This window comes from Bos taurus, unplaced genomic scaffold, assembly GCF_002263795.3.
Source record: "Bos taurus isolate L1 Dominette 01449 registration number 42190680 breed Hereford unplaced genomic scaffold, ARS-UCD2.0 Leftover_ScbfJmS_1899, whole genome shotgun sequence".
Lineage (NCBI taxonomy): Eukaryota > Metazoa > Chordata > Mammalia > Artiodactyla > Bovidae > Bos > Bos taurus.
In genome coordinates, this window is record NW_020190994.1 from 484,422 (window position 1) to 757,527 (window position 273,106).

The 273,106-nt window shown below is 41.3% G+C and overlaps 3 protein-coding genes across 9 annotated transcripts in view; 2 read left to right on the plus strand and 1 right to left on the minus strand.

The window, feature by feature from the left end:
- The window catches only part of LOC101902555 (ATP-binding cassette sub-family C member 4), a 313,640-nt gene extending 281,047 nt beyond the window's left edge, over nucleotides 1-32,593 (plus strand). The window contains 4 exon segments of the mRNA XM_059884434.1: nucleotides 8,479-8,651; nucleotides 9,093-9,198; nucleotides 20,116-20,250; nucleotides 30,584-32,593. Of these exon segments, the coding sequence (XP_059740417.1) occupies nucleotides 8,479-8,651; nucleotides 9,093-9,198; nucleotides 20,116-20,250 (414 nt within the window). The 3' untranslated portion in view covers nucleotides 30,584-32,593.
- Nucleotides 32,594-69,080: 36,487 nt separating this feature from the next.
- Nucleotides 69,081-82,809, plus strand: LOC132344758 (ATP-binding cassette sub-family C member 4). Its single transcript, XM_059884446.1, has 3 exons — nucleotides 69,081-69,299; nucleotides 79,336-79,446; nucleotides 79,981-82,809. Exons 1-3 carry the CDS (start codon nucleotides 69,226-69,228, stop codon nucleotides 80,153-80,155), a joined length of 360 nt encoding a protein of 119 aa, XP_059740429.1. The 5' UTR covers nucleotides 69,081-69,225; the 3' UTR covers nucleotides 80,156-82,809.
- Nucleotides 82,810-92,878: 10,069 nt separating this feature from the next.
- LOC100299180 (ATP-binding cassette sub-family C member 4) lies at nucleotides 92,879-243,533 on the minus strand. 7 transcript variants are annotated; one of them, XM_024989068.2, is made up of 29 exons: nucleotides 243,020-243,533; nucleotides 233,776-233,886; nucleotides 233,120-233,240; nucleotides 219,806-220,030; nucleotides 215,391-215,480; nucleotides 212,894-213,057; nucleotides 211,646-211,771; nucleotides 210,055-210,304; nucleotides 204,614-204,715; nucleotides 202,488-202,577; nucleotides 198,324-198,515; nucleotides 192,367-192,461; nucleotides 192,057-192,143; nucleotides 184,849-184,945; nucleotides 181,310-181,507; nucleotides 179,803-179,943; nucleotides 179,012-179,049; nucleotides 178,084-178,178; nucleotides 169,547-169,693; nucleotides 164,845-164,924; nucleotides 149,365-149,515; nucleotides 147,179-147,271; nucleotides 145,903-146,013; nucleotides 138,089-138,189; nucleotides 136,590-136,781; nucleotides 116,789-116,944; nucleotides 109,838-109,927; nucleotides 97,187-97,359; nucleotides 92,879-96,745 (listed from the first exon to the last, which is right to left on the minus strand). In XM_024989068.2, the coding sequence occupies exons 1-29, from the start codon at nucleotides 243,091-243,093 to the stop codon at nucleotides 96,619-96,621; spliced, it is 3,717 nt and encodes a 1,238-aa protein (XP_024844836.1). In that variant the 5' UTR covers nucleotides 243,094-243,533; the 3' UTR covers nucleotides 92,879-96,618. The 7 variants fall into 7 exon arrangements, 6 of the variants coding, with proteins under 6 accessions (XP_024844836.1, XP_024844835.1, XP_059740418.1 ...); XM_024989067.2 differs by having other exon boundaries at nucleotides 92,881-96,745; nucleotides 147,179-147,298; XM_059884435.1 differs by lacking the exon at nucleotides 92,879-96,745 and having other exon boundaries at nucleotides 97,322-109,302; nucleotides 147,179-147,298.
- Nucleotides 243,534-273,106: the final 29,573 nt, after the last annotated feature.

The window sequence follows — 273,106 nt, forward strand, 5'->3', positions numbered from 1 at the left end:
CAGTGTCTCTTTTGCTGTCTCATACACAGCGTTAGTGTTACCATCTTTCTAAATTCCATATATCTGCATTAGTATACTGTATTGGTGTTTTTCTTTCTGGCTTACTTCACTCTGTATAATAGGTTCCAGTTTCATCCACCTCATTAGAACTAATTCAAATGTATTCTTTTTAATGGCTAAGTAATACTCCATTGTGTATATGTACCATGGCTTTCTTATCCATTCATCTGCTGATGGACATCTAGGTTGCTTCCATGTCCTGGCTATTATCAACAGTGCTGCGATGAACATTGAGGTACACGTGTCTCTTTCCCTTCTGGTTTCCTCCGTGTGTATGCCCAGCAGTGGGATTGCTGGATCATAAGGCAGTTCTATTTCCAGTTTTTTAAGGAATCTCCACACTGTTCTCCATAGTGGCTGTACTAGTTTGCATTCCCACCAACAGTGTAAGAGGGTTCCCTTTTCTCCACACCCTCTCCAGCATTTATTGCTTGTAGACTTTGGATCGCAGCCATTCTGACTGGCGTGAAATGGTACCTCATAGTGGTTTTGATTTGCATTTCTCTGAGAATGAGTGATGTTGAGCATCTTTTCATGTGTTTGTTAGCCATCTGTATGTCTTCTTTGGAGAAATGTCTATTTAGTTCTTTGGCCCATTTTTTGATTGGGTCATTTATTTTTCTGGAGTTGAGCTGTAGGAGTTGCTTGTATATTTTTGAGATTAGTTGTTTGTCAGTTGCTCATTTTTTATAGAGTTAGAGCCAAAAATTTTACAGTTTTAATGGAAACACAAAAGAATCCAAGTAGCCAAAGCAGTCTTAAGAAATAAAAACAAAGCTGGAGAAATTAGATTCCCTGACTTCAGAATATATTATTGAGTTGGCTGAAAAGTTTGTTACATAAGATTTTATGGAAAAACTTAAATTAACTTTTTGGCCAGTTCAATACAGAGCTAGAGTAATCAGGTTGGTATGGCACTGGCACAAAAATAGAAATATAGATCAATGGAACAGGATAGAAAGCTCAGGATGAACTCACACACCTGTGGTCAACTAATCTATGACAAAGTAGGCAGGAATATACAATGGAGAAAAGGCAGTCTCTTCAGTAAGTGGTGCTGGGAAAACTGGACAGCTAGGTGTAAAAGAATACAATTAGAACACTCCCTAATACCGTATACAAAAATAAACTAAAAATGGATTAAAAACCTAAATGTAAGACCAGATACTATGAAACTCTTAGAGAAAAACACAGGGAAAAACACACTCTACATAAATAACTACTAAATATTTGATTGATCTTTTCATTTCAGAGACATTGGCATATTGCTTTAATCTTTTTTTGTTTGCTTGTTTTTGTTACACAGATCTGAGAGATTGATTGTTCACATTGGTTTGAATTGGTGTGGTTGTCATTTACTGTTACCCTTTCAGGGAAGCTCTGAAATCTGTAATATACAGATGAGCCTTGACTATGAGCAGGCAGATTTAGAGGTATGACCATTTCCAGCCAGTAATTCTGGTTTCTGAAGGATGTCACAACTGAGTTTTTATACACACGCCCTGGTTTTCAGCAGCATATGGATTTTGTTTTCTTAAATTGGGTCGATTGCTGCACCTTCTCCTCCTGAAAAGCAGTGCACCTCTGATTTCATTTAAGTTTGTGAGTCTTTTACAGTAAAATTCTACAAGAGAAGAGGTGTGTAGAGCTGTTAACCATTAAATGTAAAGAACAACAGGATGATCCACTACTCTTGAATTCACAAGACAAATTTAATGGTGAAATTGGGACACATCTTAAAAAAGTAACTGGAAGTACTGGTAAATTATTTTTTTTAATTTGTTTCCCAGATTGAGATATTTTTTTCACAAATTCTCACGTAGCATTACTCTAGAATTTTAGAACATATTGTTTTATGAACAGAGAGGCAATGTTAATCTAAATTATAAAAATGCTGGAGTGGTAGATAATAGTAAGATCTATTTCTATTTAAACTACATTTGGGACTTTCTATAAAAATAAAGAAATATGAGCTTGTTTCATGAAGTGAAGTATGTGGTTTCCATGTATTGCTTCTGGAATTAACTCTGTTAACTTTGATGATACCACTTAAAGAAATCATCCCATCATTATGTTTCTCTAGGAATTGATTGCATATGACTGTTTTAAAGAAAACTTACCAAATGTTTCATTGAAAAACATACAAATGTGATAAATAAGTAATTCCAAGAGAATCTGAATAAAGGGGTGATTTATCACTCTAAGTTATTGTTGTTCAGTTGCTAAGTCAGGTCCAACTGTGACCCCATGGAGTACAGCGTGCCAGGCTTCCCTGTTCCTCACCATCTCCTGGATTTTGCCCAAGTTCATGTCCATTGAATTGATGATGCCATCCAACCATCTCATCCTCTGTCTCCCTCTTCTCCTTCTGCCTTTAATCTTTCACAGCATCAGGGTCTTTTCCAATGAGTCAACTGTTTTCATCAGGTGGCCAAAGTATTGAAGCTTCAGCTTCAGCATCAGTCCTTCCAAAGAATATTCAGGGTTGATTTCCTCTAAGATTGATTAATTTGATCTCCTTGTTTTCCAAGGGACTCTCAATAGTGTTCTCCAGTACCACAGCTCAAAACATAGATTCTTCAGCATGCTGTTATTGTCCAGCTCTTGCATCTGTACATGACTATTGGAAAGACCATAGGTTTGATTATATGGACCTTTGTCAGCAAAGTGATATCTTTGCTTTTTTAACACACTGTCTAGTTTTGTCATAGCTTTCCTGCCCAGAAGCAATCATCTTCTAATTTCAAGGCTATAGTCACCATCTACACTGACTTAAGAGTCCAAGAAGAGGAAATCTATCACTGCTTCTAAATTTTCCCCTTCTATTTGCCACGAAATGGTGGGACTAGATGCCACGATCTTAGTTTCCTGAATGTTGATTTTAATTTGGCTTTTTCACTCTCCTCCTTCACCTTCATCAAGTGGTATCATTAAATCAATGAAGTCAGTTTTTAAGTGAACCAAAACCCCTAGTTATTAATTTGTAAATGATGCCTAACTGGATATGTGAATCCAAACTTACAGAGTTAACCTGAGAATGAGTAGGAGGGAACCACTATGTTTTCCTCTTTATGAACTTCAGTTAAAAGGAAAAGATGGCTTAAAATTTTTTTTTTAAGTCCTCTAGTTCTGTTTCCTCCTTCTTCCTTGGCAGAGATGGACATTCAGAAGGAAGATAGTCCTATGGATGCTGCCTGTCTCATCTTGGTTATTTTTCAAAATATGCTGAAAATACTTTTTTCATGTACTGAAAACTTGCTAACTTACTGTAAACTGATGAAAGTTCATCAGAAATTAGTGCTGATAGGGATGCTAAAAAGGAAAGGCAGCTCCAAAAACAACATGAGTAGTGCCCGAGGATGAAGCACTTTATCACTCAGAAGTTAAAAGATCACAGTATATAAAACTCTGGAAATGAATCATTGATATGTTGCTTCTGTTAAAAAATAAAACAAAGCATCTTACATACTGAGATTTGGAATTAAAAATATAGTATGGGGTCTTCCCCAGTTTCTCAGTGATAAAGAGTCTGCCTTCAAAGGAGAAGTGGGATCTATCCCTGAGTTGGGAATATTCCCTGGAGGAGGAAATGGTAATCCCCTCCAGTATTCTTGCCTGGGAAATCCCATGGACAGAGGAACCTGGCGGGCTACAGTCCATAAAGTCCATGACTTAGCAACTAAACAATGACAACAATGTCATGTCAAAACTGGGAAGAAATCATACAGTTAAATGTCTAACATTGATAGTGTCTCTGTTAGGAAACAAGTGTGTCTTTTCACACAGGAAACCAAGATACAGAAACCTGGGCATCAGCAGCCTGTGCATCAGGAATCACATGGTTCAGTCCTTGTGGTGGAGACAGGTCACATGTCCATTTCCCTGGGCCTTGTATTAGGTGAACTTCCTTTACTGCTGGCCCTGCTCTAGTGAAAGCTCTTCCCCATCTGTTGATTGCATTTCAGTGCCTCCTTCTGACCCACATCAGATTTTCTTTTTGAAAAGTAAGTAAGTTCCACAAAATTTGGAAACCACTTGACATCTGTGTTCCCCTCCTGTGAGGGGCGTCACAGAGTGCACACAGTGATGATGGAGACAGGGCGCCTTATAAGAATCCAGTTTATTATTTTTCAGTTTTGCTATATTATATTATTTTCCCAAGCTCAAAAACAATCTGAAGTATTCTATACTGAGATGTATAGTTTTAAATAGGTATTATTTGTTCTATTTTCCTTAAATTATAACTTTTTCAGTGTTTTCCTTTGTTTAAAGTGTAATATGATATCTTGGAGTCAGCTAATTGTTATAAGAATATATCCTTTTTACAATTACACTTAATAAGAAAGCAGTGATAGATATAAATTATTTATCCATTTGAATTTAGTTTCTAATTTACAGAAACAGGTATGTCACGCAATTAGAGTCACTTATGTCTTCATTCATTTTGTTGCTGTTTGTCGTGTCTGATTCTTTGCATCCCCATGAACTGTATCCCACCATGCTCCTCTGTCCATGGGATTTCTGAGTCAAGAATACTGGAGTGGGTTGCAATTTCCTTAGCCAGGGGATCTCACCCAGGATCAAACCTAAGTCTCCTACTAGGCAGGCAGATTCTTTACCACTGAGCCACCAGGGAAGCCCACCTTCATCCAGCCAACAAATATCTACTGAGAGCTTGTTAGGCAATGTTTCGGATTCTGGGGCTGTCATAGTCATCAGGAGACAAAATGTCTGTCCTTCTGGAGCTGAAATTCTCCTGGAGAAGCTGAAAAGCAAGCCAATGCATATGTAACAAAATCTCAGTGCTGATACATGCAAAGGAGAAAACCGAAGCAGAACTTGAGGAGGGGCTAGCCAATAGCATTATTAATAATGGGCAATATATAATGATCTGTTACAAATTCTGCATGTACTGACTCATTTAATATTCTTAACACTGTTAGGAGGTACACACCTTCATAATTATGATATTATAGTCTTACTTAGAGTTTAGGAAGATAAGATAGAGTAGGTTCAGGAACTTACCCAGTTGGCACAGCCAGGTAAGACTTATCCCCAGGCTGCCTGGCTTAAAGTCTCCAATTTATTTTTGTTTGGCTGAAAAAAAAAAAAAAATTAGTCAACAAAAGAGTCTAAAATGTGGTACTTTGGTGCAATCTCAGAAATGACAGAATAATCTCAGTTCATTTCCAAGAGAAACCATTCAGTATCACAGTAATCCAAGTCTATGCCCCAACCACTAATGCCAAAAAAGCTGAAGTTGAACAGCTCAATGAAGAGCTAGAAGATTTTCTAGAACTAAAATAAAAAAAGATATCTTCTTAATCATAGGGGACTGAAATGTGAAAGTAGGAAGTCAAGAGATACCTGGAGTAACAGGCAAGTTTGGCCTTGAAAGACAAAATGAAGCATGGCAAAGGCTAACAGAGTTTTTCTAAGAGAACGTGCTGGTCATAGCAAACACTCTCTTCCAACAAAACAGGAGAAAACTCTACACATAGACATCACCAGATGGTCAATACTGAAATCAGATTGATTATATTCCTTGCAACCAAAGATGGAAAAGCTCTATACAGTCAGCAAAAACAAGACCAGGAGCTGACTGTGGCTCAGATCGTGAACTCCCTATTGCAAAACTCAGGCTTAAATTGAAGAAAGTAGGGAAAACCACACGCTATTCCGATATGACCTAAAACAAATCCCTTACAAGTTATACAGTAGAAGTGACAAGCAGATTCAAGGGATTAGTTATGATAGACAAAAGTGCCTGAAGATCTATGGACAGAGGTTTGTAACACTCTACAGGAGGTGGTAACAAAACCATCCTCAAGAAAAAGAAATGGAACAAGTCAAAATGGTTGTCTGAGAAGGCCTTACAAGTAGCTGAAGAAAGAAGAGAAGCTAAAGGCAAAGGAGTAAAGGAGATATACCCATCTCAATGCAGAGTTCCAAAGAATAGCACAGAGGGATAAGAAAGCCTTCCTAAGTGATCAATGCAAAAACATAGAGGAAAACAATAGAAAAGGAAAGATCAGAGATCTCTTCAATAAAACTAGAAATACCAAGAGAGCATTCCTTCAAGGATGGGCACAATAAAGGGCAGAAATTGTATGGATCTAACAGAAGCAGAAGATATTAAGAAGCAGTGGCAAGAACACATGGAAGAACTATATATAAAAAAAAAAATCTTAATAACCCAAATAGCTACAATGGTGTGATCACTCACTTAGAGACAGACATCCTGGAACATGAAGTCAAGTGGACCTTAGAAAGCATCATGATGAAGAAACCTAGTGGAGGTGACAGAATTCTAGCTGGTCTATTTCAAATCCTAAAAGATGATGCTGTGAAAGTGCTGCACTCAATATGCTAGCAAATTTGGAAAACTCAGCAGTGGCCACAGGACTGGACAGGTCACTTTTCATTCCCATCCCAAAGAAAGGCAGTGCCAAAGAATATTCAAATTACCACACAATTGCACTCATTTCACATGCTAGCAAGGTAATGCTCAAAATCCTTCACTCTAGGCTTCAATAGTACGTGAATCAAGAACTTCCAAGTGTATAAACTGTATTTAGAAAAGCTAGAGGAACGGGAGATCAAATTGTGAACATCCACTGGATCATCGAAAAAGCAACAGAATTCCAGAAAAACATCTGCTTCATTGACTACACTACAGCCTTTGACTGTGTGGGTCACAGCAAACTGAGGAAAATTCTTAAAGAGATAGGAATACCAGGCCACCTTACCTGCCTCCTGTGAAACCTGTATGCAGGTCAAGGAGCAACAGTTGGAACCAGACATGGAACAACTGGTTCCAAACAACTGGTTCCAAACAATTTGGACTGCTTCCAAATTGGGAAAGGAGTACATCAAGACTGTATATTGTCACCTTGCTTATTTGACTTATATGCAGAGTACATCATGCGAAAAGCTGGGCTGGATGAAGCACAAGCTGGCATCAAGATTGCTGGGAGAAATATTAGTAACATCAGATATGCATCTGACACCATGCTAATCGTAGAAAGTGAAGAGGAACTAAAGAGCCTCTTGATAAAAGTGAAAGAGGGGTGTGAAAAAACTGGCTTAAAACTCAACATTCAAGAAACTAAGATCATGCCATCCTGTCTCATCACTTCATTGCAGTAGATGGGGAAACAGTGGAAACAATGACAGACTTTATTTCCAAAATCACTGCAGATGGTGACTGCAGCCATGAAATTAAAAGATGCTTGCTCCTGGGAAGAGGAGCTGTAACAAACCTTGACAGAATATTAAAAAGCAGAGACATCACTTTGCTGACAAAGTCCATGTAGTCAAGCCTATGGTTTTCCCAGTACCAATGTGAGAATTAGACCATAAAGAAGGCTGGGCACTGAAGAACTGATGCTTTTGAACTGTGGTTCTGGAGAAGATTGTTGAGAGTCCCTTAGATAGCAAGGAGATCAAACCAGTCAATCCTAAAGGAAATCAACCCTGAATTTTCCTTGGAAGGACTGATGATGAAGCTGAAGCTCCAGTACTTTGGCCACCTGATATGAAGAGATGACTCATTGGAAAACACCCTGATCCTAGGAAAGATGGAAGGCAGGTGGATAAGGGTACAAAAGTGGACAAGATGGTTGGATGGCATCACCAATTTAATGGACCTGAGTCTGAGCAAACTCCAAGCAATAGTGAAGAACTGAAAACACTGGTGTGCTGCTGTCCATGGGGTTGCAAAGTGTTGGGCATGAATCAGTGACTGGATGACAATAACCTGTATCCATATGCTTCGGGAAATAAGATGTTGTATTTTATTTTTCATGTGTTTTAATTCACTACAATGCATTTATGACACTGAAGAAAATGCACTTGATTGGTCCTCTATTTGTAGGATTAAACTTGAGAAAGAATCATCATCAGAATGGGCTCCAGGATTACTAATGTATAAGCAGCAGTTTGTCATTGCTTGAACTTGCATATATTAAACTTTAGAAAATAGTAAAGGGCCAATAAGCTTATATCTTCAGAGAACCAGATTTTCTGTAAAATTTTTGGAAGTGTTTCTCTAGTGCACCAACTCCTATGCAAAATATACTTTGGGAAACTTGACTCAACCATAAAGATCCTTTTAACTTTTATGTTTAAGTTACATTGGGAGAAATAGCTTCACTTTTTGAGAGACTTCCTTAACTAACCCCTAGGTGGGGTTTCTGGCGGATATCCTGTAATGGGAATGGGGGACACTGAGATCTTTCTGTTCTGACTTGACTCCACCATCTTTCTCCGTGAACACTCATTGGAAGGAGCTCTCCCCATCACCTGGCTGTACATGTAAGATACATAAGAAGTCCTGAGGATGTCATAATGTCCAAGAGGGTTGGCTACTTCAGTAGCAGTTTGCTTTGAAAAATGTCATTCTTTCTGTATCCACAGGTGCAACTTAAAGAATCCATCGAAGGTCTTCCTGCTAAAATGAATACTGAATTAGCAGAATCTGGCTTGAACTTGAGTGCTGGTCAGAAACAACTGGTATGCCTTGCCAGGGCTCTTCTCAGGAAGAATCAGATATTGATTCTTGACAAAGCCACATCATATGTGGATCCAAGGTATGGAGCTGAGCCCCAGGAAATCTTGAATCTGACTTGTAAATGTGGTAAATGGAAAACATTTAATGAATCTTCGAAATGTTTCTAAGTGCTCGCTTGGCCTCATGGATATCTGTTGATAATATTAATTTCAGAAAACAAAGGATAAAAACAAGACATGTTATATGGTGTCAATGTTGTTATGAGGCATCATAAGAGAGCTGAATTCCTAAATCCAGCTCCTGATAGCTTCAAGCAGTTTGGAGGGAAGACTAATTTTCCATCATTTTATGAAAAATAGTAAATTTCTAAGTAGACTTTTTATACTTAGTTTTTTAGGAACAAGACTATATGTTAAAGTATTGATTTTTAAAAACATTGTAAAAATATCATAGGATATTTTTAAGTCTTAAGTCTGGTTTTCCTGTCTTTACTGAACTAAATCAACTTCTTTGTTTCTAGAACTGATAAGTTCATACAAAAAAGAATTCGTGAGAGATTTGCCCAGTGCACTGTGCTGACCATTGCACACAGGTTGAGCACCATTATTGACTGTGAATGGATAATGGTAAGACCCTCACCATTTTAGCTGTTTCCATTTATGTTCAATTTTCAATGTATCCTTCCTTGTAAAATTTGATAGGAACCTCCATTAATGTTTCTCTTAGTTTCTTCTCTCATTCCAGAAAATTACTCAAGTACTTAACTATACTTTTAGAATATACTATTAAATAATATATCCAATAATCTTATATTTTCATATTAAAAGTTTATTTGAGTTGTCATTTCTTTATGATGGCCAACTTAAAACATTCCAAACCCAAATTATAGCTCCATATTTTAGTGGGGTAGAACACAGTCATTTTCACTGTGTCATAGTTGTTTCAGCATTTTTGGAGTCCCTTATTAAAAAAAATAATAATAACTCGAATTTACACTGCCAGGAAGTTAATGGCTAAAGTTGTAGACTTTCTCAGTAGTCCATGAGAAGAAACGGCCTAATGAGAAAAACAGTATTTTTTAACTGAAAGGATTTAATACAAGAAATGTATTACATAGGGATTAGAGGGCTAGAAAAGTGAAACACTGGGGTAATGATTTTAGAAAGCAGCTACCATATCCTCGGACAGATCTCCAGACCTGAGAACTAGGAAGAGAGGCCCCGAAGAATCGATGTTCAGACCTCTGAGGAGAGGTCACTGCCTGGTTGCTGGTCATATTTGTGAGGGGCCAGATGGGGCTGGTTCTTCAGGTGCTAATAGTCGGGAGCTGGAGTCAGGTCCCAGGGCTGAGGTGCCACTAGTAGCAGAATCAGGTAGCACATTAGCTGTGTTTCCCACCTTCAGTCTCCCTCTAGTGCCCGCTTCTGGCAGAACGTAACAAAGGCCACCTGGCAAAAGAGTGAACTGTTGCAGTGACTTGTAGAGACCCAGCTTCTGCATCACAGATGAGAGTTTGGAAAGAAAGGCAAATCAGGGATGAGAGACTAACTAAACAACCAGAGAGTCTCTTAACAATAGCTCTGTTCTGTACACACGGCAAGTTCCAGGCTTTGGTCTCTGCATATCTGTCTAGTATATTCCTTCCAGGTTTGGTTGGCTCTTTCTTCGTTAGTAATTTAATATTTCCTTCCTTAGCTTTATTTCTTTCCTCCATCTATTCCTTTTCTCTCTCGTTAATTTTATCTCTTTCCTTGTCTATTCCCTCTGTTGGCTTGCTCAGTTTCAATAAATGAGGAATGAGATGTGGGTTTATAACATAAGAAAAGCATTCCTCAAAGGAAAAACTTTGGCAGCAAATAATCTCAGGGAATGCAGAACACTTGAAGGTATTTTGATGGTCCATACAAAATAAGTAATAATCACTAATGAGGGGTCAATAATACCCACAGTTCCTTATGTCTAAGGATAATAGTACCATCTCTTTTGACTTCTTGGGCAGCTTCTGGAATATCACCTCCTGTCCTTACTTCACATGCATTGTCAGATGGGATCATCAGTGGAGCATTGAGAAGATACCAGGCTGTCAGCACTAAGGCAGTGCCCGTAGCCTCACTCCCCAAGCTGGATGTGCCTCCCTCTGGGGAGGCAGACAACAGGAGTGGGGCACCCCCAACCAAAAGGATACTCTAGGCTCCAAGCGGTGTGTCTGGTCACCTGGACCAGACATCATGGTAGGAAGCAGGCTCTACCTGCAGACTTTCATGAGAAATGGGGTGGCATTCAAGATTGCCCAACAGTGACTCTTCTAGAAATGTTTTGTGTCAGGCATCCTTAGTCCTTCATTTTGTGTTCTTGAATGCTAATTGGAAAAGTACACTTTTTTTAAATTTATTTTTATTTATTTATTTTAAATATAAATTTATTTATTTTAACTGGAGGTTAATTACTTTACAATATTGTATTGGTTTTGCCATACATCAACATGAATCCGCCACAGGTATACAAGTTTTTATGTGTCACTTTGTTGTTCTTACCTCTCAACATTGTATTTCAAAACTGTCCTGCAACACACCACTTTTCCATAACAAATAAATAATGCTGTGAAATGTACCTGTTTCAAGCCCTTTGTCAGGCTTTAGACATAGCAGCAGAAAGATGGCTCGATCTCCAGCTCAGTTAAGGGTCTGTTCAATTAATTTCTTTGTTCCTAAATGTACCCTGAATATTTATTTTTGGTTTTTGGTATTACAGCATTAATGACATTCATGGTAACAGATTCTTTTATTATCTAATTCTTAGATGTACTGTCAGCTTGAAATGTGTGGTTGGTTAGGGAAATAGAAGAAGGCAGAATTTGGAGGACATGTCGCCTGGTCAGTCCTAAAGTGTTGTCACTCAGCACCTGATCTGCAGATGTGAACATCTATACCCTCTCAACCAGTCAACTTTCTTGATATTATCAAAGTACATTCATTTTTTAAATGCTTTACTTACTGGTTTGTTGTTCAGTCACTCAGTCATGTCCAACTCTTTGCAACCCCGTGGACTGCAGCATGCCAGGCTTCCCTGTCTTTTGCTATCTCCCAGAGCTCACTCAAACTCATGTTCATTGAGTCAGTGATCCTCCAACCATCTCATCATTCTGCAATCCCCTTCTCCTCCTTCTCCCAATATTTCCCATCATCAGGGTCTTTTCCAGTGAGTTGGCTCTTTGCATCAGGTGGCCAAAGTATTGGGGCTTTAGTTGCAGCATCAGTCCTTCCAGTGAATATTCAAGATTGATTTCCTTTGGGATTGACTGGTTTGATCTCTTGCAGTCCAGGAAACTCTCAAGAGTCTTCTCCAGCACTACAGTTCAAAAGCATCAATTCTTAGACTGGCACCCAGACTTATTTATGGTCCAACTCTCACATCCATACATGACTTCTGGAAAAACCATAGCTTTGACTATATGGGCCTTTGTCAGCAAAGCAATGTCTCTACTTTTTAATACACTGTCTAGGTTTGTCATAACTTTTCTTCCAAGGAGCAAGTATCTTTTACTTACCAATATCTCCTGGTAAGGAGGTTATAAATTTCTATAACATCAAATTTTTCTCTCTTGGTCAATGTCTATGAACAAACCTTTAAAGTAGTTTCATGAAGCAGCGCACTGCCCGTCCCTCCCCAACTTTCTAGTTTTGTCTCACTCTGTTCTCCCTCCTTCCTTTACAGCTAAAACCACACTGATGGTCTTTCAGTTCTCCAGATTCAATCTTCACTCTCTTAGAATGCACCCTCTCTAGACTGTTGGCTTAGTCTAAGGTGCCTGCATTGAAAATGGTGAGATGGTGGGACCTGGGCTAGATAAGGAAGTGGAGCCAAGTGGACTGTGTGATGGATTGAACATGGGATCTAAGAGCAGAGAGAGAGATTGACGCTGGTTTCTGGGTACAGAGACTGAGCATCTGGGTGAATGGGGAAGATGGAGGGAGAAGGGAAAGGCAAGGGTTCTCTTTGGAGCCTGTCACCTTTGTGATGAATGACCTTGTTTCCAGGAAAGGATCTTACCCTTCACTGTGGAGCTGCTCTTCCCACTCCTGTGTTGGGAGACCTTCAGTTTAAGGTTCCCTGGTTGAGGTCATCAGTGATGTCATGGGGAGGTCCCACCAGGAGATGCAAGCTTGGCCCTGTGTTCACATCTCAGTCTGAGCTGGTTGTGGTTGCTGACTCCTCTGGTAGGAATAAGAGGATTAGACCTCAGGGCACCAAGAGACAGGCATCCCCCAGCTTCAGGGTTGGGGATTGTCCTCTGTGCTCCATTCACCCCAGCTGTAAAGCTTATATGTTATTCTAGGGCTTCTAATTCGGAGAAGGCAATGGCACCCCACTCCAGTACTCTTGCCTGGAAAATCCCATGGATGGAGGAGCCTGGTGGGCTGCAGTCCATCGGGTCGCTAAGAGTTGGACACAACTGAGCTACTTCACTTTCACTTTTCACTTTCATGAACTGGAGAAGGAAATGGCAACCCACTCCAATGTTCTTGCCTGGAGAATCCCAGGGACGGGGGACCCTGGTGGGCTGCCATCTATGGGTCGCACAGAGTCGGACACGACTGAAGCGACTTAGCAGCAGCAGCAGCAGAGCTTCTAATTACCAGTTGGCTTTCAATGTAGCAAAAACATCACAAGTAATGCTCTCTCTCAAACCTTCAATTTTTGAGGCAATCTTATTTTTATTGCTTGCTTTAGAACTATAGACATACCTTGTTTTATTGTGCTTCCCAGATACTGCATTTTTTACAAATTGAGAGCTTGTCATAAACCTGCATTGAGGAAGTCTATAGGCACCATTTTTCCATCAGCATCTGCTTATTCCATGTTTCTGTGTCACCTTTTGGTAATTTTCACAATATATCAGACATTTTCACTATCATTGCAGTTGCTTTGGTGATCTGTAACATCAATGACCTTTGATATTACTACTATGACTTACTGAAGTCTCTGATGATGGTTAATATTTTTTAGCAATGCCTCATTTTTAAGGTAAGGTCTGTACATTTTTTTTTTTCAGACATAATGCTATTGCACACATGCTTGGGTATAGTATAGTGTAAACATAATTTCTATATGCCCTGGAAAACCAGAAAATGCACGTGACTCACTTTACTAAAATATTCACTATATTCTGGTGTTCTGAAACAGAACCCACAATAGCCCCGAGGGATGCTTATACCAGTTCCTTTCTGGAAAGCAGGTGATTGTCTGTTCTGAAAGCTTTAAGGACATAAAGACAAGTCAATCTGCTGCAAAGCCTGATGCTTCATAGGGCGGGCTGCCAGCCTGGGGGAGGGGCTTGGAGAAATGACAGATGCTGACGAAGGAAGGGCATAACCAACAGTGCTGTCACCATAAAGTCCTGTCACTGCAAGTGTTAAGGTGTAATAATTACATATTGTTGCACGATGAATACTTCTGCACAAAAATAGGTGGATATTTTCTTTTATTCTGTTTTTTAAAATGATGAGCCTAACTCATAAAAATATATTGTTGTTACAAAAAAAAAAAAAGGCAATAAATGTGCAAGAGATTTTTTAAAATCTCATAAAGGGAAGATTACAAAATATACACCACCAGAATGTAACAGTTGTATAGTGCTATAATATTATTTGGATAAAATTAGAACTATTACTAGTTTAATAATTAGTCTTATGCAAAACAGAGTATTTCATCAGCAGAATTCTTATAGCAACAATATATTCTTAAAATCCCCATGTCATTAATTAATTTTCTTTTTTAATATAAATTTATTTATTTACAATATTGCAATTAGCCTCAAATTAAAATAATTAATTTTCTATATCACAATTTAATAGCTGCCTAAAATTTCATCTTAGAGATCAAGTATAATTAATCTGAAACTTTGACATAATATGGGCTTCCCTGGCAGCTCAGACTGTTAAGAATCTGCCTGCAGTGCAGGGGACCCAAGTTTGATCCCTGGGTCAGGAAGATCCCTTGCAGGTGGGAAGGGCTACCCACTCCAGTATTCTTGCCTGGAGAATTTCATGGACAGAGGAACCTAACAGGCTACAGTCCATGGGGTCCCAAAGAGTTGTACATGACTGAGCAACTAACACTTTCAATTTAGAGATTATATATTTTTCAAATTGTCACTTTTATTCAAAAATCTTGAAATAATTAGATGGATATGGTTTTGCTTAGTGTAAGTGAACAAGAGAAAAGGCTTGTTGGGAAACAGTTGTGATCCAGTTAATGGCTTTGTGTATGTGTTGGCTCTCTGAAATGATTTACCCTGTTTTGGTTCATTAAACCAAACCATTAATGTTTCAGAATTTTATTTTACAAATAAATTCTCTTAATTTTAAGTATCTTAAAGATGTCATAACAGCATCTAAGTTATGACTAAACATAAAACTCATAACAGCAACTAAGTTAATCTTCCTCATTTGCTCCGAAATAGTGGATCAAGACAGACAAATTAGAAATCCTTTTTCTCCTTAGACTCACTACTGTCTCTACATTAGAGGGTTCTTCTTACAGAGTTTAGGATTAGCTGGGTGCTTGTGACCTACTTTCTCTGCAGCCAATAGCACAGCTGTTCCCTCCAATTCCTGCCCCCTGCAGTCTTCATATCACCTGATCTCCCTAGAACGATGAACAAAGAAGCATGTGACAATCTGCACTTACATTAACAGTATTGTTGTTTGTGGTCAACATTTTCACTGTCTCTAATTCCAAAGAATTAGAGAATTCTTTGGAAATGAATGATGAAGAACCAAAACCAGGAACAGGAAACTCAGATTCCACCTCTTTTGTTTATAGTCAGTCTTATGATGTTGTTTTTTATGTTTCTTCCTCAACACAAACCTCTTCTCAGTAGAATTTTTCCCAGAGAAGTCAAAACCAGAAACTGTTTTAACATCCCCACCTGAGAAGCACAAAACAGCTCATGCCTAACTAGAGTTTTACTTAAATTCTGTTTTCACCTTCATGGAACATTTCTTTCAGAAGCCTGCTGTTGCTGCTAAGTCGCTTCAGTCATGTCCAACTCTGTGTGACCTCATAGATGGCAGCCCACCAGGCTCCCCCATCCCTGGGATTCTCCAGGCAAGAACACTGGAGTAAGGTTGCCATTTCCTTCTCCAGTTCATGAAAGTGAAAAGTGAAAGTGAAGTCGCTCAGTTGTGTCCGACTCTTAGGGACCCCATGGACTGCAGCCTACCAGGCTCCTCCCTCCGTCCATGGGATTTTCCAGGCAAGAGTACTACATGGCTGCAACTAGAATATTTCAGAAAAGGAAACTCCTTCAAAAACTCCAAAAGATTTCATTCAAGTTTTCAAAGGAAAATAACTAATGCCAATGTAGAAAGCACAGTTGGGGAGAAGAGATACTTTAAGAGGCGGGTGCTTATGTGCAAAGGCAGCAGATTTGGGAAAGTGACTGTGGAGGTGACCGTGAGCCAGCCTTCATCATCCCCCTGGTGAAAGACTAATTTTTTTTTTTTTAACTTTACAATATTGTATTGGTTTTGCCATATATCAACGTGAGTCCGCCACAGGTATACACGTGTTCCCCATCCTGAATCCTCCTCCCTCCTCCCTCCCTGTACCATCCCTCTGGGTCGTCCCAGTGCACCAGCCCCAAGCATCCAGTATCATGCATCGAACCTGGACTGGAGACTTGTTTCATATATGATATTATACATGTTTCAATGGCATTCTCCCAAATCATCCCACCCTCTCCCACAGAGTCCAAAAGACTGTTCTATACATCAGTGTCTCTTTTGCTGTCTCGTATACAGGGTTATTGTTACCATCTTTCTAAATTCCATATATATGTGTTAGTATACTGTATTGGTGTTTTTCTTTCTGGCTCACTTCACTCTGTATAATAGGCTCCAGTTTCATCCACCTCATTAGAACTGATTCAAATGTATTCTTTTTAATGGCTGAGTAATACTCCATTGTGTATATGTACCACAGCTTTCTTATCCATTCATCTGCTGATGGACATCTAGGTTGCTTCCATGTTCTGGCTATTATAAACAGTGCTGCGATGAACATTGGGGTACATGTGTCTCTTTCCCTTCTGGTTTCCTCGGTGTGTATGCCCAGCAGTGGGATTGCTGAATCATAAGGCAGTTCTATTTCCAGTTTTTTAAGGAATCTCCACACTGTTCTCCATAGTGGCTGTACTAGTTTGCATTCCCACCAACAGTGTAAGAGGGTTCCCTTTTCTCCACACCCTCTCCAGCATTTATTGCTTGTAGACTTTTGGATCACAGCCATTCTGGCATGAAATGGTACCTCATTGTGGTTTTGATTTGCATTTCTCTGATAATGAGTGATGTTGAGCATCTTTTCATGTGTTTGTTAGCCATCTGTATTCTAATTTATTATTTCAAGATCTAAGAAAGGATTTTGAGTTAATACTTGCCATGTTGCCCTGTCACTGAGAAAATCACGAGCACCCATTTTACCAATGAGGGACCCACTATGCAAGTTTGGACAGCTGTCCCTGTGTCATCACCTGGCAACCAGAAACAGGGATATGACACAGACCTTCCCCTTGCAACTCTACTTGTCGATAAGTGGGGCTCTATCCCTATTGTTGTCATCATTTCTTATCAGGCTTTAACTCCATCCTCTCCTGCCCCCCACCTCTCCGTGCACTCGCCCACCTCTCCTTGAATTCCTCTTTTTCACTGATGGCATCTTGCCAATGAATGGATCAAGTTATATTGCAGTGAGTCCATTTAATTTTTCTGTCTAGACAGCTACCAGGAATATCTACACATACACAGGTTTGATAAACACGTCTTCACTGAGCTTATGTAACTCACTTATCCAACATAATGTCCTTTTACTTAACCTACTAGAGCTTGAAAGTAATTCAGGGTTGGGTTCCTGGAGAGATCCTGGGGTTCAGGGATTATTATCACACCAATCTGAATGTGTGATTTAGTTTATAGTTTAACTTGTGTTACAGAAAGTGTGGGTACATAGTGGGAAATTATATGAGATTTTTCTTATAAGGGATGTTAAAAATCCAAAACTATACCTATTTTTCTGTACATAAAGAGAATTTAGATTTGCTTTATGTTTATTTGTTCTGAAATATCTAGAATCTTTAATCAAGCCAGCAAGTGTGAAGGCTAACTTGGTAAAATTCTGTTTCCAGCCATTTTTTCAGTCTATGTCCCATCTTAGCTCTTGCAGCCCCTAAGTTTAAGTTGCCTTTTAAGGTTAATTAGATCCAATTACTTTTGCTTTTATTTCTTTTGCTTTGGGAGACTGATCTAAGAAAATATTGCTGTGACTTATGTCAAAGAGTTCTCTGCCTATGTTTTCCTTTTGTTTTATAGTACCCAGTCTTATCTTAGGTCTTTAAACTATTTTGAGTTTATTTTTATGTATGGTATGAGGCAGTATTCTAATTTCATTCATTTCCACCTATGCAGCTTTCCCAGTACTATCTAGCAAAGAGACTGTCTTTTCTTTAATATATTTCTTACCTAATCTTTCATAGATTAATTGAACATAGATATTTGGAGACCTGTGTTTTAGAACTGCAGTTTTTCTTCTTCTACATCAGGAGGAGCAGTTATGTTCTATTATGCTATGTTTAAGTAAAATTGCACATTCAGGGCATCTAAATTGGCATGTCCAATTGGCATATAGAAAATTCATTATGAGGATGAGACATTCAATTATTCTTGGACTCTTCTGAGAAAGCTGCTCTTAACAATGATTTAGAGTATAAACAAAAGATTAATAGGAAAATGCCCTTTGTGAGACTTAAAAAAATGTTTCCAATTAAATAAAAAGGAAGAAGTTAACTATAATACCTATATGTGGAAAAAATAACTTCTCTTCTTTTTTTTTTTTTTAAATAGCTTTATTAATTTATTTTTGGCTGTGCTGAGTCTTCATTGCTGTGTGGGCTTTTCTCTAGTGGCAGCAAATGTGCAGAATTCCTGCAGAGGCTTCTGTTGTTGTGGAGCACAGGCTCTAGGCGCTCAGGCTTCAATAGTTGTAACATGTGGGCTCAGTAGTTGTGGTGCATGAACTTATTTGCTCCACAGCATGTGGGGTCTTCCCGGACCAGGGATCAAACCTGTGACTCCTGCATTGGCAGGCAGATTCTTTTACCACTGAGCCACCAGGTAGGCCCATACCACATACATGTACTCTAAATATGACCTAAATGAAGAACTAAATTCCACTTAACATCAGAACTGTTTTTGTAGTTCTGTTATTTGGGTCAATTGTTTCAGGTACTTTTTCCCCTCCACATGCATTAACCAAGGTCACTCATAGGTAGAAAGGCAGAGTTAAGAGTCCCTTCTTCTCCCTTTCAATGTCCAACTAACAGGTTTATTAATGAACAATAAAAGGGATGAAAGGCAGGTAGCTTAAGAAAGAGAAAGAAGCAAATAAAGGTAATTTGTGAAAACAGATTCAGATCCTAGGCAGTTAATGTTGGTCTGCTCCATGTGCTGTGCAGGCTATGATCACTTCAAATTGGAGCTCAATTTCTTATTTGCTTTTATAGCCTTATCCCAAAAGAAAACTTGATTTCTAGAAATTCCTTCTGTGTAGAGCAGTTGTGCAAAAGCTGCTTATACAGCAGCTCTTTTTGCCAGCCTTCCACTCTCATAGTAAACTACAGCCACAGCCAACTTCAAGAAGCATCTTAACCTCTTGGACAAGGGATTCTGCCCCTCTTGTTTTTGTTCAGTCACTCAGTCTCTCGGTTTCCGACCCTTTGTGACCCCATGGACTGCAGGACTCCAGGCTTCCCTGTCCTTCACTACTTATCAGAGTTTGCTCAAACTCATGTCCATTGAGTAGGTGATGTCATCCAACCATCTCATCCTCTGCTGTCCCCTTCTCCTCCTGCCTTCAAACTTTTCCAGCATTAGGGTCTTTTGCAGTGAGTCAGCTCTTCCCATCAGTTGGCCAAAGTAATGGAGCTTCAGTTTCAGCATTAGTCCTTCCAGTAGGGGCTTACATAATCCAGGACCCTAATGAAATTCCGGAAGCATTTACTTTTTTTCCCCCAAATATTGCTCAGATTGTCAAATCAACTTGACAGGTAATTTGTTGTCAGGACACTGCCATGTGGTTTGTATGATGTCAACCTGCTTTTTAAATAAATGCAGTCTGATTTTCTTGAATCAAGACATTTCCCAACTCTGTGTATCTGTATAAATAGCCCTTAAAGCTCAGAGTCTGAGAGCTAAAAGCACTAACTAATGACAACACCCCAAATGCCCTGGGCAGAATATAAAATGCTACAGACTGTCCAGTTCCAGTAATCATATTCTAAAATTTTCATTTTCTTCCTTTCCTATAACCATATAATAATGAAAGGTCAGGCGGGGCCTTTGTCTCCCTAATAAAACAGAGTAATCAAACCATTTAAATATCAGTCCTACCACCCAAATTCTCCCTGACCTGCCCCCTTTTGAAATATTGTCTGAATTATGTTACTTGGAGATACTCTGTGCTAATGGATTTCTTTCTGCTGTTAACAGGTTTTGGATTCAGGGACACGGAAAGAATATAATCTGCCATATAATTTGCTGCAAAATAGAAACAGCCTATTTTACAAGATGGTGCAACAACTGGGCGAGGTGGAGGCTGCTGCCCTCACCAAAAGGGCAAAATAGGTGAGCCTGCTGCGGGAAGCTGTAATTAAAATTCACCTCCAGGGTTTACTCTTCACAAGATCTCCACCAAGGGTCTGGGAACACGCAGTCTGTGCTCTTTTCAATTAGAAGCCTCCAGAGAGGAAGCTTCATGACTGAGTCTTAACAACATGTGGCAGGTGGAAGGCAGGTCTGCTGAGAATCTGCAGCAGTGCTGGGGGTGGGGTTGGGATGTGTGAATCCTTCTGTGTGCACACACCTGTGCCTGAGACAGAGGTTTTGGATTCAACTTTTCACATTTTTGGACTTTGAGTTGAGATTCTCATGGAGCACTGAACACCCTGATTTTGAAGACCCTTTACATTCATTCTGATTGGTGTTCAGCACATTTGTGATACAAGTTCTGTTGAGGAACATCCAGGAAATTTGAGAGTTTAAGGGGAAAAATCTTGGAATATTTTGATTCTAGGAAGATCTTCCAGAGAAAGGTGTAGGTCTCTTCTCTTTTGTAATCTGTAAAGAAAACTCTTACCTGAAATTATCACTTTCTCCCTAATTCTTTGTTGTTTAGAATTAGGTCCATTTGCCCCCCATGCTTCCTCTATATTCTAGAAGATGAAACTGTCATCAGGACAAATCAAGAACTCACAATACCTTCACACTCTATACTGAATGGTGCCTGAAGTTTTACAGAGCACTTTCTCAGAGATGAGATGTGTGAGGCACTAAGCACTGTGTGTGGTGTGAGGAAGGGGCTCAGTGAGTGACATTCAGGTCACGTGGTGTCTTCCTAACAGAGGTGTAGTGGTAACCAAGGTCTGGTTTAAGAGGCTTAGCCACTGTCATGCAGCCATCTGTAATTCTTTCTGGGACAAGGTGGGAGTGGGATTGGGGTTGATGGGAAGGGAGGGAAGGAAGGTCTGGTGTTCTTGCCCCTTAACATGCGTGGCTCAGGGTGGGATGTGGCTTCCCTATGGAAAGTTTATCTCTGGGTGTTAAATTATCTTTATATGTCCCCTTCTTCACACTTTTATGCCTTTCCCAGATTTTCACTTGTAAATAGAATAAGATTATTTGTTATTTGTGTAATATTTAAAATGTCTTAAAGAAAACATGTCCCAGTATCTTAAATACTTGTATATGAAAGATTTATCTAAAACGTGGCCTGAGTTCATCAAGTCTCCTCTCAGTCCTCTCTAGAAATGAGGAAATGCAGAGCAGGACCTTCCACTGCTCATCAGGTAGGAGACTTCCTGGGTCCCAGAGCTGGCTGAAGAGTTGGCAGAGTTAGAGTTCAGGCTTAGGTTCTGGAAGAAGGAAGTCTCTGTTCTGAACTTTTCATAAGTACTTACATTGTGTGCAAATGTTGAGAAGCTGAACAAGGAACTCTGTATTTTTTTTTTATGCCTGAAATTCACAGAGTACTTTTATCCACTAGAGTGTCTCCCAGTCAGACCATCCCTCCTGAGACCTAGAGAGCCAGGAATCTCCCAAACTCTTTTGCTCTTTTGACCTTAGGCATTTCACATCAAAAAGTAGTGTTCCCACCTGTATGTCAAAGTCTTCATTTTAAAACTATATTATCATGACATTGAGTAATGAGAAATAGCACACAATTTTAGATTGGTTCAGATAATAAGATAATAGGATTCAACCCTGTCTTTGTACAGGTGAAGAAACTAAGGTGCTTTAGAAGAAAGGTGGCCCTATGTATGTAACTGGTGTTAAGCTAGTGCAGCAGACACAGAATTAGAAATTTGTCCTTTCAGTAAATATTTTAAATCAAGTGTAACATACATACTGAAGCAGACATAGGTCATAGAATTAGAAATCTTGTGATTCCTGGCCTAGTAATCCTGCACCTACTTTAACAATATTAATGGTAAGTTACATTTGTGTAGTTCTTCATAATTTATTTTATATAGTTCTCACATGTATGATTTCACTTACTGTCCTGATGGTCCATTTTTATCCCATGTCATGGATGAAGAGAGTGCATTCAGAGTTCACTGAAGGTCACTGAGCTGGTTCAGGGAGCACAGAGGGGGAATTGTTGGGGAGGCTGGGTGCTGTCCTAGGTATTGTGTTCTCTGTAGAGCCTGAGAACACTGCTCCTGTCACATGTTAGCCAAGGTAGGGCCAGTCACCGAAATTCACAGGGTGACAGAACCTCACTCTTGGATTTCAGTCCTGCCACTGGCTCAGATCACCTCTACAGAATGAAATACATTTCTTAATTCTCATCCCATCTTGACATTACTTCTGCATACTCTGCATTCTCTTAGGAGGATAAATTGTCAGATTATCAGTTTTTTGAATGTGCAAGCATCAGATATCAATGCATTGTTCAGAGCTATAACATGGGGAGCATTAGCCTAAGTCATAAGGTTTTCACTAATAGAACAGAATTCATTCATCTGAAAAGAAAACCCAATATCTGGGAGAAGGTGCTTCCACATCACAGTTTGTTGAACTCATTCAACAAACAAGTGATAGCTCAGGTGAGCTGACACTGTCTGATTGATCCTTTTGGATGATCCATGAAATAGAGAAAGTCCCTTTTAGATACATAAAGCTAAAGGGGGCAGTAGTTTGCTAGGGCTGCCATACAAAGACCAAAGAGTAGGCGACTTAAACAGCAGAAACTTATATCCTCACAGCCCTGGAGGTTGGAAGTCAGAGGTCAAGGTGTTAGCAGGGTTGGTTTCCTCTGGGTCTTGCTCCTTCTCTTGTAGACACCATCTTCCCTCTGTGTCTCACATGCTCTTCCCTTTGTGTGAGCCTGTGTCCTGGTCTCTTCTTATGAAAACTCCAGTCTGTTAGATTAGGACCCACTTGTATGATTTCATTTTAACTTTATTCCCTCTTTAAAAATGCTGTCTCCAAATACAGTCAAATTAAGTGGTACTGGGGGGTTTAGGACTTCAACAGGTAAAATTGGAGGTGAGAGCATAACAGGCAGGAAGACCAGGGGGCTCCAAATGGAGGGAGTAGGTTGCAAGTGTCAGACATTTTTTATCTCTCTCTCAAGCTACAGGAGGAAACAAACTACTAGTGATATATTTTTTCCCCTTCTCTACACAAATTTATATCCACAGAAAAAGAAATGCAAAAAGGTAAATGGGTGTCTGAGGAGGCCTTACAAATAGCTGAGAAAAGAGAAGCTAAAGGCAAAGGGAAAAAGGAAAGATATACCCATTTGAATGCAGAGTTCCAAAGAATAGAAAGGAAAGATAAGAAAGCCTTCATCAGTGATCAGTGCAAAGAAATGGAGGAAAACAATAGAATGGGAAAGCTGAGATCTCTTCAAGAAAATTAGAGATACCAAGGTTGTCTTTCATGCAAAGATAGGCTCCATAAAGGACAGAAATGGTATGGACCTAACAGAGCAGAAGATATTAAGAAGTGGCAAGAATACAGAGAACTATACAAAAAAGATATTCAACACCAAGATAATCGCAATGGTGTGATCACTGACCTACAGCCAGACATCCTGGAATATGAAGTCAAGTGGGCCTTAGGAAGAATCGCTACTAACAAAGCTAGTGGAGGTGATGGAATTCCAGTTGAGCTAATTCAAATACTAAAAGATGATGCTGTGAAAGGGCTGCAATCAATATCCCAGCAAATTTGGAAAACTCAGCAGTGGCCACAGGACTGGTAAAGATCAGTTTTCATTCCAATCCCAAAGAAAGGCAATGCCAAAGAATGCTCAAACTACCACACAATTGCACTCATCTCACAGGCTAGCAAAGTAGTGCTCAAAATTCTCCAAGCTGGGCTTCAACAGTATGTGAACCGTGAACTCCCAGATGTTTATTTAAGCAGCTGGATTTAGAAAAGGCATAGGAACAAGAGATCAAATTGCCAACATCTGCTGGATCATCAAAAAAGCAAGAGAGTTCCAGGAAAACATCTACTTCTGCTTTACTGACTATGCCAAAGCCTTTGACTCTGTGGATCACAACAAACTGTGGAAAATCCTTCAAGTTATGGGAATACCAGACCACCTGATCTGCCTCCTGAGAAATCTATATGCAGGTCAGGAAGCAGCAGTAAAAACTGGACATGAAACAACAGGCTGGTTCTAATTCGGGAAAGGACTACATCAAAGGTATATATTGCCATGCTGCTTATTTAACTTATATGCAGAGTATGTCATGAGAAGCGCTGGGCTGGATGAAGCACAAGCTGGAATCAAGATTGACAGGAGAAATATCAATCACTTCAGATATGCAGATGACACCATCCTTATGGAAGACAGTGAAGAACTAAAGAGCATCTTGATGAAAGTGAAAGAGCAGAGCTAAAAAGTTGGCTTAAAGCTCAACATTCAGAAAATGAAGATCATGGCATCTGGTCCCATCAATTCATGGCAAATAGATGGGGAAACAGTGGAAACAATGATAGGCTTTATTTTTTGTGGCTCCAAAATCACTGTAGATGGTGACTGCAGCCATGAAATTAAAAGACACTTGCTCCTTGGAAGAAAAGTTATGACCAACCTAGACAGCACATTAAAAAGCAAAGACATTGCTTTGCCAACAAAGGTCCATCTAGTCAAAGCTATGGTTTTTCCAGTAATCATTTATGGATGTGAGAGATGGACAATAAAGAAAACTGAGCACTGAAGAATTGATGCTTTTGAACTGTGGTGTTGGAGAAGACTCTTGAGAGTCCCTGGGACAGCAAGGAGATCAAACCAGTCAATCCTAAAGGAAATCAGTCCTGAATATTCATTTGAAGGACTAATGCTGAAGGTGAAACTCCAATATTTTGGCCTCCTGATGTGAAGAACTGACCCATTTGAAAAGGCCCTGATGCTGGCAATTATTGAAGGCAGGAGGAGAAGGGGACAACAGAGGATAAGATGGTTTGATGGCATCAATGACTCAATGGGCATGAGTTTGAGTAAGCTCTGGGAATTGGTGGTGGATAGGGAACCCTGGTGTACTGCAGTCCATGGGGACGCAAAGAGTAGGATAGGACTGAGCGACTGAACTGAACTGATACAAATTTAAAAAGAGGTTTCTTTTAAAATTCTGTGTTGCCATAAGGATACCTGGTTCCACCTGAACTTAACTTTCTCAAACCTTGAGCTAACCAAAGCATTTTTCTTATGGAAATATTTGTCTTAAACTATGCAAATGAACTATGTATTTACCCTAGACTCTGTCTTCAAGTGGGTTCCCCCTAAGACTCAGAATTGACATGACAAACCAGTATGTTTTACTCATGCAAATATTCTCTTAAATTATGTCAATGAGACTGTATTTGCTTAGAAACCTGCCTTTCTTCAAGATTCATGTCAATCATTTCATGGCCAGGGACAACTCACCTTATGTCAATGTTATCTCAAAATGTACATTGTTTGTGAGGGGCCTGGTGCCAATCTCTAAGTTCTGAGACATTTCCTTTCTCTAATTAGCAGACTGTTAGTAGCTATATGGATCTTCCCTGTAGCTCAGATGGTAAAGAATCTGCCTGCAATGCAGGAGACCTGGGTTAGATCCCTGGGTTGGAAAGATCCTCTGGAAAAGGGAATGGCAATCCACTCCAGTATTCTTGCATGGAGAATCCCATGGTCAGAGGAGACTGGCAGGCCGCAGTTCATGTGGTTGCAAAGAGTCGGACACAACTGAGCGACTAACACTGCTACTACTAGTAGCTATATAACATCCACCTAAAGACTAGCAGGGGGCAGTCTTTCTGCCCCCTTCTGATGTCTATGTCAGAAGCTTTCTCTATCTCTTTTATTTTTTTATACTTTAATAAAACTTTATTACATAAAAGCTCTGAATGACTAAGCCTCATCACTAGCCCCAGATTGAATTCTTCTCCTCTGGATGCCAAGAATCGCAGTGTCTTTCATGATTCAGCAACAGCCTTTCAGAAGGGACACAGTTCAGCTCCAAGAATAAATACCTATCATTGATTCTGTTCTGTGATGAAGCAGATCTGATTGAGGTTTTTTGAAGTTTCTTTGTTCCTAGGGTGTAACAGAGGTGTCATTTTGTCTATTCATGACATCACCTAATACAGCACAGTCAGTTCAGTTCATTCGCTCAGTCATGTCCGACTCTTTGTGACCCCAAGAATCGCAGCACGCCAGGCCACCCTGTCCATCACCAACTCCCAGAGTTCACTCAGACTCACGTCCATCGAGTCAGTGATGCCATCCAGCCATTTCATCCTCTGTCATCCCCTTCTCCTCCTGCCTCCAATCCCTCCCAGAATCAGAGTCTTTTCCAATGAGTCAACTCTTCGCATGAGGTGGCCAAAGCACTGGAGTTTCAGCTTTAGCATCATTACTTCCAAAGAAACCCCAGGGCTGATCTCCTTCAGAAAGGACTGGTTGGATCTGCTTGCAGTCCAAGGGACTCTCAAGAGTCTTCTCCAACACCACAGTTCAAAAGCATCAATTCTTCGGCACTCAGCCTTCTTCACAGTCCAACTCTCACATCCATACATGACCACAGGAAAAACCATAGCCTTGACTAGACGAACCTTTGTTGACAAAGTAATGTCTCTGCTTTTGAATATGCTATCTAGGTTGGTCAGAACTTTCCTTCCAAGGAGTAAGCGTCTTTTAATTTCATGGCTGCAGTCACCATCTGCAATGATTTTGGAGCCCAAAAAAATAAAGTCTGACACTGTTTCCACTGTTTCCCCATCTATTTCCCATGAAGTGATGGGACTGGACGACATGATCTTCATTTTCTGAATGTTGAGCTTTAAGCCAACTTTTTCACTCTCTACTTTCACTTTCATCAAGAGGCTTTTTAGCTCCTCTTCACTTTCTTCCATAAGGGTAGTGTCATCTGCATATCTGAAGTTATTGATATTTCTCCTGGCAATCTTGATTCCAGCTTGTGTTTCTTCCAGTCCAATGTTTCTCATGTTGTACTCTGCATATAGGTTAAATAAGCAGGGTGGCAATATACAGCCTTGATGTACTCCTTTTCCTATTTGGAACCAGTCTGTTGTTCCATGTCCAGTTCTAACTGTTGCTTCCTGACCTGCATACAAATTTCTCAAGAGGCAGATCAGGTGTTCCTGTATTCCCATCTCTTTCAGAATTTTCCACAGTTTAGTGTGATCCACACAGTCAAAAAAATTTGGCATACTCAATAAAGCATAAATAGGTGTTTTTCTGGAACTCTCTTGCTTTTTCCATGATCCAGTGGATGTTGGCAATTTGATCTCTGGTTCCCCTGCCTTTTCTAAAACCAGCTTGAACATCAGGAAGTTCACAGTTCACATATTGCTGAAGCCTGGCTTGGAGAATTTTGAGCATTACTTTACTAGCATGTGAGATGAGTGCAATTGTGGGGTAGTTTGAGCATTCTTTGGCATTGCCTTTCTTTGGGATTGGAATGAAAACTGACCTTTACCAGTCCTATGGCCCCTGCGGAGTTTTCTAAATGTGCTGGCATATTAAGTGGAGCACTTTCACAGCATCATCTTTTAGGATTTTAATTAGCTCAACTGGAATTCCATCACCTCCACTAGCTTTGTTCATAGTGATGCTTCCTAAGGTCCACTTGACTTCACATTCCAGGGTGTCTGGCTCTAGGTCAGTGATCACACCATCGTGATTATCTGGGTCATGAAGATCTTTTTTGTACAGTTCTTCTGTGTATTCTTGCCACCTCTTCTTAATATCTTCTGCTTCTGTTAAGTCCATAGTGTTTCTGTCCTTTATCGAGCCCATCTTTGCATGAAATGTTCCCTTGGTATCTCTAATTTTCTTGAAGAGATCTCTAGTCTTTCCCATTCTGTTGTTTTCCTCTATTTCTTTGCATTGATCACTGAAGAAGGCTTTCTTATCTCTTCTTGCTATTCTTTGGAACTCTGCATTCAGATGCTTGTATCTTTCCTTTTCTCCTTTGCTTTTCACTTCTCTTCATTTCAGAGCTATTTGTAAGGCCTCCCGAAACAGCCATTTTGATTTTTGCATTTCTTTTCCATGGGTATGGTCTTGATCCCTGTCTCCTGTACGATGTCACAAACCTCATTCCATAGTTCATCAGGTACTCTATCTATCAGATCTAGGCCCTTAAATCTATTTCTCACTTCCACTGTATAATCATAAGAGATTTGATTTAGGTCATATCTGAATGCTCTAGTGGTTTTCCCTACTTTCTTCAATTTCAGTCTGAATTTGGCAATAAGGAGTTCCTGATCTGAGCCACAGTCAGCTCCTTGTCTTGTTTTTATTGACTGTATAGAGCTTCTCCATCTTTGGCTGCAAAGAATATACTCAATCTGATTCCGGTGTTGACCATCTGGTGATGTTCATGTATAGAGTCTTCTCTTGTGTTGTTAGAAGAGGATGTTTTTTATGACCAGTGCAGGAGTTATAAAATTCTCATATCTTAGTTCCAGGAGCCTGTACCTATTTGAATAGATGGAAGCGGCACTTAGCATCCATGTGGCCTTGTGTCCCCCAAGGTTTCTGAGCCACAGGTCTTCACCTGTGTGTAGAGCAAGATTACAGCCCTGCTGGCTTCTTCACACTTATCACAGGGATCAGATGAGAGAGCACATGCTTAAGTGCTTGAAGAATATAGATCATTTTATGGTATAAAAGTGGGGTCATTTTGTAAAAGGCTGTAGGCAGAAACCTTGCCTCGCAGTAATAAAACAAATAAACCCATAGTTCTTCTAGGTTGCTTTAGAGACTCTAAATCAGGGGTCCCCAACTGCTGAAGATCCTTTGCAGTATTCAGTTCAGGTATTTCAGACCATGAACCAAAGTCCTTTTCAGTTAAAAGTTGCTAAAAATAATATTTTATTTATAAAATAATTGTATTGAGAAGGGTTATGGAGAAAGGAACCAGATGATTTTGGAAAGAATATTAAGCAGTAGAAAATGAAATTAATTTTCCTTTGTTCCTTTAACTGTTTTTAGTTTCACCAAAAGAGTACATAAATCTATAGTCACAAAATATGTTAAGGTTAATAAAATGGAGGAGGGTGATGATAGGCAATTAACCAACCGCCCCCCTTCCCCCACCCGACTCCCACCAAAGGCTTTATTTTTAAATTCCATTACAATGGAAATAGCCTCAGATTTCAGCCAGTGGGCCCAATCATTCTTGGAGGGTTTATTTTTCTCATTAAGTGACATTTAAATATATAGCATTTCATATGCAGAGCAGGTTATGTTAGTAACAAGAGAGTAAGAAAGTGCAGTTACTATGAAGGTAGCTGTCCTAGTGTTTTTCTGTTTCCTGTGTGAAATTCATTCTCTGTCATGATAACTTTGTTTACAGCACCCAAAATGCACTGGCAGGCAGGTTTTATAAAAGAGACCTGGGATCATATGAGTCAGACAGGACTGAGCAACTAAAATGAACTGAACTGAAGCAATCCAGTTTGTGAAACAAGTCAGCCTCTGATAGACGATACATTTTCTGTTTTAAAGACTCAAATGAAACTTTCACATTCTTCTTTGAGGATAAAGAGTTACACTTGAAGTAGTTTTTTTGCCCAAACATGTTTAGAGATAAGGCTTCACAAGCCCTGACATTATTTTATTTTGTTATGAGCATCTGTAAAGAACCGAGATACAACACAGATACTAAGAACTGATGATTGTGGAACTTGACAGCACTTCATTTCCTCTGTGTTCTGAGTATACACTGAGAAGACCTGTATCTCTTCCAGTTCAGCTAGAATTTGGTAGAATTCAAGAGCTCAAAGGTCTGGCACAGATCTGTCCTATTATTGGGTATCATCTTACATTTTAGAGAAGTCTCTTGGTTGAGTCATTGTTAGCACTTTGGATTCTCTTTTCATTCTTGGGACCCACTATCCACAGATCACATCTCTATAAGGCCCTATAACTGCTTTGCCACACAAATTAAACACCAGGATATTTCATACATATATGCCAGTGTTTCAGTGCCTGTCAATCAGAGTTTATAAAATATAAACATAACAACCTGATACTAACATCCAAATTTGTTGTGCTCCTTTTATGTGTGAAAATGATAAACCCTGTTCAGATGCTAGATTTCCTATCCTCTTTGTTAACCTGTTTTTAATTTATTTCAGGGAATAAAATGATTTTGCTTATCAATTTATTGTAGTGATAAAGCATATCTGTGAATCAGAATGATCAGAAATCTAGGAGATCTACAGGTTATTTGGCATTACGTCCAGACCCACTGGGGGTTTTAATGGGGCTGCTTCCTCCATAGAATAAATATAACCCTGGTTTTCTAAAACTGTGTCTCCAATAGTAATATGATTGCTTCACATTTAGAAGGAAACCTAGAAATGTGTTGCCTTAGGAGGAGCACTTTAAAACTTTTAAACATGTTGTTTTTGTCTTTTTCTCCCTCAGGTGTACTTCAAAAGGAGATAGCAAAATATTACTCACAGTGACGATGTGGTTATGAATGTTTCCAGTGGACAGCCTCAGCCTTCACAGTTTTTGAGTCAACACTGTGATTCTACCATGAGTTCATGTCTATTCCAAAGGCTTTTTTCCAATAGGTTTTGCACTGCATAAACTATATTCTACTTGTTTTACACCAGCAACAAATATTTACACATTACAAAATGTGAGTTCTCCACCTTCACTAAATGATTTCAAGCTCTTGAAAAAGGATTTATTATGTTTACTTAAATGTTATATTACTTTCTTTCTTATCCATATCAGAGGTGCAGGCCACCAATAATAGCCGTTTCCCAGGTTTTGTGTCTTGAGAGACTCCAGAGCCAAACTCATTTTCTAAGATTTGAGACAAAGTTGTCATAGGTGTTTTTTGTTTTTTTCACTGTTTCCAGAATTACATATTACTTTCCAGTTATATCAGGGATTCTGTTTACTTGAAGACTGTGTGAAGTTGCTGTTTTGTGTCACCACTTCCTTTAACATGACTAGGATCCATTTTTCCACCAAAAGACCTCTGGTTAAAATACTATAGAGAAAACTGATAGGAAAATGTACAATATACTATAATTTAAGTGAAAGAAAGTGAAAGTGAAGTCCTCAGTTGTGTCTGACTCTTTGCGACCCTGTGGACTATAGCCCACCAGGCTCCTCTGTCCATGGGATTCTCCAGGCAAGAATACTGGAGTGGGTTGCCATGCCCTCCTCCAGGGAATCTTCCCAACCCAGGGATCGAACCCAGGTCTCGTGCATTGCAGGCAGAGGCTTTACCCTCTGAGCCACCAGGGAAGCCCTGGTATAAGCCTAGTTTAAGTAACAACAACAACAACAACAAAAAATACTGAAGGACAATATTATATGTTCTAAAAGAGAAGGAAGAGAAAATATGCTTTCTCAAAATAGGAGCCCTTCTAAGGGATTTGCTAATGAAGGACGGACATGTGCTAGACTGTCTTCTAGATAGAGGATTTTAGGTTTTTTTTTTTTTTTTTACATTACAAATGGTGGTAAAGTATATATAACATAAAATTTACCATATAACCATTTTTAGTCACATAATCCAGTGGCATTAATCACATTCACAGTGTTGTGTAGCTGCATTGTCTGGGTAACTTTTGGTAATTATGTTTTTTCCTATTCAGTGTGTTATTTCGCAGAGTCATTTTGATAAATTATTTCCTGTGAGTTTTTCTTGATTGGCATAAATTTATTCACATAAAGATAAAAATTTATTTATCTTATATGTTTCATATCTGCAGCACCTCTAACTGTGTTCTTTTGGCTTTCTAATTTTCTTTTAACCTTCTTTTTATAAATAATCTTGCATAACTTTTTCCTGTTTTCAAAGAATCAAATTTCTGCTTGATTGATGGTCTCTTTTTTCCCCAGTTCATCATATCATTCTTTCCTTCAACTTTTCCTTAACTTTGAGGTTTTTCCTCTAAATTCTTAATTTGAAAAGAGATTATTAACATCATTATTTTTCTAATATAAATAAAGCTGACTTTTCCCCTAAGATCCACTTTAGCTGCAACCTGCAAGTTTTGGTATTCAACACCATTGATAGCCATAGTATTATCTATTTTCTAATTCCTAATTTAATCCATTAACTCTATCTTTTACCCATGAGTTATTCATAAATATACTGGTCTCTAAATTTCAAATTTGAATGGATTTTTTAAATTAGATTCAGCCATGTGGGACTGCTAACATTCAGTCTTTTTTATAAGTGATAAAGTGGCAGTTTCATATGGTTCAACATATAGTTTTCTTTTGTTATTAACATATAACTTAATTTCACTTGGTCAGACAACATTAAGATTGTGAATTTTAAACCATAGGTAACCACATTCACACAAAAGGTCCTTGTTTCTACCATTTTGTGTTTTATTGAGGGGTTTTAAAATGTTATAAATACATGTATAACCAGTAATTTTCAATAAAAATCCTCCCCAAATACTGGAATGTTTTCTGATAAGTGTTGCAGGCTGGTTCTCTGGGATGCAGACTCAGATGGAGTTTAGTGGTGGGATGTGTTTCAGGGCTGCTGTTGGGGTCAACACTGTGGAATCAGGAGGGAAAAAAACAGGGTAAGGCAGAGGGAAGGATCAAGCTGAATCACTGGCCAGATGACCTGACCTGAGCCCATGGGGGTCTGGAATGAAGATGGCCCCTCAGGGTTGCCCTGACACATCCAATTACCAGGCCTTTATACCTCCACCCGGATGGATCATTGCATGTAGGCTGCCCCCACAGGGGCTGGTGGTTTAAGGTGCCCACTGGCAGCACTTACAGCTGCTGGACAATGGGTCCCTGAAGGGAGGTCAGGACAGCACATCTCCATGTCCCCCCTGGGCATGTATCACAGCTCCAGAGGTAGGTGATGAGGGTGTACTGTGGGGGAGACACTTGATGACTGATGTTTAAGTCAAAATGATGACTCAGTGATTCTCCTGAATACCCTCTGGTCTAAAAAATAGAGGAGAAGGTCCATGTAGGGGAGATATCCTCATTCTCCCGGGTCAGCCCAGTTGTCACCTCTTCTAGGAAGTCACATTAACTTTAGTCAGCATCCTAGGTAACTCGGATTTGTGTGTTACCCTGAGCACCTCTTGTGTTAAACTGAACCATACTGGGTTAGTGTCCTGTGTCACCATCTTGAGAGACCTTATTTTTAAACACGGGGCCTGTTCTTTCTGTTGTGCATGTAGCCTGCCCTGAGTATGAGTGTTCACACGTTGTCTTTTTCTCACTAAACTAAGTGAGAAAAAGACTTGAAACTGTGCCCTGTTCACTGATTATGGCTTCCAGCAGAGTGCCTGTTCACAGAGGGTGCTCAGTAAATGTTTGTGGAATGAACAAATGATGACTGAGTGCAAGCCTTCCTTCTCAACTTTATAGCTTTGAGATATTAAGAGGTAGCCTGGGATAATGAAAGCCCTGGTTTGGGAGTCAGCCACACTGATCTGCCCTTTACTACTCACTAGCAGTGTGGGTGTGGGAAAGCAGTGACCAGCCAAGGTGCCAGGACATTAGAATGGCACCATCCTTGACAAAATAGGCTCTGGACAGCCTACAGCCACGTAGTCTTAGTTACATGCTCGGGTAAGCATCTCAACCTCTGAACCTCAGCTTCTTTGTTTGGAAAATGAATAGTTCCTGCTCTTGAACCATTGCTTTGTTGGGATGATGGATGGACTAAGAGCATCCAAAGACACAGGGTGGAATCACTGACCTTGGAGATTCTTATCACCAGGAGAGGAGAACAGGATGGGTGTGGATGAAGGAGGTTTGTGGAATGTAGAGGGTGTACTTGAGGAGGTCCTCATCTGATGGCCTAAACCAAACTGTTCCTCCTCCACCTGTAGTTAAAATGGCACAAGCACACGGGGAGGAGCACAAGCTCTGGAGTCAGGGGTAAATACTGGCTCCTCTGGGCACTGACTGGGTTTGGATTCAAGTTCTGCTATGTGGTGAGTGTGGGCTGTTAAGGTTGGGAAGCCCACTGTGCTTCAGGGTCTTTGTCTGAAAGGTGAGGTGGGGGATACCTTCTTAATTATCAGAAGGCTGCTGCAAAGATTAACTATGACATCATAGTTATCATAACTATCACATGACAGTGATACTCACAGTGAGGACTGTGCACTACTACCAGTCCATGACCTGTTTGTAGCCTGGTTAGAAGTAAGTACGGGAATTTAAAGAAACCTAGAAACTCAAAACCATCTGTATTGCTGTGACATCCACCCTCAGGATGGGTGGGATCCTAAACACCCCAGGAACCAGTGTGAGGGTTGCACTATGGGGTGGAGGGGCACGTGGCTGAGCTGCACACTAGCCGACAACAGTGGATCATTGATTAGGTCTCAATTAGGCTGAAAATGTAAAATTAGATAAAACTGATATTTAATACCAGACAGGTAAGAAAAAATGCTGGATATGTTCAATGCTTTTGAACAATGCTGTATATATGATGAGCTGTCAATCAGTACTACCCTCTCTAGCACTATCCTCTTTATTAATTCTTACCATCATATTTAACTTAAAATTAGAGCACACAGGCTTTCAAAAGGCCCTACAATACATTATCAATATTTTCATTTCAATTCAGTTCAGTCACTCAGTTGTATCCAATTCTTTGTGACCCCATGATCCGCAGCATGTCAGGCCTCCCAGTCCATCACCAATTCCCAGAGTTTACTCAAATTGATGTCCATTGAGCCAGTGATGCCATCCAACCATCTCCTCCTCTGTTGTCCCCTCCTCATCCTGTCTTCAATCTTTCCCAGCATCAGGGTCTTTGCAAATGTCATCTCTTCGCATCAAGTGGCCAAAGTATTGGAGTTTCAGCTTCAACATCAGTCCTTACAATGAACACCCAGGACTGATCTCCTTTAGGATGGACTGGTTGGATCTCCTTGCAGTCCAAGGGACTCTCAAGAGTCTCCTCCAACACCACAGTTCAAAAGCATCAATTCTTTGGTGCTCACCCTTCTTTATAGTTTAACTCTCACATCCATACATGACCACTGGAAAAACCATAGCCTTGACTAAATGGACCTTTGTTGACAAAGTAATGTCTCTGCTTTTTAATATGCTGTCTAGGTTGGTCATAACTTTCCTTCAAAGGAGTAAGCATCTTTTAATTTCATGGCTGAAATCACCATCTGCAGTGACTTTGGATCCCCCCAAAATAAAGTCAGCCACTGTTTCCACTGTTTCCCCATCTATTTGCCATGAAGCGATGGGACTGGATGCCATGATCTTAGTTTTCTGAATGTTGAGCTTTAAGCCAACTTTTTCACTCTCCTCTTTCACTTTCATCAAGAGGCTTTTGAGTTCCTCTTCACTTTCTGCCATAAGGGTGGTGTCATCAGCATATCTGAGGTTATTGATATTTCTCCCGGCAATCTTGATTCCAGCTTGTGCTTCCTCCAGCCCAGCGTTTCTCTGCATATAAGTTAAATAAGCAGGGTGACAATATACAGCCTTGACATACTCCTTTTCCTATTTGGAACCAGTCTGTTGTTCCATGTCCAGTTCTAACTGTTGCTTCCTGACCTGAATACAGGTTTCTCAAAAGGCAGGTGACGTGGTCTGGTATTCCCATCTCCTTCTTAATTTTCCACAGTTTATTGTGATCCACACAGTCAAAGGCTTTGGCATAGTCAATAAAGCAGAAATAGATTTTTTTTTTTCTGGAACTCTATTGCTTTTTCGATGATCCAGAGGATGTAGGCAATTTGATCTCTGGTTCCTCTGCCTTTTCTAAAACCATCTTGAACATCTGGAAGTTCACAGTTCACATATTGCTAAAGCCTGGCTTGGAGAATTTTGAGCATTACTCTTCTAGCGTGAGTACAATTGTGCAGTAGTTTGAGCATTCTTTGGCATTGACTTTCTTTGGAATTGGAATGAAAAGTGACCTCTTCCAGTCCCGTGGCCACTGCTGAGTTTTACAAAGTTGCTGATGTAACAGCATCGTCTTTTAGGGTTTGAAATAGCGCAGCTGGAATTCCATCATCTCCACTAGCTTTTTTCATAGTGATGCTTCCTAAGGCCCACTTGACTTCACATTCCAGGATGTCTGGCTCTAGGTGAGTGTTGCTGATTACACCATCCTGATTATCTGGGTCATGAAGATGTTTTTTGTATAGTTCTTCTGTGTATTCTTGCCACCTCTTTTTAATATCTTCTGTTTCTGTTAGGTCCATACCGTTTCTGTTCTTTATTGCACCCATCTTTGCATGAAATGTTCCCTTGGTATCTCTATGATTTTCTTGAAGAGATCTCTAGTCTTTCCCATTCTATTGTTTTCCTCTATTTCTTTTCATTGATCACTGAAGAAGACTTTCTTATCTCTCCTTGCTATTCTTTGGAATTTGGCATTCAAATGGGTATATCTTTCCTTTTCTTCTTTGCTTTTCACTTCTCTTCTCTTCATAGCTATTTGTAAGGCCTCCTGAGACATCCATTTTGCTTTTTTGCATTTCTTTTTCTTTGGGTTGGTTTTGATTCCTGTCTCCTGTACAATATCACGAACCTCTTTCCATAGTTCATCAGGCACTCTGTCTATCAGATCTAGTCCCTTAAATCTATTTCTCACTTCTACTCTATAGTCATAAGGGATTTGATTTAAGTCATACCTGAATGATCTAGTGGTTCTCCCCACTTCCTTCAATTTAAGTCTGAATTTGGCAATAAGGAGTTCTTGATCTGAGCCACAGTCAGATCCTGGTCTTGTTTTTGCTGACTGTATAAAGCTTCTCCATCTTTGGCTGCAAATAATATAATCAATCTGATTTCAGTGTTGACCATCTGGTGATGTCCATGTGTAGAGTCTTCTCTTGTGTTGTTGGAAGAGAGTGTTTGCTACGACCAGTGCCTTCTCTTGGCAAAATTCTATTACACTTTGCCCTGCTTCATTCTGTACTCCAAGGCCAAACCTGCCTGTTACTTATTCCATGTGTTTCTTGACTTCCTACTTTTGCATTCCAGTCCCCTATAATGAAAAGAGCATCTTTTATGGGTGTTAGTTCTAAAAGGTCTTGTAAGTCTTCATAAAACCGTTCAACCTCAGCTTCTTCAGTGTTACTAGTCAGGGCATAGACTTAGATTACTGTTATGTTGAATGTTTACCTTGGAAATGAACAGAGATCATTCTGTTGTTTTTGAGATTGCATCCAAGTACTGCATTTCGAACTCTTTCGTTGACTATGAAGCTTACTCCATTTCTTCTAAGGGATTCCTGCCCGCAGTAGTAGATATAATGGTCATCTGAGTTAAATTCACCCATTCCAGTCCATCTTAGTTCACTGAGTCCTAGAATGTCAACGTTCACTCTTGCCATGTTCTGTTTGACCACTTCCAATTTGCCTTGATTCATGGACCTAACATTCCAGGTTCCTATGCAATATTGCTCTTTACAGCATCAGACCTTGCTTCTATCACCAGTCCATCCACAACTGGGTGTTGTTTTTGCTTTAGCTCCATACCTTCATTCTTTCTGGAGTTATTTCTCCACTAATTTCCAGTAGCATATTGGGCACCTACCCACCTGGGGAGTTCCTCTTTCAGTATCCTATCATTTTGCCTTTTCATACTGTTCATGGGGTTCTCAAGACAAGAATACTGAAGTGGTTTTCCATTCCCTTCTCCAGTGGACCACATTCTGTCAGACCTCTCCACCATGACCCATCTGTCTTGAGTGGCCCCACATAGCATGGCTTCATTTCATTGAGTTAAACAAGGCTGTAGTCTGCATGATCAGATTTTTAATAGCATTAAAAAGTTAGAAATAAGTAAATTTCTGTTTAAGTGTAAAGTTTTTGTTTCAAGTCTAAAAACAATACTGTGCATGTATTTTTAGTCAATTCTATTCTTGAATCAACAGCATGGTCCTAAGGTTGAAGAAGGTCCCTGGAAGCAGAACAGACCACTTTTAAACTTTCAGAGATTTTTAAAATACAAGGTTTTAAGTGTAAGCTATTAATTTTCCTTTAGAAGTAGAAAGAATATGGATTAACTGAGTTTTTGTTTTTTAAACCTAATGTTCTAAGGAAAGTGTTTCTTTTTAAAAAAAACTAAAACAGCAATGTGGATTGAAAACAGGGAGAAATATATATTTATTTGAATTTAGACCTAAAAAATAACATTACTAGTAGGAATTGCATGCCCCAGCCCTGTGAGACCTCCATCTGTACTCCATGCCCATCTGACTTGTCTTAGGAGTCAAACCAGGATTGTGTGATTTTTTTGTTGTTGTTTTTTAAGAAGAAACAAGGTTAAGACTTAGACACATTAGGAATGTTCTACAAGAAGTTCACATTGTATGGTTCTGACTAATTTCACTCTTTCACTCAGCAACCATGCTCACAAGTATCCATCTTAACAGGTGGAAGCCTTGGGTATTCCAAAACAGTTTGATCCAAAAGCTTATCATATTTAATTCTGGAGGACATTACATGAAAAACATTTATAAAATTAAATTTTGCAGACTATCCAGATGAAAAATGAGTCTCTGAGATGGAGTTTATCTCACATTAGAAATGTCATAAGTAAATAATGATAAACAGAGGACAGACAGCTTTTAAACCCTACATTTTACAACACTAAAAATTTTAAAAATCCATGAGTTTATACTGATTTCTGTAAGACATAGATAGTAGGAAGGGAAAGCCCTTTTTTGAAGTGGAAGGTCAATTCACAAATGTAGATATATTGACAGAAAAGTAGCAGCCATCCTTGTCATAAATAATTCAGACAAAATTCATCATTATCTGAATGTACAGTGAAATGTCAGGGGTTGGAGGAGACAGCATTTTCATGGACTCCAAGTATCTTCTCAGATTAATTCGTTAGGAAAGAATTATATTTTCAAAGTAGAAATATCTGGCAAACACCTGGCTAAGCAAGTAACCAGAGTAAACATTATTAATAGTGAACCTACTGACACCCTTGGCTTTTTTTCTTGTTTCTTTAAAAATTTAAGTATCATTGATTTACAAGTTTTTGTTAATTTCTGTTCTACAACAGTGATTCAGTTATACATATATATACATTCTTTTTCATATAAGTTAAATAAGCAGGGTGACAATATGCAGGTCATACTCCATTCCCAATTTTGACCCAGCCAGTTGTTCCATGTCCAGTTCTAACTGTTGCTTCTCCTCCCACGTACAGGTTTCTCAGGAGACAGGTAAGGTAGTCTGGGATTCCTGTCTCTTTAAGTTTTGCAGTTTGTTGTGATCTGCAGAGTCAAGGGCTTTAGTGTAATCAATGAAGCAGAAGTAGATGCTTTTCTGAGCAGAAACCATAAGGCCCTCAAAGCCTGGGAATGTACTTCCTGGTCCTTTACAGGAAAACTCTGCCCACCCTGGCCCAGAGCTCTGCTGTTTTAAGTGTGGCCTGTGGACCAATAGCATTGGCTGGCCTGGGGGCCATTAGAATATGGAATCTTGTCTCTACCCCAGACCCACTGAATCAGAATCTCCAGATCCCAGGTGAGTCCTCCTCACAGTACAGTTTGAGAAGCGCTGGTTTAAAGGCCCTGCTCACGTCATCCTGTGGTTGCACCCTCCCTCAGGTGCAGGCAGCCAGAGAGGACCAGGGGGTGTGGCCATCTGGAGCCCCTACCCATCTAGGCCGTGCTCTGAGCATCTGGACCCTAGCATCCCTCCTCCCAACCCCAGTGCCTCCTTCCCTGTGCCCATGTCCCAGCCCAGTAGGTGGTCAAGATACAGCTGTTTATGGGTGGAAAGAGGTGGCCTAAGCTTGGACTTGAAGGCTGGGGGCACTCTTGCTTGAGCCAGAGGTGGGAAGAGCAGGGGGAGGGCTGGGGGCTGGGGTGGCCCCTCCCTCTGCTGTCCTGCCTTCTAGCTTGGAGCTCAGTGTCCAAAATCCCAGTCCACCAGGTTTTAATAGTTATGTAGGTGTACTTGACAGTTTTGTTTGATTGATTTATAACTTTTAAATATTTAAACATATAGTATGGACTTCATTGCACTCTTGACCAAGGGCTCACAGATGTGAGTGGCAGGTCTGTTAAATGTTTCTCAGCATGTGTTCAGAAGACCCCCTGCATCAAAACCGACTGGGTTGTTGGTTAAAAATTCAAATTCCCAGGCCCTACTTGTGTAATCCCCTGAATCAGATCTTTGGGGCTGGAGCCGAGTAACCTGCATTCTGACCCCTCCCCTGGTGATTCTGATCCACAGCAGAGCTACAGGAGCACATGTAATGGGGGAGGGAGAGGGAGGGGAGCTGCTACAAGTGATGGAGGTCCCAGATCATTAGAAGGTGCTGACCGCCAGGTCACACCTTCCAGCTTCTCTCATGATTCTCCTCACTACCCGGCCTGACTCCACCCACAGGAGTTGGCTGCAGGGAGAAGCTGCCAGAACGGGACAAGGGTGTCCTCCTGCCAGCCATGGGGCTCTCAGTGGGTGGGTAGGTGGGTGGGGTTGCCCTGCAGAAAGAGGGCTCCAAATCAGAGGCAATAGGAGCAAAGGGGCTGTGGGCACCTGGAGGCACCACCTGAACCCAAAAGCAATGCTCAAAATTCTCCAAGCCAGTCTTCAGCAATTGTGAACCGTGAACTTCCTGATGTTCAAGCTGGTTTTAGAAAAGGCAGAGGAACCAGAGATCAAATTGCCAACATCCGCTGGATCATGGAAAAAGCAAGAGAGTTCCAGAAAAACATCTATTTCTGCTTTATTGACTATGACAAAGCCTTTGACTGTGTGGATCACAATAAACTGTGGAAAATTCTGAAAGAGATGGGAATACCAGACCACCTGACCTGCCTCTTGAGAAATCTGTATGCAGGTCAGGAAGCAACAGTTAGAACTGGACATGGAACAACAGACTGGTTCCAAGTAGGAAAAGGAGTATGTCAAGGCTGTATATTGTCACCCTGTTTATTTAACTTCTATGCAGAGTACAACATGAGAAACGCTGGACTGGAAGAAACACAAGCTGAAATCAAGATTGCCGAGAGAAATATCAATAACCTCAGATATGCAGTTGACACCACCCTTATGGCAGAAAGTGAAGAGGAACTCAAAAGCCTCTTGATGAAAGTGAAAGAGGAGAGTGCAAAAGTTGCCTTAAAGCTCAACATACAGAAAACGAAGATCATGGCATCAGGTCCCACCACTTCATGGGAAATAGATGGGGAAACAGTGGAAACAGTGTCAGACTTTATTTTTCTGGGCTCCAAAATCACTACAGATGGTGACTGCAGCCATGAAATTAAAAGACGCTTACTCCTTGGAAGGAAAGCTATGACCAACCTAGATAGCATATTGAAAAGCAGAGATATTACTTTGCCAACAAAGGTTCGTCTAGTCAAGGCTATGGTTTTTCCTGGGGTCATGTATGGATGTGAGAGTTGGACTGTGAAGAAGGCTGAGTGCCGAAGAATTGATGCTTTTGAACTGTGGTGTTGGAGAAGACTCTTGAGAGTCCCTTGGACTGCAAGGAGATCCAACCAGTCCATTCTGAAGGAGATCAGCCCTGGGATTTCTTTGGAAGGAATGATGCTAATGCTGAAACTCCAGTACTTTGGCCACCTCATGCGAAGGGTTGACTCATTGGAAAAGAGTCTGATGCTGGGAGGGATTGGGGGCAGGAGGAGAAGGGGACAACAGAGGATGAGATGGCTGGATGGCATCACTGACTCGATGGACGTTGGTCTGTGTGAACTCCGGGAGTTGGTGATGGACAGGGAGGCCTGGCGTGCTGCGATTCATGGGGTCGCAAAGAGTCGGACACGACTGAGCGACTGATCTGATCTGATCTGATCTGATCCGGGTCCTGCCAGGATAGGGGAGGAGCGGGGACAGACTGTGGGGTCCCACCTGCCTGGGCTCAGAGGCTGCATCTGTCAGTTAGGAGTTGTATGACATTGAGCAATTTCCTTAAGCTCTGTAGGCTTGTTTCCTTGTCTGTGAGATGGGGATCCTAACACCCTCTAGGCTTGTGTTACAGGTAAACATGGTCATTAAGTAAAAAAAAATCTTTGCTATACAGGGTAGAATATACAGCAGGGTGGTTGCTGTTTACTGTGAAGCTTGTCACCTTACACCTCTGCACTTCCTGATGCTTGATATCATAGGCACTTGTCACTGGCTGATAAGACCAATTTCCTCAGACCACAAGCACAGGAAGGCTCCAGTCACAGGCATGTGCCAGACCCGTGCGTGGCCAGTGACCTAGAGCTCCCTGAGCTTCCCTGTTCAGGAGCGACTCCTGAAGTTACTGCCGAGCTGCTCCTTGTGTACGGTTCCCAGGATTTCCCTCCTGGCAAACCACATCTTGGGAATCCTGCTCATAGGTTTGTTATGAGCCAAGGCTGGGCTTGTATGAAACCTCCAGGGGCAACGGTACCATACTAAAATCACCACCAGGGGGCAGCAGAATCCACGAGTCCAGGTGAGGAGCGTGGAAAGGCCAGGGAATGAGGGGCCAGGAAGGCCTCACAGCAGGCAAGGGCGGAGGAGGCTCTAGCTTTGCCTCACCCTCATTCAGCCCACTTTCCACACACATAAACTCACACTCCTGCTCCCGCAAAATCACCTGATACCTGTATATTCAGTTATCTCCTCCAGATACAGTCCTTTATATCCTCATTATGGCAAAGGACAGTGGTTTGTAAACTTGGCTGCAAATTCGAATCACCAGGAGAACTCTATAAAATCCCAGGGCTGAGGCCTCATCTCAGCTAAATCAGAATCTTGAGGAGGGGAGGCTGGAGTCAACACTTTTTAATCAATAAAACCCCACAGGTGATTCCACCCTGCAGCCAATTGAGAACCACTGTTGGAGGGAAAATATCTCATTTCTTCCTGAAGGGCAAATGCTTTCATTCACATTTCTGACAAAATGTGGTCCATTGGAGAAAGGAATGGCAAACCACTTCAGTATTCTTGCCTTGAGAACCCCATGAACAGTATGAAAAGGCAAAAAGATAGGACACAGAAAGATGAATTCTCCAGGTTGGTAGGTGCCCAACATGCTACTGGAGAAGAGTTGAGAAATAACTCCAGAAAGAATGAAGAGACAGAGCCAAAGAGAAAACAATGCCCAGTTGTGGATGTGACTGGTGATGGAAGTAAAGTCTGATGTTGTAAAGAACAATATTGCATAGAAACCTGGAATGTTAGGTCTGTGAATCAAAGTAAATGGGAAGTGATCAAACAGGAGATGGCAAGAGTGAACATCAAGACTTTGGGATATCAGTGAACTAAAATAGACCAGAATGGGTGAATTTAATTCAGAAAACCCTTACTTCTACTACTGCGGGCAAAAATCCCTTAGAAGAAATGTAGTAGCCCTCATAGTCAACAAAAGAGTCTGAAATGCAGGTACTTGGGCACAATCTCAAAAACAACAAGATGATCTCCTTCATTTCCAAGGAAAACCATTCAATATCACAGTAATCCAAGTCTGTGCCCCAACCACTAAAGCTGAAGTTAAATGGATCTATGAGAACCTAGAAGACTTTCTAGATCTAACACCAAAAAAAGATGTCCTTTCCATCATATGGGGATTGGAATGCAAAAGTAGGAAGTCAAGAGATACCTGGAGTAACAGGCAAATTTGGCCTTGGACTACAAAAAGAAGCAAGGCAAAGGATAACAGAGTTTTGCCCAGAGAGCACACTGGTTATAGCAAACACTCTCTTCAAAGCAATACAAGAGACAACTCTACACAAGGACATCACCAGATGGTCAATACTGAAATCATATTGGTTATATTCTTTTCAGCCAAAGATGAGAAGCTCCATACAGTGGGAAAAAACAAGACTGGGAGCTGACTATGGTTCAGATCATGAACCCCTTATTGCAAAATTCAGACTTAAATTCATAAAAGTAGGGAAAAGCACTATACCATTCAGGTATGACCTAAATCAAATTCCTTATGATTATACAGTAGAAGTAACCAATAGATTCACACGCTTAGATCTGATAGACAGAGTGCCTGAAGAACTATGGATGGAAGTTCGTGACATTGTCCAGAAGGCCATGATCAAAGTCACCCCTAAGAAGAAGAAATGCAAACAGACAAAATGGCTGTCTGAGGAGGCCTTACAAATAGTTGAGAAAAGAAGAGAGGCTAAAGGCAAAAGAGAAAAGGAAAGATATAGCCATCTGAATGCAGAGTTCCAAAGAAGAACAAGGATAGAAAAGAAAGCCTTCCTCAGTGATCAGTGCAAAGAAATAGAGGAAAACAATAGAATGGGGAAGACTAGAGATCTCTTCAAGAACATTAGAGATACCAAGGAAACATTTCAAGCAAAGAGATATACAATAAAGGACAGAAGAGTTATGGACTTAACAGAAGCAAAAAATATTAAGAAAGGGGGGCAAGAATACACAGAACTATGCAAAAAAGATCTTAACGACCAAGATAACTACACTGGTGTGATCACTCAGTTAGAGTCACACAATCTGGAATGTGAAGTCAAGTGGACCTTAGGAAGCATCACTATGAACAAAACTAGTGAAGGTGATGGAATTCTAGTTACTCTATTTAAAATCCTAAAGATGATGCTGTGAAAGTGCTGCACTCCTTTCCACTGCTTGGAAAGCTCAGCAGTGGCCACAGGACTGGAAAAGGTCAGTTTTCATTCCAATCCCAAAGAAAGGCAATGCCAAAGAATGCTCAAACTACCACACAATTGCACTCATCTCACACGCTAGTAAAGTAATGCTCAAAATTCTCCAAGAGAGGTTTCATCAGTATGTAAACTAAGAACTTCCAAATGTTCAAGCTGGCTTTAAAAAGGGAAGAGGAATGAGATATCAAATTGCCAACATCCATTGGATCATAGAAAAAGGAGAGTTCCAGAAAAATATCTACTTTGGGTTTATTGACTCTGCCAAAGCATTTGACTGTGAATCACAACAAACTGTGGAGAATTCTTCAAGAAATGGGAATACCAGACCACCTAACCTGCATCTTGAGAAACCTGTATGCAAGTCACGAAGCAACAGTTAAAACCAGACATGGAACCACGGATTTGTACCAAATTGGGAAAGGAGTACATCAAGGTTGTATATTGTCACCCTGCTTATTTATTTTATATGCAGAGTACATCATGCTAAATTCCAGGCTGGAAGAAGCACAAACTGGAATCAAGATTGCTGGGAGAAATATTAGTAACCTCAGATATGCAGATGTACCATGCTTACGGCAGAAAGTGAAGAGAAACTGAAGAGCCTTTTCATGAAAGTGAAAGAGGAGAGTGAAAAAATTGCCTTGAAAATCAGCACTCAAAAATGAAGATCATGTCCTGGCTATTATAACTAGTGCTGCAATGAATATTGGGGTACACCTGTCTCTTTCAATTCTGGTTTCCTTGGGAGAATGACATGGAAACATGTATAATGTCATATATGAAACGAATCACCAGTCCAGGTCCGATGCATGATACTGAATGCTTGGGGCTGGTGCACTGGGACGACCCAGAGGGATGGTACAGGGAGGGAGGAGGGAGCGGGGTTCAGGATGGGGAACACGTGTATACCTGTGGTGAATTCATGTTGATGTATGGCAAAACCATTACAATATTGTAAAGTAATTAACCTCCAATTAAAATAAATACATTTATTTTAAAAATTAAAAAAAAAAAAAATGAAGATCATGGCATCCAGTCCCATCACTTCATGGCAAATAGATGGGGAAACAATGGAAACAGTGTCAGACTTTATTTTGGGGGGCTCCAAAATCACTGCAGATTGTAACTGCAGCCATGAAATTACAAGACACTTGCTCCTTGGAAGAAAAGTTATGCCCTACCTAGACAGTATATTAAAGAGCAGAGACATTACTTTGCCAACAAAGGTCCGTCTAGTCAAAGCTACGGTTTTTCCAGTAGTCATGTGTGGATGTGAGAGTTGGACTATAAAGAAAGCTGAGCGCTGAAGAAATGATGCTTTTGAACTGTGGTGTTGGAGAAGACTCTTGAGAGTCCCTTGGACTGCAAGGAGATCCAACCAGTCCATCCTAAAGGAAATCAGCCCCGAATATTCATTGGAATGACTGATGCTGTAGCCGAAACTCCAATAATTTGGCCACCTGATGCAAAGAACCAACTCATTTCAAAAGACCCTGATGCTGGCAAAGATTGAAGGCAGGAGGAAAAGGGGTAGACAGAGGATGAGATGGTTGGATGGCATCACCTACTCTATGGACATGAGTTTGAGTAAGCTCTGGGAGTTAGTGATGGACTTGGAGGCCTGGCCTGTTGCATTCCAAGGAGTTGCAAAGAGTCACACACGCCTGAGCAACTGGACTGAAAGGAGTTGATTATGTGGGGTTTTTTATTTATTTTTTGTAGTCTTTAATTTTTTTTTTTTTTATGTCTTAGGTATATTCATTATGGTTAATATTTGGTGTTTCAAAAAGAACATAATTACATGGCCCCCTTATTAGGAGGACCATGTGTTATCACTGTTAGGAGTGATTGGGAGGACTGAGTGTTATCACTGTTTTCCTCCAGATCTAGTCCCAGGCCTGCCCTAGTAGGCGTTGCGGAAGGTTGGATTTTAACTACTCAGTGAAAAACCCTAATGGGGCATGTAAGGAGTTGGGGAAGGACTCCTTTAGGGCAGAAGACTGTGTCCACAGGAGGAAGTGGGAGGGACTCCAATCTGTCCAGAGGGACAGGCCTCCACCACCCAAGTCCTGCCTCCTCTCCTGTTTCATCTCCAGACTTTCTCTCACTCTAGCCTGAAATCGAACATGTCTTATCTGTTTTCGTTTCTCAAATCCACTAACCTCTCCTTTGCTCTGGACCTTTGGACCCATCTTTTTCTACCAAGGAACACCCACCCCCGCATTTTTTATTGACTGACTCTTACTATCCTCTCAGGTCACAGATGAGACATGGCTCTACCCAGCAGGACTCCTTCTCCCTGAGATGAGCCCTCCCCTTTCCTTATCCCCCCCTCTCCTGACTCCCCTGTGTTTTCTCCTTTCTCCTCTCCTTTAGCTTGGAAGAGTGGCAGCTGTGTCTCCTCCAGGGACCCCAGCACCTGTCTGGGAACCTGGGCACAGGAGGGCTCAGTATTTGGTGGCTGACTTTGAAAGCACCCAGGGGATAGGTGAACAACTTTCCAAATCTCAAATGTATCCACTTGCTTCTCTCTTCCCCTTGGACTTAGGAGTTAGTGGCTAATAAACTTCAGGTGTTTGCGGGGAGAGTAAGGACACCTGCATGATTTAAATAGAAGACAGTTGGAGAGAGAAGGGAGAAAAGTACTTGGAAGTTCAGGAAAAGCATGGCCGACAGCCAGTTGCTGTGATTCGCACAAAGCCTGTCCTGTGTGTGTGTGAAAGAGCCTTCCAGGATGAACGTGCCATGGAGACGTTCCCTGAGGGCTCACTCTGGGTGGTTCTCTAATATGCTGAGGCTCTGCGGTCAGGGCTGTGAATGGAAGCTCAACTTGAGGGAAAGACGTGTTGTGTCTCTTTGTAAAAATGGTTGCTACTCTGCACACCCAAACAAGCCACTTAAATAGGGACATCACACATTTTACAGTGTCCAAATCTCTCATCCACTCCCAGAGTAGAAAGGACTGGTTATCACTGAGTCCTATCTTTCAACCTCTGAGAACTCTTCACTCACTTTCCCCAGAAGAGCAGGGCTGAGGGTTAGGAGGCTTGTCGTGTCTCCATCCCCAGGCCCCTGACTGTTGAGTCAGCCCGTGACTGAGAGGTGGGGAGGAGGCGAGATGAATGAGTGTCCTCTGGTCCCACAGCCAGTGGTCCCCCCGCCCTGCCCCCAGCACCTCCACCCTTCCATTCCCTCTGCCCTTGGACTTGCCCTTGGATTTCCTCTCATATTCATGCAAGGTTTCCCAGAGTTCTATCTCAGAGCTGAAATTTTTCTTAAGCCATCTTCTTTGTTGTTTAAAAGCTTATTCCTTGACAGCTGAGTGACTTCACTCAGGAGGACAAGGGGAGAACCAGAAGTATGGAAAAGGCAGGAGGGTCTGAGGTGTTGATTAGTTTCTTATCTCACTTTTAAACTAGGGTGTGGGGCACTTAACACAAAGCAAAGGTAAACATCACAGCATTTTCACCAGAACCAGATCCCCTACAACTGTGACAGGGAGGAAAAGGTACATTTGTTGGCCCCTGACCTCCATGTCACCAGCAGCCCCTCCCAATATACTCCAGGTCTTTAGTCTGTTCTTATCTCTCCTCAAAGTGAAAGTAAAAGTATTAGTCACTCAGTCATGTCCTACTCTTTGTGACCCCATGGACTGTAGCCTGCCAGGCTTCTCTGTCCAAGGATTCTCCAGGAAAGAATACTGGAGTGGGTGGTCATTACCTTTTCCAAGGGATCTTCCCAATCCCAGGGATCAAACCCAGGTCTCCCACATTGCAGGCAGATTCTTAACCATCTGAAACACAGGGAAACCCTCAAACTCATGTTTATTACCTGACTCCATTTGTTGGGTGGAAAATTATCTCATTAGCTTATTGCATAATAATGACAAAAGAAAAGGAGTGGTATCAAGATAAGACTTAAGCTCTTATCCAGTGTTTCAAAGGGAAGAAATAAATCATTGCAGAAACTGCCTTCATGTAAAATTCGCAAGAAAGAGTGAAAGAAAGTGAAAGTGCCTCAGTCATGTCCTGCTCTTTGAGACTCCATGGATATAGTCCATTGAATTCTCTAGGCCAGAGTACTGGAGTGGATAGCCTTCCCTTCTCCAAGGGATCTTCCCAACCCAGAATTGAACCCAGGTCTCCTGCATTGCAGGTGGATTCTTTACCAACTGAGCCACCAGGGAAGCCCAAGTGCAGTATTAAACCAATGGCTTGTGATGATTCAGAAACGGAAGCAGTCATAATTGGAACAACCTCTTGGGTTCAATAAATAAAGGATTGTAATGCTGAATTAAATGCATATGCTTATAAAGGCTGATGGATCTGAAGAAAACTGTAGTGAAATCCTAGTATTAAGATTTTAGCAGGCAACTGTCAGTTTCTTAAGATGTTCATGAGATACAGTAATGAGTATGAGTATATATATCCATCAGTTCAGTTCAGTTAAGTCGCTCAGTCATGTCCGAGTTTTTGTGACCCCATGAATCTCAGCACGCCAGGCCTCCCTGTCCATCACCAACTCCCGGAGTTCACTCAGACTCACGTCCATCGAGTCAGTGATGCCATCCAGCCATCTCATCCTCTGTCGTCCCCTTATCCTCCTGCCCCCAATTCCTCCCAGCATCAGAGTCTTTTCCAATGAGTCAACTCTTCACATGAGGTGGCTAAAGTACTGGAGTTTCAGCTTTAACATCATTCCTTCCAAAGAAATTCCAGGGCTGATCTCCTTCAGAATGGACTGGTTGGAACTCCTTGCACTCAAGGGGACTCTCAAGAGTCTTCTACAACACCACAGTTCAAAAGCACCAATTCTTTGGTGCTCAGCTTTCTTCACAGTCCAACTCTCAAATCCATACATGACCACTGGAAAAACCACAGCCTTGACTAGATGGACCTTTGTTGGCAAAGTTATGTCTCTGTTTTTGAATATGCTATCTAGGTTGGTCATCACTTTTCTTCCAAGGAGTAAGTGTCTTTTAATTTCATGGCTACAGTCACCATCTGTAGTGATTTTGGAGCCCAAAAAATAAAGTCTGACACTGTTTCCACTGTTTCCCCATCTATTTCCCATGAAGTGATGGGACCAGATGCCATGATCTTCGTTTTCTGAATGTTGAGCTTTAAGCCAACTTTTTCACTCTCCTCTTTCACCTTCATCAAGAGGCTTTTGAGTTCCTCTTCACTTTCTGCCATAAGGGTAGTATCATCTGCATATCTGAGGTTATTGATGTTTCTCCTGGAAATCTTAATTCCAGCTTGTGCTTCTTCCAGCCCAGCGTTTCTCATGATGTACTCTGCATATAAGTTAAACTAGCAGGGTGACAATATACAGCCTTGATGCACTCCTTTTCCTATTTGGAACCAGTCGGTTGTTTCATATCCAGTTCTAACTGTTGCTTCCTGACCTGCATATAGGTTTCTCAAGAGGCAGATCAGGTGGTCTGGTATTCCCATCTCTTTCAGAATTTTCCACAGTATATTGTGATCCACACAGTCAAAGGCTTTGGCATAGTCCATAAAGCAGAAATAGATGTTTTTCTGGAACTCTCTTGCTTTTTCCATGATCCAGCAGATGTTGGCAATTTGATCTCTGGTTCCTCTGCCTTTTTTAAAACCAGCTTGAACATCTGGAAGTTCATGGTTCACGTATTACTGAAGCCTGGCTTGGAGAATTTTAACCATTAATTTACCAGTGTATGAGATGATTGCAGTTGTGCAGTGGTTTGAGCATTCTTTGGCATTGCCTTTCTTTGGGATTAGAATGAAAACTGACCTCTTCCAGTCCTGTGGCCACTGCTGAGTTTTCTATATTTGCTGGCATGTTGAGTGCAGCATTTTCACAGCATCATCTTTTAGGATTTGAAATAGCTCAACTGGAATTCCATCACCTCCACTAGCTTCGTTCATAGTGATGCTTCCTAAGGCCCACTTGACTTCACATTCCAGGATGTCTGGCTCTAGGTGAGTGATCACACCATCGTGATTATCTGGGTTGTGAAGAGCTTTTTTGTACAGTTCCTCTGTGTATTCTTGCCACCTCTTCTTAATATCTTCTGCTTCTGTTAGGTCCATACCATTTCTGTCCTTTATTGTACCCATCTTTGTATGAAATGTTCCCTTGGTATCTCTAATTTTCTTGAAAAGATCTCTAGTCTTTCCCATTCTAATGTTTTCCTCTATTTCCTTGCATTGATGGCTGAGGGAGGCTTTCTTATCTCTCCTTGCTATTCTTTGCAACTCGGCATTCAAATGGGTATATCTTTCCTTTTCTCCTTTGCTTTTCACTTCTCTTCATTTCACAGCTATTTGTAAGGCCTCCTGAGACAGCCATTTTTGTCTTTTTTAAAAAACTATATTTGGAGGCTAATTACTCTACAATATTGGAGTGTTTTTCTGGGTGATGGTCTTGATCCCTGTCTCCTGTACAATATCATGAACCTCTGTTCTTAGGTCAGGCATCCTGCCTATCAGGTCTAGTCCCTTAAATCTATTTCTCACTTCCACTGTATAATCATAAGGGATTTGATCTACGTCATACCTGAATGATCTAGTGGTTTTCCCCACTTTCTTCAATTTATGTCTGAATTGGGCAGTAAGGTGTTCATGATCTGAGCCACAGTCTGCTCCTGGGCCTGTTTTTGCCGAGTGTATAGAACTCAATTTGAAGGAAGGATGTAGCTGGTTCTCATCCGCTCCCCAGTTGGAAGACACATATTTCATCTCCCTCTATGGCATTCTCTCACCCTGGCTGTAGACTCCATAAGCCTGTTGTCTCCCTCTTTCTGAATTTTTCAGACTCCAAGTGGGAAATTGGGGTTTTTTACTTCACTCATAACACAGGTTTATGGCATGGGAGTCTCCTCTACAAAGCTGATAATGCTGCTGGCTTCTAGCAGGAGGTAAGGCATGAGCCATACTTGAAGGGGTTTCTATCATATCCTGTGTCCCCTCTACTTTGGGTTGGTCATCACTGGGGACAGGCCTCTCCAGCTTTCTGCCTCTCATTCCCAGACCTTTACTCGCCTCTGACTTAGGTTTTGATCTCTCTTCTGTGGAGGAAGTCTTGGTTGGCTGTTTTCTTGCCAACTGTGGTCTTTATAACCAGCTAAGGTTATACCTTAGCTATAACCTCAAGAATTCCATGTTCATTCCTTTTACACAAGCATTCACACCATAGCAAGGGATGGTCAATTTAATACTCTGGTAAAATAGTTTGCTGTAATAGTTTCTACTTATTGATTTTCTCTTCTGTGCTATGAACTTCAGTAAGCACTTTCACATCAACAATAACTCCATGAAACTGATATTACTTTTCAGTACGCAATTTACAGATGAGAAATTTCATTCAGAGAATATAATTATCAACTGGAGTTTGGAAGAGTGCCCCTTTTAGGAGGTGGCCTCTCTTATTTATCTGATAAATCTGCTGGGAACCTAAGAGTTTCCAGTTTTTGGAGGAATCAGGTAGAAAGAAAAGACATGTTTTAATTATACTTACAAAGGTCTAATTTTCTAAATTGTTTTTTGTTGTTGTTGTTTTTAAAATAAATTTATTTATTTTAATTAGAGGTTAATTACTTTACAATATTGTATTGGTTTTGCCATACATCAACATGAATCCGCCACAGGTATATACGTGTTCCCTATCCTTAACCCCCCTCCCTCATCCCTCCCCGTACCATCCCTCTGGGTTGTCTCAGTGCACCAGCCCCAAGCAACCAGTACCATGCATTGAACTTGGACTGGCAATTCATTTCATATATGATATTATACATGTTTCAATGCCTTTCTCCCAAATCATCCCACCCTCTCCCTCCCCCACAGAGTACAAAAGACTATTCTATACATCTGTGTCTCTTTTGCTGTCTCGCATATAGGGTTATCGTTACCATCTTTCTAAATTCCATTTATATGTGTTAGTATACTGTATTGGTGTTTTTCTGTCTGGCTTACTTCACTCAGTATAATAGGCTCCAGTTTCATCCACCTCATTAGAACTGATTCAAATGTATTCTTTTTAATGGCTGAGTAATACTCCATTGTGTATATGTACCACAGCTTTCTTATCCATTCATCTGCTGATGGACATCTAGGTTGCTTACATGTCCTGGCTATTATAAACTGTGCTGCGATGAACATTGGGGTACACGTGTTTCTTTACATTCTGGTTTCCTCGGTGTGTATGCCCAGAAGTGGGATTTCTGGATCATAAGGCAGTTCTATTTCCAGTTTTTTAAGGAATCTCCACACTGTTCTCCATAGTGGCTGTACTAGTTTGCATTCCCACCAACAGTGTAAGAGGGTTCCCTTTAAGTCATCATTATCTTGAAAGGAAGGATTTCCTTATATCTGGAAAATGCTAGCTAAAACCAGTAATATTTTAGACAAAAGTCATAAAAATCATAAACATATTCACAAGTTCACTCAGCAACTAGTCCTTTTTGTTAACAGTTTTATGAATCCATCAGACTTTCTGTTAGAATCACATAATTCCTTACAAAGTTTAGCAGCAAGGTCTGAAATTTATCAGAAACCTGTATTTGTCAAAAGTCCTTCCTATGAATCTTCCTGAAGATGAAGCACTTTGTAATACTATCTGAGTACAAAAATAAGAATCTGTAAATGATAGAAGATCTTTCCATAATTGTGCATGCTATACAAGTTAATAAACTGTATTTCTCTTGTTCATCTGTCTTATATCGTTTGAATCTCTAAGAACCCAGCCAGAGAGCCTAGAAGAGTAAAAGAAATTTTCCTCTCCCCTACACCGTAAAATATACATAATGTAAAATGAACCATTTCCACCATTTTTTTAAGTGTACTGCTCTATGGCGTTAGTTATATTCACATTGTTGTGAATCCATCTCTAGAACGTCTACATCTTCCCTTTAGATTTTATTAGGTTTGTCATAGCTTTCCTTCCAAAGAGCAAGTGTCTCTTAATATCATGACTGCAGTCACTGTCTGCAGTGATTTTGGAACCCAAGAAAATAAAATCACACTGCTTCTACTTTTTCCCCATCTATTTGCCATGAAATGATGGGACCAGACACCACGATCTTAGCTTTTTGATTGTTGAGCATTAAGCCAGAGTTTTCACTCTTGTCTTTCACCCTCATCAAGAGACTCTTTAGTTACTCTTTACTTTGTGCATCTACAGTGGTATCATCATCAGTTCAGTTCAGTTGCTCAGTCGTGTGTGACTCTTTGTGACCCCATGGACTGCAGCACACTAGGCTTCAACTGCATATCTGAAATTATTGATATTTCTCCTGGCAATCTTGATTCCAGTTTGTGCTTTATCTAGTCTGGCACCTTGCATGATGCTCTGCATATGAGTTAAATAAGCAGGGTGACATTATACAGCCTTGTCATACTCCTTTCCCAATTTTTGTTTGTGTGAAGAAGTATTCATTTTTCCTTTACTTTTGAAAATCATTTCACAAACTATAGAATTCTAAATTGGTGTTTTTTTTTGTTTTCTCTCAACATTTAAAACTTTTTCACTCTACTCTCTCCTTGTTTTGAATGGTTTCTGAGTAGAATTGGATACAATTCTTATCTTTATTCCTTTATAGACAAAGTGTTTTTCTTTAATTTGAAAATAATAAGCATAGTTGTAGGGTTTTTTCTTCTTTTCTGTTACACTGCTGTTTATTTCTAGCATCTCTTCTTTGTTCCTTCTTAGAATCTACATCTTTCTGATTCTATTGCCCATCTATTTTTGCATGCTGTATACTTTATCCTTTAGAGCCCTTGGTATATTAATCATGTTATTATCATTGTTGTTTAGTCACTCAGTCATGTTCAACTCATTTGTGACCCCATGGACTGTAGCCCACCAGGCTTCTCTGTCTATAGGATTTCCCAGGGAAGAATACTAGAGTGGATTGCCAATTTCTTCTCCAGGGGATCTTCCTGACCAAGGGATTGAACCCAGGTCTCCTGCATTGGCAGGCAGATTCTTTACCACTGAGTCACTGGGGAAGCCAGAGTTGCTTTTATTTTTTTATTTTTAATTTTAATTGGAGGCTAATTACTCTACAATATTGTAGTTGTTTTGACATACATTGACATGAATCAGCCATGGGTGTACATGTGTTCCCCATCCTGAACCCCCCTCCTAACTCCCTCCCCATCCCATCCCTCTGGGTCATCCCAGTGCATCAGCCCTGAGCATCCTATCTCATGCATTGAACCTGGACTGGCGATCTGTTTCACATATGATAATATACATGTTTCAGTGCTATTCTCTCAAATCATCCCACCCTCGCCTTCTCCCACTGAGTCCAAAAGACTGTTCTATACATCTGTGTCTCTTTTGCTGTCTCGCTTTTAGGGTTATCATTACCATCTTTCTAAATTCCATATATATACGTTAGTATGCTGTATTGGTGTTTTTCTTTCTGGCTTACTTCTGGTCTGATGTTTCCAACATCCCTGCTATGTCTGGTTCCGATGATGCTTTGTCTCTTCAAAAAAAATTTTTTTTTTCTTTTGCCTTTGCTGTGCCTTGTAACTTTTTCTTGAAATGTAGACATGATGTCCTGGATTAAAGGCACTGCTATAAGTGGGTTTTAGTAATGAGGAGGTGAGGTGTGAGGGCAGGCAGATCCCATGATTATGTCTCAGCTCCTCAGTGAGCCTCTTCCTCTGGACTGTAAACCTCACAAGTGTTTCTCATTTTTCTCTCCCCCACCCCTCCTCTTATATGGACAGAATAACTCAAGCCAGCTGGAACTGGGTATTCCCTTCCCCAGGTCAGTTGTCTCAGTTAATGCTCTAGAGGATTAGACTCTAGTACTAGTTTTCCCCTGGGAAAGGCCTTCTTCAGAAGACTGAGTGTTCTGATTATTTCAAATTGGCTCCTCCCCATCCCCCCACTCCCAGCAGGAAGGCTGAGGGGACTTTCCCTGGTATTTCCTGTAGGATCCCAGTGAAACTCCTGGAGGTAAGGTTCACAGTATTATGAGTCCCTTCATTACCAGGTCCCCCTGGGGTTTTTTACTCTCAGATTGTTCACACTGAGCCTCCAGCAGTTTTTCAGTTATGGCTCTGGTTTCCTCTCCAAGCGCAGGCTCCCATGGTGGTTTCACCCTGAGAAGCCTCAACTTCCTCTTTTCACCTGTGGGCCTCCCTAGTCTTGGGGGTGGCAGTTTGCCTCCTCTGACAGATGCAAAAGGAAGTCTCCCTTTCCTTTTTTTAATCTACACTCACCTAAGTTATCTTATCCAATACCAAGGACTGTTTTTCATTTTTTTACATTTTTGGTTTTTTTAGTTTTTTTTTCTTTTTGCTCCCAGGTTTATAGAAGACTGACTCCTTGGTTTTCATGTTTTGGCTGTTTCTCATCTGAGTAGCCTTCTTGACTACCCAATTAAAATCAGGGCTTGTCAGCCATCTCCACCTAGTCTCACTTCTTGTTCTTCATCAGTTCAGATTAGTCACTCAGTCGTGTCCGACTCTTTGTGACCCCATGAATCGCAGCACACCAGGCTTCCCTGTCCATCACCAACTTCCGGAGTTTACCCAAACTCATGTCCATTGAGTCGGTGATGCCATTCAACCATCTCATCCTCTGTTGTCTCCTTCTCCCCCTGCCCTCAATCTTTCCCAGCATCAGGGTTTTTTCCAATGAGTCAGCACTTCTGATACTATCTTGTTCATTCATTAACTTGTTTACTGTCTATCTCCTATGAATTCAATGTAAACACTGTGAGACGATAAACCTTACATGTTTTGTAAGCCATTGATTCTTAGTTCTTTGAAGGGTATGTGATGTGTGATAGATGTTCAAAAGCACTTATTTAAAAATAATTCCTAATTTATTTAATCATGTTGCTGTTGCTAAACTTGGAAGTTAGGGTGTTTCTAAATTCTATTATAACTTAATAATAATCATTGCTCTGAGAAACATTTGTATATAAATAAAGTTGTGCATAAACAATTTTCTCTAAGTGACTTTTTTGCCTTCATCATCTTGTAGGTAAACATCCTATTGGGTAAAAGAAGGTGAACAATTTAAGGCTTTTAATAAATATTGTCAAATTATTAACTGAAAAGGCTATTCTAATTTATAGTTTACCAATAGTAGATTACAGTGCCTATCACACTTTTAATTAGTGTGGGATGGGCTGGATAAAGCACAAGCTGGAATCAAGATTGCCGGGAGAAATAGAGTAATGTCAGATATGCAGATGATCTTATGACAGAAAGTGAAGAACTAAAGAGCCTCTTGATGAAAGTGAAAGAGAAGAGTGAAAAAGTTGGCTTAAAGCTCAATATTCAGAAAACTAAGATCATGGCATCCAGTTCCATCACTTCATGGAAAATAGATGGGGAAACTGGAAACAGTGGCTGACTTTATTTTGCTATGCTAAGTCACTTCAGTCGTGTCTGACTCTGTGCGACCCCATAGACGGCAGCCCATCAGGCTCACCCGTCCCTGGGATTCTCCAGGCAAGAACACTGGAGTGGGTTGCCATTTCCTTCTCCAATGCATGAAAGTGAAAGTGAAGTCGCTCAGTGTCCAACTCTCAGTGCCCCATGGACTGCAGCCTAGCAGGCTCCTCCATCCATGGGATTTTCCAGGCAAGAGTACTGGAGTGGGGTGTCATTGCCTTCTTTATTTTGGGGGGCTCCAAAATCACTTCAGATGGTGACTACAGCCTTGAAATTAAAAGACACTTACTCCTTGAAAGGAAAGTTATGACCAAACTAGACAGTATATTAAAAATCAGAGACATTACTTTGCCAACAAATGTCCATCTACTAAAGGCTATGGTTTTTCCAGTAGTCATGTATGGATGTGAGAGTTGGACTATAAAGAAAGCTGAGCACTGAAGAACTGATGCTTTTGAACTGTGATATTTGAAAAGACTCTTGAATTCCCTTGTACCTCAAGGAGATCCAACCAGTCCATCCTAAAGGAGATCAGTCCTGAGTGTTCATTGGAAGGATTGATGTTGAAGCTGAAGCTCCAACACTTTGGCCACCTGATGTGAAGAACTGAATCATTTGAAAATACCCTGATCCTGGGAAAGATTGAAGGTGGGAGAAGGGGACAACAGAGGATGAGATGGTTGGATGGCATCAGCAACTCAGTGGACATGAGTTTGGGTAAACTCTGGGAGTTGGCGAGGGACAGGGAGGCTTGGCATGTTGCAGTCCATGGTGTCGCAAAGAGTTGGACACGACTGAGCAACTGAACTGAACTAATTCTGTGTTTTTTTTTTTTTTAATTTAATTTTATTTTTAAACTTTACATAATTGTATTAGTTAGTTCTGTTTTTTAAAAAGTGTTGCTAATTTAATAGGTGAGAATGAATATATTTGTATGTTTATATTATCTTATTGCAGATGGTGATTGCAGCCATGAAATTAAAAGACGCTTACTCCTTGGAAGGAAAGTTATGACCAACTTAGACAGCATATTATAAAGCAGAGACATTACACTGCCAACAAAGGTCCATCTAGTCAAGACTATGGTTTTTCCAGTGGTCATGTATGGATGTGAGAGTTGGACGGTAAAGAAAGCTGAGTGCCGAAGAATTGATGCTTTTGAACTTTCATATTGGAGAAGACTCTTGAGAGTCCCTTGGACTGCAAGGAGATCCAACCAGTCCATCCTAAAGGAGATCAGTCCTGGGTCTTCATTGGAAGGACTGATGTTGAAGCTGAAACTCCAATACTTTGGCTACCTCACGTGAAGAGTTGACTCATTAGAAAAGACCCTAATGCTGGGAAGGACTGGGGGTGGGATGAGAAGGGGATGACAGAGGATGAGATGACTGGATGGCATCACTGACTTGATGGACATGGGTTTGGATAGACTCCGGGAGTTGGTGATGGACAGGGAGGCCTGGCATGCTGTGATTCATGGGGTCTCAAAGAGTTGGACACGACTGAGCTACTGAACTGATTATCTTATTATTTGTATTACTTTGCTGTAATTTTCTTTTTACTTACTCTTTTTCTAGATTGTGAGCCTAATGAAAACAGGGATTTCATCTTTTTAGGTATATTCTTTTCTGCTGCTGCTACTGCTGCTAAGTTGCAGTAAGTAAGTCAGTCGTCGTGTCCGACTCTGTGCGACCCCATAGATGGCAGTCCACCAGGCTCCCCTGTCCCTGGGATTCTCCAGGCAAGAACACTGGAGTGGGTTGCCATCTCCTCCTCCAATGCATGAAAGTGAAAAGTGAAAGTGAAGTCGTTCAGTCATATCCGACTCTTAGAGACCCCATGGACTGCAGCCTACCAGGCTCCTCCACCCATGGGATTTTCCAGGCAAGAGTACTGGAGTGGGGTGCCATTGCCTTCTCCAAGGACACCTTTATCAACTCTTAGCAGTTTCTGGACACTTATCTAAATAATGAACTAGTTTTCCAAAAGGCTGGAATCAAAATAACTGAAAATCCCATTTTTATTATGATATCTTAATGTGGTTTAGTCAGTCAGTCGTTCTCTTTTGTGACCCCATGGACTGTAGCCTGTCAGGCCTCTCGGCCCATGGGATTTCCCAGGCAAGAATACTGGAGTGAGTTGCTGTTTCCTTCTCCAGGGGATTTTCCCGACCCAGGTATCAAACCTGAGTCTACTGCTTGGCAAGCAGATTCTTTACCACTGAGCCCCCAGAGAAGTCATTGGCCCACATTGAGCAGTTTTGCTTCAGTTTTTACACCAGGGCTCTATATGATAGTGTAACGATGCAGATATGACTGAGGGCCAGTGGGAAGTAACACAGGTAACACATTACTAATAACAAAGTTCTGAAATGTGTGTGTGACTTCTTTTCATGAATTAGATCACATTCAAGATTTGAATACTAACATGATACTTATTTACTTTCTTAAGTGGGAGAGAAATTTGTGGTGTTAAATTCTGTCCATTGGTTATAGCAGTGCTGTCCACAGAAATATATAGTGAGCCACATCTATAAATTTAAATTTGCAATAACCATGTGAAAAAGTTAAAAGGGACAAGTGAAAGTAATATTAGTAAGACCTTTTTGAAACTATGTGTCAAAAATACATCAGCATGTAATAAACAGGAAAAAATCATTGAGACAAAAAAGAGTTTTATGCTATCTTTGAAATCTGTGGTGTATTGTACAGTTAAAGCACACCTCAATTTGGACCAGATGCATTTAAAGTCCTCAAAATCATTATGTGAATAGTGTTACTGTATTTGACAACCCAGGGTTTATAATATTAATAAGGATTTTCATGGGTTCAATGGAGTGAATGTAGTTTTCATAATTGGAAGCATGTTCCTCATAGGTGTCATAGTTTGGGTTCCCCCAGTAGCAGACCGTGAGGCAAACATTTGCATGAAAGTGGTTTATTTTAGAAGTGATCCTAGGAAAACACATGTATGGAGTGGATAAGTGAGACAATAAAGGGAAGGAAACCAATAAAGTGTGTGTTATCAAGAAAGTTACTGCTTTTGCAACTGGGTTCCTTCCCTCAGAGTTATCCTGGGAGACAGAATTATTCCAGCTGACAGGCAAGGGCACTGGGGCATTTATCTACCCACTCCCCATCCATCACTGGTTAAGGGCTGAATCCAAGGTTTTTTACTTGCTTTGCATATGGCCCCAGCGTGGTTCCATAGCTAGAAAGAGGCCCTAAGTGGAGAATTGCAGATAAGCAGTAAGCTCCTTGGTCCTGGAGAAGAATCAGAGGACACGAGCTAGAAAGTAACAGCTTCTGCTCCAGCAGGTCACACCATCCAAGGAGGGATCCTGTTAGCCTCAAGAGCCCTAAGGACTTGATGTCACTGAGACTCTGCTTTATACCAATCGTCCTGTTCACTTATGTATCCCTAGTTCCTGGAATAGTAGGTGTTCAATAAATAGTTGTTGACTGTATGGCTTTCACTGAGTACCTGCTTCACTCTTTCAGGCTCTCCATGTAAATAAATGGGGCACATGGTTACCAATCATGTGTCATGTCCTTAAAACTCCCTCATCAGAAAGGAAAGAGAGGTGTTCTCTTTCTAGCTCCAGCAAAAAAGAAAACAGAAATTACCCCCCGCTCAACATTCTCAAGGAAGAAATCCAGTTGGTCTGGTTAGCCATGAGGTTATCTGTGGGCCAAGGCCTTTGCATATTGACATGGCATATTATGATTGGCTAGATTTCAGTTGGGTGCCCAGCCCTGAGTTTACAGAGGTAGATACATTTATAGAAGGAGGAGTGATAGAGAGATTGTCACCATATTCAGAGCTATGGATACCCACAGGATTATGTTTAAATTGTGAATCCCATTTGTCCTGTATGTCTTGATAGAAAAATGCTTGAGGACCAACCAGCCCTGTCCCACCCGAGCCATTTTAGTTCTGTTGTTAAACCTGCTGCAGATTTAACACAGCTTTGACCATATGTCAGAGATCCTATAGACCAGTGGTCTCCAACCTTTTTGGCACTAGGGACCAGTTTCATGAAAGACAGTTTTTCCATGGACCAGGGAGGGTGGGATGGTTTTGAGATGATTCAAGCTCATTACATTTACTGTGTACTTACTTCTTTTATTATTATGTTGTGACTATATAATGAAATAATTATACAACTCACCATACTGCAGAATCAGTGGGAGCCCTGAGCTTGTTTTTCTGCAACTAGATAGTCTCATTTTGGGGTGATGGGAGAGACTGACACCTGAAGTGTGCTGTTTATGTCCAATCTACTCTGCAATCACATTTTGGTTGCTGTCACTGCAGAAAACCCTGCTTCCCAAAGAATATGGAAGCAGACTTTTCAGTGCTTTGTGGCAATCTCAGGATATTCTGTCTTTAATCTAGAACATATAGAGATTTGAAATTGTCTCAGACATACTTTTTAGATCATCATCATTTACAATCTCAAGAAGGTGATCCTCTCTTACAACAGATAAAGTTGATTCACCTGGCTTATTTGCAAATGGATCACAGATCCATTCCTTTCCAGTTCAAGACTGTTTCGTGGTTGGGAAGTAATGCTCAAACTCTTTCAAAAGCTGAAATAGGTGATCACACACCAGCCAGGATGAAGAAGGCCCTGGCTCAGTCTCTTTCAAAATCTCTGTTAATATTTGAAACATGTCAAAACCCCAGTGTTCACTTGTTACCTCCATAATTCCAGTTTGGCATTCAATGCAGCCACTTTATCTGCTGACTTAAACACAGTTGTCCTTCTCCCCCAAAGTGATAGATAGATTGAGTTCATTCAGCAGGTTGAGTATGTCACACAGGTAAGCAAGGTTTGCAATCCCTTCTGTGTCACTGAAAGGTGCTGCCAGAAATATCTGGACCATCTCTTGTACGTCAAAAACTCTGGCCAGTGATCTACCTTTGAAAGTCTTCTCACTTTTTTGTGCATAAGAAATGTGTGTGCTTTGCATCCATCTCCTCACAGAACTGTATGAACAGATGGGAGCTAAGGGCATGCACTGTGATGTAGTTGATCATTTAGTCACACCCTGCAAACATTGTTAAGTTCAGGTGACACTTTTCAGCTAGCCAGCATTTCTCTATGGATAACAGTGTATATTGACTCACATTTAAAAGCGATCTCTTTGAGTCAACTAGTGAAACAAGAAAGCCATCCAGTCATGGCAACCACTGTGTGCACAGACCAACACAAAATGACCAATTCAGTTTTCCTGATATGTAATTTCAAAGACTTAAATAGTTCTGTAGTTGTGGTATTGGTTGGCAACAAAAGTGCCCACAACACATCCTCATGTGCATCCTCCTGAAAACATAGCTCATAGAAACAAGCATTGTTGTCTTTTTGTCAACATCAGTAGACTTGTTCAGTTGGATTGCATACCACGGTGACTCATTAATCTTTCCTACAATTGTATCTCAATATCCTCTGCTGTTTCACCAATTCATCTAGCTATGCTGCTACTGTTAAGTCACTTCAGTCGTGTCTGACTCTGTGCGACCCCGTAGATGGCAGCCCACCAGGCTCTGCTGTCCCTGGGATTCTCCAGGCAAGAACACTGGAGTGGGTTGCCATTTCCTCCTCCAATGCATGAAAGTGAAAAGTGAAAGTGAAGTCACTCAGTCATGACCGACTCTTAGCGACCCCATGGACTGAAGCCCACCAGGCTCCTCCGTCCATGGGATTTTCCAGGCAAGAGTACTGGAGTGGGGTGCCATTGCCTTCTCCGTCATCTAGCTATGGTACTAGCCAAAAGAGGGAACGGTGCTACCTTTTGAACTGCAGCCTCTCCTAAAAGTTCATGAAAGTTGTCCTTAGCAACAGGCAGGATTGACTCTTCAGTAAGAGTGAAGGACTTTTTAACTTTAGCAATGATGTTCACCACTAAGAATGATGCTCTCAGTGCAGACACATTTGATGAAGTTGTGACCATCACTAACTGCTTCTGTTCTTTGTGTTCACATATTTCCTTTTGAAAAACTCCAAAGGCTTGTCTTTCAATGCAGGGTGCTTGTTTTCCATGTGAAAACAGTTGTGACGGTTTTGTGGCTTCATTGCATAACTGGTTGCAAATATATGTGTTGCACTTAACCTGTAATTGAAGTAGAACTCTTGATATTTTATCTTAATTGAAGTTTTCTTTTGTTGGCAGTCTTAGACTCTTCTGCTGTCTCATCATTGGGTCTCTCCCCCTTATCAAAGAAGCTCTGACTCTGTTTTTTACTCATTTTGGCTAAAGTTAGCTTGTGGGCTTACCTAAACTGTGACAGAGACAAGTATGCAGTACAGGAAAGAGGCACTGATGGAAGTAATGGGCAGGCCTTGTGCACAGTAAAATTAGTGTCAGATTCTGCCTTAAAGCCTATCACGAGATGCAGCCGTGCAATTGAAGTACCAACTCATGTGTTACTGTACGGCCTGCCAACAGATGCAGCTTGTCACTTGCCGCTCATTGAAAGGGTCTTGATATGAGTCTGCAAGCAATTGGCTTATTACAGACCCTCTGCTGTCAACCTCTCTGCTAATGATAATCGTACTTGCAGATGCTCCCCAGTGCTAGCGTCATCACTTCAGCTCCACCTCAGATCATAATGTATTAGATTCTCACAAGGAGTGCTCAACCTAGATCCCTCACGTGAGCAGTTCACAGTAGGGTTCATGCTTCTATGAGAATCTAATGCTGCTGCTAATCTGACAAGAGGTAGAGATCAGATGGCAATGTGAGTGATGACAAGTGGCTCTAAATACCCATTAAGCTTCTCTTCCTCGCCCATTGCTCACCTCTTGCTCTGTGGCCAGGGGTTGGGAACTCCTGCTGTAGACCATATAATAATTTATAGTTTGCACAGATACAGATTTCCCCTATGATCCCTTAGATTTATTTGGAAATGAATCATCAAGTCCAACAAGATTTAATTTCTCCTTAGATGTTGTATTGTCAATGGCTGGCTTCATTAACTCAGCAGAATATATTCAATGTTCATCCATGTTGTGGCATACATACATGTATCTATCTTTACAAATAATATCCTATTGCATGTAATACCAGATTTTATTTATCCATTCATTAGGTGGTGTACACTTGCTTCCTCCCATCCCTAACACCCCTAATTATTACCTTTTCATGAATAATGGTGTTATACCATTAGTAACGAAGTTTTCATGTGGGCATATGTTTTCATTTATCCTGGATAGATAACTGAGCAGAATTTCTGGGTTATGTGGTAACTTTGTGGTTGTACCATTTTACATTCCCACCAGCAATATATGAGAATTCCAGTTTCTGTACATCCTTTCCATCACTTGTTATTGTTCTTTTAGTTGTAGTATTGAACAATTTCAGATCAGTAAACAAGTGCAGATAGAGGTCTTATGACATCTCCCCCATGTTTGTAAGCTCTGTGTCTGGCCTAGTGGTCCTGTGCCTGAAAGGCATTCATTGAACATTGTTGCACTGAAAATAAATTCATCAGTGCCATCTCTTCAGATTCCATATATATGTGTCAGTATACAATATTTATATTCCTCTTTCTGACTTACTTCACTCTGCATAATAGGCTCTAGTTTCGTCCACCTCATTAGAACATATTCAAATCTGTTCTTTTTCATGGCTGAGTATTGGAGAAGGAAATGGCAACCCACTCCAGTGTTCTTGCCTGGAGAATCCCAGGGATGGGGGAGCCTGGTGGGCTGTCATCTCTGGGGTCGCACAGAGTTGGACACGACTGAAGCACCTTAGCAGCAGCAGCAGCACTAGTCCATTGTATATATGTGTGCCACAGCTTCTCTATCCATTTATATGTCGATGGACATCCAGGTTGCCTGCATGTTCTCACTATTGTAAACATTGCTGCAATGAACATTTGGGCACGTGTGTCTTTTTCAGTTTTTATTTCCTCTGGGTATATGCCTAGGGATGTGATTGCTGGGTCATATGGTGGTTTTATGCCTGGCTTTTTAAGGAGTCTCCATACTGTCTTCCATAGTGACTGTATCAGTTTACATTACAAGAATGTTCCCCTCTCTCCATACCCTGTCCAGCATCCATTGTTTCTAGGCTTTTTTGATGATGGGCACTCTGGTGTGAGGTGGTAACTTCTTGTAGTTTTGATTTGCATTTGTCCAGTAATGAGTGATGTTGAGCATCTTTTCGTGTGCCTGTTACCCATCTGTATGTCTTCTTTGGAGAAATGTCTCGTCAGGTCCCTTTCCCACTTTTTGATTAGGTTGTTTGCTTTTCTGGTATTGAGTTGTATGAGCTGCTTGTATATTTTAGAAATGAATTCTTTATCAGTTGTTTCCTTTGCTATTATTTTCTCCCATTCTGAGGGTTGTCTTTTCACTTTGTTTGTAGTTTCCTTTGCTGTGCAGAAGCTTTTAAGTTTAATTAGGCAGTGCTTGTTTACTTTTGTTTTTATTTCCATTATTCTAGGAGGTGGGTAGGAGATCTTGCTTTGATTTATGTCATCTAGTGCTCTGCCTATGTTCTCCTCTAAGAGTTTAATAGTTTCTGGTCTTACATTTAGGTCTTTAATCCACTTTGAGTTTGTCTTTGTGTATGGTTTGAGGTAGTGTTCTAATTTCATTCTTTTGCATGTAGCTGTCCAGTTTTTCCAGCACCACTTACTGAAGTGGCTGTCTTTGCCCCATTGTACATTCTTGCTTACTTTGTCAAAAATTAGGTACCCATAGGTGGGTGGGTTCATCTCTGGGTTCTCTATCTTGTTCCATTGTTCTATATTTCTGTTTTTGTGCCAGTACCATACTGTTTTGATTACTGTAGCTTTGCAGTTTAGTCTGAAGTCAGGAAGGTTGATTCCTCCAGCTCCATTCTTCTTTCTGAAGACTGTTTTGGATATTCAGGGTCTCTTATGTCTCCATATGAATTGTGAATTTTTTTGTTCTAGTTCTGTGAAAAGTGCCATTGGTAATTTGATCGGGATTGCATTGAATCTGTTGATTGCACTTAGTAGTATAGTCATTTCAAAACAAACAGAGTTTTATTTGTATTTGTTTTAGCTTTTACAAAATACTCTCACAAATTCTGAGGCTGACAGTAACCCTGTTGGAAGCAGGATGAGTGAAGCATCTAGAGCTCTGGTCCCTTGGCTCCAGAGCCAGTCCTCTGAACAGTGTAACATTGGATTTGAACATTTCTTCTAAATATCATAGTGGTGTATGTTCAGAAAAGAATGCTAAGAAGTTTCAAAAAATCTTAATTAAAAAAAAAATACAGCAGAAGCTGTAGGGACTGAGTGTATTTGACAGTTTGGAGACACTAATTATGGTCTTGAGACAGTTGTGGGGACCAGAGAGAACAGTCTGGGGAAGTGTGACAAGAGAAGTCAGTAGACTTCCAACTTCAGCAAGCAATTTATTCTTCTTTGAAGTAGAGGTAGTAGCTGAACATTTATAGGGATGGAGAAATGTAGAATTTCCAAGAGAACTGGAAATCAAGTGAGGAGTGATTATTTAGGTTGTTTGATTGCATTATCTGAGAAAGAGTTAACACCAGAAAGATGGGTAATTGGAAGTTGACAATGTTCAGCTTTGTCTTCCTTTTTTCAATAGAAAACTTCAAATATGCATGAGATATCAAAAAAAAATAGTATAATAAACCAACAGCATGCCCATCAATACAAAATTATCAACAGTTTGCCATTCTTATATGTTTGAGTTATAAAAAACATTTGAATACATTAAGGGTTTCTTTAAAATTAATTTCTCCTTCAGCTTTATTGAGGTCTAATTGATGATCAAAAATTGTATTTATTTAGATGTACAACTTGATGACTTGACATACATATACATTGTAAAATGCTCATCATACCAAGCCAATCAATATATCTATCACTTCACATCTTAATCATTTAATTTTTTCTCTCTTGTATGTTGAGAACTCCCAAACTCTACTCTCTCAGCAAATGAAAAGGACACAGTACTGTACTGTCAACTGTAACCAAATTGCTGCACACTAGTTCTGCAGGACATATTCATCTTGCATAACTGAAGCTAAAAGTCGTTATTAATAACACCATTTTAGCCAAGGTACATGGGAAATTATCAAAGAATATTGAGGTGATCTTATTATAAGCACCACAAACTTTGATCTTTCTTCATTTAGAATGAAAGGGAAGAGAAGCTGCTGAGCTGGTAAGATGACCACACAAATAACTTATCACTTATGAGTGGGAGCCCAAGATTTTATTTTCAGCCCTACAGCATTGATTCATTCAGATAGCATATTCCAGACACTTTTCACACACTGACCATCTAACAGTGAGACAGTCATGCTGGACTTGGACTTGAATCCAAATCAAAATTCATCATTTACTGATTCAAAGATCTTGGAGAATGCTGTCCTTGAGCCTCATCTTTCTCATCTGTAAAACAGAGATAATACCTTCTTAAACAGGGCATTGTGGGAGTTAAAAGTGAATTAAGTTTCCCACAAATGCACATAACCTGTATTCTATAACATATTGCCACTATTACTCCACTAGGCAGGCCCTGAGCTCATGATGAAAGAAATCATAAGGCAATCTTTCTGTCCCAAATTCCTCTTCAAAGAAGGCAGCAAAAAGCTCACAGAGGTCCCCCCACAATGTAACGTGTGAGATGCAAGACACCTCACATGTTGTGGCAATCTCCAATGAATTCATGTTTCGAAATCATTTGAAGTCTTCTAATCTTTTGTTACATTTGTTTAAGTCTTATAGCTCTACAAACATAATCTGTGCTAAACCCTGTTGTTGGCCATCGTCAAATGTTTGGTGCCTGGTTTGTATTGGCCAAACCAAGCCCTTGTGCCCAATGTACACTGAGGTGATATGAACTGAAATGTTGGCGTTCTGAGCAGAGAAAGGTTTATTGCAAAGGCCAAACAAGGAGTAAGGATTCTCATGCTCAGAAGGCTGGAACTCCCCAGTGGATTTCAGGGGAGGTTTTTTAAAGGCAGTCTAGGGGAGAGAGTGGAGAGTACTTGATTTAGCTCACGCACTATTCTCTGCTTGATGTTGAGGAGCACGGTAATGCAACAGGGGTTATCATCATAAATCCTTAGGTTCCAGTTTATCATGGTCATCATGCAGTTAACTTCTTCCACCTGGTGGACTTTTTAGCATCTGCAAAACAACTCGGGAATGTGCACCAAACATATTATCTGTAGCCTTCTGGGAGGAACTAAAGATTCTGTGACTGCAGTATGGCTAATCTATTGATAAAGTTTATTTATTTTTTTTTTATTATTACTTGTTCACATTTTTCCAGTCATTAATTCTTGAGCCAGCCTTTTGTGATTCAGATGAGGCCTGGGAGACTGAAGATTTTCTACAAACAAGAGACAGGCAGAGGGCATGGGGTTGGGGTAGGATCTATCCCAGGAAGGCCCCACTAGGTTCTGCTTCATTACAGCTGGAGAACTTCCCACAGGGCCCTTGTTTGGTTTTGATGAGGGCAGAGGGCCCAGAGAGGAGGCTTCTATCTCCTTCTGCTAGCTTTCTCCAGGTTTCCTCTGCAGCCCATGGGGAGCCTCTGAGCAGCAGAGATGGGCAGGGCCTGAGCCTCTCGTCTCCACCTTCTGGGTGAGTGCCTGGGCTCAGAGCAGGAACTTCCGCAGAGTTTGCAGCCAGTTGCGTTCCTGGGAGCTGGGCTGGTTGTGCCCCGCAGTCAGCCTGCTGCCTTTATCAAAGAGCTGATAACTTTGCCTCCCACCTGCGTGAGGCTTCTGGAAGCATCTACCTGGCTGTCTCTTGGTCCTGCAGTCCCACACGTGGCGCACTGTCTCTATCCTATGCCTGTGGCAACACCTGCACAGAAAGGGTGCCTCAGAGGTGGACCCTGGAGGCTGCTCAGTCTTGGGAGGCAGACCTGGTGCACAAAGGGTGGTCCACTCTCAGAAGCAGGTGTTCTCAGGCTCCGGCCCAGTGGACCTGTGAGGCAGCCAGTCTCCAGCATCCCCACCGGTGCCTCCAGGAGCAGCAGGAGCCCCACCGCCGCCTGAGCAGGGAGACCCTGGTCTGTGTCCACCTTGGCCGGCAAGATGCTGCCTGTGTCCGCGGAGGTGAAGACCAGCCCAGTGCAGAAGGCAAACTTCTGCTCGCGCCTGTTTGTCTGGTGAGTGCCCTGTCTGAGCTGTGACATTCCACTGCGGGGCAAGCCTGACACTGTCGGCTTCTGTTGGGGACCAAGGGACAAGGCGAGGGAGCATGCCTGGGTGCCTGGGGCCGGTGGGGTTGGGACGTTGGGAGGGGTAGGGTTGGGAGGGGTACCAAGGAACCTGGTGTCAGGGGAACTGAGTCTCCCTGCCTTGCTGCTCTCCATCCAGCCAGCCCTGGAGCCTGAGAGCTGATGCAGCAGGAGCAGAAGGCAAGGAGGTTGCTCAGGGGGAGTAACTGCCCAGCAGGAGAAGGGACTGGGCTCCCTACTCTCCACCTTATCCAGTGGCCTCAGAACCATTCAGGAATTCGCTGTCAGTTCTGAAATAAGCTGCAACTCCCCCCGGCCCCCCCAAGAAAGCAGCTTGTGAACAATTTTCTTTATCTATTTAGTGCCCTGCATCTTTGCCATCTTCCAATAACGTCCCCACCTTTTCCCAAGTTCCTTAGGTGAACATCTGAGTTCCAACTGCCCTGGGGCTCCCTCTTTCCCCCTGTCTATGACCATGTATTTCTTTCTGTCCCTCCTTCACTTCCTGTGTGGTCCTGTATGTCCCGGTACCTAGTTTTGGCCAATTTCATGCGTGTACAAAACACTATTGTTTTGTATGAAATGAATGGAGACGTTATTCTGGAACATGTGTTGCTTTTGCCTGGGGCACATGGCCAGGAGTAGAGTATGTATTTGACCACAGCCCCTGGCCCTATTGTGAATGTCTCCACTTCTACCTTTGAGAACCAAACCCTGGGGATGGGGTCCCTGAAACCTGTGGCGTCTTATCCAGATCTCTATCCTTCAGAGAAGCAGTGCACAGTCTTGATGCAGGTGGTCCTGCCCAGGAGTCCTTTGGTCCTGAAACCACTGACAGGTCCATGAGCTGGGAGGAAACACAGAGATGAAAAGCACTGCAGAGAGTTAAAGCTCTTAACTGAAGTCTTCATCTAACAGCTGGGACTACAGATATGCAGGCCTGAACCTTTGGATTTTAATCCCACTTGGGTGATTATTAGGTCTTAAAGATAACCCATTTATCTTTTCCACAAATTCTGATACTTCTTTTATTGGACAGCCTAGGGGATCCCCAGGGGGATGGCAGCTCCTATGCTTGTTTTGATGGTGGTGTATTCATTGCATGTAGCTACATCCCTTGGCTATTTGATCACCCTTTAGGAAAGAAGGACCTAGAAGAAGGAATATGTGTGTGGTTACCATAAATAATAGCAAAGTAGACAAATGTCTCTTTAACGTCAAGTAAGGCAAGAAACTCTCAAAGCACATTCTGTTTGTTGACTTTGAAAATGTATGTGCATAGAAATGGAAGGTGAAGACTTCCAGTTTCATTGGCACCCATTTCCAGTTTTCCTGCTGGGGAGGAAGGAGCTATTACCTCTTATTTCATGCTTGAAGACTCTGAAGCATAGAGGTTGAGTAAGTTGCTTACCATCACACAGCTTGTAAGTGGTGGAGTGGGATCTCAAACCAGGAAGTCTGGTTCTGGGGTCTGTGTTTCTTGTGTATGTAACTGTTGTGCTTGTCATGGAATTGGTTGCCTGGAATTGTGCCAGGGGCCTAGCCCAGGATGAGACCCCTTATCATGATGGGGAGGTTCTTTCTCCCTCAGAGTCCCACAACCAATAAGTAAACTGATGGTGTGACTGGTAGAGCACAAGCTTTGCTCAGTGACCAAAGAATGGAAAAGCGGAGACTTAGTTTGCAAGTCAACCTCTCAGTCCAACTAGGTATATAGGAGGGTTGAAGTAAAAAAGACGGGAATCAGGTTAAGAGAGGGAGGAATATTCATGGCTTACCCAAAAATGCAGTGTGATTTGGACCTGAAATTAAGGTAGCACTCCTTTTTAGTCCTTGTATGAGCTCTTTGGTTTGTTGTCATAGCCATTGTCAACTTTAGTGGTCCTGGTTGGTGTGTAATTTATCATGCTTATATATTACAGTGGATGCATAATGAGGCTCTGTGTCTACTAGATGTTCGAGCTTCTGCCATTTGGGTCCTACCTAGTTCTAATCAGTTCTTATTTTTTTCTTTCCTTTTGTGATTGAGCCTGAAACTCAGATAAGAGCAGTTGGTTTCCATTCGAGGGAGGGACAGGGATATATTTCTGGGTTATCAGCCTTTCCTTTTTACTGCTCCTTATTACTGAAGGACTCTGAAGGGGCAAAGGTTCATCTTCTGATCTTGCTACCTGCTAAGCATAGGCATTGTCACATACTGAGTTCAGTTCAGTTCGGTTGCTCAAAGTGTCTGACTCTATGTGATCCCATGTACTGCAGCACGCCAGGTTTCCTTGTCCATTGTGAACTCCTGGAGCTTGCTCAAACTCAATGTCCATTGAGATGGTGATGCCGTTCAAATATCTCATCCTCTGTCATCCCCTTCTCCTCCCGCCTTAAATCTTTCCCAGCATCAGGGTCTTATCCAATGACTCAGTTCTTTGCATCAGGTGGCCAAAGAATTTGTCCTTCCAATGAAAATCCAGGAAAGATTTTGTTTAGGATTGACTGGATGGATCTCCTTGCACTCCATGAGTCTTCTCCAAAACATAGTTCAAAAGCATCAACTCTTTGGTGCTCAGTTTTCTTTATAGTCCAAACCTCACATCCATTCATGACTACTGGAAAAGCCATAGCTTTGACTATACAGATCTTTGTCAGCAGAGTAATGTCTCTGCTTTTTAATATGCTGTCTAGGATGGCCATAACTTTTCTTCCAAGGATCAAGTGTCTTTTAATTCATGGCTGCAGTCACCATCTACAGTCATTTTGAAGCCTCCAAAATAAAGTCTGTCACTGTTTCCATGTTTCCCCATCTATTTGCCATGAAAAGGAGTATGTCAAGGCTGTATATTGTCACCCTACTTATTTAACTTATATGCAGAGTACATCATGAGAAACGCTGGACTGGAAGAAACACAAGCTGGAATCAAGATTGCCAGGAGAAATATCAGTAACCTCAGATATGCAGATGACACCACCCTTATAGCAGAAAGTTAAGAGGAACTAAAAAGCCTCTTGATGAAAGTGAAAGTGGAGAGTGAAAAAGTTGGCTTAAAGCTCAACATTCAGAAAACGAAGATCATGGCATCCGGTCCCATCACTTCATGGGAAATAGACGGGGAAACAGTGGAAACAGTGTCAGACTTTATTTTTCTGGGCTCCAAAATCACTGCAGATGGTGACTGCAGCCATGAAATTAAAAGACGCTTACTCCTTGGAAGGAAAGTTATGTCCAACCTAGATAGCATATTCAAAAGCAGAGACATCACTTTGCAAACAAAGGTCCATCTAGTCAAGGCTATGCATAGTTTTTCCTATGGTCATGTATGGATGTGAGAGTTGGACTGTGAAGAAGGCTGAGCACCGAAGAATTGATGTGTTTGAACTGTGGTGTTGGAGAAGACTCTTGAGAGTCCCTTGGCCTGCAAGGAGATCCAACCAGTCCATTCTGAAGGAGATCAGCCCTGGGATTTCTTTGGAAGGAATGATGCTAAAGCTGAAACTCCAGTACTTTGGCCACTTCATGTGAAGAGTTGACTCATTGGAAAATACTCTGATGCTGGGAGGGATTGGGGGCAGGAGGAGAAGGGGACGACAGAGGATGAGATGGCTGGATGGCATCACTGACTCGATGGACGTGAGTCTGAGTGAACTCCGGGAGTTGGTGATGGACAGGGAGGCCTGGCGTGCTGCGATTCATGGGGTCGCAAAGAGTCGAACATGACTGAGCAACTGAACTGAACTGAACTGAACTGTTCGGACCAGATGCATGATCTTCATCTTTTGAATGTTAAGTTTTATGCCAGCTTTTTTCACTCTCCTCTTTCACCATCATTGAGAGGCTCTTTAGCTTTTCTTTTCTTTCTGCCATCCATTCAGTCAGTCAGTTCAGTTGCTCAGTCGTGTCCAACTCTTTGCGACACCATGAACCACAGCACACCAGGCTGCCCTGTCCATCACCAACTCCCGGAGTTTATCCCAAACTCATGTCCATTGAGTTGGTAATGCCATCTAACCATTTCATCCTCTGTCATCCCCTTCTCCTCCTGCCTGTAATCTTTACCAACATCAGGGTCTTTTCAGATGAGTCAGCTTTTTGTATCAGGTGACCAAAATATTGGAGTTTCAGCTTCAACATCAGTCCTTCCAATGAACACCCAGGACTGATTTCCTTTAGGATGGACCTGTTGGATCTTCTTACAATCCAAGGGACTCTCAAGAGTCTTCTCCAACACCACAGTTCAAAAACACCAGTTCTTCTGCACTCAGCTTTCTTTATAGTCCAACTATCACATCCATACATAACTACTGGAAAAACCATAGCCTTGACTAGATCAACCTTTGTTGACAAAGTAATGTCTCTGCTTTGTAATATGCTGTCTAGGTTGGTCATAACTTTGTGGCAGCAATTACCATCTGAAGTGATTTTGGAGCCAAAAAAAGTAAAGTCAGCCACTGTTTCCACTGTTTCCCCATCTATTTGTCATGAAGTGATGGGACCGGATGCCATGATCTTCGTTTTCTGAATGTTGAGCTTTAGGCCAACTCTTTCACTCTCCTCTTTCACTTTAATCAAGACACTTTTTAGTTCTTCTTCACCTTCTGCCACAAGGGTGGTGTCATCTGCATATCTGAGGTTATCGACATTTCTCCTGGCAATCTTGATTCTAGTTTGTGCTTCATCCAGCCCAGGCTTTCTCATGATGTACTCTGCATATAAGTTAAATAAGCAGGATGACAACATACAGCCTTGACGTACTCCTTTTCCTATTTGGAACCAGTCTATTCCATGTCCAGTTCTAACTGTTGCTTCCTGAACTGCATACAGGTTTCTCAAGAGGCAGGTTAGGTGATCTGGTAGTCCCATCTCTTGAAGAATTTTCCACAATTTATTGTGATTCACACAGTCAAAGGCTTTGGCATGGTCAATAAAGCAGAAATAGATGTTTTTTTCTGGAATTCTACAAACTTGCCATACTCCTCTCTCCAATCTCTTTTTCCATGTCCAGTTTTAACTGTTGCTTCCTGACCTGCATACAGATTTCTCAGGAGGCAGGTCAAGTTGTCTGGTATTCCTGTCTCTTGAGGAATTTTCCACAGTTTGTTGTGATCCACACAGTCAAAGACTTAGCAATAGTCAATAAATCAGAAGTAGATGTTTTTTGTAATTCTCTGGCTTTTTCTGTGATCCAACAGATGTTGGTAATTTGATTCTGGTTCCTCTGCCTTTTCTAAATCCAGCTTTAACATCTGGAAGTTCATGGTTCACGTACTATTGGATAATTTTGAGTATTACTTTGCTAGTGTGTGAGATGAATGCAATTATGTGGTACTTTGAACATTCTTTGAAATTGCCTTTCTTTGGGATTAATGAAAACTGAAATTTTCCAGTCCTGTGGCCACTGCTCAGTTTTCCAAATTTGCTGGCATATTGAATGTAGCAATTTAAAAGCATCATCTTTTAGGATTTGAAATACCTCAGCTAGAATTCCATCAACTCCACTACCTTTGTTCGTAGTGATGCTTCCCAAGGGCTTATTTGCCTTCATGTTCCAGGATGTCTGGCTGTTGTCCACTGATTATACCACCGTTGTTATCTGTGTCATGAAGACCTTTTTTGTATAGTTCTTCTGTGTATTCTTGCCACCTCTTCTTAGTATCTTCTGCTTCTGTTACATTCATAACATTTCTGTCCTTTATTGTGTCCATCTTTGCATGAAATTTTCCCTTGGTTTCACTAATTTTCTTGAAGAGATCTCTAGTCTTTCCCATTCTAATATTTTCCTCATTTCTTTGCCTTGATCACTAGGAAGGCTTTCATATCTCTCCTTGCTATTCTTTGGAAGTCTGCATTCAGATGGGTATATCTTTGCTTTTCTTCTTTGCCTTTCTCTTATCTTCTTTTCTCAGCTATTTGTAAGGCCTCCTCAGACAACCATTTTGCCTTTTTGCATTTCTTTTTCTTGGGGATGGTCTTGATCACTGCCTCCTGTACAATGTCACTTATCTCTGTCCATAGACCTTCAGGAACTCTGCTATCAGATATAATCCCTTGAATCTATTGTCACTTCCACTCTATAATCATAAGGTATTTGATTTAGGTCATATCTGAATGGTCTAGTGGCTTTCCTTACTTTTTTCAATTTAAGACTGAATTTTTCACTAAGGAGTTCATGATCTGAACAGTCAGCTCCTGGTCTTGTTTTTGCTGACTGTATAGAGTGTCTCCATCTTCAGCTGCAAAGAATATACTCAATCTGATTTTGGTATTGACTATCTGATGATGTTCATGTGTAGTCTTTTCTTGTTTTGTTGGAAGAGGGTGTTTGCTATGACCAGTACATTCTCTTGGCAAAAATTTGTTTGCCTTTGCCCTGCTTCATTTTGTATTCCAAGGTCAAATTTGCCTGTTATTCCAGGTATCTCTTGACTTCCTACTTTTGCATTTCAGTCCCCATGATGAAAAGGATATCTTTTTTGGGGTGTTAGTTCTAGAAGGTCTTGTAGGTCTTCATAGAACCATTGAACTTGAGCTTCTTTGGCATTACTGGTTGGGGCATAGACTTGGATTACCATGATATTGAATAGTTTGCCTTGGAAACAAACAGAGAGCATTTTGTCATTTTTGAGATTGCACCCAAGTACTGCATTTTGGACTCTTTTGTTGACTATGATGGCTACTCCATTTCTTCTAAGGGATTCTTGCCCACAGTGGTAGATATAATGGTCATCTGAGTTAAATTCACCCTTTTCACCCCATTTTAGTTCACTGATTCCTAAAATATCGATGTTGACTCTTGGCATCGCCTGCTTGACCACTTCCAATTTACCTTGATTCACGGACGTAACATTCCATGTTCCTATGCAATATTGTTCTTACAGCATCGAACTTTATTTCCATCACCAGTCACATCCACAACTGGGTGTTGTTTTTGCTTTGGGTTAGAGGAGCTGATTTCTCCTGATTCCACCAAAATGAATCTGACTGTCACCAGGCTAGAGTCCCAATTGTTCATAGCCTTGGGTAAAGACCATCTGCCACTTGGTTGTCTCAGTTCTCTAAGAGATAAAACTAATGAGACAATTGAAGAATCATGGGCTGAAGAGCCAGAAAAGGAGAATAAATGTAAGGGGTTCTAAGAATGGCCTTAGAAGCCCAGGGAAGCTGGGGAACCTTCTTTTGTTCCTGTCACAATTTGTTCAGCCAGGCCCTTCTGTTTTGAGTATTTGGCCAAGTGACCTTTTCTCTATTAAAGAAGAATTTTTATTGGAGTATAGTTGATTTACAGTGTTGTGTTAGTTTTAGGAGTACAGCAAAGTAAATCAATAGACATATATCCACTATTTTTAAAAGGTTCTTTTCTTTAAAAAAAGATAAAAGCTATTACAGAGTATTAAGTAGAGTTCCCTCTGCTACACAGTAGGTTCTTATCAGTTATGTCTTTTATATATAGTTCCCTGGTGACTCAGACTGTAAAGAATCCGCCTGCAGTGCAGGAGACCTGGCTTAGATCCCTGGGTTGGGAAGATCCACTGAGGAGAGCATGGCAACCCACTCAGGTATTCTTGCCTGGAGAATTCCCATGGGCAGAGAAGCCTGGCAGGCTGCAGTTCATGGGGTTGCAAAGAATTGGATACGTATATAGTAGTTTATGTATGTCGATCTGAGTCTCTCAATTTGTCCCTTCCTCCCTCCCTCGCTGGTAACCATAAGTTCATTTTCTACATCTGTAACTCTGTTTCTCTTTGGTAGATAAGTTCATTTATACTGCTTTTTAAGATTTCGTGTATAAGTGATACCGTATGATATTTGTCTTTGTCTGTAGGCAGTTTTCTCTGGCAATTGGGATGTGCTCTTTTCTATCTAACCACAAGTGTTAACATAAAAACAGCAGGAAATGGTTGGGGCACAAATTCCCCCTTGATCAGCCAGCAGGTAGTCAAGAGCTTTGCAGTGGTCAAGTGTCATGTGGGCCAGAGGGTCTAGTGAAGATTTTGTCATTCTAAGGTTAGAACTGGGTTCTCTACTTACCTAGGCCAGTCTCTGACTTTTTTAATTTCTTTTTTTTATACTTAGGTTATTATAAATTCTTTCTCATGCTAGGCTCACCAGGGATCCTACAAGAGTGACAACTGCTATTACCAGTCCAGCTCCCCTCCTGACTAGATGAATGGCCCCCTTTGATTCACAGGTTGTGCGAGTGTAATTAAAATCTGAATGTAACCTTGATCTGGGTGTGAACCACATATAGCCCAGTGTCCCCTGGTAGTTTTCTTGGAGACGGTTGATGGCCCAACATGGGTGGCCCTTGCTACAAGGTCCTCAAGGAACAAACATCCCTCAGGGGCACACACACGGTCTTTGAATTTTATTGAGTCTTGTTTAGGCTCATGGTGGTGCCCTTCCATCCAGGGTACTTGCTCATGGCCAGGCCCCTCCATGTTTGATATGATCCTATCCCCAGAGCCCTTAAGCATGGTAATTATCTAGAGTCGGCCATGCCTGTAGGTGGAGGGCTCATAGTAAATGGTTGGTTGGACCCCCAGAAAACAGGGATTTGACTAACACTTATGTCTTTGCAGCGGTGTGGTGGCAGTGGGGGCAACCTTGATGTCCCTGGGCAGAAACCTGGGCATGGTGGAATTAAACTGTAGTTTGGTGATATTGTCAGCTAAAGTTCCCTGAAAGTCTGGTGAGCAATATTTATTCCCCAACTGAGGCTGATGGTGACAGATCCAACAATCAGTAAAATTCCAGCCCTTTTGGATGTTTGAATGTTACTTTTAAAAATAAATGAATTTTCCTGAGAGTGATACCGAGGAGGACCATAAGAAGAATCAATCGCATTTTAGTTGGGAAGCTATTACTTATCTTGAGGTTGTCTTCAGAAGGTTGGGTTCAGAAAGAGGCTCACATGAGTGTTCTGGCTGAGGGGAGTCTGACAGGACTGTAAGTAGTTCCGGGTCCAGAGCCTGTTAGACTCAGGGTGTTGTGTCCATAAGATAACTCCCTGTAAAAACTTCTCTGTGTTGACAACTGATCTAAGGAGACCTTGAGACCTCAAGTTTGCAACTTCTTTGAATATTACTGGTGCTAAGACACTTCAGTCATGTCCGACTGTGACCCCATGGACTGGAGCCCACCATGCTCCCCTGTCCATGGGATTTTCTAGGTTTGAACACTGAAGTGGGTCGCCATTTCCTTCTCCAGGGAATCTTCCCAACCTGGGGATCGAATCAGCATCTCTTACATCTCCTGCTTTAGCAGACGGATTCTTTACCACTAGCGCATGTAGGGGAGAAGGCAATGGCAACCCACTCCAGTACTCTTGCCTGGAAAAGCCCATGGATGGAGGGGCCTGGTGGGCTGCAGTCCATGAGGTCGCTAGGAGTCGGACATGACTGAGCGACTTCACTTTCACTTTTCACTTTCATGCATTGGAGAAGGAAATGGCAACCCACTCCAGTGTTCTTGCCTGGAGAATCCCAGGGACAGGGGAGCCTGGTGGGCTGCCTTCTATGGGGTCACACAGAGTCGGACACGACTGAAGCGACTTAGCAGCAGCAGCAGCAGCACATGTAGGTATCCTTCAATCTGATACATTTCAGAAGATTTAAGTCCTCAGGAATACAGGAACATATCTGCAGCCTTACCCACAATGGCCATTCAGCTCTATTCTGCATGCCTGACCCACTGTTACTTTATTTGATTTCTAAACATTTTTTTTTCTTGATAATTAAAGCAGATGTACAATGTATATTCAGTAGGCCACAAAAAGGCTGCTTTAATTATGTAATATATAAGCCAGCATGACTTTCCTATACCTAGAATGTATGTGTGTTTGTAAGCATATATCTAATTTTCCCCATATCTTTATATATTTAAAATGTATACTTTTTTTTAACAATGTCCATGAATGTAGGTTTCTAATTAGAGATGTGTAATTTGGATATATTTCACTCTCCTTTTAATTTTTAACAGGTGGCTAAACCCCTTGCTTAAAATTGGTCACAAACGGAAATTAGAACCAGATGACATGTACTCGGTGCTTCCAGAAGATCGCTCCCAGCACCTCGGAGAAGAGCTGCAAGGGTGAGCACAGACATCAGGGAGAAGGGGAGAAAGAGTGAGAATTTCCACGTGGGGCTAAAGGTTTGAGGGAGGCTTTGCCTTCCTCTGGGTTCTTCTGAGACTCCTCTCCTGACACTGCATGCTCAGCCACTCAGTTGACCCTGGGCTTAGCCCACTTTGGAGGCCTGCGTTCCCTGTGCATCTGTGGGCATGGAGGGAGCCCACAGCCACGGCCCTGGAGGCCGAGCTCTATCCCCGTAGGTGGGGTCCCTGGAGGAGGGAGTCTGCCCACCTGAGCTGCTTGTGACCTGTGAATCCAGCAAATCTTGGCAGGAACTTGTTTCCAGAATCTGGAACTTTTGCCTCAAGGCCTGTTTCTCTGGTGCTTCAGAGTCTGCACTGCTTATCTTTTAGGAGCCCTCTGAGCAGTTAGCCAGCATCTATGGGGCAGCCATAGGGTGCCTTGTAGTGAAGGCTTATCTTCCCCTCTGTCCCTCTCCCATTTTCCCTTTGGTGGACACGCTGTTCTTTACTGTGCTTTGTTTTGTATCACAGGTACTGGGATCAAGAAGTGAAGAGAGCCCAGAAGGATGCACAGGAGCCTTCCTTAATGAAAGCAGTCATAAAGTGTTACTGGAAATCCTATTTAATTTGGGGAATGTTTACATTTCTGGAGGTAAAAGATTTTCATACTGTGCACTGCTTTTTGGTGTATGTGTCTCTGTACTGAGGTGGAAGGGACCAGTGGGGAGAGCCAGTGGTCTAAGGTCTGAGGATAAACACTCATGGAAACATGATAGAGCTCAGAGGTTGTATTCATCTTTAGAATGGCGAGAACTGGACTCCAGGGGTTACTGTTCTTTTAACTGGTTAAAGAGTGTTGTGGAAAGATGGCCTTGAAATAAAAGACATTTTATATTATGGTAGAAAGTTCCTGGTGTTCAGTATAAAGGCTGACTGATCTTTGACCAAAAGAAGATTCCAACAGCCTCAGGCAATATGTGCCCTGTGATTTAGAGGAAGGTAATTTGGACCTGAGCCCAGAATAAAGTACCTTTTATGGTGCTTTGTTATAGTTTAACAAGGTAAAAATTATTACCTTGACCAGGTCACATCTGATAAATGCTTTTCTAAGAAGATATCATCGCCTTTCCTCTTCCAGGGGAACAGAACCCAGCATCTGGACCATAGCTGCCCAGAACTTCTAAGAGCACACCTTTCCCCAGGCTGCCCCTTCCCCGTGGGCTGGAACTGTGAGCAAAGCCCCCGTGGGGAGGAGCTCCAGCTTCACCGTGAATTCTGTGCACCCTCCACGCTGCTTTCTTTCCCTGGTTGTGGGAGCAGATTCCTGGTTGAAGGGGGATCCTGGTATCCTGGCATTGGCAGAGGGTGTAGGAGGGAATGTGCAGGGCAAACCAGAGGCAGAAAGCTGTGAGGTCAGTGACCCCTGTGACCCTGAAATGCTGGGTCAAGATCCCCCAGAGGACAATCCACCTGGGGACAAGTGCCGTCAGCCGCCCTGTTCTGGCTGAGCCTGCTGGGGGTCTGCTGCAGAGCCCCCTGGGGGGCTCGTGTTCTCCATGGTCCCTTAGTGCTGCCTTAGGGACACGGGCGGCGTGTGAGTGTGTGAGAGCAGGACGGGTGGAAGATGCAGGTGCTGTGAAAGGGATGGAGGAGGTGGAGAAGGTGTGAGCTGTCCTCAGTCCACTGTGTTGGGGGTGTGGTGGGTGGGCCAGGTGGTTTACAGGTGGGAGGCATGGCTCTTGTTTAAAGGCTGCGCTGGACTGAAGGGCACTGTGGGCAGTGGGCAGCTGGGCAGCTGGGCAGGTGAAGTCCACCCCACACAACTGGAGAGACCAGAGAATCCGTCAGCTCCCAGGTGACTGGATGGCCCTGGGGGATGGAGTTCTCACTGATTTCAGAAGAGGATTGGCCATTGTGCCAGAGGGTGGGACAGGTATGTGGGGCAGGGTGCCGCCTTTGAGAGGGCACTGACCACCTAGCTACTGCAGTGCCCTGTGAAGGACAGGAGTGGGAGAGGGAGCAGGAGCCCGTCAGGCTGCCCCAGCCCTTCTTTGTCCCGTGTGCAGCTGTCCCAGTCATGGAATTTCCGCATAGTCACAGTAAGTCTGTTTGAAATACGCAGGTGGCAAGCTGGTGTGGCCTGTTTGTGCAGGATTTCCTGACCTCAGACAGCAGAGCTCTCATGAATTCTTATCAGGAAACCCTGGGGCCTCAGTGTCTGCCTGTGGCTCATGCCAGGTGCCTGGTTGGATGAGTGGCCTCAGGGTTTAATGCTGGATCATATCCTGGAGCAGGTCTCTTTCTGCTGTCCCTGGTTCTCTAGTTTCTCTTTGGTACAAGATGCAAAAGAGTCTTAAAGTCAGGTGGGTTCAAAGCAGAGCCCATGTGGCTGGGTTTGAACTGAGCTACTGGTTTTTCTTGCTGTTCTGGGCTGTTAGCCCCTTGAGTGGGGTCACTAAGCCTTGGATGGATCCCATTCTAATATGAGTTCTGGATCTTGGCTGTGGCAGCTCATGGGAGAAACAGACATAGAGAGAGAGGCCACAGGATCTGGGGTTCTTCCTGAGATGGAATCCTCCCCACTGTGGTGCTGGGAGTGTTGATTTCAAAGTTGTCCAGCCCCATTAATACTTCCTCCTGGGGTCCAGGAAGGCCAGGCCTGGGGCTGCATAACGTGCAACTGGTAGAGCCCTGGGCCCTTTCAGGAGGTTGGTCTCTGGGTGGTCATGGCGGAGAAGTGGGGAGTTTAAATTTAGGGGCTCATCTGTGTGGCAGTACTGCTAGTACTAGTAGCAGTGCTAGTTAGTTAAATAATTGATTTTATGAAGCAACTTCCTGTGTTGTGATCAATCTATACTGCTTGTTACTCTTTATATTTTAGATGGTGGAAGATCTAAACTCAGCCCAGGATTTTCTAAAACACAAACATGTTTCCTTTTTGATCTCCGGCCCTCTTTTAATCCCTCAGGTGCACAGAATGCCCTGTGGATCATCTATGATCCCAAGAACTGCGGTCTTTCCACCCACAGCATGAGCAGGGCCTCCCAGGTACTCCTGGCAGCCCCAGTGGGAGAAAGCAGGGTGATGCCAGTCCAGAGTGAGGCTTTTAGGGTTTTAGGATTTTGAGATATGAAAACCTCTGTCCTATGAGAAGGGCTTCCCTTGTGGCTCAGCTGGTAAGGAATCTGCCTGAAATGAGGGAGACCTGGGTTTGATCCCGGGGTTGGGAACATCCCCTGGACAAGGGAAAGGCTACCCACTCCAGTTTTCTGGCCTGGAGAATTCCATGGGCTGTCCTTTGAGAACTGAGGAGTATCTCTACCCCTCAGAGAAATAAGTACCAGGCTGTGGAGCACTTGCCAGTCACCCCTAATAAGAACAGAACAGCCGGAGCGCTCCCAGCACCCCTGGCCCCTGTGTGCACATCCACGGTACTGTGGGTGGGGAGGACAGGTCTCTGCCTGCCCAGGGCCCTCAGGGTGGAGAGGAGGAGCCTGAAGCCTCTGCCTGGGCCTGAGTCACAGAGACCACCTCCCCAGGTCATCAGTGCTTCTCTCTGAAAGGTGAGGTCTCCATTGCTGCTGTGTAAGTGGGGTGACCTCAGAGAGCCAGAGTGGGTTCACCCAGTCCCTTCCCCTGAGGGGGGAGGTGTTGCTGGGAGTTGTGTCCTTTTCCCAGGACTCTTAGAAGTGGCCCAGCCTTGTCTGGTCACTTGGCCTTTGTTTGAAGCCACTTTTGCTGATGGTCTCTGGTCCAGGTGGAGGCTGTGGGAAGCATGTGTGTGTGTAAATGTTCACTTTGGAGCTCAGCTAATGGGCAGGAAGTAAACAGAATCCTCTGCATCCCACAGTGGGCTTTGTGCCTCGACTCACGGCTGGTTCCCCAAGAGCTGAGTGGTCTTTGCATTTATTTCCCAATCCTTTCTTGCATGTGTCCCTCACTTTGCTCAACCCAGGAGTCTGGGAAGTGTCTGTTGGTGGCAAAGACACTGTGGGCTGACAGCAACCACTGAGGACCACACAGCAAGGGAGAGAAGGAGGGGGCCTTGAGCCAAGCAGAAGGAGACCTGCCGAGCAGACCTGCTGTGTGCGCCCTGCTGGTTCCTAAGAGCATAACATTAGCCATTAGCCATTCAGTTCAGTTCAGTTCAGTCGCTCAGTCGTGTCCAACTCTTTGCGACCCCATGAATCGCAGCATGCCAGGCCTCCCCGTCCATCACCAACTCCCAGAATTTTAGGTGTTAGTAATATCCACAGTGATGACCTTGAGTTATAAATTAGGGTTTTATATCCACTTTTTCTTTTTCTAAGCATATGTAAATTTTTAATGTAAAATTAAAAGAATTTTTTAAAATTGAAGTATGATTGGCTTACAATGTTATATTAGTTTCTGGTATACATCATTAGTGATTTAATATTTTATATAGTACATGATAAGTGTAGTTACCAACTGTCATCATGCAAAATTATTCCAATATTATTGAATATATTTCCTATGTTATGTAATTCCATGATTTACTTATTTTTAAAAGTTTATATATTTATTTTTTGTCCCCAGTCCCCTTTTACTATTTTATAATTGGGAGTTTGTACCTCTTAAGTTCCCTCACCTATTTCACTTGTTTCCTCCACCCCCTTCAATCCATTATCTTTATGTAGTCAGGGAAGTAGGAGACTCTTTTTGAAAGATTGCATTCATAATGGTTAAAAATTGCAGCAATCTGGGTAGAAGTGAAACTTTATAGTCTAGAAAATTTGGTTTTACACATGACTTTTCTCAAGAGTTCTTGTTCCACTGTGGTCTCCTGTGAGGAACAATGAGTTTTCCAAGCCTTTGTGAATCCAGCCTCTGCCATTAAGAATAAATCTCTTACCAGGACTTCTAATAATAAAAGTGATGAGAAACCCTTGTTTTTGTGGTGGTTTCAGAGCACTCTGAGCTGTTGTAACTCATTTAGTTGTCCCAGGAGTCCTCTGAGGGAGGCAAGGCAGGTATTTTCACAGATAAAGACCTGGGGGCCAAAGAGGGCACACAGTGGGCTTGGGGTCCTGTGACTGGCAGGTGGCCGACCTGGTCTCTGAGGCACTGTGCTCTGACTGCTAGACCCCTGTTCTCTGTGTTCTGTCCTTTCCTCCCGCAGCCTCCACTGAGGCTCAGAGCCAAGAGGAGCTGCTTTTCTAGAAACAGCTCTGGCCCCTCTGTCACCTGATTTCTATAGTGTTTTGTTTTGTTTTTTTTTTTCCTTTTTAATTTCCTGTAGATTTTTAAGAACATTTCAAAAATACAAAAATAGAATAGAATGAAAGGGTAACACAACGTGTCACTCCAGAATAGGGCATTCTGGCAGAAAAATTGTTGTGAGTTGGTTGTGTTTTTCAGAAATAGACACAGGAGAAACTCTGAAGACAGAGTAGAAGTTATTCTTCTGAGGGACATTTACTCTGATAAAGGAAATCTCCATTTGTAAAGGTGTCTCCCTCTCTGTACCAGAAAAAGAAGGATGGCTCTAAATCACAGCAGAATCCTGTTGAAGGACAGTCTTCAAGAAGGATGAAATCTGTATAAACACACCCAACCCTGCTGTAGTTTAAGCTGCTTCTCCTGCTAACCTCTCATTGGCGCTCCATCCACCTTTTCTTTTTGTCTTTAGGGGGAGATGGCATTTTAAAGTGGTGGCTTGGGCTATCTCAGGGAGTTACTCAGTTCTTCTTGATATTTCACATGTATATCAGAAATATACATGTTAATAAACTTCTGTTTGATTTTCTCTTGATATTCTGTCACTCATTACAGGGATCCTCAGCTAAGAACTCAGAAGGGTAAAGGGAAATAAGCCCCTATGTCACCCTAAGTCAGCTTCAATAATTGCCATAATGAGCAGTCTTGATTCATCTGAAACTCACCCTCACTTCCCAAGATTCTTTTAAAGAAGTTCCAAGACATCAAATCATTTTTATCCATAAATATTTTAGTATGTATCTTTAAAAGATGTGGAATCTCCCCCCACTAAACATATTTACATTAAACATTATTTTTATAGACTTCCCTTGTGTCTCAGACGGTAAAACATCTGCCTACAATGTGTGAGGCCCAGGTTCAATCCCTGGGTTGGGAAGATTTCCTGGAGAAGAAAATAGCAACTCACTCTGGTATTCTTGCCTGGAAAATCCCATGGTCGGAGGAAGATGGTAGGCTACAGTCCATGGGGTCGCAAAGAGTTGGACATGACTGAGCGCCTTCACTTTCACTTTATTGTTTTATGCATAAATATTAACTTTAATATCATTAGTATCTAGCCAGTGCTCACAGTTGTCTTTTTTCCCCTCTTCTGTTGGAAGAGTATTAAATAAGGTACACTTGGCTGACACAGGTTATTCAGATTGCCTTTCTGTTCCCCTCCACCCCCAAGCCTGTAGGTTGTTTGACCTGTAGAGATTCCCACAGTCTGGATTTGGCTGATCGCATTTCCCCCTGTCTCAATTAACTTGTTCCCCTGGCACCTTAGGTTAGGTGTTTAGGTTCTAGAAGTTCGATATAGCTCATATTGGGATTTTCTTCACCCCTTTCGTTCTATGTAGGAGCTAGGCTTGTATATCCCCCTTATAAGGTATATAACATCTTTTGTGTGTGTGTGTGTGTGTGTGTGTGTGTGTATGATGTTGGAGCTATTCATGATCCTTGCTCAAGGTCCATTAATTTATTAAGGGTTGCAAAGTGGGGATGCTCTAAGCTCTTTAGTTAACACTGAACTATAGTGTTTATAGGGAGAGTAGGGAAAATAATTTTTTCCGTTTTTAAAACCTGTTTTCAAAATGGGGAATTGGTTCTCCTCTAGTGAGGAGAGGGGGCTAGTGAGTTTTCATGGTTGGTTGTTTGGTTTGTGTTTTGTGAATGTCAGTTTGAGCTCATGGATTTAAGCATTTCTGATCTGCTTCAGTCCCATTTTATTTGTTATGCTTATATCAATCTTGGGCCATCTTTGCGGCAGTGGGAGTATATTCAGGTTGGGTCCTAAGTCTTTTGCACACACTCTGGAAGTCTTGGCTATTTTTTTTTTAATGTTCTTTTTTTGCTTGTTTTGGTGTTTTTTGTTTTTTGGGTGTGACAGGATGTTTCTAGCTTCATTTTGTACAGCATTTTCTCAGCCCTGGAATCATCCATTTCTCCAAGCAGCCCTGTCTTCTTTTAGTGTGAAATGGTATTTAAAGACTATAATCTGGATGTTAGAGGGGATATTGCTCTTGCTTATTGTTTCTTGGCTTTTTTTCATTAGACCAAGTTAGAATACATTTTTAAGGTATACAATATGTTTATATGGGTGTTTCCAATCCAAATCAGATACAGGACACTAGGTTTTTTACTTCATCTTATTTTGCTTACATCTGTATCTCTTTTCTTCCCATTATCTATTCTCTTTGTCCCATGTCTAAGCCCAATTCTCAATGATATCAACATAATTATTTATTTGTTTTTACCTTGATAATGTGACTTCTGAAAACATAAAATTTATCTTTTTGCAGTTATTCTGTCTTCACATGGGTGTATCATGCAGAGAATGTGTTTTCAAAATTGTTTTGTTTAAAACCCACTTTTGATAGTTCTTTTTTGTATGGCTCTTTGAACCAACAGGATGGGTAGATATATAGGTAGTTTTTATTTAAATTTACTCTGAAATTTTAGGAATTGCCTTTTCAAAAAATTAGTTCTTTTATAATTTATAAATTCTGTATAATGCTTTCATGATTCCAAAATCAAGACAAGGTCTACTTTTAAAGAAGGCTGATATCCTTGTTAGCTCTATTCTAATTCTCCTTCTCCTTTTAGAGATAACTTTCCCGGGCTAATTTTGAACTCGATCTGTTTATTAATGTTTTTTAAATATGGTTTTTATCTGAAATTTTAGTTTTCCTACCATGCAGAATGAAAAGTTTTCAATTTCAATGCTGTAATCTCTGGACTTGGGTTTTATAAGTTTTTTCTGGAAGCATGAAAAGTGTCATGGGACTCTGGTTAAAACTCTTTTGATCATTGTAACTCCTTCATAGCAGGTCTGTCCGCCATTCCAGGCTCAGATGCAAAGACAATGCTAAAGTGGAGGTTTAGCAGATGCTTACATGGGGTTAGTTTCTGCATCCAGACTCTTCCAGGGAGAGGAATCTTCAGGCTCCACCCTAATCAGTTGAACCTAAACCAGTTTCTGGAGGCTGGACCTCGGGCATCAGAGTGCCCTTATCCCCACCAGGTGATTCTAAGGTGAGTAAGGATTGAAGACCACTGCTGTAAAAGAGGAGTGAAGGTTAGGATATCTAGAATGCTGGTGGGTATGATTTCACAGATTCACTGCTTTTTCTCCTCATCTTTTGGATTTTTCTCAACTCTACTTTAGAACTCCCTCAGTTCTTTTTTTTTTTTTTTTACTTTACAATATGTATTGATTTTGCCATACATCAACATGTATTCTGCCACAGGTGTTACATGTGTTCCCCATCCTGAAACCCTCCTCCACCTGCTTTCCCATACCATCCATCTGGGTCATCCAGTGCAGCAGCCCCAAGCTTCCTGTATCCTGCATCGAACCTGGACTGGCGATTCGTTTCTTATATGATATTATACATGTTTTAATGCCATTCTCCCAAATCATCCCCCATCCCTCTCCCACAGAGTCCAAAAGACTGTTCTATACCTCTGTGTCTCTTGTTGCTGTCTCACATACAGGGTTGTCATTACCATCTTTCTAAATTCCATATATATGGCATTAATATACTGTATTGGTGTTTTTCTTTCTGGCTTACTTCACTCTGTTATAATAGGCTCCAGTTTTATCCACCTCATTAGAACTCCCCCAGTTCTAAAGATTAACTGCCTGTTCAATTTTTCCCTACAAGCTCACTCTTTTCTGCTTATATGTTTCACTCAAGTGTTTTTCTTTGTTAGCTTGCCTTCTATTTTTGTGTGTTTATTTCCATGAATGAGATGTGAGGAAATTGGGTGAGAAATGTTTCAAGTACCTTAACTTGGAGGAGGAATTCTATCCACTGCAGAAGTTCTAGTTTCTAACTGAACCCTGCAAGAAGTTATCCTAAGAAGCAAAAGGTGGGACCCAATATCAGGTGCTTTCAGTGAAGGCTGAATACCAAGGACTCTGTCAAGAAATGGCTTACCACCAGTTTCCCTCGCAGTCCGGTGGTTTAAGACTCCATGTACCCAATGCAGATATGAGGGTTTTTGATCCCTGGACTGGGAACTAAGATTCTGCATACCACAGGGTGTGGCCAAAATAAAAAGTCTGCCTCAGAGACTCAGACTGTCAGATAATCCTGAATAATGGATGTTGCGGTATTAAATTCAGCTCTTTTAAAGATCCTTTATGATTTCAGAGCTGTGAAGAATTCTTGTGAAAGAATAAGAACTATATTCTCAATTGGTTTGTGGAAAGAATATACATGTGGTATAGATTGATGTCAGAGAGGAAAGGTTTAAGGGACAGTGTTTGACCTTGTTCCTGCTTATCAAGAAAGTTTTAATTCGGTTAGCTTCATGATTGATAATGAATATTTTCTCAGTTGTTTTATTTCTTATTAGTTGATGGTGAGAATCGGGAATGTACAGATGAGAGAATTCCTTGGTGGTGTCTGCCCACACCAGTGTACATGTGGTGGGGGCAGCTCCCGGAATGGCTGCCACCAGTGTCTGTGTCCCCAGGGTGAGCCACAGCCACTCCTTGCCTCTCTGAGAGACTCTCCAAGGCAAGCAGAGTCTTCTGAAATTCAGTCTACCCTTGGGATTCACACCACTGTTTCATTTGGAGTTAATATTTGGACTAGAGCATTGAGCATATGCAGGAGTTAATCTGGTAGCTGGACAAACTTTTGCCTGGTTTGCCTCAGACAGTTTTACCAATGTCAGAAATGGAAACACTCACAGATTACAAATGCTGCTGCCAGCTGTCCGGCTCTCCATCTCTAACCTTTCTTTGTGTGTGGAGGGGATGGATTTACTCAGTCTACCTTTCATGGCCTCAGTCACGTCTGCTCTGTGTGTTCTGGAAGCTTTGAAGAATCATATTTAATATGTGTCTTCTTACTCTGTATATGTACTTGGGGTTTTGTTTTCATTATTTTGTGCTATTCATTATTTTGCTTTCTATTTTTTCTTTTTGAGAGAAATTACTGGAAAATTGTTTTTTACTTGCTGCTATTTTTCATATGGAGCATAATATCAATTTTCTGTTTTCCATAGTTGCAACTTATGCCAGAATGGAAATTCCTTTTATGTTATACTTTTCATCACTTCTCTGAATTGCCGTGACAGCTCCTTGCTTGAGGCAAAGTTGTGTGTGTGTGCTCAGTCACTCAGTTGTGTCTGACTCTTTGTGACCCCTGGGAATGTAACCCGCCAGGTTTCTCTGTCCATAGGGTTATCCTGGCAAGAATCCTGGAGTGGGTTGCCATTTCCTCCTCCAGAGGATCTTCTCAACTCAGGTATTCAACCTGCATTTCCTGTGACTCCTGTATTGAGATGGATTCCTTACCATTGAGCCACTGGAGAAAGTCCCAAAATAATAAATGACTCTCCCCCCAAATTGCATCAGTAACAGTTCATGTTTGAAGTCCTTTGCTATCTTTTTGAAAGATAAGAAATTTTCTATCCCAATTAAATAATAATCATTATCAAGAATAAAAAGAATTCATAGATGAGTGGAAGATATGAGCCATGAAGTGGCATTATACCTTAATGAGGCTATTTCTCCAATGTAATGCAGAGCGTCACATTGCTTTCTTTGTATCATTCGTTCTAAGGAGATCAGTGATTAATGAAGACTGCAGGGGCAGGAATTGGAAGGAACAGCTTTGCTATTGGCCTGCCAGAAGAAAGATAGGTCATCAAGCACCCAGCTATCCATAAAATCATTATGTAAGCGAAAGAAGAGCCCTTCTAATGTGTGAGAAGCACAGTAGTGAGTGTGAGAGGAGAATAAAAGGGTATGCTAACTTTATAGTCTGTCTTGAATTTCCACTATTCGGAGCAAATATGAGGAAGATTAACTTAGTGCTGTTATGAAGTTCTTATTGACTGTATTCGATAATATGTCATCAGGATGCGTTAGTTTTATGACATCTTTAAGATACTTAAAATTAAGAGAATTTATTTGTTAATAAATAAAATTACTGAGACACACTTAAATGGCTTTTTGGTCTCTATGAATCCAACAACAGTGCGATATTAACATCACTTCAGAGCGTCGCCTTCACACACTCCCCACTAAAGCTGATTAACTGGATTCACTCATTGTCGTTGTTTATCGCAGAAGCAAGCTTTTCTCTTGTGTTCCACTTTACGCTAAGCATTAAATCACCAGTATCCATCTAGATATATATATCAAAGATTTTTGATAACTATAAATAAGTAGACCAATGTTGATAAGCATAAGTTATTCTAGGAAACATCCTCAAACCTTAATAAGAGTATAATAATATAGGAAGGGAGACTGTAGCTAATGAGATATGAAGTACCTGGTCTTCTTTGCTTAAAGAGGGTCTGGTCTATTGCACTTATTATGATAAAAGCATCCTTGGAGAACATGTGTCAAAAGCTTTCTTTGAACTCCAGGTAGGATTATAGTAATAATCTCTATAAATTGACTACGTGTCCAAAGAAAATTTGCTACAGTCATAAGTGCCAACTCATTGGGACCAACAAATGCCCTCTACGCATCTCATGCTAGCTTTCCTGCGTCTCATTGTCGAAATTCTCCAGGCAAGAATACTGGAGTGGGTAGCCCTTCCCACCTGCAAGGGATCTTCCTGACCCAGGGATCAAACTTAGGTCTCCTGCATTGCAGGCAGATTCTTAACAGTCTGAGCTACTAGGGATGCCCATATTATGTCAAAGTTTCAGATTATTTATACTTGATCTCTAAGATGAAATTTTAGGCAGCTATTAAATTGTGATATATAAAATAAATTATTTTAATTGGAGGCTAATTACAATATTGTAAATTAATAAATTTATATTAAAAAAGAAAATTAATGACATGGGGATTTTAAGAATATATTGTTGCTATAAAAATTCTGCTGATGAAATACTCTGTTTTGCATAAGACTAATTTTTAAACTAGTAATCGTTCTAATTTTATCCAAACAATATTATAGCACTATACAACTGTTACTTTCTTGTGGTGTATATTTTGTAATCTTCCCTTTATGAGATTTTAAAAAATTTTCTTATTTCTACCTTGCACATTTATTGCTTTTTTTTTGTAACAAAAATATATTTTTATGAGTTAGGCTCATCATTTTGAAAAACAGAATAAAAGAAAATATCCACCTATTTTTGTGCAGAAGTATTCATCAGTGCAACAATATGTAATTATTACACCTTAATACTTGCTGTAACAGGACTTTATGGTGACAGCACTGTTGGTTATGCCCTTCGTCAGCATCTGTCACTTCCCCAAGCCCCTCCCCCAGGCTGGCAGCCCGCCCTGTGAAGCATCAGGCTTTGCAGCAGATTGACTTGTCTTTATGTCCTTAAAGCTTTTAGAACAGACAATCACCTGCTTTCCAGAAAGGAACTGGTATAGGCATCCCTCGGGGCTATTGTGGGTTCCATTTTAGAACACCAGAATATAGTGAATATTGCAGTAAAGTGAGTCACGTGCATTTTCTGGTTTTCCAGGGCATATAAAAATTATGTTTACACTATACTATACCCAAGCATGTGTGCAATAGCATTATGTCTGGAAAAAAAAAAAAAAAAAAACAATGTACAGACCTTACCTTAAAAATAAGGCATTGCTAAAAAATATTAACCATCATCAGAGACTTCAGTAAGTCATAGTAGTAATATCAAAGATCATTGATGTTACAGGTCAACAAAGCAACTGCAATGATAGTGAAAATGTCTAATATATTGTGAGAATTACCAAAAGGTGACACAGAAACATGGAATAAGCAGATGCTGATGGAAAAATGGTGCCTATAGACTTCCTCAATGCAGGTATATGACAAGCTCTCAATTTGTAAAAATTGCAATATCTGGGAAGCACAATAAAACAGGGTGTGTCTATAGTTCTAAAGCAAGCAATAAAAATAAGATTGCCTCAAAAATTGAAGGTTTGAGAAAGAACATCACTTGTGATGTTTTTGCTACATTGAAAATCAACTGGTAATTAGAAGCTCTGCTGCTGCTGCTGCTAAGTTGCTTCAGTCGTGTCTGACTCTGTGCGATCCCATAGATGGCAGCCCACCAGGGTCCCCTGTCCCTGGGATTCTCCAGGCAAGAACACTGGAGTGGGTTGCCATTTCCTTCTCCAACGCATAAAAGTGAAAAGTGAAAAGTGAAAGTGAAGTAGCTCAGTTGTGTCCAACTCTTAGCGACCCGATGGACTGCAGCCCACCAGGCTCCTCCATCCATGGGATTTTCCAGGCAAGAGTACTGGAGTGGAGTGCCATTGCCTTCTCCGAATTAGAAGCTCTAGAATAACATGTAAGCTTTATAGCTGGGGTGAATGGAGCACAGAGGACAATCCCCAACCCTGAAGCTGGGGGATGCCTGTCTCTTGGTGCCCTGAGGTCTAATCCTCTTATTCCTACCAGAGGAGTCAGCAACCACAACCAGCTCAGACTGAGATGTGAACACAGGGCCAAGTTTACATCTCCTGGTGGGACCTCCCCATGACATCACTGATGACCTCAACCAAGGAACCTTAAACTGAAGGTCTCCCAACACAGGAGTGGGAAGAGCAGCTCCACAGTGAAGGGTAAGATCCTTTCCTGGAAACAAGGTCATTCATCACAAAGGTGACAGGCTCCAAACAGAACCCTTGCCTTTCCCTTCTCCCTCCATCTTCCCCATTCACCCAGATGCTCAGTCTCTGCACCCAGAAACCAGCGTCAATCTTTCTCTCTGCTCTCAGATCCCATGTTCAATCCATCACACAGTCCACTTGGCTCCACTTCCTTATCTAGCCCAGGTCCCACCATCTCACCATTTCCACTGCAGGCACCTTAGACTAAGCCAACAGTCTAGAGAGGGTACATTCTAAGACAGTGAAGATTGAATCTGGAGAACTGAAAGACCATCAGTTTGGTTTTAGCTGTAAAGGAAGGAGGGAGAACAGAGAGACAAAACTAGAAAGTTGGGGAGGGACGGGCAGTGCACTGCTTCATGAAACTACTTTAAATATTTGTTCATAGACATTGACCAAGAGAGAGAAAATTTGAGATTATAGAAATGTATAACCTCCTTACCAGGAGATATTGGTGAGTAAAAGACACTTGCTCCTTGGAAGAAAAGTTATGACAAACCTAGACAGTGTATTAAAAAGTAGAGACATTGCTTTGCTGACAAAGGCCCGTTTAGTCAAAGCTATGGTTTTTCCAGAAATCATGTATGGATGTGAGAGTTGGACCATAAAGAAGGCTGGGTGCCAGTCTAAGAATTGATGCTTTTGAACTGTGGTGCTGGAGAAGACTCTTAAGAGTTTCCTGGACTGCAGGAGATCAAACCAGTCAATCCTAAAGGAAATCAACCCTGAATATTCACTGGAAGGACTGATGCTGCAGCTGAAGCCCTAATACTTTGGCCACCTGATGCAAAGAGCCAACTCACTGGAAAAGACCCTGATGATGATAAAGATTGGGAGAAGGAGGAGAAGGGGATGACAGAAGGTGAGATGGTTGGATGGGATCACCGACTCAATGAACATGAGTTTGAGTGAGCTCTGGGAGATAGCAAAAGACAGGGAAGCCTGGCATGCTGCAGTCCATGGGGCTGCAAAGAGTTGGACATGGCTTTAGTGACTGAACAACAAACCAGTAAGTAAAACATTTAAAAAATGAATGTATTTTGATAATATTAAGAAAGCTGACTGGTTGAGAGGGTATAGATGTTCACATCTGCAGATCAGGTGCTGAGTGATAACACTTTAGGACTGACCAGGCGACATGTCTTCCAAATTCTGCCTTCTTCAGTTTCCCTAACCAACCACACATTTCAAGCTGACAGTACTTCTAAGAATTAAATAATAAAAAGAATCTGTTACCATGAATGTCATTAATGCTGTCATACCAAAAACCAAAAATAAGTATTCAGGGTACATATAGGAACAAAGAATTTAATTGAAAAGACCCTTAACTGAGCTGGAGATCAAGCCATCTTTCTGCTGTTATTTCTAAAGCCTGACAAAGGGCTTGAAACAGGTACATTTCACAGCATCATTTATTTGTTATGGAAAAATGGACAGTCTTTGAAACACAATGTTGAGAGGTAAGACCAACAAAGTGACAGGTAAAAACTTGTATACCTGTGGCAGATTCACGTTGATGTATGGCAAAACTAATACAATATTGTAAAGTAATTAACCTCCAATTAAAATAAATAAATTTATATTTTAAAAATATTAAAAGTAAATAAATAAAAATAAATGGAAAAAAAAGGTTACTTTTCCAATTAGCATTCAAGAACACAAAATGAAGGACTAAGGATGCCTGACACAAAACATTTCCAGAAATTAAGAGTCACTGTTCGGCAATCTTGAATGCTACCCCATCTCTCATGAAAGTGTGCAGGTAGAGCCTGCTTCCTACCATGATGTCTAGTCCAGGTAGCCAGACACACTGCTTGGAGCCTAGAGCATCCTTTTGGTTGGGGATGCCCCATTTCTGTCGTCTGCCTCCCCAGAAGGAAGCACGCCCAGCTTGGGGAATGAGACTACAAGCACTGTCTCAATGCTGACAGCCTGGTATCTACTCAGTGCCCCACTGATGATCCCATCTGACAATGCATGTGAAGTAAGGACAGGAGGTGATATTCCAGAAGCTGCCCAAGAAGTCAAAAGAGATGGTACTATTTTCCTTAGACATAAGGAACTGTGGGTATCATTGACCACTCATTAGTGATTATTACCTGTTTTGTATGGACCATCAAAATACCTTAAAGTATCTTGCATTCCCTGAGATTATTTGCCGCCAAATTTTTTCCTTTGAGGAATGCTTTTCTTATGTTATAAAGCTACATTCCATTTCTCATTTATTAAAACTGAGCAAGCAATAGAAGGAAAGGACAAGGAAAGAGATAAAACGAAAAAGAGAGAGAAAAGGAATAGATGGAGGAAGGAAATAAAGTTAAGGAAGGAAATATTAAATTACTAAGGAAGAAAGAGCCAACCAAACCTAGAAAGGAAGATACTAGACAGAAATCCAGAGACCAAAGCCTGGAGCCTACCATGTGTAAAGAAAAGAGCTATTGTTAAGAGACTTTCTGGTTGTTTAGTCTCTCATCCCTGATTTGCCTTTCTTTCCAAACTCTCATCTGTGATGCAGAAGCTGGGTCTCTGCAAGTCACAGCAACAGTTCCGAGACTCTTTTGCCAGGTGGCCTTTGTTAGGTTCTGCCAGTAGGGGGCACTAGAGGGAGACTGAAGGTGGGAAACACGGCTAATGTACTACCTGATTCTGCTACTAGCATCACCTCAGCATTGGGACCTGACTCCAGCTTCCAGCTATTAGCACGTGGAGAACCAGCCCCATCCTGCTCCCTTACAAATATGGCCAGCAACCGGGCAGTGACCTCTCCTCAGAGGTCCGAGCATCAATTCTTCGGGGCCTCTCTTCCTAGTTCTCAGGTCTGGAGATCTATCCGAGGATATGGTAGCTGCTTTCTAAAATCATTACCCCAGTGATTCTAGCCCTCTAATCCCTATGTAATACATTTCTTATATTAAATCCTTTCAGTTAAAAAATACTGTTTTTCTCATTAGGCCGTTTCTTCTCATGGACTCCCGAGACATTCTACAACTTTAGCCATCAACTTCCCAGCAGTCTAAGTTCGAGCTATTTTTTTTTTTTTTTTTGATAAGGGAATCCAAAAATGCTGAAACAACTATGACACAGTGAAAACGACTGTGTTCTACTCCACTAAAATATGGAGCTATAACTTGGGTTTGGAATATTTTAAGTTGGCCATCATAAATAAATGACAACTCAAACTTTTAATATGAAGATATAAGATTATTGGATATATTATTTAATAGTACATTCTCAAAGTATAGTTAAGTACTTGAGTAATTTTCAGGAATGAGAGAAGAAAGTAAGAGAAACATTAATGGAGGTTCCTATCAAATTTTACAAGGAAGGATACATTGAAAATTGAACATAAATGGAAATAGCTAAAATGGTGAGGGTCTTACCATTATCCATTCACAGTCAATAATGTTGCTCAACCTGTGTGCAATGGTCAGCACAGTGCACTGGGCAAATCTCTCATGAATTCTTTTTTGTATGAACTCATCAGTTCTAGAAACAAAGAATTTGATTTAATTCAGTAAAGACAGGAAAAGCAGACTTAAGACCTAAAAATATCCTATGATATTTTTACAATGTTTTTAAAAATCAATACTTTAACATATAGTCTTGTTCCTAAATAACTAAGTATAAAAAGTCTACTTAGAAATTTACTATTTTTCATAAAATGATGGAAAATTAGTCTTCCCTCCAAACTGCTTGAAACTATCAGGAGCTGGATTTAAGAATTCAGCTCTTTTATGATGCCTCATAACAACATTGACACCATATAACATGTCTTGGTTTTATCCTTTGTTTTCTGGAATTAATATTACCAACAGATATCCATGAGGCCAAGCGAGCAGTTAGAAACATTTTGAAGATTCACTAAATGTTTTCCATTTACCACATTTACAAGTCAGATTCAAGATTTCCTGGGGCTCAGCTCCATACCTTGGATCCACGTATGATGTGGCTTTGTCAAGAATCAATATCTGATTCTTCCTGAGAATAGTCCTGGCAAGGCACACCAGTTGTTTCTGACCAACACTCATGTTCAAGCCAGATTCTGCTAATTCAGTATTCATTTTAGCAGGAAGACTTTTGACAGATTCTTTAAGTTGTACCTGTGGATAGAAAAGAATGACATTTTTCTAAGCAAACTGTTACTGAAGTAGACAAGCCTCTTAGACACTAGAGCTTTGACATCCTCAGGACTTCATACGTATCATATATGTACAGCCAGATGATGGGGAGAGCTCCTTCCAGTGAATGTTCACTGAGAAAGATGGTGGAGTCAACTCAGGACAGGAAGATCTCAGTGTCCCCCATTCCCATCACAGGACATCCACCAGAAACCCCACCTAGGGGTTAGTTAAGGAAGTCTCTCAAAAAGTGAAGCTATTTCTCCCAATGTGATTTAAACAGAAAAGTTAAAAGGATCTTTATGGCTGAGTGAAGTTTCATAAAGTACATTTTGCATAGGAGTTGGTACACTAGAGAAAAACTTTCAAAAATTTTACAGAAAATCTGGTTCTCTGGAGACATAGTCTTATTGGCCCTTTACTATTTTCTGAAGTTTAATATATGCAAGTTTCAAACAATGGCAAACTGCCCCTTATACATTAGTAATCCTGGAGCCCACTCTAATAATGGTTCTTTTCCAAGTTTAAACCTATAAATAGTGGACCAATGAAGTGCATTTTCTTCAGTGTCGTAAATGCATTGTTGTGAATGAAAATGCATGAAAAATAAAACACAACATCTTATTTCCCTTAGCTTATAGATATAGGTTGCTGTTGTTCAGTCACTGAGTTGTGTCCAACACTTTGCAACCTCATGGACAGCAGCACACCAGGGTTCCTTGCCCTTCACTATCGCTTGGAGTTTGCTCAAACTCATGTCCATTAAGTCAGCGATGCCATCCAACCATCTTGTCCTCTTTCGTACCCTTGTCCACCTGATTCCATCTTTTCCAGCATCAGGGTGTTTTCCAATGAGTCATCTCTTCACATCAGGCGGCCAATGTCCTGGAGCTTCAGCTTCATCATCAGTCCTTCCAAGGAAAATTCAGGGTTGATTTCCTTTAGGACTGACTTTCCTTATCTGCTTGTGTTCCAAGGGACTCACAACAATCTTCTCCAGAACTGCAGTTCAAAAGCATCAGTTCTTCAGCGCTCAGCCTTATTTATGGTCCAACTTTCACACTGGTACATGACTTCTGGGAAAACCATAGGTTTGACTACATAGACTTTGTTGGCAAAGTGATGTCTCTGCTTTTTAATATTCTGTATAGGTTTGTTATATCTCCTTTTTCCAGGAGCAAGCGTCTTTTAATTTCATGGCTGCAGTCACCATCTGCAGTGATTTTGGAAATAAAGTCTGTCATTTTTTCCACTATTTCCCCATATATTGCAATGAAGTGTGAGACAGAATGCCATGATCTTAGTTTCTTGAATGTTGAGCTTTAAGCCAGCTTTTTCACACTCTTCTTTCACTTTTATCAAGAAGCTCTTTAGTTCCTCTTCACTTTCTACCATTAGGGTGGTGTCAGCTGCATATCTGACATCATTGACATTTCTCTCAGCAATCTTGATGCCAGCTTCATCCAGCCCAGCATTTCACATGATGTACTCTGCATATAAGTCAAATAAGCAAGGTGATAATATATAGCCTTGATGTACTCCTTTCCCAATTTGGAACCAGTCCAAATTGTTGCTTTGGAACCAATGTTCCCTGTCTGGTTCTAACTGTTGCTTCTTGACCTGCATACAGGTTTTGCAGGAGGCAAGTACGGTGATCTGGTATTCCTATTTCTTTAAGAATTTTCCACAGTTTGTTGTGATCCACACAGTCAAAGGCTATAGTGTAGTCAATGAAAAAGATATTTTTCTGGAATTCTCTTGCTTTTTCAATGACCCAATGAATGTTGGCAATTTGATCTCCAGTTTCTCTGGCTTTTCTAAATCCAGTTTGCACATTTGGAAGTTCTTGGTTCATATACAGTTGAAGCCTAGCATGAAGGATTTTGAGCATTACCTTGCTAGCATGGGAAATGAATGCAATTGTGTGGTAATTTGAACATTTTTTGGCACTGCCCTTCTATTGGGAATGAAATGAAGACTGGCTTTACCAGTCCTGTGGCCACTGCTGAGTCTTCCAAATTTGCTGGCATATTGAGTGCAGCATTTGAACAGCATCATCTTTTAGGATTTGAATTCAGTTCAGTTCAGTTCAGTCACTCTGACATGTCCGACTCTTTGCAACCCCATGGACTGCAGCACAGCAGGCCTCCCTGTCCATCACCAAATCCCAGAGTTTACTCAAACTCATGTTCATTGAGACAGTGAGGCCATCCAACCACCTCATCCTTTGTTGACCCCTTATCATCCTGCCTTCTATCTTTCCCATCATCAGGCTGTTTTCAAATGAGTCAGTTCTTTGCATCAGGTGGCCAAAGTACTGGAGTTTTAGCTTCAACATCAGTCCTTCCAATGAATATTCAGGACTGATTTCCTTTAGGATGTACTGGTTGGATCTCCTTGCAGTCCGAGGGACTCACAAGAGTCTTCTCCAACACCACAGTTCAAAAGCATCAATTCTTCAGCGCTCAGCTTTCTTTATAGTCCAACTCTCACATCCATATGTGACTACAGGGAAAATCATAGCCTTGACTAGATGGACCGTTGTTGGCAAAGTAATGTCTCTGATTTTTAATATGCTAAGTTGGTCATCACTTTCCTTCCAAGGAGTAAGCATCTTTTAATTTCATGTCTGCAGTCACCATCTGCAGTGATTTTGGAGCCCCAAAAAATAAAGTCTGACACTGTTTACACTGTTTCCCCATATATTTGCCATGAAGTGATGGGACTAGATGCCATGATCTTAGAATGTTGAGCTTTAAGCCAACTTTTTTGCTCTCCTCTTTCACTTTCATCAAGAAGCTCTTCAGTTCTTCTTCACTTTCTGCCATAAGGGTGGTGTCATGTGCATATCTGAGGTTGATATTTCTCCTGGAAATCTTGATTCCAGCTTGTGCTTCATCCAGTCAAGTGTTTCTCATGATATACTCTGCATATAAGTTAAATAAGCAGGTGACAATATGCAGCCTTGATGTACTACTTTTCCTATTTGGAACCAGTCTCTGGTCCGATGTCCAGTTCTGACTGTTGCTTCCTGACCTGCATACAGATTTTTCAAGAGGCAAGCCAGCTGGTCTGGTATTTCCATCTCTTTCAGAATTTTCCACAGTTTATTGTAATCCACACAGTCAAAGGCTTTGGCAGAGTCATAAAGTAGAAACAGATATTTTTCTGGAACTCTCTTGCTTTTTCCATGATCCAGCAGATGTTGGCAATTTGACCTCTGGTTCCTCTGCCTTCTCTAAAAACAGCTTGAACATCTGGAAGTTTACGGTTCACATATTGTTGAAGCCTTGCTTGGAGAATTATGAGCATTAATTTACTAGTGTGTGAGATGAGTACAATTGTGCAGAGTTTGAGCATTCTTTGGCATGGCCTTTCTTTGAGACTGAAATGAAAACTGACCTTTTCCAGTCCTGTGGCCACTGCTGAGTTTTCCAAATTTGCTGGCATATTCATTGCAGCACTTTCACAGAATCATCTTTTACAATCTGTAATAACTCAACTGGAATTCCATCACCTCCACTAGCTTTGTTCATAGTGATGCTTCCTAAGGTGCACTTGACTTCACATTCCAGGAGGTCTGGATCTAGGTGAGTGATCACACCATCATGATTATCTGGGTCATGAAGATCTTTTTTGTGCAGTTCTTCTGTGCATTCTTTCCACCTCTTCTTAATATCTTCTACTTCTGTTAGGTTCATACCATTTCTGTCATTTATTGAGCACATCTTTACATGAAATGTTCCCTTGGTATCTCTAATTTTCTTAAAGGGATCTCTAGTCTTTCCCATTCTATTGTTTTCCTCTATTTCTTTGCATTGATCACTGAGGAAGGCTTTCTTATCTCTCCTTGCTATTCTTTGGAATTCTGCATTCACATGGGTATATCTTTCCTTTTCTCCTTTGCTTTTCACTTCTCTTCTTTTCACAGCTATATGTAAGGCCTCCTTAGACAGCCATTTTGTTTTTTTGCATTCCTTTTTCTTGGGGATGGTCCTGATCCCTGTCTCCTGTACAGTGTCACGAACCTCTGTCAATAGTTTATTAGGTCCTCTATCAGATCTAGTCCCTTAAATCTATTTCTCACTTCTACTGTATAATTGTAAGGGATTTGATTTAGGTCATACCTGAATGGTCTAGTGGTTTTCCCTACTTTCTACAATTTAAGTCTGAATTTGGCAATAAGGAGTTTATGATCTGAGCCATAGTCAGCTCCCAGTCTTATTTTTCCTGACTGTTTAGAGCTTCTCCATCTTTGTCTGCAAAGTATATAATCAATCTGATTTTGGTGTTGGCCATATGGTGATGTCCATGTGCAGAGTCTTCTCTTGTGTTGCTGGAAGAGGGTGTTTGCTATGATCAGTGTGTTCTCTTGGCAAAACTCTATTAGCCTTTGCCTTGCTTCATTCTGTACTCCAAGGCCAAATTTGACTGATACTCCAGGTGTTTCTTGACTTCCTACTTTTGCATTCCAGTCCTCTCTAATGAAACGGACATGTTTTTTGGGTGTTAGTTCTAACAGTTCTTGTAGGTCTTCATAGAACCATTCAAATTCAGCTTCTTCAGCATTACTGGTCAGAGCATAGACTTGGATTATCATGATATTGAATGGTTTGCCTTGGAAACGAACGGAGATCATTCTGTCGTTTTTGAGATTACATTCTCGTATTTCATTTCAGTCTCTTTTGTTGACTATGATGACTACTCCATTTCTTTGAAGGGATTCTTGCCCACAGTAGTAGATATAATGGTCATCTGAGTTAAATTCACCCATTCCAGTCCATTTTAGTTCGCCAATTCCTAAATGTCAATGTTCATTCTTGCCGTCTCATGTTTGACCACTTCCAATTTGCCTTGATTCATGGACCTAACATTTCAGCTTCCTATGCATTTTTGGTCTTTACAGCATCAGACCTTGCTTCTATCACCAGTCACATCCACATCTGGGTATTGTTTTTGGTTTGGCTCTGTCTCTTCATTCTTTCTGGAGTTATTTCTCCACAGATCTCCAGTAGATTATTGGGCACCTACCAACCTGGGGAATTCATCTTTCAGTGTCCTATATTTTTGCCTTTTCATATTGTTCATTATCTTGGGAACATTATCTAGGGGTTATCTAGGCAAGAATACTGAAGTGCTTTGCCATTCCCTTCTCCAGTGGACCACATTTTGTAGAACTCTCCACCATGACCCATCTGTCTTGGGTGGCCCTAAAGGGCATGGCTCATAGTTTCATTGTTAGACAAGGGTGTGGTCTATGTGATTAGATTGCTTAGTTTTCTGTGATTGTGGTTTTCAGTCTGTCTGCATGGAGAAGGATAAGAGGCTTTTGGTAGCTTCCTGATGGGAGAGACTTACAGGGGGAGACTGGGTCTTGTTCTGAAGGGCGGGATCATGCTCAGTAAATCTTTAATCCACTTTTCTGTTGATGAGTGGAGATATGTTCACCCATTTTAAATAGATCAGCTGGAATCCCATCACTTCCACTAGCTTTCTTCATCATGATGCTTCCTAAGGCCCACTTGACTTCACACTCCAGGACGTCTGTCTCTAACTGACTGATCACACCATTGTGGTTATTTGTGTCATTAAGACCTTTTATAAAAATAGTTCTCCCATGTATTCTTGCCACCTCTTATTAATATCTTCTGCTTCTGTTATATCCATACCGCTTCTGTCTTTTACTGTGCCCATCCTTGCAGGAAATGTTCCCTTAGTATTGCTAATTTTCTTTACAAGATCTCTAGTCTTTCCTTTTCTATTGCTTTCCTCTATTTCTTTGCACTGATCACTTAGGAAGGCTTTCTTATCTCTCTGTGCTATTCTTTGGAACACTGCGTTGAGATGCATATATCTTTCCTTTACTCCTTTGCCTTTTGCTTCTCTTCTTTCCTTGGCTATTTGTAAGGCCTTCTCAGACAACCATTTTGCCTTATTGCATTTCTTTTTCTTGAGGATGGTTTTGTTCACCACCTCCTGTAGACTGTTATAAACCTGTGTCCATAGATCTTCAGGCACTCTATCAGAACTAATCCCTTGAATCTACTTGTCACTTCCACTGTATAATTTGTAAGGGATTTGTTTTAGGTCCCATCAGAATTGCTTGTGGTTTTCCCTACTTTCTTCCATTTAAGCCTGAGTTTTGCACTAAGGAGTTCATGATCTGAGCCACAGTCAGCTCCTGGTCTTGTTTTTGCTGACTGTATAGAGCTTCTCCATCTTTGGCTGCAAAAAATATAATCAATCTGATTTCGGTATTGACTATCTGGTGATGTCCATGTGTAGAGTCTTCTCTTGTGTTGTTGAAAGAGGGTGTTGGCTATGACCAGCATGTTCTCTTGGAAAAACCCTGTTAGCTTTTGCCCTGCTTCATTTTGTACTCCAAGGCCAAACTTGCCTGTTACTCCATGTATCTCTTGACTTCCTAGTTTTGTATTTCAGTCCCCTATGATGAAGAAGGCATCTTTTTTGGTTTTAGTTCTAGAAGGTCTTGTAGGTCTTCATCGAACTGTTCAACTTCAGCTTTTTTGGCATTAGTGGTTGGGGCATAGACTTGGATTACTGTGATACCGAATGGATTCCCCTGGAAATGAGCCAAGATCATTCTGTCATTTTTGAGACTGCACCCAAATACTGCTTTTGGACTCTTTTGTTGACTACTTTTTTTTTTTTTTTTTTTTTTGAAGCCAAACAAAATCAAATTGGAGAAGACTTGAAGCCAGGCAGCCTGGGGGTAAGTCTTGCCTGGCTATGCCAACTGGGAAAATTCCTGAACCTACCCTATCTTAGCTTCCTAAACTCTAAGTAAGACTATAATATCATAATTATAAAGGTGTGTACCTCTTAACATTATGAAGAATAGTAAATGAGTCAGTACATGCAGAATTTGTAACAGATTAATAGATATTGCCCATTATTAATAATGCTATCAGCTTGCCCCTCTTCATGTTCTGCTTCACTTTTCTCCTTTGCATGTAACAGAACTGAGATTTTTTTTACATATGCATTGGCTTGCTTTTCAACTTCTCCAGAATTTAAGCTCCAAAAGGACAGACATTTTGTCTCTTGATGACTATGACAGCCCCAGAATCTGAATCATTGCCTGAAAAGCTCTCAGTAGATATTTGTTGGCTGGATGAAGGTGGACTTCCCTGTTGGCTCAGTGGTAAAGAATCCGCCTGCCAAGCAGGAAACTTGGTTTTGATCCTGGGTGAGACTCCCTGGCTAAGGAAATTGAAACCACTCCAGTAGTCTTGACTGAGAAATCCCATGGGCAGAGGAGCATGGCAGGCTTTAGTCCATGGGGTTGCAGAAAAGTCAGACGTGACAAACAGCAACAACATGAATGAAGGCATAAGTGACTTTAAATGAATCACATATCTGTTCCTATAAATTAGAAACTAAATTCATATGAATAAATAATTTATATATAAAACTGTTTTCTTATTAAGTGTAATTGTATAAAGAATATATTCTTATAAAATTAACTGGCTCCAAGACATCATATCACATTTTAAACAAAAGCACTAAAAAAGTTATAATTTAAGGAAAAGAGAACAAATAATTACTATTCAAAACTATACATCTCTGTATAGAATACTCCAGATTATCTTAGATCTTGAGAAAATAATGAAATATAGCAAACTGAAAAATAATACACTGGACTTATAAGGCACCCTGTCTCCATCATCACTGTGTGCACTCTGTGTAGTAGGTGCTGATGCCTCGCACAGGAGGGGAACACAGAGGTCAGGTGGTTTCCACATTTTGCGGAAATTTCTTACTTTTCAAAAAGAAAATCTGGTGTGGGTCAGAAGGAGACACTGAAATGCAATCAACAAATGGGGAAGAGCTTTTACTAGAGCAGGGCCAGCAGTAAAGGTAGTTCACCTAATACAAAGCCCGGGGAAATGGACACGTGACCTGTTGCCACTGCAAGGACCGAACTACATGGTTCCTGATGCACAGGTTGCTGATGCCCAGGTTTCTGTATCTTGCTTTCCTGTGTGATGAGACACACTTGTGTCCTAACAGAGACACGATCAATGTCAGACATTTAACTTCATGATTTCTTCCCAGTTTGACAGGAAATTTTTGTTATTGTTTAGTTGCTAAGTCAACTCTAGATTGAAGCCTTCCAGGTTCCTCTGTCCATGGGATTTTCCAGGCAAGAATATTGGGGTGAGTTACCATTTCCTCCTTCAGGGAATCTTCCCAACTCAGGGATCAACCCCAATTCTTCATTGCAGGCAGACTCTTTATCACTGAGCAACTGCGGAAGCCCCCATACTATACTCTTAATTCCAAATCCTAGTATCTAAGGTGTTTTGTTTTTGCTTTATAACAGAAGCAACACATCAATGATTCATTTCCAGAGTTTTATCTACTATGACTTTTTAACCTCTGAGTGATAAAGTGCTTCATCTTCAGGCACTACTCATGTTATATTTTTGGAGCTGCCTTTGCTTTTTAGCACTCCAATAGCACCAATTTCTGATGAACTTTTATCAGTTTACAGTAAGTTGGCAAATTTTGATTACATGAAAAATGTATTTTCAGCATATTTAGAAAAATCAACGAAATGAGACAGGCAGCATCCATAGGACTGTTTTCCTTCTGAATGTCCATCTTTGCCAAAGAATAAGGACAAAACAGAACTAGAGGACTTAAAAAATTTTCTAAGCTATCTTTTCCTTTTAATTGAAGTTCATTAAGAGGAAAACATATTGGTTCCCTGCTATTCATTCTCAAGTTAACTCTGTGAGTTTGGGTTCCAGTTAGGCATCATTTACAAATTAATAACTAGGGTTTCTGGTTTGCTTAAAAACTGACTTCATTGATTTAGTGATACCTCTTGATAAGGATGAAGGAGGAGAGTGAAAAAACTGGCTTAAAGCTCAACATTAAGAAAACTAAGATCATAGCATCCAGTCCCATCATTTCATGGCAAATAGAAGGGGAAAAGATAGAAGCAGTGACAGATTTCTTCTTCTTGGACTCTAAAATCAGTGCAGATGGTGACTGTAGCCTTGAAATTAGAAGATGGTTGCTTCTTGGCAGGAAAGCTATGACAAAACTAGACAGTGTGTTAAAAAGCAAATATATCACTTTGTTGACAAAGGTCTGTATAATCAAACCTATGGTCTTTCCAGTAGTCATGTACAAACGTGAGACCTGGACAGTATGAAACGAGTCGCCAGTCCAGGTTCGATGCATGGTACTGGATGCTTGGGGCTGGTGCACTGGGACAACCCAGAGGGAGGGTAGGGGAGGGAGGAGGGAGGAGGGTTCAGGATGGGGAACGCAGGTATACCTGTGGCGGATTCATTTCAATATTTGGCAAAACTAATACAATATTGTAAAGTTTAAAAATAAAATAAAATTAAAAAAAAAAAAAGAGTGCTGAAGAATCAATGCTTTTGAACTGTGGTACTGGAGAACACTACTGAGAGTCACTTGGAAAACAAGGAGATCAAACTAGTCAATCTTAAAGGAAATCAACCCTGAATACTCTCTGGAAAGACTCATGCTGAAGCTGAAGCTCCAATATTTTGGCCACCTGATGCAAACAGTTGACTCATTGGAAAAGACCCTGATGCTGGGAAACATTGAAGGCAGAAGCAGAAGAAGGAGACAGAGGATGAGATGGCTGGATGGCATCATCTATTCAATGGACATGAACTTTGGCAAACTCCAGGAGATGGCGAGGGACAGGGAAGCCTGGCGTGCTGTAGTCCATTGGGGTCACAAAGAGTCAGAGGTGACTTAGCAACTGAACAACAATAACTTAGAGTGATAAATCACCCCCTTTATCCAGATTCTTGAGGAATTGTTTCTTTATCACATTTGTATGTTTTTCAGTGAATGATTTGGTAAGTTTTCTTTTAAAATAGTCATAAGGAATAAACTCCTAGAGAACCATAATAGTGGGATGATTTCTCCAAGTGATATCACCAAAGTTAACAGAGTTAGTTCCAGAAGCAATACATGGAAACCACACACTTGACTTTGTGAAATAAACTCACATTTCCTTTTTATAGAAAGTTCCAAATGTAGTTTAAATAGACATAGATCTTAGGATTATCTACTACTTTAGCATTTTTATAATTTAGATTGCCTCTCTGTCCATGGAACAATATGTTCTAAAATTCTAGAGTAATGCTACCTGAGAATCTGAAGAAGGGTCTCAATCTGGAAAACAAATAGAAAAATAATTTACCAGTACTTCCAGTTTTAAGATGTGTCCCGATTTCACCATTAAATTTGTCCTATGAATTCAAGAGTAGTGGATCATCCTATTGTTCTTTGCATTTAGTGGTTAAATGCTCTACACACCTCTTATCTTGTAGAATTTTACTGTAAAAGACTCACAAACTTAAATGAAATCAGAGATACACTGTTTTTCAGGCAGGAGAAGGTGAAGCAATCGACTCAATTTAAGAAAACAAAATTCACATGCTGCTGAAAAGCTGGGTGGGTGTATAAAGACTCAGTCGTGACATCCTTCAGAAACCAGAATTACTGGCTGGAAACGGTCATACCTCCAAATCTGCCTGCTCATAGTCAAGGTTCATCTGTATATTACAGATTTCAGAGCTTCCCTAGAAGGGTGACACTAAATGACAAACACACCAATTCAAACCAAAGTGAACAATCAATCTATCAGATTTGTGTAACAACAACAACAACAAAAAAGATTAAAAAAAATATGCCACACTTCTCTAAAATGAAAAGATCGATCAAACATTTAGTAGTTATTTAGGTAGAGTTTTTTCCCTGTGTTCTCCTCTAAGAATCTTATAGTATCTGGTCTTACATTTAGGTTTTCAATCCACTTTGAGTTTATTTTTGTATATGGTATCAGGGAGTGATCTAATTTTATTCTTTTAGACATAGCTGTCCAGTTTTCCCAGCACCACTTACTGAAGAAACCACCTTTTATTCATTGTATATTCTTGCCTCCTTTGTCATAGATTAGTTGGCCACGGGTTTGTGAGTTCATCTCTGGGCTCTCTAGCCTAATCCATTGATCTGTATTTCTGTTTTTGTGCTGGTGCCATACCAGCTTAATTACTCTAGCTCTGTATTGAACTGTCAAAAAAGTTCGTTGTTTTTTTTTAAATAAAATCTTATATAACAAACTTTTTTGCCAACTCAATAATATATTCTGAAGTCAGGGTACCTAATTTCTCCAGCTTTGTTTTTCTTTCTTAAGACTGCTTTGGCTACTTGGGATCTTTTGTGTTTCCATTAAAACTGTAAAAGTCTTGGCTCTAATTCTATGAAAAATGCCATTGGTAATTTGACAGGGATTGTATTGAATCTGTAGATTCTTTGGGTAGTATAGTCATTTTCACAATATTGCTTCTTCCAATCCAAGAACATGGTATATCCCTCCATCTGGTTTGCATCATCTTTGATTTCTTTTGTCAGTACCTTGTAGTTTTATAAGTACAGGTCTTTTGTCTCCTTAGGTGGTTTATTCCTAGGTATTTTATTCTTTTTGTTGCAATGGTAAATGGGATTTTTTTTCTCAACTTCTCTTTCTGATCTTTCATCGTTAATGTATAGGAATGCTCATTCTTACTTTTTAAAAGCAAAGACTATGTATGGCAAAAACCACTACAATATTGTAAAGTAATTAGCCTTCAATTAAAATAAATTAATTAAAAAAAAAAGAAGTCTAGGGTTTCTGGCATCAGTAGAACTGATTTTTAAAAGGAGTGCAAATACACAAAATAGTCTGTATTAAAATACAAACTGACAGCAACTAATAGTCAAATTTTCTTTTTATGCAAGGGTGAGGAAATTCAAAGAAGTGGAGCAAGGGAAAACATGACACAAATAACAGAAATTTCTCTAGAAATGAACCTACCCATATAAAAGCTGAGCAGATGTTCCAGGGTTCTGTTATCTGCATTCATGCTACAGCATTAAAATGACATGATTGCCAATAAATAATCATCATTAATTCTGACTATATAATTTACTTTTATAAACACTTTCCTATGAATCTTCTACATTTTATTAGTATGATCTTGTTTATATCTTTTAGTTAATAAGGAAAAACTACTATTGTCTCCACTTAGGAGATGTTTCCTAAGGCCAGAGGAATAAAATGAATATTGGAGTATAATGGAGTAATTAATTCACCAGGTCACTAGTAGAATTTGATCCCACAGTTTCAACATCCAATTGAGTACTCTGCTAAGGACAAGATAATGTGTCTATTTGTTCAGGGTTCAAGGAAAATAGCTAAAATGAAAACATGTCACATTATATTGTTGATTTTCATCATCATCAATACACACATTTTTAAGCATATCTATGTCATCAGTGTTTTCCTATTACTGAAGTCAGTGAAACTGACACGCTCCCCTTAATTATCTGCAAAGCTCTAAATGTAAACACACATATACAGATGCTAACAAGTTAATTACAGTTACTATTAATAAATTACCTCTTCTAAGGCATTCCACAGTTCGTTATCCGCATGCTCATTAAAGGGATCCAGATTTTCCCTCATTGTTCCAGTGAATAAAACAGGTTCCTAAATATGCCAAAACAGTGAGTGTTATTACCTTAACCTCTTTTTATTTTATTCTAATGTGTACAGACTGTCAAAATTGAAATACAAAAACATCTAAATTCATTAATTATTAATAATAAAGTTGCAAATGTATGTTTACAAAACAGTATCTCTAAAATTATTTTCCATTGTACAAAGTGTGCTACAAAGTATCTTCTGAACTACTGAACACTAACAGAAGAAAGTGTTGAAGAAGTTTTTTTCATCTTAAGGAAAAAACTGAAGACAAAGGAAGATTTGATTAAAAAAAAAAAATACCACCCTGGTAATAAATATCTGTTTAAATACTCACACAAACTGAGGAAATAATTACATGAGAAACTTAATGTCAAGATCTACATAAATTAACTGTCAATCCTGGTGTGACTGGGAAATACCAACAGCATGATTAGTAGAGGTTTGTGCCTCAAAACAAACCATTAAATATTTACACATTAGCACTGAAGAGTAAACTAGGCTATTTTCTCCATTGGTCAGACTGTCTTCTAGGATCTGGACTCTCTCCACATGTGTGAAATGAACATCCCCACATGTGCAAGGGGAACGTCAGCTCCTGGGGTCTGCAGCACCTCTGTCCATGGAGAGATCACCTTTGATTTTGGCATCAGCTAGTCCCACGTTCTCTAACCTGTGTGTCAGGATGGCCTGCCTCAAATCTGTTATTAACTGCAAGGCCAGGAGGACCTGAAACCCACTGTGACCTGTGTCATGATACTTTGATTTAAATAGTTCTTCCTGTTCATCTGCTTCAGGAGGAGCCACAAGTAAATTACTCTGGAAATATATGTCTCCTCTTGGCCTCAAGAGAGAATCCTGTACATAAGCTCATGTAGGCCACTTACAGTTTCTTCTGGAAGGCTCAGTAAGCCAGGCCATAAGAATATGGGCAGAAGAGAAGAGCACAATTGGCTCCTTTCAGTGAAGGGGGCAGAACAAGGGGAGGCACACGTGTGGGTGGGAACAAGAGGAGACCTGACTCTTCCACAGGTGCCCGGAACTGCTCGGAATCCCCATGTTCAAATCCTGCCTGGCCTTGGGGCTGGACTTTCCTCCTCACTTCACAAAAGCCTGAGAGGAAAGACGAAGAAGACAGACATTTCTTTTCCCTAATCATGAGGAAGAACGATACTCAGGAAGCCTTCCAAACCTTCCTTCAATATGGTCTCAGTTTTAAGTCTAATGAGAGAGAAATGATACAGAAAACTCAGGGTGTGCCACCAAAAAAAGACATACCCCTGAACAAAATCCAGAATTAAAAAGACATTATAAAGGGATATTTAGTCGCACAGAGTTGATTAAGTGGCCACTATGCTTCCAAAGCCCTGAAAATCACTAGTCATACAATATTTCAGAATGAGTACTGAACTGAACTAAAAAATCTCGAGACCAAATTTAAGGTTTCCCTTAAAACTCGAATTTAGGATCAAAGACTAAACAACCATCTAAACAATGGTAAGTGGTCCTTGTCAGGGGAATAACCATCATTCTACTTCTGATTTTTATAAAAACTTGTTACTGTTTGTAATTATCAGCCTTAAGATTCCCACATGCTGGTGATTTCTCATCCTTCAGGTGTCTCCATGAGGTTTACACAAGTGATGTAGCCAGGTGAGGGGAGGCTGGTCCTCAATATTCTTCTCCTTCGTTTCTCCATCTTCCCTCCATTTTCCAGGTCCTTTCAAGTAAGCAGGCTACTCCCTGCATATAATCTCAACTGGTGGTCTTTCTGGGGGACATATTTAAGTACTTCAGATCCTGAGCACAAAGAACACACATACTTCAGCTACCTGTTGTGTTTAAGGAAATTATTTAAGAAGAACTTTCATTTTAGATTATTCCTAAAATTTTGAACAGAAGTTGAGGAGTACCTTCTTAAGAACACAGTATTCATCTTTGAATGTTCCTCCCATGACTGATGGTCTATGTCCCCACTCCCCTGTCTCTGCTCCTACCCAGGTCCTTGTTACCATCACATCTCCCCCAGTTCTGACCTGTTCATGGGGAGTCAGCAGTGACAGGGATGAGCCTAGGAGAAAGAGAGACCACCATGGAAGCTCCCTGCTACTTCCAGGATCACAAGGACCAAGGATCCAGTGTGGGCCTGGCTCAGCTAAGAGGGGCAACTCAAAAAACAGCACTGGGCTCTCCCTCTGCAGAGTCTGCTCTCAGCTTCCTAAGTTCCCTATATTGGGGTGTTGAGACACAAGCATCACTGCTTCCTATTTATTTGAGAGAAAGACGAATGTAAGTTTTTGCACTTAGACAAGTAAATTCAAGCAACCAAACTAACATACTTTCTCCACCTCTGCAGCTAGCAAGATGCTGTAAAGACAAAGGTCTCTTGGTTGGGGAGGGATAACATTTTGAGTATCTTCTGACACATATCAGCCCATGACATACAAGTGCATAAACCCATTTCTAAACTGATATTGTCCAAATGAAGGACAGAGCAATAGGAATATTATCTTCTGGCTTTGCTCTATACTTACTTATTCTTTCTATGGTTTAGGGAGTCCTTTCAAGTGGGACGGTAGGAAAAATCGGGAAAATATCTGATGAGTACAACACAGTTGAAGAATTGATGCTTTTAAACTGTGGTGTTGCAGAAGATTCTTGAGAGTTCTTTGGACTGCAAGGAGATCAAACCAGTCAATCCTAAAGGAAATCAACCCTGAATATTCACTGGAAGGACTGATACTGAAGCTGAAGCTTCAATACTTTGGCCATCTGATGTGAAGAGCTGACTACTGGAAAAGACCCTGATGCTGGGAAAGACTGAAGGCAGGAAGAGAAAGGGATGATTGGATAGCATCACTGACTCAATGGACATGAGTTTCAGCAAGCTCTGGGAGTTGGTGATGGACAGAGAATCCTGGCGTGCTGCAGTCCATGGGGTCACAAAGAGTCAGACGACTGAGAAGTGGACAAGGTGGATACTGGAGAGTGTAGGTCTCTGTCGTATGACTAGTACTTTGGATTTTACTCTGCTGCTATGGGAGTCTTTGGAGATAAAACTGAAACTCTTCACTATACAACTGAAACACTGTGAATCAACTATACTTCAATTTTTAAAAAGTAGACACACATAAAATTTGAATCCTGGCTCTGCCCCTTACTTGCAAAGTAGGATAAGCTCCCAATGACTCAGATTTTAAATCTATCAGATAAGGATAACAACAAATTGTGAGAATTAAGCAGGAAATGGTGGGATAAGAAACTAAAATGTGTTAATGATTCCATAAACATTAGGAATTATTATTAATACTCATGTAACTTGTCAGGGACTGTAACAAGCACTAGAGGAACAGAAATGAGAGATATAGGCCCTGTTCTCAAAGAGAGAAAGAAAATATTCAAGAGTGTGGGGAGGGCTGAGAAAAAGACTGGAAGTCTTGGTGAGGGATTAGAAAGTAAGAGTGTGTATAAGGTGATGGTCAGGGAAGAAGCTGGTGGGAGGAAAGCCAGAAATCAAAATACAAAAAAATTTTAGTCTGATTTCTTGCTCTTGGAAAATGTTAGATACATTTCTATGTGGTGCTTTTCCCCAAAATTCCTATTATGTTTTTTGTTTGTTTGTTTTTATTTTCTGTTTCTTTGCTTTACTATTCATATTTATGTAATGTTTAGTTTTTTATTATTAAACAACAAATATAAAGAAAATCACCAAAGACCATGAACACATCAACAGAAATTAAACAGAAAAGTCATTTTAGAAGGTGTTACTCTACTTTCTACTTAAGTAGAAATAATACCCAAAAGGCCAATACCCTGATTCTTAAGACTAATAACAGTTCCTGATGACTGAGCATTCCTAAGAACGAGACAAGGGCACAAACATTATCTCACTAAGTTACATCTTCACCACAAATCTGTGGGGCAATGATTTCCAGACCGGGTTTAAGGACGAGGATGTTGAAGCTTGGCAGCCAAGTGACATTATCAAGACCCCACAGTCGATGAGGCAGAGCAGGAATAAACTGTGGGTCACACTGACACTGGGTCTACACTCTTAACCATTCTAGCCCCGTCTGCCTCCTGTATGGCTTCCTGGGAATCTTTATACATTGCAAGTTCTCTCCAGATTTTCTCTCTTTAATCAAGCAACACTGCACCTTGGAGACAAAGGCATATAAAGTGGAATCTACATGGATACAAAGCTTAGCACTATTTTGCAAACATGCTCTCTGGACTGTGTACCTAGAACATGCTCAAAGGAAGGATGGAAACCAACAGAATAGAACCAAAACATGCCAATGTCAAGGCATGTTTAGTCTTTGCTCAGATGTGCTACCAAATATTATTGGCAGAGCCAAGAATTATCTAATGTTATTTATTTACAGAATTATGTACACAAGCATACAACATTTTTCTTTTAAGAAGCATTAAAAATAATTCAGGGATGTTTCTAAAGCTTTGCATTCAAGGATGTGAAAGCACTTTACAGACATGCCCTTTATTTCTACTAACTAATCTCACATGGCCATTTCAGAGATGAGTACCATCAAAACATAAAACTTGGGAATCTAAGCTCATTTATTTTCTACTGTAATCATAAGTCATAAATCTAATAGCCAGATGAAATCTTTAAATATGGGGACTTAATGTGCTAAGAAGTTCTTCCCATTTTTTCCTGAAAGGGATAGCTTTGAAAAAAATTTTTTTCAATTGTGATAAAATATACATAAAATTTGTGGTATGGGGAGGGAGGAGGGAGGAGGGTTCAAGATGGGGAACACATGCATACCTGTGGTGGATTCATGTTTATATATGGCAAAACCAATACAATATTGTAAAGTTAAAAAATAAAATAATCCACACAAAAAAAATTTGCTAGATTAACCACTTTAAGTGCACAGTTCAGTGGTGTTAAATACATTCACATTGTTGTACAGCCATCACCACCATCCAGCCTCAGATCTCCTTTCATCTTGAAGAACTGAAACTCTGTACCCATTAAACAACAACTCCCCTCTCCTAGCCACTCCTGGCACCCGCCATTCTATGTCCTGTATCCATGAATTTGCTATTCGAGGTAACTCCTATTAGTAGAATCATACAGTATTTGTCCTTTGTAAATGACTTATTTCACTTAGCTTAATTTTTTCAAGGTCATCTGTCTGTAGCATGTGTCAGAATTTTATTCTTTATTAAGGCTGAGTAATATTCTACTGTATGTATATGCGTCACATTTGGTTTGTTGATTCATCTGTCAATGGACCCTTGGGTGCCTCCACCTTTTTGCTGTTGAGAATAATGCTGCTATAACATGCAGGTTCCAGTGTCTCTTCAAGACCTTTCTTCCAATTCTTTTGGGTTTATACTCTTAAGTAGAATTGCTAGGTCATATGATAATTCCATCATTAACTCTTCAGAGCAACCAGCAAGTTGATTTCCATAGTAGCTGCACTATTTCACATTCCTATCAGCAATGAACAAGGATTCTAATTTCTCTACATTCTTTTTTTTCTCTCTCTTTTCTTTGACAGCAGACATCTTAAAGGGTTTGATGTGGCATTTCACTAAAGTCTTAAAAGAATATCTTGATTTTAAAATTACTTAAGATTAATTCCAGGTATTTTTGAGGTCATGGCAGGTAGCAACAGCCATACCCAAGTCCACATTCGCCTTCCTTTGGGTGCCATGTTGTACATGCTTCCTGAGAAATAGGCATTTCAGGACATATTGCACCCACATTCCAGGAAGCACATTTGCCTGGCTCATTGTGTCTCACCTTCTCTCTGTTTCTCATCTCAAGGGGGTATTTTTCTGAGCTTGCCTTGATGGGCAGATGATTACTAAGTATATAAATAAAAACTCATTTTTTTTTTAATCAGCAAGTCTGTGAAAGCAGAGGGCAGGGTGATAGATGAGGACACATGGCCTATGTTGCCCTTGGCTATATACCTGGAGGATAGAAATTTCTCAGTAAATGTCACAGAATTATGTTGAGTGAATGAACCACAAGGAATGACGGGAGTGTCTACCACGCATATAATCCAGTCTCCAAAATGCTCCTTGAAAGTTATACTACTTTACAAAGAAGAAGAAAAGAGAACAGAATGAGAGCCCAGGAAGAGATTTCCAACTCAGCACTCCACCATCACAGCAGGCACATATGGGTCTACGTGAAACACTTCACACTCATTGACCTATTTTGTCCTCACAACTGATTGAGGGGGTGATACCATTATCTGCCTTGTAAGACAGAGAAAACCAAGGTACACAGAGACAGAATTCTGAGTCCACCGCTCTTCCTCACTATTCTGTACTGCCTCCCTGGTGAAAATTATTCATTAATGACTAAATTGTCAAAGTCTCCCCAAAGCATCTATATATCCTATGATTCTCAAAGCCCCACAATTTCACAGAAAGTTCTCCAAGGAGATAATCACTTTAAAAGATGTCCTCATTTCCCACAGCAAAATTACATCTGTAAGACACTTATTAATAAAATTCATGTTTCCCTATAGGAACCTCTCCAGTGCTAACAAATCATTTATCCTTCTGTTCTCAGAATTATGTGATTATCAGTGGAAACACTGTGGAAACTGATGAAGTCTGAGTCCAGAAATCTATCTCAGTAAGTTATTAAATCACATGCACACAAAACTAACAAATGAACAACTACAACAACAACAACAACAAAAAACCTGGTATCTGATGAAAGTGTCTGTTGAAAATACCTGCTGCTAAAATATATGCTCTACTGGGAAAAAAAGGATCAACTCATTCACTTACCTTGAAAAGACCAATCAAATTAAAAGCACTTAAACTTTAGACACCTTATGAAAAGAACATGTAAGAGTGTTCTGCTATGCATACCTGAAGTGCAACTGACATTTTCTTCCTTAAATCGTGCAGTCCAATACTGGTTGTCAAGATGTCATCAATGTAAATGCCACCTTCAGCTTCTGACAATCTAAAAAGGGCAGCAATGATGGAACTTTTTCCAGCTCCTGTTCTTCCCACGATGCCATACTGAAAAGAAACCCAGGGGGATGAAGAATTAACAGGATGCACAAAATCCAGGAGAACCCTGATTGTTGAAGATGAATTTTAAAAGTTCTATTATATGTAAAGAATATAAGTTTCTCAAGCAAGGCCCTACTGATATTTTGAACCAATAATTAATTATTGAGGGTTGGGACCTGTCCTGTATATTGTAGGATGATTAACAGTAGCCATGAATCCCCTAGATACCAGATGCAACCCCCAAAATTGTGGCAACCAAAAATGACAGAAATTCACAAATGTCCCTGATTGAGACCACCATCACCCCAAGAATACACAATATAAGCTATAGTGACTTTCATGCCTTCTATTCAGATTTCCCTGATTAAATGCTTAATATGCAGAAAATTGTTTTCTGTAATTATTACATAGTATCCATTACGTGGTATGTTAAAGGGGGAGATATGTATGTGTATGTGGTATATATATGTATGTGAGTGTATGTTTGTAACTAACATTCATAAATAAAGGAACAAGATAACAAAAAATAAATAAATAAATAACCTGACTGCAGTGAAAAACCAGCAGTCTCCTAAGTGGTCCATAAGAAGTCAGCTTTTAAATTAGTTTTGTTCCTACTCCCTGGGTAATTTGACCTTGAGAATTACATGGGTAATTTTTCAGAGATATCAACAAGTCAAGTTAAAAGTATTATACACAAAGAAGTACTTACTTTCTCAGGGATATGTTATTTATTTAATAGGAATTATTCTTTGGTAGAAAAATGAAATCATTTCCTGATATTAAATATCTTAATTATATTTTATCTTGAAAGGAAACATCTTCAAATATAAAATACAGGTCTCAGTCTTGAAAGACAGAGGCCAGTAGAGAAAATGTACATAATGAGACCAACAGCAACACAAACAATATTTGCTATTTACACAGGACCTTTCATCGGAGTAGTTCAAAAGGCATTTTATCAATACATTAATACTTAAAATTGAACCTTGGAAAAACACATGTCAAGTGTCAGTCTATTTACTAAAACCAAAGCAGAGAGAAATTAAATGCACTAACAGTAAGATAAAAGAATCAATACAATGTAGGTAAAATGCTGGTGGTTGGTGGTTTAGTCACTAAGTAGTGTCCAATTCTTGTGACCATGGACTGTAGCCTGCCAGGCTCCTCTGTCCATGGGATTCTCCAGGCACGAATACTGGAGTAGGTTACCATTTCCTTTTCCTAGGTAAAATGTCAGTGGGGAATAAACCACATTCAAATATATATGCAGAAACTGGCCATTTTACTGATGAATTTTTAAGTGAAAGAAAGCATTAGACAATCAGTCGTGTCCAACTCTGTGACCCCAAGGACTGTAGACTGCCAGGCTCCTCTGTCCATGGAATTCTCCAGGCAAGAATGCTAGTGGGTTGCCATTTCCTACTCCAGGGGATCTTCCTGACCCAAGGATAGAACACGGGTCTCCTGCCTTGCAGGCAGATTCTTTACTGTCTGAGCCACCAGGGAACCCCAACTGCAAATTTTCTGAAGGAAGCTCTCCAAGAGATGATTTCATCTGTATTGAAAATCTGGAATTGATGAAAGTGTAACATATGCTTGGATCATTTGTAATTCAGTAAAGTTTTAAAACTCATGGCTTTAAAAAAAGAACAACTAAATCTTTCTGAGTAATGTAATCAGAATGTTTAGAACTTTTCAGGTTTTCTGATTTGAAAACCTCTGAAATTTCACATCTTAGTCTGTCAAATCAATCATGGCATTTCAAAAAAGAACGTATCTTTATAGAGATTAAAATAAGACAAGTGGGTTCAGCTAGTTTTATTATCTTATAAAGATAATACAAAGACTATAAGACATTTTGTTATTGTTCAGTAGTGTCCAACTCTTTGCGACCCCATGGACTGCAGCATGCCAGGTTTCCCTGTCCTTCACTATCTCCTGGAGTTTGCTCAAACTCATGCCCATTGAATCAGTGATGTTACCCAGCCATCTCATCCTGTCATCTCCTTCTCCTCCTGCCTTCTGTCTTTCCCAGCATCAGGGTCTTTTCCAATGAGTTGGCTCTTAGTATCAGGTGGCCAAAGTATTGGAGCTTCAGCATCAGTTCTTCCAATGAATATTCAGGACTGATTTCCTTTAGGACTGACTGGTTTGATCTCCTTGCTGTTCAAGGAACTCTCAAGAGTCTTCTCCAGCACCCCAGTTCAAAAGTATCCATTCTTCAGTGCCCAGACTTCTTTATGACCCAATACTTACATCCGTACATGAGTACTGGAAAAGCCAGATTCTTTACTGTCTGAGCCACCAGGGAACCCCAACTGCAAATTTTCTGAAGGAAGCTCTCCAATCTTTGACTATATGCACCTTTGTCGGCAAAGCAATGTCTCTGCTTTTTAACATGCTGTCTAGGTTTGTCATAGCTTTTCTTCCAAGGAGGAAGCATCTTCTAATTTCATGGCTGCAGTCATCATCCACAGTCACTTTCAGAGCCTAAGAAAATAAAGTCTATCACCATTTCCATTGTTTGCCCATCTATTTGACATGAAATGATTGAACCAGGAGTCATGATCTTAGTTTTCTGTATGTTGAGTTTTAAGCCAGCTTTTTCACTCTCCCCTTTCACCTTCATCAAGAGGCTCTTTAGTTCCTCTTTACTTTCTGCCATTTGGGTGGTATCATCTGCTTATCTGAGGTTACTGGTATTTCTCCTGGCAGTCTTGATTCCAGCTTGTGCTTCATCCAGCCCAGCATTTCGCATGCTGTACTCTGCATGTAAGTTGAATAAGCAGGGTGATGATATACAGCCTTGAGGTATTCCTTTCCCAATTTTGAACCAGTCTATTGCTCCATGTCTGGTTCTAACTGTTGCTTTTTGATCTGCATGCAGGCTTCTCGGGACATTTTGTACCTTATGTTAAACCTAATTCATATAATACAGATGGGCCATTCTCTGCATACAGGCAGGTTGTAGTGTGTATATATGTGGCTCATGTATTCTGTGTACAGGCAGGCCTCAAAGATATTTTGGATTTGGCTCCAGATCACCATAACACATGAATATCAAAATAAAGCAAGTTATATCAATGTTTTGCTTCTCTGTGCAAATAAAAGTTACATTTATACTATATTGTAGTCTAATGATGTACAATATAGCATTATATATAAAAAAAGTACATACCTTAATTTCCAATACTTTATTGTTAAAAGAATGCTAACCATCTAAGCATTTATAAGGTAGTAACATTAAAAACCACTGATCACATATCACGGTAATAAATATAATAATGAAATGGTTTGAAATATTGCAAGAATTATCAAAATGTGACAGAGACATGGAGTGACCAAATGCTATAGGAAAAATGGTGCCAATGTACTTGCCTGACAGTGTTGCCATAAATGTCCTTTTTTTTTTTTAAGTATTATCTGAAGCACAGTAAAACAAGTGGGCCTATATTTCAGAGTGTTCTTATACATAAATCAATGCACATCAGGACACAGGTGAGAACTGATCTGTGAGAATGTGTGTATGTTCCCATGTTATCAGCTCCACTGAAACTGATCCATCTGTGCAAATGGGAACATCTGTAAACTTTGGGAAATGGACTGAGATATGTAGGGGCACCAAGGACTGCTCATGACCACAGGACTCTGAGTTCCAAACTCCAGCGAAGAAAACTAAAAACCAGGGGACTTCCCTGGCAGTTCAGCGGTTAAGATTCTGTGCTTCCACTGCTGGAGGAGTGGATTCAATCCCTGATCAGGGAACTAAGATCCCACATGCTGCATGGCCCCAGGCCCCCCAAAAAGAAAAAGGCAACTCAAAGAAAACCTGATTCTGATTATTCCTAGAGTTCAGTCATCAAAGCTATAGTCTGAATGTCTTTTCTGGGTAACCAAAGGGTTTTACCAATTGCCCATAGAGAGTGTCACCAGTGTCAGTAAGCTTACATTCTTCAATCTAAAGACACTTGGGGGCTTCCCTGGTGGCTCAGTGGTAAAGAAACTGCCTGCAAATGCAGGAGATGTGGGTTCAATTCCTAGTCCAGGAGAATCCCACATGCTGTGAAGCACCTAAGTCCGTGTGCCACAACTATTAAGCCTGCGCTCTAGAACCAGGGAACCACGTCTATGAGCCTACATGCTTCAACTGTTGAAGCCCTCGCACCTTATAGCCCATGCTCTTAACAAGAGAAGACACCACAGTGAGAAGCCCCTACACGGCAACTAGAGAAAAGCCGAAGAAACAACAGAGACCCAGCCCAGCCAAAAATAAAGAAACAGATACAATTATAAAGACACTTGGACAAAATTTTCTGTTACTTGCTTTGCAGTGGCCCCTTTCTGTTTTTCCAACCAGGTTGCTCTCTGATGATAACACTTGTTAGACACTTGCTCCTGGATCTCTCTTCACACATCAAACTCAGCATAATCAACACCCAATGTTCCACACAAAACAACCCCTTCATCCATCTTCCCCACTTTACTTTCATTACATCTTTCCCAGGCTCGCAGTGTTCAAAAACAAAATAAACTCTTTCCTTAATCATAATTGGTGCAAAAGAATTTGAAAAGTAAATAAATACTAGCTATAGCCTAGCACTCTGAAAAAAAAAATTCTTAAAATGTTTTTACTTTCTAGGCTTCTGTGTGTGTTCTTGTTGTTTTTGTTGTATTTTTTTTCTATGTGTTCTTAAAGATACAAGTGCACATATATAAAGAAAAGACAATTAATGTGAACATACTGTTATATGTGTTTTCATTTTGTATTTCTAAAATATTTATTTAATGGTTGCATAATATTATAGTACACATGATCATTTATTTAACAAATCCTCTATTGATGGATATTTAGGCAGTGTCAAATAGTTAGCTATTATAAATAACTGTGTTAAATATCCCTGAAGCTAAATCTTTGAAAACAACCTTAATCATTTCCTTCACAAAAAATCTCAGATGTGGAATTGCTGAGAGTCATGTATGAACCCCTTGGAAAGCAAGGAGATCAAACCAGTCAACCCTAAAGGAAATCAGTCCTGAATATTCACTGGAAGAACTGATGCTGAAGCTCCAATACTTTGGCCACCTGACACAAAGAGCCAACTCATTGGAAAAGACCCTGATGCTGGGAAAGATTGAAAGCAGGAGGAGAAGGGGATGACAGAGGATGAGATGATTGGATGGCATCATTGATACAATGAGCATGAACTTGGGAAAACTGCAGGAGACACTGAGGGACAGCGAAGCCTGGTGTGCGTCAGACCATGGGGTTGGGAAGTGTCGGATGTGATTAGGTGAGTGAACAACAACAAAGTATGAACATTTTCAGTGGAAGCTGTTAAGCTGCTAGCCTACCCTCCGGAAGTATGATACCATTTTCTACTACCACCCATTTCCCTGCATGTTCACAAATCCAGGTGTTATAGCTCTGTTTTAATCAACATCAACTTGATTCCAAGAAGTGGAATCACTTTCCTAACATGTCTTGCTGGAGGCATAACAGCTCCTGGCTCCCCGTCCCCTGTACCTGCCCCCTCTGGTCCATGTGCTCTCACTTCTCAGATTAAACTCCTAATTGCCAGCTCAGCACCCAACACTCCACCCACCCCAGGATGTCTCTTCTACAAAACTGTCCTCTCTAACCTCTCTATCCTTCATGTACACGAGTCAGCTTCCTTGACATCACTAGCTAGTTATGAGGGTTGAATGTAAAAATGTGAGTTACACACTTGGTAGTTCATTTTCCTGGATGCTTTTCAGGTGTCTAGTTCTTCATTCACTGAATCAGGGCATCATGCTTTTGCTTATGCTGGTCTCACCTCTTGGAATGCCTTTCACATGCATTTCCACCTGCTGAAACCCTAACCACACATCATTAAGTCTGTCTCACATGTCTAATTCCTTGGAAATGCTCTTCCTGTCCCCTAATATGGACTTGTTACAACTCTAACAGAAGTTATGTCATTTTTATAAGCATATATAAAATCTGTGATCTCCTTCTAGCTTACAAAGCTAATATAGCCATTTTCTTGTTTCTTCAACCAGACTGCATATGTTGACATCAGGATCTGTATTGGACTTGACTTTTTATTATTTTTATTACCTGTGGTGTCCTGAGAAAAAGAAACTCCCATGGGAGCTGAGATTTTTAACTCAGTCCAGAGAAATTTATGGAAAATCTATTAACATATTGAGCTTTCCTGGTGGCTCAGATGGTAAAGCGTCTGGCTGCAATGCAGGAGACCCAAGTTTGATCCCTGGGTTGGGAAGATCTCCTGGAGAAGGAAATGGCAACCTACTCCAGTACTCTTGCCTGGAGAATCCCACGGATGGAGGAGCCTGGTAGGCTACAGTCCATGGGGTCGCAAAGAGTCAGACACGACTGAGCAACTTCACTTCATTACCATATTATTTAAGTACAAGACAAATCAGACAGAGACAGACATAGCAGATGGATCCTACAGCCATAAATACAACTTCAAATGGCCAACACCTTATTCTCCTGGGACAGGCAACACCTTCCACAGCATAAGCAGTTATGGTCATTTTCTACCCTATGAAAATGATGACCATTTTTGTCCAAGAATTTACTCTGGGTGTTTTACATGCCTTATCTTGATTAGATTGTACATAAACCCTACATGTTATAATCTATCCTTTCAATTTTGCATAAGAAAAGATTGAGGTTTAGATGAATTAGTCTGTCTGAATATCAGAGCCTATAAGTAGCAGGATGGGACTCAAATCCACGTCTGTTGCCTCTTTTCCACCTGCTGATGGGCCTCCTTATCCCCTGGATGGCCTGACACCTTATCATGTCTCTGAGTAGCTAGAACAGAGAAAGTGGGAAGAGGTGTAGCTGTAGTTAAAGAAACAGGCCTACCATAGAGATCTTATGGTCAGGCACACATGTGGTGAGTGAGAGCAAAGAGGGTACCTGAGGGCAGGTGGACCAGCTGTCAGCAGGAAGACACGGCACCCACAGCTGGATTGAGAGAGAAACCTGCAGCTAAGTGGGACACATGGTGCCTGGGGAACAGGCCAAACAGACCTCATGCTTGGGGCAGCAGGACTCATTTTTTATCCCATCAGGTGGTGAAACAGCCACACATACACTGCTGCACTGGTCTGTCTCTGACTCCAGGTCCAGGCAGGGCTGAGCCTGTGGGAAATCCCTCCAGTCCCTTCAGGAGGCTGGTGTGGGGAAGGACAGACAGCAGGATGAAAACTACCCATAATGAAGACAGACTCCACTGGAAAGATGCAAATAAATGCAGTGGAATCACACAGAATTAGATTATAATGCAAAGGTGCAATTTATAGAGCATCAGCTCAGTTCAGTTGCTCAGTCATGTCCAGCTCTTTGCAACCCCCTGGACTGAAGCATGCTACGCTTCTCTGTCCATCACCAGCTCCCAGAGCTTACTCAAATTCATGTCCATCCAGTCAGTAATGCCATTTAACCATCTCATAAAAGCATTAAAGTAAGTAAATCTAGTGGAACAGAACATTCTAGAGCCTCTTGCTCAGTTAGCAGCAGAGATTTGGGAATTTTTGAGTTCAATTCCAAACTGTCAAAGGACATTTCTTGGGAATCACAGGTTATCACTTATCAAAAACTGCCCATGGGAGAGAAAGGTGGAATTCATGTTCAGATGCGAATCTGAGTCAGGAGGTCTGGGTGAGCCTGAGACTCTGCATTTCTAAGAAGCTCCAGGACAGGCAGGTGCTACTGGCTCTTGCACCACAGTCTGAGTCACAGGGAATTAGGAAGCCAGCAGGGGACGGGGATAATCTGGGAGTGAAGGGAGCAATTTTTAAGAAAATATTACATAAAAAAAGGAAAAAATGTAGGAAACTAATATTTTTGTACGTTATAGCATGGTCTACTAAGCATCTGTATAAATGTAGCATCCAAGTAATAGCTGTGAGAAAAAAGAAAGCAACAATCAATCTACCTTGAGAGCTGGAAAATGTTTTATTGCCCAGGACTCTCTAAAATGATCAAATCAACCACAAAATCATCTAAATGAAAAATGAAGCCCGTGTTCAGACTCTAACCAGGAAGTCTAGGGTGCTATTTACCTCATGTTGATTTTTTTTCTGTTTGGCTGTTCTGGGTCCTGATTGCTTTGCATGAGCTGTCTCTAGTTGTGATGAGTGGGAGCTACTCCTTGTTGTAGTACATGGGCCTCTCACTGAGGTGGCTTTTATTGTAGCTGAGCAAAGACTTCAGTAGTTGTGGCACAAGGGCTCAATTGTTGTGGTGCAGAGCTCAGTTGCTCTGTGGCATGTGGAATCTTCCCAGACCAGGGACTGAACCAGTGTCCCCTGCATTGGCAGGCAAATTCTTATCCACTGCACCACCAGGGAAGTCCTAGTTCCTTATTTCACTTGCAATTTCTTCTGTGAATCAAAATCCTGACTAGTAATGGCACCCCACTCCAGTACTCTTGCCTGGAAAATCCCGTGGATGGAGGAGCCTGGTAGGCTGCAGTCCATGGGGTCGCTAAGAGTCGGACATGACTGAGCGACTTCACTTTCACTTTTCACTTTCATGCATTGGAGGAGGAAATGGCAACCCACTCCAGTGTTCTTGCCTGGAGAATCCCAGGGATGGCAGGACCTGGTGGGCTGCCGTCTATGGGGTCGCACAGAGTCGGAGATGACTGAAGCGACTTAGCAGCAGCAGCAGCAGCAGTACCTACTATACTTTCCTATTGGTTCTAACTTTCAGGAATCGGTACAGAAGAGGAAATGAGGAAAAGAGAATAAAGCCCCACTTCTGTTGGGCTGGCTCACTCCCACGTCCCCTGCCCGCACCACCCACCCCCACCCCCCGCAAACAGCCTCTCTCAATCCAATCCAACACCAAAAGTGTGTCCTGGAGTGATGGAGGCTGGGACAGGTAAGCAGGAGAGGGAACCTGACATATACACAAGTGGACTGAAATCACTTCATGAACACGCTGCCTGGGTGTCATCTCCAAACACAGAAATGAAGCTAACAGTAATACTGAGAGTGGACCAAGGCACAGATCAAAAGACAAGTTACTTCAGTTATTTATTTAGTCTCCAAATTCACTTTTCCCTCAAACATTTTAGAATCTCAATAATCCTATGATTTACAGGTTTTAAGAAGGAAGAATAAGAATCTGTTATGTTCCTAAGTTGTCCTAAAAAAGGTTCTTAGATAAATCATATTTTATGGCTTTGGGGGAAATTTAAGACAAGTGCAGATGAACAGAATTAAATTTACAACAGAAAATCTGACAGACACACTGTCTGAGAGTGAGTAAACATCACATACAGTGCTCTCAAGGACAAGATTGTATCAAGAGCTGCAGTTAATGTTTTCCTGACACAGCAGTTCACATTTTTCCTGACCTACACTGAAACTGGAAGTAATTAGGAGGGAGCTTTTGCCCTGTGACTAACTGAAACTGCCCCCTGGGTAGCATTTGGGCATTAAGTTGAATATTCTTTCATGTTGGTTCCTGCTTGCTCACACCTGAGCAGTCCCTCAGCACCCTCTCTGTGCCCTACAGAACGCCACATTCTAGGAACAAAGGTGAAAACCAGGTGCTCCCTGATTTAAAAAGCCCTAAGGTACTATGAAATACAGATCCCAAATTACAAAGCATGCCACAGGTGTTATCTTTTAATTATGATGAAATTCACATAAAATTTAACCATTTTTAAGTGTATAGGTTGTCAATCAGTACATTCACATTTCTGTGCCAACAAGCTTGAAAAATTTTTTTTTTTCTTCATAAAACTGAAATTCTTACCCATTAAAAAAACAACTCAGGAGGCTTAAGTCCAAACCCTGACTCCAGGGAACTCCTGACTCCAAGGAACATTAATTGACAGGAGCTCATCAAACGCCTCCATATCTATACTGAAACCAAGCACCACACAAGGGTCAACAAGTTCCAGGGCAAGACATACCAAGCAAATTCTCCAGCAACAAAGGAACACAGCCCTGAGCTCCAAGATACAGGCTGCCCAAAGTCACCCCAAAGCCATAGACATCTCATAACTCATTACTGGACATTTCATTGCACTCCAGAGAGAAGAAATCCAGCTCCACCCACCAGAACACCGACACAAGCTTCCCTAACCAGGAAACCTTGACAAACCACCTGTACAAACCCACACACAGCGAGGAAACACCACAATAAAGAGAACTCCACAAACTGCAAGAATACAGAAAGGACACCCCAAAATTAGCAATTTAAACAAGATGAAGAGAAAGAGGAATACCCAGCAGATAAAGGAACAGGATAAATGCTCACCAAACCAAAGAGGAAGAGATAGGGAATCTACCTGATAAAGAATTCTGAACAATGATAGTGAAATTGATCCAAAATCTTGAAACCAAAATGGAATCACAGATAAATAGCCTGGAGACAAGGATTGAGAAGATGTAAGAAAGGTTTAACAAGGACCAAGAAGAAATAAGAAAGAGTCAATATATAATGAATAATGCAATAAATGAAATTAAAAACACTCTGGAGGCAACAAATAGTAGAATAATAGAGGCAGAAGATAGGATTAGTGAATTAGAAGATAGAATGGTAGAAATAAATGAATCAGAGAGGATAAAAGAAAAAACGAATTAAAAGAAATGAGGACAATCTCAGAGACATCAAGGACAACATTAAACGCTACAACATTCGAATCATAGGGGTCCCAGAAGAAGAAGACAAAAAGAAAGACCATGAGAAAATACTTGAGGAGATAATAGTTGAAAACTTCCCTAAAATGGGGAAGGAAATAATCAGCCAAGTCCAAGAAACCCAGAGAGTCCCAAATAGGATAAACCCAAGGTGAAACACCCCAAGACACATATTAATCAAATTAACAGAGATCAAACACAAAGAACAAATATTAAAAGCAGCAAGGGAAAAACAACAAATAACACACAAGGGAATTCCCATAAGGATAACAGCTGATCTTTCAATAGAAACTCTTCAAGCCAGGAGGGAATGGCAAGACATACTTAAAATGATGAAAGAAAATAACCTACAGCCCAGATTATTGTACCCAGCAATGATCTCATTCAAATATGAAGGAGAAATCAAAAGCTTTTCAGACAAGCAAAAGCTGAGAGAATTCAGCACCACCAAACCAGCTCTCCAACAAATACTAAAGGATATTCTCTAGACAGGAAACACAAAAAAGGTGTATAAATTCGAACCCAAAACAATAAAGTAAATGGCAACGGGATCATACTTATCAGTAATTACCTTAAACATAAATGGGTTGAATGCCCCAACCAAAAGACAAAGACTGGTTGAATGGATAAAAAAACAAGACCCCTACATATGTGGTCTACAAGAGACCCACCTCAAAACAGGGGACACATACAGACTGAAAGTGAAGGGCTGGAAAAAGATTTTCCATGCAAATAGGGACCAAAAGAAAGCAGGAGTAGCAATACTCATATCAGATAAAATAGACTTTAAAACAAAGGCTGTGAAAAGAGACAAAGAAGGTCACTACATAATGATCAAAGGATCAATCCAAGAAGAAGATATAACAATTATAAATATATATGCACCCAACACAGGAGCACCACAATATGTAAGACAAATGCTAACAACTATGAAAGGAGAAATTAACAATACCACAATAATAGCGGGAGACTTTAATACCCCACTCACACCTATGGATAGATCAACTAAACAGAAAATTAACAAAGAAATGCAAACTTTAAATGATACAATAGACCAGTTAGACCTAATTGATATCTATAGGACATTTCATCCCAAAACAATAAATTTCACCTTTTTCTCAAGCGCACATGGAACCTTCTCCAGGATAGATCACATTCTGGGCCATAAATCTAGCCTTGGGAAATTCAAAAAAATTGAAATCATTCCAAACATCTTTTCTGACCACAATGCAGTAAGATTAGATCTCAATTACAGGAGAAAAACTATTAAAAATTCCAACATATGGAGGCTGAACAACACGCTGCTGATAACCAACGAATCACAGAAGAAATCAAAAAAGAAATCAAAATTTGCATAGAAACGAATGAAAATGAAAACACAACAACCCAAAACCTGTGGGACACGGTAAAAGCAGTCCTAAGGAGAAAGTTCATAGCAATACAGGCACATCTCAAGAAACAAGAAAAAAGTCAAATAAACAACCTAACTCTACACCTAAAGCAACTAGAAAAGGAAGAAATGAAGAACCCCAGGCTTAGTAGAAGGAAAGAAATCTTAAAAATTAGAGCAGAAATAAATGCAAAATAAACAAAAGAGACCATAGGAAAAATCAACAAAACCAAAAGCTGGTTCTTTGAAATGATAAATAAAATTGACAAACCATTAGCTAGACTCTTCAAGAAACAAAGGGAGAAAAATCAAATCAATAAAATTAGAAATGAAAATGGAGAGATCACAACAGACAACACAGAAATACAAAGGATCATAAGAGACTACTATCAACAATTATATGCCAATAAAATGGACAACATGGAAGAAATGGACAAATTCTTAGAAAAGTAAAACTTTCCAAAACTGGACCAGGAAGAAACAGAAAATCATAACAGACCCATCACAAGCACGGAAATTGAAACTGTAATAAAAAATCTTCCAGCAAACAAAAGCCCAGGTCCAGACGGCTTCACAGCTGCATTCTATCAAAAATTTAGAGAAGAGCTAACACCTATCCTGCTCAAACTCTTCCAGAAAATCGCAGAGGAAGGTAAACTTCCAAACTCATTCTATGAGGCCACCATCACCCTAATACCAAAACCTGACAAAGATCCCACAAAAAAAGAAAACTACAGGCCAATATCACTGATGAACATAGATGCAAAAATCCTTAACAAAATTCTAGCAATCAGAATCCAACAACACATTAAAAAGATCATACACCATGACCAAGTGGGCTTTATCCCAGGGATGCAAGGATTCTTCAATATCCGCAAATCAATCAATGTAATACACCACATTAACAAATTGAAAAATAAAAACCATATGATTATCTCAATAGATGCAGAGAAAGCCTTTGACAAAATTCAACATCCATTTATGATAAAAACTCTCCAGAAAGCAGGAATAGAAGGAACATACCTCAACATAATAAAAGCTATATATGACAAACCCACAGCAAACATTGTCCTCAATGGTGAAAAATTGAAAGCATTTCCTCTAAAGTCAGGAACAAGACAAGGGTGCCCACTTTCACCATTACTATTCACCACAGTTTTGGAAGTTTTGGCCACAGTAATCAGAGCAGAAAAAGAAATAAAAGGCATCCAAATTGGAAAAGAAGAAGTAAAACTCTCACTATTTGCAGATGACATGATCCTCTACATAGAAAACCCTAAAAACTCCACCAGAAAACTACTAGAACTAATCAATGACTATAATAAAATTGCAGGATATAAAATCAACACACAGAAATCCCTTGCATTCCTATACACTAATAATGAGAAAACAGAAAGAGAAATTAAGGAAACAATTCCATTCACCATTGCAACGGAAAGAATAAAATACTTAGGAATATATCTACCTAAAGAAACTAAAGACCTATATATAGAAAACTATAAAACACCAGTGAAAGAAATCAAAGAGGACACTAATAGATGGAGAAATATACGGTGTTCATGGATTGGAAGAATCAATATAGTGAAAATGAGTATACTACCCAAAGCAATTTATAGATTCAATGCAATCCCTATCAAGCTACCAATGGTATTCTTCACAGAGCTAAAACAAATAATTTCACAATTTGTATGGAAATACAAAAAACCTCGAATAGCCAAAGCCATCTTGAGAAAGAAGAATGGAACTGGAGGAATCAACCTACCTGACTTCAGGCTCGACTACAAAGCCACAGTCATCAAGACAGTATGGTACTGGCACAAAGACAGAAATATAGATCAATGGAACAAAATAGAAAGCCCAGAGATAAATCCACGCACATATGGACACCTTATCTTTGACAAAGGAGGCAAGAATATACAATGGATTAAAGACAATCTCTTTAACAAGTGGTGCTGGGAAATCTGGTCAACCACTTGTAAAAGAATGAAACTAGAACACTTTCTAACACCATACACAAAAATAAACTCAAACTGGATTAAAGACCTAAACGTAAGGCCAGAAACTATAAAACTCCTAGAGGACAACATAGGCAAAACACTCTCTGACATACATCACAGCAGGATCCCTTATGACCCACCTCCCAGAATATTGGAAATAAAAGCAAAAATAAACAAATGGGACCTAATTAACCTTAAAAGCTTCTGCACATCAAAGGAAACTATTAGCAAGGTGAAAAGACAGCCTTCAGAATGGGAGAAAATAATAGCAAATGAAGCAACTGACAAACAACTTATCTCAAAAATATACAAGCAACTCCTACAGCTCAACTCCAGAAAAATAAATGACCCAATCAAAAAATGGGCCAAAGAACTAAATAGACATTTCTCCAAAGAAGACATACAGTTGGCTAACAAACACATGAAAAGATGCTCAACATCACTCATGATCAGAGAAATGCAAATCAAAACCACTATGAGGTACCATTTCACACCAGTCACAATGGCTGCGATCCAAAATTCTACAAGTAATAAATGCTGGAGAGGGTGTGGAGAAAAAGGAACCCTCTTACACTGTTGGTGGGAATGCAAACTAGTACAGCCACTATGGAGAACAGTGTGTAGATTCCTTAAAAAACTGAAAACAGAACTGTCTTATGACCCAGCAATCCCACTGCTGGGCATACACACTGAGGAAACCAGAAGGGAAAGAGACACGTGTACCCCAATGTTCATCGCAGCACTGTTCATAATAGCCAGGACATGGAAGCAACCTAGATGTCCATCAGCAGATGAATGGATAAGAAAGCTGTGGTACATATACACAATGGAGTACTACTCAGCCATTAAAAAGAACACATTTGAATCAGTTCTAATGAGGTGGATGAAACTGGAGCCTATTATACAGAGTGAAGTAAGCCAGAAAGAAAAACCCCAATACAGTATACTAACGCATATATATGGAATTTAGAAAGATGGTAACAATACCCCTGTGTACGAGACAGCAAAAGAGACACTGATGTATAGAACAATCTTATGGACTCTGTGGGAGAGGGAGAGGGTGGGAAGATTTGGGAGAATGGCATTGAAACATGTGTAATATCATGTATGAAACGAGTTGCCAGTCCAGGTTCGATGCAGGATACTGGATGCTTGGGGCTGGTGCACTGGGATGACCCAGAGGGTTGCTGGGGGGAGGGAAGAGGGAGGAGGGTTCAGGATGGGGAGCACATATATACCTGTGGCGGATTCGTTTTGATGTTTGGCAAAACTAATACAGTGTTTGAGGTTTAAAAATAAAATAAAATTAAAAAACAAACAAACAACAACAACAAAAAACAACTCCCCATTACCCGTCACTGAGTCTCTGGTGACCACTTTCCTACTTCCCGTCTTCTTGGATTTGACTACTCTAGGAATCTCACATAAATGGAATCAGAGTATTCATTTCTTTTGTGTCTGGCTTATTTCATTTAGCAAGATGTCATCAAGGTTTATCCACAGGTCAGAATTTTCTTCCTTTTTAAAGCTCAATAATACTTAATTGTAAGTATATAGTTCCTTCCAACTTTTGGCTGCCATAAACATCAGTTCAATTCAGTTCAGTCGCTCAGTCATGACCGACTCTTTGAGACCCCATGAATCAAGCACACCAGGCCTGCCTGTCCATCACCAACTCCCGGAGTTCACTCAGACTCACGTCCGTCAAGTGGGTGATGCCATCCAGCCATCTCATCCTCTGTCATCCCCTTCTCCTCCTGCCCCCAATCCCTCCCAGCATCAGAGTCTTTTCCAATGAATGAATTCATCAAATGAGGTGGCCAAAGTACTGACATTTCAGCTTTGGCATCATTCCTTCCAAAGAAATCCCAGGGCTGATCGCCTTCAGCATGGACTGGTTGGATCTGCTTGCAGTCCAAGGGACTCTCAAGAGTCTTCTCCAACACCACAGTTCAAAAGCATCAATTCTTAGGCATTCAGCCTTCTTCACAGCCCAACTCTCACATCCATACATGAACACAGGAAAAACCATAGCCTTGACTAGATGGACCTTTGTTGGCAAAGTAATGTCTCTGCTTTTGAATATGCTATCTAGGTTGGACATAACATTTCTTCCAAGGAGTAAGTGTCTTTTAATTTCATGGCTGCAGTCACCATCTGCAGTGATTTTGGAGCCCCCCAAAATAAAATCTGACACTGTTTCCACTGTTTCCCATCTATTTCCCATGAAGTGATGGGACCGGATGCCATGATCTTCGTTTTCTGAATGTTGAGCTTTAAGCCAACTTTTTCACCCTCCTCTTTCACTTTCATCAAGAGGCTCTTTAGTTCTTCTTCACTTTCTGCCATAAGGGTGATGTCATCTGCCTATCTGAGGTTATTGATATTTCTCCTGGTAATCTTTATTCCAGCTTGTGTTTCTTCCAGTCCAGCGTTTCTCATAATGTACTCTGCATATAAGTTAAATAAGCAGGGTGACAATATACAGCCTTGACATACTCCTTTTCGTATTGGAACCAGTCTGTTGTTCCATGTCCAGTTCTAACTGTTGCTTCCTGACCTGCATACAGATTTCTCAAGAGGCAGAACAGGTGGTCTGGTATTCCCATCTCTTTCAGAATTTTCCACAGTTGATTGTGATCCACACAGTCAAAGGCTTTGGCATAGTCAATAAAGCAGAAATAGATGTTGTTCTGGAACTCTCTTGCTTTTTTGATGATTCAGCAGATGTTGCCGATTTGATCTCTGGTTCCTCTGCATTTTCTAAAACCAGCTTGAACATCAGGAAGTTCATGGTTCACATATTGCTGAAGCCTGGCTTGGAGAATTTTGAGCATTACTTTACTAGCATGTGAGATGAGTACAATTGTGTGGTTTTTTGAGTATTCTTTGGCATTGCCTTTCTTTGGGATTGGAATGAAAACTGACCTTTTCCAGTCCTGTGGCCACTGCTGAGTTTTCCAAATTTGCTGGCATATTGAGTTCAGCACTTTCACAGCATCATCTTTCAGGATTTGAAAGAGCTCAGCTGGAATTCCATCACCTCCACTAGCTTCGTTTGTAGTGATGCTTTCTAAGGCCCACTTGACTTCACATTCCAGGATGTCTGGCTCTAGGTCAGTGATCACACCATCGTGATTATCTGGGTCATGAAGATCTTTTTTGTACAGTTCTTATGTGTATTCTTGCCACCTCTTCTTGATATCTTCTGCTTCTGTTAGGTCCATACCATTTCTGTCCTTTATCAAGCCCATCTTTGCATGAAATGTTCCCTTGGTATCTGTAATTTTCTTGAAGAGATCTCTAGTCTTTCCCATTCTGTTGTTTTCCTCTATTTCTTTGCATTGATCGCTGAGGAAGGCTTTCTTATCTCTTCTTGCTATTCTTTGGAAGTCTGCATTCAGGTGCTTAAATGTTTCCTTTTCTCCTTTGCTTTTCCCTTCTCTTCTTTTCATAGCTATTTGTATGGCCTCCCCAGACAGCCATTTTGCTTTTTTGCATTTCTTTTCCATGGGGATGGTCTTGATCCCTGTCTCCTGTACAATGTTCCAAACCTCATTCCATAGTTCATCAGGCACTCTATGTATCAGATCTAGGCCCTTAAATCTATTTCTCACTTCCACTGTATAATCATAAGGGATTTGATTCAGGTCACACCTGAATGGTCTAGTGGTTTTCCCTACTTTCTTCAATTTAATTCTGAGTTTTGCAATAAGGAGTTCATGATCTGAGCCACAGTAATCTCCTGGTCTTGTTTTTGTTGACTGTATAGAGCTTCTCCATCTTTGGCTGCAAAAAATATAATCAATCTGATTTCGGCGTTGACCATATGGTGATATCCATGTGTAGAGTCTTCTCTTGTGTTGTTGGAAGAAGGTGTTTGCTATGACCAGTGCATTTTCTTGGCAAAACTCTATTAGTCTTTGCCCTGCTTCATTCCGTGTTCCAAGGCCAAATTTGCCTGTTACTCCAGGTGTTTCTTGACTTCCTACTTTTACATTCCACATAAGTGTACCATAGATGCTACCTTAAAAGAATATATAAGACAGTAAGGATATATTAGTGTGTATACATATGTTTTATATATATATATACACACAACATATATTTTAGTATATTAAGTATATGTTAGCACATTAAGTATATAGTCTATTTGGTATGTATATTAAAAAATATAATATATATTAGCATATTAGTATCAGAGAAGGCAATGGTACCCCATTCCAGTACTCTTGCCTTGAAAATCCCATGGATGGAAGAGCCTGGTAGGCTGCAATCCATGGGGTCGCTAAGAGTTGGACATGACTGAGCAACTTCACTTTCCCTTTTCACTTCCATGCATTGGAGAAGGTAATGGCACCCCACTCCAGTGTTCTTGCCTGGAGAATCCCAGGGACGGAGGAACCTGGTGGGCTGCCATCTATGGGGTCGCATAGAGTCGGACACGACTGAAGCGACTTCGCAGCAGCAGCATATTAGTATATATAAGGGTATATTAAACCAAGGGTTTCAAAGATGCACTAGACTTGACTCAGAAAATGAGATTTTCACCATCCAGATGACAGAGGGCCTGGGTCTCTGAGGCTGAGGGGAAGCCATGCGCACTGGGAACAGGGAGGATGTGGTGCTTTGGGAGAATCTACACACAATCCCAGTGCAGGAGAGTGTGTGTATGTCAGAGACATACTTGCAGCAGAGGGAGGTGGGGAAGAGCTCCTAATGCCTTGCCAGATCTTGTTTAGTGTCTTCTTCAAGACTCTGTCCTGGTCCCAGCTGAGGGCCTCAAGCTGAGTGTGGAAGGAGCATCACCAGCAGACATGGATTGTGGCAGGTCCAGGTCACAAGCTTCTCTGCCATCTCTCACGTGGATCTTCTCTGCTCCCTTCCATTTGCTTTTGACTTTGAGCCAGTTTCTAGACCCTTCCTCCATCTGAGGCACTGGTTCCTTACTCCTGACTGGGTCATTATTCAGGCTCTTCTCTGGTGGATACAAAGTCACCCCACGGCCCCTGCTGGAGTGGACTTGAGGCTATGCTATGGTTCCAGCAGCAGGTCACCCAGCCAGTAAAGATCAGATCTGGGCTAAGAAAGAAGCAGTTTGTGGGGGGATCGCAGGGGACTGGCAGCTCAATGTGGGTGAGTGGAGGACAAGGCTACAGGAAGGGCTAAGGGACAGAGAGGGAGGCTGAAATCAGAGGGTATCATGGGAATAAGAGAAGATTTCAAAACACAAACGAGAAAAGATGGAAAGGAATGAGATATTAGAGAGTTAAGGCCAGGAAGACAAGGCTGATGTCCCAGACTTTGTAATAATCAGGTGTCACATATAGTGTCCCAGGTCAAGGTAAGATGGAGCCCCCGATCCCAGGGCCCATCAACCACCATGAAGGAGCTCACAACACAGGGAAAAATTTGCTGGTATCCGCATTCCATGATCAGTTTCCAAAAAGATTCACCTACAATATCACTGATTTGCATCCTTTAGGAGCAAACAGTACCCCTGACACAGTGATAAGGAAGCCAAGAACAGATGTGGTGCTAAATCTTTAGCTGGATTTTAAAGAGGCAAATGGCTTAAACTAACCTTTTGTCTTGAGAAAATGGATGTTTTCAGGTTCCTCAGTACCAGAGGACTGTCCGAGTTATATCTGAAGTTCACCCTGGAAAAGGAAATCCTTCCATTGGTGGGCCAGAGTGGTGGTGGACGATACTCAAGTTCCCAGGGTGCTTCTTTCTCAAGGTCTGTATATTCAATCCCCCTTTCTACTGAAATCATCTGAAAGACATATGACATCATATCAGTTAGTATCAGAGGATCTAGTTTATGGGTGTTCAGAGATTGTAAATGAAACCTCCTGCTTTTCTATGGTTCAGAGTATCTCAGGTCTCAACATCCACAAAGGACAGAAGTAGAAGTCTGATGAGGCCTTAGATGATCTGCAAACTTGTTCGTCATCTTCAATACTTTTATACACAACTACTTTCTTCAATTTTATATAACAGCTAAAACAATTATAGAAATGAATGGTAAGGTTTTATTGGTCCACCTTTCACATCTGAGTAAAAAAAGCAAAAGTTATTTTTGAAAGAAAAGAACACTTATGGACATTGATCAGTATGTGTAGCTGCAGAAGGGTCATGTGTTACAGATGTCCAGAACTGGACAGTCATCAAACATCATTTTAATAGTCACTTTCAACTCTGTTAGAAGAAATAAATAGAAAAACTTCATTTTTATTGTTTTTCTCCCTTTAGGAGAAGGTACAAATATTCAAAAGTATATAATTTACTTATTGACTAAGGCCTCTTGAACAACCGCAATTCCACACCCTTAAGAGCACATTCTGAGAGGAAGCCTACCTACCAGGAAAAAGGGCCACCAGCAAATTCAGGGGTTCAACATACATAAGAATAAGTGATAAAATGGGGGGGGGGGTTGAAAGAAATATTAATTAAATAAACCTTAAAATACTGGATTCTTCTCTTTTACCAAAAATAAGGAATTATCCATTAAGAAGCAAAGATAAATAAGCTGCTAAGAAATTAGCTTACATTGTCTCCAGAATTTCAGAACCTCTCTCCTACAGAGACATTTATTGTATTTTAAGACAGTTTGTGATGAGTGTAAAATCCTCTGACATGGCATACATATGTGAGAAAATATGTATATATTTTTATTAACTTTAAGCAGATGGAAAGTGAAAGTGAAAGTCAGTCAGTCATGTCCAACTCTTTGCAACCCCATGGACTATAGCCTGTCAGGCTTCTCTGTTCATGGGGATTCTCCAGGCAAGAATACTAGAGTGGGTAGCCATTCCCTTCTCCAGGGGATCTTTCCAATCCAGGGATAGAATCTTTGTCTCTTGTGGCTCTGCATTGCAGGTGAATTCTTTACCATCTGAGACACCAGGGAAGCCCTTAAGCAGATGGAGGAGAACATAAAAGACTTTGTAAGATTATGTTAAAGAAAAAAAAAAAAAAAAGGAATAAGGAAGGGTTTTATTATTTTACATAAGAATTGCTTTTATGCCATATAACAGCAAGGAGACCTGAAAAGGCTAAGAACAGAAAGGTAAACATCACCATGTTCTCAAATTCGGCACTTTGCCTGGCGCACCACTGGAACATCCCCATGAGTGTGAGCGTGAGAGACAGGACCAGGCCAACCTGCCCGAGATCCAAAGCTAAATGAGGAAGAAGAGGAATAAAGTGAGTCTACTTCTCAACCCCTCACACAGGTCCTTCTGTCACTTTACAAAGAAGACTCCTTTATTTTTATGATTTTTATTGAAGCATAGTTGATTTACAAAGTTGTGTTAGTTTCAGGTGTACAGTAAAGTGAATTAGCCAGATATATACACAAATCTGCTCTTTTAAAATTATTTTCCCATATATGTTATTAGAGAGTATTAGATAGAATTCCCTGTGCTATACAGTAGGTCCTTTTTAGTTACCTATTTTATATATAGTAGTGAGAAGACTCCTTTATAATATTGAAATTATTGGCATATAATGATATTATCACTCATAATATTACTTCTGTTGTATGAGACAATAATATAGTAAAAGCACATACACACATACACACACACACTACAAGGGACTTCCCTGGTGGTACAATAGCTAAGACTCTGAACTCCCAATGCAGGGGGCTGAGTTTCGATCCCTGGTCAGGCAAAGAGACCCCACGTACCACAACTAAGAGTTCACATGCTGCAACTAAATTCCTACCTGTTATAACTAAGACTAAAGATCCTGCATGCCCCAACTAAGATCCAGTGCAGCCAAATAAATAAATAAAGTTTTAAAAAGTTATTCTGAATTTAGAAAGAGCACTGATCATAACAAACATCCTCTTCCAAAAACACAAGAGAAGACTCTACACATGGACATCACCAGAGGGTCAACACTGAAATCAGATTGATTATATTCTTTGCAGCCAAAGATGGAGAAGCTCTATACAGTCAGCAAAAAAAAGACCAGGAGCTGACTGTGGCTCGGATCATGAACTCCTTATTGCCAAATTCAGACTTAAATTCAAGAAAGTAGGGAAAAACACTAGACCATACAGGTATGACCTAAATCAAATCCCTTATGATTATTCAGTAGAAGTGAGAAATAGATTTAAGGGCCTAGATCTGATACATAGAGTGCCTGATGAACTATGGAATGAGGTTCGTGACACTGTACAGGAGACAGGGATCAAGACCATCCCCATGGAAAAGAAATGCAAAAAAGCAAAATGGCTGTCTGGGGAGGCCATACAAATAGCTGTGAAAAGAAGAGAAGGGAAAAGCAAAGGAGAAAAGGAAACATTTAAGCATCTGAATGCAGACTTCCAAAGAATAGCAAGAAGAGATAAAAAAGTCTTCTTCAGCGATCAACACAAAGAAATAGAGGAAAACAACAGAATGGGAAAGACTAGAGATCTCTTCAAGAAAATTAGAGATACCAAAGGAACATTTCATGCAAAGATGGGCTTGATAAAGGACAGAAATAGTATGGACCTCACAGAAGCAGAAGATATCAAGAAGAGGTGGCAAGAGTACACATAAGAACTGTACAAAAAAGATCTTCACGACCCAGATAATCACGATGGTGTGATCACTGACCTAGAGCCAGACATCCTGGAATGTGAAGTCAAGTGGGCCTTAGAAAGCATCACTACAAACAAAGCTAGTGGAGGTGATGGAATTCCAGTTGAGCTCTTTCAAATCCTGAAAGATGATGCTGTTAAAGTGCTGTACTCAATATGCCAGCAAATTTGGAAAACTCAGCAGTGGCCACAGGACTGGAAAAGGTCAGTTTTCATTCCAATCCCAAAGAAAGGCAATGCCAAAGAATGCTCAATCTACCACACAATTGCACTCATCTCACAAGCTAGTAAATAATGCTCAAAATTCTCCAAGCCAGGCTTCAGCAATATGTGAACCATGAACTTCCTGATGTTCAAGCTGGTTTTAGAAAAGGCAGACGAACCAGAGATCAAATTGCCAACATCCGCTGGATCATGGAAAAAGCAAGAGAGTTCCAGAACAACATCTATTTCTGCTTTATTGACTATGCCAAAGCCTTTGACTGTGTGGATCACAATCAACTGTGGAAAATTCTGAAAGAGATGGGAATACCAGACCACCTGTTCTGCCTCTTGAGAAATCTGTATGCAGGTCAGGAAGCAACAGTTAGAACTGGACATGGAACAACAGATTGGTTCCAAATAAGAAAAGGAGTACGTCAAGTCTGTATATTGTCACCCTGCTTATTTAACTTATATGCAGAGTACATCATGAGAAACGCTGGACTGGAAGAAGCACAAACTGAAATCAAGATTGCCGGGAGAAATATCAATAAACTCAGATATGCAGATGACACCACCCTTATGGCAGAAAGTGAAGAGGAACTAAAAAGCCTGTTGATTCAAGTGAAAGTGGAGAGTGAAAAAGTTGGCTTAAAGCTCAACATTCAGAAAACGAAGATCATGGTATCCGGTCCCATCACTTCATGGGAAATAGATGGGGAAACAGTGTCAGACTTTATTTTTGGGGGCTCCAAAATCACAGCAGATGGTGACTGCAGCCATTAAAATAAAAGACACTTACTCCTTGGAAGGAAAGTTATGGCCAACCTAGATATCATATTCAAAAGCAGAGACATTACTTTGCCAACAAAGTTTCATCTAGTCAAGGCTATGGTTTTTCCTGTGGTCACATATGGATGTGAGAGTTGGACTGTGAAGAAGGCTGAACACCGAAGAATTGATGCTTTTGAACTGTGGTGTTGCAGAAGACTCTTGAGAGTCCCTTGGACTGCAAGGAGATCCAACCAGTCCATTCTGAAGGAGATCAGCTCTGGAATTTCTTTGGAAGGAATGATGCTAAAGCTGAAACTCCAGTACTTTGGCCACCTCATGCGAAGAGTTGACTCATTGGAAAAGACCCTGATGCTGGGAGGTATTGGGGGCAGGGGGAGAAGGGGATGACAGAGGATGAGATGGCTGGATGGCATCACTGACTTGATGGAAGTGAGTCTGAGTGAACTCCGGGAGTTGGTGATGGACAGGGAGGCCTGGTGTGCTGCGATTCATGGGGTCGCAAAGAGTCAGACACGACTGAGCAACTGAACTGAACTGAAAAAAGTTGTTGTTCAGTCACTAAGTCATGTCTGACTCTGTGACACCATGGACTGTAGCATGCCAGGCTTCCCTGTCCTTTGTTATCTCCCAGAGTTTGCTCAAATTCATGTGCATTGACTTTGTTATGCTATCTAACCATCTCATCCTCTACCACCTCATTCTCCTCCTGCCTTAAATCTTTCCCAGTATCAAGGTATTTTCTCATGAGTAAGCTCTTTGCATCAGGTGGTAAAAGTTGGAGCTTTAGCATGAGTCCTTCCAGTGAATATTCAGGGTTGATTTCCTTTAGGATTTCCTAATTTGATCTCCTTGCTGTCCAAGGAACTTGGAAGAGTCTCCACCAACATTACAACTTGAAAGCATCAATTCTTCAGCCCTCAGCCTTCTCAATGGCCCAACTTTTACATCCATTGACAACTCTTACATGACTACTGGAAAAAACAGCTTTCACTATATGGACCTTTGTTGGCAAAGTGATGTCTCTGCTTTTTAATATTCTGTATATATTTGTCATAGCTTTCCTTCCAAGAAACAAACATCTTTTCATTCATGGCTGCAGTCACAGTTTGTAATGATTTTTGGAACCCAAGTAAACAAAATCTGTCACTGTGTTCAACGTTTCCCCATATATTTGCCATGAAGTGATGAGACCAGATGCCATGATCTTAGATCTTTGAATGCTGAGTTTTAAGTCAGCTTTTTCACTCTGCTCTTTCACTTTCATCAAAAGGCTCTTCAGTTTCTCTTCACTTTCTGCCATTAGAGTGGTATCATCTGCATATCTGAAGTTTTTGATATTTCTCCTAGCAATCTTGATTCTAGCTTGAGCTTCATCCAGCCTGGCATTTTGCATGAGGTATTCTGCACATAAGTTAAATAAACATAGTGACAACATATAGCCTTGTCATACTGCTTTCCCAGTTTTGAACCAGTACATTGTTCCATGTACAGTTCTGTTTTTTCTTGACTTGCTTACAGGTTTCTCAGGAGACAGGTAAGATGGTCTGGTATTCCTATCTTTTTCAGAATTTTCCACAGTTAATTGTGGTCCACAGAGTCAAAGCTTTTCTCTATAGTCTTGCTTTCTCTATGATCCAATAAATGTTGGCAATTTGATCTCTGGTTCCTCTGCCTTTTATAAACCCAGCTTGTACAGTTGGAAGTTCCCAGTTCACATATTGTTGAAATCTTGTTTGAAGGATTTTGAGTATATCCTTACTTGCATGTAAAATTAGTGCAATTGTAAGATAGTTTGAACACTCTTTGGCATTGCATTTCTTTGGGATTGGAATGAAAACTGACCTTTTTCAGTCCATGGCCACTACTAACTTTTCCAAATTTGCTGGCATATTACATGAACAGCATTATCTTTTAGGATTTGAAATAGCTAGGCTGGAATTCCATTACCTCCACTAACTGTTCATAGTGATGCTTCCTAAGGTCCACTTTGCTTCACCTGCCAGGATGTCTGGCTCAAGATGAGTGACCACACCATCGTGGTTATCCAGGTCATTAAGATCATTTTGGTACAGTTTTTCTATGTATTCTTGCCACCTCTTCCTAATCTCTTCTGCTTCTCTTAGGTCCTTACCACAGGACCTTCTCTTTGTCCCTTATCCATATTAATCCCACCTGGATTGAGATACACTTGACAGTATAATATAGTTGAGGATGCCATCGTTCAGATTTTTGTCCTTATGCTTCGATTATCATTATGTAATTTCACTCTCTACAACCAATGTAGCTGCAGTTTAAATCACAAAAACAAGGCAGTGGGTTCTAAGAGCCAGTGCTTTTAAATCTAAAATATTACTCTCATTTTTCCACTATCAAAGACTGTGATTCTGGGCTATTTCTATGGAATAGTAAGGGATGGTGAATTGATGCTGCACTTTCCAACAACTGCTCATCTGGGACCCACATAGCAGTGAGTATACTGTTTTTGCTATAGAGAATCTTTCTCAGACCCCTACAATGAAGGGATCCAAGTAGCCCTAAAGCTAAAACCTAAAACCCAAAACCCAATCTGTACAAAAAGCTTAACAGTAAACCTGGTTCTCTCTATCCAGCTATAGGACATTACCTGGGATTTTTGGAAGGTCACCTTGCTACAGTTATGTAGACCTCAACCCATTAAAAGGAAGATAAAAAGATAAAAGATCTCAATGAAGACCTACTGTAAACAAACAAACAAGCAAACTACTCAAGAGCAATCTACAGATTCATTGCTGCTGCTGCTGCTAAGTCGTTTCAGTTGTGTCTGACTCTGTGCAACCCCACAGAGGACAGCCCACCACGCTCCCCCATCCCTTGGATTCTCCAGGCAAGAACAGTGGAATGGGTTGCCATTTCCTTCTCCAATGCATGAAAGTGAAAAGTGAAAGTGAAGTCCCTCAGTCATGTCTGACTCCTAGCAACCCCATGGACTGCAGCCTACCAGCTCCTTCATCCATGGGATTTTCCAGACAAGAGTACTGGAGTGGGGTGCCATTGCCTTCTCCGACAGATTCAGCGCAATCCCTATCAAATTACCAATGGCATTTTTCACAGAATTAGAACAAAAAAGTTTACATTTTGTATGGAAACGCAAAATACCATGAATAGCCAATGTAATTGTGAGAAAAAGAAGAAAAATGAAGCTAGAAGGAATCACGGTCCCTGTCTTCAGACTATACTACAAAGCTATAGTAATTGAAACAGTAGACTACTAGCACCAAACCGAGAAATGAAGATCAATGTAACAGGACAGAAAGCCCAGTGATAAACCCATGCACCTGTGTCACCTATGACGAAGCAAGAATACACAATGGAGAAAAAACAGTTTCTTTAATAATTGGTGCTGGGAAAACTGGACAGCTACATGTAAAAGAATAAAATCAGAACACTCCCTAAGACCATAAACAAAAATAAACTCAAAATAGATTACAGACATAAATGTAAGACCAGACACTAGAAAACTCTTAGATGAAAACATAGGGAAAACTCTGACATGAATTGCAGCAAACTTTTTTACACACCTCCTAGAGCAATGAAAATAAATGAAACACAAATAAATGGCACCCAATTAAGCTTAAAACCTTTTGCACAGAAAAAAAAAAAAAAACACAACAACAACAACATAAAAAAAATACCAAGACAATCTGCAGAATGGGGGAAGTATTTGCAAATGAAGTGGCTGACAAGGGATTACTCTCCAAAATATACAAGCAGTTCATGCAGTTCAATATAAAAAATAAATCAAAATATGGGCAGAAGATTAAACCAGACATTATCCAAAAAAAAACATACAGATGGCCATAAAGCACATGAAAATATGGTCAACATTTCTAATTATTAGAGAAATGCATATCAAAACTACAGTGGGAAAAAATGAAAAAATAAAAAAAAGCAAAAAACTACAGTGAGGTTTCAACTCACACCAGTCAGAATGACCATCATCAAAAAGTCTATGAACAATAAGTACTGAAGAGGATGTGGAGAAAAGGGAACCCTTCTACACTATTGGTGGGAACGTAAACTGGCACAGCCACTATGGAGAACAATATGGAGGTTCCTTTAAAAATTAAAAACAGAGCTACCATATGATCCAGCAATCTCACTCCAGGGCATATATCCAGAGAAAACCATAATTCCTAAGGATACATGCACCCTAATATTTACTGCAGCACTATTTACAACAGCCAGGACATGGAAGCAACCTAAAGGCCTGTCAACAGAGCAATGGACAAGGCAGATGTGGTGCCATACATACAATGGAAGGTTACCCAGCCATTAAAAAGGGCAAAATAATGCCATTTGCAGCAACATGGCTGGACCTAGAGATTTTCAAACTGAGTGAAGTAAGAGAAAAATAGAATATGATATTGCTTACATATGGAATATAACAAAAGGCTACAAATGAACTTATCTACAAAACAGAAGTAGAGTAACAGATATAGAAAATAAACTTATGGTTACCAGGGGATAAGGGAGGGAAGGGATACATTGGAAGACTGGGACTGACACATACATACTACTATATATAAAATATTAAAAAGATAACTAATAAGAAACTACTGTAAAGTACAGAGAACTCGGTAATGATCTATATGGGAAAAGAATTTAAAAAAGAGTGGATATATGTATATGTATAGCAGATTGACTTTGCTGTACATCAGAAACTAAGACAACAGTGTAGATGACCTATACTCAAATAAAACTTAACATAAAAATGAAAGAATGGCCTGGGTGAGCCAAAGCAGGGACCCAAGGCACCACAGGTCTGCTGGAGCAGGCACGTCATATCCGGTCTTTGCTCCTAAAGATTCCGAAAGTGAAAAACAGAAATTCTTTTCTAAAGGACAATTCATTTGAAGTATTAATCAAAATGCAAATTATGAAAAAAATGTATACACGCACCCCAATGTTCGTGGGGTATGAAAAAAGAATCTTTTAAAAAGTCGATATATGCTATAACAGATTCACTTGGCTATATACCTGAAATTAACACAACATCATAAATCAACTATACGCCAATCAAAAAAAAAATTTAAATGGTCTCAACAAGGACCTACTGTAAATTAATAAGTAAATGGAAAAAAAGATAAAAGTTCTCATCAAGACACAAATGACTTCACATGGACATTGTGGAGTCACATGCTGTAGACACTTTAATATAACTCATTAGAACCAATGAGTATATATTAGACAAGATGACAAGTGCTTAATAACTACAAACAAAGCTATAAACTGTAAACATACCACAAATATTCGCATCTGTACTTACTTTCTGCCAGAATCAGGGCCCCAAAGGCAACAAGGGTGACAAAGATGGCACAGGTGACATCCAGATACACAGCGAGCCATCGGGACGTCGTCAAAAGCAGGAACCAAGCCTCTGCATTTGTGAATCATAATAAGTGTAATTCATAAACAGAAAAACCATGTTCATGAGGGAGAGCATTTTCTCAGTTGAGCTACAGAAGATTTTACACAAGGTAGGACAGCAAAGTTATACACCTGTAACTTCAAAGGAACCTGAAGATTCCAGAAAACTCGGTTGAACACGAAACAACATATGGGACACGGAGGAATCAGTCCAGGAAGCATGCTTTGAAAACTTCAACCCAAAGGTTATCAAGAGAAATACCATCACAGGAAAGAAGATGGAAAAACATCTCATTGGTGTGTTTCCTGAAGTCCTGGGCCTGAACGTAAAGATCCTTCTCTCAAAGGGTCAGCTGTTCCCAGCTCTGACAGCAGAGAGCACAGCTTACACCATTTCCAGCACCTTTTGCCCTCACTACAGGGTCTGAGGTGGTTATTCTTAGGAGATCCAGTGTGTACAAGACCATCAGCTAACAGGATCTGTATGTGGCTTTCAAAATGCCATGTTATCTTCAAAATACATTAATGATTGGAAAGTTTGCCCAGGATTTTATAGACTTAGAGGAAATTCTGAATTTTCTACCTAGGCGGGAAAAAAAAAAAAAACCTCTTCACTGATACAAAGCATAATCAAGTAGGTAGCAAATCAGGAAATTATTCTTCTCAATACGTCTGCTACTCTCCATGTCTGCCATGAAAAGAGTCAGAAAACCACACCTGAGGGGCAAGAACACACACCATCTGGTTCTGAAAATAAAATTTTATTGGAACACAGTCATTGGCTGATGTCTGATCTTTGCCTGTCTTTGTGCTACAATGGCAAAGGTGAGTAGCTGTAACATAGACAGCACACAAAGCCTACAATATTTTCTATCTAAACATTTGGAAAAAAAGAAAAGTTTATTGACTCCTGCCTTAAAGAGACAGAAGCCCACAGGGCACAGTGATGGAAGGACAATGCAGGCCAGTCAGGGGAGAAAAGCAAGGCTGTGATCGGGGAAGAGGGGAGCACAGAGGGGATGCTGAGAGGAAGGGGTGGGGGAGGTAGGTGTGCAGAGGACAACATGGGCTGACACACAGAGAGGCACTAGCCAGCCAGGCCACCTGAGACAGAGGTCAGACCTCAGAAGGCAGCACATCCCATCCTTAGAAATCATCTCCAGAAACCTACAGACCTGAGTGCAAATCCTGGTGTGCATCAAACAGCTCCTGAAACTTCTGTTCAGCTTTGTACGCCCGGATGGTCCAGAGTCCCCGGAGAGAAGATGCTAAGTGGGAAAATACCGAGCTCTGAGCTGGGGAAGCAGAGACAAACACACGACAGAGAAAGTCAGGGAGGCTGGATGAGAGGAAACCACTGCCTCCTGGGCTCCGTGGTCACACATCCCATCAAAGGGAATCCTCCATGTGACCCTCAAACTCCTGTTCACACCAGGCTTCACTTTAATGACCTGGGAATGAGCGATTCTCTTTGAAATTATCTTTGATAAATTCAAAATCCCAGCTAGATTTAGAAAAAGAAATTCTTTACTGGTTCTTTCATCAAGGTTTTCCCAAACATGCCTCCCTCCAAATTGTTCTGGTGTCTTTCTAGGTGAAATTGCTCACATTTTTTTTTTTTAAGTATATTGAAGTATAGTTGATTTACAACAATGTGCTAGTTTCAGGTATGTATACTCATTCAGTTTTTTTTTTTTTTTTTCTGATTATATTCCATTTCAGGATATTACAAGATACTGAGTAAAATTCTCTGTGCTTTACACTAAATTCTTGTTGTTATCTATTTGACATATTAATAGTAGTGTGTCTATTAATCCCATACTTCTAATTTGTTTCTCCCCTCCTCTCAGTCCCCTTTGGTAACCGCAAGTTTGCTTTCCACGCTTCTGAGTCTATTTCAAGTTTGTGTATAGATTCATTTGTATTATATTTGGGTTTCATGTTTAAGTGATATCATATACGTCTTTCTCTGACTTTCTTTACTAAGAATAATACTCTCTAGATCCATTCTGAAGGAGATCAGCCCTGGAATTTCTTTGGAAGGAATGATGCTAAAGTTGAAACGCCAGTACTTTGGCCACCTCATGCGAAGAGTTGACTCATTGGAAAAGACTCTGATGCTGGGAGGGATTGGGGGCAGGAGGAGAAGGGGACGACAGAGTATGAGATGGCTGGATGACATCACTGACTCGATGGACACGAGTCTGAGTGAACTCCGGGAGTTGGTGATGGACAAGGAGGCCTGGTGTGCTGCAATTCATGGGGTCGCAAAGAGTCAGACACAACTGAGCGACTGAACTGAACTGAGATCCATCCCCATGTTGCTGCAAATGGCAATATTTCATTCTTTTCCATGAGTGAGTAATTATTGTTCACTAATTTTTTAACCAGTAGCATTTTAAAATTTATTTCCTCATTAGAGTCCTCACCACACTGAATTTTGATGAGCTACCAGTGTTTTGTCTCCACCTTAGATCAGTAACCTAAGGGCTGGGATAGAGTCAGTACATCCCTCACCCGGGACCAGAGCCAGACCCAGGACAGGGTGAGACGAGTAAGGGGAGGGAACAGTCTGCTGCTTCCCCCGTCCTGGGCCTCCCCCTGCACCTGCGCCAGGAGCCTCTGTGTGGGTCACAGAGCACCCGGTGATGCACCACCCTTGTGCCCTCAGGACCCAGCAGACGAGGAGACTTTGAATGGTCTTGACTTCTGCTCCAGGAACCTGATGGATGTTTTTATATCTACCTGCTGGACACCGGTCCTGTTGTTTGGCGGGCACTGTGGCATGTGACACTCACACCACCCTTTTAGAATCTGACAGCAGCTTCAGTGTCCATCTTTTGAGTGACTTCACGTGGTTTGGGCCTGATGTCACATGACTGCAGAGGCTGGAGGTATATTTTTCAAATATATCATTTCTGACATATAGTTCCTGAGGTCTCCTTTACTTTTCCTAATCTTTTCCTTTCCTTATCACTTTTGGTAACTTTAGGAGAAGAGAAATTCTCTATTTTCTTTTTACATTAGTTCCAACATGATGAAATACTTTCAAGAATAGTATTAGTAGAGTGGATACTCTGTGTTAGGAAGTATGTCGTAAACAAGACCAAAATGGTCCCTGTCCTCATGGTGCTCACATCCGTCCTCCTTGAACTAAAATGCAAAGTGCAGCTGACCCATCACCAGCTCCATTTGCCTTAAGGGCCAAACCTAATCTCAGGGGCCATAACTTTCAATCACCTAATGTTAACGGTGAGAAATTCCACAGAACACTCTGCAGAATTTCAGAGGTCTGGTTAATTGCAGTATGAATGGAAGACAGCCTGCACTGCCCTCCCAACCTGAGAGCCCCGGTACTCACTTGTACATTCCAGGCGTTTCACATCTCGTGATGTCTCTAAGAAATATTGCCGAAGAAAAAAGAAAATGATGCCAAGGGGAATCACAGGTATAGCAATCCAAGGAACTGCAGCCACCATCACGCCCACCACACCAATCACAAGTAGAAATGCCTGAAATAGTGAAAATAGAGGCCTTTGTGTCAAGGATACTTTTCAAAGATAAACTTTGTTGATTTGTTAGGATTAAACTCCTTTCCTTGAAAAAACTTGTTGAAACAGCAGGGAATGCTTTCCCTTCCAAAGAAATACAATTATAGGTGGTCCTACTCTTGCCTTTAAAATTCCATGGATAGAAGAGCCTGGTGGGCTGCAATCCATGAGGTCGCTAAGAGTCAGACACGACTTCACTTTCACTTTTTCAATTTCATGCATCGGAGAAGGAAATGGCAACCCACTCCGGTGTTCTTGCTTGGAGAATCCCAGGGATGAGGGAGCCTGGTGGGCTGCCGTCTATGGGGTTGCACAGAGTCGGACACGACTGAAGCAACTTAGCAGCCAGCAGCAGCATGATGTTTATTGTATGCACCAAACACTCTGATAAGAACTTTCTAAGTATCAGCTCTTGTGATACATTCAGTAACCCTTTGAGACAGGCATTACTATTTTTAACAGATGAGAATATTTGAGGTTCAGAGAGTAGGAGTTGCATCTCAAACTATCAGGAGTCAGCAGGTGTTACTAGAGAGATGAGTGAGCATGTATCACAGTAGAGGAATCCAGATGCCTCAGCTATACATGTAGGGATAAAGCAGTGGTTAATTACAAATTCAGTGTAACATATCTAGTAACAGTATTATCTAATTTTACAAATGGAGACAGTGAGGCACAGAGAGAGGTAAAGCAACTTAATGGAGATGGCAAAGCCTCTCACAAAGCTGGGAAGCCCATGTTATAAGCCATTATGACATATTTAAGCTTATTTCTAGCATACAGCCACATTTGTATCATTACACTAAGTATTTAAAATACCCATTCCAAAGGTTAATGATTATAAGAATACCAGATTCCAGTTACAACGTGTGTACTGAATGTAAGGCCCTGTGCTGAGTTCCAAGAACATTCTCTTAATCATCATATTATCCCTTGAGATGATTTACTCTTGGGAAATGATCTTGGTCTAAAAAGACAGCAAGTAGAATAGAAAACAAAATCATTGGTTGGTGCTGATTTAAGCACCCACCTTTATCAGGAAAAATATGATACACTGGTGGACAATATCAGGCGATAAGAATGCAATCAACATTTAGTGTCTGCCTGCTATGAAAGTGGGGTGGGGTGCTAGGGACTTGCAGATTCACCCAGTCTGGGCCAAGGCCTCTGAAGTTAATGATCTCCAGTGGATACAAATCCATGGTGATCTGCACAGGGCACAGGGTGTTGGGGAAACACAGGGAAGAATACCTGAATATTTTTAGACAATTCTAAGACTTAATGACTGATTTTACAGTGTTGTTTAACAAGTAGAAAGAATGGCATGAATGATTTGCAGGCAGTAATCACAGTTGATGGAAATTTTGACCAAAAGTGAGCTGGGATGAGAAGGTTGAGATGCTTGTCTGAGTTAATACTGGTTGTTCTTTACAGATAAGAATATGAGGTTGGAAGGGTAGGTGGTTGTCCTAAAGTTTCCCAGGAAGGTATTGCTTATCCTAGAGAAAGAGAGGAGCAGTTTGTATTCAGGGAATCCCAGAGCCACAGCTGCAGGTGGGAGGAACAAACAACCAGAACTGTGACTCTGTGGCCAGGAGCCCTTGGGAACCAAACTACATGATCTGGATGGAGACCCATGTGCTTTTCCTGTTTCTCCCCACCTCTGCCATGGTACCAAAAGAAAACTCAGAGTGAAGAGGATGGAATTCTGAAGGAATAAATTCTAATTATAAGTGGAGAAAAATAGGGCTGTCTGACCTCCCTCCAATTAGACCTACAGAAAACAATTTCTTACAGCCACTGGTTTGACTGTGTAAATCCCACCATGCTACAGCCTTACAACCTTCATGTTCATGTTCCAGCTCCTTCTATGTCTAGCCTTTGGTCACTTGGCTTGTCATTGTTTGTCAAAAACAACAACAACAAAAAAAACTACTATAATGTCAATTATAAAAAATCCAAATTAATGTCTTTTAGTAGACTTGCATCATTTGATGGATAACATTCATCCATTTCAATAATCTGACTCTCCCCAGGTGTCTTCCCTGGTGGATCAGTCATTAAAGAATCTGACTGCTATGCAGGAGACCCAGGTTTGATCCCTGGGTCAGGAAGTTCCCCTGGAGAAGGAAATTGCAACCCACTCCAGTATTCTTGCCTGGAACATCCCATGAACAGAGGAACCTGGCAGGCTAGAGTCCATGGGGTCATAAAGAGTCAGACAAGACTGAGCGACTAAACCACTCCAGGTGAGGGCCTTTTATGACTAGCTCAGCCCGGCAGGTAACCTGGGAAGCAGAGGTAAGATCAAAATGAAGGGCTCCATGGAAGCTGTGTCAATGCTTTTTCATTAGGTACCCACTGAAGACCCATTACTAATGTTCTCAGAACCTCTGGAGTTAGGTTTGGTCTTTCAGATTTCATGGCCCTAAATTCTAAAGCAATTCAAAAAGGATGTCTCTAAAGGTTTTATTATACACACACACACACACACACACACACACTCACACACACTCACACACACACACACAGCATATTGGTTTCCCTAGTGGCTCAGATGATAAAGAACCTGACTATAATGCAGGAGACCCAGGTTTTATCCATGGGTTTGGAAGATTCCCTGAAGAAGGGACTGGCAGTCCACTCCAGTATTCTTGCCTGGAGAATTCCATGAGGAGCCTGGCAGGCTAGAGTCCATGGGATCCAAAAGAGTTGGACATGACTGAGCACTTTTACTTTTATATGTATATACATTTGTGAATCTTTTATTGCCAGCTATCTCAAACCCTTTATAGAATTTTGTAGAAGATGAAAATAGTATCTAAAAAAAAATTAACATCTGAAGAAGGAAACAAAAGTTTCTAGTGCACAACAAACACACAATAAATCCCTTTCTTGAAGCCGATCTCATTTCTTTCTTCTACATTCCCAGGAATTCCTAAAAGCCCAATTCAAGCTACACGCAATTCCCCCACTCTGGTTGGATTCCAGGCCCATCTGATGGACCACATCACCATGGCCAGTGCTTCTACACCACTGTCACAGTATGGCACAGAGACTAGGATGGATATATAGAAAGAAGCATATTGGCTCAAGTCCTGATACTGCCCAAACAAGGAGAATCCTTACTTTTATGTATTTTTATATATTTCCCATTTGGAGCACACCATTTGGGAAATTCTATCCAAAGTCTATGAATCCACATGGACAAATAAAAAACAAATTCTTAGATGAGATCTTCCACTTGAGAGAAAATGGTGATTTTTCACAATTCAGAAAAATTCTTCAGTTTGCAGAGAATGACAATTTATACCTGGAGGAGAAATTCCATTAGCCCAATATTGTGCTGACACAGGCCTGCAATGTGGAAGACCTGGCTTTAATCCCTGGGTTGGGAAGATCCCTTGGAGGAGGGCATGGCAACCCTCTCCAGTATTCTTGCCTGCAGAATCCCCATGGACAGAGGAGCCTGGAGGGCTACAGTCCATGAGGTTGTAAAGAGTCAGACAGGGCTGAGCGACTAAGTACACAAGCTTAACACTAACCAAGGGTCAGTGCTAAGTCTTCATGTAAGCAGATACAGTAACTTGCACGTCTCAGGGAGTTTAGAGATCAGCTCTGATTCTCAAATCCCTCCTTCATCACCCCTGTCTCCTTTGACATAATCCAACTCATAGGTCTGTTAAATCAGGACATTATAAAACATCGGTGAGTCTTAGCTATATGTCGAGATCTATACAAACCCTGGACTTCCTTGTTGAGTCAGATGGTGAAGGATCTGCCTGCAATGCAGGAAGACCAGGGTTTGATCCCTAGCTTGGGAAGATCCCCTGAAAAAGAGAATGGCACCTCACTCCATTATTCTTGCCTGGAGAATTCCATGGACAGAGGAGGCTGGCAGTCCACAGTCCACAAGATTGCAAAGATTCGGACACAACTGAGCAACTAACATGCACACATACACACGTACAAACACTAAGACTAAGCTTTTCTAAACCTGCCCTTTGCTTGGGATACATTTATCACATTCTTCATCCCTCATTTGGCTGCCTTGGATCTTTTCACAACCATGTAAGCTCTAGGACCTGGGTATCCTTCAATTCACTCCCAACTGAGAGTCATGGCTAACTCCACTGAGAGTGAATGGTGGGGTTTGGTTCACAGTTTGTTAACCAGCACAACAGGAAGCTTTAGGGAAACATGATGTATTTCTTCTTTCATGTTTAGTGTATTTCATTGAGCAATAGCTTCCTTTCTACTTTTGTCAGGGTTCAAGTTTTTTATAAAACTTAAGTCTGAAGTCCACTTATTTGCTAATTTAACAAGGTACACCTTAAAAAGAAGAGCACTATAAAAATATATCACAGGGAAATCTACTCAACATCCCATGGTAACCTAGATGAGAAAATAATCTAAAAAAGAATGAATATGTGTATATGTATAACTGAACCACTTTGCTGTACATGTGAAATAAACACAGTATTATAAATCAACTATATTCCAATAAAATTTAAAAAAAATTAAAGAAAAAGTCTTAAAAAAGCTAAAAGTCAAGGTTTTTGAGCTCTATCTTATAAATAAAAAAACAGCATATTAAAGTATGTAGAAGAATGAAAATAAGAAAAAAGTAGACTCTTGAGAGTCCCTGAGGCAGCACGTAGTGGAGCCACCAAAAATAAAATCTGCCACTGTTTGCATTGTTTCCCCATCTATTTGCCATGGAGTGATGGGACCAGATGCCATGATCTTAGTTTTCTGAATGTTGAGTTTTAAGCCAACGTTTTCACTCTCCTCTTTCACTTTCATCAAGAGGATCTTTAGTTCTTCTTCACTTTCTGCCATAAAGGTTGTGCCATCTGCATATCTGAGGTTATTGATATTTCTCCCGGCAATCATGATTCCAGCTTGTGCTTCATCCAGTCCAGCATTTCGCATGTTATACTCATCATATAAGTTAAATAAGGAGCGTGACAATATAAAACCTTGATGTACTCCTTTCCCTATTTGGAAGCAGTTCGCTGTTTCATGTCCAGTTCTAACTGTTGCTTCTTGAACAGCATACAGATTTCTCAGGAGGCAGGTAAGGTGGTCTGGTATTCCCATCTCTTTCAGAATTTTCCACAGTTTGTCATGATCCACACAGTAAAAGGCTTTGGTGTTGTCAGTAAAGCAGATGCTTTTCTGGAACTCTTGATATTTCTGCAATCCAACAGATGTTGGCAATTTGATCTCTAGTTCCTCTGCCTTTTCTAAAACCAGCTTGAATATCTGGAAGTTCGCAGTTCACATACTATTGAAGCCTGGCTTGGAGATTTTTGAGCATTACTTTGGTAGCATGTGAGAAGAGTGCAATTGTGTGGTAGTTTGAACATTCCTTGACATTGCCTTTCTTTGGGATTGGAATGACAACTGACCTTTTCCTATGGCCACTGCTGAATTTTCTAAATCTGCTGGCATATTGAGTGCAGCACTTTCACAGCATCATCTTCTAGGATTTGAAATAGCTCTACTTGAATTTGATCACCTCCACTAGGTTTGTTTGTAGTGATGCTTCCTAAGGACCACTTGATTTCACACTCCAGGATGTCTGGCTCTAAGTGAGTGATCACACCATTGTTTTTATCTGGGTCATGAAGATCTTTTTTGTATAGTTCGTCTGTGTATGCTTCCACTTCTTTTTAATATCTTCTGCTTCTGTTAGGTCCATACCATTTCTGTCTTTTATTGTGCCCATCTTTGCATGAAATGTTCCCTTGGTATCACTAATTTTCTTCAAGAGATCTCTAGTCTTTACCATTCTATCGCTTTCCTCTATTTTTTTACATTGATCACTGAGCAAGGCTTTCTTATCTCTCCTTGCTTTCCTTTGGAACTCTTCATTCAAATGGATATTATATTTCCTTTTCTCCTTTGCCTTTAGCTTTTCTTCTTTTCTCAGCTATTTGTAAGACCTCCTCAGACAACCATTTTGCCTTTTTGCATTTCTTTTTCTTGGGGATGTTCTTGATCAATGCCTCCTGTACAATGTCATGAACTTCTGTCCTTAGTTCTTCAGGCACTGTATCAGATCTAATCTTTTGAATCTGTCACTTTTACTGTATAATCATAAAGGATTTGATTTAGGTCATAGCTGAATGGTCTAGGGATTTTCCATACTTTCTTCAATTTAAGTCTGAATTTGGCAATAAGGAGTTCATGATCTGAGCCACAGTCAGCTCCCCATCTTGGTTTTGCTGATTGTATAGAACTTCATCTTTGGCTGCAAAGCATATAATCAATCTGATTTCAGTATTGACCATCTGGTGATGTCCATGTATACAGTGTTCTTTTGTGTTGTTGTGTTGTTTTATTTTACTTTATTTTATTGTTTTGGCCATACCATGCAGCTTGTGGGATCTTAGTTTTCCTACCAGCAATTGAACCCAGGCACACAACAGTGAAAGCACCAAGTCCTGACCACTGGACCACCAGAGAATTTCCTGAATACATAATTTTTTAATTTTCCACAGAAAAGACTTTAAGTCTAGAGGGCTTCACAAAAATATTTTGCAGAAAAGTTTTACCAAACTTTTTCAGGGTACATGAGTCCAGCATTATCATGATATAAAAACCAGATAAAGACATTAAAAGAAGGAAAAATTACAAATGTAACTGTCTTGGGATATTAAACAACATACCAATGAACTGAATCTAGCTATATAAAAAAGATAATACTCCACAATCTAACTTGACTGGGCAAGTCCAAAATGCTCAGGTTTGGCTGTTAAAAAGGACAGACTGGAACCCTTGGGTAGGAGCTGATGCTGTTCTCCGCAAGCAGAATTTCTTTTTACTTCAGGGAAGGCTTAGTTCTTAAAGCCTTACAACTGACCGAACTGTGCCCACTGGACTATGTAGGATAATTGGTCCTACTTAAAATCAACTGATAATGGACTTCAATCACATCTACAAAATACCTACAGAGCAACACACAGATCACTTTTTGATTGAATAACTGAGGAATGTAGTCTGGTCAAGCTGACACATTAAAGTGGACATTAAAAATGGAAATGTCTCTCATGTATTTTCTTGAGGCTACATGATTCTGATACAAAATGCTGACAAAATATTTTAAAAAGCTAATTATAGACCAATATCCTTCATAAACAACAGATACAAAATTTCTTGACAACCTACATACAGCAATACATAAAAGCAATGCTACATTACAACCAAGTAAACTGTATTCCAGGAATGTTAAGTTTAACTTTTTCAATCTGACAACAGATGCCTACCTACAAAATTGAAATTAATATTATTTATAATGAAAAAATATATTGAAAGATTTTGCCCCACGAGTACAAGATTAACTGATCTAACCCAATTCTCTTCAATACTAACTGGAAACTCCAGCCACAACAAGTCAAGAAAAGGAAATAAAAGTCATAAATATTGGAAATGAAGATACAAAACTGTCATTATTACAGCTAACATGACTGTATACGGACAAAATCCTACAGAACTAAAAAAGAAAAAAAAAAAAATACTGCCATCAACTCCAGGCCATGCAAAGTTAATTCACACATAAATCAACTATATTTCAATAGACTAACAACCAGCAAGTTTATAATGGTATCAGAAACAAACCTTCTCTAGTGATCCAAGTAGTTAAGAATCCATCTGCCAATGCAGGAAACACGGGTTCAATCCCTGGGAAGAATCCACATGTGCAGAGCGGCTAAGCCCCTGTGCCACAACTACTGAAGCCCATGCACCCTACAGCCCACGTTTTTCTTTTCTTTTTTTTTTTAACCTTACCTTTTTAAAAATTTTTATTATTATTATTATTATTTTTTTTTTACTTTACAATATTGTACTGGTTTTGCCAAACATCAAAATGCATCTGCCAAGGGTGTACATGTGTTCCCCATCCTGAACCCCCCTCCCACTTCCAGTCCATGTTTTTCAACAGGAAAAGTCACCAGAATGAGAAGCCCACCCACAGCAACTAGTCACCCACTCTCCCCGCAACTAAAGAAAGCCCACGAGTAGCAAGGAAGGCACAGTGCATCCAAAAATAAATAAATTATTTTAAAAACAATCTAATCATACCATGAATAAATTTAACCAGAGAAGTGTAAGATGTCTATACTAAAAATTACAAAATATTTCTAAAATTAAAAAAGACCTAAATAAGCAGAGAAAGATATATATTCATAATGGCAGATCCAATATTGTTAGGACTCAGACTTCTCAAATAACCTATAGCTAAAAAAAATATTGATAAAATTTTAAGCAGGCTTTTATTTAAAAGCAAATTGGAAGACTTCTAAAATTTATACATAAAAGTAAAGGATTCAGAATGACCAAATTAACCTTGACAAAGAAGTACAAAGTTAGACAATTTAAACTATGGGTTTCATCTCTTATTAAAATGTACAGTAATTAAGAATGCAGTATTGGTTTAAGGATCTAAATACTGGTGTAAACTGCAACATTTGAGGAACAAAATAAATTATACAGATGCCGATTTCCTTAATTCAATGCATAAAAGTCTTTAACAAATGTGTGAAGAATAATTGGAAAAAATAAACTTCAACCACTAATTACTCTTTCACATACAAAAAATAGTGCAAGATGCATCAATATCTAAAAAGGCAGAACATAGAAAAGTATCTTCACACTCCTAAGGATGTGCAAAGGTTTCTTAGGATACAAAAACACCAACTACAAAAGAAAAGAAAAAAATGTAAACATTAGACATGATCAAAATTAAACCCTGATCTCTACTGAGGATATAAATGGCAAGCCACTGACTGGACGAAAATATCCACAAAGCACTAGTATTACATATATATTAAAAATAAACGTCCCTAAGGGGGATTTGAGGAAGGGGTTGGGGAAGGGATCAACACCCACAGAGATCTCAAAATGACAGTCATTGTTCAGCAGGAGAGGCTGGAATACTCGCTACACACTTTCCCTGACATCTCCACACAATGAAATGTAAGTGTCAGTGGTGCTGAGACAAGTAAAGGCTGCAAAAGCAAGTGACCCATAATAACCTATTACACTGAGTCTCAGGCTTTGTTCTCAATACCCAGATGCACTGGCCTGTTCTTTTGTGCTCCTCTCTCTGGAAAGAAATGACTGAGGACACCTCTTTCACATCTTCTTTTTCTTGGGCATTTTCACTTCATAAAACTGCAGTTAGTGAGTTCTATGTGTGCCGAGGAGGTAATGACACAGACCCTCGTGGTCTCACCACTGGTTGCTCAAGAGGCCTCAGAATAAGCCCTTTGTGTCCACGGAAGGATGTGAAGAGTCAGTTGAGCTCTGCCAAGCTGCTGATTTTTTTTTTTTTTCCTGAATGAGGGGTGTGTGGGAAATAAGCATTTTACAACTTAGTTTTCCTCAATAAATTACTGTATTTTGCTGAGAGCAGCTGTGTGCAAGTTCACACACTCAGAACAGTCCCAAACTTATTTTTGAAAACTAAAATGCCTAAACTTAAAATGCCTGGGTTTAGGCATTTTAACTTCCACATCTCACCTTCAATTTCACTTGTTTAGCAATAGGAAGACTCCTTGGAGATGATGATTTCAATGACAAGAATTGTAGATAATTGAGATCCTTATTCAGTGCTATTTGGGACTTTGGCAAATTGTATGAAAATTACATTGCTCTGAAATAGTTAATGCTCAGTGGTCTGTCTTGAAAACAACTGATTTTTATTCTGTGAGTCTACCAAAGAAAGCGTCCATTGAAATCTTTAAGGATTACAAACCTAGAATCTGTGTGATACAAACACATGAGATGATATTTATGAGACTGGAAATTGTCTCTGAAAATAACTTTAATGCAGCATAATGCCATTTTGCCAAAGGCAAAAGGAGACGAGGACAGCAGAGAATGAGATGGCTGATGGCATCACCAATTCAATGGACATGAATTTGGGCAAACTCCGGGAGATAGTGAGGGACAGGAAGGTCTGGTGTGCTTTAGTCTATGGGGTGGCAAAGGGTCAGATATGACTTAGCAACTGAACAACAACAAATGCCACTGTCATCAGACTATGTCTCTTACCTAAAACACACGTGGTATTTTTTAAATTAGGTATCCATTACTTAGTGTTCAACATGCATTTAGATGTTATGTGAATAATAATATTAAAATGTCTTCATTTTTGTCTGCCCAACAAACCTTAGGAAGAGGGTATTATTTTCTCCATTTTACAGAAAGGAGAGTGTGGCTTTGTGGGGTAGAGATGGTAAGAGGGAGAGCTGGGACAGGGGCTTGGAAAGGGAGACTGTGGGGCTCTGCACTGCCACAATTTAAAGCTGTTGACATCATGAATGATTATCAGGTGCAATCACACCACATAAGTTGATTTTTTATGTTGCTTTCCTTCATCCTTTGAAACAGTGAACAGCTCCAATTTTCCCAAAAACTCTAATGGGACTGAACAGGCAACCTATCTGGTAGCTGTCAGTGTACAGAATGGTGCACAAACTCATGATCGCCCTCTGTTGGGAGGCAGTCTCTGAGTTACATCGTCTTAGTGGATGGATTGTCCTGCAGGGTGGACCACTACACAGTATCCAGGGTTTTCATTAGCTACACTTGGTATCACTATTACAAAATATTAAATAAATTATCTGAGATTCCATTTATGAAATCTCTCATTTATGAAATGAGAAGTTTTATAGTTTCTGGTCTTACGTTTAGATCTTTAATCCATTTTGAGATTATTTTTGTGTATGGTGTTAGAAAGTGTTCTAGTTTCATTCTTTTACAAGTGGTTGACCAGATTTCCCAGCACCACTTGTTAAAGAGATTGTCTTTAATCCATTGTATATTCTTGCCTCCTTTGTCAAAGATAAGTGTCCATATGTGCGTGGATTTATCTCTGGGCTTTCTATTTTGTTCCATTGATCTATATTTCTGTCTTTGTGCCAGTACCATACTGTCTTGATGACTGTGGCTTTGTAGTAGAGCCTGAAGTCAGGTAGGTTGATTCCTCCAGTTCCATTCTTCTTTCTCAGGATCGCTTTGGCTACTCAAAATGGATTAAAGATCTAAACATAAGACCAGAAACTATGAAACTCCTAGAGGAGAACATAGGCAAAACACTCTCTGACATACATCACAGCAGGATCCTCTATGACCCACCTCCCAGAATATTGGAAATAAAAGCAAAAATAAACAAATGGGACCTAATTAACCTTAAAAGCTTCTGCACATCAAAGGAAACTATTAGCAAGGTGAAAAGACAGCCTTCAGAATGGGAGAAAATAATAGCAAATGAAGCAACTGACAAACAACTAATCTCAAAAATATACAAGCAACCCCTACAGCTCAACTCCAGAAAAATAAATGACCCAATCAAAAAATGGGCCAAAGAACTAAATAGACATCTCTCCAAAGAAGACATACAGATAGCTAACAAACACATGAAAAGATGCTCAACATCACTCATTATCAGAGAAATGCAAATCAAAACCACTATGAGGTACCATTTCACACCAGTCAGAATGGCTGCGATCCAAAAGTCTACAAATAGTAAATGCTGGAGAGGGTGTGGAGAAAAGGGAACCCTCTTACACTGTTGGTGGGAATGCAAACTAGTACAGCCACTATGGAGAACAGTGTGGAGATTCCTTAAAAAACTGGAAATAGAACTGCCTTATGATCCAGCAATCCCACTGCTGGGCATACACACTGAGGAAACCAGAAGGGAAAGAGACACGTGTACCCCAATGTTCATCACAGCACTATTTATAATAGCCAGGACATGGAAGCAACCTAGATGTCCATCATCAGATGAATGGATAAGAAAGCTGTGGTACATATACACAAAGGAGTATTACTCAGCCATTAAAAAGAATACATTTGAATCAGTTCTAATGAGGTGGATGAAACTGGAGCCTATTATACAGAGTGAAGTAAGCCAGAAGGAAAAACACCAATACAGTATACTAACGCATATATATGGAATTTAGAAAGATGGTAACAATACCCCTGTGTACGAGACAGCAAAAGAGACACTGATGTATAGAACAATCTTATGGACTCTGTGGGAGAGGGAGAGGGTGGGAAGATTTGGGAGAATGGCATTGAAACATGTAAAATATCATGTATGAAACGAGATGCCAGTCCAGGTTCGATGCATGATACTGGATGATTGGGGCTAGTGCACTGGGGCGACCCAGAGGGATGGTATGTGGAGGGAGGAGGGAGGAGGGTTCAGGATGGGGAACACATGTATACCTGTGGTGGATTCATTTTGATATTTGGCAAAACTAATACAATTATGTAAAGTTTAAAAATAAAATAAAATTAAAAAAAAAAAAAGAAGTAAATACATACTTGAAATAATAAAAACAAAAATGATCAAGAATTTTCCAAGGTTTATCAAATACACCAAGGATGAACAGAACCATCAAAAATGGGTTTGAGTACAGTTGGCTCTAAACAAAAGTGAATAACACCATTCCAAGCCTTTCCCTTCCCCCTTCTCAGCTGGTGACAGACAGAAAGACTGGGTCCCACACAGGAACTCTGCTTCTACCAGCACGTCATGCCCCACCATCCACAGCAGCCTTTTCCTCTCATCTGGGATCAAAGGTCACCTCCTAGAAGCTCTGGCTACCCCTGGACTAGGTTCCCTAACTGCCTCTAACCCCCACATAAAGTTTGCCTTCCAAAACTTCCTCCACAGAGCTCCCACAATTAGGATTCCAAAGCCATCAAGGGGTGAATCTCTGAACGTCCTCCTTCCCTGGGGGACTGGAAGGACAATGTCTTGCCCATAGGACAGGGCTTGGTGCCTGACTCACCCCTGTACCTCAGGGCCTCAACTCTAATCCCTGTTTGTTGAAGAGAAGGAGGGAAGAGAGGGAAAAAAAACTACCCACCATCGCTCATACTCCCCTCCCAGAAACTAAAATCTCAAACAACCAGCAACACCTCCTCAGACCCTACATCGAGATGGGCCTGTCTTCTGATTCATTCAAACTCCTTCCAGGAGTAGCCTGTCTTCACCTCAATTCCTTCCACGCCTCCTGGATTTGCAGCCCTTTGCTCTCTAACTCCTCCCATCTGAAACCCCTCCTCAGGTCACCAGACACCTCCTGATTCCAAATCAATCAACAAATTTCCATGGACTCACCTTCTCGTTTGCACTAAACAGACCTGTCTTCCTCAGGTCTCCACTGTATCTCCTCCTCTCATCCTTGCTGTTCATTATGTGTCTTCTGTACTTCCCTTCTCTCTCTGCTTCTCTCTGAATATCAAGCCTTCCCTAAGCTTCTGATCTTGGCTCCTAAAATGCTTCCCTTTCTCTTGGCAATGTTATCCTTCTTCAGAGATTTAACTACTTGCTCAGTGAAGAATACACATGCTCCATGCTCATCCCAGGCTCTCTATCAAAGAGAAGACTCTTACTTCTAATGAACTATAGGATGCCTCCACCAAACTTTAAGATAATTGAACTACAAGTGGTAGAGGAGGGAATGGAAATCAGCTAGACTAGAATTTTCTCTCCTCTTTAATGAGAATATTTCCTACTGAAATCAGGTAGCATCTATCCCTGTCCCTCTATATGCCATGCAAAATATGTGACAATTTTTGATTATGAGGACTAACGAACCATATGTTAAGCACACAGTGGAAACCCAACCTTGGCCTAGCTTACTGTAGCAAAGAAACAGAACCTTTCACAAAATCCTGTCAAAGTAATTCACAATCCCTGTCAAAACATGACACTGTTTTCAGGGGAAAATTGTTTCTGGGAATAAATTATGTAGCTAAACCCAGCAGGGCACATTTATAAAATAAGTTTGCAAAAGAGAAGAAAACAATCAGACATCTTTGCAGGAAAAGTCCTCCGAGTCTCAGCTTAGTTCTCACTGGTAACAGTGGAAGCCTTGCCCATTGGCTGCACTGTCTGTAGGACCATGTTGCACTGTTCATTGCTGCATTTCTGTGTGCAGCTTTGGACAAATGCATTTCATTTCCAAAATTAACACTTAGAAAGAAAAAGTAAATTCCCCACAGGCTTATTCACTGATAAGTAGACAGAATAACAGAAAAAAAGTAAAAAAAAAAAAAAAAAAAAACACACTCCATAATAGCAACAATACTGAATATGATGATGAGAGCTGAGATAACCTAACATCATTCCTTACACTCTCAAGTTCACAGACAAACAGGCTAGGTAGAAGGTATTTCTGTAAGTATTTCTATGTCTTTCTTTTTTAAGACACCTTAAGACAGAGCAATCAGCTTATGAAAGGCAAACCTGCCTATAAAACCAAAAAACATTTTCTGAGATGACTTTGGTCCCGTAATCAAATTACTGGCTTAAAGCCTTTGTATCTTCAATAAGCGCTCTCTATTGTCCTTTTTGGACTTCCCAGGTGGCTCAGTGGTAAGAATCTACCTGAAATGGAGGAGACACCAGAGACACAAGCTTGATCTCTGGGTCAGGAATATCCGCTGGACAAGGAAATGGCAACCCACTCCTGTATTCTTGCCTGAGAAATCCCATGGATGGAGAAGCCTGGCAAGCTGCAGTCTATGCGGTCACAAAAGAGCCGTACACAACTTAGTGACTAACAACAACATTGTCCTTGTTAAAGTATTATTCTCACCTTATTTTTACCCAATCTTTGCTTTGTAAGTAACCACACATGGCTTTATCCAAATTAAATGCTGCACTAAATATTTGTCCTCTGTGGTAATACAATGCATAGTGCTTGTGCTCAGTTGTGTATGACCCTTGCAGCCCCCTGTGGAATTTTCTAGGCAAGAATACTGAAGTGGATCACCATTCCCTTCTCCAGGACATCTTCTAACTCAGGGATCAAATCCATATCTCTTGCATCTCCTGCATTGGCAGGTGAATTCTTTACCACTAAGCCAGCTGGGAAGCCCGATACAAAGCATAATTTAGTTAATCTATGCTAGCTTTCCATGAGAGGTGATTATTTCTATACTATGAAATGCACTCATAGTAAAGGGAATCCATGCCAGACACCTGGAAAGCAGAGGGAGAACCACTTACCCAGCATGCTGCTGCTTCAGACCAACCTCGATGTGACTATGTAGACACTCCTGCTCCAGGTGTTTCTCATGTTAACTCAGCCTCCCCATCACGACTCCACCTTTCTCTCATAAACATGGCCTTTACTTAAGATAACAGGATGCACCGCCAGGCTGAAAGACCATCCTTAGTCCCTGTGAGAAGGCCTTGAGAAACAGGCACTTTGCTATTCCCTGTGAAAACTCTGACAGGACTGTTATGTTACCTGGATGAAATCTTGAAATATCAGAGGCAGCAAGTCATCCATATGCCCAATGTCTTTGGAGAAACGATTTAAAATTCTTCCTGCAAGAACAGGATATGATAAATAGCTTGTTTCCTCAGATAGAAGCTTTAAGAGAAACAATTCATGAACAAATCAAAACAATAATTTTGAAGAATATATATTTAGGGACTTCCTTGGTGGTACAGTGTCTCCAGTGCAGGGGACATGTATTCAATCCCTGGTCCAGGAATATTCCACAAGCTGCAGAGCAATTAAGCCTGTGCACCACAACTACTGAAGCCCATGTGCCTAGAGCCTGAGCCCTGCAACAGAAAAAGTGACCACAGTGTGAAGCCCAGGCACTGCAATGAGGAGTAACCCTTGCTTGCTGTAACTAGAGAAAGCCCACATGCAGCAACAAAGACCCAATGCAACTAAAAATAAATCAATAAATATTTAAAAAATAAAGTACATGTATTAAATACTTTCTGGAGAAGGAAATGGCAACCCACTCCATTTTTCTTGCCTGGAGAATCCCCATGGACAGCAGAGCTGGTGGGCCACAGTCCATGGGGTCATGAATAGTTGGACACAACTGAGTGACTAAGAACCATTAAATATTTAATGTATTGGGTTTCCCTAGGGGCTCAGTGCTAAAGAATCTGCCTGCCAATGCAGGAGACATAAGAGACAGGGGTTCAATCTCAGGGTCAGGAAGATCCCCTGGAGGAAGAAATGCAACCCACTCCAGTATTCTTTCCTGGGAAATCCCATGGACAGAGGAGCCTGGCAGTCTACAGTTCATGGGACTACAAAAGAGTCAGACATGACTAGTGGTAAAACAAGAACAAATTTAATATATTACAAATTCATATGAAATAAGCAAATGTCACTGGTAAAAAGAAAGACAAAATAGGATGATACCTAAAGAGAAACAAAAATACCACCAAATGGCAGTGGGTGGGGAATTGACATTAGCCCTGATTTTTAAAAGAATGGGGGAATCTTGTGGCAGTATCAGGAAGAGTTGGTGGATTTGAGAATTTCCCTCACTTTAGATCCATCCCATCTAAGACTCACTCTAAGAGCTAAATTGGCAAACAGTTGCAAAATACCTAAGTTCATGCTAATTGTCGCACCAATTTGGCTTTAATTATCAAGATTAGTTTCCACAAGTGATACTCTTTAAATCAACATAATTATAACCTCTCTGTAATTTTTTTTCCCTCCAGATGGCTCACAGAACCTCACATTTTGGGAAATTTTGGATTGTGGCCATTTCCAAGTTGTAAGTTTACTACTCGGGTAATAAGTTGTTATTTTCAGAGGAGTACCAGGTGTGACAAGCACACATTTGTAAATAAGCATCTAAGAAGACCAAAGGGATGTAGGCAGGAAAACAGAAATATTACTAAATGACTAAGTTGATTTTATTTCCCTTCTCATAATCCACAATAATAATATATCCTTAAGGCTGCAGGATAGAATATGGAAATTTTTGGTAAATATCTGGTGTAAACTAAAAATGTCACCTGTCACATCAGTAAATAAAGGATGCTACAGTCACCCCTGAAAGGGTGGTGCTCCCTGAGGAGACTCAGGAAGAGAAAAAACAGGACACTCTCCCCAAACGGGGAGGTGCACATCAAAGGAACTATAACAGGGAGGAACCAATTTTGACTCCATGCTGGATCTGTTTCTTTGACCATTGTTATTCACTGCTTTTGTCAAGGAACCCTGCCCCTCTGCATGAATGTTAGAGTGGCTTTTTTCCAGCTCACAGGGAGACAATCTGACCCTCACCAACTGTGAATGGCTGCAGAAAAGAAAAAGTGAACAAATACCCTCTTATTGTACAAGATAAATGGCCTTTTGACATTATTTCCTTGCCTCCTCTCCTCTGTTCTATAAAAGAACCAGGTATCCAGACCCCAACAAGATGGTTATTTTGAGACATTAGTCTGCCATCTTCTCAGTCTCCCAGGTTTCCAAATAAAGTCATTATTCTTTGCCTTAACACACGTCTTACAAGCCTTACCATCTTACAAGGCTTGTAAGGTAAGCAGAGCAAGCTTGAACTTGGTAATAAGTAATATCACTCTGTGTGGTTTTGTCTTCATGCCATCATATATCACAAACAAAGTCCACTATGAACAATCTATTACAAATTCTACTTTTGAAAATAAACACAGGGAAGAGTTCAATATAATACTGCTAAAAGAGTAAATAACTGATGCCCCTAAACCTTTAAGCCTATCTTTGCAGTACTTATTTGGGCTTCTATTTTCTTGAAGCAATGAAGTTCTGATGATAGATGCAGGAGGGGAAGACAAGATACACACTGTGTATGCCTGTGCTCTTGGATTAGTGACCTTAAAGATTTAAACTTTGTTCCAAATCCTTGAATAATAAATCAGCATCTGGAGATGCCTATAGGTCATCAAGAGCCTGGTTAACAATGGTCACAAACTCAATCCCACCTGATGCTCCCAAAATTACAACTGTAGTTTTCATATTAACAGGAAAAGTAGAGCAACATCATAGCCATAATAGCAAAGACTCTTCCAATCACTTCCTCACTCTGGCTTCATAATAAGATGAAATATGTATGTGCCTCTGCAGTTTATCATCCTGTGCTCCTCATAATGCCTGAACTAAAGAACATGTGTTTAAAAAGTCGACTTAAAACTCAATTTAGAAAACTAAGATCATGGCATCTGGTCCTGCCACTTCATGGCAAATAGATGGGGAAAGAATGGACAGACTATTTTTTGGGGCTCCAAAATCACTTCATATGGTGACTGCAGCCATGAAATTAAAAGTGATTGATCCTTGGAAGAAAAGCTATGACCAACCTAGACAGCATATTAAAAAGCAGAGACATCACTTTGCCAACAAAGGCCCATCTAGTCAAAGCTATGGTTTTTCCAGTAGTCACGTATAGCTATGAGAGTTGGACTATAAAGAAAGCTGAGTGCCGAAGAATTGATGCTTTTGAACTGTGGTGTTGGAGAAGACTCTTGAGAGTCCCTTGGACTGCAAGGAGATCTAACAAGTCTATCCTAAAGGAAATCAGTTCTGAATATGCAGGACGGACTGATGCTGAAGCTGAAACTCCAATACTTTGGCCACCTGATACGAAGAACTGACTCATTGGAAAAGACCCTGATGCTGGGAAAGACTGAGGGCAGGAGGAGAAGGGGATGACAGAGGATAAGATGGTTTGATGGCATTACTGCTCGATGGATGTGTATTTGAGTAAGCTCTGGGAGTTGGACAGGGAAGATGGACAGGGAAGCCAGTCCATGGGGTTGCAAAGAGTTGGATATGACTGAGCGACTGAACTGAACTGTTGAATAAATCTGTACAAGATGCTGCCCTAAACAGTCTTATTTAATCCTCACAACAGTCTTGTGAAACATGAAGGGCAGCAGTCATTCCCATTTCACAGGAGAGACATTCCCAGACACCATGTCAACATCCTCACTGAGGTTCATTAGGCACTGAGCCTGTCCTAAGTGCTGTGAATGTATTAACCTGCTTAATGCCCACAACATCAAGATACTGGTAAATATATGAACAATATCCTCATTTTATAGGTAAGAAAAGTGAGATACAGAGAAATTAAATAACTAGCATATAAGTATTAACATAACTATAATTGGCTATTACTATTAGTAACTAGCACTAGGACTGTACCTAGGAATTTGGCTCCTGAGTCCATATTTATAATCACAACAACATCCTGCCTGGAGATTTTCCTGCCCAGTAGTATCTACCTACTTTGGCCTTGATCACACAGCTAGTTGATGGCCAGGCCAAGGCTACTGCTGTCCTCCCTCCAGTCACATCCCTGCTTCATCAGGCCCTACCAATCATGAACTGCAAAAACAAAGCCACCCTAGGCCTCAGCACAAATCTAACCAACTGAACAGAGTGGCATGTGTGCTGATGAACTACTTCTTCATAGAAACCCAGGTCAGGAGGCCACCTTCCAAACAAAGCAAGACAGATCAAAGGCCTCAGGGTGGAGGAAGCAACCACTGGGAAACCTTCAGGGACACTCTTACTTAATACTGAAGATCCACCTGCTATATACGACAAGACATCTTTAATGTAACCATAAGTCCACTGTAAAACTAGAGATCATTTTATTGAAGAGGACTGTTTACATTTCACTGATCTTGTATTTTAATTAATTTTACATTACCATTTAGGTAAAACTCAAAATATGAGCACATATCAGAGTTCTGTGGTCCCAGAAATGGATGGACAATGAAAGAGATACATACAGCCTGTCTTCTGTAGAGACATTCCTGGAAGAAGGTCTTTCCTAGTTAGCTTAACACTATGTAACACAGCCAACGTTTCAAAACCAGTCAAAAACATATTTCAACACATTTTTATCATCTGTTGGATGTTTCAAATGCCACATGACAAATGGACTCCTAAATCATCCTGTAAAGTAAACATTCATGTATTTTTACAGATATGAATAAATTAGAATAAAAGCTTATATGTTCCTATATTCACATTTTCTCTGGTAGGAAAAATTACCAATGAAGCTTTTTGTAGAAAATGAATAAACATACACAGTGATTTTCTTCCAAGCATCTCTTCCATTTTCAAATATGAAAATGTAATCAGGCACTAAATGTGTTAACAAGACATATTCACTAAGAAACGTGAGTGTCTGACTTACCTATTGGATTTCTATGGAAGAACAATACCGGAGCTCTTAAAATGGTCTCCAACATTTTGTTGTGCAAAGTTTGTGAAGAATTAACAAGGATGTAGAATATCAACATAGACTTTGTGATGCCAAAAAGGACAGTAGACACAGTTAACCCTGAAATAAAGAAACATCACTCAGCACAAGATCTCATCTTATCCTCAATCATGCTAAAGCACGGCAGGCAGTTTAAAAAGATACTGTGTATTTCATTCTATAAATAAAAATTGTATAGATATTTACATATATAGAATACAGAATAAAAACATATAATATATACACACACATATATATATAAAGTAGATTCTGTAAGAGTTTAATGCTTTCAAAAATACATTTATAAATAAAAATATTAAAATCACTGTTTTCCTCTCACTAAATAGAAACAAAATGGGTGGAAAATGTGTAAACTGCAGTTTCATTCTAGGCTTGCCTAATTCAATTACAAGTTCTAATAAAACTTAAAGATAATTATACAAGTAGCTAATATTCCTTTCTCCATATTTAAAATCTCATTATTTACAACATGTCCCATAATCTAAAACTAAGGTATGCTTTGGTGAAAGTGAACATGTTAGGTGCTCAGTAGTGTCATACTCTTTGCAAGTCCATGGACTGTGGACCCCAGGTTTCTCTATCCATGGAATTCTCCAGGCAATTCTCTATCCATGGAATTCTTCAGGCAGGAATACTGGAATGGGTTGCCATTCCCTTCTCCAATACTTTGCTACCAGGACATGAATTAACAGGGAAAGGAAGAAATGATCTATCATTTCCTTGTGATTTACAAGGAAATTTACTTCTACTGTGTGGATCACAATAAAATGTGGAAAATTCTGAAAGAGATGGAAATACCAGACCACCTGACCTGCCTCTTGAGAAACGTATATGCAGGTAAGGAAGCAACAGTTAGAACTGGACATGGTTTTCATATATAGGTTTTTAGTTTCTTTAGGTAGATATATTCCTAAGTATTTCATTCTTTTTGTTGCAATGGTGATTGGAATTATTTCCTTAATTTGTCTATTTTCTCATTATTAGTGTATAGGAATGCAAGGGATTTCTGTGTGTTGATTTTATATCCTGTAACTTTACTGCAGCACGGTTTATAATAGCCAAGACATGGAAGCAACCTAGATGTCCATCAGCAGATGAATGGATAAGAAAGCTGTGGTACATATCCACAATGGAGTATTAGTCAGCTATTAAAAAGAATACACTTGAATCAGTTCTAATGAGGTGAATGAAACTGGAGCCTATTATACAGAGGGAAGTAAGCCAGAAAGAAAAATACCAATACAGTATACTAACGCATATATATGGAATTTAGAAAGATGGTAATGACAACCCTGTATGAGAGACAGCAAAAAAGACACAGAGGTATAGAACAGTCTTTCAGATTCTGTGGGAGAGGGAGGGTGGGATGATTTGGGAGAAGAGCATTAAAACATGTATAACATCATATAAGAAACGAATCGCCAGTGCAGGTTCGATGCAGGATACAGGAAGCTTGGGGCTGGTGCACTGGGATGACCCAGAGGGATTGTATGGGGAGGGGGATTCAGGATGGGGAACATGTGTACAACCGTGGCAGGTACATGTTGATGTATGGCAAAACCAATACAATATTGTAAAGTAAAATAATAATAATAATAATTAAAAAAAAAAAAAAAAAGAACTGGACATGGAACAACAGACTGGTTCCAAATAGGAAAAGGAGTGCATCAAGGCTGTATATTGTCACCCTGCTAGTTTAACTTATATGCAGAGTACATCATGAGAAACGCTGGGCTGGAAGAAGCACAAGCTAGAATCAAGATTGCCAGGAGAAATATCAATAACCTCAGATATGCAGATGACACCACCTTTATGGCAGAAAGTGAAGAGGAACTAAAAAGCCTCTTGATGAAAGGGAAAGAGGAGAGTGAAAGAGTTGGCTTTAAGCTCAATATTCAGAAAACGAAGATCATGGCATCCGGTCCCATCACTTCATGGGAAATAGATATGGAAACAGTGGAAACAGTGTCAGACTTTATTTTGGGGGGCTCCAAAATCACTGCAGATGGTGACTGCAGCCATGAAATTAAAAGACGCTTACTCCTTGGAAGAAAAGTTATGACCAACCTAGATAGCATATTCAAAAGCAGAGATATTACTATGCCAACAAAGTTCCGTCTAGTCAAGACTATGGTTTTTCCAGTGATCATGTATGGATGTGAGAGTTGGACTGTGAAGAAAGTTGAGTGTCGAATAATTGATGCTTTTGAGCTGTGGTGTTGGAGAAGAGTCTTGAGAGTCCCTTGGACTGCAAGGAGATCCAACCAGTCCATTCTGAAGAAGATCAGCCCTGGGATTTCTTTGGAAGGAATGATGCCAAAGCTGAAATCCCAGTACTCTGGCCACCTTATGTGAAGAGTTGACTCATTGAAAAGACTCTGAGGCTGGGAGGGATTGGGGGCAGAAAGAAAGGGAGATGACAAAGGATGAGACGGCTGAATGGCATCACCAACTCGATGGACGTGAGTTTGAGTGAACTCCAGTGGTTGGTGATGGACAGGGAGGCCTGGCGTGCTGCGATTCATGGGGTTGCAAAGAGTCAGAAACGACTGAGCGACTGAACTGAACTGAACTGAAAGGAGCTTTTCAAGAACCTACTGTGTAGCACAGGGAACTCTACTTAATGCTCTGTGGCATCCTAAATGGGAAGGAAATCCAAAGAGAAGATACATGTTCAAGTAGTTCACTTAGATGTACAACAGAAACTAACACAACATTGGAAAGAAACTGTAATAAAAATTAAAATATTAAAGTTGCTACTTCTATTCCCATGTAGCTATAAAGATTATGAAAAGACCATGTTAAGTTTCAAGTGGATAATCTCTTAAATAATTGAGCTGCAAGAAACTACAAAATATATTTTGACATGTGATAATCTAAACAAGATAATCTAATCTCTCACTATCTTATAGAACCCCAAAGGATTTGTAAATAACTATAATCATTTAAATTTATGTCTTATCATGACATAAATCAGTACTATGCATACAAAAATTAAAGAGCCTTCCAAACATCTCTTCAACTCACAATGCTATATAGACAGGGGATAACTTTGGCAATATATATTCCATCAAGTATGTTTTTCCATTCAGCTGCCACATAAGTGTTATTTAAATTCTGAAAGCTGCTTAAATTCCTGAATTCCATCAACAGGTATTTGCCTTAGCCCACCATCCTATATGAATGTGTAACAGAATCCCTTCGTTCTTCTTTAAGCCCTCATTGTCCACCAATTCAGAAGGTAAACAGCTGGTAAATTCAAGTTTCTTATCAAGTGATCGATAAAATAAATACCAAATTTCAATGAGAGGATTTTTACATAACTTACTCATTGTAGAAAGCTTGTACAAGCATTTCCTTTGAGGATATTTAAATTTTTACTTAATTAAAAAATGTATTGGGGTATAGTTGCTTTACAATGTTGTGTTAGTTTCTGCTGTTCAATAAAGCAATTCAGCTATATGTATACATATATCCCCTCCCTCTTGGACCTCCCTTCCCCCATCCCTCCCCTCTAGGTCATCGCAGAGCACTGAGCTGAGCACCTTGTGTTATACAGCAGCTTCCCACTAGCTATCTGTTTTACACATGGTAGTGTACACTTGGACTGCAAGGAGATCCAACCAGTCCACTCTGAAGGAGATCAGCCCTGGGATTTCTTTGGAAGGAATGATGCTAAAGCTGAAACTCCAGTATTTTGGCTATCTCATGCATAGAGTTGACTCATTGGAAAAGACTCTGATGCTGGGAGGGAGTGGGGGCAAGAGGAGAAGGGGACGACAGAGGATGAGATGGCTGGATGGCATCACTGACTCAATGGACATGAATCTGAGTGAACTCCGGGAGTTGGTGATGGACAGGGAGGCCTGGCGTGCTGCGATTCATGGGGTCGCAAACAGTCGGACACAACTGAGCGACTAATCTGATCTGATCTGTACATATGTCAGTCCTAATCTTCCCATTCATCTCCCTCACTATCCCAGTCGCACTCTGAGTCCAAACAACTATTCTCTGTATCTATGACTCTGTTTGTCCCCTGCAAAGAGGTTCACCTGTACCATTTTTCTAGATTCCATGTTGTTGTTGTTCAGTCACCAAGTTGTGTCCAACTCTTTGCAATCCCATGGACTGCAGCACGCCAGGCTTCCCTGTACCTCATCATCTTGCCGAGTTTGCCCAAGTTGATGAATCAGTGGTGCCATTCAACCAGCTCATCCTCTGTCACCCTTTTCTCCTTCTGCCTTCAGCCTTTCCCAGAATCAGGGTCTTTTCCAGTGAGTCAGCTGTTTGCATCAGGAGGCCAAAGTATTGGAGCTTCAGCTTCAGCATCAGTCCTTCCAATGAGTATTCAGGGTTGATTTCCTTTAAGATTGACTGGTTTGATCTCCCTACTGTCTGAGGGATGCTCAAGAGTCTTCTCCAGCACCACAGTTTGAAAGCATCAATTCTTTGATGCTCATGTTTCTTTATAGCCCAGCTCTCACATCCTTACATGACTACTGGAAAGACCATAGCCTTGAGTATATGAACCTTTATCAGTAAAGTGATGTCACTGCTTTTTAGCACACTATCTAGGTTTGTCATAACTTTCTTGCCAAGAGGCAATCGTCTTCTAATTTCATGGCTGCAGTCACCATCCGCAGTGATTTTAGAGCCCAGGAAGAGGAAATCTATCACTGCTCCCAGATTTTCCCCTTATGTTTGCCATGAAGTGATGGGACTGGATGCCATGATCTTAGTTTCTTTAATATTCAGTTTTAAGTTGGCTTTTTCACCCTCCTTCGTCACCCTCATCAAGAGGCTCTTTAGTTCCTTTTTGCTTTCTGCCATTCGAGTGGTATCATCCACATATCTGAGGTTGATACTCTCCAGCAATCTTGACCCTAGCTTGTAACCCATCCAGCCCAGCATTTCATATGATGTGCTCTGTGTATAAGTTAAATAAACAGGGTGACAATAAACAGCCTTGTAGTACACCTTTCTCAATCCTGAACCAATCAGTTGTCCCATACAGGGTTCTAATGGTTGCTTCTTGACCTGCATACAGGTTTCTCAGGAGGCCGGTTAAGATGGTCTGGTATTCCCATCTCTTTAAGAGTTTTCCACAGTTTGTTATGATCCACACAGTCAAAGACTTTAGCTTAGCCAATGAAACAGAGGTAGATGTTGTTCTGGAATTCCCTTGCTTTCTCTATGATCCAGAAAATGTTGACAATTTGATCTCTGATTCCTCTGCCTTTTCTAAATGCAGGTTGAACATCTGGAAGTTCTCAGTTCACATAATGATGAAAACTAACTTGAATGATTTTGAGCATAATGTTACTAGCATGGGAGATGAGTGCAATTGTCTGGTGGACAGAACATTCTTTAGTATTGCCCTTCTTGGAAATTGGGATAAGGATTGACCTTTTCCAGTCCTGTGGCCACTGCTGGGTTTTCCAAATTTGCTGACATATTGAGTGCAGCACTTTAAATCTTTTAGAATTTTAAATAGCTATGCTGGAATTCCATCACCTCCACTAGCTTTATAGGCAGCTGTGCTTCCTAAGATTCACTTGACATCACACTCCAGAATGTCTGGCTCTGAGTGACAGGCTACATCATCATGGTTATCCAGATCATTAAGATCTTTATTGTATAGTTCTGTGTATTCTTTTCATCTCTTCTTGATTTCTTTTGCTTTAATTAGGACTTTACCATTTCTGTCTTATATTGTGCCCGTCTTTGGATGAAATGTTCTTTTGATATTTCCAATTTTGTTGTAGAGATCTCTAGCCTTACCCTTTCTGTTGTTTTCCTCTATTTCTTTGTATCGTCCATTGATGAAGGCCTTCTGGTCTCTCCTTGCTATTCTCTGGAACTGCATTTAGTTCTAGGAAGTCTTCTAGGTTTCAAGGAACTGGTCAACTTCAGCTTCTTTGGCATCGGTGGTTGCGACATAGACTTGGATTACTGAGATGTTGAATGGATTGATTGCCTTGGAAATGAACCGAGGTCATTCTCTTATTTTAAGGTTGCACCCAAGAACTGCATTTTGGACTCTTGTTGATTATGAGGGCTATTCCATTTCTTCTAAGCAATTCTTGCCCACAGTAGTAGATATAATGGTCATCTGAATTAAATTCACCCATTCCTGTCCATTTTAGTTCACTGATTCCTAAGATGTTGATGTTTACTCTTACCGTCTCCGCTTGACCACATCCAATTTACCTTGATTCATGGACCTAACATTCAAGGTTCCTATGCAATACTGTTCTTTTTTTTTTTTTGATTTGTCTTTATTTTTTTTAATTTTATTTTATTTTTAAATTTTACATAATTGTATTAGTTTTGCCAATTTACTTTGGTTGGAAAATATCGTATCAAATAAAATGCAATACTGTTCTTACAGCATCAGATTTTACTTTCCCCACCAGACACATCCACAACTGAATGCGTTTCCACTGTGGCCCAGCCACTTCATCCTGTCTGGAGCTATTAGTAGTTGTCTTCTGCTCTTTACCAGTAGCATATTGGACACCTTCTGACCTGGGGGGCTAATCTTTTTGTGTCATATCTTTTTGCCTTTTTATGCAGTTCTTGGGTGTTTCTCATGGCTAGTACACTGGGGTGGTTTGCCACTCCCTCCTCCAATGGATCACATTTTATCAGAACTCTCGAATATGACCTGTCAGTCTTAGGTGGCCCTACATGGCACATATCATAGCTCCATTGAGTTATACAAGCCCCATCGCCATGATAAGGCAGTGATCCATGAAGAGGCTAGATTTCATATATATGCATTAACACAAGAATTTTTTTCTGTTTTTCTCTTTCTGACTTACTTTACTTTGTATGACAGACTCTATGTCTATCCATGTCTAAACAAATGATCCTATTCCATTCCTTTATATGGATGAGTAATATTCCAGTGTACACATGTGTTAGTTGTTCAGTCATATCTGACTCTTTGCAACCCCATGGACTGTAGCCTGCCAGGCTCCTCTGTCCATGGAATTCTCCAAGCATTAATACTGGAGTGGGTTACCATGCCCTTATCCAGGGGTTCCTCCCAACTCAGGGATCAAATCCAGGTCTCTCTCATTGCAGGCAAATTCTTTACCATTTGAGCTACCCAGAAGCCCCTCTCCCCCAGCCCAGTGTATATATGTACCATAAATGAGATGAAAAGACAGCTCTGAGAATAGGAGAAAATAATTATAACTGACCAGGGATTAATCTTCACAATATACAAACAGCTCATGCAGCTTAATAAAAAAAAAGACAAAAACAACCCAATCAAAGAATGGGCAGAAGACCTATATAGACCTTTCTCCAAAGAAGACATACAGATAGCTAAGAGGCATATGAAAAGATGCTCAATATCATTATTAGAGATAATAAACTACCAGTCAGAATGGCCATCATAAAAAATATACAAACAATAAATGCTAGAAAAGGTGTGGAGAAAAGGGAATCTTCTTGCACTGTTAGTAGGAATGTAAATTGATACAGTCACTATGGAGAACAGTTTGGAGGTTCCTTAAAAAATTGAAAGTAGAAAATTGAAAATAGAACTCAGCAATCCCACTACTGTGCATATACCTTGAGAAAACCATAATTCAAAAAGACACATGCACCCCAGTGTTCACAGCAACACTATTTACAAAAGCTAGGACATGGAAGCAAACTAAATGTCCATCAACAGATTAATGGATAAAGAAGGCATTTAAAATTTTTGTTAAAGACATCCTTTAAATACCATATAATGCTATGCTATATATATATTCTAAATACTCTTGTCAATAGAGAGAGTCATGTTAATATTAGTCTGGCAAGCCAAATTTTAAATCAATCCTACAGTTGGGGAGGAGGTAGCACTGTAATCTCAGGTTAAGAAAGAGAAAGAATCCTAATTCCAGACACTGGATTTCCCCTGCTTAGCTTCTCAAGTTATTAGTGAAGCTCAGGAGGTGAGCAGTGTGGTAAGCGGAGCTTTGAATACCTGGGAGGGAATAATGTCTTTATTTGTGGCTCATGCTGACAAAGGATTTCATCTAGGATTGATAAAAGCCAGGGTTTATTCAGACAGAATTGGAAAAACTGAACCACAGGGTGAGGATACATTTTTAATCCCCTTGGCCATTCTTATAAGGATATAAGATTTAGCAAAAGCAACTATTACAATAGACAATAGCTACATATTTCTAGCAGCTGATTGTTTCAATATGCCATCATGGTTTAACTACCAAAATCCAGTATGGAGCAAATTAAGAGTCTTCATTCAACCTCTTTTCTTTTGGTAGATCTTTAAAATAATTATTCTGATTAATTCACAGAGTAAATGTGATTCAGACACTTCATTTGTTAAGACATTACTGAATTACTCTGGAAGCCCTCATTGCTCACAGAGACTCATTGTAATACACATGTTAAACTCTGGAATTATAGAGCAGATGACTCAACTTTACCTGAATAAACTCCTAAGTACCAGTTCAGAAAGAACACTACAGCTTCATTTTCTTTTACAAATGCCCCAGAATATAGGTCACTTTGTAAATTTGCCCTATGGAACAGAAAATAAAAAAATATTACACTATAGATACACATAGAATTTACACAAATATCACAAAAAAATACCTCAAAAAATGTATTTTATGCTGGAAAGTGTTTCCCAGCCCACAAGGCCCTGTGTATGTCTCCCTCTAAAAATTTGAATTGGGGTGCACTGGGATGACCCAGAGGGAGGGTATGGGGAGGGAGGAGGGAGGAGGGTTCAGGATGGGGAACACAGGTATACCTGTGGTGGATTCATTTCGATATTTGGCAAAACTAATACAATATTGTAAAGTTTAAAAATAAAATAAAATTTAAAAAATTATCTGTGAAGACAGACTTAGAAAATAAACTTTTAGTTGCCGAGGGGAAGGAGTGTTAGAGAGTTTGGATGCTCATGAACACACTGCTCTATATAAAACAGGTAACCAACAAGAGCTTAATGTACAGCACATGGAACTCTGTCCAACGTTATGTGGCAGCCTGGATGGGAGGGAAGTTTGGGGGAGAATGGATACTTATATATGTATGGCTGCATCCCTTCACTGCTCAAATGAAACTATCACAATATTGTTGATTTGCCATAGCCCAATACAATATTAAAAGTTACAAAAAGGAAAAAAAAAATGTCTGTGAAGAAGCTGCTGAAGGGAGGGACATGGGGAGAGACCACAGGGGGATCACACACCACCCGCAGGAACTTTCATTTTTCTTCAGGGAACCTATGTGAGGCTCAGAAGAGGAGGCCGATCTAGCCCAATCTCTCTGCCTGACTCTGTGGGAAAGTGAGACTTTCTTTGTGTAGATTTCACAGTACTTTGGGTCAGACCAAGAATCACTCACCAGAATGCAAGCCACCAATCCTGCAGGACATAGGCAACCTGGAGCAGGAAACAGCAGTCACTCACACACTGACATCACTGAGCCTCACACCCTGCTCACTAGGATGGGGGACAGAAAGGCTCCAGAACATGGAGACAGTCCTTCCGGCTCAAGTCTGTGCCAAGCCCCATGCCCCAGATGACCACAGGTCAAGGGAGGGCACCTTACAAGTTAATATCTTTAAAAGAAACCCCCTTTCCCCTATAAGAGTTTGCTCCCCAAATATAATGTACTTCAATGTATATCCAAGTGGACTGCAAAAGGCAGTAATAACAGTACAAATGTTGGGATTTTTCAAAGCAAAAAGCTTGACAGGTACAGTGATGGTCAGTTCCAGTGTCAGCTTGTCTGGGCCAGTCTCCAGTGATTCAACCAAACACCCATCCAGATGTAGCCATGAAGGTATTTTGTGGATGATGTTTAATCCATCATCAGAACTTCAGTAGAGGAGATCATCCTCCACACTGCAGTGGCCTCGTCCAGTCAAAGGCCTGAAGAGCAAAACCTGAGGCTTCCTGGAGGAGGAAGAAATTCTGCCTCAAGACAGCAGGGTCAGCTCCTGCCTGAGGTTCCAGCCTGCAGACCTGCCTTGCTGATTTCACATTCACCAAGCTAGATCCCACAATTGCATGAGCCAAGTTTTTGAGATAAATTTCATAATACACATATTTAAAAATAATTCTAAAATACAGTATAAGTAGTATGTAAATATAAAACTGAGTGCACAAACAAAAATAAACACCCTTACGTACCTGAGCTGCGATGTTTACTAGAATAAGGAAGATGATGACAAGCCAGTAAGTATCACCTGTGAAGTAATTCTTATAGGTCTTAAAACCAACTTTTCCTTCCAAGTGGTCCTCTAGAGGTAGTGTAACCTGTATATTCTCAGACTGGAAGGGGAAAAATGGCAGTGAGAGATGAAATTTTAAATAATGAACCCCAAATTTCAAGAGTTCAACAATGTCCTCTACCGTGAAGCTTTGGGAAACAGATGCATTTCATACACTGTTAGGAGTGCAGGATGGTCCATCTCCTATGGAGAAGGGTGTGGGAATATCTGGCCAAATCACATACGCTTTTACCCCTGGACCCAGCCATCCCACTTGTAGGAATCTATGAGAAATAATCAAAGGTCATTCACATGAGGTTATTAACAGTTGGGTGGCTTTGCTTAAAATAGATCATGACTCTGGCACACAACAAAATCAATTAATGTATAAATGCAGAAGCTTGCTCTAAAATAACACACAATCTGATATGGAGATAATGTATCCCTCTAGATGACTGTGTCATTCAATGATAGAAACATAAAACATACTTGGGGCTCAAAATACTAGCCAAATAGAGTAAACTGAGTTCACAGAGAGAGTTGGAGTAATATGAGTTTGGACAGCACATTGCAAGCATATGCTATGAATCTATTTGGTTCCTAAGTTTCAGAGAGTAATTCCTGAATTTAGAAAGTGAACAGCTAATCCGAGTACTTATCAGGATCATTCCAGGCTCCTGGACTTGGATATTGAGGGTTCGGCTATCAAGGGAATATGTTTTTAAGGGAGATCTAGTGCATTTCAGCATTTCTGTCTGGAGGATTTAGAATGCATTATAGAGTCACAGAAGGCTAGGATGTCCTCACCTCTATCCTGGCCACTGGGATTTAAGGTTGATAAGATGTGGTTCTCAGTCTTGAAAGGTAAGAAAGGAGGACAGGAACTAACACTGAAGCGTCTACCAGGTGTCAGGTCCGTTGCACACATTACCTCTGGCCTATCACAAACCATCTGACACCGAGGCAAAATACTACCATCAGTCACATGCAGTGCTAGAGTATTCCAACACATAGGAAAAGTAGCTGATTTAATGTGGCAACAGCAGGACTCAGTCTAAGGGGGTCTTCACATTAAGCCTCTGGATGCATAAGGGAAGCTGGGGGCCACCAGCATGAATAGGATGTAACTACGGTAAACTGATGAGTTCTCAATCAGTGTGAGTCAGAAATACATAGACCAAGAAATACATAGCAGTGCACCCACTTCTGGTCTCCAAAAGATTATCCATCCTACACCCAAAGGGGAACCCCAAGCAGGCTTGCTCCCCTCATGCTCTTCTAACTCTACCAATTCCATGGAACAAGACTTTGGGAACCTTAGGGTCTACTTTGGGACAAATGAAGATGTCACGAGCAGAGCAGACTAAAGGTCCATGAGACCACCAAGAGCATACAGACCCAGGCACACTGCAGAATGAGAAACTCACTTCTGGGTCTTCTGGAGCCGCATCTTTCAGTGAGGGTCTGGGAGATTGGAGAGACTGAACCAAAGACTCAGAGATCACAGTGGGAGTTCCTGGAACTGAAGATGGTTCAGACTGCTCATTCCCCTTCTCAAAAAGGGAAAAAATATCTACCCGGGATTTCAGGAACTCAGAGTAAGTTCCTCTTTCCACTGTTTTGCCCTAAAATAAAAAAGTTGAGAGGAATTAATTTATATTTGATAATATTAAACCAACCTAAATACTAATCAAAAAAAGTTATCTGGTTTTAAATTTTTATTTTTGGAAAAAAAAAAATGATCCCTGGGTCTAGAATTCTTGAGAAATCTAGTTCAGTCAACTCAGTACAAAACTGAGCATTACATTCTCTGCCAAACCCTGTCCGTATGGTAGGTGCTGAGGGATATGAAAGAAACATGTGCTCATGTGTCAAAAACGGAGGCCATTGACATGACTACCCTGGGCATTTGGGGAAGGAAGAAGTACAGAGGTTGGTGAGAGAATCAGCACAGGCTTCTTAGACAACATGGAAATTGACATAAGCCTCATGTGACAATTCCAGGAAAGAAATTTACACTTAACCCAGAGGTGGGCACAAGCACATCTGCATATGGGTAAGAGTCACTCATTAAATCTTCACTGACCACTGTCACTGTCACACTATCATGTGCCCGGCTGGGATAATAGGAGCCAGACCCGGACAGAAAATCCATGAGAGGCCTCTCCTTGGTCTACAACCCGGACAGAAAATCCATGAGAGGCCTCTCCTTGGTCTACAACCCGGACAGAAAATCCATGAGAGGCCTCTCCTTGGTCTACAACTGCCCCCACACACTAAGCAAATTTCCAACTGAAAATTCAATATTCCACCTGATAAAGTAATTAAACAAGGAGGCCATGGGGCTGGGGTGGCTCTAAAGCCTTAGCAGTCTGTGCCCACAAACCAAAACCTAAGCCAGAATCAATGCACTCAGATCCGAGAAAAAACTTAGGACCAACCAACCACAAGCAGCCAACTAGGCTTCCCCAAATCAGGCAACTGCTTAAGCTACAGTCAATCAAATCATTTTCTTTGAATACATGTGACACATCCTTGCACAGTTTCCCTCCCTTACAAAGTCATATAAAATAATGTGTAGATGTTTCACTATCTTCTGACTGCATGAAACCAGACTCAGCTGATTCACTCAGTAGCAAATAAAACATCAGGGAAAACAAAACAAAACAAAAACTCAGGATGCAAAACACATCAAATGAGAGCAGCTGTGGTTAAGGCAGCTCAGGTGGAGGGAGCTGGCCAGGATCCTCACTAGCACCCCTCTCACCCTCTCCCCTGAGGGGGTCCACTGGGAGAAACAGGGAAGCCTTTGGGTACCGTCAGATACTGCAGCACTAGAAAATTATGCAGGATATATTGTGTCTTGTTCCACTTGGGAGGCAAAATTCACACACCTCTTTAATGAAATCACCACTCACCACATCAAATCAGTAATATGCATGATGAAATGACTGGTGGTACAAAGACAGCAATTTCACTCAGCAGTCAAGCATTGACAATTCCAGGGGGATGAAGGGATAGCCATCTGCTCTGAAGAGGGGGACCCAACAGTGAGGATGGACCCCAACTCAGGCAAGGGTGCTCACCAGTGGCCAAATAGTTGTTTTGTTAGTACTAAAACTGGAGGTAGTGTCTTCAAAGGAAGCAATAAGGAGACCCCAAAACATCTAGAGATGGGCAAAATAGGTTATACTCCTGCCCACTGATTCTGTGCTCGTAACACTATGAACATTGGAGTTTACACACTAGAATCACCTCCTCTGCACATGAAATCAACTGCTCTTGAGCTTGAGAAACCTTAGCGTCCCCCCATTCCTAGAGGAGTGAAGAAGGGCTGACATATGCAACTGCTTCTAGAGAGGCAGGGGTTCTGTATCTTAATAATCTTTCTTGCAGCAGAGATTCTTTTCAGAAGTCAGGGATCTGACCAAGGGCCTGTGGAACAGTCAGGGGTTAACAACAGAGGTGCTGAAACCCAGAGGCAAACAACCCAAGGAGTAAAGCATCGAACGACCACCAAGTCTGAACACTTCTCACTAATCTCCACCCCACCACCAGCCATGCTAGGAGTTGTGGACTGGATGGTGCCCCCTCCTCAAAAAGATGTGCTCAAACATGACACCTGTGAACATGACCTTCTTTGGATACAGGGTCTTTGCAGATGTAATCAAGATGAGGTGAACATGGTGACCCTGAAGCCAGTAAGGCTGATGTTGCTATGAGAACAGAAGAGACCCAGACTGACACAGGGACAACGGCCATGTGACATCAGAGCCAGAGACCACAGCACTGCAGCTGGAAGCCAAGGAACACCAAGGAAGGCCCGTGAACATCAGAGGCTGGAGGGAAGGATTCTTCCCTGGAGCCTCCAGGAAGAGCACAGCCCTGCCAGCACCTGGATTTGGGACTTGTAGCCTTCAGAAGAGGGAGATGATAAACTCCTGCTGTCACCCAGCTTGCGGTACTGTGATACGGCAGCTCTAGAAACTGATACCCTAGGCTGAGCCCACACTTCTGTCTTCTCAGCTTTACTAAGACTCCTAACTGCTTCTTCTGTTGCCTCTCCAGTGACCATCAGAGAAATCTCTTAACTCCCACATCAGATGACATCCCTCCTCTGCTCTGGACCGTCCTATGGCTTCCATCCCACAACCGCCCATTGTCCACTGCTCGGAGACCAGCTCCCGCCCGTCCCCTGCTCACTCTCCTCAGACACGCTGGTCTTCCTGCCATTCCTCCAGCCTGCCAGGTCAGCTCCTTACTTAGGACCCCCTGCCTGAGACCCCCTCCCCCTGGTGACTGTGTGGCCGCCACCTTCATGTCACTCAGACCCCATGAGGCACCAGCTCCTCAGGGAGGCCAGGATATCAACTTCTTTGTCACATCCTCCCCATAAAACAGGAGCTCCATGAAGGCAGGGCCTTGTCCTCCTGCCACACAGGCTCCCACGTGTACTGGGAATATAGAGACCTGGGCAGGGAGACCACAGACTGGAGACACCAGCAGAGAGGACGTCTCTGACTCGATACCCAACCTCGCTTCTGGTGTTAATGGAAGATGCTCTTTTGGCAAACTATGTATGACAATGGCCTGGATACCAACAGACCTTAGAATCTCTAAGTGATACACTTTGACTTAAGTTATGGAAGAGGAAAGTAAAAAGCTCTAAATAAAATTGCAACATTATCCTTAACAAATTTCATTGGAATAGTGATGATTCAATAACCCTGTGGTTGCACTTTTATACACTTTAGGGTTTATGTGGCTTAGAGTGTAATAGTGACATTTCTATAGAGCTTTAGGTTCATCCTCCAAGACATGAACACCAGCTCTGAGAAGAAGGGGGCAAAAAACTGAGGGAGAAGAGGGCATTTACCATGAACCCAAGGAGAGTGGCCTGCAGGGAGGTCTGTCTTTCAACACACCTGAGTGCTAGCAATTCCACAGATTTCTAGAAATTACTTACATCTTTCAATATCAGAATCTGACTTGCATCTTTTAGGTGCTGCAACTGATGAGTAACTAAGATTGTGATCTTCTTCTTCAAAGCCTGATGAACACACCTACAAATGGAAAAGGCACAGTAAGCACAAGCACATTAATGGAGTGCCTCAAACTGTAAACCTATATTTTGAAAACAGTGAGACAAAGACCACACAGCAGTGAAAGATCTTTAGGTTAAATACCAAATCAATAATAAAAATTAAATAAACATAAATCAATTAATCCAACTAGGTTCTTAAATTTATCAGTAGCAAATTTGAATCTAGTGCTATAAAAAATTCTTAAAACCATTCTACTGAAGAAGGCAAAAACAGCTAAGTTTTTCCTCTAAAACTCAGCTTAACAATTATTTACATGTTTCATAAAGGAAAACAACTGAGTAATACTGAGACTTCAAAACTTGACTAAACTAAAATACTATTTTATCACTATTCAGGAATGGGAGAAGAGGGATCCTTGTCATTTAAAAATGTGTGCATGTGCATGTGTAAATGTGGACTCTGTGGGAGAGGGAGAGGGTGGGAAGATTTGGGAGAATGGCATTGAAACATGTGAAGTGTCATGTATGAAACGAGATGCCAGTCCAGGTTCAATGCACGATGCTGGATGCTTGGGGCTGGTGCACTGGGACGACCCAGAGGGATGGTGTGGGGAGGGAGGAGGGAGGAGGGTTCAGGATGGGGAACACATGAGAAATAAAGGAATAAAAAATTTTTTTTCTATTAAATTTTTAAGAAGTAAAAAATTATAATAAAAGAAAAAAAAATGTGTGCATTCTTTGCTTTCTAGGTGATTATTTATAATTAATGATATAAATATTCACAACAAAAAATTAATAGATTCTTGGTAATCTTTGCCAGAGTGCATTTGCTAGACACGTGTTCCCAAAGAATATTAGATAGAAAATGAATGCCAGAGTGGCCTCTATCAATCACTACAACATTCCCACTTCCATCTAGGAAGCACGTCTTCTTTCATTTGGAGTGAACACCTTCCACATATGAAAGTAAAAGAACAGAATCCAAATGGCCCAAACCACAGTGGAAATCACCCAATGACTCAGAGCACCCAGCAGTTCTCTTAGTCAAGACACCCCTCACTATTCAATCTTAAATTGTTTTCACAGTAAAAAAAAAAAAAAAAAAAAGCAAAAACTACTCCTACATTTCAAATGTAGACCCCTGGGAACTCAGCCCCAGTGTCATCCCACAAAGTCCACAACCCCTCCAGGGAAGCAAGTGGGTCTGGGGCCCCAGTGACCACAGGTAGGGCTCTAGGCAGGTACTCTGGGGGCCCAAGCCCCTTGCAGAGCAAATCGCAGGAACCTGGGCCAGAGTTCAACCTGTGAGTGAATCAGATGGAGAGTCTGGAGGCAGCAGGCTGCAGCTCATTTCCTCTCTTGAAGCTGACGTCAGATGAGTAACACAACCTGTTTCTTCATCTCAAGACAAGATCAAACAACTCATCTACATGTTCTGAGAAATCAAACTACCAATCTACTCAGCAAATGTCAGCTTTCTTTTCCACTCTTCCCTAACCATGAGCGGTCATGTGCTTTGGACTCGGGTCAGAAAACTCTTAAGGAGACACTCTGGACACTGAGTCTGTGATCAAAAACAAGACCCTGGAATGTAAACACATATACCAGACGTTCATTAAGTCCAAAAGGATTCATTTTTACATTTTGACATGTGTTAGCTCAGCATTTATACCTAAGTTTCTTGACTAACACCTTTTCAAATTTAGTACTAAAACAGATTTTTTTCTCCTTGATTCATAATTGCCTGCCAATAATCCCTAAAAGGGGATGTTAATCAAATATGACAGGGTGTTCCAATCCAAAAGTTTTAAGATGTTATCTTCCTAACATCCCATCACAGATGAAGTAGTACAAATAATTACAATGAAGAGGTCAGTTAATGCCTTTGAATTTTTCGTAAATGATGCTTTTATCCAAATCACTAGAAAAATACACTATTTTTCAAGTTTTTAAAGATTTCTAAGTCATGCCATAGAAATGAATAGGTCAGCAACCAGTTGTATAACAGTTATTCCTATATAAAGGCTGTGTTAATCCTATGCTGTTACTGCTAAGTCGCTTCAGTCATGTCCGACTCTATGCGACCCCATAGATGGCAGGCTATGAGGGTCCCCCATCCCTGGGATTTTCCAGGCAAGAACACTGGAGTGGGTTGCCATTTCCTTCTCCAGTCCCACATATAATCCTATATAAGGGCTCTATTAAGAGGGGATGCATCTTGTGGTGGAGGCAATACAAGTAAGACAGAGGCCCCACCTCCATTCATTCAATCAGCAGAGGTTTGCTGAGGAGCCAGGCACTGTCCTAAGTGCTGAGGATCCACCCACAGGTCAAGACAGAAGACAATACTCTGCACCGTGTAGAGGACACAGTGAGCAAGCATAGAAAACCCACTATTGGGCTGTGACCTGTGCTCTGAAGGAAAAAGAAGGGCAGCTGCTGTCTTAGATGGGGAGACATGGGAGCCCTGAGACTAACTGGGGAAACATCCTGGAAGAAGGCACAGCAGGTACAGGGTTCCTGGGACAGAACACACTGGGCTGAGGTGCCTTCCTGCATTCATAGCTTATGGGTGGCAGGCAATGGTGGTGGTTTAGTGGCTAAGTCGTGTCCGACTCTTGCAACCTCATGGACTGTAGCCCATCAGGCTCCTCTGTCCATGAGATTTTCCAGGCAAGAATAATGGAGTGGGTTGCCATTTTCTTCTCCAGGGGATCTTCCTGACCCAGGAGTTGAACCCGGGCCTCCTGCACTGCAGACAGATTCTTTCCCAACTGAGCTACAGTGGGTGGCAGTGGGACTCATAAATGGTCAAGTGCACCCGCTGAGGGCTGGGGGAAGACAGAGGGCACGGGCGCCCCCTGGAAGAGCAGGAGGGAATGGCAGGTCCCGTCTTCCACCTTCCTTCTGGGTCCTGGCGCACTGCTCCCTGGCTCTGGGACAGAGGGACCAGTATGTACAGACAGACAGGGGTGAGAAAGGATCCCCACAAAGCCAGCACAGCTGGACACCGAGTGGGTGTGGAGATGAGCTGGAAAGACTGAGGGGGGCAGATGGCAAGAAAGCCTGTTTGTTTGAGGACCTGGAAATGCTTTCTGAATGTGGTGGTGGCAGAGTATTGTTGGGGGAGGTGGGGGGCGGGTGGAAGAGGTGTCCGTGAAGGGCTGGAGCAGGTGGGTGAGCTGTGTAGACAGGAGGGTGAGCTATGTAGACAGGAAGGTGAGCTGTGTAGACAGCAGCATGGGAGTCTGATCAGGACAGACCCCAATATCTGATGATGCAGGAGGCAGGGGTCTGGTGAAGTGGGGCTGAACCAGGATGGGATCCATGGCTGGACACAGGTAAAACTGCATCAGTTCACGTAAGGCCCTCACCTTCTGTAGCTGATAGAATCCACTGTGTTCACAGCATAAAGCTGTAAAAGTCATGAACCTCAATGACCTTGGATATAAATTCATGACTGAAGGAAACTGTTAACGGCAAGCAGAAGTGTGTTATTCATTTGTAATACAAAACCCTGCCCATGACTAAGCTTCCACATGACCACCATATCTCACAGCATATTGTTCCATCCGATTCTCTGACTTGAGAACACTCTCCAGTTGCTGCTGAGTGGTTTCCTAAATTTCTTTCATGCGCTCTGCTTTAACTTTCCCTAGAGAATGTAGTTCTGATTACAAACAACAGTCTTAAGCTTGCTTCTATCAAGTATATATCCAAAGCAATATACTCAAAGTATTTGAGAGGATTTTATAAATATCTCCAGTGTTTGAAAAAGAACTCAGGAGAACTTCTGTGATCAGCACACTGTACTTGGCACCAAAATGCCTTGCTCTCCCCTCCCTGTGACATAGATGCAATGACCAGCAAAATCTGTGCCTGCCCTGATGAAGAACTGGTGCAGATGCTCACAAGATGGGGTGACACATATTTGTGAGCTCAGGGTGGGGTGCTGGGAACAAGGAGGCTGAGATACTCACAATGCCAGGAGGCTGGGGGTGGGGAATCACTGTCACAGCACTAGCACCTGTCACTGAACTCATGACAAGACAGAAGGCACTTCTCTAAGGGAAAATTCATCAAGTCATGAATAGGAGAGGCTGGGAAAGGGGGGGAGGTCATATCAGAGAGCTGGAGACCATGCCATGTGTCATCTGCCCTGTTCCCTCTTGTTCTCAAGGATTCTGTGCCACTATTCAGGTTTGTATGTGTGTTACAATATACCTAACATGAAATTTACTGTTTCTGCCATTTTAAGCATACAACTCAGTGGCATTAAGTACATTCACATTGATGTGCAACCATTACCACCATCCATCTCCACAACTCTTTTATCACCCCAACACTAAGCACGTTTTCTACAAGGGCAGGTTCCACCAAAGTCTAACAACGCCTGCTTAGTGGACGTGGAATCCCAGCTCCTAGCCAGCTCCTAGTGTCCAGAGCCCAGAGCTCCTCACAGGTCTCCCTCTCACATTTGTTGACTCTGCTTAAATCTCTACTTTGTTATTCTGGACTTGCTGTAAATCAATGATGTCCCCTCAGATTCACATGTGGTCACCTGAGTCTTCAGTACCTTAGAATTTGGTGTCATGGACTTTAAAAAGGTAAACATTACCCTTAATTATACTGAATCTAATCTAATCTGACTGGTATGCTTAGATGAAGAGACTAAGACACAAGGACAGAGACACAAGCATGAAATCAATGAAGTTAGAACACATCCCCTCACCATGCACAAAAATAAACTCAAAATGGCTTAAATACTTAATCATAAGATGTGACACCGTAAAACTCCCAGTAGAGATTATAGGCAAAACATTCTGTGACATAAATTATACCAATGTTTTCTTAGGTCAGTCTCCTAAGGCAACAGACATATAAGCAAAAATATACAAATGGGGGCTTCCCTGGTGGCTCAGTGGCAAAGAATCCACCTGCCAGTGCAGGAGACACGGGATCCCTCCCTGGTCCAGGAAGATCCCATATGTGCAAAGCACCTCAGCCAATGCACCATAACTACTGAGCCTGTGCTCTGGGGCCCAGTCACCGCAACTACTAAGCCCACACACCATAGAGCCCGGGCTCTGCAACGAGAGAAGCCACCACAATGAGAAGTCCATGCATCACAGCTAGAGAGTAGCCCCTGCCCACTACAACTAGAGAAAACTCCAACTGTGTGAGGACACAGCGAGGGGATGAGGTCAGAAGCCAAGGAGAGAAGTCTCAGGAAAAACCAAACCACCCACACCTTGAACCTGTAGCCTCAAAAACTGTGATAAATTTAATTTCTATTCTTTGAGCACCCCCATCTGTGACAACTTGCTATAGACTGAATGTTTTACTCCTCTAAAGTCATCTATTGAGACCTAATCCCATCTGTGTTGGTATTAGGAGGTGGGCCTGTCGGGAGGGACCAGGTCATGAGGATGGAGCCTGAATGAAAGGGATTAGTGCCCTGATAAAAGGAACCACACGGCTCCCTCATCTCTGCCACCACATGAGGCCACAGGAATCGGACCCTCACCAGACTGAATCTTTCAGCACCCTGACTTGGACTTTCCCAACCTCCAAAACCATGAGATAAAAACTTGTTATTTCTAAAGCCACTCAGCTCTGGTGTCCTGCGAGAGCAGCCTGGACAGACACAGTCCTAGAAACTAACACAGGACCTGAGAGCGAGAATTTCCAAACAGCTTCTCTCTGCTGAACACTCCGTCTCCTCCAGACGAGGACATGCTTGCTATTCTCCTCACAGCCTTACTTTCTCCTCCCTTCACACCTGAGCTTCTACTCTTGCTTCAGCAAAGGACTGGGTCCTCGTCTCAGCCTCCATACACCTGCCCAGCCTGCAGGCCCCCAGGGTACTTCCTGCCCAGCCCTGGGCACAGGGAGCTTTCCAACTTCAGTGAAAGCCTTCAGCTGACACTTCCACTTTACATTCAGCACCTACTATCCTGTATTAAAACACTCTAAACCCTGACTCTGCTGAGCTTTCCCCCAGGGATCTGTTTTAACAAGCTCCACGTAGACACGTTCCTTAGAAGCAGGAATGAGGGCTGGGCATCCTAGTCTTCCTTATTCTGCCGAGTGTGGGTCCTTCCCCTCTCCTGGCTCACTGTCCTCCTTGTAAACTAAGTGGTTTTGTGCAGTAATGCATTGATCTTAGTGCACACAGCAGGGTGTTTATAAGTGCAGCTGGAAGGCTCATTGACTTTAACAAAGTGAAAAACAGCAGGTGACCTGACAATGGGGGAGATGTGAAGGCTGTTTTAGGACAGAAACAAGTTCACAAGGCTTTCAAAAAGGCCAATCTAGACTCCATAAGAGGCCTTAGTCAGTGTATGTTAGGACACATTATACACAGAAAATAATCAGAGTTGTTCTACTTTAGTCATTGTATAGCCAACCAGGAGCCACTGAAAAGTTCCACATTTTAGAAACAAGAAAGAGAGTCAAGACTTAAGCCAGATTATAGGTGACACTACATTGTAGTGTCTAAGTATTAATTCTAGTAAGCATCCATGAAATAACATGAAATAATTGAAATCATACTCAGATATGGAATAAATGATTCTCAAATTCTAGACTTTATTAAGTCTAAACTTAATAAAGATTTTATTTCCAAAGTGATAGAATAACAAGCATAAACCAACAGGGTCATTCCATGGAAGCCCTATGTCAGTACTGAAAACTTAGCTTCTAACACGCCTTAAGCAAATGATGGAGGAAAAAAACTGGCAGCCAAGTACCAGGTTATAGAGCCTCACTCTTTGATTTAAAAACCCTGCATCATTTTTCTTATTCCTGGCATCTGGATCCACCCAGAGTGTCTGGTAATCAACTGCAAGTAGCAGGAGGGAAACTGCCATCTATACCTCACTCCCTAAAGCACGGACCCCACTGGCCCCACACACTGGAAGCCACTGCTGTATTTTCCTGTCCTGACCTCATCAGGATGCAAGATTTCTCTAGGACGGATCTTCTGTAGAGGGAAGGGAGGGGTGGGAGGGACACCAGGGCAGAGGGAGCTGAGTCTCCTGGAGCACAAAGACCTTTCTGAGCTCTCTTCCATCATCCCTGAAGGGCTCTTGGAGAGAAGAAACGATAGAAAACAGGAGCAAACTCACTGTTCGAACAAGTGCCTGCTGACTCCTGCATCCACTGCACTGAGCGGATCGTCCAGGAGGTAGATGTCTGCGTCCTGATACACGGCTCTAGAAAATGTAGAGAGATGTCAGGAGAGGACACTTCACACTCCCTGAGTCTCATCTCTGAATCATAATGGTGTCCAACAACTTTATGTTCCTTCCAGGAGCCCAGGGAAAGGGCCAAGACCCTGCATCACACAGGCCCATCCAGTGAGCGGGGTCTGTGTGCTTATGTCCACTAGGATCCATGGAGGAGGAGGGGCAGGATGGCAACTGAAACCCCATTTACCTGGCAAGGCTGACCCGGGCTTTCTGTCCTTCACTCAGCGGGGTTCCTCTTTCTCCTATTTCAGTTAGATCTCCTTCCTCCAAAAGCTGTAAATCCTATACAGATAGAAAAGGGGAAAAATATATAAAATGTATTCTACTACCTTCTTACATTTTTAGCATTAGTTCCTCACACAAGTATTTGATTAACGTGCATACATGCTCAGCTGATAAGTCGTATTGAACTCTTTGTCACCTCATGGACTAGGGCTTGTCAGGCTCCTCTATCCATGGGATTCTCCAGGCAACAACGCTGGAGTGGTTTGTTGTTTCATCCTCCAGGAGATCTTCCTGACCCAGGGATCGAATCAGTGTCTCCTGTGTCTCCTGCACTGGCAGGTGGAATCTTTCCCACCAAGCTACCTGGGAAGCTAGAGCAGTGGGTATAAGTCAGAGTAAATAAACTGTGACCTTGAACATTAAAAAAAAAGAAAAAAAAAAAAAAAACTCTCAGTGTTTTTCATTTGTTTTCATTCTGAAGTTTTGCACAGCATCTATGCGTTTGACCATTTTAACAGATATTTACTGAGGACCTACGGTATGACAGGCATTGCTCTGGGCACAATGAACTCAGCTGTGAAGAAACAAAGCTCCTAGAGTTTCTTTCCATGATGGAAGACAGATGATATGGAAAATTAACCTGAGCACAAGTACTGAGGAGAGGAAGGAAAAGGAAGCCGGCTCAGGGGGATGGAGAGTGAAGGAGGGAAGTGAGTCCACACTGGGGTGTGAGGACGCTCAGAGCGGGTGTGAGCAGATCTGGGGGGGGAGGGGGTCAGGCATACCTGGAGAGGCTGCTCCTCACAGAGGGAGGGGCGAGTGCAGGGGCCACAGGGAGATGCCAAAGGGGTTCAGGACAAGGAGGCAGGAGAGCGGAGTGAGAATGAGGGAAGTGAAGGCAGAGACAGAACAGGAAGAGCCTGGGGGCACTCCAGTAACAGGAGGAGGGGGACAGACCTGGTTTGAGGTTTTAAGAAATCACTCCTGTGCATTACAGAAAACAGACAGTAAGTGGGGAAGGGTGAGGGTGGATGCAAGTGAGGAGGCTCCCAGAATAATTGAGGTGAGAGATGATGGTGGTCAGGACCAGAGTGAGAGCAGTGGGAATGGAGAGATGGGGTCACACTCCAGGCACATGTTGAAGGTGGAGCCAAAGGACCTGCTGACAGGATGGGTGTGGCTGTAAGAGAAGAGGAGATTGTGGTGTTTGGGGTGAGGAAGGGGAAGGACAGGTTCTCCATTTACTGAGTTAGGGCAGGTGGTGGATGCAGGTTTAGGGAACTTCGTTCATGGGCAACCTGAGATGACCTCCCAGTGGTGCCATGTTGCAGTTGTACATGCAGGTGTGAAGGTCTGTGCTAGAGACACAGGTGTGAGAGCTGGTGCCCCAGGCTGGCGAAGGCGCATGACTTGTTTTAATCAAGGAATGAGTGTCTCTTAAAAAGGCAGTTTGCCGATCTCTGCCTCAGCTTCCCACTTTCAGAGAAGGGATAACACCCGACCCAAGTCTTCACAGTAATACTTAAAGTAAGTGACAGATAAGGTCTGTACAAGAAATGGGAGCAGAAATAGCAAGCTGGGCAGGAAAATCAAAAGGAAAGAAATGGTGTGCTCAAAGCAAACCCAGAAGATCAGCTGAACTAAGCAGATGCTTGTCTGTAAAAGCAGGAAAAACTCAAAACTAAGAAGGAAATAAAGTTGTAACTTGAGGATCTGGGAATCAGAATATTGGAAATAAAAGCAAAAATAAACAAATGGGACCTAATTAAACTTAAAAGCTTCTGCACAACAAAGGAAACTATAAGCAAGGTGAAAAGACAGCCTTCAGAATGGGAGAAAATAATAGCAAATGAAACAACTGACAAACAACTAATCTCAAAAATATACAAGCAACACCTGCAGCTCAATTCCAGAAAAATAAATGACCCAATCAAAAAATGGGCCAAAGAACTAAATAGACATTTCTCCAAAGAAGACATACAGATGGTTAACAAACACATAAAAAGATGCTCAACATCACTCATTATCAGAGAAATGCAAATCAAAACCACTATGAGGTACCATTTCACACCAGTTAGAATGGCTGCGATCCAAAAGTCTACAAATAATAAATGCTGGAGAGGGTGTGGAGAAAAGGGAACCCTCTTACAATGTTGGTGGGAATGCAAACTAGTACAGCCACTCTGGAGAACAGTGTGGAGATTCTTTAAAAAACTGGAAATAGAACTGCCTTATGACCCAGCAATCCCACTGCTGGGCGTACACACTGAGGAAACCAGAATTGAAAGAGACATGTGTACCCCATTGTTCATTGCAGCACTGTTTATAATAGCCAGGACATGGAAGCAACCTAGATGTCCATCAGCAGATGAATGGATAAGAAAGCTGTGGTACATATACACAATGGAGTATTACTCAGCCATTAAAAAGAATACATTTGAATCAGTTCTAATGAGGTGGATGAAACTGGAGCCTATCATACAGAGTGAAGTAAGCCAGAAAGAAAAACACCAATATAGTATACTAACACATACATATGGAATTTAGAAAGATGGTAACAATAACCCTGTATATGAGACTGCAAAAGAGACACTGATGTATACAACAGTCTTGTGGACTCTGTGGGAGAGGGAGAGGGTGGGATGATTTGGGAGAATGGCATTGAAACATGTATAATATCATATATGAAACGAGTCACTAGTTTAGGTTCGATGCACGATACTGGATGCTTGGGGCTGGTGCACTGGGACGACTCAGAGGGATGGTACGGGGAGGGAAGAGGGTTCAGGATGGGGAACACGTGTATACCTGTGATGGATTCATTTCAATATATGGCAAAACCAATACAGTATTGTAAAGTTAAAAATAAAATAAAATTTAAAAAAAATAATGAATAACTCATAAACCTTTTTAGGTGTGTGCATGAACATGTGTGAAAGGTAGAAAAATGATTTGCACGTGGACTCTGAATTAATGGGAGCTACTGTTCTTACTGTTCTGCATTTGCTTTCCCTTCTTATATGGTATCTGCTGCTAAGTTCCTTCAGTCGTGTCTGACTCTGTGCCACCCTATAGCCAGCAGCCCATCACTCTCTCCCGTCCCTGGGATTCTCCAGGCAAGAACACTGGAGTGGGTTGCCATTTCCTTCTCCAATGCAGGAAAGTGAAAAGTGAAAGTGAAGTCACTCAGTCGCGCCCAACTCGTAGCAACCCCATGGACTGCAGCCCACCAGGCTCCTCCGTCCATGGGATTTTCCAGGCAAGAGTACTGGAGTGGGGTGCCATTGCCTTCTCCGTATATGGTATCTAGACTATTTAATAAAAATCTAGCTAATTCCTGCTAACTTGACATCATTTCTGCAAATGTACAGTCACCCATGAACAAGAACCTGGAGTAAAGAAGCGAGCCCATTAAACAAGCAATTCTGTGTGTCCACATCATTGTGAAATGCTGCTCACCTGATGCAGGGCTTCCCAGGTGGCGCTGGTGGTAAAGAACCCACCCACCAATGCAGCAGACAGAGACTCAGGTTTGATCCCTGTGTTGGGAGGATCCCCTGGGGAGGGAAATGGCAACCCTCTCCAGTATTCTTGCCTGGAGAATCCCATGGACAGAGGAGTCTGGCAGGCTACAGTTCATAGGGCTGCAGAGCTGGACATGACTGAAGTGATTTAGCATGAACACACACACCTGATGCAACCTATGATGTTCAAGCCCTTGTTCCAGGAGAATCATGATTTCCTCACAAAGCAGGTCTGAAGCCTTCAACACCACACCTTTAAAAATCTGTCCCTGTCTTTTCCTCACAGTACAAAAGAACAGTCAGATGTCCAGACTGCACTGAAGAGACCCCAGGGGGAGACCTTTAATGATATTATTCACTGGTTTTCTACAACCCAAGAGACTAACATAGTATTTTACATAATTTACTCTTTTTCCTTGCTTTTTGTCAATTGTATTCTCCTGTCACTTAAGTTTAGGTCTCATGGTTTACTCACTAATCTTATTTAATTCCCCAAATACAGTTAAACCTTTCATCTTACCATTCTCTGTGAAACTCAATGCCATTTCTGAAAACAATCTCCCTCAGTGAAATGATGCAGTATTAAAAAGAAATTTTAAACCATTTGGTTTCCTTAAATAATAAATTACAAGTCAAAAATGAAGTGGTGAGAGAACCTCACAGACTAAACGGGACCAAGGAGGCATCAGCCAAGTGCACAGGGCAGACATTGTGTGGGTTCCAACAGTGGTGAAGATTGCTCAGTGAGATGATCAGCAGCATGTAAACACAGACTAGCAGGTGGGTGATATTCAGGAATTTGAGGTATTTTTTCAGATGAAATAAATTAGTGATTTTTTCCCCAAAGCTTTACTATCTTTTAGAGAAAAATAATGAAATGTTTACAGATGAACTGATCTGAGGTCTAGGATTGGCTCCACAATACTCGGGTTGGGGTGGGGCTGGCAGGGGTAGAGATGCAGCAAGACTGGCCACCAGCTGATTCTGGCTGAAGCTGGGGGTGGAACATGAGGGTTCATTACACCATGCTCTCTGTTATTGTAAATATTTATAACTTTCCATTAAAAAATGTTGAAAGTGAATGAAAACTTCACAGAATGAAACAATCCCCCCTCCAGATAATGTATTCTGTGTTACTAACCTATAAGAATTAAAATGACAGCATATGTAAATACATATGCTTATTTATGTAAGCCTGCTGATTTATCTGGAGAAGGCAATGGCACCCCTCCAGTACTGTTGCCTGGAAAATCCCATGGATGGAGGAGCCTGGTAGGCTGCAGTCCATGGGGTCGCTAAGAGTCGAACACAACTGAGCGACTTCACTTTCACTTTCCACTTTCATGCATTGGAGAAGGAAATGGAAACCCACTCCACTGTTATTGCCTGGAGAATCCCATGGACAGAGAAGCCTGGTAGGCTGCAGTCCATGGAGTTGCACAGAGTTGGACACAACTGAAGTGACTTAGCAGCAGCAGCAGCTGATTTATCCAGAAGACCAACTTAAATGTTAATCAACATTCAAAAATCTATTTTTTAAAAAGAACTATTAACAAACCTTGTAGTGTAAACCACTATCATAGGGAACCCTCTTACATTGTTGGTGGGAGTGCAAACTAGTACAGCCACTCTGGAGAACACTGGAGATTCCTTAAAAATCTGGAAATAGAACTGCCTTATGACCCAGCAATCCCACTGCTGGGCATACACACCGAGGAAACCAGAATTGAAAGAGACACGTGTACCCCAATGTTCATCGCAGCACTGTTTATAATAGCCAGGACATGGAAGCAACCTAGATGTCCATCAGCAGATGAATGGATAAGAAAGCTGTGGTACATATACACAATGGAGTATTACTCAGCCATTAAAAAGAATACATTTGAATCAGTTCTAATTGAGGTGGATGAAACTGGAGCCTATTATACAGAGTGAAGTAAGCCAGAAAGAAAAACACCAATACAGTATACTAACACATACATATGGAATTTAGAAAGATGGTAATGATAACCCTGTATGCAAGACAGCAAAAGAGACACAAATGTATAGAACGGTCTTTTGACTCTGTGGGAGAGGGAGAGGTTGGGATGATTTGGGAGAATGGCGTTGAAACATGTATAATATCATATATGAAACGAGTCACTAGTCTAGGTTCAATGCATGATACTGGATGCTTGGGGCTGGTGCACTGAGATGAGCCAGAGGGATGGTACAGGGAAGGAGGTGGGAGGGGGGTTCAGGATGGGGAACATGTATATACCTATGGTGGATTCATGTTGATGTATGGCAAAACCAATACAATATTTTAAAGTATTTAACCTCCAATTAAAATAAATAAATTTATATTTAAAAAAAATGAAATTCAAGTATATACAACTCAGAAGTCATTACTCACCTCTTCCAAAGCACAAGCCCTTATTACTTCTTCATATCTGTCTTCTTTATATTTCTTCCCAAATAAAATGTTACTCTTTACAGTCCCTGGAAACACCCAGGGCTGCTGAGAAACATATGCGATCCTCCCATGCACGCTGACCCGTCCCTGGCTCGGGGGCAGCTCCCCCAGTAGAGCATTTAGCAGTGATGACTGAAACAGACGGCAACACACATGTGAACAGGGTGCACTCAGGATGGAACACGCCCCACAGCACAGCTGACCCACCCTGGCGCTTGATACATGATAGAACCCTTTCCTTCAACTGGATAAAGTACAGCCCTCACAGTTGAGACCAAAACAAACAAACAAAAAAAAGTGAAAATAACACATTAATGGTCAATGAAAATGACTGATAAGGAATATATTAATAGTATAAACAATCTACTCTGCCCGAGTATCCCCCCAGGTGAAATTCTACTCAGCAAAGAATAATTGAGAATGTTTAACATCCTTCTCTCAGAGAAGGCAATGGCAACCCACTCCAGTACTCTTGCCTGAAAATCCCATGGACAGAGGAGCCTGGTAGGCTGCAGTCCATGGGGTTGCTACGAGTTGGACATGACTGAACGACTTCACTTTCATTTTTCATTTTCATGCATTGGAGAAGAAAATGGCAACCCACTCCAGTTTTCTTGCCTGGAGAATCCCAGGGAAGGGGGAGACTGGTGGGCTGCTGTCTATGAGGTCGCACAGATTTGGACACAACTGAAGCAACTTAGCAGCAGTAGCAGCAGCAGCAACATCCTTCTTTAGTAGAGCCCAGCAGGATGTGTATTTGATATATCTGATATTCAGTGCAATTGTTCCTGCATCTGGTATCCTTTACTTGACAAACACTTGTTCTTAAAAAGCTATGTGTGAAGAATATAGCCAACTGAAGAACTCTCAAGTAAGTTGTGTCTACAGACCAAAAGTCCATGACAGAGGAAATCAGCACCCTTTCGTCTACACATCCCACATTTTAAAAAACAATTGTATTTATTTTTAGTTCTTTTATATTTTTCATTTATTTTTTTACAATGTTGTGTCGGTTTCTGCCATACCACAATTCTAATTTTATTTGTTTTTGCTTGCACTGGGTTGTCACTGCAGTGCATGGGGGTTTTCTTGTTGAGGCTCTAGTGGGCAGGCTTCAGCAGTTGTGGCCCGTGGGCTCAGTTGTTGCACCTCCAGGCCCCAGAGCAGAGGTCCAACAGTTGTGGTGCACGGGATTAGTTGCTCCACAACTGGGAGGTGGGAACTTCCCAGACTAGGGACCGAACCTGTGTCTCCTGCATTAGCAGGGGATTATTTTACCATTGAGCCACCAGGGAAGCCCACTCGCCATGTTAGGTTTCTGTATTTTGTTGTTTCATACCAAGTGTATGCACACCTTTCCTTTCAATCTTCAACATCACACAGATGTGGCATGTGTGTATCCATACCATCAGAGTGCTCATGACACTGGGCTGAAATAACATGTCTGCATATCTGTCTCGCCCCACAACCTAATTGCCTCTGAAAGGCAGAGAGTCAGGGTCTTGCTCACTTCTGTACCTTTATCTCCAGCACCTGGCTGCACATTCACTGCACATGCACTGATGGGATTATGTCAAGTCATAGGAGGAAATGCTCAAAGCTTCTGTGAAGAGCCTTCATGATCTCCAGATATCCTGGAAGGGCCACTAAGATGAAAAGAAGTCCCCATTGTCTCTGTCTATCCTGAACAGTATCAGTTCAGTTGCTCAGTCATGTCTGACTCTTTGTAACCCCATGAACCACAGCACATCAGCCTGCCTGTCCATCACCAACTCCCAGAGTTTACCCAAACTGATGTCCATTTAGTCGGTGATGCCCTCCAACCATCTCATCCTCTGTCATCCCCTTCTCCTCCTACCTTAAATCTTTCCCAGCATCAGGGTCTTTTCCAATGAGTCAGCTCTTCCCATCAGGTGGCCAAAGCATTGGCGTTTCAGCTTCAATATCAGTCCTTCCGATGAACATCCAGGACTGATCTCCTTTAGGATGGACTGGTTGGACCTCCTTGCAGTCCAAGGGACTGTCAAGAGTCTTCTCCAACACCACAGTTCAAAAACATCAATTCTTCGGCACTCACCTTTCTTTATAGTCCAACTCTCACATCCATACATGACCACTGGAAAAACCATAGCCTTGACTAGACGGACTTTTGTTGACAAAGTAATGTCTCTGCTTTTTAATCTGCTGTCTAGGTTGGTCATAATTTTCTTACCAAGGAGTAAGCATCTTTTAATTTTATGGCTGCAATCACCATCTGCAGTGATTTTAGAGCCCAAAAAAATAAAGTCAGCCACTGTTTCCACTGTTTCCCCATCTATTTCCCATGAAGTGATGGCACTGGATGCTATGATCTTAGTTTTCTGAATGTTGAGTTTTAAGCCAACTTTTCACTCTCCTCTTTCACTTTCATCAAGAAAATCTTTAGTTCTTCTTCACTTTCTGCCATAAGGGTGGTGTCATCTGCATATCTGAGGTTATTGATATTTCTGCCATCAATCTTGATTCCAACTTGTGCTTCTTCCAGCCCAGCATTTCTCATGATGTACTCTGCATACAAGTTAAATAAGCAGGATGACAATATACAGCCTTGAAGTACTCCTTTTCTGATTTGGAACCAGTCTGTTGTTCCATGTCCAGTTCTAACTGTTGCTTCCTGACCTGAACAGGTTTCTCAGGAGGCTGGTCAGGTGGTCTGGTATTCCCATCTCTTGAAGAATTTTCCACAGCTTATTGTGATCCACACAGTCAAAGTCTTTGGCATAGTCAATAAAGCAGAAGTAGATATTTTTCTGGAACTCTCTTGCTTTTTTGATGATCCAGCAGATGTTGGCAATTTGATCTCTGTTTCCTCTGCCTTTTCTAAAACCAGCTTGAACATCTGGAAGTTCATGGTTCACATATTGCTGAAGCCTGGCTTGGAGAATTGGGAGCATTACTTTACTAGTGTGTGAGATGAATGCAATTGTGTGGTAGTTTGAGGATTCTTTGGCATTGCCTTTCTTTGGGATTGGAATGAAAACTGACCTTTTCCAGTCCTGTGGCCACTGCTGAGATTTCCAAATTTGCTGACATACTGAGTGCAGCACTTTCACACCATCATCTTTTAGGATTTGAAAGAGCGCAACCGGAATTCCAAAACCACCACTAGCTTTATTCATAATAATGCTTCCTAAGGCCCACTTGACTTCACATTCCATTATGTCTGGCTCTAGGTGAGTGACCACACCATTGTGATTATCTGGATCATGATCTTTTATGTACAGTTCTTCTGTGTATTCTTGCCCCTCTTCTTAATATCTTCTGCTTCTGTTAGATCCCTACCATTTCTGTCCTTTATTGTGCCCATCTTTGAATGAAATGTTCCCTTGGTATCTCTAATTTTCTTGAAGAGATCTCTATTCTTTCCCATTGTATTGTTTTCCTCTATTTGTTTGCATTGATTGCTAAGGAAGGCTTTCTTATCTCTCCTTGCTATTCTTTGGAACTCTGCATTCAAATGGGTATATCTTTCCTTTTCTCCTTTGTTTTTTGCTTCTCTTATTTTCACAGCTATTTGTAAGGCCTCCTCAGACAGCCATTTTGCCATTTTTGCATTTCTTTTTCTTGGGGATGGTCTTGATCCCTGTCTCCTGTACAAAGTCACGAACCTCCATCCGTAGTTCATCAGGCACTCTGTCAGATCTAGTCCCTTAAATCTATTTCTCACTTCCACTTCCACTTCCATAAGAGATTTGATTTAGGTCATACCTGAATGGTCTATTGGTTTCTCCTACTTTCTTCAATTTAAGTCTGATTTTATTTAATTTAATCCAGAACAGCTGTCACATAAATAATTTTCTTCACTGAGACATCCAAATTCCACACAGGCAGTTCTTAACTGGGAAACAGGAAGCACCAAGAACAGAAAGATAGTGTACATTTATCCTGATTTATTTCACCATGAAACATTCTTGTAAAATGACTGTTCCATGAACACACCTAGAGAGACACTGTTCTAGATACACTCAATTCAAACTGAGTCACACACAGATCTGGGCTCTATTCTGAGAATTTAACATGAGTTGTGGTGTTGCATCAAACTGACAAAAGACATCATTAACTTACCTTTCCTGCTCCCACAGGTCCGACCACAGCTAACAGTTCACCAGGTGTGACAGTAAAGGAAAGTCCTTGCAGAGTTGGGGTCTCTGATGCCTACAAATTAAAGCTTTTAATTTAATTTACCCATTTTAATAAAGTAACACATTTCTTTTTAGAAAGTGGAAAATATAACAATAATCAACATAATTGATATGCAAAATATAACCCACATTTTTCTCTTTCCTATTTTAAGATACTGTGTCCTGGAGACCTCTTCATCAAATTTCATCTCTTTGGGGATTTGAGGTAGCTTTAGCTCACTTTAGGAAGTTTCCTTCTTTTTTCCAACTACCACACAATTGCACTCATTTCATGTGCTAGCAAAGTATTGTTCAAAATTCTTCAAGCTAGGCTTCAGCAGTATGTAAACTGAGAACCTTCAGATGTATAAGCTGGATATAGAAAAGGCAGAGGAACCAGATCAAATTGCCGACATCTGTTGGATCACAGAAAAGCAAGGTAATTCCAGAAAAACATCTGCTTCTGCTTCATTGACTAAAGCCTTTGACTATGTGGATCACAACAAACTGTGGAAAATTCTTCTAGAGATGGGAATACCAGACCACTTTACTTGCCTCCTGAGAAACCTGAATGCAGGTCAAGAAGCAACAGTTAGAACTGGACATGCAACAACAGACTGGTTCAAAATCAGGAAAGGAGTTCATCAAAGCTGTATATGGTCACCCTACTTGTTTAACTTTTATACAGATTATGTGATGCAAAACGGCTAGATGATCACAAAATGGAATCTATAATTCTGATAGAATATCAATAATCTCAAACATGCAGATGATGCCACTTAATGACAGAGAATGAAGAGGAAATAAAGAGCCTCTTGATGAAAGTGAAAGAGGAAAGTGAAAAAGAGTGAATGTTGGCTTAAAACTCAACATTAGAACAACTAAGATCATGGCGTCTGGTCCCATCACTTCATGGCAAATAGAAAGTGGAAACAGTAACAGATTTTATTTTCTTGTGCTCCAAAATCACTTCAGACAGTGACTGCAGCCATGAAATTCAAAGATGCTTGCTCCTTGGCACAAGAGCTATGACAAACCTAGACTGTGTATTAAAAAGCAGAGACATTACTTTGCTGATAAAGGCCCATCTAGTCAAAGCTACGGTTTTTCCCATAGTCATGTATGGATGTGACAGTTTTCACCATAAAGAAGGCTGAGCACTGAAGAATTGATGCTTTTGAACTGTGGTGTTAGAGAAGACTCTTGAGAGTCCCTTGAACAGCAAGGAGATCAAACAAGTCAATCCTAAAGGAAATCAATCTTGCATATTCATTGGAGGGACTAATGCTGAAGCTGAAACTCTAATGCTTCGGCCACCTGATGCAAAGAGTAGACTCATTAGAAAAGACCCTGATGCTGGGAAAGACTGAAGGCAGGAGAAGAAGGGGACAACAGAAGATGAGATGGTTATATGGCATCACTGACTGGATGGACATGAGTTTGAGCAAGCTCCTGGAGTTGGTGATGCACAAGGGAGTCTGGCATGCTGAAGTTTATGGAGTCACACAGACTTGGACATGACTGAGTGACTGAACAACAAAAACAACAGAAATTCTGGAGTAGGTATCCATCCCCATGGACAGAGGGGCCTGGTGGGCTACAGTCCATGGGGTCACAAAGACTCAGAGACAAGTGAAGCAACTGACACTTCATACTTCATCTCAAAATATTAGATCTGGGTTTTCAAGAGAAGCTATTTGTGCTCTAATCTTTTGTTTAAGGTGATCTTATTGTATAGCACAGGGAATTATATTTAATACTCTGTAATAAAACATGATGAAAAATACACTAAAAATTAAAATAAGAATTTATATACTTTAAGTTCAACATGTGCTAATACACTGAAAGCTCTCTTGAAAATGAGTAACATGTCAAATGCCTCAGGCTGATTTTACACTTAATCTCCATTCATTGCAAACCTCATCCCTGATTCTGATAATTTTTAGAATATATTCTAAGTAAGTGAGCAAGTCACATTTTACTGTATATGTAAAATCTCAAAATTCTCCAATAAATCTATGTCACAGTTATCTTTTAGCAGTCATAATTTTGGAAAGCAAAGTTTCTTACCTTTTCCCAAGAAGCTGTAAAAGCTTGCACATCCACGATCGTTTTACCATCTGATGGCAGCAGAGGGTAGCACTGTGTTATCTCATCAAGTAACAAAAAGTTCTACAGAAAAAAAGCAAAACATAGATTGTTTATACTGCAAGAACAAAGCACAAACAAAACAACTGCTTCTCTGGAATTGGCAATAAAAAGTTTTATACCTATCATTTATACCTACCTATCATTTTACATGGAGAATGCAATGGCACCCCACTCCAGTACTCTTGCCTGGAAAATCCCATGGATGGAGGAGCCTGGTAGGCTGCAGTCCATGGGGTCATTAAGAGTCGGACACAACTGAGCGACTTCATTTCACTTTTCACTTTCATGAATTAGAGAAGGCAATGGCAACCCACTCCAGTGTTCTTGCCTGGAGAATCCCAGGGACGGGGGAGCCTGGTGGGCTGCCATCTATGGGGTCGCACAGAGTCGGACACAACTGAAGCGACTTAGCAGCAGTAGCAGCATCATTTTACAACTGTATTTTATTAGGTCTTGGTTCACATGAGAAATATTACATAGTATATAGTATGTAATATATCATTATTATATGTACAACTAAGTATATAATAGAGTATAGCATATATATATATATATATATATATATAACATAGCATATACACACATATATAGAGTATGTATGTGTGTGTGTCTGTGTATCTCTGTGTGTGTATAAAATAAATAAATAAGAATTCCTGGCCATGAGGCTATCTTTGTTACTTTCTCAACAAGTGTACTGGTTCCTCCCTAAGAAGAAAATATGGCTTCAAACTCTAATACATTTAGAAACTGGACATTTTTATTGTTTTACTTTTGTGTTACCAACAATAAACAGGTGAGCTGGTAGGAAATTATTTCATAAATACTAACTGAATCCCACCTTGTGCCAAGCACCATGCAACACTGCTAGAACACAGAGAGGAAGGCCCTCCCCAGGCCATCAGGAAGCAGGTGGCACAGGACAGGCTGGGAACACAAGACCAACGACAGAGACTCCGAGTGCAAACCCTGTACACTCTGCTTTCCCCCTCGTGTGTGTCAATACCACATCACTGCTTGTCATTAACTATTACTAAGTCATCATTCTAAAAAGAAAACTGTGTTAAGTTTCTATGTCTTAAAAAATATTTCACAAGCATCTTTTCACAATCACTGCCTCTTATTAGTCAATGCCCTCTTTCCTTCAAAGCAGGAATGGCTGCACCTCTCACTTCTTGTTATCTTCTACACCACTTTGCAACTAACTGATGCACTACTACTACTAAGTCACTTCAGTCGTGTCCGGCTCTGTGCAACCCCATAGACAGCAGCCCACCAGGCTCCCCCACCCCTGGGATTCTCCAGGCAAGAACACTGGAGTGGGTTGCCATTTTCTTCTCCAATGCATGAAAGTGAAAAGCGAAAGGGAAGTCGCTCAGTTGTGTCCAACCCTCAGCAACCCCATGGACGGCAGGCTTCCAGGCTCCTCCGTCCATGGGATTTTCCAGGCAAGAATACTGGAGTAGGGTGCCATTGCCTTCTCTGAAGTGATGCACAGTAGTTGAATAAAACAAAATCTTATAAATTGCTACAAAGCTGACAAACACATACAAGAAAATTCCCTCTTGCCTTGCAAATGCTAGGTAAAATTTAATGAGAAAAGCTAGAGCAACAGAGAAATTGAACAAATAACTTAGACCACTCCCACTCCCCAAGGTCCCCAAAACTGTGAACAAGAGGCAGAGACTGCTGATTGTCCTTGAAATCTGCTCTTGTTCTTCTGAGATAACAAACCCTGGATTTTAACTGCATGTGGCAGCCTGGAAGGAGGCCCTCCCTCTGTCTCGAGGCTCCCGAGCAGACAGGAGCAGCCACGTGACTAAATCCAGGGCTGTGGAGAGTGACAGCAACCAGGACCTTCCTCCATACCAGCCTGGGCCTTGGGGGCTGCCAGCCGGGTCAAGGTCACATGCAGTGGAGTAACATAAGAGAGAAAGAGTCTGGGTCCCAACATCACGGAGGTTCACACTAGCCATGGGACTTGTTATGGGGAGAGTTGTATCACCACGTAAAAGATACATCCTAACCCCAGTTAGCTCAAAATGTGACTTTATTTGGAAATTTAGTTGTTGGAAATGTAATCAATTAAAGCGAGATCACAGTGGAGTAGGGTGGGCCCTGAATCCAATATGACTGGAGTCCTTATGAGAAATGCAGAGACAGACAGACACACAAAAAACAGCTACCTGATGATGGAGACAGAGGCTGGGGTGACGGCTTTAAAGCCAAGGAATATCAAGTTTTGCCTGCAACCACTCAGACCTAGCAGAGGCAAGAAAGGATGCTCCCTTATCGGATTCAGAGGGATCCTGACTGCTGATAGCTTGATTTCAGACTTCTAGCCTCCAGGACTGGGAAACAAAACATTCCTGTGGTTTTAAGCCACATGTTTTATGGTACTTTGTATCCGCAGCCCCAAGAAACCCATACAGAGCCTCACAAGGATTCTTGAATGAGAGAAAAACAAATGACCCCTGTAAGCAGCTTTAGCATGGGTACCTCTGGGACCCACAGGTAAACCAAATCCTAACCCATATGGGGAAAAACTGAAACAAGCATGTGAGGATGTTTGAGAAAGAAAATGACACATAAATAGTAATCTACTACCTTAAACATCTTGACACCCTATCTATCGTGCCTCAGAGTCATAAATGTGATTGCAAACTTCTACTTAAAAAGAACTGGTCAAAACTGAATGTGAAAACCCTTGTGCAGGAAAAGAAAGACAGGATCCTTGCATTTCTGTCAAATATCAGCTGGTGGAAGATGCTTTCATTCATTCTTTCCTCCACTCATCCCAGCTCACTGAGAACCTAACACTGAGCACAGTGACTCCTACCTGCCCGGAGCCCATGTCCACCAGGAGGCAGGATGGACGGAGAGTGGTATGAGGACACGTTTGCAGGCTTTCAACCACCACAGCCTGAGTTCTCTCTCCCTACCACCATTGCCTGTTCTGACACAATTCATCCCTCTCCCAACTCTCTTTTCCTCTTGAAACAACATAATTTCAGAATCTCACTCACTATTAGTTATTTCAATAATGCAACTTTTCTTTTGCTGGTTCCTTCCCCAGTCCTCCCCAACATCACTGACCCCACCCCAAGACACTCCCTTCTGATCTCCTTACAGCCCCTCAAAGAGTGTCCACAAGCTTAACACCCCACCCCCTCCCCCCACCGCCCACCACCCCAGTGGCTCACCTGCACCTAAGTCCATGCTCCCCAGGTGGCCTCTGCCTGGACACCCTGAGTACTGACCCCACCCACCCTTCTGGTCCATCTCAAATACTAACCCTACTGAAACCAGCTCAGCACATCCCCAGCTGGCACTGCCCTCCCTACCTCTGAATCCCCTGAGGAATACTAAGTCACACAGAGGGGAGACACTACATCATTCGTGTGCTTTTACAGTCCCAACTCCAGCTAAGACCTAGCCTTGCACAGTCAGCCCATCGAGGGCATCAGCTAAAGGAAGGAACAGACTGCATGGCTGTTCAAACCATCCAACCACTGACTGCATGGCTACAGCCTTACAGAGTCTAAGCTGACACAGCAACAAGCAAAAGGTGATGAGACAGGCTGGGACCTGGGACCCTCTACCAGAGTGCTTGAATCTGGACAAACGTCTCCCTGAGCAACAAAATACAAAGAAATCCTAAGAGACTAAACACACCTGCACACATGCAAAGGCAATCACGAACAATAAGATACAAAAACATCACAAGCCAACTGGCATTTCTGAGCTGCTGGGAGCAAAGCAGGGAACTGTGCACGATCTTGGCACATGGCACCTACAAGACAGGGGTCAGACCACATAAGTCACTCCTGTGGCTCAAACCACCAATCCTCCCCTACCCTCACCCCACTTAAGGAACCAGCCCATTCTTCTCAAAGCGTCAACGGGGCATCAGTTTCTTGTTTTCATACTTTGTGCTGTAGCACAAGCCTCAGTGAAGCCTTGCTTGAATTTCTTGTCTGGCCTATCATCAACTTCCATTGATTAAAAAGACCGAGGGCCCTGGAGAGTAATGCATATGTTATATATCTGGTCTAGACAGAATCAAATTCCAGTTTCAGCTTAAGCATGTAACCAAGACATCAATACTCAATCTGTATACATTAGAATAGAAACACCACACTTTCAAACAAAAAATAAAGAAAAGGAAAAGTATGCCTTATGTGAAGAAATAAATTTATTGAGCACTTGTCCACAAACAATACCTCTGAGGTGAACAGATGTCACAGTCTTCCAAGGGTTAAATGAGACCCCATTCAACACATGATCAGCTTGTAAAGGCGCCAGAAGTGCTGGCTGGATTTTTCCCCAAGACTCAGTCTGATGAAAAAGCTGAAATTAAATGGCCAGTAGAGCCATGAATTGCAGACTCAGAACAGGTTATGCAGGGAAGTCGATACTACCAAAAAGACTAACTTGCTTATAGCTGGTAATGGAAAACAACCTCAGAGACAGATTGTTACTAGATGTTAAAGTTATTGAAGACTTTCAATGAGTGTTTTGCAATCCTATTGGAGTCATCCAAGGCCAGGACCATGGGTCCCCCTTCCTTACTTAGAGAAAAATAGAGAGAGTTCTTGGGCTTATGAGGTCATAATAAATCATTCATTTTTACAGAGCTGATTTAATCTTCATTTTAAACAGAAATACTTGAGCACCTACTGTGTGCCAGGCCGTTGTGTGACTACTTAGGGACATTTAGTTTATTTACCCCTGACTACTTAGGGACATTTAGTTTAAAAGAGTAGACAGTAAGTATGGTCGAAGTTACAAGTTTGAAAGGAAGAGGGCAGCTAGAGACAGGCTTAGACACTAAGTAAAATAATGACAGGAATAAAAATGTAGAGATCAGAAATCAACAAAAAAACATCTTTTGGAGGAAAGATTCCAGTTTTTAAGCACAGAGAACTAAGTGAATCTGAGGCCACTCTTTCTGCCCACAGAACAGGGACTTCTCAGCAAGTTCCTCCCCTCCCAGACCAGACAGGAATCCTAGTCACCCCAGGACTGTGCACAGTCACTGCCTAGTCATTCCAGTCAGCACAGCAGATGCATCTGTTCGCTTCTCCTGCTTTTAGACATTTTAATCATCCTGCAGCCACCACTGCATGTCAAAAGCCAGTGCTGCTGCTATTTATACTACTGGTCCTAAACAAGCATGGATCTTACAGTACTTTTAACTCACTTTACCTAAGAAAAGAGGGGAATACATACATTTTGGAAAGACTGCCAGCTTGGCACTGAAAGAGTTAAATCTCACCTAACTGGCACACAGTGACACCACATAAAAGAGGTATTTTAGGTAAAATCTGCCTATAACTTAAAAAAGTTATTTTTCACTAAACCTTGATTCTTTGGATGCTGATGATGGCCTCTGACACCTTCTCGATGGCCATGGGGAAGTAGAGGGTGCTTGAGAAACGAAGAGCCTCAAACAGCGTCACCACCACAAACACTTGGCTGGCTGAGATCAGGTTGTCAAGGAGCTCATTGGTGATGAAGGTGAAAAAAATCATGATTTTGCTCACAGTGAAAAATGATGCCAAATTCATGCCTCTAAGGTAGGAACTTTTCAGAATCTTGGAAATTTCCTTACTGTAAAAATAAAATAGGACAAAGGTTTTATAAGAAGCATCAGCATACAAGACATGAATTCAGTGCCCTGTGTAAGTGGCCCCTTTCTAGGGAATGGACACAGATTGAGATAAACCATCCCTCACATCATGGAGACATTAGCATAGTGCACACTCAGGGGTCTGGCCAACACCAGGACCACACACTTCATCCCCACTTCACTCTTTCAAGTAAGAGGTTTTCTGTCACAATTTCAAACATTTTTGGGTCAATCCAACGGGGTCTGAACATTCATTCAACAAACTTTCATAATCACAAATCTGTGCCAGGCTCCTCACAGAAAGACACTGCCGGTCCCCTCCAGGCGCTCATGAACTTATGGGCAAAGAGAACTAGCAACCATAAAATTAGGAGACAATAGACAGAGATGGTCATCACAGCCCCCAAGGGAGCCCAGAGCTGGAATACGTAACTCGGAGCAGTGGAGTCAGGGCAAGTCACACACACGTGGACCCTGAAGATGAGCTGGAGTCAGTCAGGCTTTGAGGCCAGAGTAGAAGGAAGATGGGCTCTGCAAAGGTGCAAAGTGAGAAGTGACAAGGTGGGGTCAGAGAAATGCTCACCAGGTATTTAAATGAAAGATGGAAAAACAGTCTAAAAACATGAAGCAGAACAAAAGGGACAGTATTTTCATAGCTCCATTTGAATTGAATAATAGTGATTCATGAGCTTTCATGGTGGTAAAGAATCCACCTCCAATGCAGGAGACACAGGTTTAATCCCTGGGTCTGTAAGATCCTCTGGAGGAGGAAATGGCAACCCACTCCAGAATTCCTGCTTGGGAAGTCCCATGGCCAGAGAAGCCTGGCGAGCTATAGTTGATGGGGTCACAAGGAGTCAGATCCGGCTGAGCGACTAAGCATAGCAACAACAAACAATAGTGATTCATACGGTTTGGTTCAATACAAGTATACCAACTCTGTATAATCTTTATGATTATCAGCCATCATCATAAATTACAATTTTAGTTTGAATGCCATTGTTTCAAATACTATGTTAAAAGCATTGCTTATTGGGATTTGAGGTATTAAGAACTACTTAGAATTTAATTTCTATATAAGTAAGAAGCATATATATATTTTTTTCCTTTGAAAACATGGCAAATGAAAGAACAGGTTAAATGATATCTCCACTATTCTTAACCCTCCTGCAACATGTAGGGGATGCAGTGAATAGTTAGTATTTAAGTTCAACTTAATGTGAAGATGAACTTAAATACTTCTTTGGTAAGACATCTAAAGTCCAATAGAATAGGAAATAAAGCATGAGAATATGGAATGATATCTATATATATAGACTTACCTTCTCAGTCTGGTAATATGATCTATAAATAACTTTTCCCAAGCATTCATTTTTATTGTTCTGATGCCAGTTATGACTTCACTCATAGTCCTGATCCTCTTGTCTGTGAGAGCAGTGGTCTTACTCCTGAGGGGACAGACGTGAGATGAGCCTTAGTGACCACAGCCCAACTTTCCTCAGCAGCAGCAGCAGGAGTGGGCATGGGGGCGGGGCTAGGAATAAAATTATTCTCTACTGCCCTTTGGCACTTAGAACACAGGCAGGTCCTACTCAAAGTACAAATGGAGAAAAAGGCTTCAACTAGGAAGTCAACCATTCAGTCCATTTCAAGAAGTAACTTGGAGAATGTGCAGCATCGGCTAAGAAAGATCTGAAATGTGTCAGATACAAACCATCTGCTCAAAGAGGTCACGGTCAGGTAGGGAGGCAGAAAGACACCCAGGAAGACAGAGTCTTTGCTGTAATAAAATAGGAGAGACGTTCTGGGGAGCAGAAAAGATGGGGCTGTTAATTCCACCAGGAAAGGAGAACAAGAAGAGCTTCAGAGACCTGGTAGCACTGGAACAGGGCCTCGAAAGATAGGGAGTATCTCTCTCTCCAGCAAAGAAAGGAAAGGAAATTCCAAATAAAGAAAGACACAAAGCACAGAACTGCACACACACAACAAACACAAGAACTCAGTGAGCTTCAAATAGCACAACATCTCATCACCTGACAACCACCCACCTCCAACCCTCTGGGACCTGCTTCAATCTAACTTAGCACTAGAAGGCTCTTCACCACCAGCCACCTTTCTGTCACATGTGCTGCTGTGACTGTGGGGCTTCATAAAGACACAATGGAGATCAGCCTGTCCCTGGGGGTGCTTATAACTTAATGGAAACATGAATAAATACCTGAAAGGCTCCAACACAAGAATAACAAAAATATATGCAGTAAGAAATGGGGCTACAAGATTATTACTATTTACCAATATTTAAATAACTTGGACATGGGTAGATTCTGCTGAAGGACACTCTACTTTTTCAGACACGGTGCCAACCCAGTGAATGCCTTTCCTGTTCCGGTTTCAGGATCAGCCTTCAGTTTAAGGCTGGAGCCTCCACTGGCTAAGCCTGTAGGGTCTACAACTCACACAAAGAAGAGACTAGAGAAGGCATTTGTCTTGTTTTTGAACAAAAGCATCAAGCAGACTGTCGATGTTACCAATTACATATTATCAATTTTTAAAAGAAGTGTTTCTCTTACCGGAGTGATAAAAACAACTTCCCGAAGCAGCTTTGCAAAAGCAGAAGAATAATGAGAACCGCCATCCCAGCAAGACATGATATTCCTATTTCCATCCAGAGCAGGACGGTCACTGCAATAGCTTGCAGTGGCCCCACCCACAGATAGTGCAAGAACATTGTTACCTTAAAAGAGAAAGACAAAGCCTTCTTCAGTTGAGTTCAGTTCAGTCTTTCAGTCCTGTCCGACTCTTTGTGACCCCATGAACTGCACCACAATAGGCCTCCCTGTAAATTACTAACTCCTGGAGTTTACCCAAATTCATGTCCATTAAGTTGGTGATACCATCCAACCATCTCATCCTCTGTCATCCCCTTCTCCTCCTGCCTTCAATCATTCCCAGCATCAGGGTCTTTTCAAATGAGTAAGCTCTTCACATCAGGTGGCCAAAGTATTGGAGTTTCAGCTTCAACATCAGTCCTTCCAATGAACACCCAGGACTGATCTCCTTTAGGATGGACTGGTTGGACCTCCTTGCAGTCCAAGGGACTCTCAAGAGTCTTCTCCAACACCACAGTTCAAAAGCATTAATTATTCGGCACTCAGCTTTCTTTATATTCCAACTCTCACATCCATACATGACTACTGGAAAAACCATAGCCTTGACTAGACAGACCTTTGTTGATAAAGTAATGTCTCTGCTTTTTAATCTGCTCTCTAGGTTGGTCATAACTTTCCTTCCAAGGAGTAAGCATCTTTTAATTTTATGGCTCCAGTCACCATCTGCAGTGATTTTGGACCCCCCAAAAATAAAATCAGCCACTGTATTTGCCATGAAGTGATGAGACTGGATACCATGATCTTAGTTTTCTGAATGTTGAGTTTTAAGCCAACTTTTTCACTCTCCTGTTTCACTTTCATCAAGAGGCTCTTTAGTTCTTCTTCACTTTCTGCCATAAGGGTGGTATCATCTGCATATCTGAGGTTATTGATATTTCTCTCGGCAATCTTGATTCCACCTTGTGCTTCTTCCAGCCCCGCGTTTCTCATGATGTACTCTGCATATAAGTTAAATAAGCAGGCTGACAATATACAGCCTTGATGTATTCCTTTTCCTATTTGGAACCAGTCCGTTGTTCCATGTCCAGTTCTAACTGTTGCTTCCTGACCTGCGTACTGGTTTCTCAAGAGGCATGTCAGGTGGTCTGGTATTCACATCTCTTTCAGAATTTTCCACAATTTATTGTGATCCACACAGTCAAAGGCTTTGGCATAGTCAATAAAGCAGAAATAGATGTTTTTCTGGAACTCTCTTGCTTTTTCCATGATCCAGCAGATGTTGGCAATTTGAGCTTTTTTCCTCTGCCTTTTCTAAAACCAGCTTGAACATCTGGAATTTCACAGTTCATGTATTGCTGAAGCCTGGCTTAGAGAATTTTGAGCATTACTTTACTAGCGTGTGAGATGAGTGCAATTGTGCAGTAGTTTGACCATTCTTTAGCATAGCCTCTCTTTGGGATGGTATAAAAGCCACTAAGGACAGAATATAGAGAGAATATGCTCTGAAGGAACAGACAGAAACCTAAATAGAAATGATCTCACTGGGTTTTTAACATGCTAAAGCAGAAATCCAAGTGTCAACCCCAGATGACATTGTTTCAGGTAGCACAGGGCTGACTTCAGGGATGTCCCAGGAGAATCAGACCACCAGCAATGAAGAAAGATGTGGATTTTGACTACAAAACAGATGAGCTTAGGGCTTCTCCAAATGCTCTCCATCCCAGAGTTTAGCCCCCATCTCCCCTGGGCTCCCCAGCATCCCAGGAAAGCCTGTATTATGGTACCTACTGCTCTCTCCAGTAATTACTTGTGTATTTACCTCCCTAATAGACTGTGGCTTCTATAGAGCAGAAACTAAGCTTTATTCATCCCTGAAAGTGAGTAGGGGCCTTGCTTCATGTTTGATGAATGAATACTGGAAAGAGAAGTGTCTACTACAACACAGATCTGACCAACAGCTACGATGTTCTGGGCCATGTGATCTGTGCTTAAGGTCAGGGGAAAAAAGAGTGTGTGGGGACAGAAGAGAGGAGATTGTGTCTGGGGACCACCCACTTGAAGGCTCCCTATGCAGCAGGCACTGAACAGGGTGCAGGGGAAAAAACAATCCCTGATTACCAGGCCTTCATCACCTAGAGGAGGAGGAAGACAGTTCAGTAACACCTACACCACGTGCCAAGAAGGGCTGCTCCAGGAGGACCCCTTAGGACACTAACCAAGCTGGGCAAGAACACTGCTGCCATTTATTATCAGAAAAACAAAACTCTCACTTATGAAACAATACATATAATTACATCGAATTTGCACACTGAGAAGTGAAATTTGGATAAATAGAACCTTTGTCTTACATCCTCAACAGAACCCTGGCTGACACCAAACCCTGGCACCTGGCACCCCAATAAGCTGAACCCAGTGAGAAGAACAGGAAATGAAAGAGGATCCCTCAGGGGCAGCTTACCTGGTCAAACCTGCTCACATCGTTGGACAGCAGGTTGACTATCTGGCCTGTGGTGGTCTTCCCCATGGCTGAGCTACTCAGGCGAAGGGCCTGAAATGAGAGAGGGAGACAGAGATCCAGATTCCTAAGGTGATGCCAAGTCATCTTAGAACATAACACAATGGAGCATGTGTTCCAGGGGTCTTGAGTGGTGTCAGCAGGAGCAGGATGACCCCTGACAGCAGGGCTCTAGGGACCCTTGTTCAGCTTCTAACTCCTCAGTGTGGTGGCAGCCCCAATCACAAGGACAGCAAAGGGAGGAGCAGGAGGTAAAAGCAAAATCCACCCCTGTTTCAGTGAACTTGCAGCTGTCTGAAGGTTAAAGGGTGTAGGTTTAGACTTAGGAGCCAACTAAGTAATTTTTAGCCAATTGGATGAGACTGGGAGAGGTTGCCTTAGGAAAGAAATTTGGAGACTTGGATTCAATCATTCATCCTGTGGGTGACAATATTTAAACACTTTGGGCTTAGTTTCCTCATTCTGAAATGAGCAAGTATAATGTTCAAAACACTGTTCCTGTGAGGAAACTGTGGTCTTGATGCCATTCTGCTGATTTTACAAAATACACAACCTGTGTTGCTCAATCCCTTTTTAGTAAGAAAAATGCCCTAGAGATCTGAGGAAGCTTAAAAGACACCAGGAGCTGCTTCAACAGACCACCAAGTAGAGCCACTGATCCAAACAAAATGTCATACTTCATAAGAAACTTTTTCTTTACTCCTCAAGTAAAGAAGAAAACAATGATCAAGTGAGAGGGTAAAATGATATAACCACAATGGAAGAGAATACGGAAGTTCCTCAAAAATTGAACATGACATTAGCATAAATACAGCAATTATACTACTAAGGATACACTCAAGAAAACTAAAAACACAACTTTGAACAGACAATCTGTACACTCATATTCACAGCAGCAATGTTCACAATAGCTAAAAGGTGGAAACAACTGTCCATTGACAGGTGAGCAAACACACAGCATGTTGCATAGGCCTATAAGGGAAGACTACTGAGCCTTAAAAAGGAATTAAATTCTGACACCTGCCACAACATGGATGAACCTTGAAGACATCAGGCTACAGAACATAAGCCTCACACAAAATGACAAACGCTGTATGATTCCACTTACATGAAGTACTGAAGTACTCAAATTCACAGAGATAAGAAGTAGAATGGTGCTGGGTGCGGGGAGAGGGGTTGGGGAGTTAGTGTTTAATGGATGCAGAGGTTCAGTTTGGGAAAAAGAAAAAGTTCCAGAGATGAATAATGGTGATGGCTACACAACAATGTGAGTGTACCTAATGTCACTAAATGCTGTACTTAAAAGGAGTGAAAATGGTCAACTTTACACTGGGTGTATTTTACCGCCACCACCACAACAAAAACAATGATCAAAAGCCAAAGGTAATTTTACCAAAGCTGTGGAAATGTATCAATCAATAAATGGCAAGTCATTTTTTTTTTTAATGCTTGAAAATTGTAGGGACAAAAATGACAATCTTCAAGGATTGATTCATGAGAGAAAGATTAAAATTACATAGTATTTATAGCTTTGCCGAAAAATGACTTGCAAGTAATGGTAAATATTTACAGTGACTGAGATTAATTATTTAATGGGAGAAAATTAGATAAAAATAAGCTAATTTGTTCTCCAATTATTTTTAGTGAGCTAAAACATAATGTATCTACTCCAACTCCCAACTGTAGAGAACACCATTGCTTTATTTATTTTTTTTTAATTTTTCATGTTTTATTTCATTTTTTTTTAATTACCCTGTGTATGAAACAGCAAAAGAGACACTGATGTATAGAACAGTCTTATGGACTCTATGGGAGAGGGAGAGGGTGGGAAGATTTGGGAGAATGGCATTGAAACATGTATAATATCATGTATGAAACGAGTTGCCAGTCCAGGTTCGATGCACGATACTGGATGCTTGGGGCTAGTGCACTGGGACAACCCAGAGGGATGGTATGGGGAGGCAGGAGGGAGGAGGGTTCAGGATGGGGAACACATGTATATCTGTGGTGGATTCATTTTGATATTCGGCAAAACTAATACAATTATGTAAAGTTTAAAAATAAAATAAAATTGGCAAGTCATTTTTATATATGATACCTCCTTCAGAATCATTCAAAATTCAGCTGCAAAGAGCACGAAATGCTGAATGGGCCATTTTAGGAGTGGAATATGTGCAGCCTTAGAGACCTCCTGGAGACCTGCCCCAGCCTGGAATCCATGGTCAGAACAAACTATGGCTACGGGCTTAGCAGCCATTCCATTTCTAATGCCCAATCTGATTCCTCCCCAGGACCAGGGATCAGGAGGTGGGGCCTGAGCATGAACCACAGAGGTTCAGAGGGGCCTTTCAGAGCTGCTCGGCAGCACCAGCTGTGCCCTAAAGAATCAGCCCACCTGTAACCTGAAAAGAAGTGTCTTATTTCTGCACCCCAGCAGGACTCTAGATGCAAGGCTGTGCATGAGGAAATTTGTCTTTTGCAGGTTTCTGGAATTTCAAGTTATGTCTATGTTATAATCCCCATAATTCCTGACTTCATATAAAGCCAACATTTAGGTAAAATCAAGGCAGTAAATGAACTTCTTGGGAGATAGTTACATTCACATAAGCCAATGTGCCAGGTCAGATCACATTTCCCAAAGGCAAGATTCCAAAGTATGGTGGGAAGAGGAAGAAACACAGGTAGACAATGGCTCACCTGTGTGGCAAAGAGTCAGCTTTCAGTAAACCATCACCTCACATCTAACTTAAGGTTTCACAACACAGTTTGGGTAAAATTTCACAACTATTATGAGAGTTAAATATGATCTGGAAAGACAAACGTTTAGCCAATTTGTGAGGAAATCTGAGTATCCATCTCCTAAATGGTTAAAGATGCAACAGAATAACAAAGATGATGATAAATGACAGTGAAGACCTCTGACTGCAGTATGCAGGCACAGTTGCAATTTCCACATCACCCAGAAGGAAAGCAGCTCAAATGCTGTTGTCAAACAAGACAGTGAGATGCCAGGTCCCCAGTTTCACACAATCCTGAAAAGTACAAGACTCTGCTCAAGGAAAGATGAGGAAAAGACATCTCACTTTCTGCTGAAAAAAGTATTCTGAAGAAGCAGAAGCTCTAGATAAGCAGCAACCAGGTAAAAGAAGCAATATTTTCAATTTAAGCTGCTTGGTTTTATCTTTCAATGAGGACTTTATCTATTAATAAAAATTGCGTATGTTTAAGGTTACATGATACTTTGGTATAAATACACACTGGGAAATGATTACTGTAGTAAAACCACTTAAAGTATTCACTACCTAATATAGTTATCCTATTTAACATGTGTGGTGAGAACATTTAAGATCTACTCTCTTTGAAAATTTCAAGGATACAATACAGTCAAATAAAGATTTTTTTAAAACTGTCTAAGGCAAAGACATATCCAGGATCAAGTTTATACAGAGCCCTTCAGCTCTTGACACTGATATATCTGTGGCAATACCTTTGTAAAGATACCAGAAAGCCTTACTCTTTTTACACTAGTTTAGACAAGGGTAAACTATGGAATAATTTCATGGCATTCCTCAATACAAAATCACTAAACACATTAAATCAGTTCTTATTAAAACTGCTACAATGCATACTAAGAATAAAAGGAAATATTGTATTAAAATAATTTAAATGAAGAGCAACAAATTCTCTCTAGAATTCATAAAACAATGTAAAATTTAAAGTTTCATCTCAAATATCCTATTTTCTTTCATACCATTAACAAAAATTATCTATAAAATATAAGGAGTGAGTCTATATGAAGCATGAATTCTCTTTATAGTTTTCCCTAGCAAACATAATTATATTGAATATAATTAGATGGGTCTTTTAAAGTTAAAATCAGTCCCTTTATCAAATACATTCTCTGCTCTTAGATGTAGTTTTATAGATCCAATCTCTGAAGCTCACTTTTAAATACAAATTTGATGTACCTGAAGGTATTAATGAACAACAACAAAAAATTTCCATAAACAGCACTATGGGATTTGGGCATGAAGACATTGAAAATAAACTTGATACTTTTAATACTTATTCTTGAATATTAATTTAATATTTTACAGTACAAATTTAGTGGTTATTATGTGACAGCCTATGGCCAAAAGTGCCAAGGACAGCCCACACTTGATCTCAAAAGAAAACTTTTCATTATGTATTGGTAAAGTTTGCTTCAACAACAACAAACTTGGCTTGATGCAAAAGCAAACTTCTCTAGGAAGGTGTAAACACTCCCAGTTACAAAATTTGTAATTTACAGAGAACTTTCCCTAAATGTCCCTGAGGATTTAGGGGAGGTACACACCGTGGTACCGAGCGACACTCACCTTGCGGTAGATCATGTGGCACACGGCTACTCTCAGCCTCATCCCCACACGCTGCATGTGGTAGAAGTACAAGTGGTGCAGAACGGCCCACACCAGCACGCAGGCGCTCAGCGCTGCCGCGTAGCCGTAGGCTTCGTGCAAAGCGGCAGAATCATTGGGATCATAGTTTTCAACATAACTAATCATTTTCCCCAAAAATATGGGTTGAACTACTCTGGTGCCTTCCTAAAAGAAAAGAAAAAAGTCTTAATTAGAAATGTCAGTTTTTCTTTATACAAGATTTACTTTTATCATTAGCATGTTTAAAATACATTTTGACAAAATGCTACATTTGTGACTAATTTAAAACTATGCAGATTTATTATCTCATATAAGACAAGCAGGCAACAGTTTAACCTTAAGGCAAAATTTTCCATTCAAACATAGTAAAGCCTTAGTACATTGTGCTTAGCACACCGTGGATGCTCAACAAATATCACAAACAGGCTCAATACCAACTGAGCCTTAAGATGAATAAAGAAAAAGGTGGCAGAAGAAGAGGAAGAAATCTGCTTCCACAGGAACAAGCCTGCTGGCAGCCTGCCCCTGTCCCCCATACTCTCAATATCCCAGCCCAATAGAAAGTCAATGTGGTTCACATATGGGAGACACGCTTTCATCACCTTCTTCATGAATCCTTATGAACCGAGACACTGGCACAAACACATCCACCCTTTTCTACCCCAAACTCCACATGTAGATCCAGAGAATGGAAACTGGCTTTGGCAGGAGTACCACAAAGAAACCAGGTTTGGCAGCTCTGCAGGCTCTCAGCTCCTGAGAGCACTGCCTCACTACGCCTCTACCCTCTAGAAGTTGGAATGTTCCTTGGAGTAAAAAACTAAACATGGTGGAGGCCAAGCTAAAAATTCATGTCTCTGTAGTTCTTGATCCACCATCCACTGAAGTTGGTGGTTTGGAAGAAATGTTACCAATCCTCTCTTCCCCAAGGCCTAAACCAATTGACTCAGGGTGCACTGAGGCTTCCACCCTGAGTAAGACTTAGGGAAAGCAAGTTTCTTTCCCAAAGAAAAAGGCAAAGGAATGGCAACACCTACCCACCCTGCCAAACAGCCACTCCACCTCACAACCTATTTCCTCTCTCTAGTCACCCCTTGAAGGTCCCCTTCTTCCTAGGTCCCCTTTTTCACCATCAAGGAAAATCATTCAACAAATCCAAGTTACCAAAACTAAACATCTTGGGCCACAATATCATTTCCTCCACAGACTTCTCAAAAGACAAAATGTTAAAAGTTTGGAAGTCCTTCAGGAACAGGGCTTTTCCTTTTTTTGGCAATCCCACATTACTAACACAGACAGAGTACGCTTTGCTTACCTGACAGGTATGCTTTGATAGCTCTCTTCTGTCTGTCTGAAGCTGAGGAACACACACACAAGAGGAGGGAAGGCAAATCCATAACACCAAATACCAAAAAACAAAAACAAGCATTTTCTGCTCAGCCAACCGGTGCTTGATCAGTATATTTATCAAAAGATGTCCCCATCCCTCATATGGGGGTCTCATTAAACCTTAACATTCCTGTCTTGTTCTATACAAATGGACACATGCACACACACACATTAACAGGCTGCACCAACTGCCTCTCCCTCCACGAAGTCATGGAGATTCTCATCTACTATAGAGGATAAAGGGAACACTATTTAGTTGAAGAAGTGTAAGTAAGATGACCAGAACTGAGTAAAATGTAACTGATACATTTCCACCATGTCCTGTCATCCATCCCAAGAGGCACAGAGAGCTCTTGGAAGAGTCCTTCACACAGTGGATTGTCAAACACACTGTTTACAGTTTCCTGAGATGGAAATGTGGAAGCCACACAGAGAAACGAGAACATCAAACTGTACACACAGGCAATCCCAGCCACCAAGGGCAGTCCAGTGCTGGAGCCACAAACCACCAGAAGCGCAGCAGTAATATCTGCCATCCAAAACTTTCCTGAAACTTATGATTCTATTTGGGAAACACTGTTACCTGTTACTCAGCTCTGCATTTGAGCCTAACATCCTTGTAATTACGAGAGATACAAGAGTAGTAGCACTCACCAAAGATAATATGGATAAATTCAAAATCCAGCAAAAAGGAGTGTAAATAAAGGCAGGTCATTACTGCCTAAGCACATCTGGAGTTTTTCACTGAGAAACAATATTTAATAACCTAGTTGAGGGACTTCCTTGGTGGTCCTTTAGCTAAGACTCCACAGCCCCAATGTAGGGAAACTTGGTTTGATCCCTGGTCAGGGAAGTAGATCCCACATGCAGAAACTAAGACTCGGCACAGACAAATAAATAAATATTAATAAAACAGGACCAAAAAACAGTTGGATAAATAGCCTCATTAAGATATAATGCCACTTCATGACTCATGTCTTCTACTCATTTATTAATTCTTTTTATTCTTGATAATGATTATTATTTAATTGGAATAGAAAATTTCTTATCTTTCAAAAGATAACAAAAGATTTCAAACATGAACTGTTACTGATGCAACTTGAGGGGAGAGTCATTTATTATTTTGGGACTTTCTCCAATGGTTCAATGGTAAGGAATCCATCTCAATGCAGGAGTCACAGGAAATCCAGGTTTAATCTCTGAGTTGAGAAGATCCTCTGAGGAGGAAATGGCAACCCACTCCAGGATTCTTGCAAGGATAATCTCATGGACAGAAAACCCTGATGGGCTACAGTCCCTGGGGTCACAAAGAGTCAGACACAACTGAGTGACTGAGCACACATATACAACTTTGCCTCCAGCAAGGAGCAGTCACGGCAATTCAGAGTATTGATGAAAAGTGTAATGTGCAAGGAATTTCCATTCTGGCATAAGTTGCAACTATGGAAAACAGAAAATTGATATTATGCTCCATATGAAAAATAGCAGCAAGTAAAAAACAATTTTCCAGTAATTTCTCTCAAAAAAAAAAAAAAATAGAAAGCAAAATAACGAATAGCACAAAATTGTGAAAACAAAACCCCAAGTACATATAGAGAATAAGAAGACACATATTAAATATGATTCTTCAAAGCCTCCAGAACACACAGGGCAGAAGTGACTGAGTCCATCAAAGGTAGACTGAGTAAATCCATCCCCTCCACACACAAGGAAAGGTTAGAGATGGAGAGTCGTCTAACAGGACAGCTGGCAGCAGCATTTGTAATCTGTGAGTGTTTCCATTTCTGACATTTGGTAAAACTGGCTGAGGCAAACCAGGCAAAAGTTTGTCCAGCTACCAGAAGATTAACTCCTGCATATGCTCAATGCTCTAGTCCAAGTATTAACTCCAAATGAAACAGTGGTGTGAATCCCAAGGATATACTGAATTACAGAAGACTGCTTGCCTTGGAGAGTCTCTCAGAGAGGCAAGGAGTGGCTGTGGCTCACTCTGGAGACACATACACTGGTGGCAGCCATTCCTGGGAGCTGCCCCCACCACATGCATACTGGTATGGGCATACACCACCAAGGAATTCTCTCATCTGTATGTTCCTGATTCTCACCGTCAACTAAAAAGAAATAAAACAACTGAGAAAATATTCATTATCAATCATGAAGCTAACCAAATTAAAACTTTCTTGATAAGCAGGAACAAGGTCAAACACTTTCCCTTAAACCTTTCCTCTCTGACATCAATCTATTACCACACGTATATTCTTTCTACAAATCAATTGAGAATATAGTTCTCATTGTTTCATAAGAATTCTCCACATCTCTGAAATCATAAAGGATCTTTAAAAGAGCTGAATTTAAAACCGCAACATCCATTATTCAGGATTATCTGAGAGTCTGAGTCTCTGAAGCAGACTTTTTATTTTGGCTACACCCTGTGGCATGCAGAATCTTAGTTCCCAGTCCAGAGATCAAAAACCCTCATATCTGCATTGGGGGCATGGAGTCTTAACCACCAGCCTGCCAGGGAAGCTTGTGGTAGCCATTTCTTGATAGAGTCCTTGGTATTCAGCCTCCTGAAAGCACCTGATATTGGGTCCCACCTTTTGCTTCTTAGGATAACTTCTTGCAGTTTCGGTTAGAAACTAGAACTTCTGCAGTGGATAGAATTCCTCCTCCAAGTTAAGGTACTTGAAACATTTCTCACCCAATTTCCCCACATCTCATTCATGCAAACAAAAACACAAAAATAGAAGAAAGCTAACAAAGAAAAACACTTGAGTGAAACATATAAGCAGAAAAGAGTGAGCTTGTAGGGAAAAACTGAACAGGCAGTTAATCTTCAGAACTGGGGGAGTTCTAAAGTAGAGTTGAGAAAAATCCAGAGATGAGGAGAAAAAGCAGTGAATCTGCGAAATCATAACCACCAGCATTCTAGATATCTTAGCCTTCACTCATCTTTTACACAGTTGTCTTCATCCTGACTCCCCCTTAGCATCGCCTGAGTGGGCATAAGGGCACTCTGATGCCTGAGGTCCAGCCTCCAGAAACTGGTTTAGGTTCAACTGATTAGGGTGGAGACTGAAGATTCCTCTCCCTGGGAGAGTCTAGATGCAGAAACTAACCCCATGTAAGCATCTGCTAACCTCCACTCTTGCACTGTCTTGGCATGAAGGAGTTACACTAATCACAAAGAGTTTTAACCAGAGTCCCATGACACATTTAATGCTTCCAGAAAAATCCTTATAAACCCAAGTCCAGAGATTACAGTATTGAAATTGAAAATTTTTATTCTGCACAGTAGGAAAACTAAAATTTCAGATAAAACTATAGGGAGGGGGGGATGATTTAGGAGAATGGCATTATAACATGTGTAATATCATATAAGAAACGGATCGCCAGTCCAGGTTCGACACAGGATACAGGAATCTTGGGGCTGGTGCACTGGGATGACCTAGAGGGATGGTATGAGGAGGAAGGTGGGAGGGGGTTCAGGATGGGGAACACATGTACACCCATGGCAGATGCATGTTGATGTATGGCAAAACCAATACAATATTGTAAAGTAAAAAATAATAATAATAATTTAAAAATTAAAAAAACACATTAATAAAAAGGTGAGTCAAAATTAGCTGGAGAGTTATCTCTAAAAGGAGAAGGAGAATTAGAATAGAGCTAACAAGGATATCAGCCTTCTTTAAAAGTAGCCTTGTCTTGATTTTGGAATCATGAAAACATTATGCTACGCTATGCTATGCTAAGTCACTTCAGTCGTGTCCGACTCTGTGTGATCCCACAGACGGCAGCCCAACAGGCTCCCCCGTCCCTGGGATTCTCCAGGCAAGAACACTGGAGTGGGTTGCCATTTCCTTCTCCAATGCATGAAAGTGAAAGTGAAGTCGCTCAGTTGTGTCCGACCCTCAGCGACCCCATGGACTGCAGCCCTCCAGGCTCCTCCATCCATGGGATTTTCCAGGCAAGAGTACTGGAGTGGGGTGCCATTGCCTTCTCTGATGAAAACATTATACAGAATTATAATTATAAAAGAACTAATTGTTCAAACAGCAATTCCTAAGATTTCAGAGTAAATTTAAATAAAAGTACCTAAATATCTACCCATCCTGTTGGTTCAAAGAGACATACAGAAAAGAACTATCAAAAGTGGTTTTAAACAAAACAATTTGAAAACATATTCTCTTCGTGATACACCCATGTGAAGTTTGTATGAACTGCCAAAAAATAAATCTTATTATGTTTTCAGAAGTCACATTATAAGGTAAAACAAATGAATAATTATGCTTATATCACTGAGAACTGGGCTTAGACATGGGACAAAGAGAATAGATGATGGGAGAAAAGAGATACAGATGTAAGCACAATAAGATGACGTAAAAACATTAATGTCCTGTATCTGATTTGGATTGGAAACACTCATATAAACATATTTGTTTACCTTAAAAATGTATTCTAACTTGGTCTAATGAAAAAAAGCCAAGAAACAATAACCAAGATCAATAAGCCCCTCTAGCATCCAGACTATAGTCTTTAAATACCATTTTACACTAAAAGAAGACAGGGCTGCTTGGAGAAATGGATGATTCCAGGGCTGAGCAAATGCTGTACAAAATGAATTAGAAACATCCTGTCACACCAAAAACCAAAAACAGAACAAACAAACAAAAAGACATTAAAAAACAAAACAAAACAAACAAACAAAAAAACTAGCCAAGACTTCTAGAGTATGTGCAAAAGACTTAGAACCCAACCTGATATACTCTCACTGCCCAAATATGGCCAAAGGTTGACACAAGCATAACAAATAAAATGGACTGAAGCAGATCAGAAATGCTTAAATCTATGAGCTCAAACTGACATTCACAAAACCAAACCAAATAAACAACTATGAAAACTCACTAGCCCCTCTCCTCACTAGAGGAGAACCAATTCCCCATTTTTAAAACAGGTTTTAAAAACAGAAAAAAATGATTTTCCCCTACTCTCCCTATAAACACTATATTTCAGCATTAAACAAAGAGCTTAGAACATCCCTACTTTGCAACCCTTAATAGGAAAAGGAATAAGTCAAGGCTGTATATTATCACCGTGCTTATTTAGCTTATATGCAGAGTACATCATGTGAAACGCTGGACTGGAAGAAACACAAGCTGGAATCAAGATTGCTGGGAGAAATATCAATAACCTCAGATATGCAGATGACACCACCCTTATGGCAGAAAGTGAAGAGGAACTCAAAAGCCTCTTGATGAAAGTGAAAGAGGAGAGTGAAAAAGTTGGCTTAAAGCTCAACATTCAGAAAACGAAAATCATGGCATCCGGTCCCATCACTTCATAGGAAATAGATGGGGAAACAATGGAAACAGTGTCAGACTTTATTTTTCTGGGCTCCAAAATCACTGCAGATGGTGACTGCAGCCATGAAATTAAAAGACGCTTACTCCTTGGAAGGAAAGTTATGACCAACCTAGATAGCATATTCAAAAGCAGAGACATTACTTTGCCAAAAAAGGTCCGTCTAGTCAAGGCTATGGTTTTTCCTGTGGTCATGTATGGATGTGAGAGTTGGACTGTGAAGAACGCTGAGTGCCGAAGAATTGATGCTTTTGAACTGTGGTGTTGGAGACGACTCTTGAGAGTCCCTTGGACTGCAAGGAGACCCAAACAGTCCATTCTGAAGGAGATCAGCCCTGGGATTTCTTTGGAAGGAATGATGCTAAAGCTGAAACTCCACTACTTGGGCCACTTCATGCGAAAAGCTGACTCATTGGAAAAGACTCGGATGCTGGGAGGGATTGGGGGCAGGAGGAGAAGGGGACGACAGAGGATGAGATGGCTGGATGGCATCACTGACTGGATGGACATGAGTCTGAGTGAACTCCGGGAATTGGTGATGGACAGGGAGGCCTGGTGTGCTGTCAGACATGACTGAGCAACTGAACTGAACTGAACTGAACAAGGATCATGAATAGCTCCAACATCACACACACACACACACACACACACACACACAAAAGATGTTATGTACCTTATAAGGGAGATATACAACCCTACCTCCTACATAGACAAAAGGGGTGAAGAAAATCCAAATGAGCTATATCAAACTTCTAGACCTAAACACCAGCCTAAGGTGCCAGAGGAACAAGTTAATTGACACAGGGGGAGATTCGATCAGCCAAATCCAGGCTGTGGGAATCTCTACAGGACAAACAACCTAGAGGTTCAGGGAGGAGCAGAACAGAAAGCCAATCTGAATAACCTGTGTCAGCCAAGTGTACCTTATTTAATACTGCTTCCAACAGAAGAGGGGGAAAAGACAACTGTGAGCACTGGCTAGATACTAATGATATTAAAGTTAATATTTATGCATAAAACAATAAACTGAAAGTGAAGTCGCTCAGTTGTGTCCAACTCTTTGAGACCCCATGCACTGTAGCCTACCATGTTCCTCCCACCACGGGATTTTCCAGGCAAGAATACTGGAGTGGGTTGCCATTTTCTTCTCCAAGAAATCTTCCCAACCAGGGGATTGAATCTGGGTCTCACGTATTGTAGGCAGACGCTTTACCGTCTGAGACACCAGGAAATCTATAAAAATAATATTTATGCTAAATATGTTTAGTGGGGGGAGATTCCACATCTTTTAAAGATACATACTAAAATATTTATGGATAAAAATGATTTGATGTCTTGGAACTTCTTTAAAATAATCTTGGGAATTGAGGGTGAGTTTCAGATGAATCAAGACTGCTCATTATGGCAATTATTGAAGCTGACTTAGGGTGACATAGGGGCTTCTTTCCCTTTACCCTTCTGAGTTCTTAGCTGAGGATCCCTGTAATAAATGACAGAATAACAAGAAAAAATAAAACAGAAGTTTATTAACATGTGTATTTCTGATACACATGCAAAATATCAAGAAAAACTGAGTAACTCCCTGAGATAGCCCAAGCCACCCCCTTAAATGCCATCTCCCCCTAAAGACAAAAGAAAAGGTGATGGAATGCCAATGAGAGGTTAGCAGGAGAAGCAGCTTAAACTACAGCAGGGTTGGATTTGTTATGCAGATTTCATCCTTCTTGAAGACTGTCCTTCAACAGGATTCTGCTATGATTTAGAGCCATCCTTCCTTTTCTGTACAGAGAGGGAGACACCTTTACAAATGGAGATTTCCTTTATCAGTGTAAATGTCCCTCAGAAGAATAACTTCTACTCAGTCTTCAGAGTTTCGCCTGTGTTTATTTCTGAAAAACACAATCAACTCACAACAATCTTTCTGCCAGAGAGCCCTATTCTGGAGTGACACGTTGTGTTATCTTTTCATTCTATTCTATTTTTGTATTTTTGAAATGTTCTTAAAAATCTACAGGAAATTAAAATGGAAGGAAAAAAAAAAAAACTATAGAAATCATGTGACAGAGAAAAGGAGCTCCTCTTGGCTCTGAGCCTCAGTGGAGGCTGTGGGAGGAGAGGACAGAACACAGAGAACACGGGTCTAGCAGTCAGAGCACCGTGCCTCAGAGACCAGGTCGGCCACCTGCGAGTCACATGACCCCAAGCCCATCGTGTGCCCTCCTGGGCCTCTGGGTCTTTATCTGTGAAAATACCAGCCGTGCCTCCCTCGGAGGAATCCTAGGACACCTAAAGGAGCTACAACAGCTCAGAGTGCTGTGAAACCACCATAAAAACAAGGGCTTTTCATCACTTTTGTTATTAGAAGTCCAGTAAGAGACTTACTCTATTCTTAATGGCAGAGGCTGGATTCACAAAGGCTTGGAAAAATTGTTCCTCACAAGAGACCACAGTGGAACAAGAAGGCATGTGTAAAACCAAATTTTGTAGACTATAAAGTTTCACTTCTATCCAGATTGCTACAATTTTTAACCATTATGAGTGCAATCTTTCAAAAAGAGTCTCCTACTTCCCTGACTACAGAAAGAAAATGGATTGAAGGGGGTGGAGGAAACAAGCGAAATAGGTGTGGGAACTTAAGAGGTACAAACTCCAAATTATAAAATAAGTAAAAGGGGATTGGGGGCAAAAAATAAATATATAAAAATTTAAAAAATAAATAGATCATGGAGTTATACGACATAGGAAATATATTCAATAATATTGGAATAATTTTGCATGGTGACAATTGGTAACTACACTTATCATGTACTGTATAAAATATTAAATCACTAATGATGTATATCAGAAACTATTATAACATTATAAGCTAATCATACTTCAATTTGAAAAAATTCTTTTAATTTTACATTAAAGACTTACATATGCTTAGAAAAAGAAAAGAAGGTGGATATAAAACCCTAATTTATAACTCAAGGTCATCACTGTGGATATTACTAACACCTAATGGCTAATGGCTAACGCTATGCTCTCAGAAACCAGCAGGGCGCACACAGCAGGTCTGCTCCGCAGGTCCCCTTCTGCTTGGCTCAAGGCCCCCTCCTCCTCTCCCACTGTGTGGTCCTCAGTGGTTGCTCTCAGCCCACAGTATCTTTGCCACCAGCAGCCACTCCTCAGCCTCCTGGGTTGAGCAAAGTGAGGGACACATGGAAGAAAGGATTAGGAAATAAATGCAAAGACCACTCAGCTCTTAGGGAACCAGCGTGAGTCGAGGCACAAAGCCCACTGTGGGATGCAGAGGATTCTGTTTACTTCCTGTTCATCAGCTGAGTTCCAGAGTGAAGATTTACACACACATAGGCTTCCTACAGTCTCCAACTGGATCAGAGACCATCAGCAAAAGTGGCTTCAAACAAAGACCAAGTGACCGGACAAGGCTGGGTTACTTCTAAGGGTCCTGGGAAGAGGACATAACTTCTGGCCACACCTCCCCTCTCAGGGGAAGGGACTGGGTGAACCCACTCTGGCTTTCTGAGGTCACCCCACTTACACACCAGCAATGGAGACCTCACCTCTCAGAGAGAAGCGCTGATGACCTGGGGAGGTGGTCTCTGTGACTCAGGCCCAGGCAGAGGCTTCAGGCTCCTCCTCTCTACACTGAGGGCCCCGGGCAGGTGGGGACCTGTCCTCTCCACCCACAGTACCTGTGAAGGTGCACACAGGGGCCAGGGGTGCTGGGAGCTCTCTGGCTATTCTGTTCTAATTAGGGGTGACCTACAAGGGCTTCACAGCCTGGTACTTGTTTCTCTGAGAGGAAGAGATACTCCTCAGTTCTCACAAAACAGTCCATGGAATTCTCCAGGCCAGAATACTGAAGTGGGTAGCCTTTCCCTTGTCCAGGGGATCTTCCCAACCCCGGGATCAAACCCAGGTCTCCTTCATTTCAGGCAGATTCCTTACCAGCTGAGCCACAAGGGAAGCCCTTCTCATAGAACAGAAGTTTTCATATCTCAAAATCCTAAAACCCTAAAAGCCTCACCCTGGACTGGCATCACCCTGCTTTCTCCCACTGCTGCCGCCAGGAGTACCTGGGAGGCCCTGCTCATGCTGTGGGTGGAAAGAGCACACTGCTTGGGATCATGGATGATCCACGGGGCATTCTGTGCATCTGAGGGATTAAAAGAGGGCTGGAGATCAAAAAGGAAATATATTTGCATTTTAGAAGATCCTGAGCTGAGTTTAGATCTTCCACCATCTAAAATATAAAGAAAACCAAGCAGTATAGATTGATCACAACACGGGAAGTTGCTTCATAAAATCAATTATTTAACTAACTAGCACTGCTTCTAGTGCTAGTAGTACTGCCACACAGATGAGCCCCTACATTTACATTCTCTACTCCCCACTTCTCCACCACGACCACCCAGCGACCAACCTCCTGAAAGGGCCCAGGGCTCTTCCAGTTCCATCTTATGCAGCCCCAGGCCTGGCCTTCCTGGATCCCCAACAGGAAGTATTACTTGGGCTGGACAACTTTGAAATCAACACTCCCAGCACCACAGTGGCGAGGATTCTGTCTCAGGAAGAACCCCAGATCCTGCGGCCTCTCCCTCTATGTCCGCTTCTCCCATGAGCTGCCACAGCCAAGATCCAGGACTCATATTAGAATGGGATCCATCCAAGGCTTAGTGACCCCACTCAAGGGGCTAACAGCCCAGAACACCAAGAAATACCAGCAGCTTAGTTCAAACCCAGCCACATGGGCTCTGCTTTAAGACCCACTTGACTTTAAGACTCTTTAGCATCTGTTACCAAAGAGAAACTAGAGAACCAGGGACAGTAGAGAAAGATCTGCTCCAGGATATGATCCAACATTAAACCCTGAGGGCACTCATCCAATCAGGCACCTGGCATGAGCCATAGGCAGACACCAAGGCCCCAGGGTTTCCTGATAAGCAGAATTCATGAAAGCTCTGCTGTGTGAGGTCAGGAAATCCTGTACAAACAGGCCACACCAGCTTGCCACCTGTGTATTTCAAACAGAGACTTACTGTGGCTATGTCAAAATACCATCAATGGGACAGCTGCACACAGGAGAAAGAAGGACTGGGGCAGCCTGACGGGCTCCTACTCCCTGTCCCACCCCTTGTCCTTCACAAGGCACTGCAGTACCTAAGTGGTCAGTGCCCTCTCAAAGGTGGCACACTGCCCCACACACCTGTCCTACCCTCTGGCACAATGGCCAATCCTCTTCTAACATCAGTGACAAGTCCATCCCCCAGGACCACTCATTCACCTGGGAGCTGATAGATTCTCTGTCTCTCCAGTTGTGTGGGGTTGACTTCACCTATCCAGCTGCCCACTACATGCAGTGCCCTTCAGGACAGCACAGCCTTTAAACAAGAGCCACGCCACCAATCTGTAAACCACCTGGCCCACCTACCTCACCCCAACATGATGGACTGATGAGAGCTCACACCTTCTCCACCTAAAACACCCTTTTCTTAGCAACTGCATCTTCCATCCCTCTTGCTCTCACATACTCACAGGCCTCCGGTGTCCCTAAGGCAGTGCTAAGGGGCCACGGAGAGCATGAGCCACCCAGGGGGATCTGCAGCAGACCTCCACCAGGCTCAGCCAGAACAGGGGGGCTGACGGCACTGTGTACCCTGGTGAACTGTCCTCTGGGGGATGTTGACCCAGGATCTTCAGGGTCATGGAGGTCACTGACCTCACAGCTTTCTGCCTCTGGTTTGCCCTGCACATTCCCTCCTATACCCTCTGCCAATGCCAGGATACCAGGATCCCCCTTCAACCAGGAATCTGCTCCCACAAACAGGGAAAGAAAGCAGCGTGGAGGGTGCACAGAATTCACGGTGAAGCTGGAGCTCCTCCCCCTGGGGGCTTTGCTCACAGTGCCAGCCCACGGGGAAGGGGGAAGCCTGGGGAAAGGTGCGTTCTTAGGAGTTCTGGGTGGCTACAGTCCAGATGCAGGGCCCTGGGTTCTGTTCCCCTGGAAAAGGAGCAGCGATGGTATCTTCTTAGAAAAGCATTTATCAGATGTGACCTGGTCAAAGTAACAACTTTTACCTTGTTAAACTATAAATGAGTGCCATAAAATGTATGTTATCCTGGGCTTGGGTCCAAATTACCTTCCTCTAAATCACAGGGCACATATTGCCTGAGGCTGCTGCAATCTTCTTTTGGTCAAAGATCAGTCAGCATTTATACTGAGAACCAGGAACTTTCTAACATAATATAAAATGTCTTTTATTTCAAGGCCATCCTTCCACAACAGTCTTTAACCAGTTAAAAGAAGAATAGTAACCCCTGGAGTCCAGTTCCTGCCATTCTAAAGATGAATACAACCTCTGAGCTCTATCATGTTTCCAGGAGGGTTTATCCTCAGACCTTAGACCACTGGCCTCTCTTCCCACCGGTCCGTCCACCTCAGTACTAAGACACATACACCAAAAAGCAGTGCACAGTATGAAAATTTTTTACCTCCAGAAATGTAAACATTCCCCAAATTAAATAGGATTTCCAGTAACATTTTATGATTGCTTTCACTAAAGAGGGTTCCTGTGCATCCTTCTGGGCTCTCTTAACTTCTTGATCCCAGTACCTGTGATACAAAACAAAGCACAGTAAAGAACAGCGTGTCCATCAAAGGGAAAATGGGAGAGGGACAGAGGGGAAGATAAGTTTTCACTACAGGGCACTCTGTGGCTGCCCCATAGATGCTGGCTAACTGCTCACAGGGCTCCTAAAAGATAAGCAGTGCAGACTCTGAAGCACCAGAGAAACAGGCCTTGAGGGAAAAGTTCCAGATTCTGGAAACAAGTTCCTGCCAAGATTTGCTAGACTCACAGGTCATGAGCAGCTCAGGAAGGCAGACTCCCTCCTTCAGGGACCCCACCTCAGGGGACAGAGCTCGGCCTCCAGGGCCATGGCTGTGGGCTCCGTTCATGCCCACAGATGCACAGGGAACATGGGCGTCCAAAGTGGGCTAAGCCCGGGGTCAACCTGAGGGGCTGAGCATGCAGTGTCAGGAGAGGAGTCTCAGAAGAACCCAGAGGAAGGCAAAGCCTCCCCCAAACCCTTAGCCCCATGTGAAAATTCTCACTCTTTCTCCCCTTCTCCCTGATGTCTGTGCTTACCCTTGCAGCTCTTCTCCAAGGCGCTGGGAGCGATCTTCCGGAAGCACCGAGTACATATCATCTGGTTCTAATTTCCGTTTGTGACCAATTTTAAACAAGGGGTTTAGCCACCTGTTAAACATGAAAAGGAGAGTGACATATATCCAAATTACACATCTCTAATTAGAAACCTACATTCATGGACATTGTTAAAAAAAAGTCTACATTTTAAATACATAAAGATATGGGGAAAATTAGATATATGCTTACAAACACACATACATTCTAAGTATAGGAAAGTCATTCTGGCTTATATATTACATAATTAAAGCAGCCTCTTTGTGGCCACTGAACATATATTGTACATCTGCTTTAATTATTAAGAAAAAATATATGTTTAGAAATCAAAATAAAGTAGCAGTGGTTCAGGAATGCAGAATAGAGCTGAATGGCCATTGTGGGTAAGGCTGCAGATATGTTCCTGTATTACTGAGGACTTAAATCTTCTGAAATGTATCAGATTGAAGGATACCTACATACGCTAGTGGTAAAGAATCTGTCTGCTAAAGCAGGAGATGTAAGAGATGCTGGTTTAATCCACAGGTTGGGAATATTCCCTGGAGAAGGAAATGGCAACCCACTCCAGTGTTCAAATCTGGAAAATCCCATGGACAGGGGAGCCTGGTGGGCTACAGTCCACGGGGTCGCAGTCAGACATGACTGAAGTGTCTTAGCACCAGTCATATTCAAAGCAGTTGCAAACTTGAGGTCTCAAGATCTCCTCAGATCAGTTGTCAACACAGAGAAGTTTTTACAGGGAGTTATCTTATGGACACAACACCCTGAGTCTAACAGGCTCTGGACCCTGAACTACTTACAGTCCTGTCAGACTCCCCTCAGCCAGAACACTCATGTGAGCCTCTTTCTGAACCCAACCTTCTGAAGACAACCTCAAGATAAGTAATAGCTTCCCAACTAAAATGCAGTTGATTCTTCTTATGGTCCTCCTCAGTATCACTCTCTGGAAAATTCATTTATTTTTAAAAGTAACATTCAAACATCCAAAAGGGCTGGCATTTTACTGATTGTTGGATCTGTCACCATCAGCCTCACTCAGGGAATAAATATAGCCCACCAGACTTTCAGGGAACTTCAGCTGACAATATCACCAAACTACGGTTTAATTCCACCATGCCCAGGCTTCCGCCCAGGAACATCAAGGTTGCCCCATTGCCACAACACCCCTGTAAAGCTGTATGTGTTAGTCAAATCCCTGTTTTCTGGGGGTCCAACCAACCATTCACTATGAGCCCTCCACCTACAGGCATGGCCGACTCTAGATAGTTACCATCCTTAAGGGCTCTGGGGACAGGATCATACCAAACTTGGAGGGCCCTGACCATGTGCAAGTATGGATGGAAGGCGCCACCATAAGCCTAAATAAGAATCAATAAAATTCAAAGACTGTGTGTGTGCCCTTGAGGGATTTGTTCCTCGAGGACCCTGTAGCAAGGGCCACCTATATTGAGCCATCAACTGTCTCCAAGAAAACTACCAGGGGACACTGGGCTATATGTGGTTCACACCTAGATCAAGGTTACATTCAGATTTTAATTACACTCAAACAACCTATGAATCAAAGGGGGCCATTCATCTAGTCAGGAGAGGAGCTGGACTGGTAATAGCAGTTGTCACTCTTGTTAGGCTCCCTGGTGAGCCTAGCATGAGAAAGAATGTATAATAACCTAAGTATAAAGAAAAAGAAATTTAAAAAAGTCAGAGACTGACCTAGGTAAGTTGAGAATCCAGTTCTAACCTTAGAATGACAAACTCTTCACTAGACCCTCTGGCCCACATGACACTTGACCACTGCAAAGCTTTTGACCACCTGCTGTCTGATCAAGGGGGAATTTGTGCCCCAACCATTTCCTGTTGTTTTTATGTTAACACTAGTGGTCAGATAGAAAAGAGCACATCCCAATTGCCAGAGAAAACTGCCTGCAGACAAAGACAAATATCATACAGTATCACTTATACACAGAATCTTAAAAAGTAGTACAAATGAACTTATTTACCAAAGAGAAATAATAGAGTTACAGATGTAGAAAACGAACTTATGGTTACCAGGGAGGGAGGGATGAAGGGACAAATTGGGAGACTGGGATTGACATACATAAACTACTATATAAGTATCCAACTCTTTGCAACCCCATGAACTGCAGCCCACCAGGCTCCTCTGCCCATGGGGATTCTCCAGGTGAGAATACCTGAGTGGGTTGCCATGCCCTCCTCCAGTGGATCTTCCCAACCCAGGGATCCAACCCAGGTCTCCTTTACTGCAGGCAGATTCTTTACAGTCCAAGCCACCAGCGAAGCATATATAAAATAGATAACTAATAAGAACCTACTGTATAGCACAGGGAACTGTACTCAATACTCTGTAATAGCCTTTATCTTTTTTAAAGAAAAGAACCTTTTAAAAATAGTGGATATATGTCAATTGATTTACTTTGCTGTACTCCTGAAACTAACACAACATTGTAAATCAACTATACTCCAGTAAAACTTTTTCTTTAATAGAGAGAAGGTCACTTGGCCAAATACTCAAAACAAGAAGTGCCTGGCTGAACAAATTTGTGACAGGAACAAAAGAAGGTTCCCCAGATTCCCTGGGCTTCTAAGGCCATTCTTAGAACCCCTTACAGTTATTCTCCTTTTCTGGCCCTTCGGCCTATGATTTTTCAATTGTCTCATTAGTTTTATCTCTTAGAGAACTGAGAAAACCAAGTAGCATATGGTCTTTACCCAAGGCTATGAGCAACTTGGACTCTATCCTGGTGACAATCAGATTCATTTTGGTGGAATCAGGAGAAATCCGCTCCTGTAACCCAAAGTGAAAACAACACCCAGTTGTGGATGTGACTGGTGATGGCAATAAAGTTCGATGCTCTAAGAGCAATATTGCATAGGAACATGGAATGTTAGGTCCATGAATCAAGGTAAATTGGAATTGGTCAAACAGGCGATGCCAAGAGTCAACATCGATATTTTAGGAATCAGTGAACTAAAATGGGGTGAAATGGGCAAATTTAACTCAGATGACCATTATATCTACCACTGTGGGCAAGAATCCCTTAGAAGAAATGGAGTAGCCATCATAGTCAACAAAAGAGTCCAAAATGCAGTACTTGGGTGCAATCTCAAAAACGACAAAATGCTCTCTGTTCGTTTCCAAGGCAAACTATTCAATATCACGGTAATCCAAGTCTATGCCCCAACCAGTAATGCCAAAGAAGCTGAAGTTGAATGGTTCTATCAAGACCTACAAGACCTTCTAGAACTAACACCCCCAAAAAGATATCCTTTTCACCATAGGGACTGAAATGCAAAACTAGGAAGTCAAGAGATAACTGGAATAATGGGCAAATTTGACCTTGGAATACAAAATGAAGCAGGGCAAAGGCAAACAGAGTTTTGCCAAGAGAACGTACTGGTCATAGCAAACACCTTCTTCCAACAAAACAAGAAAAGACTACACATGAACATCATCAAATGGTCAATACTAAAATCAGATTGATTATATTCTTTGCAGCTGAAGATGGAGACACTCTGTACAGTCAGCAAAAACAAGACCGGGAGCTGACTGTTCAGATCATGAACTCCTTAGTGAAAAATTCAGTCTTAAATTGAAGAAAGTAAGGAAAGCCACTAGACCATTCAGATATGACCTAAATCAAATCCCTTATGATTATAGAGTGGAAGTGACAATAGATTCAAGGGATTATATCTGATAGACAGAGTGCCTGAAGGACTATGGACAGAGATTAGTGACATTGTACAGGAGGCAGTGATCAAGACCATCCCAAGAAAAAGAAATGCAAAAAGGCAAAATGGTTGTCTGAGGAGGCTTTACAAATAGCTGAGAAAAGAAGACAAGAGAAAGGCAAAGGAGAAAAGCAAAGATATACCCATCTGAATGCAGACTTCCGAAGAATATCAAGGAGAGATACGAAAGCCTTCCTAGTGATCAAAGCAAAGAAATAAGGAAAAAATTAAAATGGGAAAGACTAGAGATCTCTTCAAGAAAATTAGGGGAATCAAGGGAAAAATTTCATGCAAAGAAAGAAATGGTATGAATGTAACAGAAGCAGAAGATATTAAGAAGATATTAAGAAGAGGTGGCAAGAATACACAAAAGAACTATACAAAAAAGATCTTCATGACCCAGATAACAACAGTGGTGTGATCACTGGACAATAGCCAGACATCCTGGAATGAGAAGGCAAATAAGCCCTTGGGAAGCATCACTATGAACAGAGGTAGTCGAGGTGATGTAATTCTAGTTGAGGTATTTCAAATCCTAAAAGATGATGCTTTTAAATTGCTTCATTCAATAGGCCAGCAAATTTGGAAAACTCAGTAGTGGCCACAGGACTGGAAAAGTTCAGTTTTCATCAATCCCAAAGAAAGGCAATGCCAAAGAATGTTCAAAGTACGGCACAAATTGCATTCGTCTCACATGCTAGCAAAGCAATGCTCAAAATTATCCAATAGTACGTGAGCCATGAATTTCCAGATGTTAAAGCTGAATCTAAAAAAGGCAGAGGAACCAGAATCAAGTTGCCAACATCTGTTGGATCACAGAAAAAGCCAGAGAATTATAGAAAAATGTCTACAGCTGATTTATTGATTATTGCTAAGCATTTGACTATGTGGATCACAACAAACTGTGGAAAATTCCTCAAGAGACAGGAATACCAGACAACTTGACCTGCCTCCTGAGAAATCTGTATGCAGGTCAAGAAGCAACAGTTAAAAGTGGACATGGAAAAAGAGAGTGGTTCCAAATTGGGAGAGGAGTACGGCAAAGTTGCAGAGTTCCAAAAAAACATCTATTTCTGCTTTACTGACTATAGCAAAGCCTTTGACTGTGTGAATCACAATAAATTGTGGAAAATTCTGAAAGAGATGGGAATACCTGACCACCTGACCTGCCTCTTGAGAAACCTGTATGCAGTTCAGGAAGCAACAGTTAGAACTGGACATGGAACAACAGACTGGTTCCAAATAGGAAAAGGAGTACTTCAAGGCTGTATGTTGTCATCCTGCTTATTTAACTTATATGCAGAGTACATCATGAGAAAGCCTGGGCTGGATGAAGCACAAGCTAGAATCAAGATTTCCTGGAGAAATTTCAATAACCTCAGATATGCAGATGACACCACCCTTGTGGCAGAAAGTGAAGAAGAACTAAAGAGTATCTTGATGAAAGTGAAAGAGGAGAGTGAAAAAGTTGTCTTAAAGCTCAACATTCAAAAAACTAAGATCATGGAATCCGGTCCCATCACTTCATGACAAATAGATGGGGAAACAGTGGCTGACTTTATTTTTTTTGGCTCCAAAATCACTTCAGATGGTAATTGCTGCCATGAAGTCATGACCAACCTAGACAACATATTAAAAAGCAGAGACATTACTTTGTCAACAAAGGTCTGTCTAGTCAAGGCTATGGTTTTTCCAGTGGTCATGTATGGATGTGAGAGTTGGACTATAAAGAAAGCTGAGTGCCGAAGAATTGATGCTTTTGAAGTGTGGTATTGGAGAAGACTCTTGAGAGTCCCTTGGACTGCAAGGAGTTCCAACCAGTCCATCCTAAAGGAGATCAGTCCTGGATATTCATTGGAAGGACTGATGTGGAAGCTGAAACTCCAATATTTTGGTCACCTGATACAAAGAGCTGACTCATCTGAAAAGACCCTGATGTTGGGAAAGATTGAAGGCAGGAGGAGAAGGGGATGACAGAGGATGAGATGGTTAGATGGCATCACCAACTCAATGGACATGAGTTTGGGTAAACTCTGGGAGTTGGTGATGGACAGGGCAACCTGGTGTGCTGCGGTTCATGGGGTCGCAAAGAGTCAGACACGACTGAGTGACCGAACTGACTGACTGAACTGATGGCAGAAAGAAAAGAGCTAAAGAGCCTCTTGATGACGGTGAAAGAGGAGAGTGAAAAACGCTGGCACAAAACTTAACATTCAAAAGATGAAGATCATGCATCTGCTCCCATCACTTCATGGCAAGTAGATGGGGAAACATGGAAACAGTGACAGACTTTATTTTGGAGGCTCCAAAATGACTGCAGATGGTGACTGCAGCCATGAATTAAAAGATGTTTGATCCTTGGAAGAAAAGTTATGGCCATCTTAGACGGCATATTAAAAAGCAGAGATATTACTCTGCTGAAAAGGTCTGTCTAGTCAAAGCTATGGCTTTTCCAGTAGTCATGAATGGATGTGAAGTTTGGACTATAAAGAAAACTGAGCACCAAAGAACTGATGCTTTTGAACTGTGTATTGGAGAAGACTCTTGAGAGTCCCTTGGACTGCAAGGAGATCCTACCAGTCAATCCTAAAGAAAATCTTTCCTGAATATTCATTGGAAGGACTGATGCTGAGATTGAAACTCCAATTCTTTGGCCACCTGATGCAAAAAACTGACTCATTGGATAAGACCCTGATGCTGGGAAAGATTGAAGGTGGAAGGAGAAGGGGATGACAGAGGATGAGATGGTTGGATGGCTTCACCAACTTGATGGACATGAGTTTGAGCAAACTCCAGGAGTTCATGATGGACAAGGAAACCTGGTGTGCTGCAGTCCATGGGATTGCAAAGAGTCAGACACTGAGGGACTGAACTGAACTGAACCCAATATGTGACAATGCCTACGCTTAGCAGGTAGCAAGATCAGAAGATGAACCTTTGCCCCTTCAGAGTCCTTCAGTAATAAGGAGCAGGAAAAAGGAAAGGCTGATGCCCCAGAAATATATCCCTGCCCCTCCCTTGAATGGAAACCAACTGCTCTTATCTGAGTTTCAGGCTTAATCATGAAAGGAAAGAAAAAAATAAGAACTGATTAGAACTAGGTAGGACCCAAATGGCAGAAGACCTAACATCTAGTAGACACAGAGCCTCATTATGCATCCACTGTAATATATAAGCATGATAAATGACCACACCCATCAGGACCACTACAGTTGACAATGACTATGACAACAAAGCAAAGAGCTCATACAAGGACTGAAAGGAGTGCTACCTTAATTTCAGGTCCAAATCATACCGCATTATTGGGTAAGCCATGAATATTCCTCCCTCTTTTAACCTGATTACCTTCCTTTTACTTCCACCCTCCTATATACCCAGTTGGGCTGAGAGGTTGACTTGCAAACTAAGTCTCCATTTCTCATTCTTTGGTCACTGAGCAAAGCTTGTGCTCTACCAGTCTCACCATCAGTTTACATATTGGTTGGGGGAATCTGAGTGGAAAAAGAACCTCCCCATCATCATAAGGGGTCTCAGTCTGGGCCAGGACCTTGGAAAAAGTCCAGGCAACCAATTCCATGAAAAGCACAGCAGTTACATACACAAGAAACACAGACCCCAGAACCAGACTTCCTGGTTTGAGATCCCACTCCACCGCTTACTAGCTGTGTGACGGTAAGCAACTTACTCAACCTCTATGCTTCAGTGTCTTCAAGCATGAAATAAGAGGTAATAGCTCGCCTTACTCCCCAGCAGGAAAACTGGAAATGGGTGCCAATGAAAATGGAAGTCTTCACCTTCCATTTCTATGCACATACATTTTCAAAATCAACAAACAGAATGTGCTTTGAGAGTTTCTTGCCATACTTGACGTTAAGGAGACATTTGTCTACTTTGCTATTATTTATGGTAACCACACACAAATTCCTTCTTCTAGGCCCCTCTTTCCTAAGGGGTGATCAAATAGCCAAGGGATGTAGCTACATGCACTGAATACACCACCATCAAAACAAGCATAGAAGCTGCCATCCCCTTGGGGATCCCCTAGGCTGTCCAATAAAAGAAGTATCAGAATTTGTGGAAAAGATAAATGGGTTATCTTTAAGACCTAATAACCACCCAAGTGTGATTAAAATCCAAAGGTTCAGGCCTATATATCTGTAGTCCTAGCTATTAGATGAAGACTTCAATTAAGAGCTTTAGCTCTCTGCAGTGCTTTTCATCTCTGTGTTTCCTCCCAGCTCATGGACCTGTCAGTGGCTTCAGGACCAAAGGACTCCTGGGCAGGACCACCTCCATCAAGACCATGCGCTGCTTCTCTGAAGGACAGAGATCTGGATAAGACCTCACAGGTTTCAGGGACCCCATCCCCCGGGTTTGGTTCTCAAATGTAAAAGTGGAGATATTCACAATAGGGCAAGGGGCTGTGGTCAAATACACACTCTACACCTGGCCGTGTGTCCCAGGCAAAAGCAACACATGTTCTAGAATAGTGTGCCTATTCATTTCATAAAAAACAATAGTGTTTTGTACAAACATGAAATTGGCCAAAACTAAGTACCAGGACATACAGGACCACACAAGGAGTGAAGGAGGGACAGAAAGAAAGACATTGGGTAGACAGGGGGAGAGAGGGAGCCCAGAGCTGTTGGAACTCAGATGTTCACCTAAGGAACGTGGGAAAAGGTGGGGGCATTATTGGAAGATGGCAAAGATGCAGGGCACTAAATAGATAAAGAAAATTGTTCACAAGCTGTTTGCTTGGGGGAGCCAGGGGGGAGTTGCAGCTTATTTCAGAACTGACAGTGAATTCCTGAATGGTTCTGAGGCCACTGGATAAGGTGGAGAGTAGGGAGGCCAGTCAGAGAAGGCAATGGCACCCCACTCCAGTACTTTTGCCTAGAAAATCCCATGGATGGAGGAGCCTAGTAGGCTGCAGTCCATGGGGTCGCTAGAGTTGGACATGACTGAGCGACTTCACTTTCCCTTTCCACTTTCATGCATTGGAGAAGGAAATGGCAACCCACTTCAGTGTTCTTGCCTGGAGAATCCCAGGGATGGGGAGGCCTGGTGGGCTGTCGTCTATGGGGTCACACAGAGTCGGACACGACTGAAGTGACTTAACAGCAGCAGCAGGGAGCCCAGTCCCTTCTCCCGCTGGGCAGTGACTCCCCCTGAGCAACCTCCTTGCCTGCTACTCCTGCTGCATCAGCTCTCAGTCTCCGGGGCTGGCTGGGCGGAGAGCAGCAAGGCAGGGAGACTCAGTTCCCCTGACACCAGGTTCCTTGGTACCCCTCCCAACCCCACCCCTCCCAACCTCCCAACCCCACCGGCCCCAGGCACCCAGGCACGCTCCCTCGCCTTGTCCCTTGGTCCCCAACAGAAGCTGACAGTGTCAGGCTTGCCCCGCAGTGGAATGTCACAGCTCAGACAGGGCGCTCACCAGACAAACAGGCGCGAGCAGAAGTTGGCCTTCTGCACCGGGCTGGTCTTCACCTCCGCGGACACGGGCAACATCTTGCCGGCCAAGGTGGACACAGATCAGGGTTTCCCTGCTCAGGCGGCGGTGGGGCTCTTGCTGCTCCTGGAGGCGCCCGCAGGGATGCTGGAGACTGGCCGCCCCACAGGTCCACTGGGCCGGAGCCTGAGAATACCTGCTTCTGAGAGTGGACCGCCCTTTATGCACCAGGTCCACCTCCCAAGACTGAGCAGCCTCCAGGTCCACCTCTGAGGCACCCGCTCTGTGCAGGTGCTGCCACAGGCATAGGATAGAAACAGGGCACCACGTGTGGGACTGTAGGACCAAGAGACAGCCAGGTAGACGCTTCCAGAAGCCTCATGTAGGTGGGAGGCAAAGTTATCAACTCTTTGATAAAGGCAGCAGGGTGACTGCGGGGCACAACCAGCCCAGCTCCCAGGAATGCACCTGGCTGCAAACTCTGCGGAAGTTCCTGCTGGGAGCCCAGGCATTCACCCAGAAGGTGGAGACAGGAGGCTCAGGCCCCGCCCATCTCTGCTGCTCAGAGGCTCCCCATGGGCTGCAGAGGAAACTTGGAGAAAGCTAGCAGAAGGAGATAGCAGCCTCCTCTCTGGGCCCTCTGCCCTCATCAAAACCAAACAAGGGCACTGTGGGAAGTTTTCCAACTGTAATGAAGCAGAACCCAGTGGGGCCTTCCTGGGATAGATCCTACCCCCACCCCATGCCCTCTGCCTGTCTCTTGTTTGTAGAAAATCTTCAGTCTCCCAGGCCTCATCTGAATCACAAAAGGCTGGCTCAAGAATTAATGACTGGAAAAATGTGAACACGTGATAAAAAAACAAACAAACAAACAAAAAACCTTTGTCAGTAGATTAGCCATACTGCAGTCACAGAATCTTTAGTTTCTCCCAGAAAGCTACATATAATATGTTTGGTGCATATTCCCGAGTTGTTTTGCAGATGCTAAAAAGTCCACCAGGTTGAAGAAGTTAACTGCATGATGACCATGATAAACTGGAACCTAAGGATTTATGATGATAACCCCGGTTGCATTACCGTGTTCCTCAACATCAAGCAGAGAATAGTGCATAAGCTAAATCAAGTACTCTCCACTCTCTCCCCTAGTCTGCCTTTAAAAATCCTCCCCTGAAATCCACTGGGGAGTTCCAGCCTTCTGAGCACGAGCATCCTTACTCCTTGCTTGGCCCTTGCAATAAACCTTTCTCTGCTCAAAACGCCAACATTTCAGTTCATATCACCTCAGTGATACAAACCAGGCACCAAACATTTGATGATGGCCAACAAGAGGGTTTAGCACAGATTATGTTTGTAGAGCTATAAGACTTAAACAAATGTAACAGAAGAATAGAAGACTTCAAATGATTTTGAAATATGAATTCATTGGAGATCGCCACAATATGTGAGGTGTCTTGCAGCTCACAGGTTACATTGTGGGGGGGGGACCTCTGTGAGATTTTTGCTGCCCTCTTTGAAGAGGAATTTGGGACAGAGAGATTGCCTTATGATTTTTTTCATCCTGAGCTCAGGGCCTGCCTAGTGGAGTAATAGTGGCAATATGTTATAGAATACAGGTTATGTGCATTTGTGGGAAACTTAATTCACTTTTAACTCCCACAGTGCCCTATTCAAGAAGGTATTATCTCTGTTTTACAGACGAGAAAGATGAGGCTCAAGGACAGCATTCTCCAAGATCTTTGAATCAGTAAATGATGAATTTTGATTTGGATTCAAGTCCAAGTCCAGCATGACTGTCTCACTGTTGGATGGTCAGTGTGTGAAAAGTGTCTGGAATATGCTATCTGAATGAATCAATGCTGTAGGACTGAGAATAAAATCTTGGGCTCCCCCTCATAAATGATAAGTTATTTGTGTGGCCATCTTGCCAGCTCAGCAGCTTCTCTTCCCTTTCATTCTAAATGAAGAAAGATCAAAGTTTGTGGTGCTTATAATAAGATCGTCTCATTATTCTTTGATAATTTCCCATGAACCTTGGCTAAAATAGTGTTATTAATAATGACTTTTAGCTTCAGTTATGCAAGATGAATATGTCTTGCAGAACTAGTGTATAGTAATTTGGTTACTGTTGACCGTACAGTACTGTGTCCTTTTCATTTGCTGAGAGAGTAGAGTTTGGGAGTTCTCAACATACAAGAGAGAAAAAATTAAATGATTAAGATGTGAAGTGATAGATATATTGATTGGCTTGGTATGATGAGCATTTCACAATGTATACATATGTCAAGTCATCAAGTTGTACATCTAAATATATACAATTTTTGATCATCAATTAGACCTCAATAAAGCTGAAGGAGAAATTAATTTTAAAGAAACCCTTAATATATTCAAATATTTTTTATAACTCAAACATATAAGAGTGGTAAACTGTTGATAATTTTCTATTCATGGGCATGCTGGTGGTTTATTATACTATTTTTGTGATATTTCATGCATGTTTGAAGTTTTCTATGGAAAAAAAGGAAGACAAAGCTGAAAACTGTCAATGTCCAATTACCCATCTTTCTGGTGTTAACTCTTTCTCAGATAATGCCATCAAACAACCTAAATAATCACTCCTCACTTGATTTCCAGTTCTCTTTGAAATTCTCTACATTTCTCCATCCCTATAAATGTTCAGCTACTAGTTCTACTTCAAAGATGAATAAATTGCTTGCTGAAGTTGGAAGTCTAGTGACTTCTCTTGTCACACTTCCCCAGACTGTTCTCTCTGGTCCCCACAACTGTCTCAAGACCATAATTAGTGTCTCCAAACTGTCAAATCCACTCAGTCCCTACAGCTTCTGCTGTATTTTTTTTTAATTAAGATTTTTTGAAACTTCTTAGCATTCTTTTCTGAATATACACTACTATGATATTTAGAAGAAATGTTCAAATCCAGTGTTACACTGTTCAGAGGGCTGGCTCTGGAGCCAAGGGACCAGAGCTCTAGATGCCTCAGTCATCCTGCTTCCAACAGGGTTACTGTCAGCCTCAGAATTTGTGAGAGTATTTTGTAAAAACTAAAACAAATACAAATAAAACTCTGTTTGTTTTGAAATGACTATACTACTAAGTGCCATCAACAGATTCAATGCAATTCCTATCAAATTACCAATGGTGCTTTTCACAGAACTAGAACAAAAAAAATCACAATTCATATGGAGACATAAGAGACCCTGAATATCCAAAACAGTCTTCAGAAAGAAGAATGGAGCTGGAGGAATCAACCTTCCTGACTTCAGACTAAACTACAAAGCTACAGTAATCAAGACAGTATGGTTCTGGCACAAAAACAAAAATATAGAACAATGGAACAAGATAGAGAACCCAGAGATGAACCCACCCACCTATGGGTACCTAATTTTTGACAAAGGAAGCAAGAATATACAATGGGGCAAAGACAGCTACTTCAATAAGTGGTGCTGGAAAAACTGGACAGCTACATGCAAAAGAATGAAATTAGAACACTACTTTAAACCATACACAAAGATAAACTCAAAGTGGATTAAAGACCTAAATGTAAGACCAGAAACTATTAAACTCTTAGAGGAAAACATAGGCACAGCATTTGATGACATAAATCAAAGCAATATCTCCTACGCACCTCCTAGAATAATGGAAATAATAATAAAAGTAAACAAGTGCAGCCTAATTAAACTTAAAAGCTTTTGCACAGCAAAGGAAACTACAAAGTGAAAAGACAACCCTCAGAATGGGAGAAAATAATAGCAAAGGAAACAACTGATAAAGAATTCATTTCTAAAATATACAAGCAGCTCATACAACTCAATACCAGAAAAGCAAACAACCTAATCAAAAAGTGGGAAAGGGACCTGAAGAGACATTTCTCCAAAGACGACATACAGATGGGTAACAGGCACACAAAGATGCTCAACATCACTCATTATTGGACAAATGCAAGTCAAAACTACAAGAAGTTACCACCTCACACCAGTCAGACTGGCCATCATCAAAAAGTCTACAAACAATGGATGCTGGAGAGGGTATGGAGAGAGGGGAACATTCTTGTAATATAAACTGATACAGTCACTATGGAAGACAGTATGGAGACTCCTTAAAAAGCTAGGCATAAAACCACCATATGACCCAGCAATCCCACTCCTAGGCATATACCCGGAGGAAATAAAAACTGAAAAAGACACACGTACCCAAATGTTCATTGCAGCACTGTTTACAATAGCGAGAACATGCAGGCAACCTGGATGTCCATCGACATATAAATGGATAGAGAAGCTGTGGCACATATATATACAATGGACTAATGCTGCTGCTGCTAAGGTGCTTCAGTCGTGTCCAACTCTGTGCTACCCCAGAGACGACAGCCCACCAGGCTCCCCCATCCCTGGGATTCTCCAGGCAAGAACACTGGAGTGGGTTGCCATTTCCTTCTCCAATACTCAGCCATGAAAAGGAACAGATTTGAATCTGTTCTAATGATGTGGACAAAACTAGAGCCTATTATACAGAGTGAAGTAAGTCAGAAAGAGGAATATAAAAATTGTATACTGACACATATATATGGAATCTGAAGAAATGACACTGATGAATTTATTTTCAGTGCAGCAATGGAGAAACACACTTAGAGAACAGATCTATGGATAGAATTGGAGGAGAGGAGGGAGAAGGGGAGATGTATGGAGAAAGTAACATAGAAATTCACAATACCATATGTAAAATAGATAGCCAATAAAAATTTGCTGTATGACTCAGGGACCTCAAACAGGGACTCTGCGAAAGGCTGAAGGGTGAGGTGGGGAGGAAGATGGGAGGGAGATCCAGGAGGGAGGGGACATAGGTATACCTATGGCTAATTCTTGTTGATGTATGACAGAAAACTACAAAATTCTATAAAGCAATTACCTTTCAATTAAAAAATGACAAAAACTTTTTGTTTTGAATAGGTGTTCAGTGAATGCCTTTCAGGTGCAGGACCACTAGGCCAGATACAGAGCTTACAAACATGGGGGAGATGTCATAAGACCTCTATCTGCACTTGTTTACTGATCTGAAATTGTTCAATACTACAACTAAAAGAACAATAACAAGTGATGGAAAGGATGTACAGAAACTGGAATTCTCATATATTGCTGGTGGGAATGTAAAATGGTACAACCACAAAGTTACCACATAACCCAGAAATTCTGCTCATAGTTATCTATCCAAGATAAATGAAAACATGGCCACATGAAAACTTAGTTACTAATGGTATAACACCATTATTCATGAAAAGATAATAATTAGGGGTGTTAGGGGTGGGAGGAAGCAAGTGTACACCACCTAATGAATGGATAAATAAAATCTGGTATTACATGCAATAGGATATTATTTATAAAGATAGATACATGTATATATGCCACAACATGGATGAACATTGAATATATTATGTTGAGTTAATGAAGCCAGCCATTGACAAAACAACATCTAAGGAGAAATTCAATCTTGTTGGACTTGATGATTCATTTCCAAATAAACCTCATGGATCATGGGGGAAATCTGTATCTGTGAAAACTATAAATTATTATATGGTCTACAGCAGGAGTCCCCAATCCCTGATCTATGGCTTGTTAGGAACCAGGCCACAGAGCAAGAGGTGAGTAATGGGCGAGGAAGAGAAGCTTGATGGGTATTTAGAGCCACTTCTCATCACTCACATTGCCATCAGATCTCCACCTCCTGTGAGATTAGCAGCAGCATTAGATTCTCATAGAAGCATGAACCCTACTGTGAACTGCTCATGTGAGGGATCTAGGTTGAGCACTCCTTATGAGAATCTAATACCTTATGATCTGAGGTGGAGCTGAAGTGATGATGCTAGCACTGGGGAGCACCTGCAAGTATGATTATCATTAGCAGAGAGGTTGACAGCAGAGGGTCCATAATAAGCCAATTGCTTGCAGACTCATATCAAGACCCTTTCAATGAGTGGCAAGTGACAAGCTGCATCTGTTGGCAGGCTGTACAGTAGCACATGAGTTGGTTCTTCAATTGCACAGCTGCATCTTGTGACAGGCTTTAAGGCAGAATCCAGCACTAATTTTAGTGTGCACAAAGCCTGCTCATTACTTCCATTAGTGCCTCTTCCCTGCACTGCATACTGTCACAGTTTTGGTAAGCCCACAAGCTAACTTTAGCAAAAATGAGTAAAAAATGGATCTTCTTTGATAAGAGGGAGAGACCCAATGATGAGACAGCAAAACAGTCTAAGACTGCCAACAAAAGAAAACTTCAATTAAGATAAAATATCAAGAGTTCTACTTCAATTACAGGTTAAGTGCAACACATATATTTGCAACCAGTTAGGCAATGAAGCCACAAAACCGTCACAACTGATGTCACATGGAAAACAAGCACCCTGCATTGAAAGACAAGCCTTTGGAGTTTTTCAAAAGGAAATATGTGAACACGAAGAACAGAAGCAATTAGTGATGGCCACAAATTCACCAAATGTGTCTGCACTGAGAGCATCATTCTTAGTGGTGAACATTATTGCTAAAGTTAAAAAGTCCTTCACTCTTACTGAAGAGTCAATCCTGCCTGCTGCTGAGGACAGCTGTCATGAACTTTTAGGAGAGGCTGCAGTTCAAAAGGTGGCATCTTTCCCTCTTTTGGCTAGATGAATTAATCTAGACCATAGCTAGATGAATTGGTGAAAAAGCAGAGGATACTGAGACACAATTGTAGGAAAGAATGAGTCACCGTGGTATGCAATCCAACTTAACAAGGCTACTGATGTTGACAAAAAGGCAACAATGCTTGTTTCTATGAGCTATATTTTCAGGAGGATGTGCATGAGGGTATGTTGTGTGCACTTTTGTTGCCAATCAATACCACAGCTACAGAACTATTTAAGTCTTTGAAATTACATATCAGGAAAACTGAATTGGTCATTTTGTGTTGGTCTGTGCACACAGTGGTTGCCATGACTGGATGGTTTTATCATTTCACTACTTGGGTCAAAGAGATCACTTTTAAATGTGAGTCGATATATACTGTTATCCATAGAGAAATGCTGGCTAGCTGAAAAGTGTCACCTGAACTTAACAATGTTTGCAGGATGTGACTAAATGATCAACTACATCACAGTGCATGCCCTTAGCTCACGTCTGTTCATGCAGTTCTGTGAGGAGATGGATGCAAAGCACACACATTTCTTATGCACAAAAAAGTGAGAAGACTTTCTAAAGGTAGATCACTAGCCAGAGTTTTTGAGGTACAAGAGATGCTCCAGAGATTTCTGGCAGCACCTTTCAATGACACAGAAGTGATTGCAAACCTTGCTTGCCTGTTTGACATACTCAACCTTCTCAATGAACTCAATCTGTCTATCACTTTGGGGGAGAAGGACAACTCTGTTTAAGTCAGCAGATAAAGTGGCTGCATTCAATGCCAAACTGGAATTATGGAGGTAACAAGTGAACACGGGGGTTTTGACATTTTTCAAATATTAACGAGATTTTGAAAGAGACTGATCCAGGGCCTTCTTCATCCTGGCTGGTGTGTGATCACCTATTTCAGCTTTCGAAAGAGTTTGAGCATTACTTCCCCACCACAAAACACTCTTGAACTGGGAAGGAATAGATCTGTGATCCATTTGCAAATAAGCCAGGTGAATCGACTTTATCTGCTGTAAGAGAGGATCACCTTCTTGAGATTGTAAATGATGATAATCTAAAAAGTATGTTTGAAACAATTTCAAATATCTGTATGTTCTAGATTAAAGACAGAATATCCTGAGATTGCCGCAAAGCACTGAAAAGTCTGCTTCCATATTCAACAAGCTATCTTTGGGAATCAGGCTTTTCTGCACTGACAGCAACCAAAATCTGATTGCAGAGTAGATTGGACATAAACAGTACACTTCAGATGTCAGTCTCTCCCATCACCCCAAAATGAGACTATCTATTTGCAGAAAAACAAGCTCAGGGTTCCCACTGATTCTGCAGTATGGTGAGCTGTATAATTATTTCATTATATAGTCACAACATAATAATAAAATAAGTAAGTACACAGTAAATGTAACGAGCTTGAATCATCTCAAAACCATCCCACCCTCCCTGGTCCATGGAAAAACTGTCTTTCATGAAACTCGTCCCTAGAGCCAAAAAGGTTGGAGACCACTGGTCTATAGCATATCTGACATATGGTCAAAGCTGTGTTAAATCTGCAGCAGGTTTAACAACAGAACTCAAATGGCTCGGGTGGGACAAGGCTGGTCCTCAAGCATTTTTCTATCAAGACATACATGATAAATGGGATTCACAATTTAAACATAATCCTGTGGGTGTCCATAGTTCTGAATATGGTGACAATCTGTCTATCACTCCTCCTTCTAGTAATATATCTACCTCTGTAAACTCAGAGCTGGGCACCCAACTGAAATCTAGCCAATCATAAAATGTCATGTCAATATGCAAAGGGATTGGCCCACAGATAACCTCATGGCTAACCAGACCAATTGGATTTCTTCCTTGAGAATGTTGAGCGGGGGGGGGGGGGGGGGGGGGGGGGGGGGGCGCGGGGGTGGTAATTTCTGTTTTCTTTTTTGCTGGAGCTAGAAAGAGAAAACTTCTCTTTCCTTTCTGATGAGGGAGTTTTAAGGACATGACACGAGTGGTAACCATGTGCCCCATTTATTTACATGCAGAGCCTGAAAGAGTGAAGCAGGTACTCAGGGAAAGCCATACAGTCAACAACTATTTATTGAACACCTACTATTCCAGGAACTAGGGATACATAAGTGAACAGGACGATTGGTACAAAGCAGAGTCTCAGTGACATCAAGTCTCTAGGGCTCCTGAGGCTAACAGGATCCATCCTTGGATGGTGTGACCTGCTGGAGCAGAAGCTGTTACTTTCTAGCTCATGTTATCTAACTCTTCTCAAGGACTAAGGAGCTCACTGCTTATCTGCAACTATCTACTTAGGGCCTCTTTCTAGCTATGGAACCACACTGGGGCCATATGCAAAGCAAGTAAAAAACCCTGGATTCAGCCCTAAACCAGTGATGGATGGGGAGTGGGTAGATAAATGCCCCAGTGCCCTTGCCTGTCAGCTGAAATAATTCTGTCTCCCAGGGTGACTCTGAGGGAAGGAACCCAGTTACAAAAGCAGTAACTTTCTTGATAACACACAATTTTATTGGTTTCCTTCCCTTTTTTGTCTCACTTATCCACTCCATACATGTGTTTTCCTAGGATCACATCTAAAATAAACCACTTTCATGCAAATGTTTGCCTCATGGTCTGCTACTGGGGGAACCCAAACTATGACACCTATGAGGAACATCCTTCCAATTATGAAAATTAAATTCACTCTCTTGAACCCATGAAAATCCTTATTAATATTATAAGCCCTGGGTTGTCAAATACAGTAACACTATTCACATAATGATTTTGAGGACTTTAAATGCATCTGGTCCAAATTGAGGTGTGCTTTAACTGTACAATTGGAGAAGGAAATGGCACCCCACTCCAGTACTCTTGCCTGGAAAATTCCATGGGTGGATGAGCCTGGTAGGCTGCAGTCCATGGGGTCGCTAAGAGTCAGACACGACTGAGCGAATTCACTTTCACTTTTCACTTTCATGCATTGGAGAAGGAAACGGCAACCCACTCCAGTGTTCTTGCCTGGAGAATCCCAGGGACGGGGGAGCCTGGTGGGCTGCCGTCTATGGGGTCGCACAGAGTCGGACACGACTGAAGTGACTTAGCAGTTAACTGTACAATACACTACAGATTTCAAAGATAGCATAAAACTCTTTTTCGTCTCAATGATTTTTTCCTGTTTATTACATGCTGATATATTTTTGACACATAGTTTCAAAAAGGTCTTACTAATATTATTTTCACTTGTCCCTTTTATCTTTTTCACATGGTTATTTCAAATTTTAATTTATAGATGTGGCTCACTATGTATTTCTGTGGACAGCACTGCTGTAACCAATGGACAGAATTTAACACCACAAATTTCTCTCCCACTTAAGAAAGAAAGTAAATAAGGACCATGTTAGTATTCAAATCTTGAATGTGATCTAATTCATGGAAAGAAGTCACACTCACATTTCAGAACTTTGTTATTAGTAATGAGTTACCTGTGTTACTTCCCACTGGCCCTCAGTCATATCTGCATCATTATACTATCATATAGAGCCCTGATGTAAAAACTGAAGCAAAACTGCTCAATGTGGGCCAATGACTTCCCTGGAGGCTCAATGGTAAAGAATCTACTTGCCAAGCAAGAGACTCAGGTTTGATCCCTGGGTCAGGAAAATCTCCTGGAGAAGGAAACAGCAACTCACTCCATCATTCTTGCCTGGGAAAACCCATGGGTCAAGAGACCTGGCAGGCTACAGTCCATGGGATCACGACTGAGTGACTAAACCACATTAAGATATCATAATAATAATGGGATCTTCAGTTATTTTGAATTAAGCCTTTTGGAAAACTAGTTCATTATTTAGATAAGTGTCTAGAAACTGCTAAGAGTTGACAAAGGTGTCCTCAGAAAAGAATATACCTAAAAAGATGAAATCCCTGTTTTCAATAGACTCACAATCTAGAAAAAGAGTAAGTAAAAAGAAAATTAGAGCAAAGTAATACAAATAATAAGATAATCAGTTAAGTTCAGTAGCTCAGTCATGTCCAACTCTTTTAGACCCCATGAATCACAGCACGCCAGGCCTCCCTGTCCATCACCAACTCCCGGAGTCTATCCAAACCCATGTCCATCAAGTCAGTGATGCCATCCAGCCATATCATCCTCTGTCATCCCCTTCTCATCCCGCCCCCAATCCTTCCCAGCATTAGTGTCTTTTCTAATGAGTCAACTCTTCACGGGAGGTGGCCAAAGTATTGGAGTATCAGCTTCAACATCAGTCTTTCCAATGAACACCTAGGACTGATCTCCTTAGGATGGACTGGTTGGATCTTCTTGCAGTCCAAGGGACTCTCAAGTGTCTTCCCCAATACAAAAGTTCAAAAGCATAAATTCTTCAGTGCTCAGCTTTCTTTACCATCCAACTCTCACATCCACACATGACCACTGGAAAAACCATAGCCTTGACTAGATGGACCTTTGTTGGCAGTGTAATGTCTGTGCTTTATAATATGCTGTGTAGGTTGGTCATAACTTTCCTTCCAAGGAGTAAGCGTCTTTTAATTTCATGGCTGCAATCACCATCTGCAATAAGATAATATAAACATACAAATATATTCAATCTCATCTATTAAATTAGCAACACTTTTAAAAAAACAGAATCAGTTCAGTTCAGTTGCTCAGCCGTGTCCAACTTTTTGTGACACCATGGACTGCACCACGCCAAGCCTCCCTGTCCCTTGCCAACTCCCAGAGTTTACCCAAACTCATGTCCACTGAGTTGGTGATGCCACCCAACCATCTCATTCTCAGTCGTCCCCTTCTCCTCCCACCTTCAATCTTTCCCAGGATCAGGGTATTTTCAAATCAGTCAGTTCTTCACATCAGGTGGCCAAAGTATTGGAGTTGCAGCTTCAACATCAATCCTTCCAATGAACACTCAGGACTGATCTCCTTTAGGATGGACTGGTTGGATCTCCTTGAGGTACAAGGGAATTTCAAGAGTCTTTTCAAATATCACAGTCCAAAAGCATTATTTCTTCAGTGCTCAGCCTTCTTTATAGTCCAACTCTCACATCCATACATGACTACTGGAAAAACCATAGCCTTTAGTAGATGGACATTTGTTGGCAAGGTAATGTCTCTGGTTTTTAATATACTGTCTAGGTTGGTCATAACTTTCCTTCCAAGGAATAAGTGTCTTTTAATTTCAAGGCTGTAGTCACCATCTGAAGTGATTTTGGAACCCCCCAAAATAAAGTCAGCCACTGTTTCCAGTTTCCCCATCTATTTGCCATGAAATGATGGGACTGGATGCCATGATCTTAGTTTTCTGAATGTCGAGCTTTAAGCCAACTTTTTCCCTCTCCTCTTTCACTTTCATCAAGAGGCTCTTTAGTTTTTCTTCACTTTCTAGCATAAGGTCATCTGCATATCTGACGTTACTGTTATTTCTCCCGGCAACCTTGATTCCAGCTTGTGCTCTATCCAGCCCATCTCATGCTAATTAAAAGTGTGATAGGCATTGTAATATACTATTGGTAAACTATAAATTAGAATAGCCTTTTCAGATAATAATTTGACAATATTTATTAAAAGCCTTAAATTGTTCACCTTCTTTTACCCAATAGGATTTTTACCTACAAGAAGATGAAGGCAAAAAAGTCACTTACAGAAAACTATTCATGCACAACTTCATTTATATACAAATGTTTCTCAGAGCAATGATTATTATTAAATTATAATAGAATTTAGAAACACCCTAAATTCCAAGTTTAGCACCAGCAACATGATTAAATAAATTATGAATTATTTTTAACCAAGTGCTTTTAAACACCTATTACACATCACGTACCCTTCAAAGTACTAAGAATCAATGGCTTACAAAACATGTAAGGTTTATCTTCTCACAGTGTTTACATTGAATTAGTAGGAGATAGACAGTAAACAAGTTAATGTATGAACAAGATAACATCAGAAGTGCTGACTCACTGGAAAAGACCCTGATGCTGGGTAAGATTGAGGGCAGGGGGAGAAGGGGACGACAGAGGATGAGATGGTTGGATGGCATCATGGACTCAATGGACATGAGTTTGGGTAAACTCCGAAAGTTGGTGATGGACAGGGAGGCCTGGTGTGCTGCGATTGATGGGGTCACAAAGAGTCAGACATGACTGAGTGACTAAACTGAACTGATGAAGAACAAGAAGTGAGAGTAGCTGGAGATGGCTGACAAGCCCTGATTTTAATTACGTAGTCAAGAAGCCTACTCAGATGAGAAACAGCCAAAACATGAAAACCAAGGAGTCAGTCTTCTATAAACCTGGGAGCAAAAAGAAAAAATTAAAAAAACCAAAAATGTAAAAAAATGAAAAACAGTCCTTGGTATTGGATAAGATAACTTAGGTGAGTATAGATTGAAAAAAAGGAAAGGGAGACTTCCTTTTGCATCTGTCAGAGGAGGCAAACTGCCACTCCCAAGATTGGGGAGGCCCACAGTTGAACAGAGGAAGTTGAGGCTTCTCAGGGTGAAACCACCATGGGAGCCTGCGCTTGGGGAGGAAACCAGAGCCATAACTGAAAAACTGCTGGAGGCTCAGTGTAAACAATCTGAGAGTAAAAAACCCCAGGGGGACCTGGTAATGAAGGGACTCATAATACTGTGAACCTTGCCTCCAGGAGTATCACAGGGATCCTACAGGAAATACCAGGGAAAGTCTCCTTAGCCTTCCTGCTGGGAGTAGGGGGATGAGGAGGAGCCAATTTGAAATAATCAGAACACTCAGTCTTCTGAAGAAGGCCTTTCCCAGGGGAAAACTAGTACTAGAGTCTAATCCTCTAGAGTATTAACTGAGCCAACTGACCTGGGGAAGGGAATACCCAGCTCCAGCTGGCTTGAGCTATTCTGTCCCATATAAGGGAAGGAGTGGGGGAGAGAAAAATGAGAAACACTTGTGAGGTTCACAGTCCAGAGGAAGAGGCTCACTGAGGGGCTGAGACCTAATTATGTGATATGCCTGCCCTCACACCTCACCTCCTCATTACTAAAATCCACTTATAGCAGTGCCTTTAATCCAGGACATCATTTCTACGTTTCAAGAAAAACTTACAAGGCACAGCAAAATGCAAAAGAAAAAAAAAAATTTTTTTTGAAGAGACAAAGCATCATCGGAAACAGGAATAGCAGGGATGTTGGAAACATCAGACCAGAAGTAAGCCAGAAAGAAAAACACCAATACAGCATACTAATGTATAAATATGGAATTTAGAAAGATGGTAACGATAACCCTAAAAGTGAGACAGCAAAAGAGACTCAGATGTATAGAACAGTCTTTTGGACTCAGTGGGAGAAGGCGAGGGTGGGATGATTTGAGAGAATAGCACTGAAACATGTATATTATCCAGAGAAGGCGATGGCACCCCACTCCAGTACTTTTGCCTGGAAAATCCCACGGACGGAAGAGCCTAGTAGGCTGCAGTCCACGGGGTCGCTAAGAGTCGGACACGACTGAGCGACTTCCCTTTCACATTTTACTTTCATGCATTGGCGAAGGAAATGGCAACCCACTCCAGTGTTCTTACCTGGAGAATCCCAGGGACGGGAGAGCCTGGTGGCCTGCCGTCTATGGGATCACACAGAGTCGGACACGACTGAAGTGTCTTAGCAACAAAATGTATATTATCATATGTGAAACATATCGCCAGTCCAGGTTCAATGCATGAGATAGGATGCTCAGGGCTGGTGCACTGGGATGACCCAGAGGGATGGGATGGGGAGGGAGTTGGGAGGGGGGTTCAGGATGGGGAACACATGTACACCCATGGCTGATTCATGTCAATGTATGTCAAAACAACTACAATATTGTGAAGTAATTAGCCTCCAATTAAAATTTAAAAAGAAACAAACAAACAGTAAAAGCAACTCTGGCTTTCCCAGTGACTCAGTGGTAAAGAATCTGCCTGCCAATGCAGGAAACCTGGGTTCAATCCCTGGGTCAGGAGGATCCCCTGGAGAAGAAACTGGCAATCCACTCTAGTATTCTACCCTGGGAAATCCTATAGACAGAGAAGCCTGGTGGGCTACAGTCCATGGGGTCACAAATGAGTTGAACACGACTGAGTGACTAAACAACAATGACAATAACATAATTAATATACCAAGGGCTCTAAAGGATAAAGTATACAGCATGCAAAAATAGGTGGGCAATAGAATCAGAAAGATGTAGATTTTAAGAAGGAACAAAGAATAAATGCTAGAAATAAACAGTAGTGTAACAGAAAAGAAGGAAAAAACCCTAAAACTATGCTTATTATTTTCAAATTAAAGAAAAACTCTTTGTCTATAAAGGGATAAAGATAAGAATTGTATCCAATTCTACTCAGAAACCATCCAAACAAGGAGAGAGTAGAGTGGAAAAGTTTTAAATGTTGAGAGAAAACAAACAAAAAAAAACACCAATTTAGAATTCTATAGTTTGTGAAATGATTTTCAAAAGTAAAGGAAAAAGGAATACTTCTTCAGACAAACAAAAATTGGGAAAGGAGTATGACAAGGCTGTATAATGTCACCCTGCTTATTTAACTTATATGCAGAGCATCATGCAAGGTGCCAGACTAGATAAAGCACAAAGTGGAATCAAGATTGCCAGGAGAAATATCAATAACTTCAGATATGCAGTTGAAGCCTAGTGTGCTGCAGTCCATGGGGTCACAAAGAGTTGCACACGACTGAGCAACTGAACTGAACTGATGATGATACCACTCTAGAGGAACAAAGCAAAGTGTAACTAAAGAGTCTCTTGATGAGGGTGAAAGACAAGGGTGAAAAAGCTGGCTTAATGCTCAACAATCAAAAAGCTAAGATCATGGTATGTGGTCCCATCATTTCATGGGAAATAGATGGGGAAAAAGTAGAAGCAGTGAGATTTTATTTTCTTAGGCTCCAAAATCACTGTAGACAGTGACTGCAGCATGATATGAAAAGACACTTGCTCTTTGGAAGGAAAGCTATGACAAACCTAATAAAATCTAAAGGGAAGATGTAGACGTTCTAGAGATGGATTCACAACAATGTGAATATAATTAATGGCACAGAGCAGTACATTTAAAAAATGGTGGAAATGGTTCGTTTTACATTATGTATATTTTACTGTGTAGGAGAGAGGAAAATTCCTCTTTCTTTTACTCTTCTAGGCTCTCTGGCTGGGGCCTTGGAGATTCAAACGATGTAAGACAGATGAACAAGAGAAATACAGTGTATTAACTTGTATAGCATGCACAATTATGGAAAAATCTTCTATCATTTACAGATTGTTATTTTTGTACTCAGATAGTATTACAAAGTGCTTCATCTTCAAGAAGATTCATAGGAAGGACTTTTAATAAATACAGGTTTCTGATAAATTTCAGACCTTGCTGCTAAACTTTGTAAGGAATTATATAATTCTAACAAAAAGTCTGATGGGTTCATAAAACTGTTAACAAAAAGGACTAGATGCTGAGTGAACTTGTGAATATGGTTATAATTTTTATGATTTTTGTCTAAAATATTACTGGTTTTAGCTAGCATTTTACAGATATAAGGAAACTCTTCCTTTCAAGATAATGATGACTTAAAGGGAACCCTCTTACAGTGTTGGTGGGAATGCAAACTAGTACAGCCACTATGGAGAACAGTGTGGAGATTCCTTAAAAACACTGGAAATAGAACTGCCTTATGACCCAGTAATCCCACTTCTGGGCATACACACCGAGGAAACCAGAATTGAAAAAGACACATGTACCCCAATGTTCATGGCAGCACTGTTTATAATAGCCAGGACATGGGAGCAACCTAGATGTTCATCAGCAGATGAATGGATAAGAAAGCTGTGGTACATATACACAATGGAGTATTACTGGGCCATTAAAAAGAATATATTTGAATCAGTTCTAATGAGGTGGATGAAACCGGAGGCTATTATACAGAGTGAAGTAAGCCAGAAAGAAAAACACCAATACAGTATACTAATGCATATATATGGAATTTAGAAAGATGGTAACGATAACCCTAAAAGCGAGACAGCAAAAGAGACACAGATGTATAAAACAGTCTTTTGGACTTTGTGGGAGAGGGAGAGGGTGGGATGATTTGGGAGAAAGACATTGAAACATGTATAATATCATATATGAAATGAATCGCCAGTTCAAGTTCAATGCATGATACTGGTTGCTTGGGGCTGGTGCACTGAGACGACCCAGAGGGATGGTACGGGGAGGGAGGAGGGAGGGGGGTTAAGGATGGGGAACACGTGTATACCTGTGGCGGATTCATGTTGATGTATGTCAAAACCAATACAATATTGTAAAGTAATTAACCTCCAATTAAAATAAATAAATTTGTTTAAAAAATAACAACAACAATAACAAAAACAATTTGGAAAATTAGACCTTTGTAAGTATAATTAAAACGTCTTTTCTTTCTACCTGATTCCTCCAAAAACTGGAAACTCTTAGGTTCCCAGCAGATTTATCAGATAAATAAGGGAGGCCACCTCCTAACAGGGGCACTCTTCCAAACTCCAGTTGATAATTGCATTCTCCGAATGAAATTTTTCATCTGTAAATTGGGTACTGAAAAGTAATATCAATTTCATGGAGTTATTGTTGATGTGAAAGTGCTTACTGCATTTCATAGCACAGAAGAGAAAATCAATAAGTAGAAACTATTACAGCAAACTATTTTACCAGAGTATTAAATTGACTGTCCCTTGCTATGGTGTGAATGTTTATGTAAAAGGAATGAACATGGAATTCTTGAGGTTATAGCTAAGGAGCACTGATGCTAGTACAAAGAGCACAGTTGGCAAGAAAACAGCCAACCAAGACTTCCTCCACAGAAGAGAGATCAAAACCCAAGTCAGAGGCGAACAAAGGTCTGGGAATAAGAGGCAGAGAGCTGGAGAGGCCTGTCCCCGGTGATCACCATTCCCAAAGTTGAGGGGACACAGGATATGATAGAAACCCCTTCAAGTATGGCTCATGCCTTACCTCCTGCTAGAAGCCAGCAGAGTTATCAGCTTTGTACAGGAGACTCCCATGCCATAAACCTGTGTTATGAGTGAAGTAAAAAACCCCAATTTCCCACTTGGAGTCTGAAAAATTCATAAAGAGGGAGACAGTAGGCTTATGGAGTCTACACACAGGGTGAGAGAATGCCATAGAGGGAGATGAAATATGTGTCTTCCAACTGGGGAGCAGATGAGAACCAGCTGCATCCTTCCTTCAAATTGAGAAGCTCTATACACTCGGCAAAAACAGGACAAGGAGCAGACTGTGGTTCAGATCATGAACACCTTATTGCCCAATTCAGACGTAAATTAAAGAAAGAGGGGAAAACCAGTAGATCATTCAGGTATGACCTAGATCAAATCCCTTATGATTATATAGTGGAAGTGAGAAATAGATTTAAGGGACTAGATCTGATAGACAGGATGCCTGACCTAAGAACAGAGGTTCATGACATTGTTCAGGAGACAGGGATCAAGACCATCACCTAGAAAAACACTCCAATATTGTAGAGTAATTAGCCTCCAAATATAGTTTTTTAAAAAAGGCAAAATGGCTGTCTCAGAAGGCTTTACAAATAGCTGTGAAATGAAGAGAAGTGAAAAGCAAAGAAGAAAAGGAAAGATATACCCATTTGAATGCAGAGTTCCAAAGAATAGCAAGGAGAGATAAGAAAGCCTCCCTCAGACATCAATGCAAGGAAATAGAGGAAAACAATAGAATGGGAAAGACTAGAGATCTTTTCAAGAAAATTAGAGATACCAAGGGAACATTTCATGCAAAGATGGGTACAATAAAGGACAGAAATGGTATGGACCTAAAAGAAGCAGAAGATATTAAGAAGAGGTGGCAAAAATACACAGAAGAACTGTACAAAAAAATCTTCACAACCCAGATAATCACGATGGTGTGATCACTCACCTACAGCCAGACATCCTGGAATGTGAAGTCAAATGGGCCTTTGGAAGCATCACTACGAACAAAGCTAGTGGAGGTGATGGAATTCCAGTAGAACTATTTCAAATCCTGAAAGATGATGCTTTGAAAGTGCTGCACTCAACATGCCAGCAAATTTGGACAACTCAGCAGTGGCCACAGGACTGGAAAAGGTCAGTTTTCATTCCAATCCCAAAGAAAGGCAATGCCAAAGAATGCTCAAACTACTGCACAATTGCACTCATCTCACATACTAGTAAAGTAATGCTCAAAGTTCTCCAAGCCAGGCTTCAGCAATACGTGAACCATGAACTTCCAGATGTTCAAGCTGGTTTTAGAAAAGGCAGAGGAGACAGAGATCAAATTGCCAACATCTGCTAGATCATCAAAAAAGCAAGAGAGTTCCAGAAAAAACATCTATTTCTGCTTTATTGACTATACCAAAGCCTTTGACTGTGTGGATCACAGTAAACTGTGGGAAACTCTGAAAGAGATGGGAATACCAGACCACCTGACCTGCCTCTTGAGAAACCTATATGCAGGTCAGGAAGCAACAGTTAGAACTGGACATGGAACAACAGACTGGTTCCAAATAGGAAAAGGAGTATGTCAAAGCTGTATATTGTCACCCTGCTTATTTAACTTATATGCAGAAGACATCATTAGAAATGCTGGGCTGGAAGAAGCACAAGCTGGAATCAAGATTGCCGAGAGAAATATCAATAACCTCAGATATGCAGATGACACCACCCTTATGGCAGAAAGTGAAGAGGAACAACAAAGCCTCTTGATAAATTAAAAGAGGAGAGTGAAAAAGTTGGCTTAAAGCTCAACATTCAGAAAACAAAGATCTTGGCTTCTGGTCCCATCACTTCATGGGAAACAGATGGGGAACAGTGGAAACAGTGTCAGACCTTATTTTGGGGGGCTGCAAAATCACTGCAGATGGTGATTGAAGCCATGAAATTAAAAGACACTTACTCCTTGGAAGGAAAGTTATGACCAACTTAGATAGCATATTGAAAAGTAGAGACATTACTTTGCCAACAAAGGTCTGTCTAGTCAAGGCTATGGTTTTTCCAGTGGTCATGTATGGATGTGAGAGTTGGACTGTGAATAAAGCTAAGTATCAAAGAATTGATGCTTTTGAACTGTAGTGTTGGAGAAGACTCTTGAGAGTCCCTTGGACTGCAAGGAGATCCAACCAGTCCATTCTAAAGAAGATCAGCCCTGGGTGTTATTTGGAAAGAATGATGCTAAAGCTGAAACTCCAGTACTTTGGCCACCTCATGTGAAGAGTTGACTCATTAGAAAAGTCTCTGATGCTGGGAGGGATTGGGGGCAGGAGGAAAAGGAGACAACTGAGGATGCGATGGCTGGATGGCATTACTGACTCGATGGACATGAGTCTGAGTGAACTCCAGGAGTTGATGATGGACAGGGAGGCCTGGCATGCTGTGATTCATAGGGTCACAAAAAGTCGGACACGACTGAGTGACTGAACTGAACTGAGCTGATGGATATATATACTCATACTCATTACTATATCTCAAGAACATCATAAGAAACTGACAGTTGCCTGCTAAAATCTTAATGCTAGGATTTCACTACAGTTTTCTTCAGATCCATCGCCTTTATAAGCATATGCATTTAATTCAGCATTACAATCCTTTATTTATTGAACCCAAAAGGTTGTTCCAATTATGACTGCTTCGTTTTCTAAATCATCAGAAGCCATTGATTTAGTACTACACTTGGGCTTCCCTGGTGGCTCAGTTGGTAAAGAATCCACCTGCAATGCAGGAGACTTGGGTTCAATCCTGGGTTGGGAAGATCCCCTGGAAAAGGGAAAGGCTACCCACTCCAGTCCTCTGGCCTAGAAAATTCAATGGACTATATCCATGGAGTCTCAAAGAGCGGGACATGACTGAGCCACTTTCACTTTCTTTCACTTTTTCTTTGGAATTTTACATGAGAGCAGTTTCTGGAATGATTTATTTCTTCCCTTTGAAACACTGGATAAAGAGCTTAAGTCTTATCTTGATACCACTCCTTTTCTTTTGTCATTATTATGCAATAAGCTAATGAGATAATTTTCCACCCAACAAATGGAGTCAGATAATAAACATGAGTTTGAGGGTTTCCCTGTCGTTCAGATGGTTAAGAATCTGCCTGCAATGTGAGAGACCTGGGTTTGATCCCTGGGATTGGGACGATCCCTTGGAAAAGGTAATGACTACCCACTCCAGTATTCTTTCCTGGAGAATCCATGGACAGAGAAGCCTGGCAGGCTACAGTCCATGGGGTCACAAAGAATAGGACATGACTGAGTGACTAATACTTTTACTTTCACTTTGAGGAGAGATAAGAACAGACCAAAGACCTGGAGTATATTGGGAGGGGCTGCTGGTGACATGGAGGTCAGGGGCCAACAAAGGTAATTTTCCTCCCTGTCACAGTTGTAGGGGATCTGGTTCTGGTAAAAATGCTGTGATGTTTGCCTTTGCTGTGTGTTAAGTGCCCCACACCCTTGTTTAAAAGTGAGATAAGAAACTAATCAACGCCTCAGACCCTCCTGGCTTTTCCATACTCATGGTTCTCCCCTTATACTCCTGAGTAAAGTCACTCAACTATCAAGGAATAAGCTTTTAAACAACAAAAAAGATGGTTTAAGAAAGATTTCAGCTCTGAGATAGAACTCTGGGAAACCTTGCATGAATATGAGAGGAAATCCAAGGGCAAGTCCAAGGGCAGAGGGAATGGAAGGGTGGAGGTGCTGGGGGCCAGAGTGAGGTACTCCGCCCATGGCAAAGGTCATGAGGAAGGAGGCTCGACATACGCAAAGGCGGGATCGAGCCTCAGGAGTCCCCCTGGAAATCCCCGAGCGTCTACCCCCATAACCAGAGCCTGCCTACTTTACTACTTTGTGCTCTTACCTACACCTCTGACTTTACGGGGGGCTGTCCCCCACCACCTCTTTTGGAGAAGGAGTTAACCTAGAGCTCCAGTCAATAAAAACTCTTGGGTGTGACAAGAGTGTTTTAACCTACAAACTCCTCTGAAGGTTCTCTAGCCTGCCTGACAGGCTCGTCCGGCCACATGTGATTGCTCACAGCCTCCCAACCGTGAGAGGCACCAGATGCTTTAAACCTTCTAAAAACAGGTTCCTTAGAAAAGTTAGAAAACTATTAGTATAAGTATAATGGGCTGATTAGAAATTGTATTGGTGAAGGGTTTTTCATTTGTTGAGCCAATGTTTGTTGCTAAGTCTCCACATCCCCTGCCCTTACACACATTAATGAATATATAGAAGAAATAAGTATTAACCTTTGATATCAATCACGTTAGACCTTAGGCTAAGTAAATTCTTTCCTTAACTAAAACCCACTACACCCTCACCCTGTAGGAATGTAACTTTATTTGGGTGGCGTCTGTTTTGAGAATAATCAGCCCTGGAGAAATAAGTGTCCTGATTGACTGACCGCTGTCACAAGGAGAGGGTCGTAAATTGTCAGCAGGCCCCCCTGGCCAGAAGATGATGTAACACCCCTAAGACCTCTGTATACATTTGTGTGAAGCACCTGACTTTAATAAAAGTCAGGACTGCTGTCCCCACGTGACTTTTGTATAACATCTTAGTGTATAAAAACAGACTCTGGAAAATAAAGAATTGGGATCAGTTTCTCGAAATACTGGTCTCCCCATGTCGCTCTCTCTCTCACTCTGGCTGAGTCTCCATCTGGAGCGCGGAACCCACCATGCTTACTAATTATGCCTGGGCTTCTAAGATCCGACCGGGGAGGCCTCAGTGTCTCCTCTCCTTCGGGAGAACGGAAGGACGCCTGCAGCTTACGTAAGTGGTGCAAACTTCTTGTCTTGAAGTTTTATTGGTCTCCCGCGTAAACCAAGCTACTCAGCCTCTTTTCTCCACTGAATTTTCCTACTGAGCTATCCTTATTCTATTACTCTTTATATCTTTAATTAATACCTAATTGAAGCTATTGTATCCTGATCCTCGCCTATGCCATCTCTCCTTCGAATACCCTGGATCAGCCGGGGCTGGTCCCCGGCATGGAGGTGCCGGGGGCAGGGCCGGGGGAGGACTGGCTGTGGGACCAGAGGACACTCATTCATCTCACCTCCTCCCCACCTCTCAGTCATGGGCTCACTCAACAGTCAGGGGGCTGGGGATGGAGACATGACAAGCCTTCTCCTATCCTCAGCCCTGCTCTTCTGGGGAAAGGGAGTGAAGAGTTCTCAGAGTTTGAAGGGTAGGACTCAGGGATAACCAGTCCTTCCTTCCCTGGGAGTGGATGAGAGATTTGGACACTAAAATGTGTGCCATCCCTATTTAAGCAGCTTGTTTAGGGGTGCTAGAGTAGCAACCATTTATACAAAGAGACATAACACGTATTTCCCTCGAGTTGAGTTTCCATTCACAGCCTTGACCTCAGAGCCTCAGCCTATCAGAGAATCAGCCAGAGTGAGCCCTCAGGGAACACCTCCATGACATGTTCATCCTGGGAGCCTCTTTCACACACACAGGACAGGCTTTGTGCAAATAACAGCAACTGGCTGTTGGCCATGCTCTTCCTGAACTTCCCGGTTCTTTTCTCCCTTCTCTCACCAACTGTCTTCTATTTAAATAATGCATGTGTCCTTACCCTCCCCCAAACATCTGAAGTTTATTAGCCACTAAGTCCTAAGTCCAAGGGGAAAAGAGAAGCAAGTGGACACATTTGAGACTTGGAAAGTTGTTCGCCTACCGCCTGGGTGCTTTCAAAGTCAGCCACTGAATACTGAGCCCTCCTGTGCTCAGGCTCCCAAACAGGTGCTGGGGTCCCTGGAGGAGACACAGCTGCCGCTCTTCCAGGCTAAAGGAGAGGAGAAAGGAGCCAACACAGGGGAGTCATGAGAGGGGGGGACAGGGCAGAGAGGGGTTCATTTCAGGGAGAAAGAGTCCTGCTGGGTAGAGCCATATCTCACTTTTACCTGAGAGGAGAGTAAGAGTCAGCCAATAAAAGATGTGGGGGTGGGGGTGGGGGTGGGGGGGTTCCTTGGCAGAAAAGGATGAACCCAAAGGTCCAGAGCAAAGGAGAGGTTAGTGGATTTGAGAAACTAAAACAGTTAAGACACGTTGGAGCTCAGGCTAGAGTGAGACAAAGTCTGGAGATGAAGCAGGAGAAGAGGCAGGACTTAGCTGGTGGAGGCCTGTCCCTCTGGACAGACTAGAATCACTCCCACATCCTCCTGTGGACACAGCCTTCTCTCCTAAAGGAGTCCTTCCCTAACTCCTTACATGCGCCATTAGGATTTTTCACTGAGTAGTTAAAATCCAACCTTCTTCAGCACCTACTAGGGCAGGCCTGGGACTAGACCTGGAGGAAAAAGTAATAACACTCAGTCCTCCTAATAAGGGGGCCATGTAATTATGTTCTTTTTGAAACACCAAATATTAACCACAACGAATATACCTAAGACATAGATAAAATTAAAGACTACAAAAAATAAATAAAACCCCTCACATAATCAACTCCTTTTAGTTCAGTCACTCAGTCGTGTCCGACTGTTTGCGACCCAATGAACTGCAGCACACCAGGCCTCCAAGTCCATCCCCAACTCCCAGAGCTTACTCAAACTCATGTCCATAGAGTCGGTGATGCCATCTAGCCATCTCATCCTCTGTTGACCCCTTCTCCTGCCTTTAATCTTTCCCAGCATCAGGGTCTTTTCAATGAGTTGGTTCTTCACATCAGGTGGCCAAAGTATTGGAGTTTCAGCTTCCACATCAGTCCTTCCAATGAATATTCAGGACTGATTTCCTTTAGGAAGGACTGGGTGGACCTCCTTGCAGTCCAAGAGACTCTCAAGAGTTCTTCTCTAACACCACAGTTCAAAAGCATCAATCCTTCAGCGCTCAGCTTTCTTTATAGTCCAACTCTTACATCCACACATGCCTACTGGAAAAACCATAGCTTTGACTAGATGGATCTTTGTTGGTAAAGTAATGTCTCTGATTTTTAATATACTGTCTAGGTAGGGCATAACTTTTCTTCCAAGGAACAAGTGTCTTTTAATTTCATGGCTGCAGTCACCATCTGCAGTGATTTTGGAGCCCCCCAAAATAAAGTCTGCCACTGTTTCCATTGTTTCCCCATCTATTTGCCATGAAGTGATGGGACCAGAAGACACAATCTTCATTTTTTGAGTGCTGATTTTCAAGCCAGTTTTTTCACTCTCCTTTCACTTTCATCAAAAGGCTCTTTAGTTCTTCACTTTCTGCCATAAGCGTGGTACCACCTTCATATCTGAGGTTACTAATATTTCTCCCGGCAATCTTAATTCTAGTTTGTGCTTCTTCCAGCCTGGGATTTAGCATGATGTACTCCGCATATAAAATAAATAAGCAGGGTGACAGTATACAACCTTGATGTACTCCTTTCCCAATTTGGTACAAGTCTGTGGTTCCATGTCCAGTTCTAACTGTTGCTTCTGACCTGTATACAGGTTTCTCAAGAGGCAGGTCAGGTGGTCTGTTTTCCCATCTCTTGAAGAATTCTGTGCAGTTTGTTGTGATTCACACAGTCAAATGCTTTGGCATAGTCAATAAACCCAAAGTAGATGTTTTTTCTGGATCTCTCCTCCTTTTTCTATGATCCAATGGATGTTGGTAATTTGATATCTCATTCCTCTGCCTTTTTTAAAGCCAGCTTGAACATCTGGAAGTTCTCAGTTTATATACTGATTAAACCTCTCTTGGAGAATTTTGAGCATTACTTTACTAGTGTGTGAGATGAGTGCAAATTGTGTGGTAGTTTGAGTATTCTTTGGCGTTGCCTTTCTTAGGGATTAGAATTAAAACTGACCTTTTCCAGTTCTGTGGCCACTGCTGAGCTTTCCAAATTTGCTGGCATTTGAATGCAGCATTTTAACAGCATCATCTTTAGGATTTGAAATAGAGCAACTAGAATTCCATCACCTTCACTAGTTTTGTTCATAGTGATGCTTCCTAAGGGTCCACTTGACATCACATTCCAGGTTGTGTGACTCCAACTGAGTGATCACACCATTGTGGTTATCTAGGCCATTAAGATCTTTTTTGCATAGTTCTGTGTATTCTTGCCCCCTTTTCTTAATATCTTCTGCTTCTGTTAAGTCCATAAATCTTCTGTCCTTTATTGTGTCCCTCTTTGCTTGAAATGTTCCCTTGGTATCTCTAATGTTCTTGAAGAGATCACCAGTCTTCCCCATTCTATTGTTTTCCTCTATTTCTTTGCATTGATCACTGAGGAAGGCTTTCTTTTCACTCCTTGCTCTTTGGAACTCTGCATTCAGATGGCTATATCTTTCCTTTTCTCTTTTGCCTTTAGCCTCTCTTCTTTTCTCAACTATTTGTAAGGCCTCCTCAGACAGCCATTTTGTCTGTTTGCATTTCTTCTTCTTGGGGGTGACTTTGATCATGGCCTTCTGTACAATGTCACGAACTTCCATCCATAGTTTTTCAGGTACTCTATCAGATCTAATCACGTGAATATATTTGTTACTTCTACTGTATAATCATAAGGGATTTTATTTAGGTCATACCTGAATGGTATAGTGGTTTTCCCTACTTTTATGAATTTAAGTCTGAATTTTGCAATAAGGAGTTCGTGATCTGAACCACAGTCAGCTCCCAGTCTTGTTTTTTTCCCACCATATGGAGCTTCTCATCTTTGGCTGAAAAGAATATAATCAATCTGATTTCAGTATTGACCATCTGGTGATGTCCATGTGTAGAGTTGTCTCTTGTATTGCTTTGAAGAGGGTGTTTGCTATAACCAGTGTGTTCTCTGGGAAAAACTTTGTTATCCTTTACCCTGCTTCTTTTTGTACTCCAAGGCCAAATTTGCCTGTTATTCCAGGTATCTCTTGACTTCCTACTTTTGCATCCCAATCCCCTATGATGAAAAGGACATCTGTTTTTGGTGTTAGATCTAGAAGGTCTTCTAGGTCTTCATAGAACCATTTAACTTCAGCTTTAGTGGTTGGGGCATAGACTTGGATTACTGTGATATTGAATGGTTTTCCTTGGAAACAAACGAGATCATCCTGTTGTTTTTGAGATTGTGCCCAAGTACCTGCATTTAGGACTCTTTTGTTGACTATGAAGGCTACTACATTTCATATAAGGGATTCTTGCCCACAGTAGTAGAAGTAATGGTCATCTGAATTAAATTCACCCATTCCAGTCTATTTTAGTTCACTGATATCCCAAAATGCCGATGTTCACTCTTGCCGTCTCCTGTTTGATCACTTCCAATTTACCTTGATTCATGGACCTAATATTCCATGTTCCTATGCAATATTGTTCTTTACAACGTCAGACTTTACTTCCATCACCAGTCACATCCACAACTGGGTATTGTTTTCTCTTTGGCTCTGTCTCTTCACTCTTTCTGGAGTTATTTCTCAACTCTTCTCCAGTAGCATATTGGGCACCTACCAATCTGGGGAATTCATCTTTTAGTATCCTATCTTTTTGCCTTTTCATACTGCTTATGGGGTCCTCAAGGCAAGAATACTGAAGTGGCTTGCCATTCCCTTCTTCAATGGACGATGTTTTGTCAGAAATGTGAATGAAAGCATTTTTCATTTGGGAAGAAGTGAGATCTTTTGACTCCAACAGTGGTTCAGTTGGCTGCAGGGTGGAATCACCTGTGGGGTTTTATTAATAAAACGTGTTGACTCCTGCCTTCCCTCCTTGAGATTCTGATTTAGCTGAGATGAGGCCTCAGCACTGGGATTTTATAGAGTTCTCCTGGTGATTCGAATTTGCAGCCAAGTTTACAAACCACCGTCCTTTGCCATAATAATGAGGATATAAAGGACTGTACCTGGAGAAGATAACTGAATATACAGGGATCAGGTGATTCTGCAGAAGCAGAAGTGTGCCTTTCTGTGTGTGGAAGGTGGGGTGAATGAGGGTGAGGCAATGCTAGAGGCCCCTCTTGCCTGCTGTGAGGCCTTCCTGGTCCCTCACTCCATGGCCTTTCCATGCTCTGCACCTGTACTCGTGGAGTCTGCTGCCCTCTGGTGGTGATTTTCAGTGTGATACGGTTGCCCCCGAAGGTTTCATACAAGCCCAGCCTTGGTTCATCAAAAACCTATGCTGGAGGGAAATCCTGGGAACCGAAGCCAGGGAGCAGCTCGGCAGTAACTTCAGGAGTCGCTCCAAACAGGGAAGCTTAGGGAGCTCTAGGTCAGTGGCCAAGTGCGGGTCTGACACATATCTGTGACTGGAGCTTTCCTGTGCCTGTGGTCTGAGGAAATTGGTCTTAACAGCCAATGACAAGAGCCTATGATATTAAGTATCACGAAGTGCAGAGGTGTAAGGTGACAAGCTTCACAGTAAACAGCAACCGCCCTGTTGTATATTCTACCCTGTATAGCAAAGGTGTGTTTTTACTTAATTACCATTTTTACCTGTAACACAAGCCTAGAGGGTGTTAGGATCCCCATCTCACAGACAAGGAAACAAGTCTACAGAGCTTAAGGAAATTGCTCAAGATCATATGACTCCTAACTGACAGATGCAGCCTCTGAGCCCAGGCAGGTGGGACCGCACAGTCTGTTCTAGCTACTCCCGTGTCCTGGCAGGACCCGGAGTTCTCTCCTGTCCAAGGATCTTCCAAGCCCTTCAGCCCGACTCCCCCGGTGGGTCCGGATGGTCCCTCCAGGCTCCCATAGCCCCTTTGCTCCTATTGCCCCTGATTTGGATCCCTCCTTCTGCAGGGCAACCCCACCCACCCACCGAAAGCCCCACGGTCTGCAGGAGGACACCCTTGCCCTGTTCTGGCAGCTTCTCCCTGCAGCCAACTGCCCAGTGGTGGAGTCAGGCCAGGTTGTGAGAAGAATCATGAGAGAAGCAGAAAGGTGTGAGCTTGTCGTCAGCACCTTCCTCTGATCTGAGACCTCCATCACTCACGGCAGCTCCCCTCTACATCCCCCCTCCCCCATTACAAGTGTTCCTACAACTCTGCTGTGGATCAGAGTCATGAGGGGAGGGGTCAGAATGCAGGTTACTGGGCTCCAGCCCCAAAGATCTGATCCAGAGAGTTACACAAGTGGGGTCTGGGAATTTGAATTTTTAACCAAAAATCCAGTCGGTTTTGATGCAGGGGGGTCCTCTAAACACATGCTGAGAAACATTTAGCAGACCTGCCACTCATATCTGTGAGCCCTGGGTCAAGAGTGCAAATGAAGTCCATATTATATGCCTAAATATTCAAAAGTTATAAATCAATCAAACAAAATTGTCAAGTACACCTACATAACTATTAAAACCTGGTGGACTGGGGTTTTAGACACTGAGATCCAAGCCAGTTGCAGGACAGCAGAGGGAGGGGCCGCCCCAGCCCCCAGCCTTCCCCCTGCTGTTCCCACCTCTGGCTCTGACACCCTCTGTGCCCTGAGGAATCCGCTGCTCAAGCAAGAGTGCCCCCAGCCTTCAAGTCCAAGCCTAGGCCACCCTCTTCCCACCCATAAACAGCTGTATCTTGACCACCTGTCGGTCTGGGACATGGGCACCAGGAGGGAGGACTGCACTGGGGCTGGGAGCAGGGGTTCTAGGGTCCAGGTGCTGAGAGGATGGCCTGGAGGGGGCGGGGCTCCGGGTGGCCACACCTCCTGGTCCTCTCTGGCTGTCTCAACCTGGGGAGGGTGCAACCACAGGATGATAGAGCAGGGCCTCTAAACCAGCGCTTCTCAAACTGTACTGTGAGCAGGACTCACCTGGGATCTGGAGATTCCGAGTCAGTAGGTCTGGGGTAAAGACAAGATTCCATGTTCTAATGTCCTCCCAGGCCAGCCGATGCTGCTGGTCCACAGGCCTCGCTTAGAACGGCAGAGCTCTGGGGCAGGGTAGGCAGAGTTTTACTGCAAAGGACCAGGAAGTACATTTCCAGGCTATGCAGGCCATATGGTTTCTGCTCAGAAAAATATCTACTTATGCTTCCTTGACCATGCTAAAGCCTTTGACTCTGTAGATCCAAACAAACTGGAAAACTTAAAGAGACGGGAATCCCAGACCACCTTACCTGTCTCCTGAGAAACTTATATGTGGGTGGAGAAGCAACAGTTAGAACTGCACATGGAACAACCGCCTGGGTCAAAATTGGGAAAGGAGTATGACCTGCATATTGTTACCCTGCTTATTTAACTTATATGAAAAAGAATGTATGTATATGTGTAACTGAATCACTGCTGTAGAGCAGAAGTTAACACAACATTGTAAATCAATGATACTTAAATTTTTAAAGAAACAAGAAAAAAAAAAAACCAAGGGTGTCAGTAGGTTCACTATTAATAATATTTACTCTGGTTACTTGCTTAGCCAGGTGCTTGCCAGATAGTTCTACTTTGAAAATATAATTCTTTCCTAAAGAATTAGTCTGAGAA

Bases quoted from the DNA above. Each gene is read 5' to 3' on its own strand.
- LOC132344758 (XM_059884446.1), top strand. From the start codon at position 69,226: ATGCTGCCTGTGTCCGCGGAGGTGAAGACCAGCCCAGTGCAGAAGGCA. The intron at 69,300-79,335 runs GTGAGTGCCCTG...AATTTTTAACAG, and splicing joins TGCTCGCGCCTGTTTGTCTG to GTGGCTAAACCCCTTGCTTA. The intron at 79,447-79,980 runs GTGAGCACAGAC...TTTGTATCACAG, and splicing joins CTCGGAGAAGAGCTGCAAGG to GTACTGGGATCAAGAAGTGA.
- LOC100299180 (XM_024989067.2), bottom strand. From the start codon at position 243,093: ATGTTGCCCGTGTCCGCGGAGGTGAAGACCAGCCCGGTGCAGAAGGCC. The intron at 215,481-219,805 runs GTGAGTGTCGCT...CTCTCATTTCAG, and splicing joins GCCACATGATCTACCGCAAG to GCCCTTCGCCTGAGTAGCTC. The intron at 109,928-116,788 runs GTATGCATAGCA...TGGCATATTTAG, and splicing joins AAATGTCAGTTGCACTTCAG to GAACCTGTTTTATTCACTGG.